Source organism: Bradysia coprophila, assembly GCF_014529535.1.
Source record: "Bradysia coprophila strain Holo2 chromosome X unlocalized genomic scaffold, BU_Bcop_v1 contig_416, whole genome shotgun sequence".
NCBI classification, from domain to species: domain Eukaryota; kingdom Metazoa; phylum Arthropoda; class Insecta; order Diptera; family Sciaridae; genus Bradysia; species Bradysia coprophila.
Window position 1 is genome coordinate 1,326,213 of NW_023503334.1, and position 278,746 is coordinate 1,604,958.

General features: G+C 34.9%; 12 protein-coding genes and 2 long non-coding RNA genes across 29 annotated transcripts; 8 read left to right on the top strand and 6 right to left on the bottom strand.

The window, feature by feature from the left end:
- Nucleotides 1-411: 411 nt before the first annotated feature.
- LOC119069890 (low-density lipoprotein receptor-related protein 4) lies at nt 412-27,030 on the top strand. 2 transcript variants are annotated; one of them, XM_037174082.1, is made up of 22 exons: nt 412-1,266; nt 16,998-17,197; nt 17,705-18,138; nt 18,215-18,370; nt 18,432-18,608; nt 19,542-19,648; nt 19,716-19,951; nt 20,017-20,121; nt 20,197-20,513; nt 20,576-20,715; nt 20,774-21,184; nt 21,239-21,435; nt 21,498-21,808; nt 21,868-21,973; nt 22,093-22,405; nt 22,468-24,203; nt 24,298-24,395; nt 24,457-24,582; nt 24,657-25,036; nt 25,110-25,289; nt 25,679-25,836; nt 26,880-27,030. In XM_037174082.1, the coding sequence occupies exons 1-22, from the start codon at nt 1,221-1,223 to the stop codon at nt 27,003-27,005; spliced, it is 6,060 nt and encodes a 2,019-aa protein (XP_037029977.1). In that variant the 5' UTR covers nt 412-1,220; the 3' UTR covers nt 27,006-27,030. The 2 variants fall into 2 exon arrangements, with proteins under 2 accessions (XP_037029977.1, XP_037029978.1); XM_037174083.1 differs by having other exon boundaries at nt 21,254-21,435.
- A 9,189-nt stretch (nt 27,031-36,219) lies between these two features.
- LOC119069900 (coiled-coil-helix-coiled-coil-helix domain-containing protein 10, mitochondrial) lies at nt 36,220-37,749 on the top strand. The gene is made up of 4 exons (XM_037174112.1): nt 36,220-36,458; nt 37,051-37,240; nt 37,310-37,499; nt 37,557-37,749. Exons 1-4 carry the CDS (start codon nt 36,412-36,414, stop codon nt 37,604-37,606), a joined length of 477 nt encoding a protein of 158 aa, XP_037030007.1. The 5' UTR covers nt 36,220-36,411; the 3' UTR covers nt 37,607-37,749.
- A 1,735-nt stretch (nt 37,750-39,484) lies between these two features.
- On the bottom strand, nt 39,485-44,393 carry LOC119069941 (protein xmas-2). Its single transcript, XM_037174166.1, has 6 exons — nt 44,255-44,393; nt 44,106-44,183; nt 43,812-44,044; nt 43,553-43,751; nt 42,321-43,487; nt 39,485-42,252 (listed from the first exon to the last, which is right to left on the bottom strand). The coding sequence occupies exons 1-6, from the start codon at nt 44,317-44,319 to the stop codon at nt 39,555-39,557; spliced, it is 4,440 nt and encodes a 1,479-aa protein (XP_037030061.1). The 5' UTR covers nt 44,320-44,393; the 3' UTR covers nt 39,485-39,554.
- Nucleotides 44,394-71,688: 27,295 nt separating this feature from the next.
- Nucleotides 71,689-115,147, top strand: LOC119069911 (transducin beta-like protein 2). 5 transcript variants are annotated; one of them, XM_037174122.1, is made up of 5 exons: nt 71,689-72,692; nt 87,817-88,107; nt 113,921-114,334; nt 114,418-114,603; nt 114,667-115,147. In XM_037174122.1, the coding sequence occupies exons 1-5, from the start codon at nt 72,467-72,469 to the stop codon at nt 115,059-115,061; spliced, it is 1,512 nt and encodes a 503-aa protein (XP_037030017.1). In that variant the 5' UTR covers nt 71,689-72,466; the 3' UTR covers nt 115,062-115,147. The 5 variants fall into 5 exon arrangements, with proteins under 5 accessions (XP_037030017.1, XP_037030019.1, XP_037030014.1 ...); XM_037174123.1 differs by lacking the exon at nt 71,689-72,692 and adding an exon at nt 78,032-79,848; XM_037174124.1 differs by lacking the exon at nt 87,817-88,107 and having other exon boundaries at nt 71,943-72,692.
- Nucleotides 115,148-117,050: 1,903 nt separating this feature from the next.
- On the top strand, nt 117,051-118,101 carry LOC119069919 (SREBP regulating gene protein). The gene is made up of 3 exons (XM_037174140.1): nt 117,051-117,320; nt 117,423-117,707; nt 117,775-118,101. The coding sequence occupies exons 1-3, from the start codon at nt 117,219-117,221 to the stop codon at nt 117,997-117,999; spliced, it is 612 nt and encodes a 203-aa protein (XP_037030035.1). The 5' UTR covers nt 117,051-117,218; the 3' UTR covers nt 118,000-118,101.
- A 1,451-nt stretch (nt 118,102-119,552) lies between these two features.
- Nucleotides 119,553-122,468, bottom strand: LOC119069917 (probable isoaspartyl peptidase/L-asparaginase GA20639). Its single transcript, XM_037174138.1, has 3 exons — nt 122,265-122,468; nt 120,022-120,742; nt 119,553-119,950 (listed from the first exon to the last, which is right to left on the bottom strand). The coding sequence occupies exons 1-3, from the start codon at nt 122,277-122,279 to the stop codon at nt 119,676-119,678; spliced, it is 1,011 nt and encodes a 336-aa protein (XP_037030033.1). The 5' UTR covers nt 122,280-122,468; the 3' UTR covers nt 119,553-119,675.
- Nucleotides 122,469-123,278: 810 nt separating this feature from the next.
- LOC119069916 (probable isoaspartyl peptidase/L-asparaginase GA20639) lies at nt 123,279-137,260 on the bottom strand. Of its 4 annotated transcripts, XM_037174134.1 has the most exons (5): nt 129,390-129,503; nt 124,539-124,650; nt 124,231-124,432; nt 123,678-124,172; nt 123,279-123,622 (listed from the first exon to the last, which is right to left on the bottom strand). In XM_037174134.1, exons 2-5 carry the CDS (start codon nt 124,632-124,634, stop codon nt 123,336-123,338), a joined length of 1,080 nt encoding a protein of 359 aa, XP_037030029.1. In that variant the 5' UTR covers nt 124,635-124,650; nt 129,390-129,503; the 3' UTR covers nt 123,279-123,335. The 4 variants fall into 4 exon arrangements, with proteins under 4 accessions (XP_037030029.1, XP_037030031.1, XP_037030028.1 ...); XM_037174136.1 differs by lacking the exons at nt 124,539-124,650; nt 129,390-129,503 and adding an exon at nt 136,709-137,260; XM_037174133.1 differs by lacking the exons at nt 124,539-124,650; nt 129,390-129,503 and adding an exon at nt 130,290-130,502.
- An 11,234-nt stretch (nt 137,261-148,494) lies between these two features.
- Nucleotides 148,495-157,307, top strand: LOC119069913 (glutathione hydrolase 1 proenzyme-like). 3 transcript variants are annotated; one of them, XM_037174129.1, is made up of 7 exons: nt 148,517-148,889; nt 148,965-149,136; nt 154,075-154,233; nt 154,295-155,135; nt 155,197-155,387; nt 155,454-155,694; nt 156,774-157,307. In XM_037174129.1, the coding sequence occupies exons 2-7, from the start codon at nt 149,132-149,134 to the stop codon at nt 157,038-157,040; spliced, it is 1,704 nt and encodes a 567-aa protein (XP_037030024.1). In that variant the 5' UTR covers nt 148,517-148,889; nt 148,965-149,131; the 3' UTR covers nt 157,041-157,307. The 3 variants fall into 3 exon arrangements, with proteins under 3 accessions (XP_037030026.1, XP_037030024.1, XP_037030025.1); XM_037174130.1 differs by having other exon boundaries at nt 148,517-148,800; nt 148,874-149,136; XM_037174131.1 differs by lacking the exon at nt 148,965-149,136 and having other exon boundaries at nt 148,495-148,625.
- Nucleotides 157,308-158,541: 1,234 nt separating this feature from the next.
- LOC119069912 (glutathione hydrolase 1 proenzyme-like) lies at nt 158,542-170,021 on the bottom strand. 4 transcript variants are annotated; one of them, XM_037174126.1, is made up of 7 exons: nt 169,868-169,887; nt 160,500-160,667; nt 160,221-160,445; nt 159,512-160,130; nt 159,266-159,456; nt 158,972-159,212; nt 158,542-158,915 (listed from the first exon to the last, which is right to left on the bottom strand). In XM_037174126.1, exons 1-7 carry the CDS (start codon nt 169,870-169,872, stop codon nt 158,649-158,651), a joined length of 1,716 nt encoding a protein of 571 aa, XP_037030021.1. In that variant the 5' UTR covers nt 169,873-169,887; the 3' UTR covers nt 158,542-158,648. The 4 variants fall into 4 exon arrangements, with proteins under 4 accessions (XP_037030021.1, XP_037030020.1, XP_037030023.1 ...); XM_037174125.1 differs by lacking the exon at nt 169,868-169,887 and adding an exon at nt 162,330-162,528; XM_037174128.1 differs by lacking the exon at nt 169,868-169,887 and adding an exon at nt 161,119-161,163.
- Nucleotides 170,022-173,530: 3,509 nt separating this feature from the next.
- LOC119069915 lies at nt 173,531-174,920 on the top strand. The gene is made up of 3 exons (XM_037174132.1): nt 173,531-173,656; nt 173,727-173,747; nt 173,778-174,920. Exons 1-3 carry the CDS (start codon nt 173,615-173,617, stop codon nt 174,876-174,878), a joined length of 1,164 nt encoding a protein of 387 aa, XP_037030027.1. The 5' UTR covers nt 173,531-173,614; the 3' UTR covers nt 174,879-174,920.
- Nucleotides 174,921-178,656: 3,736 nt separating this feature from the next.
- LOC119069918 lies at nt 178,657-179,663 on the top strand. The gene is made up of 3 exons (XM_037174139.1): nt 178,657-178,773; nt 178,835-179,095; nt 179,150-179,663. The coding sequence occupies exons 1-3, from the start codon at nt 178,723-178,725 to the stop codon at nt 179,546-179,548; spliced, it is 711 nt and encodes a 236-aa protein (XP_037030034.1). The 5' UTR covers nt 178,657-178,722; the 3' UTR covers nt 179,549-179,663.
- A 2,554-nt stretch (nt 179,664-182,217) lies between these two features.
- LOC119069910 (breast carcinoma-amplified sequence 3 homolog) lies at nt 182,218-198,471 on the bottom strand. Of its 3 annotated transcripts, none has more exons than XM_037174117.1 (8): nt 198,332-198,471; nt 192,445-193,129; nt 192,094-192,385; nt 191,206-192,031; nt 190,822-191,119; nt 190,611-190,759; nt 190,362-190,514; nt 182,218-186,241 (listed from the first exon to the last, which is right to left on the bottom strand). In XM_037174117.1, exons 2-8 carry the CDS (start codon nt 193,107-193,109, stop codon nt 184,065-184,067), a joined length of 4,560 nt encoding a protein of 1,519 aa, XP_037030012.1. In that variant the 5' UTR covers nt 193,110-193,129; nt 198,332-198,471; the 3' UTR covers nt 182,218-184,064. The 3 variants fall into 3 exon arrangements, with proteins under 3 accessions (XP_037030012.1, XP_037030011.1, XP_037030013.1); XM_037174116.1 differs by lacking the exon at nt 198,332-198,471 and adding an exon at nt 197,756-198,166; XM_037174118.1 differs by lacking the exon at nt 198,332-198,471 and adding an exon at nt 197,756-198,150 and having other exon boundaries at nt 190,620-190,759.
- A 13,153-nt stretch (nt 198,472-211,624) lies between these two features.
- On the bottom strand, nt 211,625-228,759 carry LOC119069947. Its single transcript, XR_005086436.1, has 3 exons — nt 228,732-228,759; nt 228,334-228,341; nt 211,625-211,634 (listed from the first exon to the last, which is right to left on the bottom strand). It is a non-coding gene; the product is annotated as an uncharacterized LOC119069947 (long non-coding RNA).
- A 39,946-nt stretch (nt 228,760-268,705) lies between these two features.
- Nucleotides 268,706-269,535, top strand: LOC119069907. The gene is made up of 2 exons (XR_005086430.1): nt 268,706-268,844; nt 269,397-269,535. It is a non-coding gene; the product is annotated as an uncharacterized LOC119069907 (long non-coding RNA).
- The last annotated feature ends 9,211 nt before the right edge of the window (nt 269,536-278,746 follow it).

Below are 278,746 nucleotides of genomic sequence, written 5' to 3' on the forward strand. Positions count from 1 at the left end.
AGAATTTTCAAAAGAGGATGCGCCTGTGGTAATATGGTATACAACTATGAAACTCACCATAATGGAGTTCAACAAAGAACCAGAACAAAAAACATATTCTCAAACCAGATTCATCTAGCGATTAACTAAACAAAATGTGGTGTCGAAAGTAAAATTTGGTTAATTTTTCAGTCAGAACTTAAATTCATAACACCAGAAGAGGAAATCGATTCATTTATTCTAAATGTTATCGTCGAATCGCAAATCTGTGAAAATTTTTCAATTAGGATTTCCCTTCGAACGCATGCGTTCATCTGAAAAAGAAGAACAAAAAAAGCACGAAAAACCTACGTTTAAGGGTTAACCTAGTCCTCCGGAGAGTTTCTGATGGTACATTGTAAATGTATTTCATCTCAGTCTGTTTTATGATCGTGAACGAATCGGATACAAATCGATAAATCAAGATACAAGAAAAAAATTTGTGAACTTTTTTTTTTGATTGAAAAGAAAATCTATTGCCTCTGGGACAGAGATGTTTTTCTTTCAATTAACTTTTCTTTTTTCATCCGAAATGAATGGATAATCGAATGGATGATGAATTAAATGACATTTATGGAAACGACTGTTTTGTTCGGTTAACTTTCCATGCCGGTAGAATAGTTAAATTTGAGACGAACTCGACAAAAAGTGACATAACACTGCAAAATGTGAACGAAATTAGGCAAAAAAACACACCCATTATTGTGAAAAATTTTATTTTGTGAATTAACAAAAAAAAATCTCTGCTCAGCCGATCGCTTGGTGTCAAATAAAACGTTTCGGATAGTATAAAAACGGATAGAGTTCTGTTTCGTAATAAGAGTGGAGGTTGCAAGTGTGAACAATTATTAGGACTTTTAATTTATCATTCAAATCATGAATCTTGGATACAAAAGAAGATTTGAATGGACGACGCCGTTGTAACAAAAACACACACGGCCAGGCGGATTCATATAAATACATTTAATGGATACAATTTAATTTTTTACTGAACTGCTCAAAATATAAGAGGAGAAAACATTTTTCGCTGCAGTGGAAAAAGGGATTATGTAAAAACAATGTGAACTATTTCCAGTAAATTTTTAGTGTACATTTTAGGGACTATATTTTGTGATATTATATGAGAAAACAATCCATTTTTATTTGTTAAAAAAGGAAAACTATCCATTACATATACTCTAAATTAGTAAATTAATAAGATCATGTATGTGAGTCTGATTGCTATTTGGCTAATCGCAGTGCAGCATGGTAAGTAACTTTTTATATTGCATTTTCCATTTTTCATTGATTCATTGTATTGGGCCAGCTGTTAAGAGACACAGAGAGATAAATTATCCTTAAGGAACGACCATTTTATTCATTTCGGAAAATTAATTTACTTTTCGGGCTAGTACAATGACTATATGCTATTTTCACATAAAAATAAGCTAAGACTTTTCTGAAATGTAGTTAAAATGCACTAAAAGAATAATTTTTTTTTTGTTGGTTAATATGGGCGGACCCAGGTGCGACATCTATGTATGTTCTATATTACGATGTGTATATATGGAATATAATACACCGAAGACCGAAAGCTTATTTTTCTTTTCTTTTTTCTTGAAATTGTTACAATATGAGTCTACCTAATTTGACAATTAAAAAAAGGAAAGAAAATTCTTTGTATTCTCTGGATGTTTTTCATCACACCCTCACCCTCATTTATAATTTAATTACCAATTAATTACTGCTTTTCGGGCACCTAAGTTCTTTTCTTTTCTTTGTCAAATAGAATTTTCTTGTGAGACACGAGCGTGTACATAAAATGTGAAGCCCTGGGGTATTGAAATATTTTTCAAGAATAGACAATTATAAATTTTTCGAAAATAATTGCCACCAGAAGCAATTCTAGAAAAGTGAGGCAATGTGCATAGTGTCCAGAAAGGACGTTCTCTCGAGAGAAATTCGTAACTGTCAATGTTGTTTGTGGAAGAATAGGGGTCGATAATTTAAAAAAAAGGAAGATAGAACGGTTCCATATCGTAACTATTCTAGACAAACAGCCAGTTCTCTAACATATCTATGTCTATTGGACAATAGGATACATATTCATTCTATCGATGTAAGAATACCGAGAATGATATATGAACTAGAGGAATACTATTTCGCTTACATGTCACGCACACAATTACAAGAGCTGTAATTAACAACACGAAATATACCTACAACACATTGCATTTCGTTTAATTCACAAACCCTACGAAACCAAAATCTGTCAATTTTCTTAGAGCCAATTTATCCAACTAATCAAACTAATTTTATTGGAACACAATTGAATATCCTCAATGAGCGGATGTATGCATATTCAGGCGGACGGAGCAAAATATTATGGTGCTTCGTTTAACGTTGTTGCTGTTCTTTTAGTTGAACTTCAATTGTGCGGATGTGTAACAGGATTTCTGATTATTTCATCGAGGAAAATCGGATGGCAATTTGAATAATTCGCGTTATGAGATGGAATGGTCTTGTTAATAGAAAAATTTGCTTTGCAATGCAAAGTTTGCGTAGTGCATTTTACTGACAGCGAATAGGGTTGTGAAACCCATAGATTTCCTTGACAATGATCCCAATCACCTAAACACGACGGATGACAAAACAGGAAACTAGGCGTGTTATATCATCCAATTTATCCATTGGTAGCAAAATAATCAATCAACTTCACAAAATATTCACATTCCTCGAAGTTGTATAATTTTTAAGCTTACACAATAACATTCAATTCTTCGATTCGGATTTCGAGCCACGAAGGCTTAGAATATTTTGTTTTACATTTTATGATCATCATTTTCATCTCTACTATTGTTGATAGTCTAACTATCTTTCTATTCTCACGGAAATTCAGTTAAAAATTTATTTCTTTTGTTCGGGTTTGAGGGCAACGTCAAAATGAGAGAAATTTCTATTGTTAAACGTTTGACGTTGACCTCACGAAGGCGGTGTGATCAAAATTTTCCTGGACATGTCTGAATTGTCAAGATTTGTGTTTCACCCGCCTTCGTAAGTGTCTTAACCTGTTCTTTCAGAACCTTGGTTAAATTAACATACAAATTTTGACATATCACCCATCGAAACCAATTATTTAATTTTCTCTCGTTTTTCGCTCTTTTAACACTCTATTGGTTTGTTCCAAGGCCATACGAATTGTCAAATTGTCAAATTCCATCCATTAACCTCATCAATATTTCATATAGGTTTGTTCCAAGGCTGTATGAATTGTCAAATTTCATCCACAGAACCATAAACCTCAATAATATTTCGGTGTGAATCGCGTAGGTGACGTTGCTATATTAAGCTTAACAATTCCATTTATTTATTTAAACAAGCGAAAAAAAAGACTGCTCACAAAGGCGCAGTCAGTAAAAAAACGATCTTTTCATCAACAAATAAATATTACAATAAATAAAAATCATCTACTCTACTTCTCCCTAATGTTCCTAGAATGCATGCCGCATTTCCTCTTTGAATAGCGATTGAAATTTTCTGTAATAAGTAATCGGTGGAGCGCGGTTCTCCTGAAGCTGCTTTCATTAATGACCCCAATTTGTAGACAAATTTTTTCGTTTCTGGGCCCATGCAACCTAGCGATTCGAAAGCAATAGGAGTGAATAAATAATTTTCTTTTAGATCTATATAATGGTTATGCTTCAATCTTTCTGCCTTTTCTGCGATTGACCCTGATTTCTTAGAAGATTCATTTATGTATGAAGGAGCCAACGTATCACGTATTGTCACATCCCATAAAAGAGACTTTCCATGACTCCACGGAATTATGGTCATACCGTCAACTCTTTTACCGTCACTTCTAGAAATACCTGGTGGTTGCAATATAGTTGGTACTCCTGCAGAAGAAAATGCATGAGAAAATATTCCATTAACATCGTCATGTCTAGGTGTTATTGCTCCAGTCATATTACAAGACAAACCGTGCAAACCGTCCTTTTTTACCATTTTACCACAGATACATTTATACTCTTCGCATAATTGGGAACCTATACGAAGACCAACAGCAATTCTCGCGGCGTTGTTATCTAATAGCAAACCTAATTTACTCGATGGGACCACCTGCAGCCACTTTGAAGATTCTTTAGTAGATGACGCAAGTAATCTGGCACGTGTAATAGGTTCACTAGATTCAAACATCTCGCAAAACTTACTCCTAATCATCGGGGTATCCCAATTTTTTTGCACCTTTTTATTTTCATCATTCTCTGGAATAAAATCTCTAGGAACCTGTTCAATTAATCCTAAAATGTTATCGTTAATTATATGAATATTAAAATTCTTTAAAAGTTCATTTGACAAATCAGATGAAGAATACACAGATGACAAATAGGCTGGTACTGCTAGATCTTCAACTTTCCGAATACCTAACCCGCCGAAAACTAAAGGAAGAGAAGCCTGATCCCAAGAAAAATCCGATATCCTAACATTCGCGATAGCTTCGAGTGTTGAACGAAAAATCTCATCAACAGTCCTCAAATGATCACGCAACATAAATGCCCTAGACGTACGCAACAAATAATTAAACCTGCAGCTACCTAAAGACTTTCTGAAAATACACAAGGCCGGATGAACATCCATCAACTTTAAACGATCACACATTAACTTAATCGTTTCAACTTTTGATGCAAACATCCTCTCTAAACCTGATTCAAAAACTGGCGACCCTAAAATCTCAAGTGAAGACTCATCAACTTGCCTAATTCCTGGCAGTAATGCCGATATTTCAGCAAACATTTTAGCTTCCTCTTCTTCAGAAGCATTAATAAAATATACCTCGCACTTATTCGTTGTATATATTTGTATTAAATATCATGTAAGCGACGTTACTGTGGATGAAATTTTCGTTGTTTGGGTTGTCAAAGTTCGTGTTTACAGGTACTTGGAACAAACCTATACTCATCTATGGATGAAATCGTGTTTCGTTAGGCCAGTGAAAATTCGTGTTTAAAGTTATTTGTTTCGAGTCTATACTTTGATGACGTGACGAGCAATATATTTGGCTAAACCGTAAGACCGAAAACACACGAGCAATTTTGAGTGAAAAGAATGGAACACGCAGCCTAATTGTCGCCAACGCAAAATTGCTCGTGAGCTTTCGGCCTTAGATTTAAATTTATCACAATTAAAGTCAATATGGTAAAATAATGTTCTGTGACTGTTATTGTAAGTATTATCCTCATTTATTGTGGAAGCGAAAAATTGACGGCAAAATAGAGGAATAACATATTCCATCAACGCACTTTAAGCATGAGAGTGATATTCTAAATTAGAGTAATGCCAATGAAAAAACTGTATCATACAAATTTTGGCATTGGACAATCGAGACATTTAAATCGGTAACGCTGACATTGTCACATCTCTGTATGTGTGAGTGAAAGAAATTTTGACTGCGTTCACTGTGGTAAAGAATAGCGACAAGTCATTGTGCGTGTGTCGGTTGTTTTTAAATTAAAGTAAGTTATTTGGTGGTGATGTGATTGTCAAAAAGAACCTAGATTACAATCTGTCGAAATGTGAAGTAAAAATCTTTCTTATCAAATGTAAAATTCCTCGTTTTAACTATATAAAGCGATGTGTTGTTTTAGAACATTATTTTCGCGATCTAAAGCCTCACTTTACCGATATTGTTTACTTCAATGAAATCATTGCTATTTACAATTTAAAATACTTTTTGTGCTACGATCATGTTTACTTCAATGAAAGTCTTGCGAAACGAGTGATCGATTGGTTTAAATTTCGTTTGCCGATCATGTTTCCTTCAATGAAAGTCTTGCGAAACAAGGAGTTGGTTGACACAAATTTCGTATGCTGATCATGTTTCCTTCAATGAAAGTCTTGCAAAACAAGGAACTCATTTGATATACTTCCGGATCCCGTTCACGCTCATGTTTCAACGAAAAAGAAATCCGTAAGTAAAAGTAGAAATATGAAATTTTATGGAGTCCGATGAATACAAAAGAAAATTTAAACACCGAAAACAAAGTGTAAACTAAATTTGCTCTAAGATTGGATTTATTTGACCTAAATTTGGTCGAAGCTTGGAATCTATTTGACCTAAATTTGGATTTAATTTGACTCAAATTTGGTCTAAACTTGGAATTTATTTGACCAAAAGTTGGTCTAAAGTTGGATTAGATTTGACACAAATTTGGTCTAAAATTGGATTTTATTTGACCTAAATTTGGTCCAAATTTGGATTTAATTTGACCCAAATTTAGTCTAAATTTGGATTTAATTTGATCTTAATTTGGTCTAAACTTGAATTTTATTTGTCCTAAATTTGGTCTAAATATGGATTTAATTTGATCTTAATTTGGTCTAAACTTGTATTTAATTTGAATAATATTTTGTCTAAATTTGGATTAAATTTGACCTAAATTTGATCTTAACTTGGATATAATTTGACCCAAATTTGGTCTAAATTTGGATTTAATTTGACCTAAATTTGATCTAAACTTGGATTTTATTTGACCTAAATTTGTATTAAATTTGACCCAACTTTGGTCTAAATTTGGATTTAATTTGACCTTAATTTGGTCTAAGCTTGTATTTAATTTGACCTAAATTTGGTCTAAAGTTGGATTAGATTTGACCCAAATTTGGTCTAAACTTGGATTTTATTTGACCTAAATTTGGTCTAAAGTTGGATTAAATTTGACACATATTTGGTCTAAAGTTGGATTAGATTTGACACAAATTTGGTCTAAACTTGGATTTTATTTGACCTAAATTTGGTCTAAACTTGGATTAAATTTGACCTAAATTTGGTCTAAAATTGGATTAGATTTGACCCAAATTTGGTGTAAACTTGGATTTTATTTGACCTAAATTTGGTCTAAATTTGGATTTAATTTGATCTTAATTTGGTCTAAATTTGGATTTAATTTCACCCAAATTTGGTCTAAATTTGGATATAATTTGATCTTAATTTGGTCTAAGCTTGGATTTTATTTGACCTAAATTTGGTCTAAATTTGGATTTAATTTGACTCAAATTTGGTCTAAATAATTTGATCTTAATTTGGTCTAAGCTTGTATTTAATTTGAATAAAATTTGGTCTAAAGTTGGATTAAATTTGACACAAATTTGGTCTAAATATGGATTTAATTTGATCTTAATTTCTTGGATTAAATTTGACTCAAATTTGGTCTAAACTTGATCTAAACATGGATGTAAAATTAGTCTAAACTTAGGTAAAACCAAAATCTCTCATCGCATATGCTTTCAATGCTAGCTGTTTAAATTTCAATTGAATTGATAGATCTCAGTTAGCTGAATTTTATAATTCCTACTGAGTCTTAAAATAGAAATCAATTCTTCGAACGAAATATTCAAATCTTGAAAGATGGACCGTGTTAATAAATATAAGCATTTGCAAATGTCATTGAGAGGAGCCATTGTAGGGCAACGCAAGGCTGGTTTGTCCTTCGGCACAATTGCCAATTCTCTCGACGTTTCTGTAATTTTATTTTGTTTTTCGAAATAATTTGATTCCGTTGGTTTTCTGTTAATTTCCATTAGAAAACGACGGTATCACGATGGGTAAATCGTTACGTTCATGAAAATCATTTGGATCGGCGTCCTCAGCCGGGTCAACCAGAGAAATTGGATGCAGTTACGAAAAACGCAGTTATTCAAAAAATTGTTGACAATCCCTTTTCAAATGCTGCAATTGTGGGTCGAGAATATCAGGTGCTGCATTCTTCAGCAGAAATCATACGATTTTCTAACTGGACTTCAATTGTAGGTAAACAAGAACACTATTCGACGCGTCTGGAAACAGGCAGAAATTTTCCATGGTGTAGCTGCAAAAAAGCCGAAATTGACACCGGAACATTGTCAGGCCAGGCTTCACTTTGCTGTGTCTAATCTATACAGAGATTGGAGTAACGTCATCTTCAGTGACGAAAAGACGTTTCAAACAGATCGGCACCAAAAACTACATGTATATCGCCCTAGAAACAGCCGATACGATCAGCGCTACGTTCAACCTAACCAAAGAAGCGGTCGGCTAACTGCTGGTATATGGGGATGGATTAGTTCCGCCGGTCCCGGAGAAATGTGCTTCATCAATCGACGTCTCAATAGTCACGGTTACATCGACATATTGGAAGACGTCCTATTGCGTTCGACGAAAGTATACTATCCTGAGGGACAAATGGTGTTCATGCAGGTAAAATAGAATTGAAATCTATAATGGTGCAACAAGCTACACCTTTTTTAATGTAGGACAATTGCTCCATCCACACTGCAAAAATTGTTAAAAATTGGTTTGGCAGACATTTGGAAATCGAGATTTTGGAAAACTGGCCCGCAAACAGCCCGGACTTAAACCCAATAGAAAATTTTTGGGCGGAAACAACAAGAGACTGGACCAGTGTTTATCCCAGAAATCGAGAAAACTTGGAAAACGCAATTACCGCTAAATGGGAAAGTTTCAGGGGAAATACTGAATATTTTCGCAATTTATACGAAAGTATGCCGAGACGTCTGCATGAAGTCATAGCTAATGGGGGTGGACCAACTAGCTACTAATTGTTTTGCAAGACTTTCATTGAATTTGATTTCATTATGTAAATAGCACAGATTTCATTGAAGGAAACATTATCGAAATAAATTATTTCATGCCATAGAAAAGGTCTGACGTTGTAATTATTCTTAGATACTCGAAGCGAATTTAGCTGGTTTTTGTCGTCATTGTCGATATCATATGGTGAAGAAACAGCTGTGCCGACTTTTTCTTAAATTATTTAAAATTTCGTTTTCAAAAAATATATCGAGTGCGTTCACTTATATTAATTTATTCATATTGACTTTACAGAGATATGACAATGTTAGGGTTACCGATTTAAATGTCTCGATTGGACAAAAAATTGAAACAAATTTTCATGGAAAATAGTACTCCATCACCAAGATCACTCATTCTTATAAATTTAAATGACTTCTGATTTAAGCCCCCAGTTATATAATGCTGACGCCACAACAGCAGTGTACCATAAAAGTTAAAGTTTCAAAATCATTGATAACTCCAAAAATGTAAATTTTTGAGGTGTCAAATGTATGATCGATCCCCATACCACCATTAAAAAGGCGGTAAAGCAGTTTAACTTACCAAAATGCATACTTTTCGTGTTATAAAACTGTATCTGTCAACACTGAATTGCGGATGTTATTCATGGAAGGTTTGAAATTTTGAAAGTTTTTTCAACAAAAATCCTCAAAAATGTAGCTTTACTGGCAATTGCCTACTTAAAAATTGACTACACAGATATACCAATAATTGTAACACACTAAACATCTTAGATCGGGCTGCATTCCGATACAGTCTTTCCAAGTAAAAAATGTCAACTTTTCATTTACACAACTAGTGGCAAAAAGTTAAAATGCCAGCTTTTGTGTAAAGTTTTCACGAGTTTATTAAACATGTCCCCAGTTACATAATAGATATTTTCCTCACGCATGCTAAAAGGCTTTTTTTGCGAATAAGAGGTTTTCAGCACGAGCTGCCAAAAAATCCTTTTAGCATAAGTTAGAAACAATGTTTTTCGTAAACGATGTTGAAAATACGCAACGAAGTTGCGATGTTTCAACACTAGATTCAATTCCAGGGCTCGCCTCCGGCTCGTGCTGAAAATCTCTCATTCGCTAAAAAAAGGCCTTTTAGCATGCGTTCGTAAAATATTTATAACATGCTACGTGCGTCGACAGAAATTTACGACGCATGCAGCTCATAAAGAAAAACTAGTGGTCTGAGATAATTCCGAAATTTTGTCAAACATTCAACCATCATTCAATCCAAACGTTGAATTTGTTGCGAGAAAACAATCTCTTAAAATGTCCTGTTTTACACCATCTGTCTGTATATATATGTTTGTTTTTCCTAAATATGTACGTATGCCAAAACGAAGAAAATTTCCACAAACACCAACAACAATTATGGACCAACCATCATACCAACAGAACTTGTATCAAATTGTATCAAATTGATGAATGAAATTTTTATTGCGCATGGCAATAATGTACTTGAAAATCGATAGAACAGCATCCCACGGGTTTTCTTTTATGATTTTGGTGAAAAGTCACATGGTAAGGAATATTGTTTGTGAATTTTCTGTATACTGGTGTACGTAGGTATAATTAATTAAGATGCAACGCAGACCGCTCACATGCATGATCCAAACTAAACTGATCTGTGTATTATACTCACCATATAAATTTACCATCCTAACCATAACCATGCATACCACTATACCACTACAAACGTGTGTTAATTGGTGAATTTTGATTTTATTCTTGGGCAAATAAAATTTCATAATGGTTATTTATATTTATGACATCGAGTCCGAAGTCCTTGATTAGGCTCTAGATGTGTAATTATGACACAAGCCCGTTGGCCGTGTGTCATAAGACACATCGTGAGCCTAATCAAGGACATCGCACCGAGATTCATGCAACAGTTTTGGAACATTATGATCTCGAGTTGCATAAATATTTACAAAAATATGTAGATAATTATATATAATTTCCCATGTTACAGGGTAAAACCATCTTATACGAACATTAAGGCTCGTATTACAGCAGGGAATCGTGTTTGGTAGTTTTACCCTACTTATGATATACGACTGCTTGGTGCATTGGTATACGGTTAGGTGATATTCTATGATCGAAATGTAACGTTTTTTTGGGGGCTACTATTTTATGTACTTATCATATGCTGAAAGTATGGCTTGTCGTTTTACTTCTTCTTATCAAGGAAAAGGTGGATAATTTATATGAAACAATTTGTTGTGTGTAGTAACAAAATATATAAGTAAATAGAAAATGATCCCATCGTTTCACTGGAATTTTAGAAATTCTGAATTGATTACGAGTCAAGAATTTATATTATGTCGTGCGTAGTAAGATGGATTTGATGGTACACTTTTTTGGTTTAACGGAAGAAACCGTTCTAATCATTTTCACTGTAGATTATAATTTGCTGCGGTTGTGTGTGCCAAAGGTACCGTTATAGCATCGTATTAAATTCGATACGTTTGTTTTCAGTGATGGCAAGTGTCAATTCGGTATGCCAGCACGAAGGAAATAACATTAGAGAAAAAAACGTTTTCCTATTATTGCAATTGACCTTGGCTAATATATTTTGTACAACACCCAGTGAATCCAGTGAATCAGTAAAATATTCACCTCAAAGTGATCAAATATGCGTGCTGGCCTATTCGTGATTTCAATATCAAGACTTTTCGTCGTTCAGGAAATTGTATGAAAAATATCTTGCACTTGATGTCATTGTCATGATGGCGATGCACTGTTTCAATGCATTTCTCTCATACAATTTTATTTAAATGCGTATGTGTCGAGGTATTATCCTGACATTTTGGAAAGAAATGGTTTTGGGCTCTGAGAGTGGTCGAATTCTTCTCTTTCCGAAGAAAAGATATGTGGCTAAAAATTTGTTTATCTTGGAGAGATATAGCCTTCGACGAGGTATACAAGATACAAGCTTCCTCCCCTGCAATAACCGAATTTCCCCGCAGACACATAATATATATTATTTGCACTTTCCTTATCTCTTAATGAACCCAAAATGACGAAATCCTCAATTATATACGTCATTTGTGAATACGGTGCAAAATTACCTTCCCACCAGGAGGACATAAAAAAAAAACATATTCGTGTGTTCCTAGATATATAGACCGTGTAAACTCTTCAGGGATCACATTTTTCAATCTCATTTTCATCTGTTTGTTGTCCATGTTTAAAATATTTACAAGTTACGTATAACCTTTCCGTGAACCAAAAACTTCATAATTTGTAAGAAACTACCAACTATCGAGTGTAACGCTGTGTGTGATGCGGTAGGAACAGAAATTACAACTTAAAAGCCAAAACTTTCCTAGCTATGATGGTAGACTTAATCGAAATGATTACTCTAAGTGAATTTTTTACCTCACCAGCAGCGGACTTGCTGCTAACACATACTATGCGAGTCCGTGCAACTGTGGTCTTCAAAGTGATATAAAAGTTAAACCTTGTCATAGATGTATTTCTAAAAATAATACTAAATGCTAGGGTGTAGCGATTTTCAATTTTTGTTTTATTGAAATATGAAACCAATAACGACCTAAACTCTAAAGCCCCAAAGATTTCAGAAAATTCAACTGATCAAACTTTTATATTAACATATTAAACAAAAAAAATAAAAAAATTGACGTATGCCTTGTTCAAAGGTACACGTGATGGAGTTGAAGTTTCAATAAAAATAAAATTGAAAATCGCCACACCATACTACATATATGACGTGACACTTTTATAAATCTGCGATTAAAGATAACATTTTTACTTAAGTTCACTTAGTCCATTCCACAGTAAATACACGAAATTCGTAAGATAAGGAAACATTGAATAAAAACCGAAATCGTCCACTCATTGAATGTAGTTCACTGGCAACAGACAGTTGAATCGTATCGGTTTAAAAAATTCAATTTGCTTTAAGTCTTAACAAATCCAATCGAAACTTCGATTCGAAATGGCATCAGAAAATTATCCGTTGCGGCGTATTGGCATCTATCACAGTTTGCCTACTTTCGATCCAAGTATCAAAGGACTCACTGCTATAATAACTGGAGCAAATGGCATCTCAGGTTTCTATACGATGCGTGCGCTGCTAGATTCACCGGAAAGATGGAGCAAAATATACGCCCTCTCTCGACGACCGCCACCAGATGATATGATGAACCTTTTGACAGCCGAACAACGCTCACGTGTCGAGCATGTTGCCTGTGACTTCTTGCAAACTTCGAGTACTATTGCCGATACGTTAAAGGCAGCAGGAGTGAAGGCAGATTATGTATTTTTCTATTCGTATTTACAACCGTCACCCCCGCCTGGCGCCCCCATATGGTCGAATGCAGAAGAACTGGTCAAAGTTAATTCAGCACTTTTTGCAAATTTTCTGGGAGCATTAGAAGAGGCGAATGTAAAACCACGCAGAGTGTTGTTGCAAACAGGTGCCAAGAATTACGGCGTACACATTGGAAGAACAAGACAACCGTCGTGTGAGAGTGATCCTCAACCGAAAGACCTTGAACCGAATTTCTATTACCCTCAGGAGAAGGCGTTATTTGATTACTGTAGTAGAAACCCTTCCACCGGCTGGAACGTCATCAGACCAGCTTGGATTATAGGAGCGGTGACCAACGCACAAATGAACGCCTTACACCCATACGCTGTTTATGCTGCCGTACAGGCCCATAAGGGACTACCGATTTATTTTGGCGGTGACTGGACAAGTTGGCAGGGTAACTGTTTCCATTCAACGGCTAGACTCACTGGTTATTTAAGTGAATGGGCGGTTCTGGAAGAGAAATGTAAAAATGAAGCATTTAATAGTGTTGACACAAGCCCATTTAGTTTTGATCGATTTTATGAGGAACTTTGCCGATGGTACGGCGTTTCCGGGTACATCGCCCCGGAAGAGGACGATAGCAAATATCGAGTGATTGTCGGGCGCGCTGGTAAAGATTCTCCAATGGGATATGGCCCATCATTGGACTCTAGAAGCTCATTTTCATTAGTTGAATGGGCAAAGGATCCAATTAACTCGAAGGCTTGGAAAGAGATAACAGAGAGTAGTAATGGTAAAATCACACACGATCCGTTCCAAGATCCTGAAGCACATTTTTCCTGTGCTGATGCTGCCGCCTTGTGCATGTTACTTTGCACCAATAAAGCCAGAAGACTGGGCTGGACCGGCTTTGTTGACACAGTGGAAAGTGTTTTTGAAATGTATCGCGATATGGTTGGATTGGGTATGCTTCCACCAATGAAAGTCGACAGTCCTAAAGCGCTAATCTAATTTGGATTGGGTGTCACGATTTGTGTTACGTTTTTAATGAAATGGATGAAATCTTTAATTATGACAAAAAAGTCACTTGAACCGAAAGTTTAATGTTATTCACCTTTTTGTAAATAAAATGAGTTAATATTGGAATGCTAGTCATATACATACAACTTTCTGCAGATAACATGATACTTTGCATCTTATCGATACATTGGGCCGAAGATAGTAACTCATGATCAGTAAATGAGTGTTATCTTATAATAGTTCCAGATGTTTTTAGAGGTATGCGGGATATGTCCTGATTAAATTATTGGGGATTGTTCAATTATTGCAAATAGTAATCATAGCGGAGCGATAGAGTACTTTGTGACGCAGTTCTACAGATCAATGCCAAACTTTACATAAAAGTTTTCTGTGTAATTGATTCAATTTTTATTCCTATTTTGTAATTCAAGCGTTATTGAGCTCAGATAAACACACTGACATTTAGATTAAAAAATTTATTTCAAAATTACTGTTACAATAATAACCTTAGACGTAGTGACACAATTTCAATTATGATTCTTATTTCTTGACTTATTTCGAATTACGAGTGTTTTCTTCTGTATATTACAATCCACAGTCCATTTTGAATTATCCAGTTTCCTCTGTATTTCTTCACTAACTTCTAGAACATTTTCCAATTTACGATCCTCAATGGTTAGTGTCACCAACTGCTTACTGCCCATTACAAATTTAACAATCTCCTGATGATTAAGATTGCGGCAACGACTGCTGAGCTCGAACTCCTTCAATTTCGGTAAATTTTCGCTCAGTTTTAACACATCTTCGTAGTCCAATGGGTAATCGATGTCACGGATTGACAATTTTCTCACTTCCTTGTAATGACAAATAAAATCCGCTACGTCACTGTCATATGTACCCAATTCGAGTTCCAACTGTTCCAATTTTTCATTCGATATACACAGGTGCCGCATTTCGTATCCTCTTCCGAAATTGAAGAATGAGAGCCGTTTCAAATTTTTGAAAAACTCAGGTTGGTAGCCAGTTTCATTAACAACACCTGGCAACCATGCCAATTCCAGTTGCTCAAGTTGAGGTAGATGTTTATCGATAGATTCCAACAGACTTCTGGCCTTGTTAAGGCGTATTGTATACTCTAGAGATAATTTTTTCAATTGCGGATTACGACTGATGAACTGCAGAGCGTGCTGATTTTCGATTGGTGTACCGAATAATGTGAATGCTTCCAATGCCGGAAAATGTCCATCGAGGTCAACGTCCCCGTATGCATTTCCAAGGCCAAACCTCTTCAAATTTATAAACTTCTTCTTGAACTGGTCAATATTATCTTGCCCGATAATTTTGCGAGAAATATCCACTTCGGTTAACTGAACACTGCTGCATTTTTCAATTATCATTCCAAAAACATTATCGTTCCACTTTTCGCCGAAATAAATAAAAAATTTCTGCAATTGGTTGCCGAAGTTACGTAAAATTGCCGTAGTTACTATTCTATTTTCCTTCCCATCGGTGCTCAGCGATATCATTTTATCTTTCCACTCATATTTGAAGGCTTCACATGCAACTTCGCCAAAACGTCGACATGATTCTGATGCTATGGCCAGATCCTCATATTCGAGATACCGAAAGATCTTGAGAAGACAGTCGTAATTCAAATCCAATATCGTTGTTTGTGGTAATTGGTCATTTGATTGGCCAGTTGGAATTCCTTCGCTTGGATTCATTTTTCTAGAAAATAAGAAAGGAAATTGAATCAGAAAGAGTAGAAGAAAATTAAATTGATAAATAGTTCACTTTTATCCCATTTACGATCACAGAATTTTTTTTCCAGAAAAATCAAAGTTTTATCGGACAAGGTACTTATAATTAAAAAATTATATAACGAGGCCCGAAAAATCACTTTTTAATTTTATATGAAAGAAGATTCTCACTCACCTTTGAAATTCCTTTTAAATGTTTTCGCGTTGAATATTTCACAGATATCTTTTCGTATACTTGTAGCAGACTATCGCCTTTCTTTGTCGAAGTATAAATGTAGAGTAACAATTCAAACAGTAAACATTTCCCTTTATAAACTGTCGAATAATTATCTTCAAGTTCGTGAGTAGGAGGGGGTAGATTTCTTCCCATTATCATCACTTTCCTTTTGTGTTAGTATTTTTCAACAGCTAAACATACACTCACACACAAACACTTGCACAAAAAGTATGCGCAGGAAATTCCGGATTAAAGGCTGGATTATGACCACTTGTAAAGTCATAAAGTAATTAGAAAATTTTTCCAAATTATATTTTTATGCGATGTTAAGTGCTTCGTATCGTTTTTCTAATTTACTTTTTTACCGGGCTCAAGCAATTATAGAAAACCGTTTTGAGGATCATACCAAAATCTTGAAAAATAGTTTTGCAACAAGCTACGGCCACAAATTGACAAAAAAATTTCTTTACAAACCACCTAAGTGATCATGGTTTTTGAGTAAATCATTACGACCATGATACCCATTACATACAACGTGTTAAGTATCACAAATTTTGTAATAATTGGAGACCCAATAATAGTATAATTAGGCAGCATCTTTCTGTTTATTCCCACCGAAAGGATGTGGATTGTGGAACTATTTGAAGATATAAACTCATGACTGGCGCAATGTCTGATCTGTAGCTTATTTTTAATAACAGTATGATCTTGAAAGTTTTTAAATCGAAACCTAATATCTCAAAAAATCCTTATGGCTTGGTACTTTTGTTAGAATATATTGGAATAATAAAGATACCACTTAGTACCTGCTTTGATAGTTGGTATTTGAGATGAAAATTAGAAGTAAGTGGATCTAAGTGTGGTCTGGAGTGTTAAACGGCTGTACGTATAGACAACGACAAAATCAGGTTAATGGTAAATCTAAACCTGAGCCAGACCTGTTGAATAATTCTGGTCAGAAAAGGCAAAATTCTAAAAAAAAAATCAAATTCTGGTTTTCATTAGGGTTTTGTAGTTGTTTCAAAATTTTAGCTATTGATTCCATACAACCATAAAAACACAAAGATGCAAAATCAAGATTTGATTTTATTATTCACAGGTATTTGTGACGACGACACAACTCAATGGCCTGATTTGTACAACGATAAAACATCCAAAATTCCGTTATCAAATCCTGGTGCAGCTCGACAAATATTCGGATCAAGTGCTTTGAGACCATTTGGCAGCATCCCATCAACAAAACATCCACGACTCAGTTACGACGATCGCCGTTTCTCAGAGACTCAAGACACAGTCAAGGTTTGTTTCCAAAACACTTCATTCAATTTTGCCTTATCCTCTTCAACGTAACGTGGGGTAATAATTTCAGTATTTACATTTACGAACGCAGAAAGTTCGAATATAACTCAGTTATTTAAATTCTGTGGTTCGACCCAAAAATGGACTACCCTACCCATGTTTTTATAACAATGACGCGATTTCTGTGTCCAAAACTTTGCTACAATTTTTAGAAACATATAATGGCCTCGTCACTATTAACCATTTAGAGACTGCAAGCCAGACCCAACTAAATCGGGGAATCTGCCACTTCATTTGTGTATCTCTGCATTTGATGCAGAATCTATCGCTTCAATTGCATATTGTTATCATGCATTCTGCTAGTTTAGGAGTAACCAGATGAAGGGTTCAATCCCAGCCACCTTTTATATATCTTAACTTATCCATTAGGAAAAGTGTTAAAGCTACTTATGAACAGACATTTTTTAATCCAATGGAATTTCAACATTAATGTTTTGTTCCATTCAGCAATATTCCCTTGGTACAATTATAACCGAACCGAATGGACATGCTGGTGTTCCACCACCTATTATATCTCAACAGCCATATGACGCTAGTTATCGCGCCGGCGGTGTTAAAGTTCCTAGTGGTGTAGTTCCGGCACCGCCAGGTCTCGGATCGAGCCAGCACGTCGATTTGTATGGACTAAGAAATTTCGGTGAACGGCATGGCGATGGTGGCGGTCGCTGGCAATCGTGGGACCGATACGAACATCAATCACACGGCCATGTCAACGAATTCGTTCCACAACATCAAATTATTGATCCTGAAAAAGATTTGATGGAACCGAATGACAGTGGCGATACGGCGATCGAACCGGAATGTTCGTTAGTTTGTCTGACAAGTGAATATCTGTGCACTCGCAGTTGTAGCTGTACGCCCAAGTATACATTATGCGATGGGTAAGTCATATCAGTTTAGTTTCGTAGAGACTCGGAACGACAAAAAATTAATTTCCTCACTTTTCTCCACACCCAGCGAATTTCATTGTGAATTTGGTGAAGATGAAGAAGAATGTAATGCCAATGGTACAAATGAAGAAATAATTGAGGGAATTCGTGCTGAATGCAAGTCTACTGGCTTACATGTAATGTGTCCGCGAACATTTATTTGCATATCTCATAATTGGTTGTGGTACGGCAGATACATTTAGAAGTACTTGCCAAGAAAACAAAAATGAAATTTTTCTTTTCAGTGATGGTGACGATGACTGCGGAGATTATTCCGATGAAACGCATTGTGGCGCCCGCCTGAACTGTTCGGAAGATCAGTTTGAGTGCCAAAACGGTTTATGTATACAGCAACAATGGGTGTGTGATAACGACAATGACTGCAAAGACTATTCGGACGAAGTCAATTGCACAAAGCTTTCGTAAGTATATGCAAGTCGTTGTTCGCCAAAAATGTAAATATACACAAAAAATATAACACCCCAACCGCCCATTTACTCTAAAAATAAAGAAAACAAAATTGATTTCATTATTTTGACGAAAAAAAAAACATTTTTTTTCTTTCGGGCTCAAGGCTTATGATTCAGCAATGTTTTAATGGCGTGGGTTTTTCATGAATGAACCAATTTTCGGGTAGCGTTAAAAATAGAACCAAACGACTAATTGTAAATACACAAAAGTGAAGATATTTTCGTTCGGCCGTGAAGACGTGGATGTAGAGTTGAATCTGTTTTTCAGACGTAATTTTTCGTCATGTCGTAGAATTTGGGTTTTCCAAGAATCTTACATTTAATTACAAAAATATCAATGAAAAATCTCAGTTATTTTCTTAAAGATTTTGTAAACAATCAAAAATCCTTTGACAGCAGAAATGTGGCGCAATTTTGTGTGTCCGTATGTGTGTTCTTCCTTAACAATTGGACACTTCAATTTTTAATTTGTCATTTCCTGTATTAATGTTTGTCTATTCAGCCTATTACTTCAACCACTTCCGGGTATTTTTGTTAACCCCTTTGTTCACTTCCAGCTACTTTCGTCCGTTCTATTTCTTTGAAGTTTTTCTGTTCTTTGCCAGACGCTTCGACTGCACTTCCGGTAAATTTTTCGACACCTGTTCATTTCCGGTCGTTCTAACGTTCAATCAAAAGTTCGATTTCGGTATTTTCCATACATTTTTCAGTATGATGAAGCGAAATGTTGATCGATTGGGGGATGACCTACATTTTTTGTTACGCTATCCTCGTGCAATTGCTATGACGACGCAATTACCCACAGGGCAGAATAATTGGTTTCTTTTTTCCAAAAATTTATCGATATTTTTGAGTAAGTCCTGTTTTTCTTTATGTTTCCTGTAGTTGCAGTCACGACGAATTTCAATGTGCGGATGGAAATTGCATATCAGCGTCATTCAAATGTGACGGTGACTCCGACTGCATGGACGAGTCAGATGAAATTAATTGTCGTAAGTGCGACCACAGATTTGAATCGATTGTTTTATACTGAGATTCTGGATTTGTTTTGTGAAACAGAAGCGTCAATGACCATGTGCCCGGAAGGAGAATTCAAATGTAAATCGTCACGTGGCATGAACCTGCATGCTGGCAAGTGTATTTTGAATCGTTTTCGCTGTGACAATGATAATGATTGTGGTGATTGGAGTGACGAAGAGGGATGTCCTTCCAAGCCATCAAGTTGTTCAACGACTGAGTTTAAATGTGGTGATGGCACTTGTATACCGGGACAGTGGAGATGTGACCGAGAGCAGGTATTTGATTTTGTTTTTTCAGTTGGGAACTTTTAAGATACCTAACCGAATCCGCATTGATACAGGATTGTGATAGTGGCGAAGACGAAAAGAATTGCAACGAAGCAGTAGAGGGTAGTCGATCTTGTGCAAGCGATGAGTATAGTTGTAAGGATGGGAGATGTATAATGGTAATGAATTAATCTGTTGTCGGGCTATTCAGTTTCGATTTATTTACGATTTTTCCTTAAATTTTGTCTGTCTAGAAAACTTGGTTGTGTGATGGCGTTGCTGATTGTAAAAATGGTGATGATGAGCGTGACTGTCCGAGTATGTGTGAAATTGGCCAATTCTCTTGTCCGATGAATAAAAATTCGACGAAAAGTTTGCGGATATGCGTAAATCAGAAACATGTGTGTGACGGTCGCAACGACTGTCCAAACGGAGAGGATGAGAAAAATTGTCCAGTTTTGAAGAAATGTGATTCCAGATCGAAATGCGAACAGCTTTGTGTCACTACCAGTGACAATCGAGAAGAATGTGCATGTCGCGTCGGGTTTGTTCTACATGAGAATAGGCATAAGTAAGACATATGTCCCCTTATGGTTTAAGAGGTTTTACTAATGAAAGTTGTATCATTCCTAGTTGTACTGACATCGACGAGTGTTCATTTTCCATTGACTCAGTATGTTCTCAGAATTGTGTGAACACCCATGGAAGCTTTATCTGTTCATGTACAAACGGTTATATATTGCGTCCAGATTTACGTACCTGCAAGGCATTGGGTAATTCAAACAGACTATTCTGTTGAACTGATCGATATTCATGTTGATAAAATTACAGGAGGCGCAGTTAAGCTCATAATGGCAAATCGTGCTGACATACGAGAAGTGGCATTGAGCAATAGCAAATACATTTCCATCGTAAAGGGACTGCACAACGCAATCGCCATTGACTATCACTACAGCAAACATTATCTGTTCTGGTCCGATGTATCCACTGACGTAATCAAAATGTCCTTCATGAACGGAACCGGACTGAAAACCGTTGTAAAATATGGTCTCGAATCGCCTTCTGGATTGGCAGTTGATTGGATACATGATTTGATGTTCTGGACTGATGCTGGCACTCGTCGTGTAGAAGTATCTTCTTTCGATGGTGCACTTAGGGCAGTCGTAGCTGCAAATGATTTGGATAAGCCAAGAGCAATCGTTGTCCATCCCGGAGAGGCATTCATATTTTGGACGGATTGGGGTAAGTAATTTGTGGCTTAAGATTTTTTTATTGAAGAATATGTGACGATGGTAGGTACTACAACCACAGGACCAAATCCGAAAATTGAACGCGCTTTCATGGACGGCTCGGAGCGGAAAATTATTGCAACTGATGGAGTATTTTGGCCGAATGGCTTAGCTATTGATTATCCAGCCGGTAAGATATATTGGGCGGATGCTAAGCATCATGTGATTGAGAGCTGCCACTACGATGGATCTAACAGGAAGAAGGTTGGGAAGAAGATGCTGGAATTCCTTAAATAAAATATTTAATTGAAATTTCATTCGCTTAGATCTTAAGTACCAATCTGCCGCATCCATTTGCGCTGACAATTTTCGAAGATTTAATGATTTGGACCGATTGGCACACCAAATCGATTTCAGCAGCAAATAAAATCACTGGCAAGGGATTTCGAACCATTCACGATCGACTGCATTTCCCGATGGACATTCACAGCTATCATCCAGCCCGGCAACCCACGTATCCCAATCGATGTGTGCCAGACAAGAAAGGTCTGAAAGGAGGATGTTCACATTTGTGTTTGCCAAATAGAGAAACGAGACGGTGTGGCTGTCCAATCGGATTGACTTTGAGAGATGATCAGTATGCTAAAGTTGCAAAGCTGGATTAGCGAAGCACTGTAACTAATTGAATCGTTACAGGAAAACTTGCACATCCGTACCGGACAAGCTGTTGTTGGTTGCCAGAAAGAAAGACATAAGGATACGTCAGCTGTCGTCCAGGAATATTTCAGCTGAAATTGATATGGTAAATTAATAATCCTGATGAGAGCGCTTTTACTCACATTACTCGCATCTGGGCGACGTGCCCAGCCCACTTACAAGAAGAGTAAAATTTCAATGTTTCGATTTTCTTTTCTTTTTTAGGTGATTCCGCTGGATGGCCTAAAATCTACCATTGCTATCGATTGGTGCAGTAAAAGTGATTCTATATACTGGACCGATGTCGGTCGCAGTGCAATAAGTCGTTCATATCTTAACGGCAGTGAGCAGGAACACATTTTAACCGCAAATTTAGTATCACCCGCCGGTCTTGCACTGGACTGGGTAACGAATAAGCTTTATTGGACGGATACGGGCACAAATCGAATTGAAGTAGCAACGACTGATGGCAAACAGAGAGCACTTTTGATTTGGAAACGGTTAGGAAAGCCAAGAGACATTGTGGTGGATCCGATCGGTAAGCCTCATCAAGCTTTTATTTTACGAATTCCTTGCCAAGATTTTCATTTTTCCGTGCAGATGGGCTAATGTTTTGGTCAGATTGGGGATCGACACCGGTGATTGAACGAGCCAATATGGATGGGTCTAATCGTGTGTCAATCGTAACGCAAAATCTTCTCTATCCGAATGGGCTGGCTGTCGATCAAATGAACAGTCGATTGTATTTCGTTGATGGCGGCATCAAGACATTGGAATATGTCAGCTTCGACGGCACCGATCGAAAGACATTGATTTCGACGGGTTTGCTACATCCGTTCGGAATGGATATTTATGGTCACAAAGTGTATTGGACGGACTGGGAAACGCAGAGCGTGGACATGGCTGATAAATTTACCGGAAAGAATCGGAAAACTATTGTCGCTAATACCAGCGACCTAATGGACATTCGTATATTTCATCGGGAACGAAAGACCATAGTGAATCCATGCGCTATTTCGAATGGTGATTGTTCGCATATGTGCTTGTTGAATCAAAAAGGATACAGTTGTGCTTGTCCTATCGGTGTTAAATCGAAGAATAGTCGGACGTGTTACGATGGTCCCATTAAGTACATAATACTTGCGCATCGCATAGACATTCGTCAAATTTCACTGGATATTGACTATTTGATCGATGTTATTATGCCATTTCCATCTATTCATTCCGCTGTTGCCGTCGATGTCGACCTTCAGACTGGCGACTTTTACTGGTCTGATACCGTCGAAGATGTCATTATTCGATCATCGGCTGACGGTACCAATATTCGTCAAGTTCTGGCCGATAGTTTAGATAATGTGGACGGACTGGTGGTGGATTCAGTTGGTCGGAAATTGTATTGGACCGACGGCGGCCGTAGAACAATTGAAGTCAGCGAATTGAATGGTACGAATCGGGCAGTTCTATTTTATGAAGATCTAGAAGCACCTCGGGGCATCACATTGGACTATGGCGAAGGATATCTATTTTGGACTGATTGGGGAACTTATCCGAGAATCGAACGTTCCAATATGGATGGAACGCGCCGCACGAAAGTTGTTACCTCGAATATTGTGTGGCCGAATGGTATATCGCTGGACGCAACGGAAAAGCGAATATACTGGGTCGATGCACAGACCAAGCGAATTGAGTCATGTGATTATGACGGAAACAAAAGGTCCATGCTAGCGTCAGATTTACCCTATCCGTATGGAATTGCAGTTACACGCGATTTTGTTTATTGGACCGATTGGAATTCTACGTCCCTGCATGTCCTAAACAAAACCGATACACGTGTACACCGGGTTGTGAAAAACAATTTACAGGGACTGATGGACGTTAAGGTTGTTGAAAATGATAAAATTTTGGAATCGAATGTATGCTCCCCAAACAATGGCAAATGCTCTCATCTTTGTTTAAGAAGCTCCAAAGGCTTCACTTGTAAATGTCCTACTGGAACAAAAATGATGAATGAGAGCAGCACACAGTGTTATTCAATGCCACAGGAGTATCTACTATTGGCACTTCGATCCGGAATCGGTCAAATTTCATTGGACACGCCCGACCTGTTTGATGTTGTTCTTCCCATCGAAGATGTACATGGTGCTGTGGTACTTGACTATCATTACAATGAATCGAAAATATTTTACGCTGATGTGCATGCTGACGCTATCAAAGTGGTGAACATGAAAAATATGTCCAGCTCAAAAACTATAATTTCAACGGGATTGAGTACGCCGAATGGGATTGCGGTAGATTGGTTGGCACAAAATTTGTATTGGTCAGACACCGAAGCTAAAGTAAGTTTTTCTTTCACTTGATTTTATTGTGTTGTTGAATATACCCTCCACAACGAACGACACCAATCTTCACTGAAACACTTTTTTCCCGCAGATGATCGAAGTATCTCGTCTTGATGGCAGTTGCAGAAAAGTAATCATTCAAACTGAACTGAACGAGCCCAGATCTTTAATTGTCTATCCGAAAAGAGGGTAAGCAAGAAATTTTCCATCTTAATCGGTAGCGCAGCACTCAGTAGTGATTCCTTTGTAGGTTTATATTTTGGACAGATTGGGGAAAGCCGCCGAAAATCGAACGCAGTTTAATGGATGGTTCCAACAGAAAGGTGATTATCGACTCGAACCTTGGATTCCCCATCGGACTGGCTATTGACTTTGCGTAATATTCGAATGGCTCTTGGTCAAGTGAATTGATTTTTGTACAGAGATTTCGTTTTCTTTTCCACCAAACAGAACTCGCAAATTGTACTGGACCGATGCGTTAGAGGATCGAATCGAAGTGTCCGATTTTGATGGTAAAAAACGGAAGCAAATCGTTCAGCATGCAACACATCCATTCGGCGTGGCGTTATCGGGGCCGTACATTTATTGGACGGATTGGTTCAATAAGTCAGTATTTCGAGCTCCAAAAACGGGTAGTGCAATCGGAGTTGAAATACGACACGGACTTCGAGCAGCCTTAGATATTCGTTCGGTGTCGCAACATCGGCAACCATTTGACGTGCATCCCTGTTCCATTGATAATGGCGGATGTAGTCATTTGTGTTTGTTCAAGGGACAGTCTTACGATTGCGCCTGTCCTGATAAACCCGATGGGCGAACCTGTAAGCTGAGTAAGTCAATCTTCGATCCATCGAATTTTCCGTAATTTATTTTCAATAATTTCCATCTGTTTCACTTTAACAGAAAAAGATATTGCGGTACTATTATCGGATGTCGATTACTCGGAAGTTGATGACTTATCGCAAGGCAATTCGAATGAGGATCGAGATAGTCGAAATAGTCAGCACGGAAACGAAAGATTTTATTTGATCGGAATAATAGTTGTGCTTATCGCACTTTTTGGCGTCATAGCTTGCATAGCGTGTAAGTGTCCGTAAAAACACGAGCATACTTTTATACGCGCCATGTTACGAAAGCACGCACCGAAATTTAAGCGAATCTATCTTTTTTGAGTAGTGGCAATATTTATGATGTTCGTGGTATGCGCAAACAGACCAAGTACCGAAAATGACCTTTGCGTTGAATTGATTATTCATACAAAGGCGGAGTTAACTCTCTATTTGTTTCTTGTGGTGTTTGTAACATGACTCGTGTAAAATTGTTGTTTCACAAGAGGGAAACCACTAAGTCTGAATTTGTACGCAATTCCGACCTTTACTGCAGTTACGTGGTTTCTCTTCCTCCTTGTAATGCAAATACCTATTTCGAAATTATTTATGTAAAAACTGATTTTTTTCTCTCTCATTATTCAGGTCTATATGTCAATCAGAAAAGGAAACAGGGAAAACGGTCTCCAATTGGATCAACAAGATCGGTACTTACATTTTCGAATCCAAATTATAATGGCGCTGACGGACCACCGGAACCAAAAGTGACAATATGGAAAAGACTTAAATATGACAAAGCTCAGGTAAATTAAATTTCTTTTTTTGATCAAAAATTTCATAAATTGTTTCCGTCAAATCAACACTTATCGATAAATTGTTTAAGAAATATATTCTGAGTTTCCACTGTCTACGTGATCAACTCAGTTCTATCTTTTCATGTTCTTTCAAAATCTTTGAACTATTGACATCCTTACGTGTCACGTGACTTAATTATAACATATTCTTTAACAAACACAATAGTGATAAATACCAATTACAAATGAGTGAGTGACAAGCAAAGGGGACGACCTACGCACTTTAAACTTGATTTACACGTAATTCATGCAATTTTTACAACTAACCAAATTACAGCGCCAGAGTTGACCCTTAGCTAACTTTTCATTTGATAATCCAAACTACACATCGAATCGGGTTGTATTCAGGTCCTGAATGAACGTTCTAGGTCTCCTTATGTCGAATGCAAAATAGTCAGACAAGTGGTACAGTCTTCACTGGGTACATCCGCTATTGTCATCAAGTAGCGGGTTGCCATGACCTGTGACCTAACAGGAGTTTCCAGTCCTAAGATGTTACTTTTGTACCTTTGGGTTTCAAAAAAAATAAAAAAAACGTTCGCTCTTGACCTACAAAAACTCTGATAGTAAGCGTTTCCTGGGTTATCATTATCGACTGAGCTAAATGTTTATCTGCAGCTCTTCAAATCAAAAAAACGCTCAAAAGGTCCAAAAAAAATTGGTCAACAGTTTCTTTTGTTAAGTTAATGAAGTTTTTGGACGTCCTTCTACTTCTATTAATCCAATTCACAATTCACTGCTAATACTCTTCAAATGATATGTCAAACAATATCTGTAGTCTTTAAGGTCGATTCGCCGTTATGGTCTCCGTTTTCTAAATAACAATGAAAAATGTTCTCTCTTTCAATTGTTATAGCGTAAACGGTGAGTAAACAGAGTGTATTGCGTTTAGTGCTTTTGCTGTTACATTTCCCTCGGCTCCAAAATTACTCTTCTTCCCAAAGTCCTCTCTAATCTCTCTCTTATTTCTTAAATTCTTGTGCTAAATGAAGGATCGAGTCTACGAAGAAAAATGCCTTGGTTCGGAATCAACGACAGCTACGCTTAACCTAATAGCGCCATCTCCTTCACCAATGCCGTCACCTTCGGTAAATCTACCACTATCCACAATTGGTTGAATTTCTTATAGAAAGAACAATTAACTAATTGAAAGCATGAAAAATTAGAAACTAAAAATTACAGGTAAATTAAATGAATCCCCCGCGTTAACAAACAAAGAAAATGAAAACAAAGAAAAATTTAGAATAAAAAATAAAAACAAAAAAAAAACAATGGGAAAATCAATCAAAAAATTTATTATTAAAAAGAAAATGTGAAGAAAAATATTATTTTTTAAATGAAATGAATCAAATATAAAACCTAAAAAGAAGTGTAAATAATAAGAAATAAAAAAAATCGAAGTTTATTGTTTTCGTCTTGTTCAACTTTCATATTTTATGTCTTAAAAACAAAATTAAAGCACGGTTAACTCACAAACTATACATAAAATAAAAATTAAAAAAAGAAGTCGAAGAAGAAATGAGCAAAAATGAATATACGTATGTGGGTGAGTGTTAAAGGCTAGTAGTCATTTATTTGTTGTTTGTTTATTGAACACAGAATAATTATGACAATGTAGTGTAGATATTACCTGTTTGTTCTACTATATATCGCAAAATGATATACACGTGTGATTGTTTTATTGTTCTGATTGTCTCTCTAAAAAAAACCATTAACAAATGCACATTTTATCGATGCAATAGTAATTTACGTGACTAGGGATGAAAAGTATTCGTGTGAATTTTGTTGAAACGAGATGAAGCCGAGATGAAAAAAAAAAACACGAAAACGAGACTTTTTATTTTTATCTCAAGTTGTCTAATGGATAATGGACGCCAAGGGCGTCATAGGTAGTGCTTGAGACATGAAAAGTGCTGTTTTCGACGCATGTAGCGCGTAAATAGCATTTTTAATAGCAGCCACCCACGGAACTAATTCATGACCTGATGATATTTCCGAGGGCCTTCGTGTGTAAAATATAACCTACGTAATTGTTTGGACTTTATTATTTTGAGTTGGGGACTACACACTTGTCAAAATGAAAATGTCCAAACAAGGACTATATCTACTATTCTAATGTGTTATTTATGTAACGAGAGAACAGCAGCTAGATAAAATTACGTCTCCTATATTTCCTACAATCCCATGTCGATTGTCAATTGGGAAAGGGTAAAGGTAAATAAAAGATTGTAGAAGCATGTACAGAATCTTAAAACCAAATCATGAATTGATGAAACTTTTTTCGTTGTCAATTAATTGTTCCACTGTGTGACATTAAGAGTGCCCTAATGTCAAATACCAATTACCGTATCCTACACTCCCACCATATTTCACGTAGTTGGTATATCCCGTGGATATTATCCCCTCGCCTGAAATGTTGATTACCTTCCCGAGTCGTCAGCTCGAATGTAAGAGTTGGGTTGCCACAACGCACTTCAAGCAAAAATGCTTAGAGTCACAGCTGTCAAATAGAGTACTATTTTGTATGAATTTTTTTTCCAGATTTCTTTACAGTGCCAAAATTTGTTTGATACACTGTCCCGTTTCAGTATTCTATTTAGAGTACCACTTATGCTTGAAGTGCGTTGCCAATAAAAATTATTTCTAAATTTTAGCTGTCAATAAAGTTGAAAACAAAAGCCAAAACCTATTCTTTACATCTACATAAATAACACTAAAATACGGGATTTCTTTCACAATCAATTTTTTTCGTTTCATTAGGGAAATGATTTTCATGATTCTCTTATACAAATTTACTGAATCCTCACTGTAAATGTTGACAAACAGAAAGCGTGAAGATTGGCACTCAGCCATCTAACTTTAAATATTCTCTGCAATTAAGCTAAACTCAGTGGTGTACTTTTATAATGTTCTAATACAAATTCATTGACATAATTATTGTTATGGAATTATAACTTCCATTGATTTAAATGTACAATTCATTCTTTTAATGGATCATGTTCAAAAGAAACGTTCGAAACGTGAAAGATCGTTACATAACGTCAAAGTAAGTTTTTTTTGTATAAAACAAATAATTTAAACAGAGCGACCGATTTATATGCCGTTGACTGTCAAAAATCGCTCGAGAGGTGTTGATCTACACTGATTTGTTCAATATTCTGATTCTATCGGTTTTGTCAAAGTCTTCGATTCAGAAACTATTGATAAATTACCGTAGACCATTCACCAGTTGCAGTTAACAGTTCGAATCCGTTGTTTGCACATGATCTATTCAACATGCGATATCGATGTTGCAGTATGTTACACTCTGTTTAATGTTTATATCTCCAATAATCAATGAATTGGATTCGCTTCTAACGATGGAAATTATAATCTCGTAGTAAGGGACTGATTAAATTTTTTGTTTAATTTATTTCCATTACGTAGCAAGTTTTTCGGGGATGTTAATGTGATTGATGTGACGAAGACGAAAAATATTAAAGAACATATATCAAAAACAAAAATAATTATTATTGTAAAGAAAAAAGTGATGGACAACTCCCTTTTTTTTTTAAACAAAACTAGTTTGTCTAAATTAAAAAAAAAACTGACATTGCTCTCGACTTACAATTATTTAAATATTGTCCAAAAAGAAAGTATTTTAAATTGAGTCGGACATCTGTGAATAATTCATGTGCCAAAGGTAAAATTAATTAAGTGAATAGAAAAAAGTAAAAAAAAGATTAAAATTAAAATCTGTAATAGTAAACCTTAAGTAAAAACAGAATACAACCGAAACTGGTAAAACGATCGATATTGTAGCTTAATTGACTATATGATTAACGTTACACCGATATGCTTTGTTTTTAAAAGTTGAACTATTAAGCGATGACATCCTACTGGAATAAAACCAAAAGGGTTAGTGGTTTTCATAAATATAGGTCCTCCACTATACAATTGAAGTCATTAAAGTCATTACGTGATGTCCCATTTTTATACAAAACAACATAACTACGCAGGAAACATATTATCTCGGCATATACATAAAAATATGAAATATTTTAAACGAATCGAAATGACCGCTTTGAAACAGGCTGAGCACATGACCGTTGGAACAGTTATTTATGCAATCAAGGTTCAAAGTACTTTCTTAGGCTCTAGATGTGTAATTATGACACGAGGCTCAAAATCATAGTTAATTTCTCGTTGGTATATTTAAAATTGCCACGGAATGTTCACGGAATTTTAATGTGATAGTGCTGTTGGTTGGCCCTTCGAACGCAGAGATTCTGAATAGACACTAAGTACGCACCAAGCGACAGATAGATTCGTTATTATTATAGATTCCATTCGCTCCCGGGTGCAAAAATGTGGATATACTATTGTAGGAAACCAATTACCCACATTACTCCCCGACTCGAGGGTGAACGCTCATTTTGATTTTGTTTCTAATATTTTATTGTATCGAAATGAAACGGTTCGCTTGAATAAGCTTTTATTTCAAAAAATATCCAATCAACTAAATCTAAAGGGGATGCTCGAAGTAGCAGAACACCTGTAAGCTCTGTCTATATGATCGTCGTTTCTAAAACATTTCCGTAACAACACTATCTCTAAAGTCCAGGGCCTATTGTCGATAATTTAAATTCTCGAAATTATCGAAAAATTCTCTATTCTACAAAAATTATCGAAATATTTAAATTTATTTTTGGAGAATTTTGATAATTTTTCGATAATTTCAAGAATTTTTTGATATTTTGAAGAACTTAAATTATCGAAAATAGGCCCTGCTAAAGTCCATGTCAACTGTGCATTTTTAATCCAATTCTCCTTTCTCTGTGATCGTAAATTTTTGGGTTTTTATTTCAGTTCACCTAAATTTTCAATTCGAAACGAAACTAGATGTGAAGCTAGTGTTACAAAAACAGTTCCCAGAGATATAATATCGAGCCGAGCCACAAAAAGTGTATTTGATTGGACCGAAATTCGAAGAGTCTAAGGTACCGAAAATCTCGACTTTCTGTTGGACAGCCTGTACAAGGCTATAGACTGTTGGGGGGTCACGCAGACCGCCATTTTATTAGATACGCAGGGTCACACAAAACAGAATTCACCTACAATGAAATTTCAAATTTGAGAATCCAACTTCTACGAAAATGTATGAAAATGTCAAATTTTATGTGTGTCACTGTCACCCACGTATCTGTATCTGCGAGACCTCCCCAAAGTTTACAGCATTGAGCCTATATAGATGTCAAATATTTTCAACGGACGGTTTAACAAATCTTTGTCCATAATGTATTTGTCATCATAACTTGTCATCATGAACGTGTACATCAATAGCCCAATTCGTAATCCAACCAATGCAATCTATCTCAATCAAATTATTTTGATTTCATTTATTTAAGGCTGTTTACATAAGAAGGTAAAAAAAACATATTTTAACGAAAGTATGAAACGAGAATTGATGCAAAGAAATGAATCTACAAAAATAGATCTATTAAAAATACTAGTAAATTTAAATATTATTGAAAATAGCACGAGATCAACAACAAAAATGTAAAAACAAAAATACTTCGTTCGTTATGTCAAATAAAAATAAAAATCTTAAAAAGCTCCGAGATTATGACCTTTTGACGTGATGCATTTAGTATTTTTAGCTGAGAACAACTGAAAACAAAAACTTTGTTTAAGGAAATTGCTCAAATAGAATCATTAAATATTATTTAATTAATTAAGTGACGGTTTTTAACGGTAATTGCAAGATGAACCGTTTAATAACAATTTTACATAAATTCATCGAACGGACTAATTTGTAACTTTTTTATAATATTTTTCGTTCAGTAATGTTTAAAAAAAGCAAATCAATATATTATACACTCAAATTCTCATCCACAACAATACAATTTTCTTGCTTGAAATTAGTTTTGTGTTGCCAGTGCAGTATACATAATAATCACATTTCCAACCATTCAACATGCGGTCGGCGTCTAAGTCTACCTTGTCTATATTTTCAATTCTATCCCTCGTATAGTAATAAATACTATCGCATACGGTGAATACGTATTGCCAATTCTCGCCGTAAGTGCGCCTCAGAATTTGAATTTTAAGTGAACGAATGAATAAAAAATGAACAGAAAAATAAATTTCAACGCTCTCTCGCACGTTCCATTTTGAATTTGTAGCGCACTTACGGCGTCACTTTGCGCATGAGCGCTCGTACACATCTAATGAAATCTACATGGGATGGTAACGTTCTGTAACAACGAGATGAAATGTTGATCTAAAGTCATTGCATAAAGGAGGCGTAAGTAACGAATTTACTCACTGAGTAGCATAAATTTGATTTTTTAAGAAAATTGATACTTGTGACGGGAAATTGGTCGATTGGAGTTAATGATATATAATTCTATTGAGTTATTTCATTTCTATAACCTAAACGAAATGCTCAATAAAAAATTTAAATCATGAAATAACTGTTAACCACACGAAACCGTAATGTTGTGATTTTAACAAAACAAAGATTAAAAAACCGAAAAAAACTGAATTGAAAATTTAAATGAATGACACACTTAATTAAATAGAATACGTATTTAGAGGACGAAAGGAGTGTATGAATGTCAAAACAAAAAAAATGAATTCAGCAGTTACATTGCATTAAGTCATTTGTAAGAAAGAAAGAAAGAAAGAAAGAAAAAATAGAAAATTGAAATTAAAAAATAAATAAATTAAAATTGCTACAAGGAGTTATATATTGAGATGACAATATAAATAATTAAAAAAAGAAGAAAATTACAAAAAAAAAAAATATTATTTCCAAATTTAAATCTAAAAATTATATCACTTTATGTCGTCTAAATTGATAATCATTGGAAAGATGACGTTTTAACAATATTAAAGGAGAAAAAAATGGTTGTCTGTTTTTTAAACTATCATTTAAAAATTGAAATTTAAAAAGAAACAAAATAAATAAAAAATCAAGAGAGTAAAAAAGAAAAGAAGAAAAGAAACTTTTTGGGATCGTTATAAACGGTAAGGAACGTACTATATAAGGTATACTTACACAAGAGATAATGTATTTTTCTACTAAATAAAAAACCAAACAAATTCATACATTTCCACAATTTTTAACTAAAAAATGAATTAAAAATTTCGACATTCAATTTGAATTGTTCAATAATAAATTAGTTGGCTCTAATTTATTATTAAAACGAAGAATATTTTTTAGTGAAATGTTTTGAAATGAATGCATTGTATTTAACTCTTAATAAAAGTAAAAAATAAAAAAAAATATTTAAAATTGTTTTATGTTTTTTAACAAATGAAATGAAATGAAATAAGAAAAAAAAAACAATAAAGGAAAAACTTTTTAATTGTGCATTACGAATTACGTAGGGTATTTCATAAATAAATTGGCTTTTTATACGAATTGAGACGAATAAAACATGAACAAAATTATTATGGCGCTAAGTGCACGTTTTAGTGCAATCATATTATAATTATCAGTTCAAATGTTCATTTTTGTTCCAAAAAATATTTTTTGTTTTAAAATGTTATATTGAATAAACAGTTCAGTAATTTTGTAAGGCTGGGTTTACAACGTAAACTTTACATAGCGACCTTATGAGAAAAATCACCTCCGATTCTCGTTTGTTCGTTAAGAACGACTCAAAAAGAGAATTGAGATGGGATTTCGCATTAAATGTCTTCTGCATAGCTATAATGAACAGTTAAAGTCAACCACATTTTTCTCAAGATTTTCTTGAGTTGTTCTATCTACTTAGTTATACAAACACCCTGTTTAATACGGGTTTAATATTGATCCGGCTGAAATAGTCGGTCGCATGCGCGAGGTAGTGTATAAATAAACCGCATAAATTTGTGTAATGAGTGTGTTTGTAAAACAGCAGTTGCCAAGTTCGATGCAAATTTGGTTGACTTTATCTGTTTTTTCAAAAATCGAAATGGTGAACTGAAATGACTGAGTGACTCAAATTTAACACAAGGTTTGAATTCACAGAAGTCACAAGCCAAATCTTTTGTTAAACTTGCGTTTATTCAAAGCAAAGCTGTATGCTCAAAGTTTTCTAGTTTCATCATTTCAATTTGAGTAAAACCATAATGTAGACCAGAATTGAATACAAAATAACTCAACCGTTTCAGCAAAGAGTCTATATAATAAATATGTATCAAGGAGTTTTCCTTTTTAACAAAATCTTATCCAGCCAAATAGGAGATGAGGAATGTCGACGAACGTATTTCGGTGCTGCAATTCATTTTTGAAATAATGTCTCAAAAATCTTAAATCGTAAAGAAAACAGTGTTTCATTTCAATAGGAGTGTTTTACAAACGTTTTTTACAACTTAAATATTTATGTAAATCGTCTTGAGTAATAAATAGAAAATTGTATGTCATTTCCCAACATAACTTGTCTGCGTTGATGACCTCCAATGTTCAATGTTTAGGTGGTTTAGGTCGACTTATGGCGCATTTGCGTAATATTTCTGATATACGACATAATGTTCCCATCAAACTCCAATCGAAAATCATTTTATAGTTGAAATGGACGTTGTCATAGGGTTACATCTACTAAACTTTTTATGTTCGGATGTAGTCCAAAAAAAAAACAGAACCGTTTATCGGCTCTCTTCATCTTCAAATTCATCGATTTTACGAATTCAATATAAATTTATTAATGTTTTTCCAGACAAAATAATAAATAAAATTCATAAATACAATAAATTGAATAAAATTTAAATCAATGTGAAGTAAACCTTATATCCAAATGAATAATGAGCGAAATTATGAGCGAAAAATTTTAATACAACAAATTATACCAATTGTTATTTAAAAAACAAAACAAAAAAATTATAAAAAAATTTGTATATATTTATGTTACGAGTAACGGCCTCCCAACAATCGTTACATAAATGTATCAAATAATATTTAAAAATATATATATACATAAACTTATATATATAATTAATATATAATATAATGAATATGTATTTTAAATGTTACAAAAAACTCTTTTCTTTGCAACACGTTCCAGAAGCCCGATGAACCTCGTGTTCATTTCACAGCAAAAGGCAGAAATCTTGCATTTAACCTTTTACGACAGGCTTTTCATCTGTTTAGCGCATAACAATGGGAAAAATAAACGACAAGCGCTGCCAAACAGGGAGAATTTTAATTCTGAAAATTCTGAAAAATGTCTAATAATTTCCCAAATTTTCAGAATTTTTCGGAATTTTCAGAATTAAAATTCTATCAAATATGCCTCCTGCCTAATTATTTGGACCAAATGTGAGTTTATAATACCAAAATCCATGTTCAACGATTCTTTCCCGAAATACGACGCTGTATGCAATCCATTAGATCCTCAATTTGAAAAATTTTCTCGAGATCCATCGAAATAAATATTTTGGCTACGAAAAAACATGAAATCCGCTAGAAATTAAATTTTTCCTTGAAAGGTCTCCAAGGATTTTTACTGGTAAGATAATTGCTGAGCAATTTTAACTGCAACAGAAAGAAATTTGGTTATACAGTCGGAGAAATATAGATTTCGGGTTTTTTAGAGATATCATCATTTCTCTAATTCTCTCAATTGCCATTTGAAATAACATGCGAAATGAGAGAATACAGAAAAACGATGAAAACGATGATGTCTCTTAAAATCGCAAAATCTTTTTTTCTCCGACTGTAGGCAATTACGTAATTATTTACGTGCTTTCAATGTAAATCTCTTGATAGCCTCCCCACTCGTCAAAATAACAATTTGGAAGTACTGGTGTACTGTACTCGTACACGCTAGATGACGGTAAGTCAATTTTCACTGTCACAAACAGTGACGCAAAGTGAACCTTACCGCACGCTAGCATGTACAGATTATGTACGTAAATATTTGCATAGAAATTTGCTATTTTAACTAGTAGGATGTGTGTAGCCGCTAAGCAGAAATGTCTTGTCTTGTGGGTATCGAGGAATGTCGCGCCAGCGTTATTCACAAAATGAATGGCAGCTTCGAGGTGAGCTATAGGTGAAATTTTTCATCAATAAAAACCCAATTGAGACACATCTGACGTTTCCTCATTCATTAACTCAATAGTCTCCAGCTATGGGAAACCTCCATTAACCTCGTTGGCCTGTAGAGACGACACAATTTGTTTGTTTATACTTGTTAGAAATGTCATATAGCAGTGAAGTTGGGTTTACCAAAATAGAACGCTGACTATGCATTTAAAGTGGGCGCCATATTCAACCAACAAAATGGACTAGACTATCTACATTATCTGCACATTGCTGCTGTATCGAGAATGTTCGGCATGTGTGATGTACCTCTGTAGTACGAAAAGAAGTGACAGCCAAAAATTGATTCATTCATATCACAAACGTCACAAGACAAAGATATAAATTTGCAATTTTCCTTGTGAAAATAAGAATAATTCTTGCATCAGAAATCGGGAAACAGATTTTGATTCCGTGAAAAAATCAATCAACCTATTGTCCCTCAATTAAAGTGTATAAATAAACAATTAAAAATGCCGCGACGTGGACGATCAGCCTCACCACCTCCAGCCCAGCGAAGGTACGTTTTCATTAATTTCTGTTTAATGTGCTCCTTTATGCACTGCAGTGTATTGTGTGTTCAATTATTTAGGAATGCGATGCGTAGTATGTTGGAATTTTGTCGAAAGTTGTGAAATAAACAATTACATAATTAACCTAACCTTGAATGTGACGATGTTGTTTATCAACTTACGATGAGCAACAACGACATCCCTCTTCCTATTCGTTGGAACTGGGTCCTACCTATGTACTTCAAACTTTAGTGCAAGAGCATCTGAATCCTTTCATAAAAATTTAGTAAACAAAACGATTTTGAACTTGGACTTGCTTGGCCCGAGAATGAAGATTCAGGCGTTCAAAGGTCAATGTAACTTATTCTGGCAGAATTTTGTTTTCTGTGAAAGTGCTGTTATGGATAAATGTGAACTCAATGATTGGTTGTCCATCGTGTCCCAACACTTATGAATTTATGTAACGACAATTATTGGATAATTTCAGTCAATCAACCTTGACGAGCCATTACTGCCCTGAACAAGTGCTCGCCTAAATCCAATTAATCTAATTGTGTTAGCGAACCCAGACTGCAAAGTACGTTTTCACTTTTCTTACAGACAAATGTCTACTGCACCAGCTGCTCGGCCATCTCCTCCACCAGCAGCTAGACCTGCTCCCCCGCCATCGGCAGTTGCTCCAACAGCTGCTCCAAGTGCTGTGTCTCCCACAATGGCCGCGCCAGCACAACCATCCATGTTCCAACAAATGGCAGCTACAGCTGGAGGTGTTGCCATCGGTTCAGCAGTTGTAAGTATACATAATGCCAACAAAATGTTTGTGTTTTTCGGTTCCGCATTGATTCGTTGGAATATTTAGGGTCACACTGTCGGAGCGATGATAACTGGTGGTATGGGTGGTGGTGGACACAGCGATGCACCTGCTGCGCCACAAGCTGCTCCACAACCAATTACGAATAGTGCACAGGAACCGTCTGGTGCTTGTGCTTGGGAAATAAAGCAATTCTTGCAATGTGCTCAAGGCCAATCCGACATAACTCTTTGCGAAGGTTTGTTTACGACACCTTTCGCAATATTTAGCAAAATTGATGTTGTCTCACTTATAGGCTTCAATGAGGCTCTACGCCAATGCAAGGCACAGCATGGATTTGCTTAAGGCAAAGTATCCAATCCAACCGACCCGGAACACCTCATCAGTTGCGAGTGGAAATAACGAAATTTTTAGTGAAATATTGTTAATGTGGCTGATAAATTAGATTTGCAGAATAATGCCAAAATATAAATTCATTCTCTGAATAATTTTTGTTTTTCAAAGTGCGCTGGTAAAATCGCATCGTTGATACGCTGAGCAGAGAGTCTGCTGCAGAGTTGAAGATTGAATGCGGACGAATATTTTTTATTTTATTTTTGTTAATTGGAACAGTTTTGTTTTTAAGTTGGTAGCTATGACCTAGAACCGCAGGAAAGTGTAGTCAATAAAACATTTTGAAGAACATTTGAAACGAATTTTTAATGTTGAATAGGAATGTCATAATAGTCAGTGCTAGCTTTGGATGTCCCATGTGCAAATGTCATGTCAATCGTCCATATGTAAAGTAAAATCTACATTCGAATGCTGCTGCTGCATTAGTCCAATAAAAAAGCTGTCGGAATTTCGCCTTTATCACTATACGGTACTTAAGTTTGATGAGATTCATTGTACTGTACCAATAAAATTTTATTTCCTACGTTTTATTACCATTTTTGCGTTGTTTCTGTCTCCCTAATTTGGACGTCATATTTGGCCATTTTTTAGTGGTTCCTTCCTCGATTTAAGTAGAGTCTTTTTTGTCTAGAAAGCTTAATTAACCGAATTCGACCATATTCAAGCCGTGTGCCGACCATTCAAGTTCATACATTGTGAATGCAACAGGGGAGTTCACTCACTGTGTGGTAGGACAAGTCTAAAAAAAAATAGTAAATCACATACTTGAAGGTATTTATTTTGAAGAGTGACAGTATGTTGCCATATACGTAAGGGTAAGTTATTTTCCAATGGGACAAATGATGGAAATCTGACACTCATCATTGTGTTTACCAACCTCGCCTTCGACTCGGATCATTTCCATTATTTGTGCCATTGATGTGTTATGTAACATTATCGTTTTTCGGAAGATAAAATTCCGACTTCGGCATTTTGTTCGTGTTTTTGAAAGAATAACGAGTGGATATGATTCTTCATTTACAAGTTTAACACTTAACAGCTTTGCCCTCGTAAAAAATCCCGCTTTCGTATCACAACTGTTACTGTTTTCCGTCTCTCTGATTTCTCGCCTTTCGTATGATATTTCGAATGGCATATGAGAGAAAATAGAGAAACAAAGCAGGACACACCCCTCCTCAACCAAAATGAAGTTTTTCTGAAATACATCCAAAAACCTAAGAACGTACATCGACTCAGGGACCAATTGGGAGCACCGAACAGTTAGTCGACTTCCGACCATTTTCAAGTCAACAAACTGATATTTCTCACATGAGATACATTGAGTGGGGTATCGTAAAAAAGGTATGACCTCTGATAAGATAAAAATTAACTTCGATCAAAATATGTCCCCTCACTGAACTTTTGTGACAGAACGGTTTCAGAGGAGTGAATGAAATTTCATGAAATGAAAAATTTTACATGGAGAAGAAACCCAACCGATTTTACTAAATGCTGTTCTGGCCAATAGGTCCCTGAATCGATGTACGTTCTTAGTTTTTGGGTGTATTTCGGAAAAACTTTTTTTTTTGTTGAGGAGGGGTGTGAGGAACTGCTTAGATACGAAAATGTGATGTCATGTGATGTAAGAAAAGAATTTAGTAATCGTGCGGTGTCTTTCATATTAAATTGTTGTGGAGCAGCGAATTTGCAGAGCTTTCAAATTTCTTATTTTAGAGGGACTGGTGTGAACTGCACTTCTATGCTACAAACTTTGTTAGGTAAAATCTCTAACAAACAGTCGAAATACCACCTCCTTCTTCCTTCCGGTAACCCAAATAAACATTCCAAAACGAGTAGAGTAGAATTCGATTCTTTATTCATTGTAACAACAAATAATAAACTGAAAAAAGACATTCGAAAGCTATTGATTCATCTCCAATTGTGACCATCTCTTTTGCACTCTCAAATTTCGTTCGTGTTCGTACAACAATGAATCTAATTCGTGTGTAATTTCTCTACCGATATTCACCGTCGTTTTGAACTTATCGATCTTTGCACTAGCATTCCTCAGTGCATCAGCTCCTCGAGCCATTAATCGCTCAATTTCGTCATTGGAATTTGGTTTCGGTTTTTTCGCTGTTGGTCCATCGTCTTCTTCCAGACAATCAAAGGATAAGCGCACTTGTTTCATCGGACTATTATCCTGAAGCCACCACGGATCATTGTGGTATTGCTTGAATGTGTCTCGGTTGTAGATAACTTCTTTCGGTATACTGTGACCTTCTTCTTCATACCGGAACACAAGAATTTCTAACGTAAGAAGGCGCACTGGATCAATCCAACTGAATGCACCGATCTGTTGCTGGAAGTTGTTGTCATCGTCGCTGGTGGATTTTAAATATTCGAGTAGAGCTTTGATCATTCGATATGCTGCGCGGTCAGAGCGTTGTTTGTCCGAGATGTGACGGTGTGCATAGATTAAAAGCTGTTCTTCAATGTCTTCAAGCGATGACGTTTTCAGTGACATCGGTTGCAGTCGTAGTGACACTATGAAATTGCGTAACAGTTTCAATCGATTCGGATTTTTCCAGTCGTCCGGAAAGTATTGATACTCCACAGGAATGTCTTGCGATGCTAGCTTGACGAAACGCTTAAACTCTTGTGGAAACAGTGGATGACTTGATAGATCTTCCGTGATGATATTGTCTAGATGATCCAAGGCAGTGTTATAGGTGTCAATTATGAAGCCAATGTTGGTTGCAGCTTTGAATAAACCGGGATTGTGCGTGGAAGACGTAAGAATGCGATGCCAAAACTGATTACCCAAACATTGATCGAAGAAGGACGTTGTGGTTTGCATTTCAAGGAAACTTTTAAATTTGAAATTAGACGCAGCCCATCTGAAGCACCTCAACAGCAACTTGGCCCTGGCCACAGGCGCAGAAGTGGCATTTTCTTTTGAACAGAAATACTTAATGGAATATTGTGGATCTGTTACTAATTCGCTCAATTGCAGTTCAGATCTGAGGTAATGTTCATAGTTTTTGTCCACATTCAACATAACAATTCCGATGGCACAGTTTACGCTCTTATGCTGGATCACTTTCAGTAATCGCTTTCTAGTTTCTTTTGCATTTGACGACGACATAATAAAAACGATCGCATTCAATCCGGTAGTATCACTTTCAGTCACATTACCATCCTCGTTGCTCATCTCACTGCCACGAAACTTTCGCAACGAAATTGCCACGTCTTGCTGAACATTCCGAACGAATTGCTGTTCACAGAAAAATAATTTCGAGCTGACGGGGTCACGTCGCACGAATAATTTATCCAACCACTTTTCGATACGTGGACCAGATGTGTCTTCCGTTGAGCTCGGTATCGATATGCCACACTTCCAAAACGTTGGCCGCTTTCGTATCCGTTCAATGGTGGTCGACTTTCTGTTCAGATGCTGCGGAATAATCTCAAACAGATCAATCGAATTATCGAGTGTTGCTGGACAGGTCATTGTCGTCGGCCGTCCATGTCGGTATCGTTCGGTCATATTTAGCGTTTCGCACTGAAGCGGATGCATTAGATCAGGCACTAATTCAGGCAACGGTTTATCCGGCACCCAGATCGGTGTATTTTCGATTGTCTCAATTCTTTCTTGATGAATGCGTTCACAGTCCGCTGACTCTTCGAAGATGATTTCTGCCAATAATTCGCAGTAAATGTCTTCGGTAGCACTTTCGATTTGCTGGTAGAAGTCCAATGCCGCCTCCGCTAATGCTTCCAACTCTTGCTGAACAAATTCATTGATCACTTCAGCTGCGATTTCCGTCGACATCCGTTCGATCCGCTGCAGCTTCTTCAATGCGTTCGCTTTTTCCTTCTCCATTTCGATTCTCTCTTTTTCCTTTCGCTCGTTTTCCATTCTTTCTTGCATTTCCTTTTGTTGCTGTAATTTCTCCGATTCTTCCTTTCTCAATCGTTCGGCCTCCTCCTCTTTACGAATTTCCATTTCAATTTCTTTCTTTTGTCGTTCCAGTTCCTTCAATTCGTCATTTTCGTCGATCCGTGACTCGTTGGACTTGCTAATGGTTTTAACAGGTTCATTGGGCAACGAACTTTGAATGCTTGATGCTCTGCCGGTAAAATTGGCAAAAATGCTGGGTGTCGACGATTGAAAACCTCCAAATAATCTTGTGCTGCTGTTTCCAGACTTCAATGAATTGCCATCCGAAGATTTTGCTGTTGCGAATATATTTTGCGGAAGGGATATTGTACCGAAAATGTTATTTGATGGATGTGATGGTGGTTTGTCGTTGGAGGCGTGAAAAATGTTGTTCAGTGGCACCACACCACTTAATGTTGATTTTCCAAACAGATTGTCCGATAACGGTGGCTGTACGGTGCCATTTTCATGCAGTGGCTTTGAATCGATCTTCGCACTTAATTTGCTGAAAATACTTGGCTTCGAATTGGGAGACGATTTCGGCGTTGGAGCCAAAGGTACTTTAAAAACTGGTTCCTCCTCCTCACGAAATGGTGTATGGACGGACTTCCGTTTCGGTGTTGGCGGATTGAGGTAGTTTTGGTCTTCAGCTGTCCACGCTTCATCTGTCAACATTCTGAAAATTCGAGTGAAAAGAAATTTTGGAACGTTCACTTTGAAAGCGGAACAAGTGACACCACTTACCCGTTCTCGTCAAAACTGTCGTGCGGCACATATTTCTGGAAGTCATCGAATTTTTCAAGCGGTGCCCCATATATGGCTTCACCAACGGAACAGATTCGTTTGTGTTCCACCACATTGATGGCCCGATCCAAAATAAACGGCAAATCTGGATAGTAAAACGAATTTCGATCCAAATACACTCGATCGTCATTTCGATCGCATTGCATTCCGTAGTATTCGAAGAACTGTGCCGTCTGTTCGTAGTCTTCGAAAGCCAAAATGTAGTGCCAGTAGGAGATGCTCATAACGGCTGAATGTTTTGGGACGTAGGCTTTGATCATGGTATTGAGAGCGCCAACGCGAACTTGATTGAAATATCGCAGCAAAATGCATGCATTCATGTAAGTGGTCTGCCGCACCAATGTGAAGAATTTGACGTAATTGTTGTTCGCCATGGCCAAATACACGTCAATGGCAAAGCGAATCTCCTTTGAGTGCAAAATGTGATGCGGAAACTGTTTAACTTCCCAGAAAAATTGGCAATCGTTCAAATTCAACAGGACAACGTACGCTCGAAATTCTGCTTCATTGACGCATGCCTCTCGGCGCAAATTCAAATCGTGATACAAATACTTGAGCGACTGCAAACATTTCGTCAAATTTTCGCTGTTGATTTTCTGATCGAAAATTTGAGCTTCTTCAGCCACCAATCTAGCGGCACAGTGTATGTGGAACCGTGCACACTGTTCGACTAAACTGACTGCCGTTTGGCTGCATAGTTCCTGTTGTGATATGTCCTTGCGAATGCTTCTGGTGCGGTCCCAAACGAAATGGAACCAATCGCCAACGTTGCCATCGGTTTGTTCACACAAGTCAACAATGTTGTGCAGCAAGTAATTCATTGTCATTTTAAGTATTGGTTCCGGACGCAGTTCATGAGGCAATGCGGATTCTTGGTCAGCTGAACTGCGAGCGTATTGCTTCAGAGCTAGGCGATGCTTCATGACATTTTTCGAGTTTTCCTCCAGTTCATAAGACGAGACACGATGAGTAGCTTCACGCATTAAACGTTCCTTTTCCGGGCACATATCAGGACACACTCCTTGCGTAATTTTTGCGGTCTTAATGTCCGTACTTCTCGATGTCGTCAAACGGATCAGTTTGTCACGTGCATCCAATACTCGATATCTGAATGTGAACCGTTTGTACGATTAATCAATTTTTCGACACCGGAAACTTCATTTTTCACTTACTTTTCGTCCGACGTATATGCCGGCTTTCGCATAAGTGTCTCTAGTTCATTTTTAGCGATTTGATCAATGGGTTTAAGTGCTGCTGGTCTTGTCAATGGTTTTATTTGCTCACCCAACGTCTTAATGCGGGGTGGTCTTTTCGGCTCTAATATTCGAGTCGGTGACATTGACTTTGTAATTGATGCTTCAACTACATCCACTAAGAAGTCAGATAAATGATTATCTCAATGCGATAAGAAAATGGAGTCGGTTCACATACCTGGTTTCAAATATGATGTTCTTCTGGACGATGATGACATCGCACTTAGCTCATCCTGAACGTCCGGATCGATGTAATCAATCATAGGACGAGGCGGCGCAATAACCTTCGGCGTAAAGAATATGTCAAAAACTTCACCGTCATAGAATCCCCCATCAATAAGAGCAACTTCGGCCGCTTCTTCTGTCTCGTATTCGACGGTACAGGTACGGCGTTTTGGCGACAATGTGAAACTAAAATTTGTTTTGGTTTTTTGCACCGTACAGCCGTGATTATGAAAATATTGAAATTTACCTGTGAATTCTTCCGAATTGTGCGAAGTGTCGCTTCGCGACGTTTTTGTCGAGAAAGGCCTCTGGTATATTAGTGCAACTGAACATCAGATTGTTTTGTTAGTGTCGAGTATTGTTTAAAAAAAAATGAAACCTAACCTAACACTTTACCTCACTGATTTACTGATTATTTCCTCGACATTGTCACCTCCATCATTATTCTCTTCCGACAGCATTTTGCTTACATTTATAAATTCATAAATTTAGAAAATTGTCCGACATGACGATGTAAACAAGATACGCGCTTAAATAACCTCTCTATTTTATGTTACGCTGTCGTTGAATTGTAATATAAGTGACATTTGCATGACATTTCCAGTGTATTCCTTTTTCTTAAAATGTCCATGTGGCCTGTTGCATCATTTAGTTCTAGAAGTCAACGCTAGATTCCACCATCGATGCCGCTTATTTATCGTCAAGATAAGTTTTGAGTTTCTTGCGTTAGGTATTTACCTAGGCCGACCAATTTATCTTTGGCAAGCTGAGGGCATGTAGTTACGGGGCATATTAATTAGGTAGAATAAAGTCTTATAATATCATACAGTCCGAGAAAAATAGGAAGCGATGTATCCACTTTATAAAGCATACACACATATGTATTTGTGTGTATAGTAACGTGGATGTCGAATGTGGAACAAGTTCCATTATAGACTGGAGAAGAAGTTTGCATAAGAAAATTGCAATTTATCGGCCTTTGATAACTTTCGACTGACTATTGAGGCTCGGAATGGGTCGGTTTCTGACCTGTCCTAAACCTGATAATCAAAAAACTATGATTTGACCTGATTTTCATATGACCTAACCTGAATGTTCCAAATTTAACCTGACCTGACCTGACATGTTTCAGATTTAACATGAGATAACCTGAACTGACCCAATTTTTCTGCTGTTTCGTTTGATACGTGCCCACGTGCGAAACGTAAAAATAAAATGCAGGAGTCAAGTTTCTCATCTATAAAACCCAAGAATGTGTGATGCACTCATTTACACTCATTTCACGAAAGTTCTTAAAATCGTAATGTTTAAAAAAAAACCTTCTAAAATGAGATATGGTGCTTGACATGGTGACAAAAGACAAGTTGAAATAAAAATTCGTTGACAATAAAATGCAAAATCTCTATAAGTTGACCAGGATAACTTTGTTCCAAGGCCATTCGAATTGTCAAAATTCATCCATAAAGACATAAACTCATCAACATTTGTATGTTGTATGCGTACACGGCAGAGTAAAAGTAACCCAGGCAGGAGCGCTTGTTTGACTAGGGACCTGAATAATCTAGTAGCCCTATGTTTTTTGCGAATTAAATTTTTCGACTTATGTCAGTGTTCATTTATGTTCATTTTCATACAGTGTATTAGGTCCCTCGTTTGACGTTTCAATAATGAACCGCTCCTGCCAGGTTTACTTTTACTCTGCCGTGATGCGTATGTTGTGTTGTTGTGGATGAAATTCGCCGTTCGTGTTATCAAAGTTCGGGTTAGGGGTATTAGGAACAAAATAATACTCTCTCTATAGCAAACAGCGCTGTGTCAAATTAACGCGTTATTTCTATGTATGCTTCGAACACTATTGTACATTTTGACTGACTACGCTGTAATTTGCATGTTAATTCCAAAGGCTACTTGACACTTTCATCACCTTAATGAAAGTAGTTTGTTTTCTAGAGAGAGTATGGAACAAACCTATTACAAAAGCAAATTAAACTAGCCTAACCCTCAATTTGACGTATGATAATTGTGTGTTGTTGCAAGAGTGTGCTACCCTTGGATTAGCCATAGGGGTTGAATATTTTTAAAAATTTAGCGCAATCAATTCTCACAAAAGTTTAGTACATAAGGCTTGATTTCCACTTACCAAAAAAGTATACGCCGTGTGCTAGACAATTTTTTTTTTATTTTTGTTTGTTTACTTGACAGCTAGCTCTCTTACGAGAAATTTTTGTTGAGTGAAACATACTAAAAAATCAATTTTAAGAGCCATGTGAAGTGCTTTTGTTGTAATGAAACGATTTTTTTAGAACAAAACCAAGGAATTATTTTAGAAGTGTAGTTATGAATGCAGTGTAATAAAATTTACAGGCGGACACTGTACGATTTTTGGCCTCCTAATTTTGTAAACAATTGGTGTGATATTGCTGCCTTGACAAAACAAATGCTAAGAGAAATAACTGAATTTGAAAAAATTATTGAAACGAAGAACCAACAAAGAGAGAGTTTCGTAATATTTCAATCGAAAGTGCTGAAAATTATCTAAATAGAAAAACTCGCATTTTCTTTAATTCAATACAGCAATCAGTGATATTCAATTTACTTATAATTTATGATAAAACATTTAATTACAAAATGCCAAACCTAATATTAAATGGAGAGAAAAAAGCATATTATGGTGCGACGTGTAATTTTTTATATATATATCGATCTTTATCTCGAAGCAGACTAATTCAATCGAATCTGTAATTTGTTGGAATATAGATTTCATATCCAAAATCAACTGCAGCTGAAAAAAAACGCTATTACTTAATTGTAATTGCAATAACTCTGAAACACATCGATTTATGGCATAAATTAATGGTAATGATTGTATCTCACTGGTAGCACATCGAAATTCTAATCCATATTGGCAATTAATTACTGAAATTAAATTTCAGTTGGAAAAAGAAATAACGAAAAAAAACTGGTCGCGATGCAGCTATATGCAATATCGTCTCTCAATGGGTGATCTCAGTGTTAATGTGCACTTTGCAAGTGAATATATAATATTTCAAAAGAAACATTTTATCTCTTAGTCCGTAAATTAATAATAGGAAATCAGGTCGCGTTTTGCGACACATATCCACTTATTTCAATTTGAATGGTGTACTTTGAAGAATTCAGTTGGTTTTTCTTTTTATATTTAAACACAGCACTTCGACATAATCGTTTGAATATTATAGTTTATGGCCATATTAAACATTATACTGTCGATTATAACTAAACTGCGATGGAAATGTTATGTTAGTCCACCATCAATGAATGAGTGGAATGATTTTGTCGCCGAAACGACTAATATGTCGCTGATTTTGTTTGTCCATTAACATATTTATGGAGTCGTTTGAATTGTAATTATTCCCTTGCTCTAACTTACAATGGGCTCTGTTAATAAGCCGAAAATTATTGAATGTGGAGAAGTATCCAACTTTTAACTAGTAACTGATTGGCAAAAATGGAATGAAAAGATGAGAATTCCACAACCGGTTAATTTGTTAATAAATTTTAAATTTTAATATTAACTGTAATTTAAGAACTAGAACAAGAATAACAGGATGTTGTGTTAGTCTAGTCATTAGATTCTAAAAATGAAATAAAGTCAAACGTCAAAATTCAGCACGCTAAAGAACAAACGGTGAGTTTATCACGATAAATACTAATTAAATCTTTTACTTCTGTTGTTTCACGCAATATCTAAATCTTTCAACATATAATTTCTCATAAAATTAGTTCCAGATTTTTCTGGCTATGTTTATAATTGAGTTTGAATAATGTTTTGAAATAATGTCACGTGGACAGCCAATAATGGAATTAACTATAGGTAAGACCAACCAGAGTTCATTCATCATTTATGTCATCGTTGTCACTAACAGATGATATAGTACTTTCGAGCACAATGCTCATTAAAATCAAAATTAAAAACGCTACGACATATTCACAGAATTACCATCTACTGATGTACATCTATTTTGGATAAATTGCAGTAAAACTTTATTTTTGTTCAGGGGGACCGTGATAACGTCCTTGCTTAGAACTATTCTTTTTAAACAATTGCAATTATTTTACTACCCGATAGATGACCGAATTTTAACGCTAATGTCATTAAAGTAATGACTCATTTTTCGGGGGTGAAGTGGCTCAGAAATTCTTTAAAATAGCTTTTTTTATGAAGCCATGAAAATGCAAATTTAAAAAATAAATGTAGAAGACAAGAAGATCTTTCTGTACATTTACACCAAAATCATCATGTCTTCATGGTAAGAAAAAAGATTTGAGGAATGTGACGAACTTCTATGGCTCTTTCAATTTCCAATTTAGTTAGATAAATAACAAAGAAAATTCATATTCCTCCCTCATGCTCGTGATTTATGGAATGTTTTTAAAGCATTGTCGTGTTAGGAGCAGGATTATGTTCGTGTTTATTAGAAAAAAAAATGAAAAGAAAAGTAATATGATGACGTCACAACATACAAATGAAATGACAGAATTGATTTCCGCGAAATTATTTACTAACAAGTCACATCTTAATGCAGAGTAAATCAACATTAATTCCACTTACCTGATATTTAGAATTCCCAAAATTTCAACAATACCGGCAAGCATAATTTATTAGTACGGTTGTTGACGTCCAAAGGTTCACTTTTTGTTAATCTCAAGTTGAGTCTATAGGTTATGGAAAGTATCCCAGGAACATTTGTGGAAGGAAAATATCGAGTTATTCAAGAACAACCGAAGTAAATCGAGGTAAAGTGCACTCTCATGGCGATCTTTCGACCGCATTTAAAACTTTTCTCAAAATCTTTTTACATTTTGGTTCCCTATCAACGTAGCTTTAAAATAAGCTATTGTGCGACAAAATTTAAACTCATTTTGTGAAAAAATCTGCAATAGAAACCTCTCTCAAATAAAAATATCGGAAACCTGCTAAACCCAGAAAAAGTATTTTCGTCACAAAAAGGATGTGTCTTTTGGGTTTGTTTATTAGAGTAGACCCTGTATTTTATACTAAGACCGTTTTACCAACAATTCACTTTTTGACATAGACAAGAAAGCCTTTAGAGTGTCGATACCTCGAAAAACTAGAAGATTTTCAAAAAATCAACTTGGGCAAAGCGTAGAACTTTTTTGAAAATATTTTTTTTGGTCCTAAAATTTTCTTTAGACTTTGCTGAGTTGGATCAGCTAGGTCCAAAAGCTCGGATGCAAAATATTCAAAAATCGACAGACCCTACTGGCCACGGAGCAACAACCAGCTAAAGTCGAAATTTCGACATTTTTATATCGTGATATGTCCAAGTCCAAGATAAAGGGAGTTTGAAACTCTTTGAATGACGATATTGGTAGAGGACTTTAGCTGGCTGTTGCTCCGTGACCAGGTTGTTGAGAAAAGTAATTTTGACACGAATTAACTTACAATTAGTCCCTCTAACCGTTGCTTTAACAATCTGCTTTTAAATTGACTCGCGGGTCCCATACGGCCACGTGTGCCGGTTCTCCGAAACGGCTGGACAGATCCGGAAACTGAATACAGTTCCTTATAGTACTCGAGTCCCTCAACCAGAACATGAAAAAAATCAGAGGTGGTGTCTCGACTCTATTTAAGTTTTGTTCAACCCCACCGTGATCTGTAAATAGTGGTAAATCCATTGTTCAAGTGCATCACCTTTAAAAAATCTAAACGTTGTGTGCAATTCGAGAGTTGATCATGCTTAGTATGCTTAGTATATTAATCCCTCTTCTGTCTGTGACGCATTTCTTTTCTAAGACCACTGAAAGACCTAATAAAAAAGGTCTGAAGTTTCTTGTTGTTTAGAATTAGATGACCGTATTTTTCTGACCAAAAACATAAAGCTCAAAGTCTACCCAAGATTATAGTTTTGAACCGAAAAACTAGGCCCCATCTTTTGGATGGGTCAGGTCCCTTGACTGACTGACTAATTTTCTCAAGAAGATTTTTGTAATCCGAGCAAAAAAAATCACTCTAAAAGTTATAGAAAAGTACAAGGGTATGCGTCCAGTAGCAAAGTTTAGCTTAGAGATTCTTATTCCCTTTACTTAAATACCACAGATTCTCAATCCACATAAAAAACTTCGTTCATATCACGTACTTCAAAATGGCTCATACGTATTTTCAGTACTTAAGAGGCATCGATGCTTTGCTGAAAAGTATACATTTGGGTGATTTTTAAATACTGTCTTTTGATGATATCTTTCCACCAGAATCATTTTTCAAGTATGTACGACTGCAATAACGACCAAGAATTGTTAGCTTTCAACATAAAACAGATTAGGTTGTAGCAATACTCTCTCTAGCAACCAAACTCTCAATTCTACATTTTGACTAACTGCGCTGTAATTTACATGCTACTTGACTCTTTTACCACCTTAATAAAAGTAGTTTGTTTGCTAGAGAGGGTGTTGGTTGTAGCAGTTTGACCAACCATGAGAAAACTAAGCAGTTAATGAAAATTTCGTTACACTGCTCACTTTTTTTAGAGCTGGTAAAGTTTTTTTTATAAAAACATGGAAGAATGTAAGGTTACAATGGTAACTTATACGTTAATTTATTACTATTGATGACAATTTTTCCAACTGTCTCTCTGTGAGAGACACCCAGCCGAACGTGTGCGAGTTTTTCCATTATATTGATTGATACTACAATTTTAGCTAACCACCGATGCCTCTTAAGTTTTATTGTCTGCTAACAGACCCTGGAACGGGGCGAATTTCTCGCTTACCTCTTAAATAAAAATGGAACTCGTGTGATTACGGCCCTCGCTTCGCTCTGGTCGCAAAGTTCACACTCGTCCAAACTTTAATTTTTTTCTTATCGTCGATACCAAGATATTACACAAATTTTTTTTGGAATAAATCCTAAAATATATTATTCCAGTATATTCCATTAACGAGCTTAACCCAAAAATTTCTTTTTTAGTATTTTTAATTTTCTTTTGTGGAAAACCATTAAGAATTACTCAACTTAAACACGATAATATCACGGGACGATACAAAAATTCTTTTGGGAATATCTCTCAGATCCCCCGACCATTATGTTATAGCCCATCTTTGAACTTATCCTCGGGAATGGAATTTCCCGTCTAATAAAAAAAGTTTTTGAAATCCGTTGAGGATTACGTGAAGTTATCGTGTTATCTAGGAACGAGACAAAAATTCTTTTGTGAATATCTCTAAGATCACCCGTCCGTTATGACCTATCTTCGAACTTAACCTCAGCAATTTAATTCGCTGTCTATTAAAAAAAAACATTTTGGAAATCCATCGAAAATTACTCGAGTTATCGTGGAATCAAGCGACAAGACAAAAATTCTTTTGAGAATATCTCTAAGATCACCCGTCTTTTATAGTCCATCTTCGAACTTAACCTCAGGAATTCAATTCCCCGTCGATTAAAACAAAGTTTTTGGAAATCCGTTGAGAATTACTTAGGTTATCGTGTTATCAAGAAACAAGACAAAAATTCTTTTGGGAATATCTCTAAGATCACCCGTCCGTTACGACCCATCTTAGAACTTAACCTCATCAATTTAATTCGCTGTCGATTAATAAAAACATTTTGGAAATCCATCGAACACTACTCGAGTTATCGTGGAATCAAGCGACAAGACAAAAATTCTTTTGGGAACATCACTAAGATCACCCATCCGTTACGACCCATCATCGAACTTAACATTCAAGGGACAAGACAAGAATTCTTTTGGGAATATCTCTAAGATCACCCGACTGTCATAGCCCATCTTCGAACTTAACCTCAGGAATTCAATCTCTCGGTTTTCAAAATTCCGTGCATGTATCAAGAATTTAGGGAATTTTCGAGAAAATGGATTTTAGGTAAAATGAACCGAAAAATTTGAAAAAATGCGTGAATTTCATCAATTTCAAAAAATTAAATCTTAAATTTAAGAATTTTGAGCATTTAAAAAAATTTTGATGTTCATTTTTATGTTAATGTTTGGAGTAGAGCTATGATTTTTTCCAGTACCGAACTGACTTCGAGAATGCCCGTCATAATGGCGTATGGAAAAAATTGTAGAAAAATCGTTGACCCAAACACAAATTGAAAAAGCCCATAGGGTCAGTTGGAGCCTGGTGTTTGAAATATAAGTGTACGTAACCTCAATATTGCGGATACTCATTTAAAAATTCTAAATTAGGTCTGCAATAGGTCTGTTCCAAGGCCATACGAATTGTCAAATTACTGTCAAATTTCATCCATAGAGGTTCAACCTCATCAATATTTGTATGAAACTCTGTGGATGAAATCGTGTTTGTTCGGCCAGTCAAATTTCGTGTTTACAGTTACTTGGAACAAACCTATATTTCATAGAAACTATTTTTGACAAGCCGAAAATGAACGAGAGCATAACCTCAACGCTTTTGCGAACAATTTGTGAACAATAATTTTTTGGGCATGGATGTATGGATAACGCTACAAAACAAAACCAAATCTGAGGTAGGCATAAGCACGTAATCTACTATTAGGCGCTGTTTTATGACTACTTAAAATATGTCATTATTAAATTGATGAACAAAGTCTCGAACATTGTTCATCAGCTATCAATGAAAATTGAAATTCCGCCGTAGCGAAATACAATGTTTGGTTATTTATGGATTTTGTAGTTTATGGATTTTCAGCTGATGAAACAAATTGTAAAATGTTTTTTTTTGCTAAATTAATAAAGAAAAAATTTATTCCTAAAATGAGCTAAATTCATGCGTTCATTAAGCAAAAACTATTTTGTCAAAAGGAATTCGAAGGCCATATTCATAATTTGGCCAGCGCCACTTGAGTAGAGTTGAATGAAATTTGCAGTGTCAATGTGTGCTGTAAAAAAAACAGATCCACATTTAATTCACAAATATAAACAAATATAAGAGAAAAAAAATTGTATCTAAAAAAGCGATCTCGTTGTTGACGTTTTTTTTATCTATATAAAAAATACTTATACGAATGGAAATGTGTGTATGTGCGACGACGACGCATTTTATACTTATTAAAAATATATATATAATATGCAAATAGTAATTAAGATCGAGCGTATTCAAAAAATAAAAAATTCGCAGGCATTTTTATTTTATTACATTCTACTTATGCAAATTTTTTCGGAACGAAAAAGAAAATATTAAGCAAGTAAAATTGGCGCACTAAATTTTCGAAGCTGAGTTGAATGATCAAATTTTTATTTCGTATAGGTCAAATGTGTCACAATGTCTTTGTCCTGGATTGTTTACGTTTTGATACATGCAGAAATTTTATTTTATTTTTTTTTTCTGTGTGGTGTGGTAGAATCGTTAGAAGGTATATACTGCGATGTTACATTTTAAGAATTCTGTTTTGCATTTCGCTTTGGTAATGTGTCTGCTAAGTTATTCAGTAAACAAATACGGTTAATATACTCGCAAAGAGATTATGCATTTTATACAAAATATTATGTCTTTTTCAATGCGGAGATTTTAAATTCCGACGCAAAAGGTAGATGATGATACTGGATTCGATTCTACATTAAATGCGATGTAATTTTGTTACGAGTAAGTTGCTGTTTTTAGGGTGTTGTACCTTGGTGAATCTTTTTTAAATTTAATATTATGCAACGAGGGGGTCATTTGAATGGTCTTGTGACAGAGGACATGATGACTGATCTGAAGGTAGAACCACGAGAAAAAACCCTTCGTTGCATAATAATAATATTGAATTTCAAAAAGTTCCACCAAGGAACACCTCCCTAAAAACAGCAACTTACTCGTAATAAAATTTAATGTAGCTACATCATCTATCTTCTGCGTCGGAATTTAAAATTTCCGCATTTAAAAAGACATAAAACAGACTTGGGGAGACTCTTTCAATAAAATAAATTGAAATTGGAGCTGTTGGTGACTTCTGTATTTTCTTGCGGTTCTACTTTTAGATCAGTCATCATGTCCTGCAGCTGCAATGGTAAGGAAATCTTTTCTCAATACAAGGATCTAGATAGGATCCATAGAACATTTGTCGATTTTTGATGCACATAACGAAGACTTGTATCTCTAAATGGGGATAGAGAATCTAGCCAATTCGCAGCTTAAACAAGTTTGTTTCACAACTTTTTGGTCTTATTTCCTTCCGGCAACTGTTAAAGACTTAACTTATTGGCAGACAGCCTCGCGTACAGTAGAGTTTAATCTGTTACATACGGCTATTCATCTGTTATCGATAACGACGACCAAAATAATGACAGACTCTGGGTAAAATAGTTCTTTATAAAGTAAAATGTATGTTAAAAAAATTAAAGTACAAGATGTGAAATCAACCGATTAAAAATACTTTGATCGATGGAAGTAATAGACCCGATAATAATACTCGTCATATGCTCGCCATCTGTAACAGGGTTAAAATCATTTCATAGCCTGCAAAAATTTAGTAGTTCAAAAACCGTCTTTCAACCAGAATCCAGCAATTGATATTTTACTTAACATGACCCACCTCACTTGTACTGATCGTTGTGTATTGTAAACTGTATACCCTTGAAATTCATTTATAGAAAAAGATTTCCTACTCAAACCGACAGAAAAAACACATTCAGGACATTCAACTCCAACCAACAAATTTTTTGACTTGCTCGCCCGAAAGTTATTTATACAGACCGTAGGTAGGTACCAAATAACAAACACAAAATTATATCGATTAGTATCGAAGGGTGTGTGAGTTGAAAGCTGCATGTCGATGTGAAAGTATTATGTGAAGACATTGTGTTCATTTATAGACGATCTGGGGAATCACTTATATATATATATATATATATATATATATATAATCGTTGAATAGAATCAAAATTCAAATTGAAATCACAAAAAATTTGTTGGTTTTGATGATTAATTTTTGCTTGGAATATTGTCATTGGTAAAATTGGAAAATTCACCTGTTGCCGTCCAGTCCATATATACATAGCTAAAAAAAATGCCAAAAAATACGTCCGTCTACCTTTCTTTTTGTTAGCCACGTGTTCTTTGGTTATTTGTTGAAAAAAAAAACGGATTACGTGTCATTTGCGCATTGCGTGTCGATAATTGTATTTTATTACCTTTCCGTGCTGTTCTTGTAAAGCGAAAGATTTTTTTATTCTCGTTATAGATTTACAGAATCAATACTTCTTATACAAATATTTGTAGGTCAAAAAATGGCCAAACGCGCTCGTTATGCCTCAATTGATTTTAATTGGGGGCTTATGTGCTTTATTACATAAGCGCTATTTTTTCTGTATACGAGCAAGCCATGTGAAACCACACGTGCCAGATTTATTTGCCATGATTTACCTTTATATCGGAAATTGATGTTATAATTCGAATACGATGTTTTACATAATTAATCGTGAGTTCTATATTTTCAATTAACTAACTTGCATCAATAGGTGTTTTCAAATTTACAACGTTTTCAAGAATTGCTCCAATCTTAAAAATACTTTACTCTCTGCAGTAAAATTATGGACCTCAACCTATGGCCAGTTTCGAATTTACCACAATCAAAATTTTCTTTTGATTCAGAAGAGTAGAATATTAATCGTTTTCAGATTAGGTTTATCACTTAAAATTCTGTAGAACTTAGATATTTTAAACATCATTTTTTCAATAGGCTCATAACTTATGTTTTAGTTCCACTTAGAATTACATCTAGGCCAAAGTTCGACTGAAATTTGGTCAGTGACAAACATTAGATTACCTTGCGGATTACCCTAGAATGCCGCAGAGCTTCACGTACTCATTTTTGCAAATTCCATGTATTTTGGTTAACACCCCATGTACCCATTTTTGCCATATCCATGTATTTTGGTTAACTCAGCACTCCATACCAGCGCCTATATTCGCGAAAATATTTTCACGAATTTTCTTTTCGCGAAAATTCAGGAAAAATTGAGAAATTCGTGAAAATTTGAGAAAATTCGTAAAAATATTTTCGCGAATAAAGGCAATACCATATACCCTTCTCTACCATTTCTATGTACAATCAGTTCAAAATACCTAAATCTCCTTCATTTCCAATAATTTACTAGAATTTCCCTAATAATAATACTCTTAAGGGAAATATTCCAGATGAAAGTCATCGGTAACTTAACGTTCATCGAAAACCATGAGTTTGAAGGAGACAAGAATTCACATTTCAGAAGGACAAATCGACGGATATATAGACTAACGTAATGTTTTTATTATATGAAATAAACTGGACCCTGCGTTAACCTAAATCTCATTTTTAAACTGACCTGAAGTAACCTGAAATAGTTGACCTCAATTGCTACGAAACAAGGTATTCTTACTTGCTGAAGAAGCCTATGGTTTCGTCGAGCTATGGCAAACGTTGCCTGCTTTATTCTGGTTCGACATTGTTTAATGGCCTTCCGCCAACGATCAGAAATTCTCTCACCCTTAATCATTTTTGTAGTTCATTAAAAGCGTATTTACTAATGCGACTTGATATAAATTAAATTAAAAATTATGTTTCGTTCACGATCGAATAAAGAGCATAAGTCTCATTTCTGTCTATTTATTGAATTTAATATGAAGATTAAAGCTACCATCACCTCCTGATACATTTTGCCTTGATGATCACTTATACTGTTTTTATCAATTTAACTGTTTGTACGTTTAACGGTTGTAGCTCCTTAGAATTGTAACACATACTGGACCTACACTATGTTTAAAAATAAATGAAATTGAAATTCAAATTGACCAGGTCAAATAGTCAAAACCAGAAGATTCGCAAGCCAACCCAATATATATTGTTTCAAAAACCTAACGGGTTTCAAATCCTCATTTGATGCATCACTTTTTAGTTCAAATGCTTCATGTTGACTTAACCCAAAAATGGTAATTCAAATGTAGGGCTATTAATTAAATAAAACACACAGTGTCCAACAGACAACAATTGTTGAAATTTAACTTTCTCGAAAATGTTGCACTGTAACGAAAGAGTATTTCTTAACAACCATGTAATACAAGCTGAATAGGTAAATGTAATAAAAAATTTCTTAAATTAATAAATCAAAACTTAACGTAACACAAAATATAATTGGTCATTAGTGCATTAAGCGTGCTCACTTGTCACTTTTATTTTTAATTAATCGATTTTATGTGTTGCATAGATATGGCAGCGTTTCATATACGAACAAGAATTAAATACTCAAATTATTGTAATTAACAAAATAAATTGAACGGGCTGGTTTTTAGTATCATGTTTAAATGGTGTGGGACACGTTTGCTCTTTTTAAACTGTAACAAAATGCTAAAAAGTTTTAAAAAAAATTTAATTTTAATTTTAAGAAATTTTAATTTTGGCTGCTTTTATGTTCGATTAAATACAAGAATATTTTTTTGATTAATTATCCATATAAATATTGATGTAAAACAAGGTTTACCATTTGTGCATACAATCAATCATTTTGTGGTCAGTAAAGAGCTACCTTTTATCGATTTCATAATACGGTTTTGGTATGGTTATAATGAATGCAAGTAAGCAGCAGGTTAAGGTTTTTTGTTTTAGGCTTAGTTTAAAAAATGCGGGCTAAAATGCAGAAAATTACGTTTACCGAAGAAACTTGACACAAATTTTATGATATTTTATGGTCTACAGATGCAATAGGGACGATATGGTCTGCAGAATATGTCTAGTATGGAAATAGTATGTTGAGTTACAAGCGTTGTTACGTTGATTTTTTCAGAACTAGTTTGGAGTTCTCGCTACGCTCGTATGGAAAATTAGGTTGTTTGCTGAAAATGCTAAAATGGAACAATGTTTTTTTCTAAATGATGTGGGAAATAAGCGACGAAGTCGTGATATTTCAACACTAGTTAAAAAACAGCTATTTACTAACGTGCTAGCAACAAGATTTTTGTACGGCAGGAAGATCCTCATTTTTAGAAACGTCAATTTACTAGTGCGTAATATATGAAAATCCATTTACGCACTACTTTGATCGTACTGCTGTACATAATTGTTATTTATGTAATCGAGGTGCAAACTACTTGATTAGGCTCAACTCAACTAGTAAGAAATCTCGTGAAGATGGACTTCGAGTTATTTGTTTACCAAGTGGAGAAAATAAGAAATTCCAACCAGAACGAAAGTTAAAATTGTATTTTTCTCCCCGAGGTGAACAAATAATTTTTCATACGGTAGCGTGAATAACCGTTTTTATCCACGAAACAGTTGATCAAAATAAAATTCCACCTGAATTGTCATAGGAGAGAACGTCAACAAAACTCCATCTTCTCACCACATTTGAGTGGAGAAAATAAGGCTATTCACGCCGCACGGTTTAAACTAAACCGAAGGGTTTCAAAATTTATTTTGCGTGCGTAAATCAGCTCATACAATATTCCTCTTAGCTCGTAGATAAATTGATCTTTTGCGCACAACGTGTGTTTTGAAACTCGGCTTAGCCTCAGGTTCGCAAAAGGTGTTATTTAAGAACATGTTTAGAGTATTACCTATCATTTTCCGAACTTTTGTCGCTGAATTTTGTCGATCGATGAAGGCTATTCTTAGACGAATTATAGTTAGTCTAAGAGGCTTAAGATATGAGGTTTAAACAAGAGTGGCAGTCTTAATAATCAACAGAAATAATTTTACGTGATACGGCAATGTCAATGGTACTTCCGAGGGCACTTCGCACACATGAAATATACATTTTAATGTCTTGGGCATAAATTTCGGAATTTTTCTCGTCGGCTACGCCTCGATCGGCAAATTTCACACAAGAAGTACCATTTCCATAATTAACCCACATGCCAAATAAGGTATTTTATTAAAAAAAACTTGCGGTAAAGTAAAGTCTTGGCTTACTCTATCATGTCTGCAGCAGCGAGTTGATTTACATTCAGCCCTCAGAATACAGAGAAAAAATCGGCCAATAACATGGTCTCTGCTGTAATCTACTATCACATGTTAACGGTGCGGCGTCGAAACTAGCTCCTTGTAATAGTCATTAACATAAAAAGTGATAAAATTTCGTGTATTTATTGACCTCGGCTTCGCATCATATCAACAAAATTCTTAGTACTTATTGTAGGGAATTTCAATTCTGAAAAATTCGAAAAATTCTGCAAAAATATCAGATCTTTTCCGGAACCTTTTCCGACAAAGTCAGTAAGCGGCGGATTTTCCTATGGTTCAATGGAAAACACTCGACCATATCATGCATCTGCAGGAGCCACGGCTGGTCCTTCAGAATATTCGGTGCTAAGTTCAAAGGTGCTAAATGATGTTTTGATAGTGGAAAGAGCCATGGATTTTTTCAGTAATTTTGGACGGAATTGGGAAAGTGTTATAGTTCAGAGCAATGTAAATAATGCGGTACCGAATGAAGTGATTGCTGCACCGAAACCGGTAGTCATGGGAAGTGGTGAGATAGTGGATCTTGTTGTGGATACGGAATGGAAAGGGTCTGATAATTTCGATGGTTCTTGGAAGGAGTCGCATAAGTTTGCTAAAGTTTGTCATCCAAAGATTGTGTGTCCGCTTGATGCAGATTGTTATTATAATCTTAAGATGTGCGAGTGTCGCAACATGATGGATTTGAATGTACCTTTAAATAAACATAATCATGAATTGAATGGCATCAAGAACGTTTGAAGGATTATTTTTTGAGATTGTCAAAAAATTGTTTACAACGTTTTGAACTGTGCGGACATTGCAAGAGATTTGTCAATTTCGGATATCGCAAATATTATTACCACCATTGGAGACATTGTGTTGAAGAACCGGTATGGTTTACTGAAACCGAATACCGAAAGTAGAATGGTTGAAATGAATCGGAAAATGTGGATGCGTCAAATTATTTTGATACCAGGAGTGAAGCATTTTGCGGATAATTTCGCAGCTAATTCTTGGTCTGTTGTTGAGAGAGCGATTCAATTATCCAATATCAATAATGATATGAAGCGAGAAGTACGTTTGTGGAATGAAAGTGAAGATCCTTGCGGTGTGGTATACCGTTTTTACGGTTTAAGTTCGGAAAAACGGAAACAGTTTTATATTGGTTCCACCGAAAAAGTAATTGAAGTTCGTCTGGGTGTACATGTTCATTCAAATATTAAAGTCCAGGATTTAGTGAATGCTAATGATTTGCAGATTTCAATTTTTGGTATGGTGTTGTGCGAAAAAATCCGCTACAATAAAATGAGTGCTCGCGAGGGTGTAGAATCGTTAATAGTTTTGCTGTGACTACTGCTATTGACAAAGAAGTATTGGCTGAATTGCGGGAAACATGTTCGATTTTTTTTAATAATATTGACGAAGAGTTAATATTTAAGTATTAAAATACTTAATAAGGAATAAAAATTTTAAATTAATTTTTTTTAATTTTGACAAAAAAGTTAATTTTTAAGTATTAAGTTACTTATGAGAAGAAAAATTTTGTAAAAAGAATTATTTTTTACCCTGGTAGGGGGTGGGTCAGTTTCAGTGAAATACTAATAAATATAACTAGTAAATGGTTTTAAAATTCATTGAAATATGCCCTGTGTTGGGGACGGGTAATCTGGCACACCATACAAAATGATGGTGTGCCAGATTCACCTATAGGTGGCGAATTTGGCACAATCATGACTTCTCATTACATGTCGTAAAAGGACGCATACTATGATGCGTGTGCCAGATTCCCCGATGCCCCTGTGTTGAAGGCGTCGATAGTAGTTCATAAATCATGAAAAGTAAGATTTCCACTTCCGCATTTTGCGCCGAAAATAATTAGGAAAATGTTAACTTAGTGCCGACAGCTATGGCAAAGGCAGAAACGTAAACATAATCATCTTTGGCACATGTATCTGTAATCAGAATATTACTACGCAATATAACTCTCCACGGAAATAGGTCCATTGTAGCAATTCAACAATGGTGGAGTACATCCATAACAAGGAAATAGCATCATTTTTTTTATTGTATTCTATGACACTGTTACATTCCATTGATCCTTAGAAATGCAGCTGAGTACGCTGAGAGAAGAATAATATTTTCACTTAGTTCGGTGGGGTATTATTTGCATGCATTCATATCTTTGTGCTCTTGCCATGAATAATGTATTTTATCTACACCTATGTTCTACTTTGAGGTTAAAGTCATTATAAGGTTTTTTACGCCTTTGAAACTGAAACATGTACGTATACTATACACGCATCTCGGTCAAATGGCAACAGTGCTCTAGGAATAATTTATTAAAATGTTAGCCCACTTGTTCATCATACGGTGTAGGGTTCGTCAGACTATTGTTCAAATTTAAAGCTCAGAGCCCATATCACGAGCTTGGTATGTTATAACCATAAAACAAAATTGGTGAGAAAATTGGTTTCTGTTTCGTTATTCAAATGACAAACGTCGTGAACGGGTCTCTCTTATTATTCCAAGAAGATCCAACATGAATTTTCGTATGGCTCATTGTAATAAAGGTTGGTTCGTGATAGAACAATCGTACACAACGTTCGCATTGAAATCAAATGTAAATAAAATATGATTACAACCATTTCTTGTGTAATTGAACTTTTAGGAGGTCAGAGAAATTTTTATTGCAAGCAGAATGCCATTGGTGAAGGAAATTCTCTTTGTATCATTTTTTTTTCGTGTTCACTTTGTATTGGTTCTCATGTCGAGTAGGTGGTTGTACTTATTATATATTAGAACCCGTGTGTATGTTGATTTTGGATTGTGTGAAGGACGTTCGTTCACATCTTTATGAAATTGTTGACGGTGATAAACTTAAAATAATGTTTTTACGACCGTGAATTTTATTCCTCTTCGTTGACCTTAAATTACTGAATTAAATTAGTGACTAATTGTAAATTTAAAAATTTCTTTTTTTAATTGTTCTATGCGATCATCTATACTATGACGACAAATACAATTTGATTTTTGCAACATTGTTAAAACATGTTTCAAACATTTCGAAAAGATTGGTGGTAAACTACGTTTTCTTGTTCAGAAGTTGTGTGTTGTCACTAAAAAAATTGACTTGATTTTGCTAAGAATTTCCAAAATTTACTCAAATTTGACAAAAAATTATTTTTAGCAAATTTTGGAAAATATTGGCAAATTAGCAATCAATTTTCCAAAAATATGATCCGGTTTTGAATTCGGGTGACTCTGACAGTACTCAACTGGATTTTCCTGGTTTTAAATTTAGCCTGTAATAATATTTGTTATCTCTTTAAGTCTGTATATTGCTCTACATGATAATGTTTCGGTTGACCACCGATCCCCATAACAATAACCATTAACGAAAATTGCACAACTTCAATTAATAAGCTCATATATCAAAATGAATGAGTGGAAGCATCTAAAAAAACTAGTTTCTGTTAATTTTAACCGGACACAAAATGTTTAACAAATTCGAACTAGAATATACCACACGAAATTCTTTTGAGTAAATGGAGTGATGTACCAGATTGACAATGAGTTTTATTTTGCAATTCACGTTACCTACACTTATCTAATGAAAATGTTACTGCGCGACGTTATGACTTAATGCATGTTGATGATGACAACATAATATCTGCGATGAAGTATATTCTTCTGTTAATTTACCATTCTTCTTCATAATCTGGTCATTCACTGATTGGATTGACGAATATTCATAAATAATTTTACGTCGAGAATCACTTGTAAGTCTTAACTTGACCTTCGTTGTTTAAACATCCTAATCATTCAAACAAAACAAAAACATGTCATATCATCAAAAAAATTAACAATAATGCAAATGCATGCATGTCTGTATCATTAATGTTATGATTTTCGTTCTCACTAGGAAGTTAAGAATTTATTTATTCATCGATCGTTCCATCTATAAAAGTGTGGTAACTGAAATTTAACTGAAATTTTTATTTGCTTCCCGGTTTGCAAGGTATGGGCTTGCATTGAAAAATTGGACTTTAGATAATTAGTCAAAAAATTGCCCACGGTTCAGCGCCAAGGCTTTCACTTCGCTCCAAGTCTTTCATTGGTCCTTGGCTTCTTCGATGATTGTTCTTTTCCACGTAGTCTTTGGACGACTCCTCTTCCCGTTTCCCTGTGGATTCCAATCTAGCGCAGCTTTCGCTATGTCTTCACTGGGTCTTCATAGAGTGTGTCCGATCCAGTTCCACTTTCGTTTCCTGATCATTAATGCCATGTTCTCAACACAGGTTATGCGCCACAAATCTTTGTTTAACATCATACGTTCGGCCAAAAGATTCGTCTTAAACATATGTTGAAAAAACTTGAATCTGTGATGCTATCGAGCTCGTAGTTATTTACTTACCACCAATACCACCACCGGCTACTTCTGTTAACGATATAAAAGTCACAGTAGTAAATGAAGACAACTACAGAAAAAAAAATCCTTGAGGAATTATCGACAGAAGGTGATGATCTATCAGATATTATAGTGTAGCACACTTATCAACTGAAGAGTGAAAAAAGCAGACGAGCCGACTTTTTATCAGCTCGTATGGGGCAAAATTTTGGTAAACAAAAGAAATACGTAAAACCGTATGGGGCGACAGGAAGTCGTATAAGGCATCTGCCCCATACGCCGTACAGAACTCGGCGCGCCTGGAAAAAAGTTATAGAGCAGTAATTAGAGGGCTACTTCCAACTTGCGAAAAGCAAGAGATTACTGATGAGCTAAAAAAAATTGGTCATGAAATTGTGAGAACAACAAAGATTATAAAAAAAAGTTATCAATAAAGATAGGAAGAAAATCGTAAGAAAGTTCCCGAAGTTTTTCATAGACTTGATACAGAAAGAAAACAATAAAAACACCTAAAAAGTCAAAAGCCTACTCCATTGTAAGGTAACTGTGGAACTTCCTCGGAAAATAAAGGAATACCAGTGGTATTATACCACAATGCACAGAGTTCCAACAGCTGGGTCACACCAGAGTTTTATGCACCAGAGTATCAATCTGGGTTAAATGTGCAACTCCAAAACATGCCCTTTGCCAACAAGAAGGACATACAGCCAACTACAAGGGATGTCCAATCTACAAAAAAAAGTCAAAATGTAAATGATCCAGCAAAATTTTCGTGAAACACACTGCCAGACCTCTACAAGATCAACGACTCGACACAATACAGGATCTTCGAATGCGCAAGTTAAAAAAAGCGAAAAAATTGACAAAAAATCGACACTCAACTGCCAGAACCGAGCGAGCCGTCTCTTGTAAAAATGCCCATTAACATACAACCCGAATTCCGAAACAACATCGAAACGCTATCAAAACGACTGGAAAAACTGGAACTGGAACTCACAGCTGAAGAATGAAGAATCATGGGAATCAATTACTTGACTGGAATGGATCTACTTTTTAATAGTCAGGACAGCGCATCAGTAATAAATTAACGGAAGTTAAGATTGTACTATTAATACCAAATACCAGCAATAAATGGTGTTTTTTGAAAGAAAAAAAAAACTGCAATTAACCTGTCACAGACGACAAGCATATTAACAGTTTTACTATATGATCTATTACTTCATTTGATCGAATATTTTCAGAGATTTATTTCAGAAATCTTTTAATTCATTTCTTTTGAACATGTCTTTTGCTATATAAGATCTCATCGGTCAGAGCTTGTCGTTAACTATTGCTGTCGTTGTCAATAACAGATGATAGCCGTCTGTAACAGGTTAAATTCCTCAAAACCCTGAGTCTAGTACATTAACTTTACACGCAGATCCATGTATAATATTGAGACTGTTACTTTCTTATCTAATGATATTGCGTTTTCCACAAACAAATCCTAGCAAATCTCGTACTCCATTAGTCTTTTTTACTTTGATGGTTGTAGTAGAGCGTTTTCTTTTTCTTCCATTAAAGGGTTTGTCTTAACATTCACTACTGAGAATGTAAATATCAAGAATCAAGACTTATCACGTCGTCTGCGATAACAAAAACGAATAGACATCTAATTAATTTTAATTATACAACGTCTAACACTGATTCGCTAAACGTTTAAAATAAATTTAAAATTTTGATTAATCTGACTTTGATTTTTCATCTCATATTAAAACACAAACTTTCTGCCGAATTATCTCATACCCAGTCAACCAACAAGGTCTCCGGAACTTTTTAGTAACATACCTATCTTAACAGAGAGCCATTCCGTCATTCGTTTCGATAATTTATTCGGATTGTAATTGTATGAAAATGCTTAAAATTTCGCTTTTGAACAAAAAAACTTGACGCATGAAAATATATATTTAATAAAAAAAATATAATTAAAGGGTCACTCCATGCTTACAAAGGTTGAACTTTGTTCATGTTTCTATGACTTTAATTAAATACAGTAATATCGGACTTTACTTCTTGGAACGTTGGGAAGGAATAGAGTGGACGATTTTTATTTATTGTAATTTCTGTTTTTTGAAAAGATCGACTTTTTACTGGCTGTGCAATTCGAGCAGTCTTTTTTTCGCTTATCTTAAAATAAAAAAATTCACGATATTTAAAAACGGATCTTGCTCCGTGAGAGGTATTTTCCAAATTCCTGCAGGTTATTTTATTTATATCCAAACAGCCCTTGAACCGAATAGTCCAAAACCGTTCTTTTCTTATTTTTATATTTATTCAGTGGCTACTGGCTACTTGGGAAGGTTCATGTACGAATTCATCTGACAGCTTCTGTCTACCAGACATATAAGGCAACGCCAAATATTTATTTATCCTTGACGATTCTGTTGAATATCATTGAAAGAATATAAGTATCTACGAAAATTTTGAAAATATCTCACACCTGAACAATGTTTTTGTTTACAAGAGTGGTTGCCCTGAAAGAGGGTTAACGTAGGCTAAATAACGATGTATCACATGCTGAAGTCGAAGGGCAGATGAACGCGAGATGTGAAAAAATGCTTAGAAGATCCTTTGTGAAAACTAGATATTCATTTAATCAGAAAATTTTCAGGAAAGTTAGAAACATCCATGGGAATTCTCTAAACCAAAAAATAGAAAATCCTTATAAATTCCTTGAAAATCTAGCGATAACTAGCCTGGCTGAAGTAGCTTAAGGATTAGGGTTTCTTTTTGTTAATTTGAAAAGTATTAAATACTCTTCGTTCCATTTCACATGGAATGATCCTAATTGACATCAGTCAAGTCTTTGTCTGCGCACACTCGGACGGAGACCTTTGTACCTTTGCACAATAATTTTAATTTCTTCTAACAAAAATCCAACAAAATCCAACGAAGATCATATTGTTTCACGTAAACTTGTTTCATTTTATGTGTTACCTGTACGGTTTACCTAATTTTTTATTTTTACATTTATTTATGCTAAACTTAATTGAAACTTAAAAAAAAGTGCCTAACTATGTTACATTAATTTACCTAGTTGTTAATTAAATAAACCAGACGTGTAAAATGATACAAATTAAGTATACAATAAAAATGTTTATTCTTTTTTCTGTGTTTGCCTTCCGGGTTTAGGAAGTGTTTAACGTACAATTTTCTGTTTGTCGCACTTGTCTTTGTTTGATATTCAATATGTGAGTTGGTGCTAAATGCGCGTAAATGCGTTACTACACCATAAATTAATAAATTTACAATTTATTTGTCATATAGTCGCACGGTGAATGCGAGAGAATACACCTCCATAAGTAATTAATATTTGTTGAACGTGTCGCTCAACATTACATTGTCGAATAAATTTTTAAAAATGGACAAAAACATATGAATTATGAATCGACAAGGTTATTGGCTGTATCGTCAGCCACGATACAAACATATTTTTGGGTCTGTAATAATGTGATAAGCTATTGCCCAACAGAATGAATGAATAGGCAGCATTTTCAGTTGCAAAATCGGAATTTACACGCAACGCAACAAATTTTTCGAAATAGATATATGTTAAATTTGTTAGCAAACAATGAAGGGCGAAACTTAGTGTATTTACACACACCCTGAAATGACGTCATTCGAATTTTCTTAAAAGTTGAACAAAAAATTTCTAAATTTTTATGGAAATAACACTATGTGAGTGGCAAGAAATGGGAAAAGGAACTATCCACTAATCGGCACAGCTCTAAAATTTCCCTATTACTTTTTCTTCAGGTGATGAGGTAGAAAAAATTCCGTATACATCTTCACTAATTACCAGTATTTGTTGAACCTTCATTAACCACCGGAACTTATTGAACCCTTGCAAATAACGGGGAAGTAGTGACCATTGGACATTCAAATTGATTTATTATTGTTTAGTTTCACTGATTTTTGAGGCATAAATTATAAAATGTTTAAGTTTGGAGTTTGTAAGGAATTTATATGCTGAAAAGGTTTCGATAAAAGTTACTGTTCATCGTTTCTAAGAGCCCCAGCTACTTTAACGTCATCAACAGAGATGTCGAAAAAACAAAAAGGAAATTACATGTCGGATTAATCAGTCCACCATATGTAACACCATTAAGTTTCCTACAAATTATTTTTTATCTCGCAAAAAATCAATTTTTATTGCGTCAGAATCTGAATGATTCTGTACCAAATGAGTCATTCGCAGTCATTTTCGAAGAACTAGGCCAATTGGAAATAATTTTTGCATAATGAAACAACCTCTTTTCTCGATGTCAATTCAATTCGTTTTTATTTACACAAAAATATGGGAAAGTGTTACGGTAATCTACGTAATAAAGTTTATTTTTATAACAAGAAGCTCGATTTTGAGGTGACAAAGCCTGAACACAATCAATAAATCATTTAAAAATAAATTGCGGATGTATAAAAAAAGCAAAAAACAAGCTGTCGCAGACCATATGTGCTCGCATACTGAAAAAGGACTTTATTTTCGGAATACGTGCTACATTGAAGGTATCATCTTTCTCAAATGTTTTTCGGGATATTTTTGTTGTTATAACCTAAATGAAAATCAATTGTTGACAAGCACCTTCCGTTCTGTTTACTCAGTACCTCGATAATGCTACCTAACCTACTTAACAGCATATAGTTTTTGTATGATTGATACATAAGTTGATGCGAGAAACCACGTGTGGCTAATAAAAATTGAATTACTCTATAAATAGTCCTCTACGTCGTTCCTATCAAATCATTTCAATCTACGTGTACCCAGTCCATACGTCGCGTCGATGTTTAGTCGATTTTAAATGCGAAACTATAAATTTTATTCTCCGACAAATGTTTCCCCTTTTACAGTCTATACAGACTATAAAATCACTCACAGTATTCGGGTGTACTTCTCGAAATGCATATGTACCGTAAAAAGTATACTTTCGACCATGCAATCTCGTTGGGAAGAATTTTGTTTATGTATTGCCACTACAACTGTTACAATATTCATTGGATATGGATCGGTAGTAAGGAGTCAGAATACATTCTACAGAAATTTACTAACAAAGACAATATTTCCGATAATTTTTGTTTGTATAGAAGGATTTTTCGCAACAAGTGACGAAAAGTAGGACTTTCCGTTGCCTTTTTTGCGAAAAACGTTGTATGCAACTCGATGTAAATGCTTTTTTAGGCCTAAAAAAGCATTTATCATCAGTCGTATAAATAACACCCTTAAAATCACGTCGTAATAAGTTGGAACTTATCACAGTGTTTCCTAGTATACTTCTTTCGTCCTTGCATGACCTCCGATGCTCAAAGAAATTGGTTCCCTCAGTTGTCGGTTGTTATTTACTCAGCTAAAATGTCCTTTAGACTTAACTCAATGATACCCAGATTGAGTCCTACGATAACAGAAAGCTTGCCGAATGATAAAAAAAATATACGGCTCGAAATACAACCTTCCCACACGTCTCAACAGTCAATGTCCTAGCAAAACTGCACTGTACGATTGTAATGAACATCGTAGATACATTGTAAAATTAATATTTTCAAAATGGTTAAACAGATTTTCGGTCACTTCTGACAGAAATGGACCAAACAAATACTCACCTACCTTACAGAACAAAATCGTGCTAACATACACTTGATTATATCGTTAATGGCAAAATGATTTTTGCTTAATACATAGTCATAGATATCCTCTACACAATATATAGAACAAAGCCATGCATGACATTTGTTACCCAGAAATGGAAATGGTAAATATGTTTGCATCCGGAAAGAATTGAGTTACAAACAATTTTTTTTTTTTTATTTTTTATCGATGGAGAACTAATTATAAGACACTTTGTCTCGTATCATATGCCAAAAAAAGTTAAAACTTTTTTTATAAATCATTTTGAAAGTCACTAAAAACACGAAAATTCGAATAGAAATACAGTATGTCATCAAAAATTTTTGTATTTCGATTCGAATTTTCGTGTTTTCAGTGACTTTCAAAATGATTTATAAAAAAAGTTTTAACTTTTTTTGGCATATGATACGATAAAAAAAAAAATGTTTGTAACTCAATTGATCGAACGGAATTTCGACTTTATACGTATAGTGAAATGAAAGAGAAATAAATGCAAGCATTTCCAATGGTGACGTGACGTGTTATTATTTCCGAAAAACTGTTTCATCACAAAGTCGTATGAAAACACGTCAATTTTCAGAAAATCATTGAAAATCAAAGAAAATCGTGTAAAAATGCTCGAAATTTCTTTAAAATTGATAAAAATTATCCTTTCGAATCCTAGAAAAACCTCTGAAAATCAATTGAGCGAGACCATAATTTATTTTATTTATTTAACCACCGACGGATACCCTACTGGCGTATTCAAAAATATAATCCATGAACATATTCGTCAATCAAAAACGGTACACATCAAATCAAACAAACTTAAATCTAAGCACAGCTTTGAAACAATCGACAAACGACTAAGAAGCGTCGAAAGAGAAAAGAATCCAATCAGTAAACAAAATCAAGCCAAATCAAAAAATTGTATGAAAGTACAGCTGATTTTTTTTATAAAAATAATTTTTGACCGTTAAAAATTTGAATTTTGTATGAAAATTCAATTTTTTTCATTGTTATGTTGGATTTTCATACAAGCCTGTCTGTCAAAATTATTTTTACAAAAAAATTCAGCTGTAGTCCATTCTGCAAAAGCACTTGATTATTTCATAGAATCTCCGGGTTTCGACAGCTATCAATTTCTGACTAAAATGATGACTCAAATTCAAATAATGTAAACATTAGATTCAAAGTTTTGATTTTGTTATATTTCCGCTACAAGGCGAAATGAAGTATATTTTGCGCTGAATCAGCAATAAAAAACAATTTTAATCTAATCTAGTCACATACACATATATAATATACATGGTAACTATTACGATATAAATGTGATGTGGGATAAAATTTTTGTTTTTACTAAACGATATGGTAAGGAATAATAACAAACAGCGCTTCAGTGAAACAATCGTTTCTTTTATCATTTCGACGACGCAAAGGCTAGACTTCAAAGAAAGATTGTAATATTCTATTTTTACATTCCATTTGTTCAACCAGCACAGAATGCAATAAGTACAATTTTACGAGCTCTATCACACATCGCCATTGAAATCGGTTCGTGTAGTTATGATGCGACAATCGTTCTGCTCATTTTGTTCATGAACTGTAGAGGGTTAACCGGTCGTCCCGAAAAAAAACTTTTCACTCGTAACTAAACTCAAATTCAATTCGGCGACAAAATCTTATACACTCAGACAGGCCCGAAATGCCGAATCACAAATGCGCTTTGGTAATTTTCATTCAATATTTGACAAAGTAGCGTTAGTAGTAATTTCCATGTGCCGCTTTTTTCCCATCAAGCGATTTTTCCTACATTTTTAGCAAAGACACCTTTTGGCAGCCAGTTCGGTCCTTCACTCAGGTTGTGCATACTCATTTTTTCACCGCGGTATAATATAAAAGCTGCACAATGCGACTTAATCGACTATTAGACAACTAGTATCAGCCCTCTGTTGTCCGTTCTCAGGACCCTACATATGGGAATACCTGGGTTGTATGTGATATGTGTGTGTATGTATATTCCTTCGAAGAATCCTTACTCTACTCTGAGATAGTTTTGTCCATGCGAGCAACGACAAATTAAATTTAACCCTAGGCCTCTTACGTATGAAGCAAGCAATCTGCAATCCAAACCACGGGACTGAAAATTGATCACATGAATCGTTGTAGATAATTTCGTAACTTTAAGAATTCGTAACTTGACAGTTCTTATGGGATTCTGTACACTCATCTCTCTAGGTATAATAACTCTTAGCACGCAACTGTACCAGACCCATTGAATGTCATCAAAATTTACGGAAATTCTAAAATTAACATTTAAAATCAAAATTCATGGTTCGAAAACCCATTCATCTGGTGGATGGAATTTTTGTCCAAAAATGCTTCTCCAAGAACGTCTCATGTGCACTACTTTCATACCATCTTACTATTTCTATTTCAATCATTTTTCAAATCGAATTGTGGGTACATAGAAAGGGTAACTAAATACAGTGTAAAGAGCTCAGCACCATGACAATATTTCAACCCAGACTAATATACATAAAACATTTCATTATTATTACCGAATTGTAGTAGCTATAGACAGTATCGGTACTATACAAAATATACAAATACAAACCCTACCTAGTCAACGGTGTCTACGAACTGTTTGCTTCTTCAGACATTGAACAAATTCTTGTATATAATGTACATACCCCACTTACACGCACAAAATGATCAACAGTAAAACCTAATTACAAAAAAGAATGGAGAAAAGGTCGATAACTAATTTACAAAACGGCAAGGGAATATACATTAAGTCATTATCTCATTGTCTAAAATTTGTGTTCAAAGTTCATTGTTCATTCTGCCAGTTAAAATGGTAAATAGATACATTTTGCGAAAAGTTTAATGCACCTCTATACTCAACTCAGTGCTATCAATTTTGTTTTTCGTCGAATTTCGTCGGTGAAGGTTAAACGTGGTTAAGGTCTTTCACCGTAGTGTCTTCAGTTTGGGAAAATATTACATACGATTTTCTAATAACCGATCCATGCGATTGGTTATTTATCTAAGACGCTAAGAAAGAAAAATAATTATTTTCATCTCACTCAACAATTTTATATATATACTTTTCGCGCTATAATCGTTCATTTTTCGCTTTAAACTGTACACCGATTACTTTTGAGTGTGTTCTTTGACGCAAATACACGCGAGTTAATGTGAGTGAATCCGATGAAACTGAAACAGCTGACTTTAGTGGTGTAGGAGGTAAAATTGTGGATTCAATATTTTCATTGAGCTTTCAGTATAAATTTGCTTTTGTTGAAAGTGACATTGTTTTTTCTTGTGGTCGTGCGAGAGAAATTTTGATTGTAATAAAATCTGTTGTCGATATTTATAGTGGGAAAAACAAAATTGTTTTGAATCGAATTTATCACACTGCATTAAGCTTTCGCGTGCACTCTAAAGTGTTTTTGGCATTGTGAATTCTAATTTCGTCATTCAACGAAATTACATCGAAATGATAAAAAGTTGCTCAACAATCAAAAACAATTTCCATTATTTTGACAACATTTATGAACTAAAAGTGGTACAAAGAATAAAGATAAACAATAAAATTGACCTGAAACGAGAGTGAAACAAAAATTATAAAAACGAAAACGCTATCCCGAAATTGGAAAAATAATTAAAATGCAAAATCAGATTAATTTACAACGCGGTGACGCTGTATTTTTTGATGGAATGTGCTACTACTATCAGCTAGGACATCCAATCATGCCGACTGCTCAGTCTCTGGTTGGTCCGACGTACCGTCACCATCCGACAAAGACAATGGTTCGGTCCGCCGTCAAGCCACCATCACTTTGGACGACGGTTGCTACAGTACCTTGGATTAATCCATTGGCAACGAATGCTGGTAAGTAAACAAAGTAAATTTGTTTTTCAATTAAATTTACTTAGTAAATGAATTGCTGTAACCTTCTGCCTCAATGTTGAAATATAATTTCAACAAAGAAAGTTTGACTGACTCATGGTTTTTTCAATTTGAAAACAATTTTGTCGACTGATATGAACGAAACGTCTGGCTTAGATTATGATAATGTTCAATAGCAAACTGGCTAATTTATTGTCATAGTCAATATGTAAATGAACAGAATTGCAGATAATCCAATGCGAGATAATTGGTCGGGGGGTTTTTTTTTTGTTGACAATGAAGTTACGATTCAGTTAGCCTGACGAAATTTGGAACTATTTGACGAAATTCTGGAATTTTTCCGTTAAAATTGTTAATCATAAGACTCGTAAATTTTCAAAAAAGAAAAAAAAATTGCTTGTTTTCGCATCGAGTTCAATGTTGTTTACATTTTGTTATATTATTGTTAACTCGTGTTGCATCTCATTATACATATAATATGTGTGTGTATTGACAACGTCGCAAAAAAAACCATACCATTACCCCACGTGCACTGAACTTGTTGATTAAATTTCATACAGACACGATGCTATTCATACGGGCTCTGTACATATGCATATATATATATACATATAATAATGTGCGCAGGGTGTTCCATTCATTTTGATTCGAGACAAATGAATAAAGACTGTGTGTATTGATGTAGACGACGGGTATTATTGAAATATGAAAGTTAATGGATCGTGTAATAATATATAGTAGCTGGAGTGTTGCTTATTTTTATTTATTTCTTTTTCTTTTTCAATGTTGAATAAAGACTATGACCCGCCGATAGAATGGTGGTGGTGAGAGCGGAGCTTTTCGGAATGTTTTTTTTTGTATTTTTTATTTTGGTAATGTCATTATACGGTCGCTTTGATTCGGGGTGGGCTGTGCATGCATATATTTGTACATGCAAATATAATATAAAAGATGGATCTTCCTATGTTTTGGGTTCATTAGTATTTTTCGCGCAACACATTGTCTTCTCTATATAAATAAAACTCAAGATGAAATTCAATTTTATTTCTTTCATTGATGTGTCGAACGAAAACAAAAAGAAGCGCTTGTCTGGCGTCGGTTTTTATTTACTTTTATCTGGTGAGATCTCACGTTATTATAATGTGAAATAGCGAAAATTTTCAGTTAATTTAATAAAAGGAATCAACACTCTGTGTGCTAGTATCATATATGCATACAATGTAAGCTAAACAACACACGACAGTCACATTGAACACGTTTGAGTTTGAAGGATCACTTCCCATTGATACTTTTTCGTAAAACGTATTGCGCATCGAAATTTCAAGAAATGAATCGAAATAAACACATCTCTCCGCTGGCTCTGCGTCATGTTTTATTTTACGTTTTTTCATAATAAAAACGACAAAAAGGTGATAAGGTAGAATTCAAAGTAAAATCGCTGTTGTTCAATTCACTTTTGTCTTATTGCATTTATTTTGAGTCACTTTTCGTATTATATATATAACGTGGTGCGCGTTTGCGGTGTATTTAGCGGTCTTTTATTGTTGTTGTTTTCACTTCGTAATGTGACTCATTTTGCTCTTAATTTTGTTTGATTTGGTGTCGACACTGTAGTGTAACTGTTGGAGTTACATTGAACTGCCCGATCGTAATGTCACATAATAGAATTTGGAAAGGAATACGATCGAATTGGAGAGAATGGAGTCTAGCTGCAGACCTCGGTCTGCAATCTAGGCATTTCGGAGATAGTATAAATGCTTTGAATTGTAATATTGTATCATGCGCACATTTTTGCCTTTAACAACAAACATCTAGCCATAAACACTTATGGAATAAAAGCGAAATGTAAACAACAATATTGACGACGACGTAAAATTAGCGATGTTTCTGAATGATCGAACCACAAAATTCTGAATTTTTCTATTTTTATTGAGTAAATATGAGGTTTTTTTGTTTGGTTAATTGCTCTATCTGTAACATTGAATGAACCGATAAAATTGAAACGCAATTAACAGTTCGCATGGAATTATTTTTCAACAATTTTCCGCAGTAGTCACCGCTCGTTTTGTCTTACGTCCGACAACTAGGACGTCTAGATTAGATAACGTGAAGAAGAGAGGTGTGTCAGGAGGGGCGCGTAATCATATTTTATATAGTTCGGTGACGTTACTACAAGTGGCTGTATCACAATAGTTTATTAAAAACGTTGGACCTGTACGAGTCACAGCGTACATGTAACATGTAGGAGTGGTATAGTACCATCGTAGATGTCGTACGTAAATTGTACGGTTCTCACATATTGTAATGTAGACAATACTGTCCATCTGTAATTCCAAAAGAGAACTCTTTCGTGATCGATGCGTTTATCTTGGAAACCTTTTAATCATAATTTTTGTAATAGTTTCAAGAACAATTTCGAAAATAACAGAAAATATCTCTAATTTGGACTATAGCCTGTTAAATGCTTATCCAATTCAATTTACCAACGTCGCTCAGTAACATTAATCTAATTATAGACCAACAGTTTAACAATTAATTAATTTGCATACTCCCTAATTGAGCACACAATATTTTTGTCCGGTAATTTCAACTGCTGTTTTATTACTCGGTGGGCACATTCGCTCATAAATTATGCATCTCATATCATAGCGCAGTCGATAACTAATCAAATCGACAACGAAACCTGAATATCGTAACATCACCGGATTACCTAACATCGAATAGGAAAATAAAATAAAACATTCAAATAAAGAAGTTTTTTTTTTTATTTAAGTCGAACACACATAACGCGGAAATGAGACCGCGTGCCAAACTATAAAAAAGTATTTGTGTTGGTATCAAGAGAGTGAAGTGGTTATGGGAAAATCAAAAGTGATTCATTGCGTCAAGTCAGATAAAATTTTTTAGAGAAATTTTTATATGATTGGATTTCTGTTAAAACCGAATGTGGGTTATATTTGATCATTGAAACTTCTTTTTTTTTAACATTTCATTTCGTGGTATATTTTTATTCACTCCGATAGTCTTAACATGAATTTAACTCAGTTATGTTTTAATTCCTTAAAATTTATTGCTCATTTAGTGCTGACCAATACCAATGTGATGATGAAATTATAGAGTGTATTTAGGTGTGACGTAAAAATGGAGGTATATATTTCGACTGATTACAGAGGATTGCACGTTCGTGTTTTTGTTGTTGTTATAAAACGTGTTAAAGACATTTTTTTGTTTCATTCCAAGCTGTATACAGATTGAAACATAAAAATCGTTGCGATGGCTAGCATAAAAATGTAAGCCAAACAATACGCAGAAGAGGTGCGTGAATAGCAATCGCACCAGCTCGTAATTGGCGTGTAATTTATTCATTGCGAGCTATAATTTTGTTTCGATTATAAATAATTTAGCAACTGAAATAAATCAATCTCACTATACCTGTGCACCAGTTGCGAGACGCAAATCATGACTATAATTTGTGGTTATCTGGTATTTATTAGCATTATTCTCCTTTTGTGATAATAAAAGGAGAAACTGATGCGGGGTACCACAAAAATTTATGACATTGTTTGTGGGACCTCAAACTTCGAAATTGAGGTTTACAATTTTCATCGTCAACATCGCAGAGTCAATGCACGAGTCTCGAACAATCCGGTTTATTACCTTAAAACGTCCAAATGAGGCATATTAAACGAAATGATGACACAGATTTTTCAGACTAATAACAGATTTAAATACTGTTGTATCCAGAGTGGTAGAAAAAATGGGATTTTCAGTAATGTTAAGGTCATAAAACGGCAATTTCAAATTTTAGGTTTTTTTTTTACCCTCAATTAGTAGACTGGTTGCAGTTTATTATTATTTATCTGTCTAGAACGATAATCTCGAGCTTATCCCTCTAGGGAGTTTTTGTTTATCTCGACATATCTGTTCTCGACAGATAAAATATGATATGCACCTATTGCCAGACTGTTATTTTGACGTGTAGGCATTATGGCCCACGCCTTCGGCTAGGGCAATAATGTCCTACACGTCAAAATACCAATCTTGGCAACAGATGCATAATATATATTATTCGTTTGAAACACAGCATTTCAGAAGATAACAGCCTTCTTTCACAAATTATAATTTCGCAGTATATTTATACAGATCCCATAATTACGATCAAATGAATTGGGAAAATTTTCCAGAAGGCAGACGAGTTTTATTTACCAAGTCTCGTCGATACATTTATTTTCCATACATGTACATACTCATAAAACAGGCTGATTGAGACGAAGAAGACCTACTCTATTAGCTTGGATATTCGTCGGTGTCTGTCATAGTATTTCTATTACACAAAGAACTTTTACTTTTCTCCAAGAGCAATTCAAATTTCATGTCATCTAAATAACATTAAAACTTTTTCAGTCAGTCATCGTGAATCTTTATGAGACTTCTGCCACGAAGCATTCATACAAGACACAAAGAGAGAGAGAGAATAAGGACTGTCAATTCTGTTACATTATATTGACATTGTCGGTTCTTATTATTCTTTAACAGGACAAATTCTCTATCTTCATTTGTATTGTACATTTGGCTGTTTTAACCGCCACATTAGCTCAAGCTCATTGTTTTGTCTTCGCCGTCTATAACAGATGTTACAACCGTCTACAACATGTCGCGTCAGACTATACGGTTCAAAGCCCTCAACAATAAAAAAACCTTCACAGAAAAGTAGCCAAAATATTATATGGCGTCAAGAGCTGTTCCCGTCTGTACATTAACAGAGCGGTTAGATTTTTAATCCTTAAAGAAGATAATAAGATTTGGTCATTTTGCAAAGAATTTTGTTTTAAACAATGTACGACCGTTTTGCCAGAAGGACAAGACCATAAAACCGAATTCATTTACACTTCATTTAAGAGTGGTAATTATTATTTTCGGAAAGCACAAAAACAAGATTGTCGCTGACCGTTTTGTAAAACACCTATACACCAAACATCTGCTGGTTCAACTATCGTATTTCTGTGCAAAAAGTGTACCTTCTAAATGAACTACCTGCCGCGGCACATGCTCATATTACCACGATTATCGTTATGTTCGTCTGACGAGCACATCTATATCACCCAATAGTTCTGATTTCTGTGTATTTTCTCACGCGATTCCGATAATTTCGTATAATGCTTATCAGCCTGTTCGCTATCAGCCGTCATCGAAAAGTCTAATAATATTTAACTACCCACAATTTGTGTATTCCCAGATCAACATGACAAATAATTTTGAAACAACAATGATTACATCTACAAATTTCTGAAAGACTCAATAAATTTCTTAAAATTAAAACATGATTCAGATAAACTATAAAAGATTCACGAACACGGTTGATTAATTAATGTACTTCGGGCTATACCTACCTCAATGTGGAACAGCTGTGAAGAGTCTCGGTTAAGTAAATCCACTCACACATAGGAGATGTACACACATTGCACTGTACTTGAAAATATGAGTTTTTTTTAAGTATCAGAGAACCACATGGTTACTGTACTTATCCCCACCAAATTATTTCCACTGAAGCATCGTAGTTTCCCCGATAAAACACTTGTTTACCTTTCGCTCGCACATATTCGCTCGTCGGGGCATGTCAACAGAGACGGAACAAAATGTGGAGCCGACAGAAATGCTTGAAACCGTTGTGCGACAGAGAAACAGCAACCGATCGATACACATGCAAAGGTATGAGTCAACGAAATAACCACGCGAAAAGATACTTTTAACAATCGTACCATCTGAGAAACGTTTTCAGTCTTAAAAAAACGCAGAACAGGATCAGACGAAATTGTGTTCAATTTCATGGAAAAAGAAAATTAAATTTTTTGTTGTTGTACATTTGAACTTCATCTAATCACTGAAATAGAAAAGTTTATTTTTATCAAATCGATTTTCGTGAAAAGTTTATACACACAGAGAGCACACACCGTGTGTGCGTGAAGTTGAGTCGTGATTATTATTTTTTTACAATAAAGAATGGATGAATCGAACCGTTGCATCATATTCTCGCGAATCGTGCCGGCTATTTTCGGACAATTTAAAAAACAATTGATCAATCGTAATGTAAAGGACAATTCGTTTTGAAACGAGTGTTAGAAAGAAAAAAAAAATTGAAACTTTGTATGCGGTCAATGGCATTGAACAGAAATCAATCAGAGGACATTTGATGAAATAGATGAGCATAATTGAGTGATAAATGCCAATGGTGTGATATTGATTAAGAGTCAAAGTTGAAAGTGAAGCAAAGCCGAGCGAATTGAAATCGTTGAACAGTTGAGAAACTTTTGGAAAACTGCAGCAGCTGAAATTTTTAAACTTTTTTTTTTTGGCTGAAAGACACTGAAAAAGAAGACGAAGTGAAAACATTTTTTTTTGTTCAATTTCTGGTATCGTTGTATTGTGTAATAGTGCGCGCAATATATACTATAACATACCAACGGACTGACGTGTATGTATAATATACACACGATATAATACTTCTCATCCCAAATACAAAACAGTTGAGTATCAGCATTACGGTACGGAAGAGGCATTTCTGAACCGCCTGGGTCTCCAATCAATATTACAAAAAAATATCAATCAAATCACATTTTACTGCGCTAAATGTCGGATGTGCGAAATTTCAATTTTTACATAATTCGAAATATATTTGTAAATGCAACAATTCAATTCAATTGGAAAGTTTCGTGTTATATTTGATTTGTACCACGTTGATACATTGCCGAAAAATAAAATAAAAACGTGAATGCTAGCAAGGTGCTGTCAACTTTTGTATCAGTGAAAGTGTGTCACGTTGAAATACTATACATAACAAAACCAAAATCAAAATTAAAGAAAAATAAGAGAAAAAAAAATCAGAAAAAAAAGAAAAAGTCTTGCAGAGAGTCATACGAAACATTTTTTTTTAAATTTTTGATCTGCACAAACAGTGTATGTGTGTTAACCTGTTCAAATCAGTGGTGTGAACGCATTATAAAATTTAAGAGAAAAAAAGCATCTACTACATAATCAACAATGGATACGTTCGAAATCAGTCCATATATCTATCTTGTACCATTGGGATTATTGCTTTTCGTATTCATTAAAAAGCTACGACTATGGCAATATCCAAACAGTAAGTATAGTTATTTCAAATAAAAGTTACAGCTGTCTGTGAGGCACATATTTGGAATGTTTGTCTGCATAAAGTATAAAAATAACGAAAGCCACACAATTTATTTAGCCTTTGTCTCGGTTATTTTTAAAATTTAATATTCATTTTGGTAAAAGACTGTAACGTTAGACAACTGTTTTCTTAAACAAACAAGTCCATTAAAACCAGACTGCAAATTAATTTACTTTTTGGTGCCGCATTACCACTAAACAAATATACTGAAATGAAATTAATTTTTCTTTGTTGTTGTTGCTGTACTTGTCGGAAAATTAATCAATCGACAACATCGATCGGTTTTTTTTTTGGTGAACACTCCTCTCGATTTAGATATACGAACAAAAAACTGAAACGCAGGAAAAACTGAAATTTTCCGATAATATTGATAAGCAGACATGTGTTTTACGTATATTAGCCTAGCTAAGTCAACAATAATCGCATTGACGCAGTTTACACACGAAAAAAAAGCAGAGAGAACGAATAACAAGTAACTATCGCTGGTTAAATTAAAAAATCATTCAATTTTTGTTTGCCTTATGGTACCTCTTAACACATGTTCAAATGCTTATTGAACTGAGCGCTGAGCACGTGTTCGATGTATTAACCACGTGTATTTTTTTATCCCAGCGACAACTGTTTTTTAGTCCTGTCCTTCCGTAATAACAATAGAAATTTCAATTATTTTTGATGACTTAAACAATTTCCATTGATGGAATTCTTAAAGTAAAAGTCCTCGGAGAAGCCAGACACTTCAATTTGCAATCTACTGCGGTCTGATGGTCTATGGAACCAAAGTAAATAAGTTGATTGAAATTCGATAACTGAATGATGGAAGGCCTCCGTTTTTTTTTTTAATTTTATTTAATTTAGTCACCTCATGAAGTTTTCTCCCACGTAATCGAATTTTACTCACACGCACATTACACACAACCTTGAGGTATAGAGAAATTGAAAAATTTATACTTTATGACGTGTCGATATGTATAGAGACATTGAAAAGTTGGTTAGAACAAAAATATTTACAGAAAATTACACTGTTCAATTCACTTCAGTTATATTGGAAGATTTTACTGAAGAAAAAAAAATGTATGAAACGCGAGCGGACATGCAACATCGGACTGTATTAATTTGAAGAGAAAAAAAAGAAAAGAAAATTGAAAATGTCTCAATGCAGATGCAAATATACACACAGCTTCTCGTTAAGACTGTTAGAAATGTTTCTGCAGTGTCAAGGCTTTTACAACTTAATTGGTTTAACGTATCCAATTAACAGCATGCAGACGTGACGTCATGCCATTCTGGCTATGATTATCACATAACGAAAGTTTATTGTACGTTGATTGTGCTCAATTTTTGTGACACAACAAAAAATAAATAAAAATGCGAAGCTGTAAAACTTGCGATAAGAATTCTTCTACGGAAAAATGAGCAACAATTTTTCTTTCGATTTAACTTTGTTGTTAAGGATGTTGTTTAGGCTCAGCTTCCGCTAATGACATTCTGCAGATGTTAACATTGTACTAAATGAATATTCAAACAATTCAAATTATCTGTTTTTGTCTAATTCGTTCGTTCTTTAATTCGATATTCCGTTGACATCACAAACTTACGTCAAACCACTATAAATCGTTATCTCATTTTTAAAGCACCACGAAAACCGCTTATCATTCGATGGTTGTGTGATTTTTTTTTTCTCTTGTTTCTGCTTCATTTTCAAATTCCCATGAACTGTTCGCACACTCGTGCACACATACACACACACATCTGATAAGAGGAACTAAAAAAATGTGACTATTCCCTATCTTCTTGCGTCTTGAATGTCACGTTGTGATGTTGTCATCCATTAATCAAATCATCGTATAAGGTACAATAAGTTATTATCGCATAGGAAAATTCTGAATTATCAGCAAAACTCTTTGTATTTATGAGCACACGTTTTTACACTCACTAAAGAGAGGAATATGAGATGAGTCTGTTGTACGTAATCGTAGCATAATAATGCGCCAATACATACGCTATGATGCCCTAACACTAACATTTTGCGTATAATACAAGAACAATAAAATTATTTTTTTATTAATCAGCTTACGCATCAACGAAACGGTATTCGATATCCTGTATGCGATAGCAGCGAGCTCATAGTACATTTTGTCATTGATATTAATGTAATACTTTAATAATGATCAGTTGACCGTATTCCAAAACATTCCAGTCATGTCGTAGTATTTTCACTTATCTTACATTGAAAATTTGTAATCGATATCTTTCATCTTTTATTGAAATATAAAATTGATTAAACATTACGTTAAGTGTGTTGCTAAGAACCGAGTTTTTTTTAACACACTTATCAACCGAATTCAATTTTTTTTTTCTTACAAACAGAAATGTGTTCCAATGAGGAAGTTATTTTAAATAACTTTTGTAAATAAACCACCTAAACCGTGTATATGATGGAATCGATCTTCAGTTTGATTTTTTTTTACTTCTTCTTCTTCTGTTAAGAATATTTCTGTTGATGTTGACTGAATGTTTGATTAACGTACGTTTCCTTGGGTCTATTATTGTTGTAATAATTGAATTTATAGAAATGATTTAATGCAAAATATGGCACTGTAAACGAATCTATACAAATAGAGATGACGTGGTTTTTCTATTCGTGTCATTTATGAAAGGTGTGACATCAAAATGATCGTTGATGAGAGTAGTGATGTATTCATAATAATGTTATTTATGGATGAGCAAACATTTTTGAAAACAACATTTTCGACGTGTATCCATCCACTCTAGGCTTAAACGTTGACTTGTCTTCGAAATCAATATGGAAAATGTAAATTAAAATATGTGGTTTATCAATTGGCCGAAGGGGATGCGGACTCGATGTTCTTTAAAAGAAGCATGAAGACAATAGGTGACCGAATTTACGGATCTTTTTAAATAGAAAATTGTCTCTCTTCAACCGATTAATGTTTTGGTCATGTTCTATATTTGACATACAGTTCAGTCCTGTGCCTCGGCCATGTCTTTCACAATTACGAAATGTTTAAGCTAAACAACTCTCTCTTTTTACGAAAGTACTGCTTCGATATTTCCTCAAGACAAGTGGCAGCACTGCCGGAATTGGTCGTAATTTTTATGTGGAAAAGTCCTGAAATCGGAATTCGGTAAACTGTAAAACTGAAGATCAACAAATTATGGTCAGATTGTCGCAAAATAAATTGCATTTTTATCAGTTTCAACTGAAATCGGAATTTAAGAAGCAGTTCATTCATTTTCGATTTTCTAATCCACCGTGCAACCGGTCAATTTCAAATAAAACCGAACTGATATGTAAATAGTTTAACTTACAGTTGAAGGTACCAGTTCTTTGCAATGGTAACAACTTTCTTCAAGTGCATATATATAGATGGCTATAAATATATTACATCCATTTGGCGCCATTACACATTTTTTTTCGTTTTCGTTTTAAATATCATAATTTCAACGAAAGGCAGAGACTATGCTGTGACTATGTAATGCAACAATAATTATTTCTCTGCTGATGTTAATGATTTTGTAAAAAAAAAACTCCCACAATCGAAAGTGAGAGGTCAATGAAATAACTGGCTAAATGAAAATGCATTTTATAAAGAAAGTTGCACAAAAAATAAATTATTAATAAAACGAAGCAAAGACGAAGGAAGGAAAAAAAAGTTAGCAAAAAGATGTTATACGTAAAATGTGTTATTTCACATCATTTTTTCTGTCTTCTCTTCGCATCTAAGTTATACGTAATTTTTTAAAAGTCTTGCATGATGATATACCTTCTCTACCAGATTTATTATTTCATTTTAACCACATAGTAAAGGTTGATAAATGAGCAGCTGATGGATACTTTCACTGCTCGAGTTGGCATTTGAACAAGTTTTTGTTTGTTTGTCGTCTCCAATAAATGCGATAAAAAAAAGTGAACAAGAAATCTTTTCTTCTTGTGTTTACCTATCGGGTGTGTAGAAACGAAAATCGTCTTTATCGTGTGTTTCTCGCACAGCGATATCTTAACATTAATGCATTCAAATTCTCTTTTTTTATGTTAAGGTCTTATGATTGTAAATGTTTTTTCTTCTTCTTCTTCTTCTGCTGCTTCAGTTGACGTAGCATTAGATAATGTTTTATGTAAACAAATTAGTTAAAAATAAAATTTTGTTTTTCAGCTCTAAATAAATAACGTCATGAGACTTTGTTATGCTTCAGTATGAATTTACAGAATATGAAAAAAAAAGAATTCAGTTTTATAGATTAACAGACCACGTGGTTAATGTTGTTCAGTTGGGTTTTATTATTAGAAATTATAATTTGGCTGAAAATATCCGTCTATACTTCTAATGATTCGCTATACATTCAGTTCAGATGAATTTTCAATTTTTTTTGTCAATTTTGACTGCGTTTGGGAATACATTTGGCAGAGATAACTTAAACGTCGTAGACTAAACAATAATTTGATGTACATAGAATTGAATGTCCCCAATCACCTAACTTATCTCAATATTTTTATTTAGTCTTTCTAGCATACTCTCAATGCTTTCTAATTAGTTCCTGATAAAGTACCATTATCATCTTCTTAAACTTTTCTTTTCTCACTTCGGTCGTAAACGACTAGTCCCAGATAAATTCATTAAACTCCGGCATTTTAATCGAATACGGAATACCACCTCCCTCTCAACACAAAATCGTGCTGATTAATTTTTGTGCTTCCAAAACCCATATATACACATTTGCTCGGCTCGTAAAACATTCATTGACTCATAAACTAAATGCATGCGCGAACGAATAACATTTTCGGTTAAAAGTTTTTTTTTCTCCTCTTCATCATTTATTTTATGAATCAAGAAACAAGAAAAGTGAACGCTCCAAACATTCTTATTTCGCATTACTCATTTTACAAAAAAAAAGTTGATAAGCATTCCATGTGGAAATTTAATCTTTGCGTGCTCTGTGTACTAACTGGTTCTCATTTTAAAAATTGTTTAGACTTTAGTTTCTTTTTTGCTGTTCCAGTTAAAAAATTTATGCGTTTCAATTCGGATGTTGCTGTTGTCTTTTGCATTTTTCAGAGTTTCTCATTGCAAAGCTTAAAAAACGGGAGACAAAGAAGAAAAAAGAAAAATAACTAGTACCACTCCCAGACTGTAAATATGAGTCCAAGAGTGTGTAACTGAATCGGTGTACCAATTGCTAGTGCACATCCTGCGATGCATACAAGCTTCTTTCGTAGTGTGAGGGAAATGAGCGCGGGCAAAATGAAATTGCAAAAACATGTGGTTCTAAATACTTGTGTCATGTAGTCATAGCTGATTTTCCTCGTCTATTTTCGTTAAAAACAGTTTGCTTAAAAATTTAAATAAAAAATTATTCTATTTCGGTTATATGTGTTTTGTCTGCACCGACAAAAATTCAATTGAAATGTAAACATATGTGCGAAAAAACGCATTCAGCTACACATTTTATTTATCATTTTTGTCCCGTGCAAGCACAGAAAATCTGCTAGATCATAGCCGCTTGAAACTTTACGAATTCGAATCCTTACCGGATGCTGGCTGAGTGTACCTGAATAAAGCGAAGTACCTGAGTGTGGAGAGTATGATAAAAATGTAAAAAAAAAAACAGAAAAAAAATCAGAATTTTGTAGTTTTAAAAAATAGGTCTGGTACTGTTGAGTTGAATTTGATGCAGGATTTGTGTATCCGGTGACTTTTTTTAGGCAGACCATTTATGTTTTCATATTGCTCAAATTTAATGTTACCAGACTATTGCATTCAAATGAATAATATTCGGTCCCGAAAAATCACGAGACAAAAAAACCGACGTAGAAATGATTTTTAATTTTTGCTACCTCCTATTGTAACCGTTTTCACCTTGTATTCAATTTTCACCTACGTACTTGTTTCTCCATTTAATACAAGACGAAAATCGCACATAAATCAAAATATTTTATTTAAAAAAAAAAAAAAATTAATTTAAACAATTACAATTCAGTTTTATTATCTCGCTTATAATATCAAAACGACACCTAGTTAATGAAATTAAATTTGAAAACTTTTAGAAAACATCACGTTTTCACTATAAAAGCACGTTCTAGGTTAAATCTAAATTACTCACTCTGTTATTTAATTTTTTTTTCGTCGTCGTCGTCAATTAATTCAATATACGTAACTAATGCCCATTATAGCATTTGCAAACACTGACTTCTCATATTTATTAAAGTTTCAAATTATTCTTCTTCTTTTTTTTAAATGTCTTATGACTTACTAAGTACATCTCGTATTACGTTTCATTACACAGTCGTAATGTGCCTGTTGTTTACAATTCTACTTAATTTGAAAATTGTGTATTCTTCCAAGTACAATTTTTTAATTTTTATTTGAGACATTTTCGGTAATCAAATGTAACACGAACATGATTTATATACGTCTGAATATTATCTTTCCTGACCATAATATGACCTTTTTGTTATGAATATTTTGTTCAGGAATACACACGTATTCTTAATGCAACAATTTAATAAACTTACATCATTTGTAGGAAAATGTTACGTCCAACATCGTAATTACATAGAGGTTTTTTTTGTTGTTGTTGTAAAAAGCAACGGTTCGCGTTTATAGAGGTTTTTATCATGCATAACTTTCGATCATATAGCATTATATGGTTGAATCTGGTTATTAAAGTAAATTAACTAAAGTTACAAGTAAAAACTGATCTTAACTTTCAGTGTATCGTTAAACAATCAGAAGTGGAACAGTAACGCTCAACTGGAATATTATAAAGAATTTCTTCTTATCCAAAAATTAATTAAATTTTGAAATAAAAATTTCTACCACAAATTGATGATATACACAAAACGGTTCATTTTTTTTTAAATATGGGATCTGCGGATGTTTGTTGTGTGTGTAGTGATTATCGAATCGTTTGGTAAGGTCAATAGAACTTAATTCTTTTCAGATATTTTTATTCAAATTTTTCGTTCTACAGAAAAAGACTCGATGTACCTAGACTGCGATCATTATTTTGTTTGTGCGTTTGTTGTTGTTTTTTCTCTCGTCTTATTCTCTCATACAAACAAGTTTCATTATTATCAGAATTCGAAAAAAAATTCTTTCAGCTAATTAATAGTAGAACGTAATTTCCGTTAGAGTTCGTTCCATTGTTCGATTGATAAAACTATTTAGAGGAATTTCATTCTATAAATCGTTCTCGTAATTCACGTAATTGATTCCATTTAATTGGAAAGGGCCGGGATTTTTTCTTCTTCTCTTTTATGGAGCAACCTCATTAAACATTTATGTAGAACAGTGGAAAACCACATAAGCCAGTTCGATTTTTGTACGTAAATTGTAGAAAAAGATTCTTCGCGTTTATGAAGCGCCAGATCTGTATATCATTATCATAGGTAAAATGATGATAACAGGAGGCGTTGCACTTACCCTTTGTGGGTGGAAGCAACACTAACTGTTTTAGTATCTTAAATATTTTTTAATAAAGGCGCCCACAATGATTCACCATAAAATAGAATTTTGTTTATCAGAGATGATGAATCAGATTCCTATATTTAAGAAAATGGGTGGGCTGATGCTTTTGTTAATTTTGTATGCGAACATTATTTGGTCATAACACTCTCCACTCGATATATCTCTTCCAAATATCATGGTAATTAGTCTAATATCGTTACACACAGTGGGAATTATACATTATCTTCACAAACTGATCTCAATCTCTTCTTCATTTCTCACATAATGAAATACCATTATGCTGACAACGACGAAGAAAACGGTTGTTAGGAATGTTACGGACAGAGAATTGCACATCCACACAACATTTTATTCGATTAATTCTACCTATAACTAATGATGTCACTTTAGCGAGCGAAATAAAAACAAAAATTATTCTGTTTTTTTGCAGATGACACACAACCAATTCAAAACGATTCATCAAACAACCAAACGGCATCCCGTTCATCGAATGGCAATGAACTGTACGACGTTCAAAGGAAACAATCATCATCGTCCAAATCGGTCATTTCTAAGCATCAGAAGCAGTCACAGATCCGTTCTGGAACGGGCACATTGAATAAACGTTCTGAGAAAATGATTAATCATCCATGGCTGTTGACGTCACTCAAAGGTCACACCGATCATGTGCTAGACATCGACTATTCCAGCAATGGGAAATATTTAGCTTCTTGTTCTCAAGGTATGTGTTGAATTTGCGGATGGGATGAGGATAGTAGGTTTAGAAGACGGTACAGATGAACAGATGTCGTTTACGTGTACGCTCCTGGCTAATTTATCATTGCTACCATTTGTGTCTGTTTCAGTGTTTAATTTTATGTAACATGGTTCGGAAGAGTCGCTTGTACAGACTGTCTCTTTCTCATTTCTGATCTTGGATTACGAAAGAACTTTTTTTTCGTACTGAATTCGTTTACGTACATTTTTGCTATCGTTTATTGTATTGCAAAGTTGCATCGATTGCATAATTAATTGATATTTATTCAATAATTCATCTATTTATACATACGTGTGTGTATGAAGTAATAATAATAAAAGTTTAATTGGATTCAATGTGAATTGAACATAAAATATCTCTCTGGTGAACTCAAAAAAAAACTGTACTACATTTCAGCAAGCCTTTCGGAGTGCAGGTGCTATTGGAAATCGAAGTTGTGAACAATTGCTATTATTTATTGGTTTATCTTTTGAAATTGTTTGCTCGCTGATCAATTCAATTTCAAATGATTTTTTGTTGTTGTTGTTGTTGTTGTTCTGAATTATTTTTGGTCGATTATGTTTTTCAACAAAACAAAACAAAAATGAAAAGAAACCCACAACCAAATATTTCTAATATAAATGTAATTTGACAAGAAATAAATTCCGCGCTGCCTAAATGACAATAGCATTCCAATACCGTTTACTAGATCGCTTCAATGATTTTGATAAATAATGTTACAGCCAACTTCTACAGGCACCCATAAATAAAATTCATTCCGAATGCAAATCTTTCTGAAAACATAGTGACAGCTTACATTGTAGGTATATTGTGTGCCTTGTAACTCTCTGTCTCTTTTATTTAATTTATTTGATTAGTAAACTTTCTGTTGAATATTGATATTTCCATGTACGGTTGCCTTTTTAATATGGAGTAATTGTCATGAGAATTTCGAAATGCTTCAACACATGGACCATGGGTACACACAGTAATAGGCATAAACCGTTTTTCGATATGAAAAACGTTTCTTTTTATGTCATTTTCAAATGCGAAATGTGCCAACGTTCTACTACTTAAGTTGTTTCAGTCGGAGCCTTCAATTTCATTATTTGTCTCATACTGATACCTGATACTTGTAACAGTCTCATTCAAAGAATGTTGAAGATGGATCCAGCAGATGGTCGGCGAATGGCTAAAAAACGGATTTAACTTCTGTCTAAAAGCAATTTTTCACAAAATTGTTGTTCCTGCCACTGCGGAAGGTAATTGAGTACCTGGCATTTAAGTTGTCATTTTGGCCATCGAAAATAAATTTGAGTTCTACATTGCATTAAAATCGATCTTTATTGCAGCAGCTGTTGTGCGACCCACCAATTTACTTTCGTGCTCTTTTTTTCTGTTTTCAATTTTCGCTTTCATTGTCAGTTACAATTCACAAGACAATAGCACATACGAATCGATTTTTTTTCTTGTTGTTGTTGTCTGGCTTGGTCCATAAAACTAATGAATCAGTGATTTCTAAACTTTTTCTTTCAAAAAAAAGTAAAAATTTCTTTAGACCAAATTCAACGAATTAACATCAAAAAACCGTGTCTCATGACCATTTGATTAGCAAGATTCGTTCTCTCTGCATGTAGATGAATGATGATCAATTCAGTTTTCCATTTCACTTCATATCTCAATATTATTTTTACTTTTTTTTTTGGGTTAATTGATCGTTATAATTGAACTGCCATCGTTCTGCAAACAGCATACACCTCGACATACGCTCAATCCAAACATCCGGTAAATAAAATTGCTGTTTTTTTATTATTATTTTCGTGTGTATGAATATAATCATATGCAACATGAACACAGATATAATATACATGGAGACAGATGGTTTTCAATTTAAGGCCTTATTTAGAAAAATTTGAACACAAATGTTAATTTACTCAGTCACGTTTCGTACGTATTATATCTCCTACTCTTCTCATTTTCCATTAATTTTTCATTTCGATGAATGGTGTGATGATGCAATAATTATTCTTTCTTCCATCATTGATAGTTCCAGACATCTTTTCTTCGTTTTTACGTTCACTTTAAAAAAATTTAAGTAAATTAGCTTTCCAAAGAATGAGATGAATAACTTGTAAAGGCCTTATCGTCATTTCGGAATTTTCTGAGCAGTGACTTGTTTGGGAAAACATTTTCCGTATTTTCCTAAGTTTTCCCACATTTTCCCTAGTTTTTCCAAATTTTCAAAAAAAAAAAAAATTGGCACGAGTGAAATCCAAGAAAGTTTGGGTTTTTTGTTTGTTCGCAAAAATTGTACCTGATTCTGTGGATATGTTTGACGACTTCTATAAAATTTCTGTTATTTCAAGTCGTGATTAGTGAGTGTGACAAACGATCAACAAGACCTACGATCTAAGATCAGAAAATGTGCTCGTTAAATACCATCAAATCACTACATTCACCCGTTTTACCTTTCACAAACTGCATTTATATTTACCTAATGCTTTGCCCACAAAATCATTTACTTCATACACACATTCTGCTACTATAAAATGAGACAAATCACAAATCTTCATGTCGGAAACAGATGGCTCGCTAAATTGTTAGAATTTGAAATTCTTGTGGTTTAATTTGGACTCTTAAAGCTCTGCAACTGTTGCTTAAATTGAAAGAGCTAGCAATGTCAAGAAGGTTTATAAGAAAACATCAGTCGACAGTCAGTTGGTTTTTTCAGCAACTAGTCACTCGTTTTCTATTGAGTTGTTTTCGTCCATTGGGCTCTGAAAACCTAATGTTCTCTCTTTACTTTACACTCAATTATTTACTACTATTGAATGCACAGATAGAGCATGAGCTTTTTTCGAAATTTATTTTATTTTTTAGTTTCTTTAGGTTTCATTACATTCTATGCGACGTGAAAGGTTATAATATCATGTTCAAAGCATTTTGTCGAAAGTTAGGTCCTGTCAAAGTTGATCATATGTTGGAAATTGAGTTTTCACCCGCGAGTGATGAGGCATTCGCGGAACAAGACTAAATAAAAGGTTTTTCGTTGTTGTGTGATGAAAAGTAATATAACCGAAAGTTTGAAAGTTTAAACGAATTAATTAACATCCTTTTATTAAGCCTTTCGACTCTAAATGTTGACTTGAGTTTTGTGATGGTTTTGTTATAAAAATGAAGTTGTTAAGTTAATTGAGGATGTGGTCTAGCTTTCTTTTCGCACATTTAACCGACAAAAATATAGCCGATAAAGCCATAAGTTTAAGCAAAACAAACAAAACTTAAAAACTGAAAATTAAAAATTTTGTTTTTGTTCGCTTTAAAGCTACACATCAGCGTGGTGCAGTCGATGATGAGGATACAACGAGTACCACTAGCAGTGGAAACACCAGCAGCAGCGACGATTCACCGAAACCAACACGTTCCAGACGTAGTGGCAGTGGATGTAGCACCACATCCAGCACCAGCAGCAACAATTCGTCGACATCGCTTACCACATCGTCGAAATCATGTCGACCGAATCCGAGACAACGAAAAAATCGCAAAATAAATAACAGCAACAGCGGCAGTTCCAACGACGATAAAGAAAAGGAAAACCAACAGCCGAACAGAAAATCACATAAATCACCACGAAAACGACCGTCATCCTATATACCAGCAACAATGACGGAATCGTTGCGCATCAGAGCCATAACACCGCCACTGAAAGAGCACATCAAATTGAATATGCCGGAACACGAACTGATTGGCCATTTGAGAGAGTTTATTTTGACACAAGATCAGTATAAACAAATGGGCTATCCCCAGCCATATGAAGATGATACACATGCAATAATATTCAAGTATGCTGTCGGTGACAGTAACCGAATGACAACGGCAACAATATCGGTTGAGTCGTCGTCATTTGATGTTAATGCACGGGAATTTGTTCCCGGTATGATGATTGTTAACGAAAGTGATGGACTGGCTGGTGACGGCGGTTCAAGTGATAGTGGACAAGAAAGTGGTATGTCTAGTCCACAATGTGATGACAGTGACGAAGAGCTAAATAACGTTAAAGTACATCGGCAATACGACATTTTAAGTGAAAAAACGAAGAAAGACTGCGTGCGATGCAAACAAAATTTTTATTTGTCGGACTTGGGTGACTACTATTCGACCGGAAAATGTAACTATCACTGGGGTAAATTCGAACGAGTCGTTCAAGATAACATTTTAGTATCAGTTTACACATGTTGTGGACGAACAAGCGATGCTGAGGGATGCTCATTTTGCGAACAGCATGTGTGGACTGGCACCGTTAATGGATTTAATGGACCATATCCCGGATTTGTATCTACAAAGCCAGCAGCCGAAACGCCTAGTGACGGTAACTACAGAGTATATGCACTTGATTGCGAAATGAGTTTCACACTTTTCGGCTTAGAACTGACAAAAGTCACATTAGTTGCATCTGATGGACAATTGGCATATGAGAAATTAGTCAAACCCTCATCAGAAATTGTCGATTATAATACTCGATTTTCCGGCATCACGGCAAAGCATTTAGCATCGCGCACGGTAAAAACACTGCAAGAAGTGCAAACCGATTTGCTGAAAATTATCAGCGCCGAAACAATACTGATCGGTCACAGTCTCGACAATGATCTACGGGTCCTGAAAATGATACATCGCAATTGCATCGATACATCGATTGTATTCCCGCACTACTTCGGTTTGCCGTTCCGTCGATCGCTCAAATCAATCGTAAAATGTGTGTTACACCGTGATATTCAGACTGGCGAGGGAGGGCACTGCAGTTTCGAGGACAGTAGAGCATGTCTTGAGCTGATGTTGTGGAAAGTGCGAAAAGTGATGACCTATTCGCGGAATTAATTTCGATTCGGTGGAATTCAAATGTAAATAATTTTTTATTTTACTTTTCTTACGTCAGTGGGACGTGATTTCATTTTTATTTTAAATTTAAATAGGGCTGTTCTAGAGCAGCTGTATATATCGAGCATTTTGATCGTTAAGTTTTTAAAATCGGAAAAGTTGAAGATTCTCAATAAAAGAAAAATGAAAATAATTTTTTATGACTTGTAAATTGGTCGAATTTGAATTGCTTTGCAGCTCATAAAAAATCAATTTCTTTTTTTTTGTAGTGAATAATTATTGGTTGGACTACCGGTGGTCACATCCATTGGTTTAATTTCTTCTTTCTCGTTAAATGCCATTGATGAAGTAATCGGAAAGTGACTGGTCAATATTTTTACGAATTTCATCCGGAAGTTCATTTTGAAAATCGGTGAATTTTGGTCATGCTCTAGAGAGTACACAGTTCCCTATTATCTAAAAAATAAATTTTTATTAAATGAAAATAAATTGCGCGCCCTACCCATCACATGTTCGATGATAATTATAATGCTGTGATTATAAACAAAATGCAAAATAAAAAGCTAATTGTGTTTTCCAGAACTAGTTATAAATTGAAGTTAGACTCGATCGAACAAAAGACGAAAAGTTAAATTGAATTTATAACTAGGTACTTGGGGAGCATAACTCTTTTTTATTTACGATTTAATTATTAAGTTTTACATACGAAAAACATTTTTCATGAATATTCATTTTTTCTTCTTTTATTTATTATTCATTTCACATAATCAAATTCGATTTTTTTTATTATTTTAATTTTATATTCTTGTAAATATTATAATGAAATTAGTGTTTTTCTTATTGTATTAAGTGATGTTCCATGAATCTTTTTTTTAATTTTAATTTGTTCCTATTTTATAACGAAAGAGAAAAAACAATTTTTTTTTTGGTTTTGCATAGTTGCCATGATGAGAGAAAAAAGAAGAAAATAAAAATTGAAGGAAAAACAATTTACAAACAAAAATGATTTTCAGTGTTTTCGTTAGGAAAATCAGAGTACTTAAAAAACAAGAAAACAACAAAATGACTAAAAGATATCTGTGATGATTTTTTTTGTTACTCACAATACGGTTCATCGTTTTTTTTATATTTACTGTGAACACATTTTAAAAACGTTCGATCGTTCGTTATTGGCATATATTTTTGGTTTTGTGTTCCGATACATTTCGGATCTATTTTTCAGAAATCTATGTGAGTGATAGCAGAATTTCAAAACTGTAAATCGAAGATACTTACTTATCAATCGACAAACAGTTTTGATGTTCCACAACTTTTAAATCCTTTCCTATTAAATACAGATTTTTACAAGCTGTTAAGAAAGTAGATTCTATTTTCCACACACTCTTTATCAGAAAAGAAAATCCTCCACAAATTAATTTTTTTGAGAAAGTAATTCTTACAAAATTCTTAAAAACAACCCACGGCCCTGTATGTCGAATTAAATTTGTAAATATTTGTAAACTCTTAAAAATTCACAAAAATTCCACAAAATTTGCTCTTGAAATTTTTCTCTGCAAACTAGTGACTCGTATTGCGAAATTCACGGAATTTTATTCAACATAACAGCCAGTGGAAAAGCTTTCATTTAAAAATCTGAAAGACTTTATCAGTGTCGACAAAACGATCGTATGGTATGAAGAGAGAGAAAAAAAAACGAAATAAGTTTAACATTGCACTTCCTTTCCATTCATTTTCAATATTAAATTCAACATAAATACAAAACTGTTTTCACGCGATCGCCTATTTTCGTTGCTCTTGACGTGTTTGTACAGCATTCATTTGGTATTTTTAGAATTTTTTTTTCTGTTAGAAAATAGCGCGTAAATAACACAAAAACGAAAATATTGAAAATCGCAATATCAAGCCGCCCGTGATCATGCAGAAACTCGTTTTTTTTACAATATTTTTTTTTTACTTTATATTTTCCTCCCATAATCAATATGTACACACACACGGTACGCATCACATTAAAAAAAATAAAAAAAAAAAAATTTGAAGAAAGAAAATGATAAAATTCAATATTTGCGCTGTATATGTTACAATGATAAAATCAAAACAGAAAATATTTTTGATAATGAGATTAGCTCACCTAAATAGTAAAGCGGAAAGTAGCTCGAATGATAAGAATTATTTTATCTTTTCATCATCGAAGCGATTTTATGTAAAAAGAAAATTTCGATGTTTCATTACAAAACCACATATTATTATAATGTTGATGATGCAGCCTGGAAGACGAAAAATCTAAAATGTAAATTTAATGTGCCTGACAATTTATTAGAGAAAATTAAAAAGTTTGAAATTAAATTAAATGTTTAGAAATATTGTAATTAAACTAAGGAAAGAAATTTTGTCAAAGAAAAGAAATATTTTCGGCCACACAAAATTCACAGAATTTCAAAAAATAAATTTGTTTGATTTTTACGTCGTCACTCATATTTTGGTATGTTGTTGTTTCGTGTAAAAACGTAGACCAATGGCCAAAATAAGGAAAATTATGACGGAAAATCGGTAAAATATTTCTTTTCTTTTTACATTAATAAGACTGTACAATACTAAAATTATTTAGTTTTAAGAATTTACTGTAAATACAAGTAAAAATTTAAATGCGTTTAAGTATTTTATACAATTTTACGGAATATGCAGAACCCAATTTCCTGCACAAATTTCTGTATAAAAAGAAAATTCAAAAAAAAAAAATCTTTTACGATTATTCACATCGACGAAAGAAAGTAAATAAACGTTTAATAATTAAATAATTAGAAATTAAACAAATGCATTTTTTATCCATTCAACACTTGAGCCCTTTCGAATGTTTTTGCATCCAAAGGGAACGGGACCAGAAGTATAACTGAACAAAACAGCGAACATCGAAATGGTTTTGAACATCGAAAAACTCTTTCAAAGTCAACTGTCTTCAATAGGGAAGACATTTACCCAAGGTTGTATATGATGAGATTATCGCAAAATGCCACTGAACTTTGTTGTAATTTTCTTACAAAATTGTAGCACAATTTCAGTTCAGTTGAAATTTCGTAAATGCAGTTAGAGTTCAGTGCACCAGTCAAAAAAAATCAATCAGAAAACGGTAAAATATCGTCTATTTATTCTCGAAAACTCGGAAAACTCCTAACTGAGAAAAAACGGCACTGAAAGTACCTGAAAAGAATTTTGCTGTAACTGAATGCCAAATTTATACTGAATGATGGATCGAAAAGTTTATTATCAACTTTCGAGGGGGTAAACGACGCTGGAGAATCTTATCACAAGGTAAAGAAATCATAAACACTAAAAAGTCTTAGAATTATTTGGAATATCTCAAAAGTACTGAAGCCTGAAAAGTTACGTTGTTACGTAATTTTATCATGTAAAGATAACAGGTTTTTCCAGACAGATTCACCGTCTGACTGTTGAAAATATTGTTCTGATAACGTTCCCGTCGAAAAGAGAGGATATTAAAGATCAATGTAGCCATTAGAAATCATCCAAATGATACTGCATCTGCAAAATCAAGAAAATCTCTAAAGAATCAGAATCATGTCACAAGGTTTCCCAGAGTCATTTACCCCTAGTGAAATCCGATCAGCTTTTCTTATTATGTATATTCAGAACATCACAGAAATACGTTTTTTGTTCTATTGAGTCTACTCGAGATGCTACTACACAAAAGAACAGCAACTGTAGAACGTACACCTTGTTCCAGCTATTATTCATGTACAGCTAGTACATTGTAAAATAAAGACAAAATCAAATGTGTGTAACTTGATTGTATAGGTTGCTAGGAATCTCGCGCCGCGTCATTCACAATAATTCACAGTTTGACACATTTTGTATAAGGAAGATGTCACTTTGTGAGTTATTGTGAATGACGCGGCGCGAGATTCCCTAACACCGATTGTATAATTGATGGGAAACATCTCTATTATAATATAAATTTTACGTGATACGGCAATGTAAATGGCGCTTCGCTCATATGAAATATGTAATTACCGTTACTTATCATTAACGAATATTTTTCTTATGAAAATTAGCTCATTTTAATGTCCTGCTGAAATATACGTTTATCAAAATGTCAATTACCGGTAGATTAGTTAGCATAGCATTACCGGTTGCAATCACTAATTCTCGAAATTACCAAATGCCAATGCATTTGTTACATGGGCGATCTGCGACCCTATACTAAGAGAATATTAACTTCAAATAACTCGTCCAAAATCAGGCGCTTATTTACAGGTCTAATGATTATTAAATCAAAATTGTTCATTAGACGTCGCGAATCAGGTGTGGTCATAAAAACGAAACCTTTCTGAGGTTCGTTCGAAGACCTTTCACTGATTAAACTCAGCCGTCCAATTGACTTTTCACTACTCACAATTCTGTAATGTCGAGTTGAATAGCTTTAATCGGAAAACAATTGAGAATTTCGTCGGTCAATGATTGGATTAGTTTTTATATAATACAGCAACTCTTCAATCATAGTGTATAAAATAAGGAATGAACAACGTTTGGTACCTACCAATACATGTCATATACGTTGCTAGTCTATACGTCTCTTCTGTCTCGTTAAACTTTCATGCAAACTGCATCGAAAACCACATTTTATTTAAACCCGAGACAGCTATTTTCGCAGGAATTATCGTGGCACCTTTAACCTCTATTCTATGCTAGGGAACGTTCACTTCAATTTAATGACGATAAGCCTCAACTCAAGATAAAATACATGAGAGCATTTATCAGAGTGTGGAAATTCCGAAAATAGAGTCGACAAAAACGATTCTTAAAGGTCTACAGTGCCCGGACCTATTTTAGAAAAGTTCATCAAATAGTTTTTCGCTAAAATATTCTTGAAAAGTGCACTTTGACATAGTGAAAGTACTCGTAACTTTGATTGTCGTTTTTCTTGAACCAAAAGAAAAATATGACGAAACATCACTTCCACTTGACATAGGCATTGTGACCTATTTTTCTTGTTTCCAATTACACTGAATGTCGTGTCGATTATTTATAAGTGGTAAAATGTAGATCATTGAATTCGCTTATCTAGTTGCGCATATCGACAACGCGCTATCGCTTTAATATTCTCAATATTGATTCCAATTTTACGAGTCGAAATTCGATCGAAATTAGTCGTTTAAACTAAATTAACTGTTCACATGCAAATCGTGATCCATAATACGCATAGTATAGTATATGTATATACTCAATTCATATTCGTCTGGTGTAGTGTCTACCCAACTCACCTCCTATACATTTTCTGTTCGTAACATTACTATTTGCGTGTTTTTCACTTTATTCGGCGTTATTTTTCATTCAATGGAAAATTGATTTTTCATTGTTCTTCAATCAATACACTAGGCAACAGAGGTCATGTACAGGGATGGTGACATAGTGCGTTGGATAGGTCTTGGTGCCCTGAATATGGAACACACCTCCGTTCGTCCCAGTCACGTCTGTGTAGAGACGTTACCGACTCGAATATATGACAACGAAAGTGCACCGATCCGGTCGGAAGTTGGTGTGGTAAGGTATTCGGACCTCCTGAGTTCAAATAACAACTCCATTGGTCTCAATCACCTATCTGTGGTTTAGACCAAAAAATGTTTTACCCACATAGTCAAAAAAAATCCGGCCTGAACCACAGATAGATGATCGAGACCAATGGAGTTATTATAAGCGAAGATGCTTTACTCATCGGTCGTTCGCTCGCATCTCGAGTTTGCTTGCTCAGTTTGGTCGCCTCATCATGACATCCACATCCAGGCCCTAGAAAGCGTCCAACGTCAGTTCGTTTTATATGCAAACCAGGATCGCCTTGTCGACCCAAGCGTGGAAGATTTTCGTTTGCGACCGTACGTTGACAGATGTGAGGAATTGAATCTGCAGCCATTAGTGAGACGACGTACGAATGCCGCTGTCTTTTTTATCCACGACGTGCTCACCGGAAAAGTCAACTCACAGGTGTTGCGTGACAGGATATCATTGTACGATGGTTCGAGAGCTCTTCGCAACCCGCCACTGATTCGTTTAAATACATGCAGGACCGCTTACAATCGATACTCGCCATTCAATTTTGCTTGCCAACTCTTTAACATGGCGGCCGCTCACGTGGATCCCACCCTGCCATCTCAGAAATTTAGACGCAGCGTCCAGGAGCTTGATGGTTCAGTTTTTGGTCGTTTTGGAACTCCTTGAGGATCACACTTATGACGCGTAGATTTTCTATTCGAAAGGTTCCAGTTATCTATTTTGCTTTGACGAAGCCAACCGGCTAATAGTTGATTTTGCTGCACAATCTAGCCTGGGTTTCTGTGCTTATTTGCCTATGTTTGAGATATTTGAGTTTTGTTGATTTGTTTTCTTTTTCTAATGCTTTCGACTCATTGTGATATTTTGATGTTCACTTGCTTTCTGTAAATTTTTTATTTATTTATTTATTTATTTTGTATTGTCTACCTGTGATTTTGGCTGTAAGGTTTATCTTATGATTTTAAGTTGGAAAGTTGATCACTTTTGTATTGTTAGAGTCGGCTAGGAAATAGTAGACTAATAAAACTATTATTCATTCATTTGAACTAAGGAGGTCCGAATACCTTACTACACAAACGGCCGACCGGATCGGTGCACTTTCGTTGTCATGTATTCGAGTGGGTTGGTGTTAAGGAATCTCGCGCCGCGTCATTCACAATAATTCACAAAGTGACATCTTCCTTATACAAAATGTGTCAAAATGTGTATTATTGTGAATGACGCGGCGCGAGATTCCTAGCAACCAGTGGGTTACAGACGTCACTGGGACGAACGGAGGTGTGTTCCATATTCAGGGCACCAAGACCAATCCAACGCACTATGTCACCATCCGTGTCCATGACCTCTGTTGCCTAGTGAATTACTATATTCGGTCAGTTCATCATTTGAAAAACTTCAGGTTAATAAAGTTAGAAACATCTGAACATCTGAACAACTGAAGACTGCATTATGACGATTATAGACTGTTATGATCAGAGCGAGAAAACCGAAGACTAGTTGTTATAACTTGCCTTGGGGTACTTGTCAAAATATTTACTTCTCTTTCAACGTGGTACGTTTAGAGCGAGAGGACCGAAGACCAGTTTATTATAACTTGCCTTGGGGTACTTGTCAAAATATCTCTTTCTCTTTCAACATAACACTCTTCGATAATGTTTCATAATGCGCACGGCTAACTTCGATAATTTCTCATTTATTCACGGCGAACTTCGATAATTTTACATTCACAACTGAAAATTGGCAGATTCTTGACAGTGTACTAGATCTGAGATTTGTGTGGAATATGAATGTTTGACGGTGTCATGACGTGTTGATGTTTCAGTTCGATTTTTTAAACTAGTTTTTAATTGTGATTACGACATTACAGTAGATAAAACCTTGTTCCTAACACGGTAGTAAATGGGAGTTTTGCGCACAAGTTGTATTGCCGAACTCGCTTCGCTAGTATCGGCAATCTCACATCGAGTGCGCAAAACACTCCCATTTACTACCTTATTATGAAAATAGCTATTTAACACTTTAATATTTGAACGCGCTTGACTTTAACATTTCACCTACATTTACACATTACCTCAACATCTACATCTCGACAAATGCAGATTGCATTTCCAGACAATTCTTATTAATTAACTTTCGCATAAAGTGGTGAATCACTCGGTCTGAGTGTTGAGTTTGAATCGATCGATATAACCTGGACGATCAAGTTTTTTCTCTGTAAAATCACTTATGAAATCTTATCGACGATTTGGTTCACATAACACACCATTTCCCATCACGTTGTCAAGACAACAAAAATTTTCTATTATATTTGTTCAACGTTATAATGTTTACAATTCGGCGCGTGTCCACGCTATATTTTCTGTATTGCCGCACCGGAAGACCTACATAATACATTTTGTATTCAATCAGACGAGTGATCAGAATACAGATCAAAGATAAACTGAAATATTTACTTTGTCGATAAGAAAAAAAAACCGAAACATACAGGCAACAAACACTTCCTTCCTTTTTTAATAATCGCTAAACATTTCTCTAATCGATTCGGTATAATTACGTGTGTATCGTTTGATAAATATAGATCGATTACGAGTGCAATTACACGAAAAGAGTTTTGTTCAAATATTACGTCAATTTTGGATACCTACACACCATATTTAACACGCTTCAATTTGCAGTGCGTTGCAACTAGACCTATGTGGTTTTATCGTACACATTTATTTTATAGATATAAATAGACGTAAATTGGTCAGACGTTGAATTTGATTTGGTTTGTTTTTCGCTGTTAAATTTCGCAAAATGGGTTTGGAAATTTGAAACGCTGTCGCTGGATAACCGTTAAATCTGTTGCATATGTTGTTTCAAGTATCGTCTTGAGGTGAGTTAGAAGAGTCTTTTACTTTGTCGGTACAACATACAGCTACATTTTGCACATCAAGCGCGTTCATATAAAAAGACCCACACTTTCGTCCTTTTTATGCTCATGAGTGAGATAATGTTCATCTAGGGGGAAATATGAAATTCCAACTCGCTTCGCTCTAGTTGGAATTTCATATATGTTGTCCACTGAATTTGCGGGCATTGGGCGGGACATCAATGTTTATTAAACGTGGGCACCTATTAAATTTATAAAATTTTCTTGACACATGCAAAGGACTTATTTTGAGTGGTTGTTAAACCAAAAATGTAACACATAAGCTGCGTTAAGGTAAAAGGGATCATGTTCAATAGCTACTACAACTGAAATCTTTGGCTGAACTTCTACACATACACACGCGTGTAAACCAGCCTTCAGTGAGATTTGTTTGTTTGTGTTTGTGGTGAGCATTTTCTTTTCTACAATGGGTGAATTTTGGGCTGTAGAAGAGAGGAGAATAATGGTGTGTATTTTACTGTTCAAACTAACGCTTTCTTACATTTGTACAAATGCCTCGCTTCCTACGCCTAAAATATTTTTTAAAATTCTAAAAAAAATACGAGTCCAATATTTTAGCCTTCCGGACCAGAAAAACATCTTATTAGCCCAATATCCCACATTCCCCGAAATCTGAGCTGGCCTACTGTAGACACAAAATGTTGGTTCAGGTGAAGATTCCTTCGTCAGTTATTTTCTGCAATTTTTATTTTGTTTGATTCGGTAACGAACAATTATGCCTCTCTATTTATTCCAATTTTAACCATCATTTCGTCGGTGACTTCTTTTCATTAGATTTAATGACCGCAATTTGACGTTGGTTTTGCGGAGATTTTTTTTTCATCATAATAACAGCAACCATAACCGTCAAGTAATCGTTATTAAAAGCTTAAAAACTATAAACCACAACCGCAATAGTTCCACTTTTATTTTTACAACGAAAAAAAAAGTCTGAAATATTTCCCATTCCCAGTCGACTAGAAGAAAAACTGGAGTCAAGATTAAGTCTTACCTATGTAAAAGTCATAATATTCGCTGAGCTATAAGTTATTGATAATAAAACGAGCAAATGCCGCTCATAGTAACATTAAGAATAATTATCATAATTGAATTATCACTCCTTGTGGAATCAAGGTTGAAGTGTTCTGTGATGATAAAAAAAAATTTATGTTTGCACATGCTCAACCACACACATCTTAATACACATACAGAAACGAGTAATATCAATTATTAGAGTGATGAGTCTTTCAACAACAACAAAAAATTCAATTCCATAAAAATGACTCCGTTTACAGATTACGATTTTCTGTGTTGTTGTTGTCGTCTTCTTTTATGTACAATTAATTGGAGAGATAACGTTCGGACATTGTCTGAAATGCGTTTTATTAAATTTAATGCAGCGTGTTCTGCGCAGAGAATTGCATAGAAATGATGATAAAAATGCGAAGACAACTTTCCAGAAATGTAATGACTAACTGAAAATTGTTGTCACCTGTAAACGAATATCCCAAGTAAATCAATACAAATTTACAAACTACAAATCACAACAAGCAGCCCAAATCTAATCTGAAATCTAAGACTTATCTATACTGATTTGAAACCCTTTTTTACCTAATAAAAAAATTGATAAAATTGTGAAACGAGCATTGGATAGGCCTCTAGGCTTTGTCGAATGAAATCGCCATGGAAGAATAACAAACAATGATACACAAACAGAACCTTGAAAGTTCAAAAATCTATTTTGCCACTTGGTAAACTCTGATTTCGGGCCTTTATCTTCCGAAAGTTATGTTTACTCGGTTATCAGTTCTAATTAAGATTATGAGAGAATATAGTATTTCGCATACATGTCCATGAAAATTGGAAAATTGGATTCATTAGAATCGTACACGGTTTAAGTCTGTGTTATGTATGTACACATTGTTTGATAGTAAAATGTGTTAATTAGTAAAATGAGAATTTAATGCAGATAAAAGAGGCGCCTATCACAAACATTTCGATGATTCTCTATAATCATCCCTCGGCTTTTATAGTAATTTGGATATCAGCCTTTTACATTGTCAAACCGACATTTTTCAGAACACTGTAAGGCTAAGGTAGGTATAAAGAGAAGTAAGTATCAAATATCTGAATTCCTGCTTTTGGTCAATTTTACCTTAAAACTATATACTAAATATATGGGACAAAAGGAAGGTACTCCAATGGTGGAATCGGATAGTCATCTGTTGACAATAACGATCAAAATAAGCGATGAGCCTGACTTCTGTCGTCGCAAGACCATTAGCATGCTAGTACAAAATGAATCCAAGATTTTCTTACCCCATTTTAAGTAATAAGCATCGCTGGACCGTCTATCGCCACATTGCAAAGAATCCTTTGCTGCTTGATGGAAAATCTTTTTCTTCTTTGTACTCATTTCTTGTCTTTCTCTTCCTTGTCGCAAACAGATGACTGCCATTTCTCAAAGGTTCCTGTTAGTCTTCCTTGTAATTGTTACGTCTATAATATTCTACGTAAGTGACACGCATTCGGAAAGAAGCTGATTTTGGATAACCTCCCTTTGCTGTGTATTATATAATAATAATCAAATGCAGTTAAGTCTCACGCACAGCACAGTTTCAACTTGAAAGAAGAAGAAAATATTTCTCTTCGTGCTAATCGAGACAAACTTTCTCCAGTTGTATTCGTTCATGATTGATAAATATAAATTATTAACTAGAATATGTTCAAATCCCAACTGTACATGATAGACCAGTTCAGCATAATTATACCGTACGATCGTACCATTAATCTGAGAAAATAATAATAAATAAAATCAAATCAGTTAGCATTTTTATGCACGTGAGCTGATCTGCTGCTTGCTGCCTTCGTGATTCAATTAGGTTTAATTTATGAAAATGTAGCTGTTGGAAAAATGGAAATGTGATGAGTACCTTGTGTATTTGGTAACAAAAAACCACGCGACTATGTTCATTGTTCAAGTTATCTTACAGTAGAAGAGAAGTGAATTCCGTCATGTTTTTTGATTTGGGAGTCGTTGTGGTTTGTATTTGTAATCCAATTAAAGAACTAGATTTACGTTTACTGTTGTTTTTGTTCCAATTGATGAAACATTAGAATCTAGATTTTCATACGCTGAACGAAGTATGTGGATTACAAATATAACAATTCACTTTACATGTTTTTGTTTTCCCTAGGGTCGAAAGTAGCTTATTCCAGCCCTAGGGATGAAAAGTAAATTGAATTGAAACTCAACAACATGTAACATCCATTATACATACCTCTCATTAAAAATAAAAAGTAGAGTTCTAGTGTGTTTATTGACCTCGGCTTTGCTTCGGATCAACGAAATACACACGAAAACTCTACTTTTCATGTTTTTGGTATGAAAGAAATTGTTATTTGTGCACCTGTTTGGGACGATTGATTTTAGGCAATTTCGCGGATTGTAGGTCGAACGAAGTGAGGCTTACAAGCGAGAGTGCCTTAAATCAACCGTCCCAAACAGGTGCACATGTAAGTTTTCATGCAGAGGGCCGGAAACCCGAGAAAATTCGAAAAATTGCCCTCATTTTCGGCCCCGAAGCATGAAATAGTTATTTACGTATCGATTGAGTAGGCCGAAAGAGTTACGTATTAAGTTTTGTATGCTTGCTAAGAGGACCGAAAATAAAGAAATGTCAATTCAAGGGGCGAAAGCTTTCGCCCCGCGAATTGACAGCTTTACTTTCGGTCCTCTTAGCAAGCATACAATAGTTATTTACGTATCGATTGAGTAGGCCGAAAGAGTTACGTATTAAGTTTTGTATGCTTGCTAAGAGGACCGAAAGTAAAGAAATGTCAATTCAAGGGGCGAAAGCGAAAGCTTTCGCCCCGCGAATTGACAGCTTTACTTTCGGTCCTCTTAGCAAGCATACAATAGTTATTTACGTATCGATTGAGTAGGCCGAAAGAGTTACGTATTAAGTTTTGTATGCTTGCTAAGAGGACCGAAAGTAAAGAAATGTCAATTGAAGGGGCGAAAGCGAAAGCTTTCGCCCCGCGAATTGACAGCTTTACTTTTGGTCCTCTTAGCAAGCATACAAAAAATATTTCTTCTAGTGGATTGTCAAAATTTACAAAAGATTCCAGCAAAAATTGTAGACCGAATATCTGGTCTGTCTATCAGAAAATCATCTTTGTCTGACAGCTTTAAAAAACAAAAACAAAAAATTGTTCAATTTACGATTACAATTTCAATATTTTCAACTCTTCGTTCAATTCAATTTTCGTGCATGATAAATTACAGATGAACCATAAAATATTCTTTAACCTAAATTCGATTCATTGTTTGTTTTAAATCGTTCAATTTGAAATGTTCGATTATTATACTGTTGGAGTGACTCCATGTGATCTTAAAAGTGCGAACATTGCACATTGGCTCATTCAAATAGGCATGAAATTGAAAGAGTTTGTTGCTTTTGCACTCTGTATACGTTATAGGCGTCAACAAAAAATTTTAAGAAATGTTTTATTGTGCAACCCGGCCATTTATTTTGTTTTTAGACCCGTACGAAGTACTGGGGTCTTATAGGTTTACGCATACGTTTGTAACACGTCGAATTGGACTCCCTGAGTAAGGGGAAACCTATTGTGGTTGTCTAGAGATGCCAAATCCGCGGAAAAAAAATGTCCGTCTGTCTGTCCGTCTGTCTGTCTGCACGATAACTTGAGTAAAACGCATCCGATTTTGAAAATTCTTTTTTTTCCCGTTTGGTAATGTCAAAAGACAGGCTAAGTTCGAAGATGAGTGATTTTGGATCGACCCCTCCCGAGCTGTGGCCCAATAAGTGCTTTACGGTTTTTCGAAGATATCTCCGGACATTTAAACGTTAAACTTGTAAGTGATACGTCAAATAAAAGGTATTTACAATACCGATCGACAAAAGTTTATAGAAATCGGATGACCGACTCGTGAGTTAGACCCCTTGGTGTGGAACAGGCACAGGGCGGCAAGCAGTTTTTGCTTGTAGGTCGGCCAAATTTGAACATATTTCGTTCGTTTCGTTCGTAGCTTTATTAGATAGGTATTGACCGTACCAATCAGGGAAAAAAAAGTTTTTGAAATTATGTTCTCCGGAGCGTGAGCTAGGTCTCTTGGAGTGAGCTCTTATCTGGCTACTCGGCCGTACAGTGAACGTGGAGTATTTTGTCAATATCTCGAGTAAATTTTGACCGAATTTCATGATTTTTTTTTTGTTTGAAAGGTATTAACGAATGTAAAGCGTCGGTACTATTTTCGGTTTCCTAACAAAATGGCTGCCGGCGGCCATATTAAATTTTATTAAAAGTGATATAAAGTGGGAAAAATGATGCTTAGAGAGTTTCTGTTAACATGGAAATAATGCGTTAAGTGTGAGGGGTTTCAGGGATTCCATATATGGACATCTATATATACCTATATACAGCTATATTGAGCTATATACAGGCATATAGAGCTATATAATAGCATATTACTCTGTGAAATGTTTATTTACAGTGAAATATAGGTAAATATAGCGGTATATAGCTGTTTAAATAGGAATTTATGAAATTTGACTTCGTACGGGGCTGTCTATATTGCCTCCGGCAATTTAATTGTATATGATAACAAGGCAAAGAGTGGATAATGTAAGTGATTTAAAAGGAAGAATAGTTTTTCAGCAGAGAAGAAAATGAAGTAAGAGAAATGAAGAGTTTCACATTAAAGGCTTTTGATACGAATAGGTGTTTCGTACGGGTCGGCGTTAGCTATGTTTTTTTTTAGTTTTTTGTTGCGGTTATATACGGTGCTCGGTAATTACTACCGTGACTTGGGAGTGAAACTTTTAATTAACAAATGTTTTAGGATCTAGGGATCACTATGTTATAATCATTTCATTTGTTACTTTCTAGGTTTCTAGGTCTATTGTTTCAAGTATAGCTCATTGGTTTTAGTAATTTACATAAAAGGGATAAAGAGTCAAAAACGAAAGTTTTAACTTTTATACTGAGTTTTACAATGGTCTTTTCATGTCGCCGAAAGTTCATTAAATTCGATGAGAGAACGATTTTTAACCCGGAAGCATGTATTTATCGATCTTGTCGACACAACAACGAGTTAAAATTATTCGATAATGAGACAATAGTTAATCTACGATTTGAGTATGAACGCAAACTATAATATTTTCGAAAGCTAACGAAGCAAACTAGCAAATCTTGATATTATTTAAATGTTAAGTGAAATTTGGAGAATAAGTTCTGTACGGGTTTCTTCTACTTCTTCCGAATTTCCTTTAACGGAAACTGCAGCTTTCCCAGTAAACTTAACTCAAGATAAATTTTTACTTTTCATGGATTTTGTTTGTTTCCATCGTTTTATTCGTTCCACATGCTCATATAACTCGTTTGGGTGAATACGGATGAGTGCAGCGACTCTCTATTGGACATAGAAAACAATTTGGAACGAATAAAACTTCGGAACGATTAGCACGTAATAAATTTTTTGGCTTTAATTGAAAGCGTAAACGAAACAGAAAAGCGCTTTATCACTTTAATGCTCGAAGCATTAACATTGGTCTGACAAACTTCAAACTTGAAGGTTGACGAATTACCATTCGTTCGAGACTGTATATTTTGTGTGTTTCCATTTTTACCAAAAAATTCTCATTTAGTGTGGAACTAGACCTATGTTAAGGGTACACTTAATGTGAAATGGCAAGTGGAATGGGAAAATGCAAAATGCGGTAAGCAGAAAGCTCATGGTTAATTTTTATGAAATATTGAACTAAAGTTTGCATTTAAATACAATTTTTCATGTTATGCATCGTCTAGCCGAAACTCACTTAAAAATGAATTAATTGTACCGATAATTAGGAATTATGAAATATTATGAATTGTTAGAGAAAATAAACGGCCAATTAGATGACAGCCAATTAGTTGCATCATAAAATCATGTTCAGATAGCCCTTTTACAACTATATAACACCTAAGTACAGTACGGTTTTACAACCGAGACTCACAAAACAATCTCTCTCTATTATGTCTAAAAGCCGTGCAAATTGAGTTTATCTCGGCGACAATAAATTTAAAAAAAAAATCAAAAGTTTCTTCGATATTGCAAAATAAATGCATGGAAGGTTTTCTTATTCGAAATATAATATTTGCCAAACACTTTATGAAAGATTTTATGGTTTGTTATAAGTCTCAGTGTCATCGCACATATGTTATGTAATCTGTCTTCTTTTATATTTTATAAAATAAATTTTTTTTCGTTTTGCTTTTCGTCGTTTAACTAATATTAATTTATTGTAATATGTTTGCTAATCCGTATAATCAATATGTGATGTAATTAATATGTATGGAATGGAAGTGTGTTTCCTGGGTAACATACATAAATTATTATTAATTCAGATACACAACACCATACAAACTGACACTGGTATACATATGTGTGCAGTGTATCTCATATTATTCATTTTGAATAATTTTTTTAATATTCCAACATCAATGTTTCATTAACTCGATGGTGATAATGAATATGATGTAAAAGACTGTAAGATTGATTGGACTGAATATTAATATCGGGAGGCAACGAAACGAATATATACGGATTTTGAATTCCATTTAAATAATTCTGTTACTAAACGTTGATAACATTAACATGCTGATAACGTAATATTTGGCAAAGCATCTCACATATAAGTCATATAAGTATAGTAGATTACTAGAAAGAGATCGGTCAAACATTAGACTGTAGTAGATGTGAAACGCACTTACATTACTATATACATACATGCGTTTCGTATGCCTCATTTGTGAATCGAATAGATGAAATGAGATGAATGAATTTGTGTGTAACCTTGATTGAAATTGCAATTTAAACAGATCAACTACATAATAAACAATAAAGAAAATTGAGTTCGAATTTCAAAATTATTTACTGCATTTTACGGTTTTTAATGGAAGTATACGAAGCAATAATCTATTCATTACAAAATCGCAATGAAATTACTATATTGCCATTTTTTGTCGTTTTATGCAAATGAGTTAAGCAAAATCGGCTTAGAAATCAATGTGAGGATAGTTCATTGTTATGATCGCCGTAATTAGAAGATTTTTCCAGTTAAACACAGATTGAAATTATAGTGGTTTATTGTGTCAAATTCGTGATACTTTCTTTTCCGAACTGTTATTAATTGAAGCATTTATGCTATTTCTTACGTACAATAAAAATAATGTCTGTCCGAATTCCGAACCGCATATAATGCATTTTACTCACTGACCCCCGGAAAATGAGTCATTAATTCAATACAATGCATTAACAGGAATATTAAAACTCATTCCTCGGAACTTTATTTCACTGCAACAAAACTTTACATCAAGTTTTGAGTAAAATACCTTACTTATCAATGGGACAAGTGATGGAAACAACTTCGCCTCGGATTAGTAAACTTCACACAAGACGTACCATTTCCATCATTCGTCCTATTCGTACACATAGTAAATGATTGCGTCTTGAGGAGCTTTGATAGCGGTCTTCAGCAAACTCATGAAGTCCCCTGCAGCGGTGCGGTGGCTTCAACTCATGGATATCGATTTATGATGGTCGAATTTTGTGTTTTTTCTTCTTCGTTTTTTTCTAATTTGATTGTTGGACTAAGAGATTCGCCTTTGAATCTCGTTTTTTTACTGTTAAAGTTTTTTGGTATTCATTTATGTAAACTCCATACGAAATAATAATAATAATTGGGGTACAAGGGGCAAAAAATTGAAAATTCCAGTTCCGTGTGATTTTTTTTTTGTCCTAGACGAAGTCGAGGTCAATAATAGTCATTTACGTCTCAAGGACTGAAGTCCGAAAGTACTTTTCCGTGTTACGTATCGGAATGGACATGTAATTACTTTCGGTTCACTTAGCAGGCCTACAAACACACAAAAACGCAGATTTTCACTTTTCCTGAGTTTTGTAATGGATTTTACATACTACATGCGTCGAAAGCCGTACTTTTCATATTTCGACGCCCTCAGCATGTAAAATCCATTACACAACTCGGGATAAAAAGATGAAAAGTAGAGTATTCGTGTGGATTTTGTTGATCCGAGGTGTAGCCGAGTAAAATCATGTAAAATACTATTACATGTTAGGCCAGTTGAAAAGAACGATTTTTGACCCGGAAGTAAAATCTGTTACTTCGTTAGTCTTATTCTATGTTTCCTATATAACAAATTAGAAAGATTCATTTCACTCTGCTCATTGTTGCCGATGTCAGATGAGTAGGTTAAAAGGAGCCGAATATTGTTAGATCGGATTTTTTTGAGTTGGTCAGGGAGGAAACATTGATTTAAAACAAGTCGGGACGGATTATAAAAATACACCGCGCACCAAATTTATTTTTACCAAAGGCTCTATACCAGGATATATATTTGATCACCCTAAATACCTATAACCTGAAATAATACCTTAAAAAAAAATAAAAATAAAAAAAATTCCACAAAAATCATTTGAGTTTTCAAAAATTTCGCGCACAATAAAAATCCATATCACCCTCATTCATTTGTTGTCATTGTATAAACGGCGGATGTAAGGAACGAATCCAACGTTTAAAAATCGGTCAACTTTTGCCTGGTATAGAGCCTTTGTTTTTACCCATTGTCCCATTGTATTCTTTAAAATTGGACTAAAAGAATTTGCAATCGGTGAGAACATACAAAGTCAATCTTCGAAGCTACTTATCATTCTTCTTGACACTTTGATGTTCGATTCTTCCAGCATTTCCTTTCAAATATATTGTTGCTGCTCAACAAAGTCGCACAATATATGCCACATCGGCCGATAAATAGAATTTCATCTGTGGAACAGTCTGGTAAAATATGTGATGAAATATGCCATCGTTCAGTCTGTTTATCAATTTTTAAAATATGTCCTTTGAAGCGACGCGACGGTGACAATTTTCCGCGTTTATAAATTCAGGTCACATAAAATGCAATATTCTTCGGAAAATGTTCACATACTCGTTAAAATATTGTAATGTCAATTTACTTGCAAATTATGTATGGGGTGAGTGATGTATAGATTTACTCACAACATAATGCTTCAAATTGAAATATCACAGTTGGTGATGTGTGCAGTGCTGGATTAGCATTTGCAGCGCTCTGGGTAATGATTTTTACAGCTCCCACCAATAGTAATTTTCGTGTTTATCTTGACCAGCGGGTTTTAAGCTTTTTCGCGCGTTAAAGCCCGAACGAAGTGAGACGTATGAAAAAAAAAATTACCGAGATTTTTACGGACATCTTTAAAAACGTTTTTACTGTCATACTTTCTCAGCGCCTGTTTCTGAGATTTATTGTGATTTATTGTCTTGAGTGGATTTGTCTATTTTCACAAAAATTCACTAATAAGGCCTGTGATAACGAAACTTGCCTCGATTGGCCCCAATGTATGGTTCCGCTGCAGCCGCTTCACAAAAATTATAATAAATACATTCGAGCGGAACAGTTATGGTGCAGCACTGCAGCAGGTATCTGGCATACAGTGAGTTCAAATAACCACTCCAAAAGTCTTCACTACATATTGTTAGTACAATATAGAAGGCAGACAAACATTATTCAAACACATATTGTCTACCTTCGACACTACAACACCATTTGTGCACATTCCAACAGTTTCAAATTGTTGCCTAGTGTATCGATCGCTACCATTTTCTTTGTCATAGAAATTGACTGTAAGCAATTCTGTGCCGCTGAAACAATTCCTTTGGAGTAAAAATCACAGTTAATGTCCTCATGAAATCAAAGTTCTCAAATGTCTAGTCTGCTGATTAAATAAAAATGTGGAAATATCTGTGTGGCACAATTTAAAATTTCAATTATCGTTCAAATAGAAACTTTGTCGCATATAAATCATGTAATCAAAATGTAATTAACGAAGTCAAAGTGCTTTCACAAAAAAGTGCATTAAACGGTCTGAACCAAGACACACGTGCCTTATCAGATTCTGATATGGAATGAACACTGATAGCGAATAGATGTCTCGGTGGAACGTTTTGAAAGTCGAATGAAACTCTGTAATCGTTTTTCGTCTGACGATGTTATCACTAATAATCACTTTCAATTCTATTACCTGATTTATTGTATACTGAAGTATCAACCAACATGAGCTTTCGAAACTCTTGTGTGGTGAAAAAGATTTTGTTGATAGTGCGACCTTTTTTTTTAAATGAAAATAAACATCGACCTGAGAATGGATTCGAGACTGTATAGAGAGGTCAAGAATGAAGGGTCGCTAACGTGTTTAAATTACAATAAATTTAAAAAATGATAAATCTATGTGACCTAAGGTAGGAATTTCGTGTGCTGTTTCGTCGTGTTATTGCGGAAGAAGTTTTATCTTCTTTTAAAAGTTGTTGTTTGGTAGTCATGAGCAACAGAATTGTGTCAATCGATCATCATTAGAATTGTAGCCGTCTCAATCTGACGTAGATTTAATTTCCGTATGAAATTGTGAATGACAAACTGATTCACTTTTGTTCTAGCTACTGCAAACAATCGCATTTTCAGCAAATTTCTCCTTTTAGAAGATGCCGATGTACAGGGAGCCGATGTCATTGTACTACAATAGATCGATTACAAGAGAGGATTCGCTCGGTTCCGCTGTATATTTTATTCATATTCATACACTTTTTGACGTACGTCGGTACACACGCACACATATATATACAAAAATAGCTCTCTTTTCATCTATATATTGTTTCCTCTCTCAACGCAATTTCCCGTAGAAACCCATCGAGCTCAGTTAAATTAACTGGTTTTTTCCCCTGTTTACATTCAAATTTTCAAATATATCACACATCTATAGAGTGTTAAAAGAGAGTAGAAATCTTGACATATCACTCATCGAGCTCAGTTAAGTTAACTGGTTTTTTCTCGTTCTTTCGCTCTTATAACACTCTATAATAGCATACTTAAGTACGGGTTCCACTCAACAAAAAGTACTCAGTTTGAGAGCCGTGATAGAGCGAGCGGTCAAGTAAACAAAGCAAAAATTGAAAAAATTCAATTTTGTCCCTCACACGGAGTAGTTTTTTGGTAAGTGGAAATCAAGCATTGAGAGAATGTTGTATAGCGATCTTTCGTCACGATTCTCTCATCTTCTAATAATTTTACGACCAACGACAAAATCTCTGTTTAATACCTACGTTTTTACACTTCAAAGGGGGCAATTAAAAAAAACGTACTCCATTTTGGCACTAAAGTTTGTGGATATGTGAGGAGAAGACGTATGACACCACCTTACGTTTCATGAATGTTCAATGTATGTTCCATTAATTTTTGGGTAACATACAGAGAGTGGGGTTTAAAATTAGTCATTTTTCGCTTATGTACTTTGTGTACCCCCAACCCCCTATCTTACCAAACATTTTTTTACCATTTTTTCCCTTAAAATTTCAGATCGAACCCTTCTCCTTTGGACGGCTGGTAACATTCACGACACCCAACAAAGAAAATCGCTAAGAGTCAACGTCGAATACGATCATGCCGTTAGGCTTACTTGGAGTCCCGATTCGAAGGCAATTTTAATCCATAAGGCACTGGAGAACTGCATTGAAGTGATTAAAATCGAGAAGAAAGATGGTTTTCTATCCAATCCAAGCAAGGGGTTAACATTTCGCAGCGCTCATGAATCCGATGTGATTGTTGGCTTTGGCATCGCCTGTACTGGTCGTTTCATAATGAGTGCATCCAATAAGACTGACTTTGTGCTGTGGAATTTGAAGGGTACGATTTTGGACAAAATTGATACGTGTCTAGCTAGCAATAACGCGGTTAAAATATCTCCATGTGGTCGTTTCATTGCTGCGTGCGGTAAGACAACAAATTCAAATTTTTAACGCTGTATCATAGAGGTTAACGTCGATGAAATGAAATTCAAAATATTGTCTACTTAGGCTTTTCCCCGGACGTCAAAGTATGGGAAGTTAAATTTGCAAAGACTGGTGAATACCAAAAGACTGTCAACGTGTTCAATTTGTCCGGTCATAACTCTGGCATCTACGATCTAGCTTTCGATAAAGATACTTCTCACATTGCAACCGTTTCGAAGGATGGAACCTGGAAGATTTTCGACACGAAGAGTAACACACAAAAATTACCCGAATGGTACTGACACTTTCTAACAAAATTTCAATTTATTTCAGTTGAATTCGATCTCGGCCAGTCAGCTCGCTGCATCGTAACGTCGAAGTTCAACTATGATTCCACTGCCATGCCACTAATAGCATTATCGTTGAATGCAGAAGTTGTAGCTGTCTGGAATGGAACAAATGTTGAGATTTTTTCCGGTCTTGATGGAACACGCGACGCTGTCATCGAAGAATTTGGCGTCATTTCTCTGAAATTCGATCCGTTATCCAAATATCTCCTAACAACTGGCGATCGTCACGTTCGTGTTTATCACAATGTTACCGGTTACAAGGTGTCCAGTGCCGTAGCCAAATCGAAGTTGAATGCATCCAATCAGAGTGCTGCGACACGAGAACGTCTCGAGAAATTGATTGCTGAAAATGAACAATTTTTGGGCAAATTTGAATAGAAACCGTTCGTATTTAAGGCTCCTTCATACTGTATTGCATTTATACCTCTTTGCATTTTGAGCGAAATAAAATCAAGTAAAATTAATGATGACTGATGACGCGTTCAGAGAAGAACTTTGACAAATTCGTATGATAAGACCATTCACCCGAGATCTTAGGTTCTGTAGTAGACACTCCTCATCTTTAATGAAACCAACAAAAACCAGTGTGACAAAGGAAATTGGAATATTTAAGACAACCTAAAACTGATTTAATTATCGAGAAATTCATAATTACCATTTACAAGAATTATACTTCGCCAAGTGTCTCCCACAAAGTCATTAATTCCCGAGAATCTCCTGCTTCCCGATAATCACCCGAACAAACTAACAAGTCGACCATGTGCAAATAAAAAGCGATTTCCTCGCTGAATCTTTCGCATGTAAGGCAGGGTAAAATAGACCAGACTGGAGACACTGGAGAGCAAGATTTGACTATGGACCTGAATTGTCTAGCAGGCTTTTATTTTGATAATAAAAATAATTCAATTTATATCAGTTTTCATTTGATTCCTTTTTTATACACTTTTAGATCGCTTATTTGACTTTTCAAAATGAACCGCTACTGCCTGGTTTATTTTACTCTGCCATGTTCGCATGTTGTACTTTCCATAATAATAAGTTCTGTCACGGCAAAGTAAATCCAGGCAAGAGCTGTTCATTTCTCGGCTGTCAAATAAGGGACCCAAGAAATTGTATGAAAATGAATTCAAATGAACACTGATACAAATTGAATTATTTTTATTCGCAAAATATAAGGCTATATTGAAAGAATATCAATAATTTCTGGGATACTGTAAAAATCTCTATCAGTAATTCTGCCACTCGTATGTTCGTACATTTTTACAATTTTTGAGCATAATGTTAATTGACGCCAAACAAGTACAATTCGAAACATTAACGTAATATATATACACCAAATGCATCGTATACAAATATAACTCGTGTTCTGTCACATCTACTGTTCAATGAAATACATGCGATAGTTGAACAAGACTACTGACTGTTTGCGTTTATTCGGTACTGTTCAATGAATCTAATGCAATGTGGACACAATAGTATTTTACGATGTTTCGTTTTACATGTTGATTTCTTTCGAGTTTTACGGACAGGGAGATGCTTTTTATGTTGCTTTCATATGCAAAAGAATGTTTTACGAAATTTATTTTTAGACAAAAAGAAAAGATTTTTTTTATGAATAACCTTCGGTACAATACCGTGCTAGCATCGAATGACATTATCTACTAGACTGATTTGCTGGAAAGCCATGACCTCAGAGATAGTTAATCTCGTAGAAATTCTGCTTTTACCGAGGTGATACTAGTTTCTGTTTACAGTAGGAAATACAACCGGGTTTTCCCGAAGAGCTGTTACTAAATTATGTTATTTCCGATTTCAAACGTTCCCACTTTTGATCGTTATGCAGAATTCAGAGGAATTCGCCATTTACTAATTTGAATTTAAGCGGTTGCATTATTTCGAAGTTTAGTCAATCAATATAACAAAACCAAAATCGGTGCATTTCGTCAAGGGAGTGAACTTCAGGCGCCAATCACCTTTTTATTAGATAGAAAGACAGGTGTCACCTAGCATGAATACTCAGATAAACCACATGCAGTACAGTTAAAAAGATTCTCTACAAATAAAATGCGCTAGCGACCAAACAATATACCTTCAAAGGTAGCCCTCATCAACAGTGTACACCTTTTTGGCGGCAACAATATTACGTATATTCAGTCGCTGTCGTTTATAACGACTGTTTTACTCTCATCGTCTTAGTTGTAATTTCATAAATCTACTTTGAAAGGTAAGAATTACAGCGCCAGTTTACCTTTGCCATAAATATTTTGAATTCGATGCGCTTATATGAAACCGCGTAAACATAGAACCAACTTCGTTAATGCATCCGAAATTGACGTTAAATTAAGTAAACAGGAAACCTAACCTCAAACTGTCAATTTATCATATCTGTCATTCTAGTGTAAAGTGAGAATGCCCTAATCTTATTATTTTGTTTACTGATTACACCAAAATTCGTCTCGTTCAAATGTTTTCGGTCCTTCATACGAATTTAAATGAAAGAACTATCAGTAACACAGAACCGATACTGTACCCATAATGTGGTATGCTGCATTAATGCGATTCATCCGTAGACGCTTAGTGTTAGCCGTAATATTTTTGTTGTCATTGACATATTGTCTAATTAATTTATTGGGACACGTAAGTTATATCAATTACAGAGTAAATACAGCCCAGCCTGTTTTTAACGAGCAAGATACCAACCATGTTCTTTCGTGTGCGTTTTTTTTGTTTTTGTTTTAGGGTGGCCCATTGTCCATCGATTCAGACTACATTGAGATAAAACGAGAACAACCAATAATCTGGCAAAATTTTTCAAACGACCAAGATTGCCGGAATTCTGTACAGGGAAAAGTACTGATCGTTGACGATCGCGGTTTTGTGTGTCAAAGAACTGATTTACAATCAACGGGTTGCTGTGATTTGGATGCGGTCGGCAGCAAACTGCATAGTTGTGAAACTTGTAATTTGAGCGGATGTTGTACCACTTACGAGTATTGTGTCAGTTGTTGCTTAAATCCGGACAAGGTGATTTTCATGCTATACGACAACGATCTTAGACTGAAATTACCATTTGAATTGAATCCACTTACAGAAAGAACTGCTTGAGCAAGTAATCGAAAAAGCAAGTGGTCGCCAAAAAGCCGTTTTTGCATCCGTCAAGGATCATTTCGAATTGTGCCTAGCTAAGTGTCGCACAGATTCACATTCCGTGCAGCATGAAAACAAATATCGAGATCCCAAGTCAAAGCATTGTTATGGACTAACCGAAGCGCACGAGTCACAGCGTGAAGTTATTGAATCGAATAATTTGGCATAGTGTTTGATAGTTGTGGTTAAATTTGAATGCAAGGACAGTCGAACTGAGTTATTGTTAACACTGAAACAAACGTAATAAAAAGAAGAGAAGAACAGTGACAAACCAAGACAATTTACTAGTGATATGTACACAAATCGATGGACAGAATGCACATCTCATTTCATCCCAACGTTCGTAGATCGATCGACCAATTGCGATTTAGCCTAAACCAACGACACAAGTACGATCTTTTACACAGGACAAAAGAAACGTAAGTACAGAACGTTATGTATTGCATGAAGTTAATCTGTGCTGCCATTCTCCAGGAAAAATTCAGGGAAACTGATTTAGTCGATGCAACCCATACATATTGATCTTCCACTCATTTAACATTAGAATTAAGTGTTGGCGGTTGAATCGCAAGCGAATTAGTTTCCCTGAAATATGCCAGAGAGAAACTTTTCAGACATTGAAATGGTGCAATTGTTGTACGCACACAAAATGTTAAGGATTTTAAAATCTACAATGAAAGACTTCTGTCAGAGATACAAACCTGGTTTAATGTAGGCCAAAAAACATAATGCTGATAGATCATGGGGAGCTCCCTCAACTGGTAAAATTAAATGTTCCAAATGGTTTCTGATGCCTCTTTCGAAAGACAAAATTTATCGAAATAGGACAAAGCCGGGTAAAACTACTATTCTCTCGGACAGAAAGACGCGATATGCTGAATAGTCGGTTTTAATTGTATTAATTGCATCAATAGCTTTGATAAATACTTGCTGATGATAAAATGTGAGATTTTATGTAACGCTACTTACCTCAAGAGAAAAATGCTATAAAAGCTTTGATCATCGCATAAAAAGCAATAATTTCGCTTCAGGTTTTGCATACAGTCAACACTAAACAATTTAGGTTCAGACATCTTTTACAGCTCAGGCAACTTTTACAAACAGCAATTCTGACTCGTTGAGCCAAAACACTGTATCTCAATTTGTGTCTATGCTTTTAAGGCGCTTTCGAGAGCTTTAGGCTTTTTTGTATTCCACTTTTCCAAATGTATCCAAAAAAAGCTCAGAGCTTACGAAAGCTCTGCGTATCACACACACAATGCGATAAGAGTTTTGGCTTGATGCGGCAGAACTGAATAACGGTCGTTAAATCAATTAAAAACCTCTCGATCATTCATTTTGTTAGTTTTATCATCGAGTTTGCTGTTTCGGAATGACCACCCATTTACACAGTACTTCGATCGCTCTGCTATACTTACATGAATATGTTTTTGATTAAATTTAGCATTGTCGGATTATAATTGAAAGTGGAACTTTTGTTGATGTACATATATCTGCAATCAATTTGTAAAGACTCAGACCACATGCCCATTGAGACTGTGAATCTTAAAGCATTCAAGCAGATGAGTTAAGATGTAATTAAATTTAATCGGACTCACAATTGGACATAATTGTAACAACAATATGATACGCTCTAAAATTCGAGTGCAATACAACTGCGAGGAAATGCGCTAAATTCATTGAGGGAATATTTGTAAATACTTAAATTCAAACTCATTATTCGTAATTTTCTGTAAAATTGAGATTGGCTTAGACTTTTATTTATTTTTTTTGGCTGTAAATGCTTTCATACTTAGAAATTCTATTGTTTGAGATAGTCAACAGACTCAGTTCATATTCATGTTATCATTTATCCATGATTTCCTGGAAGTTGTCACCAATTTTGGTTCCATAGCTTAAAACGCCGTCTTTCAACTTGGCCCACGGCATTATATTCGAACTAAAGTAAATTCCAACGGATCCATGTTTATCGATCGTGATCGAACCACCAGTTTCAATCAGTTTATCTGTCATTTCTATGATCGACTCCTCTGTAGCCGTTTGTGCATCTTTCCCCAACCATTCCATTCGTTTCATAACATTTGCAGCCAAATTGTATCTCATAATTACCTCACCGGTTCCTTGGCAGAAAAAAAAAATAGATTCGAGTGAAAATTTCATAATCCAACTAAATTTCCATTGCATTTATTACCTGTAGATGAAGTACCGCCGACTTTGTTGTCTGCATACGTACCCGAACCGATTTGAGGCGTATCACCAATACGACCCGGAATTTTACCTGTCATACCGCCTGTTGTCGTTGCTGCCGCTATATTTCCGTTAACATCCAAAGCAACAGCACCAACCGTGCCCACTTCACCGAAGTTTTTCTTTTGTTTTGCTTCCGTTGCTTTGTATGCCTTGTATGCTATTAACGATTCTTTAGCAAAGTTCGTGACTAGAGCACCCGGTGGTAAAATTTCGAAATCGTTTTCCTTGGCAAAGTTCATGGCTCCATGAGCAGCGAAAAAGCAAGGACTGCTCCAGTCTTTGTTCGATTTTTCCATGACACGTCGGGCTAGTGATATCGGATGCTGGATATCGTGAACAAGGCTAATGCAGCCGGCTTTGAGATTCTCTCCGTTCATAATACTAGCGTCCATTTCAATATCGCCGTCCAAATTCAGTACCGAGCCATAACCTGCATTCAAATATTCATCATTTTCCATACTACGCAGTGCTGCCTCGACAGCATCAACAGCATGGCCACCAGCCGACAGTACTTTATATGCAGCTACGGCAGCATTTTTGACACCGTTGATTTTCAGTGGAACCCGCCATTCCGGTACATCACCAGAACCACCATGAATAACAACAGTGGGATGATGAATTTTCGTTCCATTTGTAGTACCGTTTGTATTCGAACCATTTGTCTATGAAAAAAAGAATCTGTGAAATAGAGGTAGCGCTAGTGTGTTCGATAGAGACTGACATCACCAAGCTATAATCTAAGATTACATTCAGTTCAAAGTTCTACAGTCCTTGAGTCGCTGGCAGAATATCATCCTCAAAATTCAAAATTGTCGCTTTACAAGCTTGCTAATTGTCCGCTGCATCAGATCAATTCAGTCATTCCGTCCAATTTATGTTTGTAACTTGGTTGCAATGACTTTTTTTTCGTTACAGACAGACGTACTATGAGAAGGACACGGTGTTGATTGTAGTTAATAAGCCTTGACGGGCTTTTCTTATACGGATTCTTCTAACAATCGTAACTGAAATTGTTGTGACATGGTGAACGTATTAAATAATTATCTCAAGGATTTTTTGTTTTAATTTGATCCGAAATAATAGTCTGCATCGCTTGGACCGCACACACTACTACTTGAATTTATTCGATTTGTCAATTGCCATTTTACAACTTCTTAATCGATAGTCTTAATTGAACGTAAAGAGCTAAGTGTTGCGAGAAAAAAGAAAAGAAATTGTTTGGGTTGGTCATCAATAAGTTGAAAATTCAGACTCGTTAGGCTCGTTAGAATCACTTGACTAGTCATTGAGTGTATTACAGACGAAGTTTAATATTCATTTATTCTTGGCATGCAAAATAGTTTTGTGTGTATCGGACAAAGTCTTATTCCATCTAATTTCTACTAAAATTTTGATTACAATAGTAAATTGACTACCATCGACTCAAAGCTTTGAAATTATTTTCCATCAGAAATGGAATTATTGTAAATTGAGCGTGCAAGATATTTTTTTGCTGAATCTTCTTATCACTCTTATTAAACGCAAAACGCAATTTTTCTGATCCGAAGAAATCATGTTGTTGCCTACTCCATTTTTTTCACTCTGAGCTTTATCTCACAATTTTTATCAATTTTACACAGCATAAATGCAATGAACAGAACTACAATGAGAACAGTGTTTTAACACAAAACAGCCATTGGCAGAAACTGCTGAATTGATGCACCACTTATCACTCATCTATAACACAGATTTACTAATCCTGAGAGCGAGTTCAAATAGTCACACAAAAAGCAATTCTATATATTGTCACGGCTGATAAACTTTACCTCCCTTTGACCTTACGCTTCAATGACTGAAACGGATTTCCATAGCGATGTTATGTGCTATTAGTCAGCAACTCTACTCTAGGCACGTGAACTAAGAATTACGTTGAATTGTGAGTAACAGGTTAAAACGAGGAAAGCTCATTCCACAGTTAAACGTTCTGTTCAGAATCTACCACGATGTCAATTTACTTAAACTGATTGTAAAAGAAATACAGGACAGTTCTCCTTCCGTTTCACTCCATCTCTACTTACAATTTCATTTCCAGAGAAGGGATTCTATTTAACTCTGCATTAAAATTCGAACTGATTTTATCCTCGTGATTCTTCATCGCAAAATGTATTAATTTAGACTGATTTAATAAGAAAAAGGCATACTCACAATTCGGTTAACCATGTTTTTACGAATTCAATGACAAATACTTGAGCAGCAGTTTATATTAACAACCCTTCAGTAGAATGGTTGCTCAACAGGTCAGCACTAACGATTGATCGCCCAATGTGCTCAAACTAAGAGCTTACAATGAGATGGCACCTACGTTCACGAAAATGATGTCCCGAACTACGCTTTTCGAAAAATAACTGATAACCAAACCATGGATCCCAATTTATACATTCACGTTTTTGGTGATAACCCCACATTCTATCGGGTTAAATTTGGGTAGATTAGCACAGATGCTGTGAAATTATCAAAAATTTGCCATGAACATTTTGTGAATGATCGAGGTGACGAAAGAGGTTATTTAAAAGGAACAAATCTGAATGGGCGAAAATGTGAGGTTTGGTGTAAAGTTGTTTTTTTTTTAATATAGAAATTTGAACGAACAACAGTCTGGTATCAAAAACGAATGAGTTCAAGGCCATGAGCTTTTTATTTCGTCTAAATTCATCATGTGTGGTGTGTCAAATGTTTCTTCTTTTTTTGGGTAGATTTTTATTTTTAAAGTTTGGTGCTCTCTCCTCTAGATGATGATAACTGCCTATATATACCTTACATCCTTGGCCTTGAGTCTGGATTTGTATAGTCGGCAACGTTCAAATATGTGATTCATTTTGTTTCAGCTGATCCACTCATACGCATCCGTGGTAATGGTAAAACCGTTTAAAGACGTAAGACCATATTTGTTTGTATGAGAGGATCGGCTGAAGAACAGTTGAAACGAAATACGTCGCTTATTTCAAAGTCGCCGACTGTAAGTTGGTTTTTTTACTTCTTCTTTTGATAAGAGTGCCTATCCAATAAAAGTTTCTTAGAAGTTGGGTGGCAGCGACATCATAACAAAGGCAGTCAATAATCAAAACATATTATTTTGCAAATTTATTTATTTTTCTTGTTTCTAAAAAAAAACTTTTTTTCAACTCTTACAGAGAAATGAAAAATCACGTACAACATATTGACACTCAATAATGAAAACGAAATGCTTCTGATCGCACAGTGGATTTGTTGATAAACTTATGCCGGTTCGACATAATCTTCTCCATGTTTAATACCAAAATGTACCTCATCTCCTTTCTGATAAGCCCAAGCCATTTTCTCAGAAGTCCAATAAAAGCCGACGTTTCCACCGGCGTCTATGGTAATCGCTCCAGCGGTTTGCATAAGTCTGTCAGTCATTGCTTCTAAGACCGCTCGAGTTGCAACTTCTGCAGTTTCGCCCAAAAACTCTATTCTTTGTACGATTTTCTGCGCGACGTTGTAACGCATTATGGTTTCGCCATGACCTGTTGTCGATACTCCACCTAAGAACATGTGAATTTTAAAATCTTTTCTCGGAGATTTTCTCTCTAATTTTACCCGAGTTGTTATCAGCATAAGTTCCAGATCCAATGAGTGGCGAATCTCCAATGCGACCAACCATTTTTCCAGTCATTCCCCCAGTTGATGTAGCTGCAGCAATGTTTCCAAACTGGTCTATTGCAACCGCCCCTACAGTACCCGGCTCTCCGTATAGTTTGTCGACAGGGTTGTGACCAGTTTCAGTTTTAGCATTGACTGTACTTATACCCATATCACGATCTCTTTTAAACGCTTCCAGTGCATCTTTCGCGCTTTGTGTAGCCAATTGACCTTTCGGGGTTAAAATTGGAATTCCTTGTGCTTTAGCGAATTTCATAGCACCGTCGCCGCCGAGGAATGTGTGGTTTGTGTTTTCCATTACACGACGAGCTAGCGTAATGGGATGCAATATGTCTTCCACCAATGTAACACAGCCTGCATTCAAATTACCACCTGACATAATACTGGCATCCATGGCCACTACTCCATCGATGTTTAATACTGATCCGTATCCTAAAATGAAGAAGAATGTTAGAAATTTCAACTAAAAGATACGGTTGAAATGAAGTACCTGCATTGAAATTTTCGTCCAATTCCATACTTCTAACAGCTTCTTCTACAGCATCTATTGCATTTCCGCCGGCCAACATCTTTTTATAGCCCAAACGCACTGCTAGTTTTGTTCCTCGATGTTTTCCATTGTCCCGGCTGTCTGGAATGTCACCGGCGCCGCCATGAACAACTACAATCGGTTCAACAGCTCTGGGCAGATTCTGTTAAAATGAAGAAAAATTTGAAATCGATAACAACGCATCTTCTTAATACATTTAATTCGGACAACACTTTACAAGGTCTCACACAACGTTTTTGTTAACTCACCACATTGACACGCGCACCATTACTGATTACTACTTGCGCTTCAATTAACGCAAGACATAGCAGGGCTAGTAGGATTTCAAATTTAGCGGGTAGCATGGTGTATTCAGAGAATCTTATTGTTAGAAAATGAAAATTAAGAAATGAAGTTAGTGATGAGAATGATGGAGGTAAATTCGATAATTTAATTTAACTTCTTTTAATGCATGTCAAAGGTGGTAATGGTGTCTATTCATCAACAGACACATATTCGTCGATAAAGCATTTTTCTTATCAAAACAATTGATTTCATTTACTAAAATAGACTACGAAAAAATGCTGAATTGAATTGTTTTCATAACATTATTACGCAGTAAAACAGGCGTTATTCGTTCGCTTGCGACTTTTTTTTATTTTGCTGAATTTGCGATTAGTTATTTGGTAATCAATTATTGAAATAATGTTCCACTGTTTTTCATAATTTACGAAAATAGTGGATAATTGATTGATTATTGTCAAGGTGGCTTTAACTAACAGTCCTTACGTTTCCTTTGCCACTTCCTTTTTAATATTTTTGTTCTTTTTCTCCATTTCACCGCCCTCCAAACTATCATTTTCTTTATAGAGAGAAGCATTTGTTTAAGAGTGATATCGCCAAAACTTGAACCAATTTTGGTGAAAATGAATACCATGGTTCGGCGATCCGGGCAAGCTATAGCTCGTTTGAATCGTCTTTCAATTCTGAGAAATAGGGATCTTTTACTTTTTCTGTTAGTTTCCCATTTTCGGAGTGAACACGTGAAAGTAATAGCATGTCAATGGGTCGTGAAAACAGTTTTTCGGTGATAGCTCGAGATAGAAATCTTTCTAAAATGTGAAATGTTGTAGGAATATAGGCCTCTAGCAGACCTTCAAAACGAGTATAATCATCGGTAAGGACAGCCACCCGTTCTGGACTTATGACCCAAAATATGGTGAATGTTTGGACAGTGCTGCTGGCTTGCAACAGAACTTTTCCGCGGAACTGACTATAGGGTGTTGCAGCTGGACTTACCCTCTTTCGTTCCACGTATAATACACCCCAGAAAAATTGTGTTGCAAGCCACAAAGTTAGTCGAAGTAAAATGTCGCTCCAATAGACCCATATTTTTCAGTGTTTTCAACTTGTTTTTGGTGTTCAAACAGGCTGGAGCGATAGGAATGAAATAAACTAAATCAAAATTACATGTTCAGCTCGAAATTGTGCTGAACCGTGCGATCATTGTCCTTGAAAATGTTGCTTTCTTCTTACTTCGTAGTAGGTGGAAAACATCATTTATTTGACTTCATAAAAATATCAGGAACTCAATTGCTTTCACCGAATATGGGCTTATTGTAAAGCAGAGATGCGCATCGTTCATTTGCAGTCAATAAATGGTCACCCAAGATGTAATTTGTACTTCACAAGAGGTCACGACCGTTCCCAGCTATGGAAAATGTATGAAAAATCGAGTTTTTTTTACAAAAATATTTTTTCTGTGGAGATTTTAACTGCTTTTAGTTAAGGTCTTAAGCTATGTATTCTTAAAACAATTGTTTTTGTGAAAAAAACTGGATTTTTGACACATTTTCTATAGCTGGGAACGGTCGTGACCTCTTGTGAAGTACAAATTAAATCTTGGGTGACCATTTATTGACTGTAAATGAACGATGCGCATCTCTGCTTTACAAAAAGCCCATATTCGGTGAAAGCAATTGAGTTCCTGATATTTTTATGAAGTCAAATAAATGATGTTTTCCACCTACTACGAAGTAGGAGGAAAGCAACATATTCAAGGACAATGATCGCACGGTTCAGCACAATTTCGAGCTGAACATGTAATTTTGATTTAGTTTATTTCATTCCTATCGCTCCAGCCTGTTTGAACACCAAAAACAAGTTGAAAACACTGAAAAATATGGGTCTATTGGAGCGACATTTTACTTCGACTAACTTTGTGGCTTGCAACACAATTTTTCTGGGGTGTATTATACGAGGAACGAAAGAGGGTAAGTCCAGCTACAACACCCTATAGTCAGTACCGCGGAAAAGTTCTGTTGCAAGCCAGCAGCACTGTCCAAACATTCACCATATTTTGAGTCATAAGTCCAGAACGGGTAGCTGTCCTTACCGATGATTATACTCGTTTTGAAGGTCTGCTAGAGGCCTATATTCCTACAACATTTCACATTTTAGAAAGATTTCTATCTCGAGCTATCACCGAAAAACTGTTTTCACGACCCATTGACATGCTATTACTTTCACGTGTTCACTCCGAAAATGGGAAACTAACAGAAAAAGTAAAAGATCCCTATTTCTCAGAATTGAATGACGATTCAAACGAGCTATAGCTTGCCCGAATCGCTGAGCCGTTGTTTTGAAATTGGTTCAAGTTTTGGCGATATCACTCTTAAGAGTCAATTCAACCCTGATCTGTATATTGTTTCATTAAAAGTGATTCTAGATCGGATCGTCGTAAATCAGCCGACAACATATTAGGGACATATTTTACAACCCTAGTGTTGTAATGGATTTCTTATGTACATAACTAATAATGTCTCCTTTGTGGTAGTTTTGAAGTAAAATAATTGTTAAAACAAATGATGATTTTACTTAACTAGGGAGGTAATAGGGCCATTCCATCTATAGGGAAAACCCTTTACCTCTATCGTAAAGTAAAAAAGCATGCTGTACACTGGAAATAATTTGATATCTCGTATCATGATGAGTGAAAGTACCTCGGGCGGAAGCCCTCAGATATTTTTACTCATCTGGATACGAGATATCGAATTACTTGCTGGTATAGTAATCTACGAATACATAACTAGGAATAGAAAGATGAAAAGTAGAGTTTTCGTGTGAACTTGGTCGATCCGAGGCGAAGCCGAGGTTAATAAACACGCGAAAACGAGACTTTTCATTTTTATCCTGAGTTATGTAATGGATTTTCCATACCTAGGACCCGAAAAGTGCGACTTCGTCGCTCTTTTTCTCCGTCCAATATGAAAAGTACTATTCGTACCACGGACTAAAAGTTTTTTTTAGCGTATTCGATTCCGGACCCCGCCTTCGGCTCTGTCTGGAAACTTCTCACACGCTAAAAAGACTTTTAGTCCTAGGAACGAAATGTACTATTTCATAGTATTCTATTTCATAGTTATTTACGTATCGATTGAGTAGGCCGAAAGAGTTACGTATTAAGTTTTGTGTATCTGTTTTGGCCGTTTGATTTTAGGCAATTTCGCGGGTTACATGCGAAAGTGCCTAAAATCAAACGGCCAAAACAGATACTCAAAAAAATTTTCATGTAAGGGGTCGAAAACCCGAGAAAAATCTCGAAACTCCCTCATTTTCGGCCCCGACACATGAAAATAACTATTGTATGCTTGCTAAGAGGACCGAAAGTAAAGAAATGTCAATTCAAGGGGCGATAGCTTTCGCCCCGCGAATTGACAGCTTTACTTTCGGTCCTCTTAGCAAGCATACAAAATCAATTGAGAGCATGTCCATGCGGGGTGAACTAAGAAAAAATAATCGCACACGTCGTTAATTAGAAATTTTTAATTAGTTATACCTTTAATGTGTGAAAATTCCTACAGTTTACTCGAAAATTAATGAAGAAAACACGAATTGTTAACATTTTTTAAGTAAAAGATCAAATGGATCACTCGTGGTTCTTTACAGATCGAGTTTTCAGTCAATTTTCAGTCAGTTTTTAGTGAATTTTTGAGTAAAAACAAATTACTGTGCTTACGTGACTTAACGGATACTACACAATCTCATTTTGCGCAGTCTGTGCTTGTCTGTTTTCTTTTTCGCTCGACCAAGTCGTCATCATTATTCAGATGATTATTTTTGGAAACAAGAAAGATGCGTCGCTAAAAAAACGTTAGTGACGTGTATTTTGTGATTTTAAATAATTACATGAACATCATGTCTATGCCTAAACGGTTCAACTGGCATTTTATGAATGCAGCCGTTTAACTTTTACCGAATTTACAATTTCAAAAATTCTGTTTCTCTGCATGTAGTCATACACATTAATGTATTTGTTTTATCAACTTCCTACCGATAACCCGACCTTGTAATTCCGTTTGCTTATACAAAACCTTTCTTTTATTCCGTTTTTTTCTTTGATAGACTTAGTGACTTGGTTCTGATAGAGTTCACGTCGAAATGCAACCAGAATCGAATAGCTGATCATTGCGAGACAACGAACGCAGACATTTATACTAATATCGCAATTTCTACCCATACAATATATTGATAATAATCATTTGTTGATTTATGTTGATTTTGTCTGAGACTCAATGTGGCTTTTGATACGATACGATATGCATGTTGCAATGTTCCGAATGCTCTGGACTAATTATTGTTACGGGTTTTAAATTGATTGAACTTATAAACACAATGAGAATGCGCCACGTTTCATAGTCCTGATATCTTGATATAAACTGATATACCGAAAATACTAGCTACACAATTGTTTGCACAAAAGATTGTCCGAAAATTTGCTTTAGTTACTTGATTTATAGTCCGAATTTTTCTTATTGTAATTGATTAACTAAAATCGAAATTCTTACATTCATCTCATCAGAAAATATAAAACTCTCAGACCAAGCCGAACACACAAGTTAACATCGATAAAAAACCCGATCTTCTGCAGATGTAAGTGGTTTTAATTGAACTAAAACACGCCACACGAAAAAATAAACTTTTGTTTGAGAGTCTTCGAAGACAAAGCTGAATGGGTCGTTAAACAACGTATCATAATTTGATGCTAAAATAGTGTTTGTCTTAAACAAAGAGAAGGTAACGAAATGAGAGTGTTATGATTGAATGATCACTTGACATACCTTTTTGGACCGAACGTAGATAGGCAATCGATGAAACTGAATAATTTTTTTCTGTGTTCAAACTGTTTGTAATGAATTTATTTGGGGTAACATAAAGATAAATTGTAATTACGATCTTATCAAACAATATATACAACAGCAATTCAGGTTTGTGTTAAACCAAGAGGTAGTAAAAAGTTTCTTTATTGATTATATGATTGCCTTATTTGTGGACGGTAATTATTAACCAATCTACTTACTCTACTTTACCGATTTTTTGCCGACATGTTGGTAGACAAAATTGATATTATACTTATTGACGGAGTGATTAATGATTTATAATATTTGTGAAAGAAAGGAATCCAGTGGTAGAACCATAACAAGTTTGCTGGAAAAAATTTTCCTTTTAATTTTTATTGATGCTTGCAGTGCTTAACAAAAAGATCTAGATAATCCCTTTATCGCACGCGCGACCTGGTAACATTAGGGCATAAGATACATTGTCCTCAACAATACCTCGAAGCTTTTATTTTCACAATTATTTCGTGCAAGGCTTATAAGAAAAAAGTCATGAAACATCCGTCCGAATTAATTATTTTTTTTACAAAACAAATAAGACAAACAGACGTTCGTATGCTTCATTTTCGCGGCTGATTTCTCGATGTGATGATGTGAATGTAACAATTTTTTTTAATCAGGAAATGTTGTGAACCCTACGTTTAGGAAAAGTGGGTCAACTTAAATAGAACTAGCGTTGATGTCAGCAGCACAGACGTAAGAAATAAATTTAGTAAGATAGTAAGAGTAAAGTCTCCAATTTTTACTGATCACAATTTTATGAATTTGTGAATTGTATGAACTGATTGCAAATGGTTTAAAGTTTACAAATTTTGATCAGAATTTATATTCAAAATTACTCACACGAAAATACTTGTTTAAAAGCTCTTGCAATGTCGAAGTACTACCCTTGATGTCAGCGATTGTTGTCTTTAATCTTAGTGCATCTGGGTACGATCGGCTACCATCAGTAAAGTCAAATCTTTGAATCGAACACACAACGAAAAAAGTGAAAAAATTTAGCGACCACATGATGTAGATTGCAGTTCGATTTATCGAATAAGCTTAATTCTGAAAATTTCATCAACTGAGGTGCTTGTTTCTTAAATACACATACGCAACTTTGTAAGCTGATTGGTCTGTTTAAATAAGAATAAGAAGATAATCGAAGAATTGGCAAACTTTGTCTACCACATTTAATAGAAATAATTTGACAAATATTATTTTACTTTGCCGTCATTAGCGAAAACAATTGAATTTGTCATTCGTTTTCGACTGTAATTATCGTAAATGGAGTTCAAATAACGATAATAAGGTTACAACATACATAAGTGTCTGAGTGGCTACCGAAAGAAGCACATGTGCGATCGGACGATTCTACTACAAATGATAATCCCATAAAAACCTTAAAAGAGGAAGAGGTGAAGCTATAGTACTGTAAAAGTTAAACTTTCAAAACATTTGATAGCAGTTTTGATGACGCACTATGAGTCTCAACGTAATCAACTACGTAACTTTTACAGTACTAGCGTCACATCTTCCTCTTTTGAGGTTTTTGTGGGATATCAGTTGTTTTGGAAGTTTTGGGTAATGCTTAGAGTTAAGCAAGCTCAACAAGTGACACCTTATCCCAACTCTCTACATGCCATATAGCCGAAAATATCTCAAAAATACGAAATTTTAAGATGGCCGACATTTTCTTGAAATATCGAAAAAAGTTTTCCACCGACGAAACTCTATGATTACCAATTTAATGCAACTATGTTTGTACCATATGGGCCTAAATACAAAAATTTGAAAGAATTTCCAATTTGCCATTTTGTTGGACATTTTAACCCTAAACACACATTTCAATGGGAACCAGCACACCAAATGTATAAATACCTAAAATTCCAAAATGTTCCAAAAATTTTGTGAAGAAACAAATTTTTCAATTTCATAATCTTCACGCACATTTTATATGAAGGATGGCAACACTGATCTACTACACAATCATTATAATAGAAATGTTGCAGTCATATTTTTGTCATATAAATGAAATAATGGCTTTCATATAAGTGCGTTTTTTGGAAATGTTCATGAAAATGTTTTAATTAAATTTACAGAAATTAATTTATTGATTTGCCGGTGAAAAAGTCTTAAGATTAAATTAATGTAAGTTTTAGCAAAAGTGCGCGCGCAGTTTTCGTAAACAAGTGGTCTGTGTGAACGCGTATATCAAACCCACATGAAACATTTTTATTAACTCGAATATGGTGAAAGTGCTGAAAATGTGTGAAGATGCTTCAATTTCAAGTAGTGTTTTCTCCTGATGTAGTCAATCCTCGAGTCAATCGTTTTTAATGATCTATAACTCGTTGAACTCGTATTGAAGAGTACGTCCATTTCCGGTTCAGTATGGAAAAGTCAAATGTTCGCCCATATATATAGGTTCCTTAGTCTCTCGTTGGTTGTTCTTTTTTCTTTTTTAGGGAAGTAGACTAGCGTCACAAACCTCCGCTATCGCTTCGGTTTATGATTATATGTCGCATCTTAAAATTAAAGTCAAAAGCTAATACATCTATGCGTTAGAATTCAACGTTTCAGTTCATGCAGATTCACATTTTAAGCGACTATTCATTTGGCATCAGTGAGCACAGAAAATATAAATCCTAGTTATGCCACACACATTTCTAGCATTGAACTAGGCTCTACAGGTGTCAAAGATTCTAAAAAAGACTATTTTGGCCCATTACCGTTTTTTGTACCAATAGTACACACCCGATTTTGAATGAGCCTCCTTCTTTTTACTCTGACTACGAAATGCTTCGATCGTCTAACGTCATGGTTTTCTCAACTCAATGAGGAAGCGTAAATCTTCCGTTGTCTTTATCTAAAAAAAAAAACGTTGCAGCTCGATGACAAATGATTTTGCGGACATAAAAAGACCGAAGAAAATGGATCAAACGGATCATAAAGTGCGTAAATAACGTTTTTAATTGAGGATACCACTGCCGTACAAAAAATCATGTTTCTAACTTGTGTCTTAACTAAATTTTTGTGCAAACTTTGTTTTTTCAACCTCAACTTCATATTGGGTTGACGTTATTCACATCTTTTTAGCGAAAAACCTACATAGCGCACATGTTCACAAAATAGTTGATCTATTCTAGGCACATTATGCTTACTATAAATCGGCTGCATAAATAACCATTCTTAAAAGTTTCGCAGATCTGTTTTCCGTTATATACTTCAAACGTAAAGAAAACGCAGGATTTTAACTGGAACATTTATCAATAAGTTTCTGGGAATCAATGCCTCACTCAGTTCCAATTTTCTTTAATTTTTCTTTTTTAAAGACTGCGTATGAAATGCATAAATGTTGAGCGATATGTCAATCGGATTTTGATCGAATATTCCTAAACTGACTCACCCAGATCTCGTCCAAGATTCTTAACGGTTTTCATTTTCAGGTGTAACGACGAATCTACATTCACATAAATCTTCGGCAGAAGTTGGCATCTATATAGACCTATTTCTAGATAAGTTGAACCGCAAAATGCTGTTACTTGTAAAACCTAATCATCTTTCCTTATTCAATATTCAATTATATTCAATTTAAATGAAAGGTTCCTACAAAAAATGAGGTACTTTAGAACCCTCTGCCTATCATTCATCTACCACCACAAGAGCTCTCAATTTGCCAATACCGAATAGCTACGCCACTGATATATTCAATTCCTTTTGAGCAGTTTATTGTACAAATATTTCTTTGTTCCACGTTTCGATATTTGTATACCATATATTTAATCTGAATACACCTTGCTGTCATTTCATGTTATTGGAACACACACTTTTCGTTACAAAAATATCGTCAACAAAAACAATAGCTCGTAGAATGAGTCACACCAATAAATAGCTCTGTTTCTGGCATCATTAGTAAATAAATGATAATATTTCGAATTGGTCCAACAGATCATTTGCATACGTTTATAGTATATGACATTTATCACATACGCGCGATGTTCGGATGTCAAAATTACTTCACTAGAAGAATAATTCAAAAATTACACTTCAGTTCTATGTTGTTGTTCCGTTTTCGCTTATGCGATAAAATAGAGTACACACTTGTCACTATCAGTCTCGGAAAGCCTCGACTTCTTCGTGACAAGTGTGTAATATATATTATCACATACGCGCGGTGTTCGGATGTCAAAATTACTTAACTAGAAGTTTAATTCAAAAGTTACAGTTCAGGTCTATGCTGTTGTCTCGTTTTCGCTTATGTGATAATAGTACATTACTATACCAGTGAAGTAATTTGTTATCTCGTATCCAGATGAGTAAAAGTATCTGAGGGCTTCAGCCCGAGGTACTTTTCAATTTCAATTTCATTTATTTCCAAGAAAAAACTTCTAACATTAAACACACAGCGTAGCTCCAGTATGCGTTACAATTCTAAGGAGCAACAACAAGGTACTTTTACTCATCGTTATACGAGATATCAAATTATTTCACGTGTTAAGTATGGCGTTTTACTTTACGAGCGAGGGAAAGGGTCTGCACTAGTGAGGGAATGGCCACATTACCTCACTAGTAAAGTAAAATAGAGTACACACTTGTCACTATCAGTCTCGGCAAGCCTCGACTTCTTCGTGACAAGTGTGTAATATATATCTATGAGAGAAATTATGGAACTGAAGCTTCTACTGTGAAGTTAGTTAATCCAAGCCATAGTTGAGGGTAATAATCACATATAAAACGCCTAATCACTGTTTCATAGGAATTCGACATTACATTCGGACATTACCTGATAAGAAATGCATTTTTTCTACGACCATACTGTGAGTATTTTGCCGAACATTGTACACTCACGGAATTTTGAAACCCGACACATCTTCTGTTTTGTGTTTTACTGGTTTTTTGTGTGAATTTTGCATGTATTTTTATATGGAGAAATCAGAAACCCAGGTTTTCAAAATTCGGCGAGTGTAGAAAATCGAAAGTAGTGTCAAAGTAAAGACATTGATGCCAAATCAAGAAAGGAATTTCAAAGATTCGAATTTTTAACTTGCCTTGCCTTTCAATAAAAATATTATTTTTGAATCCATTCACCATTTGGAAGCAGAGGCGCCGACTTCTTTTTTCGTATAGTGTCGCCCAAAAAAGTCGCTTTTTTGTATGATCGAAAATTGATGTTTTATTAATTGATGCTTTTGTAAAATTTAATTATCGATAAACAGCCGTGTCCTGGGCACTTTTGAACATTGGGCGAAACTTCTTTATAAGAACCATAAGCTTTGTAAAGAATAAAAGATAATCGCGAGCGTAGCGAGCGATTTTTTTCTTAATTGTGCTGCCAGTGAAAATTCGGATGAAGATAAAGTTCGTTTCAATACGGTCCCTCAAAAACTTTGCTAACGCTCTTGTTTCATAAACATTCACACTTGAATACATATACTCACACACACATTCAAATTTGTCATGTAATGACTCACTTACTTTCCTAATGTTGTAACATACTCTTACAAAACTAGAACAGCGATAAAAAGATGTTAGTCGAGGTATCGTGTGGAACCGAAGGATTTCTTTTAAATTATGTAGAATTCCGAGAAAGTAGTGAAGCTAACGTTGGAATTGTTCTTAAAGTGAAATGCCACGCAGCGAGAATTTTTGACTTATATGCTCGTTTTCTTCTACAGTTTAAATCATTTTTGATGTAAAAATGATATTTATTGTGTCGTCGAGTCATAGTGTTGCTCAGCCTCGACTAATTTGGTCATAGTGTTGCCCGAGCCTCGCTGCAAGACCGTAGTCGGCGCCTCTGTTTGGAAGGTTATTTGACTTACCCACGCTGGGTCAACCTAGTGTTCAAAAATATATATCGCAGAACAGATATTTTGTGTCTGGTAGTGTATCAACATTGGCATAGACATAAGTTTGGAATCATTGTCTAAGGATTGATATATATATATACTGGGCCTGTACTACAGGTTCTCCGTCTAACAAGAAAGAATTGCAAATCATGTGATTCGGTATTATTTCGGAGAAAACCTAAGATTCGAAGAAAGATTGGAGGATCACAAAGGAAATGTCAGGCGATACGAATATAACAAGTCTGCAGTGGCTAGATATGCAATAAGAAACAAGAATCATGACATCAATTGGGAAAATTCGAAATTAATCATCATCTACGCAGTATAAAGGAAGGATTAGCAATTCAACAGTACGATGGACCATTACAAAGGACTCGTACTAAGTAGGGCCTGGAATGACATAATTCAAAAAAAAAATCGTTAATAAACAAGTGAAACGATTAAACGTTGTAGTGATATATAGAAAAATCAATTTTCGTTTCCGAAAGCTCGGAAAATAAATAAAAATATTTCAAACTTGAACCACTATGTATCCAATTAATACAATGACTACCAATTGCCATCGATTGGCCCATGGAAATTTACAAATTTAATTTTCCCTATGCTGCCGTAATTTGCATATAAAACTTTTTCGAAGAAAAACAAACTAAATCTTTTGTTCTATATTTTTCGATAAAGTTTTTTATGCAAATTACGGCAGTATGGGGCTGTCACACTTTTGTCAACTTGCTCTCCCCCTAAGTTTGGCCGTCTTTCATTAGATCGATATTTGTGCAATAATTTATTTCGAGATAGTCCTCTGTCCTTTCTACATTTTTCTATCTTAGTTTTTTACCATTCGATATTTTCTCTCAACACTTCACGTCTTATGTGGAATAACAATAAAACGTATGTTTCAAAGTGTGATTCATATGGTGGACTCATATGTACGTACGTATTCACTTGGTCCATTAAAATAGGGTTATCAAATATAACACGGATTTATATCTTGGATGGGCACATGGTATGGTGCAATCGATACTAGTAAATACTATTTGAAATAAGCGTCAGCGAACTTTTGAATCATGTTTTTGGCCGCGTGAACGTGAACCATCAGTTGAATTGATAATTGTAATCTCACACCGATAAACAATGTTTTTGAGTTTCACTTCATTCAAGGATCTCCAAAAAATTGTTACAAGCGTCTTGATTGGTTTACGTGTTGGAATATTTATTTTTAATGACAAACATCTAATTTCCTATGCGAAATTTATGGAGATTTTCTGTTATTTAGTCTGCAGCAAAATGTGGTACGTTAAATGTGGTTCTGGTGATAGTTCTAAGGAAAATAACGGGTAACACAATTCAGACTTTATTCACACATCACACGTTTCTTTTATTTGTGACACACACTGTTAATTCTAAAATCACATCATTCCATATACTTACATTCATCCTGAATTGTTTCGTGAAAATGTTTCAGCCGACGTATCCGAAATATTCGTAAAACTTTCATAAAAACTGATTTAAAATGAGTCGTCAGTCTCTGATGAATTTCAATCAAAAACCACACAAAACACTGTATCCACCCAGTTTAACCAATTAAAACAACACCACAATTAGCATCGCACGTTGTGCACTCTCAAATCACAAACACTTCGGAACAATCTCATCAAATATTACAGCAAAAAAGACACAAAGATACTCCGGATTTTAAATTTAGATTTCATTGTAACGTTAAGTGAATGGGCAATGCACATCAATGAATGTTATTAATTGACCTAGCGAGACCCCATCACGAACAATGATCTCGTCAATATGTTACACTGTAGTGAAATAAATCCTCGAATAAATCAATTCTCTTCAATTTGTGTGTTTGTTGGCGATTTTTGGCTCGGAAAAATGTTCACAGTTTTTTTTTTATCTATCAGTTGGTAGTTGTATCGCACTTGAATTCTGATACTCGTTCAGATAATAGCACTAAGAGAAGTAGTTGAATGTACGATATTTGCTAACCCAACATTGTCAAGTAAAACAAATAAACGAAGCAGACAAGAGACCTATAATCTTGAGTTATGGAAATTAATACAAAGATCGCATTCACAGACGAACACAAATTTATTAAAATGCTTGATAGAATTCATTTGGTTTAAAAAACAAAAAAAATTGAGAAAGGTATCTTGTATCGCCATTTGGTATGCATATCATCTTAAAATCGTCTGCTTAAAATCGTTTTTTTTGTCTGCAATTTATAAATGGAAATATTCCGCTCTTCATTCCACATACCAAAAATGTTGGCTACCTTTCCATTTATTTTATTTTTTCACGAAAGGTAGAAAACATAATGAAATTTTGGTCGTACCTGTCTACATTTGAGGTGGAACGATTCTCTAATTTTTTTACAATTCTTCACTTGAAATACGAAACTTAGAAAATGCATCGACGGACGGCCTTGAGTAATAAATTTTGTGCAACATCAAATCTGTTGTTTTGACATCGAGTTCCACGCATCACGGTCGCAAACCTTTATGCGTAGTTAATAATAGGTGGTTCGATTTGTTTACATGTTTTCAAACGTAAAGCTATAGAAAGGCAGCTCTCTAACAACACTGTTCAATTTTAGAGCTCTCCATTTTTTTGCAGTTTATAGAGACCTAATTTGCTATAGTCATTGCTCGGAGTAACGTCTTACATCTCATGCACTAAATAATTCGGCGCCCGAGTATCCATTTTTGCACTACTCCTGCTAAACAGAAATTTAGATGCATCCTAAAAGCATTCGTGGGTAATTACACTCTGTTATTTGGCGCCCTGATATAGTCGTAAGACAATTACTCATTTTGTCCCTTAAATTAGATTTTACTGAGTACTGATTGTTCGACATTCTACATGCTTTTTGTGTCTGACGGTTCGTATTCTGGTTGGTAGAGAACTTTCATTGGTATCGAATTAAAGTGACAGCCCCAGAACCGATGTGTTTATATCCCTAAATTCGACAATTCGGTGGCTAACAAATTTAGGAGCTATCTAGGGAAATTATCTATTTTTAAGAAAAACAAACAAACATTTTAATCGAAATATGACTTTAAATGTTTGATGGATATAAGAAAGACATTTATTTTTAATGTCGTCTTGAAAATAGGTAATTCCTCTAGATTTGCGAGTAGAGCGACCTCGATGCAAAACTTTTTCATCAATATTTATTATACAGCATAAAGTATGGCATATTTGGTATCGTTGTAAAGCTACCATCTTAGCAACTACATTGACAGAAAATGCTCATACTAGTAAGGTATTGAAGCGTTGAAAGTTCATCGGGGGTAGCCTAAAAGTGCAATTTCTGAAAATGTAACAGAAAACTTTGATTCAAAAATAATTTTTTTGTTGTTCAATAGGGTTTGCAAAAGTAGTGTGGGATCACCAGTCAAAGGCTTCCTACGGTATTTTTTTTGGCATATCTTTTAGCATATCTTTTCAAAATTTGTTTTTGTTTCCAAAAAATATTTTTGTTTTCAAAAAATATTTTTGTTTTCAAAAAAAGTTTTGTAAGTATATAAAGAATTTTGGTTTTCAAAAATAAAGTTTTGTTTGTTAGTATATAAGGAGTTTGGTTGAAGAAAAAGTAGCAAAACTAAAGTTTTGCTTTTTCTACATATGAGAAAATATGGTAATAATTGATTGCAAAGAGAAATAATTTTGAAATGAGAACGAAAAGAAGATTGAGATAAAAGTGAATAAATGAATGGTAATTTTTTTTAGAGCAACGGATTGAGTTTCCTTTTAAAAATTGCTCTCTCTTTATCTGTTGTGTTATACATCATTTTCTATGACTTCGCAAAAACTGTAAGTTTGTGGATGATTATTGTTATTGAAACAAATCAATGGATCGGTGGTTAGATGTAATATTTTTGAACTTTTTTTTTCTGTAAATTCAGTTTTATGTAAAACAAATTAGACGAAGCGAGAGAAAAAAAATTAACTCCTAAGTTACCGACACCGTTCCGGCGCCCGGCTCGCATTGCGGCCCTCCGCTTCGCTCCGGGGCAATGGGCCGGATCGCTCGGCGTGTTAAAACGCTTTTTAAGTGCAATGAAAATTGGTATTCGTTTCGTAAAAAAATGAATTCTGTGGGGACGAACTAGACTCCTTTACGGCCAGCGTTTTGATCGATCCTAGGAGATTTATCCTTTTACGAAATGTAACGTAAAGGAGTTTAGTTCGTCCCCACAGAATTCATTTTTTTACGAAACGAATACCAATTTTCATTGCACATAAAAAGTGTTTTAACACGCCGAGCGATCCGGCCCATTGCCCCGGAGCGAAGCGGAGGGCCGCAATGCGAGCCGGGCGCCGGAACGGTGTCGGTAACTTAGGAGTTAATTTTTTTTCTCTCGCTTCGTCTCCTTGATTGATCCGTTACGAAATGTAACGTAAAGGCGTTTTGCTCGATTCTAGGACATACATCCTTCTACGAAATGGAACATAAGGGCGTTTTACTAGATCCTAGGACATACATCATTTTAGCATACAGTTTAGCAGTCTATTATAGCTAGATATGGAAATAATAAATGTATGGAAGAAACAAATCAACAAATTAAAAAGTTGAGAGAATACTTTCAGAAAAATAGAATTTAAAAACGGAGCCTCAAATGGAGAAAAACAACTAAAAACTGAGATAAAAAATTTAGAAAAGTAGATAGGCGTTGTCCAAAAAGGACGTCACGTTTTTTTCGATTTTTTTGAGGTGGGTCCATCCTAAATCACACCATGTCCGCTTTCTGATTTTGGGGTCCATCCCCCAAAGCGGACGTCCGTATAAGGGAAATTCAAGTTAAACATCATAAGTATATTCTAAAACCAAAAAAATCACAACAAAAGTCATGGTTCGATAACTGCCGCAGAAGAATCGATTTTTGAGGACTTAGATGACTTTGCATGCTTCGTCCACGTTGAGAAAAATTTCGATTTCAATTCTATGTCTTTCCACTCAATACATTTTTAGTTCACTAATGGTGAAAATAAACTTTTCTAATGGTGTACAATTCAGATGACTTTTGTAAAATCAACTCACAGCTTTTAATAGAGCATCTACCAATATTGAAAGAGTATCAAACTGTCTTTGTCTTGGACGTATATCACCATTGAACAATGGCGAATTTTCGACTTTAGCTGGATTAGCTACGTGGCCAGGTTGTAGAGGGAAGCCATTTTAACACGAATTAGCTTAGAATTAGTCCCTCTATCCGTTGCGATAACAATCTGTATTCAAATTGACTCGTGTTCTGGGCGGTCATGTATGCCGAGCGGATCCGGAAACTAAATACAGTTTCGTGTAGTACTCGAGTCCCTCAATCAGAACATAAAGAAATATCAGAGATGCTAACTTCTTTTAAGTGTTTTAACAAAGAGAGGACGTCCGATTTCAGAGAATGTGGGTCTGTCGCATATGTCAGAACACGTCACGTTTTTCGAAAAGTGGGTCCGTCCCTATGACCGTGACTTCCTTTTTGAATGACGGTATACTATGACTCCGTTTTCAATAAAATTATCTCGCTTTGTTAATTATTTATCTCCGTTTATAAGAAATCTCGAGAAAATTCATTTTTAATTTATCAAAAATCTTTTTTCAAAACATCGAAAACCTTTTTTTAGGATATCAAAATCATTTTTCAGTGTATCACTTTAATTCGATGCCTTTCTAAATTATTTCTCTTTGCAATCAATTATTACCATATTTTCTCATATGTAGAAAAAGCAAAACTTTAGTTTTGTTACTTTTTCTTCAACCAAACTCCTTATATACTAAAACAAAACTTTTTTTTTGAAAACCAAAATTCTTTATATACTTACAAAACTTTTTTTGAAAACAAAAATATTTTTTGGAAACAAAAATTTTTTTTGAAAAGATATGCTAAAAGATATGCAAAAAAAATACCGTAGGCTTCCTCGGTTGCTTCGCAAAGGAGATATCAGTCTTTTAAAATGGTGAAATTTTAACTTTTAGCTACTATTGCTCAATGAAGCAGTTATCGAGAGCCATAATTTTTACACTGTAAATCTTAGAATTTGTCACTCTACCAATTCCAATGTAAATCTTAAGTCCTCACTGTTCCACAAGCCTAAAACTTGTTTACTTGAATAGCACTTCCCTCCCCCAACTCACTTATGAAAAAAACCTGGATGTTAACTTACACGTTTATTTAAAATTTAAGCATCACCGTGCTCCCTCACAATTTCCAGTGACTCAATAAAATTGTAGCATTCAAGCATAGAAAATATAAATGGCCTTTCCTCCGCGGGGAAGCAACGCCATCTGTTATCATCTAACAAAGCATAATAATGACTTGTAAACACTCCCATAAGTCGGAATTTAAAATGAGTCAGTGAAATTCACGGTTTTTGTATGCGTACAATCTCCAGTGGGTCGATGAAAAATTATTGTTTGCACACTATTCGTAAAGAGAACCATATCAAGTGTAGGTCAATGAAATTGTGAAATAAGTCGTAAGATTGTGGCTTTCAAACATTGCATCGGTTTCGATGAAATTTTCTTTTCAGACATTATCAAGAAGAATCTAAAATTAGTGTTCTTTACTAAACGAAAACTTATCTTCGCGCTCAACGATTCTTCACAACTCAATAAAATGGAACGCGCTTGGAAGATGGATAACATTCAAATTATTCAACACATAAGTTAAACAGCTGTTTCTCGCGAGAAAGTTTGACTATAGACGAATTGTAATTGTTCCATAGATAAAATTTGAAATCATAACGGATCCGGGCCTATTATCTACGAATTGTGACTTTAGCACCATATTAAATGATTTAAATATAAAAACCACTTGACTCGGAATACTTCACTCAAATTATCTTTTATTGTCTCATATTCATACGATTAAAATATGATGACATGTTCAGCATTAGCGTCATCATAAATTTTGCTTATCATGCAACATTTTTTATGTGTTTGTAAGCTATTAATGGCTGCATGTCAATGATGTAAGGGAAACTCATAATTTTTTCGGATTTTAACAACGAAAATTCAGTGCACCTTACTTAACTTGTAAATTACAATGGTAGGATATGCATGCAGTGGAACTTATTTTACGTACTTCTGGCCGGTAAATGTGTTTTTTAGTACATTTTTCGCATTTACCGACCAGAAGCACGTAAAGCCCTGTAAGTACGAGGTTCCAAGGAACCTTACGACATAAATGGCAATTAATTTTAACCGTGAAGCCATGATGGCACTTTCTTGGCCATATGCAGAAAAGTGTAGACCACGCTGTTTTCTACATCTTTCCCCGTTTGGCCAGATAAAAATCGATGATAAGAATGTGTAGGCCAAAAAGAAACATTTAAGTGGTAAGGTTCTTTTTACTTTGCCATAACGTACGTCCCCACTCATCAAAATAAAAATTTGGAACCTCAGACCGTACATCACGTACAATTAGCATTGGTTTTTCAAGATGATAGACTCAATGAACAATGAAGTTAGAACGACTTTACAGTTCGCTTATAATAAATGAAGGAAAATTAAAGTACATGTCAATGGCACAAATAATAGAAATAATTCTGATTTGAAGCTTTCGCACAAACGTAGATTATTTTACTCAAAAGGCGATGTACCGCGAAGTTATCGAAAAGCTTCCGACGAGGAGCCGGGATCCCAAGACAGTTCAGATGAATCATTGATCATTGATTAATAATCAAGTAATAGAGAAGCTGGTAGCTGATTACGATGTACTACAAAAGTATAGCCTATTTTTGGAATTAAAAATTAAATTCTTTCAAAAACTCCTGAAAGAAAATGTCAATTTTTAAGATGGAACCTGTAAGAATTTAATTCCAATAATAGGCTCTGACTGCAAGTATATTTCAATTTAAACCACGAGGGACGTATTTATGAATTGATAGAAACAGTACTTCTTGTGCGAAAAGTGTTACGAGTTGAAGCGAAGGTCGATAAACACACAAGAACCACATTACCATTTCCATTTTATTTGACCCATGATAAGCAATGTAAATGTACAATAATTTCACACAATTGTCCACAATTTGTTCAACTTCTTCATTCGTTGACAAATTGAAATCCGGCAAGTGACTTTATAAGTCTATCTGTTCAATCTTAGTAAGGGTAGCTTCCTTGGAGGCTTGGCTTAGCAGCATGAGAAAGGAATGACTAAAAACTGTCCGTTCATTTGCGAGGGTTTCACTGCTGATGTTCAAGTTCAGCCGAAAGTGAATTGTTCCACAAATTGCTCTCTAATGCAGTTTGATTTGCTGCAACAGGTACTATACATGTGGGTCAGATATATTGCTAGGCTATGCTTGGAGTACATTTTGTATTTTGCAAAAACACAAAATTGGGGACGCTAGAAATGTTTGAAGATTTCTGAGCCATGCTATACGCATACCTATAGGTAAGGTATACCTACAGCAAATAATGAACTCGCATATATACTATGTTTACGTGTTACGGCATGTTTCATTTTCATTTACATTGCCTAATCACGTAAAGCATTGTACTTACTAGGTTCCAAGTTGCTATTTGACAAGTGGGGAATACAGCCCTCCCCTTCGGGTCGGGCTGTAACACCCCACTTATCAAATACACAACTTGGAACCTCGGAAGTAATATACTATTACTATAACCTTTTACCAAATAGTTATCCTCACATATCCAGTTACAGACGTGACATTTTATCGTATTATATCACATCGCCGCATCATAACGGTAAAACCAATCATAATTGAGATATCAGTAACTATCCAATTGAGGGATTCTTTTGAATTTCGACTGACCGAAATCGGCGCTATTTTTTCCGGGACTTTTTTATATATGCCTAGTTAGGCCTTGGTGCCTAGGCCCCAAAACCAGTCTCAGATATTTTTGATCTTCCATACCTGGCTGGTTGTAAGTGGCCAAAAGTCGAAAAATGAGGTTTCGTAGTTCGGATTTCATTTCCGTAAGGTGGCGAGGACACGGGCGTGTATGGGTTCGTTGGAAAGCTGAGGTCAAGTACTCCTGAGGCTGATTTGCTGATTGGCGGAGTGAAACACACAGTTTTCATCTGTTACGTAGTCACGTACCAAACTACTAAATATGGATATCGGTGTAAAGCTGAGGCCTTCCACATTCATGATAAGTAATAATTTAATCAAATAATTGGATTAGGTAGGTCACAGCTCTCATCAAAGTTCACGGAGGTTCCATCGATTCTGAGAAATTTTCCGGAAGTCATATTTTCGGCCGATTATCATCAAATTACCCCAGGATTACTTGACCTCAGCTTTCCAACGAACCCATACACGCCCGTGTCCTCGCCACCTTACGGAAATGAAATCCGAACTACGAAACCTCATTTTTCGACTTTTGGCCACTTACAACCAGCCAGGTATGGAAGATCAAAAATGTCTGAGACTGGTTTTGGGGCCTAGGCACCAAGGCCTAACTAGACATATATAAAAAAGTCCCGGAAAAAATAGCGCCGATTTCGGTCAGTCGAAATTCAAAAGAATCCCTCATTACCTTAAAGGTCAAACTAGTCTTAGATAAATTGTGATTCGTTTTTCTATTTTGTGAAGGGTGTAATCAAATGTTTGGTTCTATCATACAATTGTACATACGTACATGGGTTCCAGGACCTATTTTTAAGAAAACGATTTCCAATTTTTTTTTAGAATTTCTATGCATTTTCACAAGTTTTAAAACTTTTAAAAGTATTCTAAATGTATTTTTAATTGTTGTTATTACAGTTATTACAGTGAAATTGCAGCATGAAAATGCTTCAGCGGTTTTTCCGCTGATCCACACATACAATCAAAATTGTTTATACGGATTTATAAGGTTTTACCACTATTGCGAGTGGGCGTCTAGCAGCTTCAACTGAATAAACAAGTATAAACAGTTTAGATTGTATGTGTGGAACAGCTGAAGCAAATTCATGCTCAAATTTCACTGCCACTGACTGCGGAGCTTTGTTTAAAAATTTCTTGAAAACTCTAAAAAAAATCAATAAATTGTGCCCTGTCGCATTACGACGTATTGATTAAAATACTTTAAGTTGATGCAATGAGGAAAATACCCAATAAATAACACAAAAAGAAGGCATCCGAATTCCGAATCTTTGAACTTACCAACATATATCAGAAATATGGACTTGACCAACGCACTTCAAGCAAAAGTGGTACTCTAAATAGGGTACTGAAACTTGACAGTGCTCCATGCAAAATTTTACACTGTAAAAAGAGTAAGGACAAAATTTCATACAAAATAGTACTCTATTTGACAGCTGTCATTAATAGCACTTTTGCTTGAAGTGCGTTGACTTGACTCGAATTGTTGTTAGTAGTTTATTGACAAAGTATGCGTACGCATACACAGTATACATACATACTTGATCTGAAGCTCAAACCAGATCTGACCTGTCCTGTTTATCAATTCAAAAGCTTATCTGATCTGAATACGTCAGAACTGGTTCGATCTGTCCTGAACCGAACTGAAAAATTGAAAATAGAAAATGTTTATTGAAAGTATCATGTAACCTGATAATCTGCCAGGTTAGGTGAGGTCATTCTTTTTCATGTAGAATCAGATTTCAGATTTAAATTCCACAAACAGGATTCAGATCAAATCAAATTTTAATAGGTTAACCTTACCCATTACATCGAAAATACGAATGTATTTCGTCAAGTCCAATTTTGGAACTTTTAACTTGTCATGCACAACAGGACTTTCAACAAAAATTTTAATTTTTTAAATTGCATTCAGTTATCACCATTTTGATACCAATTTGGATTTGGTACGATGTTTGACGTGTTTCACTTTTCATTGTTCATTTTAATGTGGGATTCCTGAATAGATATTTTTTAATGCATTTCAATGAACTCATTAAAGTGTGAAGTTTCAGTTACTACCGAGTTTTTGTTTACATAAACCTGCAGTTGTTATCACCATTTTATTTTGTGTCCTCGGTAAATTGACTGTTGTTATGTGAGTTTGAATGAGTGACGAACACAAACACTGTTGCTACTTTCCTTTAGGTCCACTGCGTATGCCTTTGTACCGAACCAGCGACCATGCCAATTTCAATTACACATACATAAGCTCAAGATCACACGAGACTTCCTTTGAAATAAAAATTTTAATTTCGACATTGACCCCGATAACCTAAATTTGTATAAAGAAATATTTTTAAAATAATGCGACGCACATCATATCTATCAATTTTACTGCTACAATTTTAAGATCAAAAAAAATATATTTTTTTCAAGATCATCACCCTGTACCTCCTATATTCGCAAAATTTCGATTGCACATCCATTATAATTTGAATGTTGTAATCGACCATGATGTCGTAGCAAAAGACGGTGTTGTTTAAAATGAATGAAAATAAATTCACTTTATAATATTAAATAACGGCGATGACAAATTAAATCTTTTTTTTATTGCTTGTATTTGGGTATTGAATGTAAAAGATGATTTGATATGCGTGTTACATGATTGTAGTGTTTGCTGTAAATGTTGATATTGACGCAATTGGTTAATATGTGATTTTTGTTGATGACCGCAATTCACTTGTTTTAAAAAATAAAAATAAAAAATGTTTTGTTCATAAATAGTGCATGAAATTTCAGAAAAAATATTTCAAATTTTATGCTACACAAAACTAGCAAAATTTAGTCTAATCATTGAATCTGTTACTTACGTTGTTGAAACCTGTTTCTGTTGTTCGATGAAAAGTCTTTAATGTACTCGTCACTTCTTTTTGTCATCGTTATCGGTAACAGATGATTAGACATTAGACTGTTGAGGCCTGTTTGTATCCACTAAACTATGTATATTAAAAAAGGGAGCAGACTCTTAATAAATTGTAAAAATTATCAGTCGGAATAACACAATAAAACAGAAATATCGCGCGTAATTTCCCTTTTCCAGACGACTGTCGATTTCATCCATAAATTACATTTGTTAGTACGATTTTCCTGCCACTTCGTTATTACGACTTTACAGCAAAATTGAGTTTCTTTTATCGTTATATGACCGGTATGTGTATCGTCTACCTGTCCTTATCACGCTGAGAAACTGTACAAATAACTTGTGTTGTACAAAGGTATACGCAACTGCGGAGCGAATAGCAAATTTTGACTTTTCTCTAAGTATTGATATGACTGTTTGTGCGTGCGGCGTGAATAGGCTTGTTTTCTCCACTCAAATACGGTGAGAAAAGGAGGTTTTGTTGACGTTTTCTCTAACGACAAATTTTCAAGGTTAGAAATTTTTGATTTTCCTAATTCTTGTCCTTGCATGACGTAAACAACAGTTATTTATTTACCGGTGGAAGAAAATAGGAAATTCCAACAAGAGCTCGAGTTTTATTCCAGAGTTTTTCATATGTACCAGGTGTGATTAACTGCTTTTCGCCACCAAACAAAAACATCAATTTGTTACACAATTTTTCAACACAAAAAAATGACAGTTGGGGGAAAAAATTTTTACCTCCTATGTGCTGCGAAAATTCATTTTTCGCGGGGGGCCCGCAAAAGAAAAATTCACTTTCGCCGCACTTAAGAGGTAAAATAAACTACATAATCGTTGTTTTGACTCGTGTGGTTGTATACTTCGCCTTCGGTTCATTTTCCGCACAAGTATGTAATCTACTATTCTTTTCTACACTGTCAAAGCATGAGAGGAGAAAATACAGATTTTCTATCCCGAGCTGTCATCAAACGAAACGTCAAAAATCATTTACTTGCTTCTATTCGGCAACATCGCGTTCTTGTTGGAATTTCTTATTTTCTCCTTCCTATACTCAAGAACCCTTCTCTAATAAAAAAATAACTATTCTACAGTTGTCACTTTGTAACCGAATTATTGGACTGTACTGAGACTACTAAGAGCTATTCGCCCACAATTATGGGGACGCAGAGTGTCTCATAACAGAGTTGGAAAAATTAGTATTCATTTATTCTAATCAAAACACACACATCAGTTAGAGAAAGAGAGTCTGTGCAGGTAATCTCTTCAAAAACAGCTAGCATTACACGTGGGTATGTTGAGCAATTACGCAAGAAATCAACTAAAATCGGAAATTCCGTGATCTTGAACATGTGAGAAAGCTGTACTCAATAACCATTACACTCTCTTCTCTACGATGGTTTTCTAATACACACATATAACCATAACTAGTTGCTATGAATACTATGAATCTCAGTGGATTACAAATAAATTACAGGTCGTACACAAATCTTAGTTTATCTGCATTGTTGTGAGTGAACGGATCGGATAAGCGCAAGTTTCTGCAAGCAAAAATTGAAATTTGCCTTTATTTTACAACCACTGTCACAATATACCACATTGCATGTACGAAGCTCAACTAATTATATTATTGCTATTGAACCGGCACTCAGCTTTGATTAAATTAAACTCTGTGTTCTAACGTATCCAATCTACATCTAGATAACCAAGCAAGATTAGTGTTTTTAATGAGTTTATTAAATTAAAAATATAAAAAATTAGTCTTATCACGGGCGAAGAGGTATAATGGTCAATCATCGGTGAATTTGTATTGTTATTTTACGTTACGTTTTTTTTTTCTTTGTGGTTGATAGAAATCCAATGATATCGGCAAATATCAATTGTTTTATGGGCCATTCGTGTGATCGCTATTGAGTAGTTTTTATTGTTCTACTAAACATGAAGGTTCGCCATGCACAATTCTTATGGTTTTGTAACGAACGTGTAACGACCAGCTAAATTCCGTTTTATTTCGATACAATTGGACACTCTTTTTAATTAATCAAAATTAATTTCTGGTCCGTTTGAATTTGGTGGATTAATTTGACAAGAATAGACGAAACCGTCCGAAAATGATGTAAGTAGAGCTTAATTAACTGAATGTCATCCAATCTTCTCATTTTTATCCAATTGTAAGAACTTATATTGGTCGAATCCGGTTCTTATCAACCATTTACAAATAACTCTGTCACTTTATTTGTAAGTAAGCATCGGACGACTACTGAACAAAACATTTATTTTCAGTACAAACCAAAACCAAATGTATCGTGCGCACATTTGCACACGATTACGGAATCTTGTAAGACATTCTCGCATTGTTTTCTACCTGCAACTTCGTAACATCATCGGCCTGATCGGCGAATTTGTTATTTCCTATTTTTTGCTGATGGAAAGATTTGAATTTCGGTTTTTTAACACTCTTGAATGGATCATGGTTTTTTTCTCGTTTTTTTTTTATCGCTGCAGTACGCTGACAGTTTGTTCTTATACAAAGCTTATGACGAACCTCAGTCGTAAACACATTCTCATTCAAAAAACAGCGTCGCAAAAATTACATTCACGCAACGTAATTCCGCTTCGATTACAAACAATTCAAAGGAGCCACTTGACGTAATGAGAAGTGTTTCCAATGTGGTGACGAGTGATTTTTTGTAAAAAATTTATCGCTAACCCGGCCAAGTAGAAGTTTCACTTGAGATCGAGGAGCTCATCTGAGTTTTAACAATCTTTATGATATACTACATTTTGATCCCAGCACGAGAGGATCGTTTCACTAAACTACATTAAATTTCCACAAGTTTTATTTAAATGGCAGGATACTTCAAAATATTCACAGAATATTCATTTGTGGAAATCAGGGGGATAGTGCGAGATAAAATTTTTTCTAATATGTTGGGGGCGTTGGGGGATATGGACAATGGACGTCTTTCTTTGAAGGCCATATTTTAGGCATGAGTTCTCATTGGATGTTTATGATAAAACAAGAAAATTGGAATGCCTCGCACCCAAAGAACGGTCGGGACTTATGGATGTTCCCCAAGAGAGTTAGTAATTAGAACAATTTAAATTCACCTGATGTTTTGCAAAGGAAAGTTACTGGCGAGTCGAAAGCGAGGTGTCACATTCACTTAGGATTTTCTTTCCCCCTTGAAACTTATCTTTGTTTCGATCGACTTTCTACGCTGATAAATACGATGACATTATTTTGGGAACTCATTTCCCTTGCGATAATCTCTGATCGAAACAAACAGGCTTTACGTAAGCTTGAAGTATTTATTGTTTAAATGAAGCAATAAAATTTATCAATTCTATTCGAACACTTATCGTAAATGTAACTTTAATTACGTTTCATGGCTTCATTGTGTATAGAAATTGGCTGAATATTTGTTTAGCTTAAGTATACTATTACAATTAACTCAAAATATCTAAAGCATTTTTACATTTGCATTAGTTTACCAAACTTAATTCATGGTATTGAAGATAACCGATTCATATTGTTGTTTATAAGTCAACCTAATTTCTTTCTTTCATTCAAAAATCTCAATTGTTTACGCGCGTATGAAAATTGTTACAATTTTTTTTTTTTGTTTATTTATTACTCCCATTTGGTAATATTATTTTGATAAACACGAAAAAAATGATTTCATGTCTTACAATGGATCGGCATGTTACAGTTAGCATTGAATTCGATTTGAGTGCAAAAACAGTTAAAACTTAAACACGAAAAATATTCGATTGGAAATAATTCCACGTGCCGAATAAAATGTTTTAATTTTTACTATTAACCTCATTCGAATTCCACACGTAGCCGAGTGTCGTTTGAACAACATCTGTTTTACGTCAAATCGATTAAAAAATAAACCTAACGCAGCACGAAAGGTTTTTATGTTACAAGCTGTGGTGATAATCATCTAGAAGAAAAATATCTGACGCTAAACTTATTATAGCCTCAAGGGCCGGTTCTTGACCAGTTCATCGAATAGTCTTACTTATCAGCGACGAGACACAGCTTTGTGACAAATACATCTATGACAAAAAGAATATTTTTCTAAAAATAAAATTTTTCGTGCCTCAGCCGCTTTATCGGTCCTATTTTTAATACCTAATAGGTATCTATAGACGTACAATCTTAGTTATTCATAGTAGGTTTAATAATCCACCTCAGTCGTATAATTAGTTCGGGTTGAAATAGAATTGTTTCACTTAGACTACAAATGACAACACAAAGTTAATATGCCTTCAATCTACGTTGGGTTTTCTATTTTAGAATATGGGGAAAAACCAAAACCAATTTTTAATTTTTCACGATCGACTAAAGGTTCCGAACATTTATTTTTTAATTGAACAAGAACGATTCTTGTTTATTTAAAACGGTCGAAAATTAGTTAGCAACATATTACTCTTAAGTACGTCATTTCGATTCCAAGAATTAATCGCAAACATCGTAACCTTTGATTTGAGTTTATAGACTTTACTCTCTAAAATACTATGGCAAAACACTCTTGTAAATCGCATATAAAATTTACTGTTTTTGGATTTGACAAAACTGTTTTTGTAATCGCTTTAGACGAATCGTCTACTCATCTTCAGAAGTATAAGACAATTTGGGTGAATTGTGCAACTAATTTGTAATCTAATCAGGTTTCCTCGTCGCGATGATATGAAAATTTATTGTCCTGCAGTTGTATAGGTATTTTCCTATTTTCAGTCTCGTAATAGTATTTTATTTAGCTGAAACTGTATCTCGCCTGGAGGCGGTGGAAATGTAGTTTACGACACCGAGAAAGAAGATACCACTGAAATAGTTTTACATATCGATCGGCTGAAAGTTCGCTTTTCCTCTACTGTAAAAAGGGCTTTACAGTAATGAGATTTTCTAAAATAATAATAAATTCTCATCTTGATCTCTTGATGTGTAAATTTTTCGATGCGTTTGTGGGAAAACCTTGTCAGTTCTAAGTGTATAAGCTATAAGCAAACAAAGATTGCAGTGACTTGTGCAATATAAAATTAAGTTTATCAAAATCTTTAAACCGTAAGAAATAGAACTCAATGCCGTATTATTGTTGCTTGACTGAAAAAAATGCTGGAAATTTTGACATTGTTATGACCAGTTTTTATTCTATCATCGAAACAAATTACAGAATTACACTAAGGTTGATTTGATTGAATGCTGCAACTTTGATATGAATTGATCATTTGAGTTGTTATTTTAAACGTTAAATTAATTCATTCACGCTGATCTTACGTTCAAAATGCATATTAGTACTCTTGCCTCCATACACCAACGTAGCACAATTTTGAGTATACTATGACCATCATCGGCTATGTGTTTCTTTCCTAAGGACACGTTTTATTTGCATGAGTTGAACCATACACCACATGCAAAGCCGGAAATATATTTTTCCCACTCATGAGTTTTCATGCTTGCAGCTAGAGTGTTATGGCATTACAGTCCCAATCGCGATTTGCGCGTAACGTAGGTGACACTATGTTGAAAAAATTAAATATCGAACGTAATCTCGATTTATTTCTGCTACGCGACCCCTTCGCTGCAGATCGCCAAAAATCATAATTGACATCAGCTTGTTTTGCTTCAGCCATACGCATATAATAAATAGCACAGCTCGATCAACACAATTCGAACAAATGTGAGAATGTTGAACAGTCGGTGCAAAATCAGCTGTTCCTAGTTTATGCATATGCCAATTATTTTAGGACTGTAATCGAAATCAAAAATTCATTCTGCATGTTTTTCCTCTGACCACCTACAACTTTATTAACTTTCATAAGTTATTATTAGAAATTCTCTAAATACAGTTCAGGCTGCAGAATGAAAAGCGACAGGCATTATTCATGTCGATACGTATCAATTATAGATATCTGATACGTTTTTATGAGTAAAATGCCGACAATCATCCCATAAAGATAGCATACTAAATAATAAATGCTCGGTGTATAATCACACGCTAAGGCATACAATTAGCATTTTAATGCGAATTACATAAATCCGTTTCGAGTTACGATTGCTAAAAATTTCCAGCTAGAAAATAATTAGTTCGTTTGCGATTGCATTTCATTGTCAGTGCACTTGTAGAAATGATTCCACTTCGACCTTGTGCTCGAATCATGTTTTACGCACTTCTGTATGTTAAGCAAGTTGAAATGTACACATTGGACAGGTGATGTGAGAATCAGATTGTTTGATTAATTTTGAGTGCTTGACAGTTTGATTTAAGAGGTGTTTCCGGATGATCTCCACGTAATGTCAGTTTGATTTATAAATATCAATTTATAAGTTCAAATTAAACACTCGTTTTGCGTTCGTTCAACGCATTTCAAGCATGAGTGGTGCTCTAAATAAGGTACTGAAACTTTGACGCTGTACTCTATTTGGCAGCCGTCGACTATGAACACTTTTGCTTGAAGTGCGTTGGTTCGAGGTGAAGCAGATGTTATATCAGTAATCTGAAAATTACGCACTGCAGTCTCTAAAAGGTATTGCATTGCATACTGAATATTGGCACCGATCAGTACAGTCAGAGACATTTAAATTTAAAATCATAAATTAACAGTAGTAGCAACAATAACTGTAAATTGAGTAATTATTGTGAAGGAGCGAGTGGAGTTGTGGTCTGCAAGTAAAACTTAACTTGAAAAAGTAGAATCGTCTTAGCTTTATTGTTTTTTTATAAAAAGATATTTGGGTCATGGGATGTTGAAATGAATCGCTACACTTTCCAATGGATACAGACTTACCGGGTGGAAAAATAAGTGATATTTTTTTGATGAAACTCAGGTTTTGTACAGTGGATCAAAGGATCGTATTGATATATTTACAAGTTTTTCAAACGTTGACCCTCCAATGCACGGGAAACGAGTAACTGCTTGAAAGTATATTCCACATTTGCGTTCCATCCATTACTCTAATGTCTATATTCTAGATATTAGAGAAACCACAAGTAAGAATTAACGATGAACGATCGTTTAATAGAAAATTATTTGTAAATTTCAGATTCGAATTAACAGTCAAAAAGGTCATCATCTTCATAGTCGTGATAGTTGCCGCTGTCGGAATTGGTGTGGGATTGTATTTCGGACTGCGTGAAGAACCAGTTGAGTTGAAAGGTGGCGCTGTGGTTGCGAATGGTGCAGAATGTGCACAAATCGGAGTGTAAGATCTGTTTTTTCTTGTTCAAATCGATTTTATTTCTCAAAAAATTTCCTTTAAACAGTAACATTCTAAAGAAACACGGATCTGCTGTCGATGCCGCCATAGCAACTCTATTTTGTGAGGGCGTGACCTGCCCTCAAAGTATGGGATTGGGTGGCGGTTTTGTGGCAACAATTTACACGAAATCTGATGGAAAGGTAGAATCATTGACAGCTAGAGAAACTGCTCCGAAGGCAGCCACCGTTGATATGTACGTCAACCAAACTGTTACCGGTGCCCTTGCAATTGCCGTTCCAGGCGAACTGAAAGGTTACTGGGAAATGCACCAAAAATACGGAAAATTGCCGTGGGCAACATTGATCGATCCCACAATAGAACTATGCCGCCGCGGTCACGTTGTTACAGGCTATCTAGCTCGAATATTAGAAAGAAGCAATGAACTCATCCGCACGACACCATCTTTAGCAGCAGTATTTCTTAATCCAGCCACTGGGCACGTGTGGCAGGAAAACGACTTAATTAGGCGAATAGCGTTAGCAGAAACCCTACAGACTATAGCTGATGAGGGCGTGTCCACGTTATATAATAACGGGACGATCGCACAAAAACTCATCCCTGAAATCACAGCATACGGCGGAATATTAACCACAGAAGATTTAATGGAGTACAAAGTTCGATGGGAGGAGCCGGAAGCGTCTACAATCATACATAATTACACAATGTATACGAATCCCTTGCCTGCGACTGGCCTTCTCATTACATTTATGTTGAATATATTAAATGGATTCGAGCCATCGACTCCATCAGTTAATTCACTTCATCGGATAGCCGAAACGTTTAAATTTGCTTATGCCGAACGTACCGAACTAGGAGATGCAGCATTCGTAGATGGCATGGCAGAGGTAATTTTCATATCGTAAACTAATACCGAAATATCGGATATCATAACATTTGCATTTGCAGAGAGTACATAAAATTAAGGATTCCGCATTTGCTGAATCTGTTCGACCGAAAATTAACGACCAACAAACCGTATCTGATTACAAGTATTACGGGGCTGAATTTGCAATCGAAGAAGATCATGGAACGGCTCATATAAATGTGATCGCGCCTAATGGTGACGCTGTATCGGTCACAAGCACCATAAACAACCTGTAAGTTTTGTTTCACAGCAACGATGACAGTGCCGTGCACTGACAAATGTTTGTCTCTCCCTAAAGCCTTGGCTCCAAAATCCGATCGACAACTACCGGAATCATCATGAACGATGAAATGGATGACTTTGGAACACCGGGAAAGTCGAACTCTTACGGAGTTCCTCCATCCCCAGCTAATTTCATTGTGCCCGGAAAACGGCCGTTGTCATCAATGTGTCCAGTTATAATTTTGGATGAACATGGTGATGTTCGGTTATTGATTGGTGGAGCCGGTGGTATAAAGATCACTTCATCTGTAGCATATGTAAGTGTCTTATTGGCATGGCCGTTGGAATACTGTCAGCTCTTATTCTCTGATCTCCACTTACGAAAAAAGCAGTCCGTTTTCTCTCCATTTACTCTTTAAACAATAGAAATTAGGGGTGGTAAACGGAGCGAAAATGGATTGGTTTTTAGCCCCGTACGAAGTACAAAGGGGCTTATAGGATTACGATGCAGTGTGTAATTGATGGAATTCGAAGCAGACGGTAGGAGCAAAGTGTTTGCCTATGTTCATAGATAACGAATCCGCAATAAAAATTTTGTCTGTCCGTCTGTCCGTCACGTCGATATCATGAGTAAATCAAATCCGATTTCCAACTTTTTTTCCCCCTGAAAGGTAGTTGAAATAGTGAGGCTATTTTCTTGAGTTAGGGCCGCCTAAGTGTTTTAAGGTCTTTTGGGGATATCTACGGTAAACTAAACGATGGAAATATAAATGAAACGGCAGGTAAATGAAGGTATTGTCGATACCAATTCAGGAAAAAAAAGTTTATTAAAATCGGTAAAATGGACCGTGAGGGCCCTAGAAGTAAGAGGCTACTCGACCCTAAGTGTTTTTTTTTTGCACATAAATCGAGTAAATTTCATCCGATTTTGATAATTTTTGTTTTATATGATAGGTAATTGAATACCGAATAGAATCTCTTGAAAAAACGGTAAAAAAACGTTTCAAATTTGGGTTGAAATTTGGGTCTAAGGCCCTTACTGTATTTCGCACCGAATAGAATGTTGTTGACAAAACTGTATATTTAGGTTCTTGGACTGAGCCCACTACTAGGTCCTATGTGTATTTATACGCTTGGGTCAATTTGAAATTTATGTTACATTTGAAAGGAATAACGTACGGGGCTTCGTAATTGCGCTATGCGCAATTTCTAAGATGTACAGATATCATGCAAAAGGCTTACGGACAAAGTATGGGGACAGACGCACTAGGGTCACGTACGCAATAGATATACGGGTTCGTACGGGACCTAGTCGCAGCAAACGCTCCGACTGTTCTGATGGCTCATTTATAAGTGAAAACCATATTTAATACTAACGCCATCAACATCATTTCAGACAATTTTGCGCCATTTGTACTGGAATGAAACGCTCACGGATGCTATCAATGCTAAACGAATCCATCATCAACTACTTCCAATGCGACTTGAATATGACGCAGGACTGGACGCTGCATTACAAGCCGGCCTGATAGCAAAAGGTCATGTTATGTACCAGTCGCCGTCGGACAGTGGCTTTGCATCATTAACCGGAATTTCTCGAATAGGTGACGAAATTGATGCCGTCTACGATATACGACGAGTGGGTAGTGCTGTAGTTTTTTAACATTTTTTTTAAATATATTTTGTTGCCGAGTTCTTAGTCTTATTTTTTTACATTTTCCTTTGTCACTTGAAACAAAGTCAGTCATTGCATTTTAGTTTGTAAGTAAATTTTTTTTATTTTTTATTTCTATTTTTTAACATGGTATAACCGTTGAATGCCATTATGAAAGTGTGATAGTCGCGGAGAAAATCAATTATAACGACGATAGGAGTATAATGTTATAATAAGTATATTTAACATTAATAAATGAAATTTAAAAAAAAAACATTTTCGTTAAGATGTGTTGTGGCATTCGTTCAAGTACTCACAACTTTTTCCCAAATTGGGTTATTTGTTTGATCTTTCGACAATTAAAAACAAAATTGTGCATACTTCTATCCTGTCTGCTTAACTGAATAAGGTAATGTAACAACACTTGAGGGCGGCGGACAAAAAAATGGATGAAAAATAATGACTTTTTTCACCCAAAGTAACCAATATCAAAACAGTCGAAAGCATTCAAGCAGCAACTTTGGTTATGAATAGAAGAGATGTGAGCGAAAAAAATGAATGACTCTTCAGAACGATCGAACAAAACGATCTCTCCTTCTGACAGTTAAGTGAAGAAATGAAGATGAATGCCATTATGCACTCAAAAAAATGTTTCCTTCCAATTGACAGACATCTGTAAGAATATGCGATGTATAACTTCGTTCTTTAGGGAATGGCTTCACTTGATTTGACTCGCCTTCGCTCTCTCTAAAACCTCAGATATATTGTGAAATTGCATACGATTTAGTAGCAAATACCTAAAAAGAGTTTATACTTAGTAGTCATTCATGGATTTTATAAACACTCATGCCGTTCATGTCAGCTAAGGTCAGTGGGAGGATTAAGACTGGTCGATAAATCGAAAAACCACACTATTTCTTTCCCAAAACGGGTTTTTTAGGGCTCCTGCCACATTGATGATCTATTATCGACATCAATGATAAAAATAAACGATGGCCTTCGGTTAATGTGATCTCATATAGTGAATGAAGAATATAAAGTAAAAGATTTTGCATCCAACACTTTACACAACTGAAGTAACAGATTTGATAATTTTTGTTGCGACACACCTGCCGTTTTTGAAAGGTTGAATTTGTTGCTCAACTGCCCGGTTAAGGCTACTTTCTAACAAAGAATACCCGACAATTTAAAGACTACTTATAGCGAACATGTAGCGAGCATATGTACAAAATTCCTGAATAAGTGTGAATTCGTAGCACAACGGGAGATTGACTCTAACAAGAAGTATGCGTTTGCTCGAGCCGACGGCGAATAATATCCAATACGATCTCGCGATGATTCGTTGTACTTATCTCATTATATATTGATATAGCGATACAGCGATGCTATTATTCAGGAAAGCATCATTTTCCGTCGTAATAGTGTTTCTGCATTGATAGACATAAAAACTTGTTGTTTCCCACAACTTTCGACCCTTAGCAAAAGTTTACCGGCACTTTTTTACGCCGTCGACTCCACTGTAGTATTTCTTTCTACTTCTACCGATCAAGCTTACCCATTTAAAACAAAGTCATCCTTTCATAGTCAATATAATAAATAAAGCGAAAAAAAACTACCCTAAAACACAAAGGTGCTACCATGCCTCCGATTGTCGTACATGGCGGTCAGTTGATTGTTTTCACGCGCAATAGCTGTAACAGCTACAAATCCATACGTTGTTGCCTCCGTATAGACTTCATGACCAATACCGATCAGTCCTTGCAAAATCGTATCATTGAATCCAATTTCATAATCAATGTACATTGGCGCCAATTGATGATGAAAACGGCTTTCGGGAAGTGTCACAGCCAGTGGTTCATTGAACATTAGCATCGAAATTATAATCTGAAATCAGTAAAGAATGAACGAACCTCCAACAGAAACTTCGCAAAGATATTTACATAAGCAACGGATGTAGTTATTCTAGTTCCTCCCGCGCTTCCAATTACTAATTTCGCATCGCCATGCTCGTCGATGACAATTGTCGGACACATTGAAGAAAGAGGTCGCTTTCCCGGTACTATAAAATTGGCTGGTGAGGCTGGTACACCGAATGCGTTTGTAACGCCTGGTGTAGAGAAGTCATCCATCTGATCATTGAGAATGATTCCAGTTGTCCGTGATCTAACTTTTGATCCTAAACTGAAACGGTAAAATTGAAATTGATTCGTTCGGCACCAAATGTAATGTCGTACATTGTGTTTATGGTAGTGGTAACTGCAATAGCATCCCCGTTTGGAGCGACAACTGATATGTGAGCAGTACCGTGGTCGTCCGGTACAGAAAAGTTTGCTCCGTAATGCTCATAATTTTGATACGTGCGATCATCTTCAATTTTGGATCGAATATCCTGAGCATAGTCAGGGTCCAACATTTGCTGGAAAGTCTTCGAAGCCATACATTAGTTTCAATAATTCATTCGGTTGTCTAAATTCTATTACCTCATAAACCTCGGGTACAAAGAAATAATCGGCCAGTTCAGTTCGCTTAGCAAAAGCAAACTTAAAACATTCCACAAATCTTTGGTAAAAAGTTAAATTCTTCACGGACGGTAGAAATCCATTAAGTACATTGAGTATCAATATTAGAACGCTTCCAGAAGCGGGTAATGGCACTGTGTGAATAGTGTTGTTCATAAAAGTTGTTGAAATTGAGTCCTCCCAGCGAACAGAATAGTCCATGAAATCTTCGATTGTTATTATTCCACCCAGTTCCTGAATTTCATTGACCAACATTTGCGACAGAGTGCCGTTATTATAGAGAGTGTCCGCGCCTTCGTCAGCTATCAGTTCTAGTGTTTCAGCCAATTTTGGTCGTTTAATTATATCTCCTTCTACCCACACACTATTCGTCTCTGGATTTATGAATACCTCTGCCAATGACGGTTGACTTGTAATTGTATCCTCTCGCAATTTTAAAACATCTCCAAAGTATCGGGAAACAATGTGGCCTTGGCGGCACAAGTCGATAGATGGTTCAATTAATGTTCTCCATTGAAGGCTTCCATACCGTTGATGCAGTTCCCAGATTCCTTTCAATTCACCTGGAACTGCTACTGACCTACAAAGTGAATATCAACAAATTACGGTATGAATTCTACCAGATTCGCGACACGGACGAAGAATAGAATATCCGGTTTTTCCGACATACTTAATGCCAGTAACTGTATCTACGCCGACAAACATATCCTCAGTTGCTGCTTTCGGTGCGACCTCGCGAGCATTTAAGGTTTCCACTTTTCCAGTGGCTTTTGTGTAAACTGTTAGAAACAATCCACCTCCTAATCCGCACGATTGCGGAACAGCAACTCCTTCACAAAATAAAGTCGCTACAGCTGCATCAGCTGCATTTCCATTCATTTGTTGAAGAATTTTCCTGGAAATCGTGGTTGTTTTATCGATTCTGATATTTTAAATACTAATGGTTTACCCGCCAATTGCTGCACATTCATGACCGTTAGAAACAACACTTCCTGAATGTCTAACACTGTTTGTAGCAGCGCCACGATTTAATCCAATTCCTAAACCAATACCTAGTGCTGCAATCAGTAAGACTAGGATAAGGGATGTCCATAGCAACTTTTTAGTTACCGCAGTTCTGGAATTAAATTTGATTTTTCGCAGATTATATTTCTTAAATGCATAGTTTCATCTTTGGCATAGTTTCTTTGGTAAAAATCGGATGCGACATTAGCATTTGATTTTAACATCTAGGGAACAATAAAAACTTTATTTTATGCAAAAAAGCAAAGAAAAAAAATCAATTAGATCTGCAACACCCTCATCTCTGTAACTAACTAAAAATAACTAAAAATTGGGAACGTTACTCTCAACGAAATTAGGCTTTGCCGAGCAAATCGTGTGCTCGTGAGCTATAGGGGATGTCAATTAAATTTAGACATGAATTTGTTTCAGATGGTCCACTCATACAAACAAAACTGCTTATACGTCTTATCTTAATAAATTTTTGTTTGTATGGGTGGAACAGCTGAAAAACAGCCAAAGAAAGTTTATGGTAAATTTTGCTGACGTCCACTGTACAACTGTACTACATAATTGATCGACTTTTTAATCCGTTTAGAGATATTGTTGCACTCTTACCGTTCAGTCGTTGAAATATAACTGTTACGTTACCGATAAATCAATCTGGTCGAATATGAAACTTTTCCGTTTTCTCACACAATCACAGATAAAAATATGGGCCTAGATCTAAATCCTTTTGGGATTAACAGTGCGTGACCGAATCTTTTTTTAAATTAAAATTTAATTCCTTCAGGGATTACTTAAAATTATTTCCAAACGAGTAATCCCTTAAGGAATTAAATTTTAGTATTTTAGTACCTGACTTTTGACGCTTGTTTACTATTACGCTGAAATAAGAATCTTACTTTAATCTGTTCTTTCCTACTTTTACTTCAAAAAAGAAAAAGAAAAACGAATTTTTTTCGGATATGGTGATATTATAGCTTTTTAGGTGTTCTTATCTAAATGTCTGATATGAGAAGTGGTTTTTTTTGTGAATCTGGAATGAGAAATGTTTTTACTAAACAGAAATTGTTTTTTTTTTTAATTAACCTGACGATATTTGAACCCGGAACCTCCTGCACTCCATTCGACGACCTTACCACTGCTACAATATCAATCCCAACGTGGCCTATTTTGAACCGTTGTTTCAGAGAAACTAATTCCTCGTGAGACCGCCAGTTCAAAGCTCACTATTTTTTCATGATTAAAATTTGTATGCTTAGCCTGATATCGCAAGGCAGAATAAAGCATCGCGGTAGTCATTGAAACATTTTAAGACTTAACTAAAATAAACCATCATCGTTCAATATTATTGCAGTCCTATTTTTAATTCCTGAAGTAATTACATTTTTTCAATTTTTAGCAACTTTTCTAAAGTAATCCCTTCGGACCTAAAAATTGTTATCCCATATTTTTATCTGTGATTGTTCAGAACACAGAACCTTATCGAGTGACCAATATTGCCAGTGATATCCTCAATCTTTTTTATAAATAATAATACGCAAGTCGGAAGTCAAGGCACTCGCACCGAACCGAAATATGATGGCGACAATTTGTAGACTCTCTATGCTCCCTCGAGGAGTAAGATGACAGATGATGATGAATACGCAATTCAATGAATGATATTAATGCCAGGACGAGTACAACAAAACGAAATCAAAGATAAACCCAGATGGCCACCATCCCAGCATCTGAACGAAAACGATATACATCAATCTTAAAATTGAACTCTTACATCATGATTGTTGAATGGAAACTGCACTCAAATTATAACCACGAATTATAAGAAATTATGACCGCACAACAGTATGACTTTCGCTCACGTTGATTTCATCCAAACAATTGTAAATGAAATAAGATAATTGTACAGTCGCCGTACGTTCTGATTATTTGTCTCAATAAAGGTATAAAGATTGGATAATCAGGCTACACCGATAGTAAACTTGAAGCATTTGAGATTACTGGGGTATTGTTATATCTACGGTTTAGCGAATTATGTCGTCATAATTTTTTTTTAGGTCGGTCGGAAAAAATGGCATTGTTTGTTATCTTACTTGTGTCAGACATATGCCAAGAACAAAAGATATTTTCAAAAGGACTAGAGTGAGCAATAAAGAAATGTTAATCAATAAAACGTGACCGTTGCAGCACAGGTCGATTGTTGGTTCAATTAAGGTTCTCATGGCATGCTTCCGTAGCGGTGATGCAGCTCCCACATTCCTTTCAATTCACCTGGAAATGCCACAGACCTGACAACATCAACAAAGTTTCCGTATACAACTACACAATTACCTGGTTCGATACATTGGTTTCATATCAACACCCACCCATACACAAAGAAAGTCAAAGCAACGAAGAATGGAATCAATGTCCAGATGTTCTAGGTATACCTAATGCCAGTAACTTTTTCTACGCCAACAAACATGTCCTCAGAGGCTGCTTTAGGCGCCACTTCGCAAGCATTTAACGTTTCCCCATTGATTTTGTGTAAATTGTAACAAAAAGTCCACCACCCAATCCGCCCAACTGCGGAACCGCAACTACTTCACAAAATAAAGTTATTCTCTTTATTTAAATATGCGAAAAAAAAGGCTGCTCACAATGATGCAGCCCGTAAAAAAACGATCTTTTCAAAAATCAAAGGTTACAAAACATAAAAATCATCTACTCTATCCGTTCCCAAAGTCCCCAAAATACACGCAGCGTTGCCTCTTTGTATCGCAATTGAAATTTTCTGCAATAAATAATCCATTGATCGCGGTTCCCCTGAAGTGGCCTTTATAATTTTTCCTAATTTCTCAATGAATTTCTTTGTTTCAGGTCCCATACAGCCTAAAGTCTCGAAAGCTAGAGGAGTAAACAAATAATTTTCTTTTAAACGCTTATAATGATTGTGTTTAAATCTTTCTGCGTTGTCCGCAATCGACCGCTGTTTCTTGCTAGATTCATTAATGTATGAAGGCGCCAATGTATCTCTTATGGTTACATCCCAAATAAGAGATTTACCATGACTCCATGGAATCAGGGTCATTCCATCAGGTCTTTTACCATCATCTCTAGACATACCTGGCGGTTGTAACATGGTTGGAAATCCTGCTGAAGAAAATGCATGAGAAAAAACTTTGTTGACTTCATCATGCGCAGCAATTTTTTTAATTTTCATTTTGCATGATAAGCCGTGTAAGCCATCCTTTTGAACCATTCCACCACAAACACACTTATGTTCCTCGCATAAACCAGAACCTAAACGAAGACCAACAGCAATTCTAGCAGAGTTGTTATCCAATAGCAAACCCAATTGGCTCGATGGAACTACTTGCAACCACTTTGAAGATTCTTTGGTTGATGATGCAAGTAGTCTTGCACGAGCAACAGGTTCGCTGGAGTCAAACATCTCATCGAATTTACTCTTAATCATCGGCAGATCCCATATGTTGAATTCAGAGGCAAAAGGCTACCAGCCAATTGCATAAATTCTGCTCCGGTCACTCTACTAGTTCTACTACTATACTGGTGGGATATTCTCCCCAGCTCGAAAGCGCCAGTAGGACTACTATTGAGAAACAAACACATCATTTAGGGCATGTTGCCCGTTCAAGCTCTGTATTTGTTCTAATTTTATTCGGTGCAACTACATCGTATTTATACCTATTTCTAGGGTATCTCGATCTGTTTTAATTTAATTGCACCCTTTGATCCTTTTCATTTTGTAGAGTGAAAACAGTCTACGTTCAGGATTCAACATACTCCTACCAATTTTACGGAGTAAAATTTAAACAATCCTGAATGCCATCGTGGGACTTCTGTCAAATCATTTCTTTATTGACTTGCCATCATGGGACTTCGCTGTTGACCAACTTATTTCTTTGTTGACCAACAGATTTGTGTTTTGCCATCGTGGGACTTCACTGTTCGTCTCTTCAGGGACTTTATTTGCAGAATGTTTTGCCTCTACAGGGAACTTGATATATTTGCCTCTTCGGGGGACTTTGACTTCGTTTTGCAATGGACTTGTGGTTCTTTACTTCTTGAGTGACCCTTAGGTTCTTCACTATCTTGAGTGACCATCCATTACAATAGAAACCATCGTTGACCAGCCAAAGTGATATTATTACGCTGACCAACCAATGTTTTTTGTTCGTCGACTAGCCAATAGTAGAAATAAATTGCTGAACGACCAAACGAAAATGAAACTGACCAACTGATCAACCAAATTTTTAATCGTTGACCATCGTTGATCAGCCATGAAAATGAAATTGCTGACCACCCAAATTCGTAATCGTTGACCAACCAAATGTTTGAATTTTGTCGATGCTACCATTTTCCCAACCCGACACTTCCAGTGAAGCCGATTCTGGGAGAACTCCGTAGTCTTACACGACCCAAACTGAACGTTTGTTTATTTCCTACCAACGAATTGAACTGCGTGTCTCCAACCACAGAGCACAACCGGTCATGTTGTAGAACGACCCTCAAATTATTTACTTGTCGAACCACCAATGCATCGTTTACTAACCAAATCATCGTCGTCGACTAGCCAAATTGAATTGATAACCGATGCTCATGAATTGAACAGCCAAATGGATTGTAATCGCTGTCCAACGTATTGAATTGAAATCGGATTTATGTATGACCACGTTTTATAAACGTTCACACAACCGAATTGAGTTGTAAAACGAACAACTAAATGTACGAATTGTTTGACCAGCCGAACGAATTAAACGCTGACCAACTAAACGACTATTGACCGAACGACCCAATGAAAATAATTGTCGAACGATTTGACTGTTGACCAACCAAACTAATTGCCTTGTTGACCAACCAAACGAACTATTGACCGAACGACCCAATGAAAATAATTGTCGAACGATTTGACTGTTGACCAACCAAACTAATTGCTTTGTTGACCAACCAAACGAACTGCATGTCTCCAACCACGCAGTAAATGTGTACTTCGGATTTATGCATGACCACGTTATATAAAACGCTCACACAACCGAATTTGTAGAACGACCCTCAAAATTGTCGAACTACCAATGCATCGTTGACCAGCCCAGTGAAATTGAAATTGCTGACCAACCAATCCATTGAATCGCCGGACCTGGAACTTCAAATTGACTTCCGGCGTCACGTCCTACTGCCCAAGAACTAGCAAGTGACCAACAATCACGTCGGGGTCACCATATGTTGAATCCAGAGGCAAAAGGCTACCAGCCAATTGCATAAATTCTGCTCCGGTCACTCTACTAGTTCTACTACTATACTGGTGGGATATTCTCCCCAGCTCGAAAGCGCCAGTAGGACTACTATTGAGAAACAAACACATCATTTAGGGCATGTTGCCCGTTCAAGCTCTGTATTTGTAAAATAAAGTTGCTATAGACCCAGGCAGATAGAAGAGAAACAGTTTCTGACCCAGGTGGCTTTTGGTTTAAAAAAAATTTTCTATGTAAAAATCGACTTTTGTAAATAACTAACACCAAAATCTGAAAGTGACAATTTTAAAGGTTGGAAAGACCCATAGCACTAAGTGACATATCTTTGGCCGAGACATTCTTCAAATCATTTTTTGTGTTTGTACAAATGTTTTCTTCTATATTTTCTTATATCTGCACAAAATGAGCCATCATGGCTTCGTGGTACAAAAAGGATTTCAAGAATAATTATCTCGGCCGAAAATATGTTTCTAAATCCTCTGGGTCTTTAAATTTTCTAAACCTTAAGCCGATCTAAGAAATTACAGTGGACTCATGATACCCAACCCAATTGAAAATGGAAATTTTGCAACATTTTTGGGAAAAGCTCAACTGGACTTCGAAGTTGAAAGTGAAGAAATTACGACCACCGAACAATTTTTCCAAGATTTCCAGCACGTTGAAATAATTACAAATGATGTAAAACAATTAAACAGTCGACGTACGTTCTTATAGTGTCGGAACTTCAATAGTGGAATGTAATGGAGCTACGATTTAGACAACCGATTGTAAAATTGTGGAATTTAGGATGACGACAATATTTTTTCAGTTTGACTCACTAGCAAATCAGGTCAACATGCATGATGGACTACTATAGTTCAGTAGTAGTTCAGTTCAGTTGTTCAACAGTTACAGGTATTGAAATTCTAAATTTTAGGTCTAATAAAGAATGTCTCCTTTATTCGACTGCAAATGCACTGTGAAGCTGCAGTATCTTGTTTTTAAAACACAAAAATGCTGCCACCCCTCCGACTATCGTACACGGGTGTCAATTCATCGTCTTCACGTGCAATAGCTGTGACCGCTACAAATCCATAGAGTGTGGGGTCGGTTTGGACTTTATGACCGATACTAGCCAAGCCTTTCAAAATCGTTTCGTTGAATCCGACTTCATGATATATGTACATTGGCGCTAATTGATGATGCAAACGTTTTTCATTAAGTAGAACAGCCAGAGGTTCATTGAACATCAGTTTTGAAATCATAGTCTGCAATCAGCCAAGAATAGAAATTTTTCCATTCGATCATTAATGAAAGACTTACATAAGCAACAGCCGTTGTTATTCTAGTCCCTCCTGCGCTACCAATGACCAATTTGACATCGCCACACTTATCGATGACAATTGACGGACACATTGATGAAAGGGGTCGTTTTCCAGGTACGACAAAATTGGCCGGTGAAGGTGGAACACCGAATCCATTTGTTCGGCCTGGTGTAGAGAAATCGTCCATCTGATCATTGAGAATGATTCCAGTTGTTCGCGACCTAATTTTCGACCCAAAACTGAAACATTAAAATTGAAATCAATTCGTTCTGCACAAGGTAATACATCGTACGTACAGTGTGTTAATAGTAGTTGTAACTGCAATAGCATCCCCATTTGGAGCGATAACTGATATGTGAGCGGTACCGTAATCATCAGGTAACGAAAAGTTTGCACCATAATGCTTGGAATCTTGATACGTACGATCATCTTCAATTTTTGATCGAATGTCCTGAGCGTAGTCAAGGTCCAACATTTGGTGGAAAGGCTTTGAAACCGTAGATACTGTTCATTAATCTTTTCTTTCGTCTAATACATTTTTAATTACTTCGTAAGACTCGGGTGCGTAGTAATAATCAGCCAGTTCAGTTCTCTTGGCATAAGCAAACTTAAAACTTTCCACAAGTCTTTGGTAAAACGTTAAGTTCCTTACTGAAGGCAGAAATCCATTAAGTACATTGAGTATCAATATTAGGACGCTTCCAGAAGCCGGAGGTGGAGCTGTATGAATTGTGGTGTCCATAAATGTTGTTGAAATTGAGTCCTCCCAGCGAACAGAATAGTCCATGAAATCTTCGGTTGTTATTATTCCGCCCAATTTCTGAATTTCATTGACCAACATTTGCGAGAGAGTGCCGTTATTATAAAGTGTATCTGCACCTTCTTCAGCTATCAATTCTAATGTTTCAGCCAATTGTGGTCTTGTAATTATATCTCCTTCGACCCATACATCATTTGTTACTGGATTTATGAATATCTCTGCTAATGACGGTTCACATCGGATTGTTCTTTCAAGCAATTTTAGTGCATCTGCATGGTATCGGGATACAACGTAACCTTGGAGACACAAGTCAATTGTTGGTTCAATTAGGGTTCTCCACGGCAGGCTTCCGTAGCGTTGATGCAACTCCCACATTCCTTTCAATTCACTTGGAACAGCCACCGACCTGAAGTAAGCAGAGTTTCAATAATTCGTATCGCTTGAAATAAGGACTTTCTAGTTATACTTAATGCCAGTAATGTTTTCTACGCCGACAAACATGTCCTTAGTGGATGCCTTGGGGGCCACTTCACGTGCGTTCAATACTTCCACTTTCCCCGTTGATTTTGTATAAATTGTCAGAAAAAACCCTCCACCCAACCCGTTCGACTGTGGTTCCGCAACTCCTTCACAAAATAAAGTCGCTATAGCTGCATCGGCTGCGTTTCCCTTCATTTGTTGAAGAATTTTTCTGAGAAAAAGTTATGGCTGTTTTGGGACTGATGCAAATCAATCGCATAATAATAACTCACCCGCCTATTGTTGCACATTCGTGGCCGTTAGAAACTACACTGCCAGAATGCGTAACACCGTATACAGCAGGACCGATACGTAGACCAATACAGTGTTGTACTATTACTAAAACTAGTAGATGTAATACCAATAGCAGTTTTTTGATCAATAAATTTCTGTAAAAAAAAATCCTATTCAATTGGAGTATACCCGGTATATGGAATAAAAATACAAAATCCCAAGATCTTGTATTCCATGTACGAAATACCAAACGATGGTAGAGCTAACATTTCACGTTGCATAGTATGAATAACGGTATATAAATGAATCTTGTGTTGGGCTAACTTCACAGATATGTCGACGTAGTATTAAGTATTATCTACCGAACATGGAGAATTAGGAATTAGGAAAAATAAAATTGGAATTCTTGTAAGTCTACAATTTTCATATTGTATTGTTATTGTTAGTATCGGTCTTCATTTACCTTTCAATTAGAAAAGTTTTCACATTTTTTTTCTGATTGGTATTGTCAGTATGTAGATACGTAGCTAAGCGTAGGTATTAATAATATAGGTGTGTCCAGTGTCCTACAATTTGGCTTCCTATAACACCATAATAATCCACATCTATTAGGATGGATGTACCCATCCTCGGACGATCAGTGGCTTTCTTAACTTTGTTAATTTTTGTCAATAATAATACTCTGTAATAATATGAAGCTTTCGACAAATGACGAATTTATCAGAGATTCATTTTATCTAGTGGTTAAATACTTGTATTTATGATGCAAATTGAATATTTAAATTAATCTAGGAGATGGTCGTGTTTACCAGTCCTCGGACTATATTAAATTTTTTGTTCTTTTTTTATGAAATGAAGTTATTTTACGTGGTAGATGTAAGATTGTCAATATACGAGACACAGACGAGTTTGGCAACACATCGAAAAAATCACTATAAGCATAAGTGGGAAAAAATTGTTCAAGTAGATCATAAAACGTTATATGAATCTCGGTGCAAAGTGCTTTATTAGGCCCACGATGAATATTGTGACACTGGGCCTACAGCCTCGAGGCAATCTGACATCTAGTGCGATGATATACCTCCATACGATTCTTGTTACATAAATAACTATTACGATAGCGTACACAGGCAGCGTAAGTTACAAATATCATCACTGAATTGCATACAATATGATTGATGATTTAAAGGTTTGTTCCTCATAAAATCTTTGTTAACCAATTTTCAAATAGAAACCTTACATCATTGTGGAAATGAAAACGTCGAATATGTTGAATTAAAAATGCAATTATAGGGTCGTTATATGTGCTGACTAAGAGCCTACACTTCAATAAATTTATGAAGATTTGAAGTTTAGGATACGGTCGTATTTCCCTCTTCTATATTGAAGACTTAGCGAATTAGGTCGATTTAAATTTTTCCATATCAGTAAACTGACCTTGTTTTTTCACCTGTTTTTTTTTATCGGATCGACATGCATTTTTAAACTATATTTGTATAAATTTCCAAAGTCGAAACGTGTATGCAATAATAAAAAATATTAAATCAATTCGAGCTGCGTAATCAATTTAATTAACAATAATGCTGTTTTCGTGTAATGTACTCGAACATTTCGGTTTTAAATGTTTAAAATTTGACTACGTTTTGTTCTTGATTTCGTTGAATATCTATGCCAAGAAACACCTGAATGGAAAAGGAAGATATGGAAAATGAATAGTAAGGATCATGCTTCAAAGTTATAAAACAAAAACTTTGAATCATGATCCTTTGTCTTCATTTTACATATCTTTCTTTTCCACTCAGGTGTTTCCTCGCAAAGTTATACAACAAAATGTAGGTGCATGTCTTACAAATCTCGGTATGGAAATGGTCCTTCATTCGAACGGCAAGTGGATGACTTAAACTGACGAATTCCACTACTTGTTTCAGAGCAGCGTTCATGGAACGTTATCTAATCTGTTACCGGACCGAATGTAGTATAGTAGAATCCAAGGAGCTGTAAGAAAAGTCTAATAGATTTAGTAGAGCAATTTTGGTGTGAAATTTCGTTAGCCACGGGACTTTTATGTTGATTAGTTCTTGATTAGTAATTCTTGTTTACCTAGAACGATAATCTCGCATTTATCAATCGTAGTGTTTCGACATGCTGGTGCAAAAAGAGTTAAGTTTAAGTAGTTGTTGAATAAAAAAATATCACTGCAGAATGGAACCTAACACATAAAATATTGTCGGTTATTTGATATATTAAAAAAAACTCCAGTTTGGTACTTCCTTTCTTTATTATGCCTAATAAATATATCGACTTTTTTGAGTACATGTTGAAATATTACACTTTTGATAGAAATTTCACATACAACACTAGGTATAATATTAAGGTAATTTTTTAGTTTCTTGTTTCACAAACATAATAAGAAGTTGGTTTTCAAACTTTTTTTTTGAATTTTGCATCATTTGATTTTTTTTTTGTAATTTAACATTTTTATTTTAGGTATAAAAGATTATCTCAATAAATATGGACAAAAAAGTTTATAAAATGGGAAGCATTTATAATAAGATTACGGATCTGATTGGTTTGTTGTTGTTCAATTAAATATAAGGAATGAACTAATTATGTGGAAGGTAAAGACAATCCCAGAGATGAGATTTTTTTATTAAATAATTAACATCTACAATTAATTTTTTTTTGGTATTTTCAATTGAGAATAGAATATAGTATCTGGGGACAAAACAATTCTATGTTTGCTTATTCGGTAATATTTTTTTTTAACTTTTCTATTTATTGGATTTTTTTCTTCTTTTTAGCTACAGATTGTGTCAGTCAACAGTGAACAAATCAGCTGGTACGTTTTCCTATAATTATTTAGGCACACGCTTATACTATAGCCTAGTTTTGGAATTAAATTCTTAAAAATTCGATCACCTTTTTTTAATTCAATTTTTTCAGGCATTCCAGATAAAAGGCCATGGCTTATACGTATGCCATTAAAACTATTTAATTCAAACTTTATGGGAATACGTACCAGCTGCTGCATGCACAAAATTGAATGTCGCTCACTGTATTTCCTTTATTTTCATATTATTTATTTTCTTTATTTATTTAATTACAATGTTTCTATGAATATAGTAAATTTATTAAAACATATTTATGAATCACAATGTGTTTGAATATATCCTTGCGAACAACCCCCTAATTTTGGAAAACAGTAGAAACAAAATGAAAAGTTTCCATTGGAAAGTTCAACGATCTACCAATTACAGCTACGGAATTATAAGCTATACATCGTTGTAAGCGATATAAATCCAATTTATTACACATGAGTTGGAAACGTTACTGTACGAACCTATTTATGTTGTATCGTAACGATATAAGAAATATGGATTGAAACATACAAATGATGAAGGTTATAATTCGATAGGTGTAATAAGTTTTCGAGAATAAACTTAAATGGTCCTATTTACAGCAAGGTTTTAAAAGAACAGTTCATGACACCTCTCAGTTGATCACAAAGACGTTTACTTTTAAATTTTTATGTTTGTGATGATCATTGCCTAATTTGCTGATTTAACTAACGAAAGTTTACTTAATTTACCAAAAAACAAAAGCAAATTTTCGGTAAATTTCTGAAAAATTCAGAAAATTCCGGAGAATTTCAGCAAATTCCGCAAACAAATCGGTTAATTTTAGGATCTGATGCAAATTATATGTTATAGAATGCTATGAAATGTCATAGAGTAAAGTTTCCTTCAAGAACCATGGATTAATAGTCACAGAGAAGAAACAAATCTAATGTAGACCATCTAAAATTAGTGGATTGTGGGTTTGTCTATATGGTTGACGTTTATTGCATCCAAAGATTTCACAACCCACAATATGACAAAGTCTATTTCATTTAATTTTTTTTCTGCGACTGTGCTGCTGCAGTGCTATGCGATGTACACGTTGTATATTTTACATACGTAAATGTCGTAACGTTGGTAATGCATGTGGAATGAATATCGTCGATTGGATTAAGTATGTTACTTCTTAAAATTCCGAGACTGTAATAAAGAAACTATTTGAAATGAAACTATAACATAAAATGTGATGCTATTGATAGCGCATAAGGCATTTGGATCCACGACCCCTACAAAGTCAACTTTAAATTCTATTTTTTTGATGAATTTTAAATCTATTGAACGGAAGCTAACCAATTTTACTGTTACCGACGAGCGGACAAGTTTTAGGATGGATTTAATTAACTTCTACATCCTTATAGCTAAAACCTATATTAACCAAAAATGTAAATTAAACTTAACTTAAATTGTCTATCTATGGTAATCGGGTGACTTCACCACCATTTATTCATTGGAGAATAAAATTTTGAAAAAGATTAAGTTGTCGAATTAACTCTCAACATTCTAACTCTCATAGAACTTAAACTTTAGATCGATATCAAAACCTGCAAAACGGGAGTAACCGGAGTTGGAGTAAACGACTCAATTTACTGACAGAAAAGTGAATCACACTTACAAGTAAAACCGGCACACCATTGTTGTAATGTAAACAGGTTGCGCTTTTCTACATGCCATCGACTTTATGCTCTAAGTGTTTAGCTTTGTGTGTAGTTAAACTCACTCGAAAATCGCTGACATCAGTTGAATTTATTCAGTAAATGATTTTTATCGTAAACATACATTTGATGTCACTAATATGTGATATGTGTATACGATGTGTGTACATTCATCATCCAAGATTAAATGTTTAAAAATTTTGAAATAAAAACCAACAAACAAAATGCGAAGAATGCGAACAAATATTCGATTTAAGATGTGCACTTTTTACCATTCAATTGGAATAGGAAAACGAACAAAGAATCGGACAACTTAATTGTTGATGAAACTGCACACGTTTGGCACCAGTGCGAAAGCTCACTTATTACTATAAATACTCGGAAAGATAAGGTTGAAATTATAGTTCGATTCTACCATTAGATATCAGTAGATCAAATATGAAGTCTACTATTTTCATAGTCTTACTGGCTTTGTGTCATGTAAGTAAATCAACTGTAGTTATACTTGGTATGAAATGTTTAACGACAAAAAACTTTTCGAATATTTTAGACATCTCTGGGGAAGCCGCAGGATTTGATTTCACGGGTGGAAAGAGAAGTTGATGCCCAGCAAGTTTATAAGATTTCTGCTGAAATTGACGATGAAAGTGGTTCTGGTGTCAAGGTTTCAGAATCAATGTCAGGTGATGGGCTCAGCAAAATTGACTGTGATTGCAACAAACCTAAGCCAAAAATAACATACGGACCCGAACAAATTGTAAAGGGAAAACCAGAGACGTACATTCATCATCAACCGAAAATTATTGTTCGTCAGCCACCAACCCACGTACGCATTGAACATCCACCAACTGTCATTCAACCCAGTACCATTGTCTTCCGTCGTCACGGTAAGACCATCCGCAGACCAGTAATCTATCAACACTTGCCACAAGATGTTCAAGTGCGTCCAGTCTACGTGAAAGTGGTCAAACCAATCGAAAAGAAAGTCATCATTGAAAATAAGTTGAAACAGGCCCAAATCATCAATTCAAATGATGACGCTCTTGAATATGAAACGTCGTATGGTGGACGCACTTACAGTGGATCGTTTGATGAACAAGAGTCTGTCGGCATTCAGAAATCAAACAAAGCTCAGACTAAAGTCCAGGCTAACGAATACGACACAACATATGGCGGTGGACGCGCTTACAGTGGATCGTATGCTGAACAACAATCTCTCGGTATTCAGAAGTCGAATAAAGTTCAAGCGAAAGTTGAGTCTAACGAATACGATACGATATATGGCGGTGGACGCACTTACAGTGGATCGTATGATGAAGAACAACAAGAGGCTGTTGATATCCAGAACTCGAAACAAGTTCAGGTGAACGAATACAGTAATGATTTTGATGGACATAGCTACGGCGCATCGTACGAAGAACAGCAACAAGAGTCTCTTGGCTATCAGAAGTCGAATAAAGTTCAAGCGAAAGTTGAGTCTAACGAATACGATACCCTATATGGTGGTGGACGTACTTACAGTGGATCGTATGATGAACAACAACAAGAAGCTCTCGATATTCAGAAGTCACAACAAGTTCAGGCTTCCGAATACGATACTCTATATGGTGGTAGTCATTACAGTGAATCTTTCGATGAACATGAACGTGAAGCAGAATCATACCACGGTCGTGTAAATGTTAAAGAAACAGAAGAGTACTGAGTGTGATTGCTAATGGGGAAATAAATGTATTTATTGAGAAAAGTATTTGTTTAACAACTGACACAGTTAGCTGCTGAATCAACAGTCTTTTTTTTCCTTCTCTACATTTATTTTACCTAGACCAGTGCGTTAACCTATTTTCATTAGATTCATCTCCCTGCAGAATCGTGGTTCTTAACGTCTCGTCATATTGAATAAATGGAATATCCTTTCATCGCTTCGATTTTGGAGTTATCAAAATGCAATTTGTGTAAATCAAAGAAATGTTGTCGAAAAATGGTAATTTAGTCACAAATGCGAAATTATCAAAAAATGCAATTAATGAATGACTATATTCCTGTCGTTCCTTATTTTTACGCTACATCAATTTGGTTGGTACAGAATAAAAAGTACTTAACTGCTTCAATAGGCGCATCGCAGCCCTTGCTTTCAGCGTGGACTACAATTTTTTTTCTATCTTTCTTTTGTGTTTGATATACCCGACTTAAACAACTCTTTTCTTGTTATTTTCTTAAATTTTTGTCTATGACATCTTAAAATTAAATTTTTCTTATCTTAAAGCTGATTGATGATTACAAAACATCGTCTCAACCGAAAAATAAAACTGACGAAATTTTTTCTTCCAATTTAAAACCATGTAGCATTGTCCTTTCTATATTTTTCCCTATTAAACTCACCCTTCGGTACGCATCCGCAGAATGGGAGCCATAACAAAATATTGGAAAAAGTTAGCTGAGTTTTCGACTAATGACGAAACTTCGATATCATTCTGCGGATCTTGGATTAACAATGTTTTCTGCCATGACCGAAGTATGTATAAGTTTTTTTGACAATAAGAGTCTTGTCGAATATAGTAGATAGTACCCATATTGACACACAAACGAAAATTTGCCTGACGGTAAAAAGGTATCGAGAATCGTTTGCATTTGTAAACGATTTTGTTCTACCTAATTTTCGTTCGTTTATGGAAGTCTAATAGATAAAACTCTGCCCGAAAGATGTTATAATTGGCCTCGTTTATTTTGTCAATCCATTGTATCTACTTCCATCCCACCGTCAGACATATGAATATAAACAAATTGATTGCTTAATTGAATGTAATCTTGATTTCGGAATGGGAATTTCCGATTTATGTCCTAATAAAGATTCACAAAATGTACTCGAAATGAGAAGAACGAAAGTTCAGAATGTTTTTCGTACAATGTCTCACGTGTTCAGCAGGGTACTGTGTCATTATTATGCCTCGATTGTACTCTTACAAAATTTGTGACTGAAATTATTTATTTATAAAATTCGTACTTTCGGACGGACTGTACACAAGAACGTCCAAATTTTAAACAACAGCTGACAAAAAATTGAAAGAACAAAATTTTAGTTAATTTTCTTTTCTTTTTTTTTTTTTGATTGATGAACAACAGAACAACTCTACTACAATTTTTAATTTTTTTGTTTTTGGAAAATATCAGTCAGCCGATTTGTTAGAAATTCAAAAATTGTTTTTATCAATTCTCTACAATAATTTGTTTACGAAACTTAAATGATACTTTCATTAATAAAAAATGGCTAAAGTTTTTCAATCGATAAAATATGAGAACACTTTTGCGGAATTAAATGAATTTAACAAACTTATATGTACAAACCTATCAAAATCGACAAATGTTATTTTTTGTTTGGTTTTTTAATTTTAATTTGTTTAGATCGACAGATTTTTATTGGATATGTTAGTTTAGTTGGTTGTTAAATGGGTTTTTTTAATTCTATTTTTTTTTAATTTTATTTTGAACTTTTTAAATGTTTTAAAAAATATAAATTTTGGTTTTATTTACTTTCATTTAAATTCCAGAAAAATCCCTGATCTAATGTGTCCGTCTATAATACACCACAATTATCTTTAATTATATATTTAGTTTACAATGTCTATGTCTGTTTGTTTGTTATTCACTTTTTTCTCATGGGTACAAAAATAATATTTTTTTTTTTAAATTTATATTTGTCTGCTTTGAGTTTTACCAAAATATTTCAATTATTTGTATAAAAAAAATGCCATTCAAAACGCAAAATCATGTCATCCTTTTAACTACTATACTAACCGTACCCACTTCACTAAATCCTACAACGAGCCACTTGAATCGTTCTGAAATGGTATGATGTGATCTCCACTAAAACTTGGCGATGATGACGGTGCGTCCAATGAAGCTCGACTAGTTGAACTGAAGCTACTCGAGCTTAGCTCTTCTTCAATATGAGCCACAGCCTGGACTCCGCTCACTGAAAATGTTCAAAAGGAAAAAACGAAATTTTATTTCAAAATTTCAAGGTAATGGGCGGTAGTAGATGAAATGGATTATTTTTCGTGTAAAACGGAAGCAGTAAATTTCTAATAAAATACCTCGAATGGAAGCTAAATAGTGAACAACAGAGTCTTGGTTCACAATATACCCAAGGTTAATTTTTTAAAGATTTTTCTTTGTACAGCGGGAGAAAATAAAGAAGTCACACTTTCAACGACAACACTCCAGTTTATGTTATTCATTCCACATCTGCCGTAATTCGCATGTCGGACTTAGTGCAAAATTTAAACAAAAGAATTCTTTGTTTAAATTTTGCACTAAGTCCGACATGCGAATTACGGCAGAATGCGATACCGACGTTTATATAATACAAAATGTTCATTGACTTAACCTCGTGGTAATGAATTTGGAGTGAATAAAGAGAATTGGATTGTAATTGTGTTTTCGGATTTTTCTCCTCCTGATTGTAAATATAAAAACTAATTTTTAAGGCAGATTGTTTCTTATTTTAACATTAGTACTAATAATGATCGATCAATTGATTATAAAAATTCAGTAGCATGTATAATGTACGCTAGTCTGTGTGTGTCAAATTTTTGTCCCAATTTGTCTTTTATTGAAGGACTGACACAACTTTATTAATAAAATCGTTATTCTACAAAACTTATGTGAATCAAGGATGCGAACGATAGCCGATACTAAAAAGCATCTAAAAAATCTTAGGAAACGTTAGCGTAACATTATTCATAGTTTCTAGTTCACTTATACAAATGATCTGCTGTTCTTATCCGTTAAAACTTGCGCTGATGCTTAATCTTTGATATCGATGTCCATCTCGACGTCATGTTGAAACTCTACTAGAGTCCGCCTTTAGAAACGACTAAACATTTGTTATCGATAATGACGACAAAAATAAGAGTTCTGGCGTTCCCTTTCTTGTGCAACACGTTAAGTGAAAAGACTTTTCACCAGATGCTTGACAACAAAAGAAGTAGCAGATTCACTCGCGATTTTTACTCTAATTGAAAATGTGATTCAATGACCACTAACTAAAGCACTTTGGTGATTTATTTATTGTTATTAAAGTAGTTTTCTTAGACTGCACAACAAATTGTTGAAAAACGATACCATCGTGCTGTATTTAGCTAGACGACTTGAAACTAGACACGAAAAGTGTTGTACGAATTTCTCGCCTCTCTTATAGAAGACAGAGTGTTATATTTCTACGAAATTACGCAAGAACAGACCAAAATAACAAATTTTGTTTATGCAATTCGAAACGGTGTTCCACAACCAATTACCGTAAACATTCTCGGTGTATTACTTAGAATTGTATAGCTTCCTTTGTCGTTAATTGTCGTTCTGATTGGAAATCTAAATAAATCTTAGATATCGAACTATAATTGTCTCCGTTATACAATTCACCTTAATTTTCTGTTGTTATTGTAGTAAATCACGATTGATAAATGATAATAGAAAGATTTTTATTATAAATAGTCTGCTTGTTCGTAGACAATTTAAGTGTTAACCGATTCTTCGATTAAATAATTGAAATGGTCCTTTTATTCGGGCTGCGTCTACTGGTCGTTTTAGCTGTGGTGCATGTAAGAATTTTCATCAATTTAATCTTAACCAAAAACGATTAAATCATTCGGAAATTCGCAGGCCACACTTACGCAGCAAATTGGAATCTTAAATAGACAACTAGCGTATCGGGACATAGAGCAACGTTCATTTAATGAAAATGTAAGACTTGCATCATATCGATCTCAAATGCAACAGCCTCAATTACAACAAACAGAGCCAACTGAAACACGTATTATCAAACATCCAGATGAGAAAATCGTCCATCATCCTTCGCCAATATATGTAAAACGACCTCCCACATTTGTTACGATCAATCATCCAGATATTGTCATCGAACCAGTAAATTAATAACATAAAGCCGTATAAACAATCCATTAATTCCATAATTTTCAGCATCCAGTTGTTTATCATAAACCAGCAGCTGTGGTTCGGTCGCCTGTTGTTTACAAACATTTACCGCGAAAGATTCAGTATCGCAACATGGTGAAGCACCTTGTGAAGCCAATCGAACAGAAGATTGTCCTCGAAGAAAAACGCCCGCCGAAAATATATGCCCGTCACAGCCAACCTCAGTACTTTGTCGCACAGCAGTTGGACGCTTCACCTGCTGCAACGGAAAACGTACCGTGTCAGCACATCAATCGAATGAGATTGACAGGACAACTTGTTTATCAACCGAGTGCGATTTCAAGTTATGAGGGTGAAGACATGAACGATGCTCAGCACGTTCCACCATTGGACATTGCCCGAGTTTATTACAGACAAAATTTTCCAACGAATTATCGCCAGTAAGAAATCATTTCTGTCTAAAAATGTTGGCTTTGCTGAGTGATAACAGCGGTGCGAGACACATTCGTTTATGAGGGTTCGAATTTTATAACAAAATAAATAATTTCATGTTGTAACGAAAATCGTCTTTGTTGCTATAACAATCGATACAAGGCTCAAGGACTGAAGGTACTCAAGATGTTTACTGAAAATTGAAATGGACAGTCACATTTTCCATTTCAATTTCAAGCTGTTAAGGGTGGAACTTCTCTATGTACGGCGAGTCGTTTAATCTATGTATTAACATCAAATCGAAATTGTTCGTCTCACGTGGAATGCTATATATAGCAAAGCTAATTATTCGGAATTTCAATTCTTAAATTCTGAAAAATTCTTAAAATTCTTAATTTCAGTATTTTAAGAATGTTGAAGAATTACTTAATTCTCAAAAAGTCTTTCAATTCTTTAAAATTCTTTAAATATTTAAAAATTCCCTAAAATTTATGAATTTTAAGAATTTGAAGAATTTTTAAGACAAATTAATTTTTGATATTCGTTAAAATTCCTAAATATTCCTAAAATGCTTCAAATTCTTAAGAATTCCCGAAAAAGTCCCATTAAATGTGGTGATCCAATGGTTTCCGCATGCTTAAGGTTGACAACCGAAAATCTTATATGATCGCACGGCCATTTCTCAAACAGAAAAATAAATGTCAGACTATAACTTTGGAGTATTTTTTTCTTCTTTTTTATTCGTAATTTTTTTGTCATTTTTTTTCTTTTTTGATTGCAACAATTTTCTCATTTCTTTTTTAATTGGTAATCTCTCAGTAAAGTAATTATTATGCCAAAATACATTTGTTTTTTCATCTATTTCAAGTTTACTTTTAAATTTAAAAACTATTTTTATTCAAATATTGTAAGTTTATCTGTCATGTGGGTGTGGTTTTTGTTGTTGTTGTAATGTTTGTGTTGTCGGAGGAGAGTTTTACTAAATCAAACAATTTAAAAAAAATGTAACATCGCGTGTAGCTATTGAATTTTCCTTAATAATAAAATCTAAATGAATTTAAAAAAAAACCTAAAACGAAATAATAAAACAAACAAAAAACCGTTGTCGCAAAAAGATAGCGTAAAATTTCGTTAAAACTTCAAAACATTTCCATAATTTTGTTTCCACTTTAATCGAAGCAAAGTCTTATTAATATTTTCTTTGTCATTGATTTGCACACTATAAATCAATGCAAAACGGGATAAAAGAGAGCACCATGTATATCATCATCTCTTTAAATCGAATTATAGACAATGGGGTATCGGGTCGATAAAAAAAACGTGCAGAAGAATATTTTGGTTAAATTGTTGTTGGGGTCTGTTAAATCAAAGAATAATCTGAAAAAATATACTAATGACAATTATTGATGAAAGTGATAGTGCGAATGCTCAAAATTGACTTTGAAAATATAAAATCTGAGAAAATTTGAAATTAGGTCGTACTCATTGTTCGAGCTCTATCGATAAAAAATGTTAAACTCACCATTAAAACTCACAAAACTCAGGCTATTATTCTGCTTTTACATTTTTCAAAAAATTAGAGTTTTGTTAATTGATTTCGAAAATACGCCCGAATGTGAACTATAATTTCAGCGTACTGTTCATTGTGCTTAATTGACGCCTTTAATTGAAAATCACATCACAATTAAAACGTTGCGGGAAGTTTATTTATTTGGCTTTTGGCAGTATTGATTTGATAAAATTACCTCAATATTCGAGTTTTGATACAATATCCAATCGATGACGTCAATTTATGATGGTTTCTTATTCTTTATCGATTAAGCTCGAAAAAATAAGGTTTACAAAGAAAGTCAATAATTTGGAATTTTCCCAGATTGACGTCAATAAAGTCAATTTTGGCCATTGGCACTGACACTTTCATCAATTTTATTGTTATTACTGTTTTTTTTAGGCTATCTTTATGATCTTACAAGTCACATCCATACTCTGACTCTACAACGTTCTCCTGCACACAAAATACCAAAATGCTCCATCTGTCTACTAAAATTTTTTTTTTGTCTCAATCTTTCTATTCGTCTACCGTCTCTCTCTCTCTCTCTCTCTCTCTCTCTATCAACGTCGCTAATTTGAAACAAACAAAAAATAATCAAAGAAACGAAGTTGTGTAATTGTTTTTGAGGTTAATTTATCCATAAAAATTTCAAAAATTTCATATATTTACCACCTATCAGCTAAAAATATTTTCGGTTTACAATCCTTGTCCACTTCAAACCTTACAAAGAAATTTCATTTTTTTTTTAAATTGTTACAATTGAATTGATGTACATTCTTGTTTTTTTTTTCGAAGGGGAAAAACGGGCGTTTAACTTATTGTTTCGAATATTTATTTATAATAAAACTAAAAGAACGAACGATTTTCGGGCAGGGTTAATAAATATTTTTTTTTACATTTTCTTTTAAAATCATTTTTTGTATTGTTTTTGTTTGCGGTTTTTCTTATGATTTTACAACAATTAATGACATAAACAACAATTATTTTACATTATTGAATCAAAATATACAATTTTCATAGTTCATCATGAGTAATACTAAAAATTTAAGTTTTCGATTTTTGCTTTTGTGTGTTAATTCTTATTTTGCAATTCGTAGTTTACGAAAGAGAGTGCGACATAAAATGTTTCTTTTATATTTTAACTTTTTTTTTTAAATAAAATTGGCAAAAAAACTATGCAAAAAAAGAGATTAGTATAAGGATTTCCCTTACACCATCGACGAAAGATTTCCCTTTTTCCCGTATTAATATAGCACAGCCATTTAGACACCGACCGCATTTCCATTGGATTCTAGAACAATGGGGAAGGTTGCAAAAGTTTCAATAAAAGTAGCCATAAGGATTACCCGTGTTCACGGGAAGTGCAGGAGATGGGTTTTTATTTTTTGAATTAAAGTTCGGAATAGGTCGACTGCGGTCAAAGACCATTTCGACGTGAAACTTCAGGTTAGATCAGGCAATTTTAGAATACCGTCTGACGTGAATCTGATTTCATTCAGATCAAGTTTCAGGCAACCTGAAATTCTCAAATTACAAATTTTTTAGGAAACCTGTCACGTTTCAGGTCAGCATTAAGCTCACTAATATACTCAGGTCAAAATTGAACATATTGGATTTAAGTATTTCAGGTAAGCCTGACATGTTCCAAGCTTTAATTTGGATAGCTTTCGAGTTACCAAGAAAGGTTCTGACACCAAGATGTGATCCTGTCAGTTTTCTGAAGAAGGATGCGGAGACACGGTCGTTTTTGATTATTAAACTTTAAACTGAAAGCTTTTCCATATCACCCAAACACAAATTCCGCACCTGTTACGGGCTGTTCCATAGGCAACTGGCCCATAATTGATTGAAATATTTGTAAATTATTTCATTTCGAAACTATTCGACTGAGAAAAATTTCGAATTTAGTGATTGTGGATGGGTTAAAAAGACGACGGAGAAAACTCTAAAGAATACGCTACGGCACTCTCCAAGGGTCACCGAAACTTGAACATTTAAATGGAAAAAAAATTCAAATGAAATTTCCCTGAGCCGCTTCAATATTAGATTCATCGCGCTCTTAATCAGAGAGACAGGAGTAACCTTTCATAGAAGCTTGCCGAGGAAGCCGATTAAATTTTTTCGTAGAAATAGTCAGAAAATTGACTTTGATATTTTGCAAATTGCTAGTTTACGTTAATTGCACGAAGGTTCGTATTCGATAAAATGCATCGAATGCTTAAAAAAATTGAAAAAAAAATGTTAGCACGCTGATTGTTTACGTTATTGGATGCCAAACGATTTTCAATCGATAACGGAAAATCTTTCGTACAACGGAAATGTAAGGCGAGTCGATCTGGCAAACTTGTTGTTCACTTTCCTCGAAAAAGTCATTCAATCATTTTTGTACCTTTTGAGGTTTTCGTATTCTCTTGGTGTTCTCTTTCGCAATTTTAAGTTAACCAGATAAAATGTTTGGATGATCTTCAGTCTGTTGCTTTACCGTACGCAAAAAGAAACATCAAAGCCCACACAACATTATTATTGCATATGTCCATTGAGTTGTTCATCTTTCATAAATGTTCTTTTACCGTCCATTGCAGATTGTCAACAAGTCTGCCAAATCCACTCACCTTAGAGGATCCTTCTACTTTAGCGCCGAATTTCTTTTCTTAATTTACTAATGCCATCATTACGTTACGTTAATTTTGTAGCAGCCTCTAAAATTTCGATATAAAATTGGCATTTTGCAGATCATCCTAGTTGCACAAAGATAACCCATATTATAGCTACAACTGGTTAGAAACTACATTTAAAATTGACATGAAACCACGTATCATCATCACCCGACATCATACACTAAATCGCTCGTTTTACGTCGACTCTCTTCCCAAACCGATTATTTTCATTCCCCCCCATTTTCGCTGATAACATCTACCAAAAATAGTATAAATAAATAAACAGAATGAATACAATGAACCAAATCAACATTAAGCCTTATCTACGCTTCTTTTTCGATTTCTTCTTATTACCAAAGCCTTGTTTTTCCGGCATTGCTTGGATTTGCTTTAACCCATCGATTTGGTTGGTCGATTCATCCTCTTCGTCCACTGGCAGTGCTTCGTCCTCTTTGGCTACATCAAAATGTTCGCTTGATATGGTCAAACCAATCAACGGTTGCGTTTCTTCATCCATTCCAGCTTTGTACTTAACGTCATCATCGTCTTTGTTCGCTTTGCATTGCGACGATGAATCCTCACTATCGTCGGATGAATTCGCTTCGACATCTTTGGTAGTGTCTAATGGCGCTGGTAGTTCAAAGCTCAGATATGTTTCATCAATATCAAGCTCAAGACTTTTATAATCGGAATCTTGTCCTTCCATTGGTGGTGCGGTAATTGGTGGAGGTGGCGGCAGAGGATCCTCATCATCGTCGCAATGAAGGCTGCCACAAAGGGCAAAAACTAATTTCTCTTTGTCCGTATGATCGATGGTGGGCGTGAGAGTGCGTTTTGTGGAAATCGTATCTGGGTCTTGTGAGGGACTCTCGAAATTAATAAGACTGATTGGTTCGTCACTGGTGTCTTTGAATGTCAACTGCTCGAAATCAATGTCAAACGGTTTTAACGGTGCAAAAACGTCACTAAACGTTTCCATATTTGTTATATCATAATCAATAGGTTTAGTGGATTGCGAAGTTTCACCGGCACCATCATTTAATATATCTGTAAATGAGGGCTTCTTCACAGCTTTTTTTACAGTGAAAGTAGTCGTTACAACCGGATCTTTGAAAAGACTTTCTTGAATATTGGAACAATCTGTGTTCATGGATCTAAGCTCTTCGTTCAATATTTCCATATAATCAATGGCCGTGTCAGCATCATCTTCGAATTTTATGTCTGAGCTGATGGTAACACTCGCATCGATCTCGTCGTTTTGAAATTTAGCCTCTTTTTGAACTGAGAGTTTAGCCCCCTCGTCATTCGGCTTTACGATGTCGCGAGATGCTTTTTCATTCTTCTTCTTGCTTTTGCACCTTTTTTCTGCGAACAACATTTCACACTCGTCATCTTGTGGTTTGCTGCAGTCGCTTGATTCCTTGGAAATCATTGAAACAATGTCATCCGACGAATTCATATCGATCATTGGTTGACTGTCGACTTTTGGCCAATTATATAATCCGCTTTTATCCCATTTCTTTTGCTTTTTGCTACCTCTTTCTTGGGGAATTGGTTTCGCAGCCTCTTCGTCATTAATTTTTATCTCTTCTTGAGTTGCTACCGAAACGGTTACTTCGATGTTACTCGGTTCCGATTTAATTTTATTCTCTTCCAGAGTTTTGATTTGCTCACTTTCCTTTACCGTTGTGGGTTTCAGTTCTTCGTTTCGAGATAATGCATCAGTTTCCGTTTGTTTAGCATTACTTTTTCGAGATTTTGCTTTTGAAACACTGATCTCATCCGATTTAGGTGGTGTTGTTTCTCTCTTTTGCTCTTCTGTTTTCATAATTTTTTTCTGACCTTTTTTCGGCAGTTTCATCAATACCGTGTCTGGTTCCATCGAATTTGTGGTTTCAACATCTGATTCCTGCTTTGCTCGCATTCCTTTGTCAGATTTAGATGTTGTAGTCGCCTCAACTACATCATCTATTTTACTCACACCCTCTTTACGTGTTTTTTCAGACTTTTTTCCGCTCGCTTTCACCTCAAACTTCGGTTGCTTTGTGTCTGACTTTTTTCGTTCTTTTTTCTCCGGTTCTTTGACCTTCTCTTCGAACTCTTTCTTCGGTACATCTTTTCGGGTTGAACCACAGTTCTTATTGTCTATCGTATTGACAACAGTATTTTCTCTCACTGTTTTTGTTCGATTTTCCACATTTTTCTTCTCAATCACCGGCACAATCAATTCCTGTCCGATATCATTCGGCCGATCCTGACATTCGTCCTCCGACTTACCAATGCTTCCGCCGAATACTGCTACAACTGGCCGAAATAATGCTTCGTCACAATTTTCATGGATCATAAACTCATCACCGTCACCAGCATAGCCATAATCCAAGTCGCTATCGGATGTGACCGATTGGGTCAATGTTGTAACAGTGCCCAAAGGATTCACCACTTTGGCTATCGACACGATTACTGTACGCGCGGCAGACGACGAAGTCGATGGTAATCCTTTAAGAGAAAAAGCCAGAGGCACAGTGTTAGAGGTATTTGATACATGAAACTTTTAATTTTTTTTTTGTTTGTTTTTGTGTCTGTTGTTGCAAATCAATCATCACTCTAAATACAATTATTTTATAAGGAAAAATAAAATAAAAAACAAAAATAAAAAGGCAAACAAACGCTAACGAACGACAAAAATCAAATTATTAAAAAAAAGAAGAAAAAAAATTGTGCCACGGCGAAAATACTAAACGAGTTAGGCTGTTAAATGACTAATAAACAAGCGGAATCATGCATGAAATTTAGTTCATTAGTTACAAGTTTATTGTGAAAGAAAACGATCGACGGTGTAATACATGTTTGTAGGTGAAAATTTTGTGCAACAGTCTCTACGTTTCGGTATAATAAGTATTATGTGCGACGTTGATGTTTCATTTTCTGGCAGAGTGTAAGTTGATCAAAAGCAATTTAAATTGATACTTTTTTTAGGGATAGACCCAATGTTCGAGCAGATTTCAAATATCATTTAACTGTTAATAGCCTCAACAAACAACCGACACTCTACGAATAAAGGCTATAGCAGCTGAGTGAAAATATTTCTCGATTTTTTCAGATGATTCCAAGAAGTAGTTCCTTCGGTCCAAACGAAAGTAACCAGAGGAAGGAAGTATTGTTTTTCGATTTTAAAAATACATCATTATAAGCTAAGATTTGTAATTTACCCGCCATAATTTTGGTAAATTTTGACTTGGCAGAAATTGAGGCCATTAAATTTACGGTTTAAAATACACGGAAATGTAAAATTATGAACTCCATCATGAGGTCTGACTTGGGAATTTTGTAGTGATTTTTCGGTCAACAAAAATGAAGACATATCAAACTTAAAAATCTATTTCGTAATTTAACGAAAGATGCAAACCTCAACAGACGCACAGAAAATATGACTGATTTCACTCGTTCTGTGCGTGTAATTTAATAAGAACGGGAAAGCTTAGTGACCTAATTTTGGGAAAGACAATCTTTAAAACGACTTTGAACCTTGAAGCCATAATATCACATCTGCCAAATGATGCCAAAAATATAGGTCACTAGGTTTTACGGTTCTGTTATAGTACCAGTCGTTCCCTTCTGAAAGGGTGACATTTGTAATTGGGACAGTATATGGATAGACTGATAGGGAAATTAAAAATGCTTCAAAAATCTGATTTTTACTTCAAGTAGGATTTGTCTAAGGGTTGCTTGTGCATCCCGAAATGTGAGTTTGTAAAAATGAATAAAATTACAATTTTCACAAGTCGAAAAATTGGGTATACCAAGAGCAGAGACTGTTGCCGTATTTTGCCTTTTATTTCCGTTACGATTATTATTATTAAAAAACAATACCGTCACCAGTAGCCATGTCTATTATTAAGTTATCCAAAAGAAATTCTTTTATTTGTACAAAATATTTTGCAATTACAGGAAAAAAAACTATTGAATTAGAGTGATATGTTAAAATAAAATATTATTTAAAAAAAAAACAAATTCAAATACGAAATTGAGTGGACTCAAACACCTGCCTTTGGCTTTTATTCTCCCAATATTACCAAGAACTTAATAATTAATTGTAACAATTAATAATATTTAATTAAAAATATTATTTGAATTTTTTTCAATAAATTATAAATAAAATGTTCTTTTCTTCATGATCGTGAATAAATGTTTGTGGTTGTAGGTTGTTTTTATTTCAATTTATTTTTAAACTAAAATAATAGCAAGAATGAATAGGATAGAGTAGAGAAACATTATTTACAAGAATGAGTCGGAAAAATGTGTATAATGCTAGTAACAAAAACAGAACTCGTTTATAATTACGGCAAAAGTAAAATTGAAAAATTATATGCTGATTTGCACTTAAAAGCACGTCAATGTATTTTCGTCTAATTAAAATTGTGGCTACCTCTCACTTCATTGTGCAGTAAAACATTTTCCTTCAGAAAGTCGGTAAATAAAAACTCTCGTTAAGGAATGAAACTTTTTCAATTGACACTTTCGACTTTATGGAATCATTTGCTATATTTTCCCCTACCGATCGACATTAGGAGTTGTTGGTAGCAATTGAAGAACTAAAGCTATATTTTATGTATTTTTACGCACACGATGCGACGCAATGCCAATACATAAGAATATAAGAAATATGTGGAGTGGATTACAGTGTAATAACCCACGAGCCTTGGACTAGGTAAATTATGATGGACCAGGCCAGGACAAATTGTAATTTATTCAAGTCACTCAGATTTCGGAAAATGTCGAAATGTTCTTTTGTATCGTGAGTTTCCATCACTTCCTAAGAGTTTACAGAATCACAAACTTGTCTTTATCTGATCAGTGAGATCAATCGAAACGACTATTAAAGATTAATGATCAGATTATTGAACTTTGTCGTTGATCTGTCTAGCGGAATTCGGATGGCTGGCCTAAGGTGAGAATTGAAAATGTCGAGAACACCATTCGATAGGCAACAATTTGATGATGTTTGACCAATAGATGTGAAATTGTTGTCAAAAGTCGTCAAAACATTCCACTTTCGTAAACTTCGCTCATCTTTAGGTCAAAAGCTTTGCACCTGCTCCAACAATGAGCAATATTATGTGGCGGTGTTGAAAGCTATAAGGGAAACAATAGTACTAGACTATGAAACCATATATGTCAAGTGTAGTTCTTACGATATTACGCTTAAATGTAGTAGCCATGAATAGAAACTGTTTCTATATGCAGCTCATGAATGTGTTGCAGGCAAAGAAAACTTATGAATGCATGAAAACGAACGAAAGTCAATGAAATAACTTTGCTGCAGCGGGCTGAATATTTGAATTCATTTGTACGGTTTGATGAAAGAATTGCGCAATGGGAAACTTGTTTTTTGCATTTAAAAAAATGAATCTCGTCAATCGATGCTTGATGGAATCAATCTATGAAGTTGCATCAATATTTTTTGTTGTCATTCTGGGACGAAAGCACCTCATTGCGATATCTCCGTCCTTGGACATATTCTAGCTAATTCAAATATGCCAATTATTTCTAAGGTCTTTTTAGTGGTTATAGGAAAGCAGCAGCAGTAGCAAACAGCACAACGCATATAAGGAAAACAAAACAAAACACTTATCAAATCGGTGAAAAATGTGATGGTAATTCACCGATATTCCCGGCATAATTTGTCTTCATCTTCAAAGAAAATTGTTTTTGGACTACATTAATAAGCATCAATGGATATGTGATACAGACAAATTCACAGCTTCAGTGCTAAATAGTAAAACGTGAATTCTAAATTTAAAATGACGGCCACGGAAATGACTGTTAACATTTTGCGTAAAACGTAATTGATTAATTCGTATTAATGCTGAGCGACTAAAGACGTTTTTTTCTTCTTGTTTCGAAGGAGGAAAATGTTTTGCGGTGTGGAAATTAATTGATCGTAAATTTTGATTTTTCTTGTCTTTTCCGTTCAACTCTATTTCGAACATGCATCCAAAACTACATTGGAAAGCCGCGTGTTTTATGTGGAACTCGTTTTGCGAAAATTTTGTTGGCAATTGTCCATATCAATTGAGATCTTGGTATTTAGTGTACGTTGTGTAGTTGCAGCGAAATGGAATGCAACAAACATTACAAATCTCGGATGATAATTGACTTGACTTTGATATTTTATGGTTGGAAACAAAGCGTCCAACAGCGCAAAATTGGAGCGCCTAAAACGGATGTAATGAACAGACTTCTGTCAACCATTCTGCCCTAGTGCTTCGACTTCAATGTATGTCAAATGTTCGTACACTTGTAAATATAAGCAAGTCAATTGATCGAGCACAGAGAATGAAGCAAGAGCTGTCCCGTATACAGCCGATGCAAAATGTAAGAAAATGAATTCCACATAAAAGTTGATAGATTTTGGCACGCGACCAACCTTTCACACTAAGCCGAGGCTTTTCTCCAAAGGAAATTGTGAAACGAACACAAACGAAATGAAGAGAGAAATTAGATCGAATGAAGAAATTAAATTTAATAAAAAAAAGAAAATTAAAAAAAAAGGAAAATCTATGAGTGTTTACGGAAATTAGTTCGACGGGAACTTGTCAATGTTATCGTTACTCACCGGAATCACGCGAATGACCACCAGGCGATTCGCGCATTGCGTCTGCCAAATCTTCACGTAGTTGTGAATCGCCGGTGCCAAGCGAAAAGTCAGATCCCATGTGTTCGTTATGGCGATATTGATCTACAAGACGTGGACTATGTTCATAGCTGCCTGTAAAATCGTAAAAAGAGAGAAAAAAACATCGATTAAGATTGCCATATTCAAATAATTCGCATTGCAATCGTTGCACATGAATCGATTACGTACTACACGAACCCGATTCGATAAGAACAGGTACGGCCGAACGACCATTTCCCGACAGAGGCATATTCATTGGATTTGAACGTGCCGGACGATTTCCGGCACTGTTGATACCAACTTCAACTGCTTCCGAATCAATGTGCGACAATGGAGCCCTGAATGATGACAACAAATTAAATTCGTTTCCGGAATACCGGTATGAGCGGTGAAAACTCACCCCGACAGTGTGTTGTAAGTTTTGAATATAAATTGTGGTCCCATCCACAGACGTCGATGAGGACCAGCATGTGTAATAATTTCTACTTGGGACAACCATCGATCGTCTCGATCGCCGTCGCTTAATTCGTTATCACATAGAGTGTCCCCTAAACGATCTTTGAGTAACCAACTTTCCGATGGTACTGGCGGTTGAATCGAATCACTTGAACATTCTTTGCGCAATAAATTCCACTGAGCTTTTGGTTCGACTTCAAGTTCAATAGCAGTATCGTCACAGATTTTGTCTTTCGGGACGTCTGAAATCAAATATGGATTGGAGAATTAGAATTTGGATTAACATCATGATGGGACCGCATTTTTTTTTTGCAAGGGCAACACTCACTCATATTATGTTTCGGTTCCAAGTCGTACTGAATCAAAGCACCATGGCTCGCCATTATAAATAACGAATCCACAGCTTTCCGTTGCAGACGTAACGAAGCCATATCTCGCGATGCACCTGGAGGTTCCAATAACCATGCACGAGCTTTGGCAAAAGTGGCACACACTCGCAATGGTTTCGCTTGTTCGTCGCCAAGTGATGTCAGACGTTGTCTGGTTTGAACATTTTTCTGCGCCTGTTGCGAATGATTAGCTTGACCTAAAATGGTTGGCTGCCGTAGCTGGGCTAGCGGAAGGACAACCAATGGATGTGGAAATGGCGGTACTCGTGGATTGTTGTAGGCATTGGAAATCTGACCGATTGAACTGTCCGAATGAACGGGGCTGTTTGCTCGGGCATCCGATAGACCGGCAGAACGGTGGAAGCGTGACAGACGATTTACAACATGAGGAGAGCCATGCGTACGAACACCAGCCGCACCACCATAAGGAGTAACTGGAAAAACGTGTGTAGTGCCACGAAGTGTTGAAATAGCTATCCAGCGAGAGTCCAGCGAAAAGACAATGTCTTGAACTTTTGCCGTTGTATCGCCGCGGTGAAGAATATACAAATGGTGCACAGCAGATAGAGATGGTCCGGATGGGTGCGGTTGAATACGAAAGACATGAAAGTCATGACCACGACGATCAGCTGTAGCAAGCAGCATACCAGAACAGTCGAATGCAAGTGCAACAATTGCGTCTGAATGCGCTACGAAATGGGCTATGATTGGATCCGTACCGGATGTTGTAACTGGTGTTGTTGGGCTACTTTCTTTTATTGAGTACTAAAGAGAAACGAGCGGTTAGTACGACGAGCAAGATATTGGTGGAATTAACGAAAACTCACTCTGGTATCCATGATGGTAACAACGCCAGGCTGAATATCTTCGGCATTACTAGTTGAATTTGAATTATTTGCTAATGTAGCCGAACTGTTGTTGCCAGTGAAACCAGCAGCCATTTGTTCGCCTAATTCTCGTAGACCTTTTCCTAAGCTTTTTGCAGCATTTAAAAAGTTTGCTCTATAACTGGCTACACCATCACCGTCACATCCACCACTGCTTCGTTTTGACGGTAGTAGTTTACGTTCGGCATATGCCAACCATCTAGTGCCTAATGTCACAGGATTCGGACTAAAACTAAACAATTGGATGTTTTCATTTAACCGAACCAAAACGATAAAAATTTGTGTTCTTACTTTGTTCCTGGATAGCAGGTTGTCACAGTTAAGCGGTCATCTAAATTCTTGGCATCAAACACTGCTATCCGTTCGGCGAATGTTACCACGACAACAGATCTGTTTGCCAGTATATCCAGAATGGGATTTTTAAATTTGATGCTTTTAACCTGATCGCCATCTCTCAACGAAACAAAATTTACGGAACAGAACTGAGGTCCCGATCCGGTTGTATTTGCATCACAAACGGCCATCAACGGTCTCTTCGACGAAAAAATGTCTGCAATATCGTCGCCATTCTCATCGTCAGCTGCAATCGGTAACGGCAATATTCGCAATGCCCGTACACTACCATGCCGCCAAGATAAAACTTCAACCGCTTCACCGTTTGCTGGTATAGCCCAAACTTGAACGCCAGTCCCGTATCCCAGCAATAGCAGTAACGGTGGAGCAACACCACCTTCCAGGTCCCAATCGTCACCGAATGTCGGATCGGTCACGTCTGCCGCCGTTTCGAAGCGAGCCCAAAGAATGGCATCCTTTGGATCGACTTGTGGAATATTAGTCAGCGTAACATCATTTATGAAACCAGTAACGCTTTCGAGCAGTGAGCGATCGCTGACAGCCTGTGGCGGCACCGTCGATGGTACACTACGGGCTGGACGCTTTGGCGAATCGGCTGACATTCTATTTGTGCGAACAATTGCTGGAAAGATAAAGACGATCGCTTTAGTTGGAACGTTTTAAGGTTAATCAAACAGAGAATTTTTGTTAACCGTCATCAACGGCAATGTGTTACTAGTCCGTTATTAGTGAGCTCCATTTTCAAACCATTTGTTCCTCTTTTCTTAATAAACAAATAAATCAAGTCCAATGTGCCTGACGAGAATTGGAGGAGTGCATAAAATTTTTAATCAATTGTTTCAGATTAGCTATTCTAGCAGAGATGTGAATTAAAGTTGAAAATAACTTTCTGATGTAACCCCCATCAACAATTCAATGTCGAAATAGAAGAAAATTTGCTTAAATTACGCTCTTGCATCATATAGACTAGAATAATAGTGCTATCTCTACGGCTGCACGGTAAGTGTCGATACATATATGTATACATATCAGACAAAGTTGTTCGAAAATTATGCAATATTCTAAGTGTAAATGAGAAATTGGCACGCTAAAGTAAACAAACATTATAATACAAACATTCGAAGTCACCTGCACCGTTCTAACGTAATACGAACTTGAAATAAAACTATCACTTACCACCCAGATTGGGTATGTTGCAGGTGACATGCGACATCGCGAGCAAATATTTTGGAAATAAATAAAATGATGAATTTCATTTCAAACCTTTCCTTTTTTAAATCTTTCTACTTACTGGTTAGTCTAATGTTGGCAGTAGCTGATTAATTTCATCTATTTACTGTTTCGATTAATCTAGGAAATGGAACTTATGTTACGAGCAATAAAGTTGTTGAATATGTTCACTGTTTGAATTTTCAGTTTTGAGGACCAACGAATTTTCCTTACATTTCCCAACCTTATCGCCCAACCAGGGCTTATTTTCGATAATTTATATTATCGAAATTATCGAGAAATTCTCTAAATTCTCCAAAAATTATCGAAATTCTTAAATTTACTTTTGGAGAATTCTGATAATTTTTCGATAATTTCGATAATTTAAATTATCGAAAATAGGCCCTGCTACAAACAGTCATTCAAGTATTGGATTTTCGATACACTCAGAATAGTTTTATGATGGTGCCTAAGACTTCTAAAGGTATAAAGGCGGTCACAAGTAGCCAAGACCCAAAATTTTTGTTAACGGATTTCTTTTCTTTGTAAAAGCTATTCGGGTTATTATTCTTCTCAACCGCAGTGAAATTTCTGGTGGGATCAAAAATTGCGAAATCTGTAAGGTATCGGCTAATTTCAATTTCGTTTAAAATCGAACTTATGTCTCGAGTTTTACGATTAGAAGTGATTCGCTCTTATGACACGTTATCAAAATGAAAATTTTGCCATTCTCACAATTACCCATTTTGCTTCCCAGGTTAATCTGGTACTGTTGGAAAAACACTACAACATTTCAAATTAAGTTAATTGAACAAAATTCTGGTGAATCGCTTTTGATGGACATTTGATGCTTTTTTAAATAAATTAAACCAAGAAAGTAAAACGATTCGTAAATGAATCGCTTAGAGTGCTCCAAATGACTTTGACGTGTACATTTATCCACTCATTAAGTATTAATTACTGAACTGAATAAAACGTTGACTTTAATTGATATAATGGCAATTTAAATGAAATCATGAAAATAAATTTATTGATTAAAATTCAACGCTGTCTATTTCGTCGATAAAAGGTTGTTAACGGCGCTGCTACGAAGTTTGGACAGTAATGTTTGTAGTCGTTACAGTTACAGTCAAAATGCTGAAAATTATGGAATCAAGTTTTGAAGGTAATATCCACTTGAGTATATCAATGAACTTCGAGTTATTATCAGCTAAACTTCAAAAATACTTAATCAGCATTGATCTCTAATCATAGTACCAACTATTAGCTTATGGTTGGTCCGGTTATCTTACAACCAGACATCAGAACGGTTTTATGCTCCTTTGTTGGCGAGAGAAGAAAACATTGTTTTTTTCCTCATGATATGCTCAATGTTAACTGTTTATCAAATAGAGTCGGGCGGTTCGAATGTTACAATTATATGCTAGCTTTTCCTCACATACTCGCTGGTATAATTTTTCGGCGCGAAAGTCATTTTATTCGATTCGTTTGTGGTCACAGTTGTCGTTTTTTGTATTGTGAACAAACCTTAACAACAAAACCATTGTCACGTGTGAATAGGGTCACGTTGACTTTGTTGCTATACGAAAAGTTTTCTTTCTAGTGTGCAAATGGCAGGGCATATTTTGGATAAATCAATTCCTTGAACTGTGAATTGTCTGGGAACTTCTGTACATACTTTCTCAAAAAGGCACTGGTTGAAACGTCAAACAATACAGCGTCTATAGCGAAAACTGAAGATTTTTTTGTGTGTGTTTTCATTCCTATCATTCAGATATCTTATTTGTGTGCAATATTGCCAAGAGCTAGTTAGATTTTCATTTCAGAATTTTTGGATATGTCTGCCGACAAATGAGACCGTACGTTTTGCGCCAACAGTATGAGTTATTATGTAAAGTATCGATCACAACAGACTTGAATAAATAATAAAATTCGACTCTCAAGCTTGAATAAAATAAACTTCTGTGCAAAGGACAATAAACGAACGTACAATTCATCGTACTATACTATAGAAAACTCACTACAAAATCCGTCAGTTGATATACATACTGAATGAATATTTCAATGCGATGAATGGTGATGAATGCACATAAAACGTATTCCGCTATGCATTGATCAACAAAAGCATTTTCAAAAGCAGAAGATTTTAAAATATGGCTTTGCTATTTGATAAAGACCTCACAGAATAAGTCTACTTCCACACGTTCCACACACACTGATTACATTCATCTTTGTTAGAAGGCATAGTCCATACTTTTTTGCGCTAGTATTTTCAGAAGTGGTCATGTTACGGACGCAAGCCAACTAAAAGGAGAAGTGTGAACGAATAGTTATTGGTTAACCGAGGGAAAAAAAAGTTGGAAATTCCATTTCATGTTGTGAATGCAATTTCCTACTTTTTTTGCCGAGGTCAATAAAACATTGAAGATAATGCAAACGCTCACAAACTTTACGGAACCTAAATTTCGAATGAATATAAGATCTGTTATGTTGCATCCGTGACGTTTGGCGTAATAATGTTGTTGGAACTGCGTTGGTTAGTATTGAGTTTTGGCATGTTAACAAATTGAATTTGAAATTATATTCACCCGAAACAAGGGTTCCGAAAGTTTTTGTGTATTTGCATTACCTTCAGTGCATTTACAGCACCCTTGGTGAACAAATAGCTATTAGAGCATCAAAACGGTGTCACTCTTTGTGTATGTGCACTGGACATGCATTACATGTTCCCTGTGTGTGATTTCAATAAATTTTAATTTGAGTCATTGTTTGATTAGGCTGAATTTAGCAACAACAACAAAAATACAAAAAGAAAACAAAATTTGAGAAGAAAGTATCGGTAACGATAGCCTCATTGGTGTAATTAATGATAATAAAGTTATTCTTGTGCACAATTTCATAAACATGATCTATCTAACCTCTGTCCTCAAAATTTATCAGTCATTTTCGTGGTGAATTTTTGTTTTATTTTAATTTCGATTTTTTTTTACTGTTGAGTACTGGACTTGACTGCATTACCCTAACTACCTACAATTTTACTACAAACCAAAGACACGTTTTTCTCCTTTCCTTTCTTCACCACAAATCACAGTTAATATTACACAAAAGAGAGTGGTGCATTGCATACACCTCTTGGTTTATGCAAATTGATTTATTTTGCGAACTTGGAAACGAACGCGATCTACGAAATGACCAGACGGAGAGTACAATGGATTCATTGTGAATGAAGAATAGGTCAAAACGTCACCCCATGCATAAATAATTTGACAATAAACGAATTCGAAGCAGACTGACTATTAAAGGGACCAGATTTATGGTGTATGATACACAGTCCAGGATCAAGACACCCGCCATGCATTGTTGGCTAGCGTGTTGCCACCATTCTTAACTCGATTTTTAGAACCACAAAGAAGACATTGAAATTTTTTTCTTTTCTCAGTTAGATGGTTCCAGCTAATTGTCGATGTTTTTTTTTTGATCATTTTTAATTTTATGGAACAAGTTTGAACTTGTTTAATTTGGCATTTAAAAATTGCTTTAAGAAAAAAAATCCGTTCCATTATACCAATGATCATGAAAAATCGAAGAACGAAGGTATAATAAAAAAAAAACTAAATGCAACAAAACAGCTGACAACAATTCTTTTTATATCTGTGTGCGTATTACCAATCATAAAAAAAATCCACAAAGCAATAATAACGCAAATAACGAAATGATACACAAAACAAAAAGCCATTCATACGAATATAGATACGTTCGAGTGTGCGTGTACATATTGCTTTCGTGCCATTTTATTTTTCAGCTGGGCAACAACACACAATGCCAGTTGCTAACACATACTGGGATAACATTTCTAATGGTGTGCATAAAGTTCATCGTTTTTCTTCTGTTTATTTACTTGATTATGAATGTGTGGGTGTTACATGACGAAGGACAAAGGAGATTGGAAATTGAAGAGAAAAAAAAAATTCAGCCAAGCTACGTAACTGTCTTTCAACCCTTATTGTTGGCAAATTCATTATTCACAAAAACAATTTACCTTGTCCAAATCAACAATATTCATAATTTTCTAAATATTCAGCAACACATAGTAAAACACAACTGCGTCATCGTTGAATTCAAGACTTTCTTGGGGCCACAAAATTGATAGTGTTGTTTTTGTCTGCACACACAATGGACTTTTGGTAAATGAGTACAAATTCACTGAGTTCCAAGCACAAAAGATCACAATATTCCGATTAAAACTATCGACTCGTGCTAGTTGCGATCTGATACACAAATTGTTTATGCAACTTTCCAGCCTTTTTTCACAATAATACGATTTTAATACGCAGCTACTATCAATGACAAAATTTTCTAACGTTTTCAAGTTGTGTATTTGAGCAGCTCTTGATTTTGACTAACTCATACAAATGTAATATGTGAAGAATATGTTGCTGATTCCATTCACGTAGTACTTTTGCCACAACAAAAAAATATTTTGAAAACAAATAATCAGCTGTAAATGAGTAACAAAATCGTCGATCTCCACCATATTATTTAATTTGGCTAATAAATTACTGTTAAACCGTATTTACAATTTATTTATTGAAAATTATCAAAATGGGAAACTTACGTTGGAAATATTAGAAATTATAAACGTTCATAACTGCACAACCAAAAATCTGATGAAATTGTCATGAAAACAATGGATGTCAAATCAGCGACATCTACGCGGACAGATTGCATCTATGAGATATATCTGTAGATGGCATGCTACGTTGTAATTTTTTGTCCATATCGAGCTGTCATGTATTTGGTTTGAAAGTGACGCGTAATATTAAATAGTATGAAGACTTTATCTGTTTATAATAATAATGATGTCATAAAAGAGATGAGACATAAAATTAATGAAATATAATTAAAATCTTTTCGAACTTTAGAAATAAAAAGTTTTCGCCTTTCTTAATGTATCATATCATAGCTCTTAAAAGTGTTCAGCAAGGGTATAAACTTCAAGGAGGTCACGCAGATACATATACGTTACACTTGACGATAAAAGAGCGGATTTCATACAAAAAATCAGTGTCTGTGATGATTCCCGTCGCTGCCGTGATAAAGTCATCAGAAGTGGTGTGTTGGTGTTCTAGTAAAATGGCGATCTGCGTGACCTCCTCAAAGTTTACAGTCTTGGCGCTTTCGAGGGCGCTTTAGGTTCTTAGTGAAAATTACAAAAAAGGAGAGGGCGTTTATACCTTGTGTGAGAGAGCCATGAGCCAATCAGACGATAATGTTTGTATTATAGTAGAAACATTTATTGTTATTTGGACATTCAATCTTAGATTATAAGGCGTAGAATATTTTTGGATGTTTCGTATTTGGTAAGCTCAAATACATAGTCAGCAATAGAAAATTTGAACTTTGGAACTATTGCTTCCGCTTCGACAATGTGAACGAGCATTCTTCTTCTTCTTTTTCAGTCTGTTTCTATCCACTGCTGGACGTGGGCCTCCCCAATTCTGTTCCATTCCGAACGATCCGTTGTCACTTGTTGCCAATTTGCGCCTGCAATTCTCTTTATACTATTATTCCATCTCTCTGGTGGTCTACCTCTAGGTCCTCTAGGTCTTGTTTTAAATGGTCTCCACGAACGAGCATTGGAACAAGTTAAATCAACGCAATGGCAAACACGATAAGAGTATGTTTCTGTAGAAGGAAGCGATCATTGCCTTCTTTACCTTAGTCAACATCGAACAGTTTCTCTGTCAATACAGAAATCATACAAATTTTCAAGCCGAATGAAGTAGTTTGCACCGAGTTGCATAAATAACTATTTCGATGTTCAAATTGAAGAGACTATTCCAACGTTTCGATACAGAAAAAATTAAATTTATAGACGAGCGGCTGCTAATTTCGTCGTCTATATTCCATAATGCAAGAGTGTGGCGATAAACAATGAATCTTCGATAAATAATGCCCAACAGAAAAAGCAAAGACTTCTACCATCGTTCTGTCATATAATTCGCGCATTTCCCCTTCGATTCGTTCATTTTTATGCAGGGTTTCCAGATCGACTAAAATAAAAGAGTTGAATATGAAAGAGACATTGAATTATTTATTGATTTTTCCCGTTGTCGTCAGTATTTTAAAGACATATTCAGAGGAGTTTTCCGTCTGTTTTTCGGGTAGGTTCCATCAGCGGTAACTCAATAACTTAACATTTGAATTTTATAATGCTGTAAGCCACTAGTGGTCCAAAATTACCTCTTAACTTACTGTGGAAAGGCATGCTACTCAACATTCCGAAAGCTATCAATTTTGTCGGCAGTGAATACATTAATGCCTGATTAAAATAATTCGCTTAGAATAATTATTCGTTAAAATGTTCCGACGACAATAACGACAAATTTGTTTCAGAAATGAATAAACCGAGCCAACTGTCCGTCTGGTAACCCTGTTCATATGATTCCATCCCCTTTTCATCATTCGAAAATTAAAATATAAAATCGAACATCTACGCCCTCACGTTGGATCACCTGTCGAAATGATAGAATTTTCATTCCCAGCAGGTTGTCAGTCATGTGATTACAGTTGCGACAAACAATATGGATGTTAAATGAAATTCGTGAATTTTTCAACTCCAACTTTTCGTGAATTTTTCCACTGTATAATCGATTAAAAAATCATTTGTACTTTGTAAATAATTTGTGTTGTATGTGCCGAGTGTTTTTTGTGATTTTGTGTGTTAAATAAGTGTTTAATTAACAATGGCGGACCTTACTCGGCCACCGTATAGTGAAATAAAAAGACCAGAAGAAGTGGTCAGAATGTCCAATGTTACGGATAATCTTAAGTTTGCTGTACTTATTGGACTTATCGAAGTGGGACAGTTGAATAATCAGGATGTGTTAGGAACGGTGTTACACTTGGTATGTATGGTTTTATTGATTTTTTCTATTTTGAACAGTTTTATTGATTTATGAAAAATGCCGCGACAGCAGAAACGACAATTCACTTTTTTTTATTTGATAAGAAATACAAAATGTCAAAAAAGCATGAATAATACAGGTAACATTACATACACAAACCACGGTCATCCAGGTTAGTTGTGTGCATTCTGAAAAGTAACACATTTAGGAGCAAAATGCTCAACCAAAAACTTTAGGTTTCGCCAAGAGTTAGAGTAAAACGTAACAGAGTGTGTACTAACTTACTACACACGTCGATTTGTTGTCTGTAAATTTGTGTTCAGTAACACTGTGTATCACATTCATATCATCGCTCTCGTAACCACATTTATCAATTAGTTAGTATAAATAATATTGGTATGAGAGGTGAGGGTGGTGTGAGTGACAATTGTCATTTGATGGAAATCACATTTATGGTAGATTCTATCCGATAATCCAAACGGGAGACTAGCGACAGAGTCAACCTTTTGTTGAACTAGAAATAAATATTTTGAGCAGAGCCAACTATCGATTTATTTACCGGATTCCACAGTGTATTCAATACAAAATTACAAAACAGTCTCTTCAGCACGATTTTCCATATTTTTTTCTAATTTCAACTTCAATATTGTGAAGACAGAGGGTATAGGCCAATTGGCAGTAGCTGGTGTTGTTTAGTCTACATTCGATGCTAGTTTGTGTAAAATGATTAGCTACACGTATCTCTGAGGACTGGGGCATGTTGAACAAGCCCTTTGTATACATAATACATATAGGCGGGAGGCAGGAGAGAATACCGAATGGTGTAAATAATGCCATAGAATTTTGGTATGGTTGAGGTGGGTTAATTAATAATAGCATTTACGTTGGGCTCTGAGTAATGTCTAGCCTGGCGTCATTAAAGTTGAAAATGATAGTGTAATTGAAACGTGCTAGTCACGGGTACAGCACTTCGACATAAAAAATGTTCTAATGTCGTAAATGAAGCAAGCGATTTTAGGCAATTGCCTAGCGTCAATACAATAGTATTTTTCCTAACGTATGCTAAGACGCTGATGGAAAAACTTAGGCAAAGACTTCCCGATTTTTAATAAAATAAAAATTTTTGTACCGAATGGGAAAAATTTTCCGGTAGCAATGCTCCCGTGCTCTCTATGATTTTCCATCAGCGTGCTTTTAAAGCGAACGAGAGGTTTCCAGCACGAGCCGGAGGCCTCTTAGCATAAGTCAGGAACAACGTTTTGTTTATAGTGTGTCGGAAATGAGCGACGAAGTCGCGATATTCTGACACTAGTTAAACAAAGTATTTTTTACAACATAAATCGTTGTTGTCGAAATTGGGATTTCTTGAAAATTTAAAAAACGAGTCGTCCAATTTGAACGGCGCTTTGAACAGGGGCTGGTGAATAAATCAAAAAATGTACTAATCGACAACAAAATAAAATATGTTCAAAGGATATTGTGACGTGTTTGGTTTAAAAAGTTTTTCGTTAAAAAGTTTTGCACACTGCTGAAGTTTCTTTTATGCAGGAAAATGAAGTTTGAAATTGGTATTTATCCGGGCAATAAATCAATTGAAATATGCGTTTTGCTCACTTAACACTTTTAAGACATTTAAGGTTCTTCTATCTGTATACTTGTCTTAATTTCAAATCTAGTCAGGGCAACTGCAACTTCGCTGGCAAAAAATGGCATATACCGTTCAATGTGTTCATATTCATAATTGAACAATTTAGAATCAAAGAGTACTTTTTAGCGAAGTTTTCCTGAATCTCTAATATTTCAAGAAATCTTTTAGCAACCCAAAAACATAAAAATAGTAGAAAAATACAGTGACAACTGGCACTAAATTCATGTGTCACCGCCATATGTATGTATATGTATAAGTTGCTTGGAATAATACTAATATTAGTTGCTAATAAAACATTTGTATAACACAAATTCTGAACGTGAATTGAGGTCTTGAGACCAGGTATTTGTGTTATCTTATATCGAATATGTAAGACAGACATATTTTTGATCGATAAGTCAGCTAATAGCAGACTGGGGAAATTTATTGCATAACCTACCTGTAATCGACCAGATTTGGTCGATCTATATCGAATGTTAATTTAATGCAAACGCCGAAAATACTCATACGGAGTCCACCAGATCAAAAAAAGTCACTTTGTCATTCTTTTTTAAATTGAAGGATTGCATTTATCGTCAAATTTCGAAAATATACATTCCGTCGTCTCAGATCAACGGATTCCGGCGTATAAAAGCATTAAAAAAATTACGTCAAACTCAAAACTGAAAATTACTATGGCACACAACTACGCTGTATCGAACATTTCCTCGAAAAAAATAATAAAATTATTGTCTCTATGTCCCATATCACAGCTCACAATCGGTATCTTAACTTCATTTCATTTAATTCAGTTTATTATTCGCTGATAAGAGCCGGCGTTCATTTCAATGATAAAACACTTTTTGCAGTGTGTTTCGTTCGACACAAATAAATATCAAATATAAAAAGCATAAAATTCAAAACAATAAGAATTTATTGCTGCAGAGTAAAGGCAACAGCAAATAGCATTAAAGTGCTTTACGTTTTGATGAAAGGATTTCTTGGTTTAACGATGCACTTGAAATCCACAGATTTTATGCTTAGCATAATTTTAGATCACAATATAGACGACGACAAAAGATGATGGTTTTCCCATATTGCGAATGTATTGAAAATGGACAGCATAATGCAGTACAGTATATACTACAGCACTCTTCACTCCCAACTATGCGTCTGCACAAGATGTTTGAATTTGTTAAAGGTATTTACATAAAAGCCTTTCTAAAGCAAGTCACCATTTTATCAGATTAAATTTAACAAAGGGGGCATCTGTAAAGGATGTCCACACGAACGGTGGGAGGGGAAAGTGTGACACACCACGTAATAAGCATTGAAGGAGGGGGAGAACAAAAATTCCGATTGAACGTTCGATATGGATACGGATAAATAAATCTTAAGAAACGCTGCAACATTTAAATGTTTTCTTTTTGGTTAGTCGAACCATTGGTTTTTTTCACACAACGTGACTATTGCAGTGCCTAATTAATTTCATTGCTAAAATTGTGGAGGTTGAATGAATTTATTGAATCAGAAATAGGCCCAGATTTACGGAATCATAATTTTGCAACCTTTTCTTCAACTAATGTCACATACGGCTATTCATCTGTTATCTATAACGTCGACAAAAATAATGACAAGCTCTGGGTAATTTGGTTCTTTATATAGTAAAATGTATGTTAAAAAGTTGAAGTACCACATTTGAAATCAACCGAATCGATGGAAGTAATAGACCCGATAATAATACTGGTCATATGCTTGCCGTGTGTAACAGGTTAAAATGACGTGGTATTGTTTCAGCGACTGGCCCCACACATTTTCACTCTCACTACATACCGATAATTTCAAAAAGCTTTCATATAGAGTTCCGTAATTTCATTTTAAACATATTTAATTGCTCGATAGAAGAAATCAAATTGCAATTTGTTGAAAATTATATCTAAGATTTATCCTCGGATTTTCCTCGCCTTACTACCCGATACAGACGTTTTTATTTATATTTACCATTGAATAGCAACATTAATTTATAACTTTTTCAAGTTTTGTTCATTAGATTTAGTTTGGTTGAACTGCCACAATGGCTAGCAGCCAACAAAATTATAAAAACTTTGCGATGTTTCTTTAACTCACAAATTTGATCTACACGTTATGACCTTTGACCTCGAAGTAATAGATATTGATGAATGTAATGAGTCATATGTAGTGTTTCAATGTCTAACAATCATAACTGTGAATGGGACTTGTGAAAATTATTAGAAAAAGGGGTAAAAAATCCCGCGTGTGTTTTAAATGAAACGAATACAAATTAGAAAAATTGTGTGCTCTGCAACAATATACTTTGTTGTCATTTACCCTTCGCTATTTTTACCAATCAGACCAATGAGCTATACTAAACAGAAAACTGATTTTTTTTACCTACCTTGCCTTCGATCGGGACCGGGCAACCATCCAATTTGTCTTTAGACTACTGGGTCACTGTATTCAGAGCTATTTCACAGCATTGAAAACAATGAATTTATGAGATGTCAAAATCGACCTTGCTATAAGACACTGTCATCACGCACACAAAATTCTTGTTCATATGCTTTGTAAGCAAAAGTTGTATACGAATTTCGCATATTGAAAGTGGAAGGGTAGAACCTGGCAAAAGATTTATGGATTCGTTTAGTAATACAACGTAGACAAAAAAGGAAAATATTTATTACGGCTACAGAAAAATAGCACACTCTGTCAGGGCCTGTTTTCGAGAAATGAAACTCTTGAAATTTCTCGACATTTTTTGGAAATCCTTTTCGAGAATTTCCGAAATCTTCCAGAATTAACAAGAAATTTTAAGAATTTCGAGAAAAAAAAATCATTAAAATTAGGCTCTGCTTGCCGTACACGTGTGAAATTCACATTATGAATTGTGTTGTGTAAGACGGTCCTTGTTATATTAATAACTTTCTGATGTATTTAAATTGTAGAAGTTATTGCTTTTACACAATCTTGATCTCTTTTTTATATGAATGATGATGATATCATTCAACTTTTGATAACCTCCAAGGATCTAAAATGTACGACAAGACCTTCCCCCAATAGGGCAATAGGAATATCAAAACAAAATCAATTCGCTGCTAACGTTCAGTGAAGAAACTCAGCTTCCAATGAAGTGGGTCTGAGTATTCCTTTTAGTGGATATAGCGTATATCATATATTGTCGAATGCTATTTAAAACATTGCCCCCGAATAGCCTTTCGTTTAAGCTTTTTTCTAAATAAATTTCAATTTATGAATGGATTAGCACCTAGATATTTTCACACATGTGCATATCTTTCATATTATATAATACTGGGCTTAACGGGCTGAGCTCAATGATAACATGCATAAACTTTTACACATTCATCCATGCATACATAGACACATGCATGTGTAATATTATACACCTTCGTATACTCCAAATAAAAACTCAATTTAATTATTCATCAGCTTCACTTGATGGAAAATATTTTATACGGCATCGTTTATGTATTTAGATGGAGATATATTTGAATAAACAAGAACCAATGTAGATTTCATATTGAAATGAGATGAAATCCCTAACTTTGTAGCTCGGATTTTTATCGTTAGATTTTGTTTGGGGGGTCGTTGGTTGCGGCGGCAACATTTTATGTTGGGGAAATTTTTTTAAATTTTCCCAATGATTAATGACATTTTCATATTAGAGATTTTAATAAATTCTTTTTCTTTTTTGAGTTTAGCAAATGATATTGGTACTGTTGGTGGTGGCATATATTGTGCTCCCTTCGTAATGTGTCTGTGTGGGAACATTTATATAGATAGAACAAAAGTCATTAAGTGATCTGTACCGTTTTTGATGTAATGCAGATTCTTTTTTCAATGTATCAATGAGAAATGACGGATATGGTCGCTGTCATATTATCCGATCCATTGTCATGTAAATGGTCTCATCATTCGGCATGGGCCATGCTTTAAACTTATCTAAAGTATTCTATCAAGTCTCTCCAGAAGTCAGAGTATGATACTGGAAACGGGAGCAAATATATTTCAACTCTATGATGAGCCTTAACGAATTAATAGTCTAGGGGTGAAATATTTGGACAATAAAATCAATCTTAAATCGGTTAATCAATACTCAAATTTAATTGCTGTCAGTTGCTGTGGCATTTTATCTCTAACCATCTCTTCTGAAAGCATTAGAAACGACATTGAAAGACTAAACAATGACGCAAGCAGTACGTTTTACTTCAGAGTAAAATATATAATTTCTGATATGATTTAATCGTATCATAATCGCATAAATTATACGATATTATCAGAACTACGACAGAAATTTCACCGCACAATCTCTTTCGCAACTACAAATCGCTAACATTACCATAGTCATTTTAATTATTTCCGAAATTGTATAATTTTGGATACTGCCATCGTATGTGCAAATTCAATCTACATATTGGATGTGACATTCACGTTTTCGTTCAGTGCCCTGGGACTTCTAATGAAAATTTATCACTCAGCGGTCGCAGGTTAAGCCGAATACTTGAATGTTTTCTCGTCTACGGCTTATAATAAATGGACGTGGAAGTGTTAATTGCTGCAAGATATAGTTTGTGTTGTTTATTAGTGGGCTTGGTGAGTAATTTCCTTGGAGATCATTCATTTTGAAATTAATTGAGAAGTCGCATCTGACCATGTAGGTGTTCTGTTCACCTGTTCTTAATCCTGCAATACGGTAAATTATGCAAATAGAGGAGCCACATTGAAACTTTTGAATTAAATGCAGCTTTTTCTATAGTAAATAAAATTTTATATGGCCAACGCGACCTTATGAACAGAAACTACGAAGGTACCATTTTTGAACTGCAGTCTAGCGTTGGTTTTTAATAATTTTAACTTTTTAAGCTGAATCGTTTGAGACAGTCTACTCAGATCGCTCATGAGAGATTTTTCGGTAGCCCGATTTTGCTGGTCTCTAAGAACTCTAACCGAGAAATGTGGAGGGATCGTAGATCATTGGTTTGAAGTCGTCACTTCATAGATAGGACACAATAAGTGGGAAAATTGGGAAAATCTTAATCGTTTAAAATATCACACCCCATTCTGTACATTTAAACCTGAAATTCTCAAATCTGAGCTTACCATCGAATATACCCGTAAAAGAAAATTACTCAATGAAAAAACGATTTGTTGAACACGTTCCAAATGGAAAATATAGATCTACCGTCTCAGCCTGAAAATATTTGTTTTACAATTTCACGTTCAAACAGAATTGATATCCGTTTGCGTACGTACGTGGTATATTTTGTTTTAATGATACGAGCGCATAGTGCACATTCCTACTACTGTAAACTATCGACTATTCACTCCAGGGAAGAATAACATCTCCACTTTGCAACTAGAACAAACTAATTGATTTCCACATACTGCAATTTTCAGTCCTAATTGTGTTTCCGCTGCTTTCACCAGTTGGTTTGGTATTTCTGCAAGCACGCGTGTGGAGAGTACACAACACATACGTATAAGCAAATGCATTCATGATTCATATATGAACAATGAACAACTTAATCAAAATTAGTACTAAACCACTGAACTAAAAAAAAAACAAGGGTATGATGTAGAACCTGATATTCTCTTAAAACCAACCATTGGTCATTTATCGGAATGAAGCGGATCAGCCGTACAATTGATCTTCAAATTTTCAATGCATAATCATCGGAGTGTTTCACAAAATCAGTTGCTTCTCAAACGCCCTAAACTTTTGTTGTAGATGTACAAGGGATTTACGAGGGTAAAAGAATCAACAGCTTTTGAGAATCACCCTAATATGCATGCACACACGTATCATGATCAATGTAAAGTAAATCTTTAGTACCGAACAAACTTAGGTATGCCAACATTAGAGGAGCAATCCTCTTAGCTGTGTTAAGTCTTCAGTTAAGAAGATAAGAGCAACAAAAGAACACCATGTGCCAAATTAAACTACCCAACTATCGCTTAGAAATTGTGTTATCAACGTTACTTGAGTTTTGAAATAAAGTAGAAAGTTTGCGTATTCGTTATCTCTTTTAAACTTAAAACAGGTGATAAGGACGGCCTATGTATGTGCAATATAGTAAAAAGAACATATTTTTCTGGTCACAAAATATAATAGTACCGGCTTTCCACATTGTCCCAATGTGATTTGTGGCTGGCATAGCTCGTACCGGTTTTCAAAAAAATAATACAGTCGAAAAGTGTATAAACGCAAAAAGCTCGCAAAAAATATCATAAATTTAAATATTGTTTTATGAGCACTATGTTTTGCATAATACAAGGCTAACGACTTCTCATATATATTGTTTTTATGCGAGGGAGACCCAGAATATATGTATCAATGCTACATCATTTTATCTGCTTATATTATGGCGCTGAATGAATATGCATACCGTTGTTTTGTGTGGATAGGCTTCAACGAAATTAATTTTTAAATAATTAATTTGACTGTTTTCAGTTCACGAAGGGTGCATGAAATATACTTGAGAGTGAAAAATCGTTATTTAAAACGTAACTTTTGCTAACGGTTAATGAGATGTGTTTGTATTTGGATCTCAATTGGAATTTTAAATGTTTGTCCTACGAGTGCAGACAGAACTCGGTTTGTAACTATATTTTTTGTGTATAATTCCTGGGGTTATGAAAAGTGAAAGTTTCGAAATGGTTCAGCCAGCAGGCTCCCATTTCAATAAGGCTCCTTTATGTGCAGCTTATTCCGAAAACGGTTCAACCATCAACATTCATTCCTTTTATGAAAATTCTCCATTAAGCAAATCATTAAAATGGAAGAGCGTTTTCGCTAAAAATGCCTTTAAATTTATTCGTATCAATATCAACACAAACATGATTTCCTTTCCCTTCCGCATGAATAGTTCGCATCTGCAAGCGGCATATTAAAGCCGAGTCTATAATCAACAAAGCTTAGCTTTATTACGTAATTACATTCGATTTCATTGAATTTACAATTTTTCAATATTCCCCGGCTAATATATATTAAGTGAAAGGTGAACAATATGAAGGAATCAACTAAACCCAGACAAAAGGCCAAAACAAACTGCTCTGTACTATTTCGCAGATTATTGAATTTTATAATTCAAACATGATATCTATCTGTGTGTATCCACAGATATGCATCGAAATCCAGTTCCCTTGAACTCGTTACTCGTTCCGAAACTCATTCTGTATAAATGAAAAATTTGTTATTCATACCACGAGCAGTGTTTTTGGGGATGAAATTGTTTTGATATTTCTTGCTGGTGTGTTGTTCGAGATAAAATGTTTTTTAGTGAACGATATATGAATTCATGACTCAAAATTGACTGAAGAACTGAACATTAATAGATTTTCATTTATACTCACAGTTGTCAAAAGAAAAATGAAGATAGTTCTGTGCAATCAGGTACCTGATTACGTAACTGAACATTTATATTCGGTAGTAAACAAAAAATATCTTCCTTTCAAATGTTGTAACACGAAAGCTGTATGCACGAAAAACTTTGTATCCCATCCGCTACCACCTTCACTTTTCTATAGTTGTTTTCCTCCCTCTACTCCCTCTACTCTATGCATTTATTTGAAAAATAAAACTTAATTCGTGAGCAACTACACGCACAAGTATAGAATTTTAAACATCTTAAAAGTGCAAGAATTCATTTGAGGCACAGGTGCAAAACGAAAAGGCGTTCATAATGTATGAGCGAACAAGAAAGAACAATTTTTGTCATATTGTGTAGTGATAAGTTTTGCACTTTGTGAAAGCACTCCTTCTATGGAAGGTTTAATTTTTCTTGAGGGCACACTTCCATATTTTTATGGAGAAAATGTTTTCTCCATATTTTGTGCCATGACGACCGTTCGTCACAGTTGCAAGTATTTCGACTATTTCTTCCCCATTGTATGCATTGGAGAACATATGAGTGTACCAAAACAAAGGAATTTCTATAAACTTCAAGGTAACCTTAAAAATACGCCTTACGTTTTAGGGGACTGTTGACATAGGAATTGTTGACTACTTAAAATGTTTTGACCTCAAAGCGCTAGATTTATGTGAATATTTAAACTGGAGGTGTTGGAGCTATATGAAGAGAAATATTAAAAAAAATATATATCGTTGGTTGTTCCGCCATGGCTGCCAATTCGAAAACTAATTTGGCTATGAATTTCTCTGTCGATATTTCATTTTTGTAACACCATTAGTATTCCAGATTGATATAGCAAACTATAACAAAAAAAAACCTCTCGCCTCTCCGTGAACGTACATTAAACATTGTTGTTATTTTCAATTAACCCGAGAGCTAACACAATTATCGCTGTACATTATTAACATTATTTCAAGCCGGATATGCTTTTTATACCATGAATGCTGCAGAAAACCAAATCGTTACCTATATGGTATTTTCAGTGTTTTTCTACCCTTTTCAAATATACAATACCACACAATATCAATTTAAAACCAATTTCGCTCTCGAATTTATTAGACGACAATTTGATTTTGTTTTTTTTTATTTTACATTTTTTATTTTATTATTTTTGTTGAATATGATTTTACTGTATCGGAATAAGGAGCGTATGCTGCACAATTTGTCAATCGATATGGAAAAAGAGGGTTGTGAAATAACGAATTAAATTTCAGTTTTTTTTCCGTAATATCATTTGTTTTGTTTTAATAAAGAGTTGTACAAATCCCTCTGGGGCACAACATTCTCATGTGACGACTGTTTTGTATGTTCGAAGTTATGTTATGTTTGCACCTAGCTTGTCACAACATGCATTCTGTTTATACCATTTTATTGTTTTACCGCCCCTTACGAAGTATTGTAGTACTTGCGTTTTGCAGTGGGGAATAAGCGAAAACCGTACGTCTACACCCAGACTTTATGCACTAGAGATTCCTAAATCCACGGAAATGAAATTGTTTATTCCGAATTAGAAACAATTTAATTAATGAATCCACAACCATAGAAACAAACATAAAATTGCGCAACAATCCTTTCTAAAGGGGTTACACGCGTCGAATAGTGAGTTTTTCTCTTTAGCTTTAGTTACATTCTCATTGAATAGACTTATCATCAAACTTATTATCAGCTTAAACAAAAAGGGACTACCTCCAAATCCTACTACAAAAAGCGAGCTTATACTCCTTAAATTCATGTCAATTGTATAGTACATATTGTCCACCATACAATAATCGTCATTCTTCAAACACACTTCAAATTCTAGTTTATCTAATCCTTAATATGGAGACACCAAACGCCCTTCTCGTTCCGAATACTCGCAACTCTCCCATTAGTACATGTTTGTATAATATGCTAAAATAAACCTTTTTACGAGCAACAAATAAAATCCAAACTTTACTGGCCTTAAATTCAACTCGAGTAATTACCCTCATCCGAAAATATACCGAATAAATAGACTGTTGTGTATATACAATTATGTATCTCATTCTAACGGAAAAACTGCAGCGCAAAACCACTATCTACTTTGTACAGGGACGCCGTAAGTAGATGCCTACAACTACACAATACCTTCAAATGCGAAGCATTTCGTTTAGCCAAAAGTAAACAAACACCCGAAAATATTTCGTCATTGAAACCCCTTTTCGTTTGTTTAACATATCCACATAAATATAAGCCGTATGTCCTCTTCAGGAAAATTTATGTAAGCTTATACTATACATGTATAAACGCTCTTCGGACCGTTTTATGCAAATGTGTCTCCATGTATCAATTTAAGCTTTTTCTGGTTTTCTTGTGTACAAAGAAAAATTGCTTCGCGTCGTTTTCTCGTTAAAACTGTTTGCATGGAAGCAAATTTACATACGAAAAGAAAGGGTTGACATTTTACCCTATAAGAATGGAGATTCTCTCGGTGTGAATTGAGTGTGAAGAGCTATGTGCCTTTAGAAAACCGCATATTATGGAATTTTCAAGCGAAAGTAAACAATTTTGAAATCATCTTAACACATAGACGTGGATAAATATCAAACCGGAGATATGTAACATACGAGTAGCTAACAGTTTTTGATTTATTTTTTTGTTCTATTGGGCACAAGAATCTTTTAGGAATTTAATTCTAAAAAATTCCTTATCTTAAAAATTAAGGAATTTCAAGGAATTGTTTAAGAATTTTACATAAGTGGCAATAAATCCTGTTTCTTCAAAAGGCAAGCCTACTTATTTATCGCTTGCGGTTAATCATGATTTAAGTAAGTGTCTCAAACTTTGTGATGTTAGTTTTAGCTGTACTAATATTTGGAATATCAACAAGTCAGGCGACATCTACAAAAACGTGTAACAGATTTGACTTCACACAGAAACCTATACTTTATCCGGCTCGTATTTATCTTGCACTTATTGGATATCCTAATACAGATATAGAAGCATAATGATGACGGCTAAGAACCATAAACCGAACAAACGAAAATACATCAAAACTGAAACAGCTGAATCGAATGACCAACTCGTCAGTTAAAATACACCCAGAAAAAGAAAATTCAGACAATACTCCGGGTATGTGTAAAATTTCTTGGAGAGGTATAATATACTTCACTGACGTATATTATACTCTACATGGGCACTGTTTTCTATACGTGAGACATATTCAAAACGTAGTTACATATTTCGGTTGTCACATTTGAATATTCATGTGTTACGTATTGTGGTGATGTACGTGGAAAGTGAATAATTTACGAGTAGGACGGAAATTACACCCTCATCACGTATGTTAAACGTATAAAGTGGATGTTTGTCCTAAACAATGAATATACATCATATTGATATTTCGTAACGCGAAGAAGATAAACGACCAAAAAATTATTTTTGCAAATTAGAAAAATTCTCGACAAAATATTTTCAATTTTTACGAAGTACCTAGTTTCGTTTCGTAATCATCTCAGAAAGTTGTTTAAGTTAAAATTATCTATAATTGATCCAAGTCCACAACTATCTTGCCATCAAGTCGTAACTATTTCCTCATTCTTTATGAACTTAAATTCAATTATGTTAAAAAAAACGTCATAACATTGTTTATGTGCGTTGCGTTATAACGTGCTAGTGTAACTTATACGCCACACACGTTTATGGCTTTCAAAGTACGCTTCAACAATAAGAAATGTCAACCAACACTACTGTACTGCAACATTAGAAAGATCGTTGGCTCATGATCCAGAGGTCCTCGGTTCAATTACCGAAGAAGTCAATTTTTAATTTGAAATATTTGTTACCAATAACTTCTAAAATGTATAATAACTACTGTCAACTGTTAAGGCCCGTCATTGGGAAATGACAGGACAGTGTATGTAAAATGAAAATGTATGTAAAATTTTATCACAAAAATTCACCGAAAAAATTCAAAGAAACTCACCTCTTATGCTTTCCATTGTATTCGGGCATAGTCTCTTATGGTCGCCAAGGCATATTTGAACACTAAAACACTTTTTACTCGATGCAAAAACAAAAACTTTTTTTTGTTTTGTCGCGACGAAAACACAGAAAATATTTCGACACAACTGTGACACTCCGCTACTATAAGTACTAGAATTAATGTTTGAAAAAGTGCCGGACGTTTAAAAACAATCATAAAACACTCAGCGGAGATCTGCCAAAGCTAAGTGGAGTCTTATTAAATCATAGCAACAATTATTAGGTATCCGCTGTTGCTTATTGAGTGTTCGCTTAGCTTCATTGCCTTACTGCAACGTGCTAAGGTCTGACGGACTCTTACTGAAGCCTAGCGGAGAATTATTAGAGCTCATTAGAGGTTTGTCAAAGCTCAGCGGAGAATTATTAGAGCTCAGCGGAGGTTTGTTAAAGCTCAGCGGAGAATTATTCGATCTCAGCCGATATTTTTGTTCAAAGAGACTCAGCGAAGTCTTGTTAGCTTACTAAAGAAGTGGGAGAGGTTACAATTTTAAGACATATACCATCGTTGAAGTGTCAGGCACTTTTGAACGAAAATATTTTACCGCCGAAGTGAACACAGCAAACATTCATTCTAGTCCTTATAATAGCGGAGTGTCACAGTTGTGTCGAAATATTTTCTGTGTTTTTGTCGCGTCAAAACAAAAAACAAAATTTTGTTTTTGCATCGAGTAAAAAGTGTTTTAGTGTTTAAATATGCCTTGGGGACATAAAGAAACGGTGCACGAATACAATGGAAAGCATCATGAGTGAGTTTCTTTGAATCTTTTCGGTGAATTTTTGTGATAAAATTTTCCATACATTTTCGGGAAACTGTCCTGTCATTTCCCAATGACGGGCCTTAATATGGTGTATGTTGTAAGTGAATTCAATAAAATTCATATTTTTAAATCTCTGTCAAAGCGAAATACATCCCGCACGTATTATATTCGAGCCTGCTGTATAACTACCTTACCACACTTTTTAACAGGGGGTGAATGATATACGCATAGCTCGTAGGAAATTTCGCTCAGTATACTCCGGGCTAAAAAATTGTCATCTAAATATAACACAAACTAATAACACTACTGCTTCATGTTTGCCGGACAGTTGGTGAATAACGTTAATAAACAAGATATCGTCCTAATTGATAAAGGATAAAGGTTCGGTCGCTCTCAACAAAGGACCAACGAGTGTATTCACAAATTCCAGTTAATCATCGTCGTAGAGTGGTGGTATTCTCTATATTTATGTAGTTGGTTATTGACTATATACGATAAACGTAGAATACCAAAAACCGTTAATAGTGAATGTAATAAAATGTTCAGTAATTCCAGTTGATGTGCAATACGTTGGTTGTTTGAGGATTCACTTTTTTTTAAGTTTGATCAAATATTTTGCAACCTAAAATTTTCTAATACAATAATGAGTACCTTCATTATCCACTCCATTCATAAAATCACACTATTCCCGCTGCTCAACGGTTAACTTTCGCTTTCGATGGAATTTGAACAATTTCCATTGGAATTTTTACCAGAAAATTGTTGGACATATTTTGATTTTCCGTACTCAAGTGTGAATGTGATGCATACATATATGTCATCACAAAAAAACATTTGAAATATGTAGCGAAGTGAAGCAACATCAAAATTGACATGGATACGGGTAATTTTTGTTTCGGTGAACTTTAGAGTGTAATGAATTTTATATGCAGGACCTATTGACCCACAGAATCTATATTTGACGCCCAAGATGCTACGTACTCGAGTGGTAGAATGTAATTTCCATACTAATTCGATGGTTTCAGGAATAATATACGTATGACACAATCAATAGGAGTGTGCCTACAGCACATCGTGTAACATTGTAACATATCGATTTGCAATTAATTGTGGAATTTCTCGATTATCCACTCAGATACAGGGTTCTGTTTTCCTTACTCAATAAAATCCAATTTTCTTCGCATCAATACATTTATAGAATATAGCCATACCTCCATCTTTCATAACGTTAAAGATAAATAAAAAAAAGTTATTTATTGAACTGAATAAATATGCCAGCTAAAATGTACAGTTATCTGATATCATTTTCGATAATCTTCGATGTTATTTTTCATTTAAACAGGAGAAGCAAAAAAAATGATGGGGTTGTTCAGATTGTAGGTTTGTCTCTATCTACAATATGCAGTAAGAGAGATAGACAAAATAAGTAACATAAAGTGAGTTGGCATTTAAAATGTTGGAGGTGGTGGTTTGATGCAGTAATCAAATTGTTAACATGAAATGTCCCTGGTTGACTGTTTGTTGTTGCAAATTAAAACGATGGCAATGAAGTCGATCCTTGTAATTAGATTATGTTCTGTCGGAGGGTGAACCATACGAATGGGGCATTACTGTCGAGGTTAAAAATATCATTCTGTTGGGAGGTGACGAGACGAGCAGACGAATATATAATTAAAAACGAGTTGCTTGTGGCGAATGAATTTGATTTGAAATTTAAATGTTCTCGCTGACATTCTAATTATATTTTCTGTTAACCGAATTTGCATAATCATGTGAGGTCAGATGACATAAAAATTATTATTTACAAAAAAATGGAAAACATCACACACCATCAGCCGAAATGTTTCGACTACATCAAGTTTCGTTACGACATGAATAAATTCTCTAGCATTTCATTATTGTCGGCCACATACCGTAAAACCTTTTGAACCACAACAAATCTGAAATATCTACCCGAGCACTCGAAACCATATATACCAAAAATCCATCGATATCATTGCACTCGGAACTATTAATCACAGTCATATACTCAGTAGGGTATTATGTGTATAAATGGTGAAAGAAAAGTTTTCTAAAATCTCTATGTTTATTCCCTTGACTGAAAGTCAGGGTCTTATGAAAGAAAATACCCTTAAATGTCCGTAACGCTAAGTTCACTTTGATATTTTGAAAATGTTCTACATTGGCAAAAAACGTTAAATACAGAAAACGTCCGTACACTTGTGGACTCGATAACTCGAGTAATTCTTTACCGATTTGCAAAATTTTGGTTTTAATCGATGGAGAATGAAAATCATGAGGTTAAGTTCGTAGATGGGCAATATTGGGGTAATGAGATGGGAGTAATTCTCAAGAGAATTTTATTCCTTGTTACCGCGATAACTTCCGTAATTCTTATCAGATTTTCAAATTTTTTGTGTAATTCGACGAAGATTGAAATTCTTGAGGTTGAGTTTGCAGATGGATAATGTTAGAACAACGAGATGGGAGAAATTCTTCACAGACGCTTTTCCTTGTGGACTCGATAACTCGAGTAATTCTTTACCGATTTTCAAAATTTTGGTTTTAATCGACGGAGAATGAAAATCATGAGGTTAAGTTCGTGGATGGGCAATATTGGAGTAATGAGTTGGGAGTAATTCTCAAGAGAGTTTTTTACTTGTTACCGCGATAACTTCCATAATTCTTATCCGATTTTCAAAGATTTTGTCTTAATCGACGAAGATTGAAACTCTTGAGGCTGAGTTTGCTGATGGATAATATTCGAACAACGAGATGGGAGATATTCTACACAGACGCTTTTTCTTGTGGACTCGATAACTCGAGTAATTTTTACCCGATTTTCAAATTTTTTGTTTTAATTGACAGAGAATGACATATTGGAGTAGTGAGTTTGGAGTAATTGTAAAGATAACTTGTTATACCACGACATTTTTGCAACGGATTTCCAGAAAAATTTCTTATTTGACGAGTTGTGAAATTCTGGTTTTCTGGTCTAACAGTTTAGAAGTACTTCCCAAAAGAGTTTCAGATTGCTTGCTTGCTTGAGAAACCGATAGCTCGTGTAATTCTCAGAGGCTTCAAAAATCAATTTCGACCAGTAGCATAATTCATGTGGTTAAACTCGAACATTGCAATTTAATTGGACTAGTAATCTGGGATATACGACAATTTTTGGGTGAAATCGTATTCTTAAAAGAATTTTTTTCGTTCCTAAAATGTTTGAACGAGCGTGAACTTTGCGGCCAGAGCGAAGCGAGGGCCGTAATTCACACGAGTTTTATTTTTCCAATAGGTAGGCAAGAAATACGCCGCCTTTTCAGCGCTTTTAGTAGACTCATATTAGGAGTTAAACGTACCTCGCTGGACCTTCCATTCATAGTGCTTTTTAGAAGACAATATAAACGACTCGTAATGGAGTAAAAGAGTAAAGAGTAAAACTATAATTTTGTGATCGTTTTTACAAGATATGGGAGAAATTATACTCAGACGCTTTTCCTTGTTATCGTGATAACTTAAGTAATTTTTGTAGATGGTTAATATTGGAGTAGTGAGGTTGGAGTAATTGGAATTGTAAACACAACTTGTTACGACATTTTTGCAACGGATTTCCATAAAAATTTCTTATTCGACGAGTAAGTGAATCTGGATTTCTGGTCGAACAATCTAGAAGTCTAAAACAATCTTGCTTGCTTGATAACACGATAACTCGAGTAATTCTCAGAGGCTTCAAAAATTGCAGATTTGAAAATATGAAGTGTTTTCGACCAGTTTCGTAATTCCTGAGGTTAAATTCGAACATTGGACTCTTTTTGTTTCTTCAGGAAATTAAATAAATATGAGTAAAATGAAGCATGTGAATCTGCTGTTTTCTAAATAAAAGAGACATCACCTTTTCATGTGACTTTAGTTTTGTAATCTCAAAAACACCACCTTATTTAAAAATGGATGGAAAACTAAGACTGGAATTATAGAAAGAAAAAAAAGCCAGTCAAGGGACCTGACCCACCCAAGAGGTGGGGCCTAGTTATGAGGATAACGAAAATATTGTTTAGTCACGTCATCAATATATACTTCAGCCTCGTGGAATCCGTATCACACTTTATTCTTCTTCCTTTTTCTTCTTCATCTTGTGTTATATCATAACGTATCGATTCACAATCAATATTGATATAAAGTGGTCTCTAAACTCTGAGATGAACAAAAATTCACATAAAACATGATTTTTATATTTATGCTTTTGTGGTTTATTCCATTTATCCATTTATGTCATCATATCATCATGATGTTATGAGTCATTCCTAACCCCGGAATGGCCACACCTTTGGCTTTTGCATTTATTTTTATCTTTTACTTCGGGTATATTTTGAATTCACACCATCATCGAACGAATTATAATTGACCGCAATAGTTGATGAACAACAGACCTTTTTAATGGATATACCGACAAAATCAATAAATTTGGAATTATTCTTGAATGGATTTTGATTCCTTTTCCGTGTAGTGGTTAATATTATCAAGTTATTTTGAATTTACATTTATTTTCGAAGTTCGCTTGGAATTATTCCAACATCAAATAAAATTCATATTTGCAATTGACGGCTGATTCGGATCTAGGCACGAACGATGATCGTTAGTGTAGGAATTGTGTGCGAGTACTACTAGCCTGAATGCAAGGGATATCATCCACTGTTACATGTTCAAGCGATATTTAAACGTTTTTCAGTATCACCGCACTACCGCAATAACGTATCTTCCATTTTACTGTGTTATCTGATCCAAAAGCGTATTGATTCAGAAAACATGAAAAAGATGCTCGAAAAGATCGGCAAGCGTCGATTACTTCACCTGATATGTCAATACGCAATTTTATTTCATAAACGACAGAAAAACAGACGACAAAACTTAAATTCGCATGTCAGTCTCAAATAATGTATGTTTTCAGTTCTAGCACAAGAGGACAGAAAATGTGTCAGTTTTCCAAATTCCGCGAGTGTAGTTAGTAAATGGGCTTGTTTTGCGCACTAGATGTGAGTTTGCCGATACGAGCGGAGCGAGTTCGGCAACACACCGTGTGCGGAAAACCCCATTTACTAACGTGTTAGCAACAAGATTTTATCTACTGTTAGTTGAAATATTCATAATTTTCAAGCAAACCACATCAACACAAAATCCTGCTACACATGATCGTAGTAGGATTCTGTCAATTGCGTGCGCATAAGTTGCTAATAGTACATTTTCTACCTTGGTGTATATTTCGAGAATAACTTCGTATGTACAATTGTATATAACGAGCGCCAGCGAGTGTATATACAATTGTACATAAGAAGTGATTCGAGAAATATACACCAAGGTAGAACAATGTTTTATCTCCTGCAAGCTGATATTTCATACATTAGCGAAATAACCACAAAAATTTGGATTTAAAATTAATTAATTAAGCATGTTGTTTTAAAACGCATTCACAACAAAAAAAACATCATACAGAGAATCCTTTATTTACTTACTCACACACATATACTAATCCACCTCAACATTTCGTTCAAATCACATCATTCCGACTACTCTGATTATTTGATCGATGTAGAAGTGACTAACGAACCACTACCGACACCAATTGCATCGCATTATGTGATTTGTTGGCGTAGTGGTCAGCATGTTTGGTTGATATGCTGCTGGTCCCGTGTTCGCTTCCGCCGTTCGGCGATTTTTTTTTTTTTTCAAATAAGTAGATGGAAAGTAAATTTACCCTAGGTGGGTTATGTGTGAATTATCCAATCGTATAGGCTGTGGTTATGTATGTGTTTGGGTTTATATGCAGAAACGCGTAATGTATGAAATATCAGCTTGCAGGAGATAAAATTGTATAACTAAATATATAAACTTATGCGCACGGAAATTTTAGTGTGTAAATTGACTGTCTTTGCTAACTAAATTCATGCTGAAAATTATGAATTTTTTCAACTTACAGTAGATAAACGAGTTTTTTTATTTCATTTTATCGTTCTTACCGATAAAGTGTATACATTCGGGTGGATGTCTGCTTTTAAATCAGACTAAATCTTCATATAAATCATTCACAATGTTAAAAATCCTAGGATAATAATAATGACGTCACGCAACTTAACAACATCAACCGTGACAGAAATAATGTCATATTTAATGTTTTCAAAAAATAAATGCATGTTCGCGTACACAATACATTGAATCTATTATTATGTCTAACTAGCACCTTCGCGTTCCAACATTTAGTTGTCATATGACTGAAAACATTCGTTTCCACACCGATTTTTCGGATTTAACCTAGAAAAAAGCATTGAAGAAAGACTTTGATTAGCATTTTTCTTTGATATTAAATATTATGGGTCCTAAAGATTTTATTTTAAATTTAGACAGATTTATACTAATTAGCAGAAAAATTATTAAATTTGTTGTCCGTTCCAAAGTACTAAAAAAGTAAGAACAATGGAAAGATGTGAACGTACACAACAAAATATGTAAGTTGGTATATCAACATCATTTTTGAAATGTCAACATGAATTTTCTTTTCCATTTTCGCCTGTTATTCGTCATATAACGATGTCCATTCGTAAAACAACACCGAATGTTTATGTAATTTACAATGTGAAAACGTAACAAAACAATCTATAAAGTTGAATGTTTGTTGGTTGGTTCGTTTGTTTGTTTGACTATACGAGTCCAGATTGACCTACCGACTAATGAGGAAACGTTAGGAAGAGTGCGCGAAGTTTTTTCTCACCTTCATACTTTATTGGACGCGTGAAATTTGCTTACACCGTCGAAACATTGTTTTTATAATTCGTGAAAATTTTTGACGCGAAAAAATATTGTTGATTGGAAAATATTTTTTTGGGTTTACTTGTATAATAAGTAAGCTAATGCCAATATACTGAGGCATGCTCCAACTAGACACAAGTCTATAAAACTTTTGAAAATAATATTTTTCATTTATTATTTCGTATGGAAAACTGTAAATATTTATCTCCATATGAGTTTCTGTTTATTTGCTGTTCTAGTCGAATTGAGTAAACAAGAACTACTAGAACGTCGTTCCACATAATCTAAAATTAGTAATTATAAAGACAATATCAAACTCTGAAGATGAAAAATTTAGTCTAAAAAGTAAAAATGAAAATAAGAAAGTTCTATCGATTATTATCGATATTTGTACTCTAGCAGTCTAGTACCATATATATAAACTAATAACGTCAATTTAATCGTAATTACTATTCGTCGAAATAAAATAGGGAAGAAATGTTTATAACTCTCGATACACAATAATACCATCTATGCGAAAAACATTTGACAGGACGTCGAACACAGTATGTGCACATGTAGGACGATAAATTCTGTTGTGTTTTACCGTCAAATAAAACGAAATCCCTAATATAGAATCATGTTCATTCCATTTTATTAGATGTAGCACAAAACGATCTACAGCAATAAAAAAAGTTTACCTGAATTGGCCATAAATTTATTGATTCGAATTGGAATAATAATTTTATATGTTTTCGAAAATTGAGGTTGAAAGTGGAATTATTCGTGTTGAATGTATTTTATATGAGCTATTATGTGACATACATTTTATTGCGAGCCTATGTTCACTCTCAAAATGTTGAAGCGTCAAAACTTGGCCCTTTTTTATTTAATTTTTCATTTAATATTGAATTATTAAACGTCTGAACTTTTCTGAACTTATATGGAGATCGTGCTGTTCCATGTAAATTTCTTATTAATGTCCATTCAGAAGAGAATTCCGAATTCTCGTTTGTTTTGTTTTACTTTTACAAAACTGGGTGTTGTATTCATTAGTGGCGATATCCACCTTTAATATCTTCTTGTCAGTGTCGTCCATTAATTTTCTATCTTCCTTCACTTGGTCATCCCGAATGGAAAGTTGATTCGAATAAAATATTTATAAATCTATTTATTAGTTATTCAAACTATACGAATAACTCTGTAGATCGACCTTAATTAAGGATTGTTGAGTCGAATGAAAGAATCTTTAATTAAAAAGATTTGTTCGTCAAAAATAGATTTCATTAATGCGGATAGTAAATAAATATAAAATATAAAAGGGGAGCCATGGGAACTGTCCGTTCAAGATATACATTTGTCGGCCGAGCATAATCACTGTAAAGCCAACAATTTCACCAAAAAGTACAAATGTCCGAAATTTCCGTTTGAATTGGCCGAGCTTGTGCAAAGTTCGATTATTATATTTTGGTAGATGTGTGACATTCATGGTCCTATTACTGCACTATTATGGAGCAACTAACATCAACTGGCTATCTATTTCGTTTTTCCTTTTCAGCAAATTGTTTATTGATATTCAAAACTTTGTTTGCAAAACAACCATTTCAAGAAACCACATAATTGAAAATATACATTTTATGTATCCATTAACTTGCCTCCCAACTACATTCAGCCGTAAATCCCTTGCAAAAAATAAAAATCATAAAGTTCATCCTACGGCCAAAGTTAAATTTATTCCGGCTCGTCCCAGACGAACGAAATTATTTTGCAATTTTCTGCTTGTTTGCATTCTTCGTCTATGATGAGATTTTCATTTTCAAATTAAACTTTTTCAAGCATCATTGGGGCAAAATGACGAGTATGTATGTAGGTACTGAATATAATATGTGGCAGATGAAAGCTTACAGAATAAGAACAGTACGAAGGAAAAAAAAGTATGAATGGGATGTCGTCTATAGAAATATGAAGCATAGATTACAACATAGTATATACGGCTGCTATATTTTACTTTGTCACTATTTTGCTGACACAATAAAAAAAACGATCGATTTTGCCGTAAAAATATTGTAACAATTGTCCATTTCGCTAAAAATATTGTCATTTTATGGTAAGATGCTCCAGCTTATTACAAATATAATAACTGTGGACCTAAGGGGTACATTGTCGATTAAATTATTGTATGACTGGGTTAACTGTTTTGCGAATGTTACAAAAGTAATTTGGTTTTCAACCAAACTCACATCGTAATGCCGTTCATATTTATGAATAAGCCGCAATGCAAATATTAATCTCTAATTAATCCATTAATCCGTTCCATCAAGGCAAAATAATTCATATCCCTATTTGCAACCACTCGTTCATAGTATTCCACAATGAATGGCGAAACTTAAATTTACCGACAACTTCAACTGAACCGAACACTTTTCCACCCATCCATATTCTACCTAAACTGGAAATGTAGAGAAAGCATTTCCCAATTTAGACATGTGCGCCGAGTATCAATTGAATGGGCGGCGCCAATAAAACAAAACTTCGGCCAATATGGTCATGGCCTTGGTCAATATTGATTTGATAATTAATTGGAAAAACGGAGCAAATCGAAAAAATAAAGCAACTCAGCGTCATTGAGAATTGTTACAGTGTTTTCACATTGTTTCAGTTCACATCTCTTTCTCAAACCGTTTACACAATTTCAATAGTACTATAAACACAAAACCGACGTTTACACCAAAGCTAGCCTGTCCACTTTTGTGTAATTGGGAGAAATAGTAGATTATATTCTTCTTTGGAAATTGTTATTTTGTAAAGTGCTCTAGCCGAAGGCGAAGGATGAGAAATAGTAGATTATATTCTTCTTTGGAAATTGTTATTTTGTAGGTAAAAAAAAATTTCCAAACAACGACGTAGGTTATTTTAAATACTATTGCCCCGCGAAATGAATTTCAACGCTCATGTCAATGAAGTAATGATCAAATGTTAAACATTGTGGTAGACTTTTATACTTTTAATTTGACATTACACTTTTTAAGGGTTGAAGCGATGAAGCGGCGCACACATCTTTTCCCCTTGCTAAGTTTATTTATATAAACAAACATTCTATAGCGCCTCGTGTTAACTATTAGTCATCATCAACGCTGCAGTTGTTTTATATTTAGGGAAAATTGATATCAGCAGCACCAGTGTGATTTAAAGTGGAAAGGTAAATAAAAACTGGATTGAGATCTTAAATTATTTTGTAGCTTTCTGGCTACATTCGCTCTCATTTTTTGATTTTCGAAAATTTTAATGCAGTCGTGTTTTCTGGCATTTGGTGAATTTAATTGGTTTAAAGCTATTCGACCAGGACCGTAACATACCACATAGAAGTTATATTAACATTACATATAAATGCTGCGGCTCGACTAAAACAAACAGTAACTCGAAAAACAAACATTGTTTTGTTGTGAATAAACATTTCATGAATCAATGTGTTAAGCGTAACAAAAACTTTATTTTAATATTCATCGGCAAATTTTAGGAACATTTCGAGTTCCCTTTACTGTATTACACAACGTTCTTCAATACCGGAAATATGAACATTGTAATCAAATTGTTCACTCTTAAATATTCGTGAATATTGCAGGCATTTGCTAAAATATTTATGCACTTGCCACGTTCGATCTCAATTCACACCATTCACATAAATATCACGAAATTGTAAAATTTTGCAATAATTCAAGAGAGAAATATAAATAAAGCCGATGGCATTGTACGGGTAAAATTGTTAGCGTACACAGTCAGTCTGTCACTCTTTGGAATTCATTTGTTTTATTTTCCAACATTTTTGCATTACAATCTAACAGTCAATCAAGGAAACCAATATAGTTATCTATCCACTCAGATGATAAACTGCGCTTTAGCCTTCACTTTAGTAGAGGCTTCGACAAATTTTGTTTCAAGTCATTTTATAGCTATCTTGTTTTGTTCCCTATTCCCCCGGGGTAACATAGTTTTAATAATATTATAAGAGTCGCATATCGTGGCCAACCGTCTACAGAACTGCAAAGATATCTTGGGTGTTGTGTTTACTTTATAAATAAGTTTTTCTTGAAAAATACTCTCTCAGATTTCATTTCACCCAAAACGAAACAACGTTATTTTTGATGTGGGATTCAGAAAGATGTTTACGCTTTGTGCATGCAACTCTTGGTTACTATTTTACCCATTTTAATTCATAAATTGTATGCGGCAGCATTGAAAAGCTTTCATCTCACTTTATATCCCATGCTTCTGTTTTTGTTGTACTGACAAAAATAAAAATATTTTAATTTAATATAAACCTGCTCGCTGCATCGTTTGGAAAGGGAAAGTCACTTAATTTTGCGTGGTGTAGGTGGAAATGGCAGAGCCGTATTTAAATACAAAAATTCAGAGTGTGCCCCGATGAAATTTTTTGTTTGTGAATAGGTGACGACGAGTGGTACTTACGTTACATACTTTACAAACTATCGTGATGCGTTTTTGTAATGGATAAAGTTGATATTGGAAAACTAAAATGGTTCTCCGTCATAACTCAAAAATGTGCAGTCTTTGTGTGCAAATTGTGATTATGACTAAAATTCAATCAAATTATTAATTCATGTTGTGCCAAATAGAGTCTGTCACTCTTTGGAATTCATTTGTTTTATTTTCCAACATTTTAGCATTACAAATAGAGAAGCTGAATCGTTAAAGCACTCGACTTACAATTAAGTAGATAGATCGAAAACAGTGGAATTGTTGTTTCCATAAGGTTGTAGTCATAATTAACAAAAACCAGTGACCCTTCGATGTTTGCATATTGTTTGCTACGTAATTTTGTGTAGAGAAGATGGGCGATTAAGACATTTGCAAAGCCTAGGTCAAATTCTACCGTTCATATCACTTTAAAGTTGTTTAGAAGAATTCAAATCAAGTCAAAAATGGTGACTGAAGGCTTACTAGACACAGCATTCGTCCGGACAACGAAAATATTTCTCAGTAAAATAAGAAATCTTTAATAAGTGGGTAACAATTTTAAACCTTTTTGAATTTTCTCTGACATAGTGGTTTAGAATAATTCTCGGTGCCGTGAGTATGATCTATTCTTTTGTTCTCAATCAGCACTGGATTCTTCAATAGTACTTGACAAAAATTATTCACGAATGTGTGGAAAAGCTGATTTTCCGAATAGTACAAATTTGTACAGGTCGTGTACATGAAATATATCGATGATAATTACCTACCATTTATTTTGGCGTTCTTTTTATTTCATTTTCATCAATTTGGTACAAATTTCGACTTTATAGTGGTGAAGTGATTTAAAATATTTGTAAAAGGAAAATTATTATTGGTAGACTCGCTCGAGTTTATTTTTCAAAAATTATATTTTCAGTTGCTTTTTTGTTAACACTGAAAATAGTTTTTTATTCAATTCACGTCATCTTTTTAATTGAATTCGAATAAAATAAAAACTTAAACAAAAAATTAATTGTTTTTTTATAATCCGAATACAATTACCCCCACCGCATTCATTTTATATAATACGAAAGTGACTGAAGTATCGCGATAAATATTTTAGTCATTCGTGATTTTGAAATTGCTATTTTCAACGTTTTGATACATTTTTTTGTATTTTATGATTTGAAATTGCAATTCATTTTCGTTTTGAAAAAAAATCTAATTTAATTATCAGAGATGAATTTTTTCGGCAACAGTTTGACCATTAAAGACAAATTGTCTCTGCTATATTTTTGCATGAAGTTTTTCCGTTTATCTAAATAAAAATACTAATTGATCTTAAACCATTTTTAAAATTTTCTTTTTTTCTGTTTCAGGTAAGCAAAAAATTACGTCTTATTTTAAACAGAAAGTTGATCTTCACGTGAGTTTTTCAATTATGATTCTTACTAGTAAATACATTTACCGAATTTATGGAAAGTTTTCGACAATCAAATTTTAATAATTGGCCCTGTTGTAGACACGGGAGCACGCTTTCATATTTTAAGAAAGAAAGAAAAATTCTCGGCTTAAGACAAAACTATCTACAAAATAGCTCTTCATAATTCTTCTCCGAATCAGACTCGACTTCACACTTTGAGCACAGGGCTCAGTTCCAAACCAGTAAGACTGAGAAATCATTTTCACACCACACACTTCGATGATAGAATACAATGCTATGTTACGACGGCATATAAGACTCGTTTATTATTCAATTTCAATTCAATATTTTACCTCCCACTTCCTTATCTAGTCGTTTTTTTTCATGTAGCAGATAGGTACTAGGACTACGTAATAAAGTTATTACTTGTTTCGTCATTACTGTCAACAATACGCAGTCACCAGAAACAGTACACGTGTGTACTCGGTTGTTTTTGTTTCGGCTCTTAAAATGTTCGAAATAGGCGCATATATCACATACATGTGATGGAGTTCAATGACTGCGTCATCTATGAACCTAATCGCTTGTCAGTGCATTGCATATATCGGTACTATTTCGAAATCCGAAATTGTAGCAGCATCAGACACTACTTGAGCACAATGTGCAAATCGCTACTAAAAGGGTAGCAATAAATAAGAAGATGAAATCGATAATACCTCCGCAGATGTATTATGTTTTACCTTGTTGTTGTTGTTACGTATCTGCCTGAAGAGTGTACTTCTTTTGTGAGTGCTTCAAATATTCTGTGATGAAGTCGTCGAATTTGTCATAGAAAGGTTTTTTTTTCCTTATTAAACGTGTCATGACAATAATATGTCGATGTGCCGGCTGACAACAGCAAAAGAATTTTTTTTATATAACTGAGACATGTCCATAAATATGATGTTATCAAAAGTACAGCGGCATGTTGAAATGCGATGGTGGGTAGAAGATTCATTTGGCGCAAAATTACAATAAATAACCGAAAAAACTGCTTTCAAAAATGTAAATGGCAGAAACGGAGGGACGTTTTCATTTGAACGTGCGATACGCGATAGTGGTGAATACAACTCAACATAAAATTAGCAAAAACTTCGAAGATATACTACGTATTTAAAACGGCAAAATGTGAATGTCAAACTAAAAAGTCTCACTTTGCATTAACATCGCTTCTTCAAACAATTAAAACTTTTCTCTTGAATGAAATGAAATAATGAGCAATTTCCTCGTTTTACATATACATTCATTTGCATTTTCTATGATGTGCAATCTGTGCTGAGAAAATGAAGACACAAGTTGTGATTCGTCACTACAAGAAGTTTAGTGCTTTAATCTAAGAAAAAGTCGAACACATTTCATTTCGTTTTTTATTCTTTCCATTTTGTCGTACGACTGCAATCTTTTTTTTTTCTTCTGAGTTAGCTCAAAATTAAACGAAACTATTTCCTAAATATGTTACCATGATTACATCAAACTATAAAATCCGTTTTTCATCGCCAATGGCGACCAACCCCATCTCGTTCACCGCAATACCGAACCAATGTAACAAAATAAAGGTCTGGAAGTGAATTAATAAACTTATCTTGAAATGAAAGCAAATAAAAACATAATCGTTTCTGTATGAAAGGTGAAACTTTTTAAACTGTTTGATGCGAAAGCAGACCTGAAATGTTGCGAAGTTGTGTTCAACAAGTAACCCGTTCTGTGTTCTATAATTGGAAAAGTCTTCTACCCCACCGATCGATGGAAATTAAAACCAGACTGTACCAATTACAATTATTTAGTACAATTTTTGTTTTTTAACCTTTTAGAAACGGCTAACGTATCACGATCAATCATCAAAATTCTGTTACTCCCGTTGTTTCACGTATCGCCAAGTGTTTTGATACATAATCATTTTTACTATTCATTTCGGTCTTACTGTAACAGAACCCAAAACTGTATTATAATCAGACGACGATTAGCCGTTTCGGAAAGGTTAATCATCTGCTAGAATTCCGGTGTGGAGCTTAATGTTTGGATCTTTTTTTTTGCAAATAGATTTGTCAAAGTCACTTCATTATACTCTTATAACTTACACTAGACTACAAAAATGGATTTAATTAATTCAACTCAGTTGGTAGCTTTTCATAAAAGTCGACTTAAGGAAAGATGTTTTCTTGGAGTCGATAAATGATTTCCTGAAGACTTTCGTTTTGTGGGTTGCCTTCTGACAATCAGAAATTAGGACATTCACAGGACTACTATTGGGTCAAGCAAAAGGTTAAAGAAACTACGATGCAAATCATAAGCAAACTTAAAAATAGTCAGCTACCACGAGTGAGAGGCCACTGAGAGGAGTGTTAAAATTTGAAATTTTAAGAATAACTGAGACAATTTGTGAAATAGAATGTTGGATTATTGGTGTAAGGTCTCAATCTGTGTATACATATATGAAAAGTTGTGATTTTTTAAAAGCTTTTGCTAAATAAATGTCGATTATTATTATTCCATTGTCACGTAGAAGTGGTGGCAAAGAGAAGTACCTTTTATGTTAATTTCTGATTGAAGTTAAACAATTTTTTTTATATCAAAGGCTACATTTTGAATGGAAAATATAACACTGCAATTCCATAAATTTATTCATATTGCTTCATGCTTTTCAGATGTCAATGTCTTTCTCTGTGTCTATTTCATACCAAAGAACTGCTGCTAGTAAATTAAACCGTAATGTTGCAGTCTTCTCAGAATTTTACCTGCGATTTTTTTGGTTTTGTTTGAAATGCTGGTAATTTGATGATATAATTGAAATTCGTTTTATTTCGTTGAATATAGACAGTCGTTTGACAAATTAAAAGTAAATTGAAGGGAATTAATTTAGAAAAGTATTTCAATTACGTTTGAACAACTCTATTATTTACTTTTTTATCGAGTCTTTTATGATGTTTGTTTGTTGAATGTCGATTATAAGTGAGTAGTTTTCTCAGTTACATAATTGTTCTTACCCGACTGTTGAACAATTAAGCGGAGAACGTTACCGTTTTAATTGCGAAGGAAAGCAGTTTAAATGACGTTTTATGAAGTTTATGAAGCTTCGAAAAAGGCAGACATTTTTTATGTAAAATTTTTCCGATAAAAAAAATGAATTTATGCGCATATTGCGATACTATGGACGGCTTACAACGCCAAATATTTTGTTAAATAAGAAAAAAGATGACAAGATGTATATGTACGGTGAGGCTCAACAACTTTATTTTGAAAGGAGATGCACCATCGCTGCCTTTGCATGAAATAACTAGAGCGGATCTCCACAAATAGTTTTGACATAAATTTAAAATATTTTACTTTGTATATTTCGAAGAAAATTAATTTAAAAAAAAGTTCTTCAGCCTCACCGTGTAACTGTAAATTGCACAGAAATACTATTTGACAATAGTGTAAATTATACCTTTGAAGTAGTTACTCAGCAGCTTTTTCAGCTTTATTTATTTCTTGGTTTCAACGTCTACTTAACAAAACCGACCAATCTAATCACAGTTCAACATTAATTCTACATTCATTGATGGATTCAGTTCACAATTCTGTCTTCTTAATCACATTTTGATGGAATTTATACGCGGGACAGAATATTAATTTGTTTTATTCAAAAACGTGAGGTAAAGTTTACTTTACTGCACGGATCCAAAACGTTACCTCAAGTTTTTGAATAAAATACCTTACTTGGCAATGGGGCAAATTATGGAAATGGTATTTCTTGTGTGAAATTTGTCGATCGAGACGTAGTCAAGGTCGGTAAACACACAAGAAGTATTATTTCCATCATTTGCCCCATTGTTAACGGCTACGCCTCGATCGGCAATTTCACACAAGTAATACCATTTCCATCATTTGCCCCATTGTTAAGTAATGTACTATAATTGCTTCTGCAAATGTAATTGTTTGTTTGTTATTCTGTGGCAGCAGAAAAACAATAGACTATACCGTGTTCACATTCCGCACAGACCGAATACACGAGGTTCATTTCCGAAAAATAGCAAACGAATTCCTAATTATTAAAGCTTGTTCAAATCGGAAAACAGCAAAGTTTCCCGTTCGGAAAACATTTAAACACAAAAGTTTACAATTTCGGCATAGACACACATATGTGACAATTATTTTCAAAATTTAACAATTATTATTGACATTATCTGCGTTTGTAACGTTTGTAACGTTTAATCCCAAAAACTGATTTTATATATTGGTTTTTCTGCGGTTAACATGTTTACCAGTCCTCTGTTTGATTTAATAGCCAAATTAATGGTTTAGATTTAGTGTACCGTGAAGTAATTTCAGTTGTTCATTCTGTAAGGACTACTAAATATACTCGGACGTTTTTCTTAAATGAACCTGCATTTCATTACTCTGCATCTGCAAATCTAACATCCTCGTCTCGATCTACTTCACTGACGAAAAGCATTAAACAACAAATAAATTTTCATTCATTTAATTTTAGATAACTTGTCATGTTTTGTATCATTTTGTAACTGGATAAGTTACACAGCGAGAGAGAGATAGCGTCAAAAATGAGTTTTAATAATTAATTAATTCAACAATATTTTGTATTTGAGTTATTCCATTATGTAGTTGGTGGCATGTATTCGGCATACGCACATTTGTATAAAACATGGTAATAGAATTACGCTCACACAACATATTTGTAATTGATTGCATAGCTTTTGTTTGGTCCATGCAAAATAGTCCGATTTGTTGTTGAATTTTGCAAATTAGAGTGTACGGGGTGTACGGCCACGAATGGTATCGATACATCCCTATCTAGACATGCTAATAATTTATTGAATAGAACTTAGTTACGTAACCGAATTGTCGATTGAATGAGATGATGATGAAGATGAAGCTAGAAGATGCACAGATGAACGCCGTCAACGGTTTTTAATTCATATGGACAACGTTGATTGCTTGCCTGTTGAGTATGTTCATTAGGTCTTTTTGACTTCCCAATGTATAATTTGAGGAAACAATAGACTAAATAAAACCATCAAGTGCTCGTATCACACATATTTAAGAATGGGTAAGACTTATTTTTCACCGATACATTCTTGATATCTTTCATCGTGATGGCATATTTTCGGTCAAATGAAGAAAAATGTAGCAGACGACATTAGTCTCACGATTCTTTGTTTGTAAGATCTTAATAAAGTCTTGTGCATAGAATTTTCAATGGTTTTGGCGCAAATGTGAACATTTTGCGGCCAGTCTATTCTGCCGTAATTCGCATGTCGGACTTAGTGCAAAATTTAAACAAAGAATTCTTTTGTTTAAATTTTGCACTAAGTCCGACATGCGAATTACGGCAGTATTATCAATTTCTTCCTCTTACAATGACTCGTTAATAAACAGATACAAGATGCGCGGTGGCGACGAAATTGATAATTTTTAGGCAAGTAACGCTACAAATAACCAGACTAGTATAAACACTATTCTGATTAATAAAGGCATATTCAAATGCCCATTGTACAATTTAAACATCCCAACGTACTAAGAAAGACTCTTGGAGTATGAAGAACGAATTTTGACTGCTACACATACAGATCTTCGTATAGATTTCGAATTCTATCTCCTGTATCAGCTGCGTGATGTCTGAGTCAAAGCCCTGGGTGATAAGAATCCATACACGAGCTTTTTTGTTTTGTTTTATGCGATTCGCATAACCCGAAAGAGTTTTACACCAACCGAAAAAAAAAACGAAGCAGCCACCATCACCACTTCAGATTTTATAGTCTCAAGTTAAGTTAAAGTGTTTGGAAGGTTTTTGAAACTAGTATATAATTTCTCTGCTGCTGCTGCTTCAGACATTGAGAAAATAAAATCAATATAGTACTCAAAGGCCACTTTACGACCATTAATAATATGTTGTATATTTATTTATTCAGAGTGAGATCCGTACCACACTCACTTAACATGCACATAACCCTTAAAATTGTAAAGTGATGCCACCACCTCTCCCATGTCGTCGCTCTGTTATATAATCGATTTTCTATTGCCAGTAAAGTTTTCAAGAGTATTTTCTTTTGCTACACAATGTGTACTGCACCTTTAACTAATAAACAAATACAAGGTGGAATATCATCATCCCATCATTGTCATATATAATATGAAGCCATTTCACTATTGTATACTTTACTTGCAATGTAGATGGTTTCTAACAAGTCGTTAATTTTCCTTAATTCGATGTTCAAATATTGATTATTTGCCTGAACTAGAACAGTAGGTATTTAATAGCGTTCGGTTGTACAGGCTAGCGATGATGTCTTTGCTTCATACATACATCGGTGTGGGATCTGTGTGGCAATGTATGTGTGTGTGTGTGGGGTATTTAGAAATTTTTCGGTGGCTATGGCTAAATCCTAAGTATAATGAATTAGAACTATTCAACTATGCTAACGGCATCCCATAAAAAATTTATGTGACAAACAACACACATACTTAGGGTCATCGGAGGGTGTAGTAGGTGGGGTCGCAATTTCTATATGGACGAATAATTACAAAATAGTCTCTTTTTATGAGCACGGCACTGGGAACGGAATACAAAAGTACATTGCGTGTGTATGGACATTTTTCAAGATTTTCATCATTTTCGTGTTTGAATTGTGTCGTTTTATGCTTTTGTATTTTCAGTATGTGGGTTCACTGTTGGAAAATATGGAGGGTGTGTGTTGTGTGTGTGTATCTGGTAGCAAAGATACTTCATTGAAATCGTCAGATTGAACTAAGTATGATTGTATGTATTTCGTAAGAGGAAAAAAATTAACGGAAAGAAATTCCGTTCTTTTTTCATTCTTAGTGTGGTAGCTTGTTTACGCAAACTTTCTTCGGATAAAAGTTTATTATGAGAAAACTTTTTTTTTGTGTTTTGTTCCGCAAATCCAGAATGAGGAGCGTGAAAGTTTTTTTTCACTTTTTAATCACGAATCTGTGAATAACAATTTATGTGCCGGTTCTTTCTCCGATATCTATCTCCATATTGAAATCTATACAAAGTTTACACATCAAACCTTTTTTTATATTAATTAAAAGAACTTGAAGAACTTTTAAACAGAGTTCAAGCAGTAACCCCCTAACCTTAAAATATCCACATGTTCAAGAGACTGGATATAAATTGTGACAAATGTCATCAGGGTTTAATAATTGCCGAATCTGGTATTGTCCATATTGTTATAAATTGAGTAAGAAGACATTTAGAACTCGATTAGGCGAGTGATTTATTATTGAAGTTAATGTGACCAAGGTGTAGCTATTCAAAGTTGAAAGTTATTCTGTATAATATATCAATTATGAGTCGTTCATGTAGTCATATATGTAATTATACCCAAAAAAGCGTGTAGCATGTTTTACACACGATAGAAGTTATTCGAAAATGGAAATAGTTACCTCGTGGCTACTACGAAGATTTTTTAAAGAATGCGGCATTATATCTGTATTTTTCATAAACGGGGGTAGAACGCGAGAGTAGAACCAATGAGTTTAAAGTAAGGGTTCATTCACATATTAGGCTGTTGGGAGCCAGGAGGAGTTAGGAGAAAGTATGCGTTTTATACATTCTCAGAAAATTGCGTCGAATAAAGGGAAACGTTCTTCGGAAAAGCGAGAAAGTAAGAAACTGGTTCGGTCGGAAAGCTAAAACAAATCGAAAACTTCAATTTCCAGCAGAACAAGTTTAATTTTCCCTACAGGGCGGCATGTGACTTACTTTTCTCACTAATTCTGACTTTTTTTTAAAGAAGCGATAGTGACTTACTTTTTTTGTTTTTTTTTTACTTTTCTAACTATTTCTAACTATTTCGGAAAAAGTATTGAAAATCGGAACCATTTCTTGTTCCAACTAAATATTTATTAAACAAAGACATCACAAAATTTGCCTGCGGCGCAAAGATGTACGTAGTAAGGTAACTGACTGAAAGTTGACCTAGTGGAAAAGTGATCTTAAGTTTTCCGTGTAAATTTGTATGAAGAAAAAATTATCGGTCAACTCAACATTCAATAAACCGTGATATGTCCTATGACTTTTGTATAGATAGGACAACTCACGATTCAATGTGTTTGAGATTTGTCAAATTAGGTCAACTTTCAGTCAGTTACCTTATATGAAAATTTTCCGATTTTCCTACGTATTAGGGCAACTCAGTTTTTCTGTTTTTTAGTCGTAGAGTAGTTTACGGTAGCCCACTTATCCCATGTGAAAATAGAATTCGCTGAGAATTTTTTTTAGTCGAACAGAAAGTAGCCTAAGGTAGCTGTATTCTGGGACTGGTAAGACGACCAGTATCCTACAGATGCTTCTGCAAAGGTTTTATTGTGAACGCAATGTAGATGTCCCCATCCCCATACGACATTCAAACAAAAATATATTAAGAAGCAGAAATTTAAAACATTTTAAGTTTTTGTGTTGACAAGGTTCAAAAATAGGGTGACTATACATGAATGGAGAAAATCATCTCCTGGAAAACCTCCAGCTGATGCGATTTTTTGACATAAATTCAATTTTATTTAACAAAAAACACATTCAAAATAGAGGAACAGTGAAAATCAGCTTTTGGGAGGGATTTTTTTATCCTTAAAAATGCTCAAAGGTTCGCCCTATTTTTGGACCTTGACAATACAAAACTTAGTTTCTGCTTCCAATGCTTCTATTACTTTATAATGAATTGAAATACCTCTCAAATGAGCTATGTTCTGCTGTGCCAGCTACGGCTCTACTCATACGTTTTCGGAATAAAATTAAAGCAAAATAAAATGATCGAGTCTAGTTTTTGACAATTGAATTTCAACTGTCAAAAACCAGATTTTATTTTGCTTTTATCCGCACAAGCTTCGACCTCGGCTTCGACTAAAAAAGTGTATCTACGGATAACTAAACTAAATGTGGAAAACCGATGTACGTATAACAATTGAAAAACCTAATCTATCGAGGAATCATGTTCAAAAAAGGAACGTGAGGTAAAATTATATTTAAATTTTAAATCAAGTTTTTGAGTAAAATACCTTACTTGGCATTGCCAAGTTGGCAATGGAATAAATGGTGTAAATGGCAATTCTTGTGTGTTTACCAACCTCGGCTACGATTCGATCGCCAATTCGATCGATCACAAGCAGTGCCATTTCCAGCATTTGTTCCATTGGTAAGTAATGTACTATTTGAATCAAGCGAAGGTAAACAATTTTAAAGGACTAGTCACTCTTGTTTTTAGCAATCTTTCAGTTTGATGAGGTAAGCGAGAAATAACTTCGATATTTTATTTTTCCCATAAACAATTCTAAATTTTTGATCACCTTCCTTTACTGTCCTTTATGGTACATTCAGATATTATCGATTTAATAAAAGTGTCTGTTTAAACATGTGCCGTTGAGTTTTAAGTATTATGGAGTTATTTTGATAACTCATCGTCTCGTAGATATATTTGCTCTAAAAAAACGTTTGTAAAAATAAAGTTGCATTTTGTGAGTCATGTCAGTTTAAGGGACAAATACAAGTAATCAGATAACAATAAGTTCTTAGTCAAATCGTCAAAACTAAGTTTATTATTATTTTCTGATCTCCCAATCACACTTTGTGATAAAGAAAAAGGCTTTGTCTCAATAATGTAACCAATAAATCATAATCGAATTTCGTGCTTCTTTTTCAAGATTTTTAAACCTCCTGCCTGCTGCTAACAAGCGCTAAAGTGTACTTTACTCTTTCTTAGTAGAAAGCAAAAGTGTGTGCTTGAAATTCACGTTTTAGAGCTAGTTTTTGTTCACTATTCGGTCACTTTTTATAAATCAATCGATAGTGAGAATACCAACTATTTTCGGAAAATTTGATCACTTTTTCACTATTTTCTGAAGAAAAATCACATGCCGCCCTGTCCCTACCATTTTTAAGCTAATTACTATTCTCAAGCTCAGTATTTTCCAAAATTCAAACAAAAAAAAATCGATTGTAAGACGTTCGTCTGGTCTAGTGACGAATGATTGCACACTCGTTTCTGTTTGTGATCGCTCAAATGAGTTTCAAATCAAAGTCTACACGATTTTCAGTCATAAGACTATTTTCATCGGTACTATAGAAAAATATTGTATGGGACCTCCACTCAGCTTTCTTCTTTCTTTCTTTTTTAAATATATGCACTTCAATGGGCATGTGAATAAGAACCAGCAAGAAAAGATTTATTCATTTAATACACACACTTTTTCTTAGTAAAGGAAATTCTTTTCGAAATTAATTTAACGTTCAAATTAATCTCCCTTATGGTTCGGGGAAAAAATATATTAAATGGCGCAGTCAGGAACAACCTACTTTCCATGTATTATTTGATACATAAGGTTGAACTTTATATTTCTCATTATATTTTTCAATTACCCTACCTGTACTTCCTTTTTTGCACAATTTTACTAGAGTGTAAATTGTACGACACACACACCTGAGGGGCAACCTTATTAATTTTTTGGTTTCTTTTTCCTCGCATTTTATTTTTCTAATATTTACGTGCAACTAAACGAGTGCTCATTTTACTTCGTTTAATTTATAAAGAGAAAAAAATGACTTTGTCATGTCGTTTGGCTATTATGAATCATATTTTTTTGTGTCATATCGCTTTAATTTTAATCATAATCATCCCATTCCGATGAACCATCTCCGAAAGTGCCGTAGTTATTTGCTACGTTTCAACTACAAAATTGTGTTAAATTTCATATTTTTCACACGTAGCAATGAAAACACTTTCATGAAAATAATGTAATTATGATAATGACATTGGTACCCGACAAAAATATACAATAAATATATAATAGAACGACTCATCGCCATTCAGCTGAACTTGGGAAAATATAATATGACAACGTGTGTATGAGTGTGTGTGTTGTGTTAGCGAGACGAAGGGAAAGAGTCCAACGAAAAAAAAATGTTTTCTGCTATATTGCAAGCAAAAATTGTCACATTGTCGCTGACTATGACATTGACAAAGTGAATGTGTCAAAAGAAGTTTTACACAATATTTGGTGGATCAAAAAGGGTAATCCCAACCGAAAGCATTTTTTCCTCATTTAAAAAAAAGTGAAATAAATAAATTCCAACAAAACGTAATAAATAGTAACACTTCGTAAGTGACAATGACAGGATTTTTATATTGTCATGTTTAGTACAGCGGATCTGATTTGTTCATGTGAGAAAGTGGCTGTGAAAACTATTAATATAGACGTTGCTCGAAATTCTGTTTTCTTTCTTTATCCGGGCTTATATTTTGACATTTTACAAACAGTAATTATTAGCAGTTAGTAGTTATTTATGTCCCTGTTTTGAAGATTGATTTCGCGAGTCTACAAACAGGAACGGATAAAACTTTGCATACAAAGGGTCGAAAGTCTGAGGAATTCCTAAAAATGCCATCATTTTTGGTTCAGTCGCATGCTATGTCATTAATCATTAAATCTGCTACTTCGTTTGATCTAAACAGCTCCAAAGTTTTCGATAGGTCGGTGCCGAATCTTATCCTTCGTTAGTATTAACAATTGTTTTACTATATTATATGACGTTGCCTTCACATAACAAAGAACTAAAAACCATATCATCGTATGCTTTTGTTGGGGATTCACAAGATCAGTATAGTCAATATTGGTCGACCAAATAGCTTCACTACAAAAAAAATCGTGTAAATGGTGTAAAAATCGTATGGATGTCATATTGGCTGCCGGAAGCTACCAATCGATGTCAATACCCTACAATTTTTCGAAGTGCCCACGTTCAGTCTAATCACTACAAAAGGTCATACTGAGGCTAGTTCAAGAGAATCTTTCCAACTGTCGAAGCAAGCCAAGGTTGACAAGAAATCGTGCGCGGGAAAATTCCAGCAAACGACAAGTGGTAGATACAATGTTTTCGTAATTTCAGGAGCTAATCACCTTCTCATTGCAAAACATTACCTATATGATTGAACGAACATTTAAACGTGAACAGAAATTAATTCAAAGTTCTGAAAAGACTCTGAATACAAAATATTACATTACGCTCAACGTAGTGACCCCCTCGGTATGAAGTTAAAACCAACGTCAAAGGATAGAAATCAGTGAAACACGTTTGAAATTCGAATCCACGTGACACGTTTGAGGTTTGAATCAGCTTTGTTGAATCATCATATCATTCAAATATTTCAATGAATTATTTGAACTAAATACAAGACTTTCTTTGACTGGTAGCTAATAGATGGCCCCAGACAATCCCCATCAGTATTATACTACGAATCGAAATAATGTGGGTGACAATCTGTCTACTAATGTATAATACATCAACGATACATCACCGCCGTCGTACACACACACACAAAGAATCACCGTGTCTTTGCCTGTAACTGCAACCATACTTATTTAGTTGATTGGTTTATTTGAACTAAACTGGTAAATTAATTTGTTTCGGTTTAATCACATTTTATAATAATGTCTCCTTCGTAATTTAATTGAATGAAGTGTCCTTGTGAAACAATGAAAATTTCAAGACTGCAGTGCAAATACGAAGCAATGCTGCAATGGAAATTTAAGGCAGGAAGACGTGATGGCATTATAATTTAAGACCATTATTATTTAAGCTTACAATCCGTTTACCAGTTTAATGCTTTCTTCCACACTATATTTGTGTTTATGGAGAAAAGAACGTTAAGTATTATTGAGAGGAAATTCGGTATACGTTTATTACGTAAATCATGTGTTTCTGTTGTTACATTATTGTTTTGACGGGCTGACAGAGAATACACTGTAATAGATCAACGTCGAGTACACTTGTCGACGATCACAATCCAATAACCTTTTGAGACGCCATTGTGTGAGTGTCTATAGGATGTAAAATTTATGGCGATATCTGAGAAATTCCATGCTATTTAAAGTATAGCGGGAACTACTTTATGGAAACGGTTGCGGTGCTGTCGGTATGTCTATTCCACGGGAGTTACAATTATCGGGATTTTCGATTTCCGGGGAATTACGATTCCCGGTGGAGAACGATTCGCGAGAAATTACAAAACTACTCGTTGGAATGAGTTCTGGAGAGTACGTTATTCGCACAATGAAATAACGATAATTTATTCATCTTCCACACGATACTTTTTTATGTAAATTTGTTATTGCTACTTTAATGTGCCCATAAACGTTGATCAGATAAATTAAATTTTCGAATGGAAAACTACTTATTGTCACTGTGCTGTATGCCATGTCATGTTACAATGATGCGAACATATTAACGTTATATTGTGAACTTTTCTTCGTGATACTAACTATGTACATAAAAGTCTACAGGGAAGATATTTTTTTTAAAAGAGACGAAAGTGAATGCAAAAGAAAATATGAAAATTTCCTTTTCATTTTATCATCAATTTTTCAAATTTAACTTAAAGTGCAACATTTTTCTTTAAGAAAATATAACCACGGTTATAGTTCAACCACTATGATAGGTGGTGTTTTTTGTGCTGGAACATCTGAAGAAGTTGTATTCGTTTATGACATAACTCGGCAGAAATAAGGTAATACAAAATGGGGAAAGCTCAGCCTTTATTATTAACGTATATAATATATATAAACTCTCATATGCTCAACGAAACGTAGACATATTGAACGTAGAAAAATATAGGATCTCTTTCTCGATCTCGTTACTCTCGTTTAATTTTTATATGGAAAATGTACGATGTCTGCTTAACATCACAAATTCTTTCCCTTTTTTCATGTATACGTACTCTGAGCAAGGGTATAGCTGTAATAAGTATGGGCATCAAATATGAAAGTAAATTTCACTACACCACCGAGAAATTTTATCTTTGATAAATGAATGTAATTACGATGAAAGAAGATTATGCGGCAAGTAATATTGTCGCTAAGGAAAATTTCGTTGATGATTTATTAGATATTTGTATTGAATGCTCGTGGAGCCAGAGTAGGGTAAAAGAATAAGTTGAATTAATGTGAAAAAATTGCGTGAATATAATTAGGATGAGATTTGTTTTTCTTGGATTTATATTTGTCGACAACGAGTTTCGTTGTGAGAAAAACTTGGTCACTTGGTTCGGTGATTTGAAATCGATTACGGAAGGGTTGGAATATATGTTATGAATTTATCGATTAATGTGTTGCGAGGAATGTTTGAAAGAATTTTTTTTTAAATAAAATTAACAATCACCTGAAATCACCCATTGGTGTCAAGGTGGATAATTAGAATCTCAGACATCCTGTTCCTCCTAAGAACTTCAATCATTCATAGTCGAGCGCGCAGGCATAGCGAACGTTAATTTCATGTAATATTCCTTAGTATATATTATAAAACCCTATCCCCTCGGGTTACTACTACTCTTTTAAATGACAACCTTGACTTTCAGACAATACAACAATTAGTGCATCAACAATGCAACGTCTACACATTATAAATCGATGTAATTTTGTCAAACTAAAACTCCTGCCTGAAGACCTGCTGAAACAAACTTTTTTTTTTTATTGGTTAAACCTGAAAAACCTGAATGCAATAAACGATATAACTAGTTGCATGTTATCTGATTAGTTTCCCTCACACTGTTGGAAATTAAAATCTATCCTTCGTCCGATTACATTGAACTCTTACACATCAATTCAGTTGTGAACAACTTTGTTCACAGTTAAATATCGATTTGCCGTACCTTTCACATGTGTGTCTTTCAAACAAATAATTTTGGTTTAAACGAATTGTCACCACAAAACGTTATACGAACGGAATTGGAGGCTTTTAAACGTAAAGAGGAGAAGACAAAAAAAATGATGTTAAAAGGACGGATAGAAACAAGCAACAACAACAAGGTATTACGACAAAAAGGGTGGCTGAAAAGAATGATTGTTTTGTTTATACAAAACAATGGTTTTCTTGTTCCAATATAATGGATTTTCGTGTGCTTATTTTTTATGTCTCTTCTGCGCTTTCTCTTGAACTTCTAGAGTAGAGTCAGATAAAATAAAAGTTATTGAGTAGATTTATAGCGAAACAACAGCAGTGCGCTACTTAAACAACAAGAATTTTAAAACGTATCATCGAAATGTATGTGTATAGCACCATAAAAAAAGATTAACAACAACACCAAAAGAAAATCAACGTTATCCCTTTGGTTGCGTTTAGATATTAGTCAGTTCGCAAGGTATCATTTTATTCATTCAAGTTATAATGGGACTAATAGATTTAATGTGCCATTTGTAACACTCAGAACAGGGAATAGAATTATAGGTGAAATATACTCGAGTATATTTTGACATTTTGGCAAGTGTATCGCAACAGAAACATTAAATCTGTTACTTCATGTGAAATATCTCCTACTGTTTGATCCAAAATCGATCGTTTCAATAGTTTCTAAATCATACTAAATGTCGACTATATAAGAGAGAGACTAGCCTGAGATCGTTCGTCCAAACCGTTAGCACTACGCATTGCAGGTACGTACGGGATTAACGTCGCAGCGTCTGCTACAATTTCAACTGGCTTTGATAAAAAAAAAATCAAATAAAATTTTATCTCCTCATTTTTGATGGTTTCAAAATGAAAAGTATTTTGACTCGATGATAAACTTAACTACATAGAAATAATCAAATATTTATTTGCTCAAGAAAGGATATAAATTGCGATTATTTCGCTGTGCATTTATATACCGGGAGTTACACCAAGTTATAGTTATACATCCTACGTATACATATAGAAACAATGTAGCGTGTTATTTATAAAGTTTTGTTTGCTACTTTTCTCTTCTGTCTAATACTTGGTCTGATTCAATTTCGAATTGTTCCCAAGAGTTGTTGACTCGGTTGGTAAATATTTATCTAATAAAACTTTCCAATTACTTCAATTTCGATGATTCAGGTTGGCACGATAAATTCGAAATAAATATTTTCGTTATATTAAATTTCATCGCGTGTGTGTATTCCAGCATGGTGTCGGTGTGTGTTGGTTTTGTGTGAAACAATTTTTGCTACAAATAAATCTTTAATAGTGTAATTTAATAACATAATCTAAATTCTATCAATTTTCTTCTGGCAACGAACAATTCAATTGTCCCCATGTCCGATCAATCATTAACCCTCGAAATCATCAAAAGAGACAAATTATCCATTGATGAATTGCTGTTTTTAGTCTAATGTTACGATGAATGGTAAACCATTGCCGTCTACTCGTACCATCCAACTAAATATTATATAGATTAGACGAGTGATGTTTTGTTATAACGTAGCTTGCAAAATAATACAATCAACGGTCTTGTAATTTGATCAATTAGAAATCAATTTACTTACGATGTGAATAAGGGACTTTTTTCCCTCTTCTTTGATTAGTAATTAAAAAAAGGGGTGGCATTGGCTGCAATGAATACACTTGATGCATAACTACATGAAGAGGTGCCATTATGTTCAATTTCTCTTTATGTAAGACCAGGTTAAATTTAGATTTTCTTAATTATTCGCTCACCGAGATTTATAAGAGTTTGTGTACTGGTAGGAAAGTAGCAAAAGAAAAACTGATAGCAAAATAATTGATTGGAGAACATAATTGATTGTAAAGGGTCGAAATTCAATCTGAAACCTGGAAAAAAAATGTTCTAACTGGAATATAACGAAAGGTACTTATTGCAGCCAATAAAATACAATCCACCTCGTTATAGCTTTGGAATAAGGAAAATAAATCCTTTTGGTAAATTCTATTTTGCGGTTGAATTCATATCGAAAAAACTGTTTTGAATAGCACATAACGGATAGCCAACGAAGAGAACAGTGGTGTATGAGGAAATATCTATGATTTGAAGTCTTTTGTTAATGTTATGCATCTGTGTACACATTTTAACCGGACTTTGGAGTCTTTCATTTTTTGTCCATATATTTTATGAAATTTGTCGTTTGACTCACGTTCGATTATTTTTTTAGAATGCATTCTCTCGTGGGCATTTATTTGTACAGAAATCGTTTCCGGTCAGAAGGTTTTAGTATCCATTGTCAAAATATTGATTTCGCTATTTGCTCTGGATCCGACATTTTACCAAATAAATATAATTTCGAACAAACCGTAAAAATTATTTCCTCTTGTTAGTATTCGGTGCCCGTGCATTTACCAGCGTACATATACGTGTTGTACTTTACAGTTTAAAAAAAAAATCATTAAATTTTCGTCCAAAAAATTAGTCTCTGTGTTTTAAATCTCATTTAAGCTTTACGTTTATCGTCCAGAAAGAAATATTAAACTACGAAAGCTTACTGAGTACCGTGCATTAATGGCAACAGATTTTTCCGGTTTGTTTTTATGTTTCTCTTTTTGTCTTCGTAATTCTGGAAAGTCAATGAAAAAAATTTGTATGAATTAAAAGTCTGCTCAAGTCGAGGCATCATTGTTCAAAATGTTTTAATTGTGGGTAACCCACCCCCAATTTTTTTTCGAAGGTACATGCTCAACTTTTTTTTTGTTCATAATTAAATTATCCATGCATCAATGGCCTACCTATTTACTTAATTCACCGGCTCTACTACCCATTAAGGGTCTTGGCTTTTTTCAACTTGCTTTTCTAACCCGACCTATCCGCGGCTAACTATTCTCAAAACAAGTGACTTCAACTGTACTTAAATTCGCAGATTTTTTTTTCTTTTTAATAAATGATAATTCAATTCTCCTGACCGGTAAGAACACTTCTTACATGTCTCCACTTTACCCAAAAATTAAACTTCGGAGCTTTAAGCAGTGAAGTTGCTTTTTCGTGTGACTAGTTTTTCTAGTTTTTCAACATTCCATCCCCTGTTACATAATTCCAACAACCGTGAAAATCATCGTCTCTATTTCTTTAATAAGGACAAAAATATGGGAATTGTTATATTGCCATTTATGTTGGCTGCCTTTATCATTCTATTACTCTATTAAACTAAGCGTAACATTTTTATGAAAAAGAAAGTAAATTTTTCAAGTTGTTAAAAAAACACTACACTCAAAGTCATCCCTCAAAGTTTTATACAATTTGACAAGACAATAAGGAATAAACGAACAAAAAATTTGAATGTGTACATTACACACATCACGACACATAAGCGAAGCAAAAAAAAGATAGTCAACCGAGACTGAAATAGCAATTCTACTACACCCCCTCGGTTGCCATCGCATTTTTGTTGTATTATTTAACATGGAGTGCAACCATTTATTGTTATTTTATAAAATAAAACGAAACACATTCGCACCCTACGGTCCGTTTTCGTGTTAAATTAACACGCATCATAATCCCCAGTTCCATTGCTTTGTCAAATAATCTAGCTGGTATTTATGTCGGAAATTTAGTATTTCTAAGCTTGGAGTGTTTTATTTTTGGTGGATGGCTGAACATAATTCACCGACATGGTCGGGGCTTGCCGTTTTTTACTACATAAAAACATAGACCAGTGAAAAACGCTTATTACTTCCGCCATATTATGCTAAATGTATTCTCTATTGTTGTAAAAATTATTTACAAATTGTCATGCATGTGATCTTTGTCAATGTTTTCGGTAGGAAAATGTTTCTTTATCATTTGGGTAACCTTCGTCATTTTTTTTTTTTTTTGCATAATTTGTGGGTTTGACTTGATATTATGATGTGTAACGTATAATGTGGGATATTACACGACCATTTTTTGTGTGGTTTTATTGGGATTTTGATGGGCGGAAGAAAATTGCCGTTTTGAAAAAGAAAATGCAAATAGAAAAAGGTTTTTGAATCAGCATATGGGAGATATTAAGGGAAAAATGTATTTTTGCGGATGTCAAATAAATATTTCTCAATAAATGTGTAATTTCTTTGTTGGATGTTTTTTTTAGGATGAACGTGTCTCGTAAAGAGAAAATTTTTGGTATCGAGCCCATTTTTAAATACGACAAAAAATAGAATCAACGTTTGGTCATATGATGTATGATGATAAATTGCCTTTAATATCAGCTGTCTGTTTTATAGAATGTAGAATGAATCAGCCCTTAAAATTGAAAATGTGACACAAGTCTCCCATGAAAGCAGCTGATAGTGGTGGGTCGGGACATAGTGGTTTCAACTTACCTATTTATAAGACGAATATCAGTACTTTTGGAATAACTATTCCTGATTATCCTTTTTGTTTAGCGAGAACGGGTAATCTCAATGGTTACGTACCGGCTTTCCCGCCAAGAATGTTAAGAATCGGAGTGAGCAGATTTTCTATATGATTTTGCTTCAACTAATTTTTGACATCACCCATATTCGAATTGTGTGGGAAGCAGACTGCACTAGACAAATCAGCTACAGTAGACAAATTCCATGTGAATCAATTCGATGGCAGATATAATAGCGTGCGCAGAAATCGAAAAATAATCCATATCTTGGAATACACGTTTTATATGTGGTCCCTGGTGTCAGTGTGGTTAATTTAGCTTTAGTTTCAAGGTTTAAGGTTTACGTTCCCCTATGGAGGGTTTTTGTAAACGTTACTAGGGACCATAGTTTACGAAACAGCATCACCATATTTTTAAAATGTTGTTAGACGCATTCATTTCTTCATAGTTTCAAACTCTTACTCTCCTAAAATTCAAAAGAATTTTTTTAGTGGTGGCTCAGAACTTTCTGTCTATGTCAGTTTTATTTCAGAAATATTTCTTCGTATCGACTTAAGTCACCTGTCTGTATGCTGCACTATAATATGTATGTATGTGATAGCTTTGCAGATTTCTTACCTTTTACTTATGTTATAAAAAAACACATTTCCTTGACATACAAATCACATATACGTAATTCGGAACGTTTAACAAACATATATGAAATCAAACGATAGTATCGTCGACTACTGGAAACTCAACTCAGAACCTATTTTTACAGCTGAGAACTTTATCGATTTGAAGAAGTCTTTTAAAAATATCAAATCTTTTCATCTGAATATCATATATAGTAACAATTGCACGCTCATTTTAAATTCAATCATTCCGAAACTTTGTTATACAAATCTGATTCCGTTGCCAGAATATACATTTATATATTTTTATATGTGCAGACGTTTTGATATAAAGGCAAGAATAAAGCGGGGAAAAAAATACTTTGCAAAATAAAAACGACCCACCGAAAATTATTTACATATTTTGTAAATAGAAGAAAAAAGTTGTGTTCTCTTCCCAACATTTTGTACTTAAGTTAATCCATGTAAACTTTTGAATAGAATTATCTGTCATATTTAACAAGTAGTTAAACCTCAAAACGGATTTAAATTCTGAAGCCTCACATAATATAATCTGCATAACGGGGGCGGTTTACACTTTACAGATTTTCTATTGTAACCATCAGTAGAATTGCAATTTATGTTTCACTAAATCAACTCCTTTCTAATCGAATAAATATCACATTGTTTGGTCTGGCATTTCGGGCTCACCACATCTCATGAATGTTATGAATGATACATTTCATCTGAATGTAATGAATTTTGAAAGCATTTTACCATTTGCATATTAGCATGAATAATGCGGTAGCGTCACATCGATAGACAGGAAAAAAAACGAGTCCTTGACATTGCGAACGACACAGCAATTAAAAATATTTCTTTTCACATAAAAAGAGAAAACACGCCAACTCAACTCCATAATAACCGCATAAGTATGTTTTGAAATACAGTCACGAGTCACCGAAATATTTCATGGCAAATTACGAACATACACATTCGTAAAGTCAAAGCCCTTCAAATTCAATACAAACAAATCTATACGCAATATATATGTGCAGTCGCATCTATAGATTTTACGTTTTCCCTTTAACTTTTCTTTTGAGTTTTACATTATGGTGAGCATAAACGAATCAAATATATGCAGTTTGTTGTGGCAGGAAAATCAAGTATACTGCACTGGACATAACACAAACTATACCCTCGAAGGGGTTGTAACCACAATGCAATGAAGTAAACCTTCTCAATTCCGCAATGATTTCAAAAATTCTTTCGAATTCCTAAATTGAATTTTCGTCTGCTGAACGAGTTATTGAGAAAGTTACCGGATTTAACTTTGACAGCATCAGCGGCTTAACCCTCTCAATGAAACATTTCGTTAATTGAATTTGAAAATGAATTTTGCTAATAGTGAAGTGCAGTGTTAGACGTGAGTGCTAAATGGAGTGAGAAATTTTTAACTGCATTTCGTGCTGAAAATTCATTGTCCATTTTCCGTAATGGACGACATTTAACCGGAAAATTAAAGCGAAGCCAACATTTAACACAAATGTACCACAACGGCTTCAATCCAATTTTTCGTGATAACTCTAAAATAATTTCACCTGACCGATTCCTAAATACACTACTTGTGGTTAAACCCCTCTCAGTCGGTTGGGAAAAATACCTAATTGAATTTCTATCGATTTCAGTAAAACCAGTCGATATAGAAAAATGTTGTTCCATGTTCCATTGTTCGTTTCTTTCGTTCTGCATTGATATATGAAACCATTTTGCGTCCATTAAATTGTAAATAAATAATAAACAGTTAGGCTTCTACCAATGTTGTACAACCAAAACTAAACGAATCCTTTCCTCTTTTACTCTCGTGATAAAATATTAAATTTTCTTTCTTGCAATAATTTTCTATCCAACTTAAGTCGACGTATTGTTTGTTGTTGCTCTATGTTTTTACATCGATGAATGGTATTCTTATGTAAGCCAGCAGTTGTTACTGTATTTCCCATGTTAGTATACTACTTATACTTTTTATATTGAGTGGGTTATACAAAGTGTCTCTAGTCGTTAGTACATGATGTTGTCTACTTATTTCAAAAAGACAACATTTTGTTTGATTCGGTGCTGTGTTTAAACTATAGCAAGAATAGAGTTGTGAGCTACAATTCCGCTTTTACTATCTTAGTTCCACTCAAACTTTAGAAATTTCTGAATTGAGTGGATGACGAAAGTACTTCAAAATGTAGTTTGATAGAACTTTGTTTGTCTAAATTGAAGACAATGAGCTTTAATATAATATCTTTTAAGTTGTTATGAGGATTATTGAAATTATTCTACACAACAGATTGTGGCATTAGTATAAAGGAACAGACTTTCGTTAAGTACTTTCGGAAAGAATCTACGAAGAAACCCATTCAAAGAGAAACTGATATTGAACAGTGAATGGTAATTTTCAAAGACTGCTCTATTAAAGGATAATGTTCCCGGGATACCTTTTGAATATTTATCTCCGAGAATCAATCCAATTAACATTTCTGACGTCAACTCAACAATTTAACAATTTAAATTAAGAATAATTTTCTTCTCGACCAACCTATTACCAGCTTAAGTAATTGCCATTGATTGCAAAGCATAATCTGAAAACGTTCAAGCATTCTTTGATTTAAAGAAAATCCCAGTGGAAACATCGTCCCAACTGTTCTAAGTATAAACGCATCTCTTGTACAGAATTTAACGATTTTAAAGCACCATCGATGCACCCCACAACCAATAGAATGATTGTCGTTTGCAATTAGCTCCAACTGTGCCGCATTAAATTGATCGTGGGATTAGTTTACATTGAACATATTTGCAACGTTGCTGTATGTGTACATGTTTATAGTAAAGTGTATAGTCTAAACGTTATTGACAGCATCATTTTGTCATAAAAGATGTAAAATGTGTACATCGTGGTGCTCGTTTTGTTAGCAAATGTGGATTTTCACGATTGGAATATCTGGAAATGTTTAAACCGACCGAGCGAATTTATTAAATGTGAGAAGTGGTGACCGCCCCACCTATGTAACACCATAATCTATTTGAATTGAATTTATGGACTAATGCGGTATGTGAACATATTCATGAGTTATACGATACATGTGTAAATGGAATAATTGATTTAGACATTGTAATTGATACCTTATGTGTGGTGATTGTAAATTATGTCCTTTGTACGAATGTACGAATGAAGGGTACAAAAATTTCATTTTTTTTTACTATTAACAGAATCAATATATAGATCAAAACGTCGTTGCTAGCATCTTTATAACATTGATACCTTTTGGCGGTCACATTAAAGGAAATGTCAGAGTAGGGAACAGCCATAAATCCCAACAGCGAGCTGGTCGTTGCATTATGTGAGTCATCTTCAAAAAAATCCTTCTTTGGACCAATACAAGACTTTTATGCAATTCAGTCATTATATTTGTAACTTACGCCGCCTGTGTGCAATGTCGTATGAACGTATTTTATCGCACTAGTGCTACCGTGCTACGTGTTATTGAAGTCACATTAAGATTATCTTCGGTATTTATTCGATTTTCTTCATTGCATAAAACGTTGTATGCAACACGACTCGTATGCTGAATAATTATATCACACGATGTCTTGCTAACCTCGGCTTCGCCTCGAATATGACATCTAGTGCGATAATATACCTCCATACGATTCTTGTTACATAAATAACTATTTCGTTCCGGGTGATGCTACAGATCCAACGATCTTCGACCCGTCAAAAGCACCCACTTTGAGAGAGCATGGGCTTTAGGGATCGGGATCAGCCTTTAAGGTGTTAGTTGCTTACGACTTTAAAATGATGAAGATGTTTTCAATCGCAAAAGTGTATCAAAAAGAAAGAACCTTATGCTACTTGTATAGTTGTGAGCATCATAAGGATGTCCGTTTTCCCTTCTATCTTTTTTAAACAACCCCTTTTTGTTACATTTTTTATGCCTTTGCCATACATTAAAATCGCTTTTATCTATAAAAAACCCGCCCACCTCTGTGTACTGTACAGTGTACATCCTTTGTGAATGTGTCCCATTTACAAAGAAAATTGAAGTAAATTTCAATTTTCATCTAATAGCACCGGAAGTAAGTTTTTATTTACTTCCGAATTTGATATGTTACAAAAACACACATTGAAACCACTTGCTCTATACGTCGGTTTCTGTTTTATTTCGTTTGCTCTTTATTCCATTTGCTTGAATTAGACGGAAAAACAAACACAACATATGTATACCTATTTGTATTTTTTGCACTTCAATGTGGAAAAAAGTCTCGGCATATTTTCCGAATGACTGGTATTTCCCTCTACTGTGCTCATAATGTCGGAGACGAAATCATATTATATCGTTTGTGTGTGTGTGTGTGCAAGAGACTCACGTTTGGAAGATAAAATTACATCTGTTTTTCTTTTGAAGCATAATTACACTTCTTCACTTATCCATAAATATCGTTTTTCATTATCGTTATTACATTTGAAAGAAAATGTCGTCTACGGGATACTTGTGTGTTGAATATATACCTTTTTTTGTTTTATAATTTATTTATTTATTATTTCTGAAATCATCATGGTATGTATTTCGTTACATTTTCATAATTATGAAGTAGGCATTCCCCGAATGAAAACTGGGACGAAGACGAAGAATAATTGATTTTTCGTTTTTTCTTTTATTGTAGTAATGGGAAATATGGGGGCTGTTGACTTGAAATTGTATCGCACCAAAAACTTTACGGTCAAGCAACGATCGTGAAAGTTGGGAAATCACAGCATTAAAAGAGTTCTTTTGAAATAACTTTCAAGTACAGTTCTATAATGGAATTTATGTAATTCCTTAAAATTCTGTGACGTATTTCGACCAGACGAATACCGAAAATCTTAGAAAATAATTGACCACTCTCCAGTATCACTCGTTCGAAAAAGAGAGCCCTCTAATTCAACGGATGTATCGTTATAGTGGATGTTGCAATAATCATGTTTAGTGGAGGCATCTATGACTAATAAGACAATAGAGCAACTCACCGGCATTAGCATTTATTTTGTGTTTTAGGCAAGGGTTAGGTTAGGTTGCAGCTGCAGCACCGCAAAAAACAAATTGTTTTGCAAAATATTTCATTTTTTTATTTATTTTAGTTTTCCGCACTTTGTTCCGCTGATTATTCATTTTTGAGTCATTTTTGACTCATTGGAACAGTCGCAGGTCTATTTTGGGTTTGGTCGGTGAACTGCATTTCAGCTTAATATTTGTATATACAATGATAGTGGATGATCCCGGCAACACCATCTAATTAGTCAGTTCAGAGGAACAGCTCTGTTGCAAGCTAGAAGAACTCTCCAAATATTTACCATATTTCGGTAAATATCTTTCGAATGGGCGTCTGTACCGATTTATGTCACTGCTTTCACAATCCTCTGGCAATCCTCCTCAATTTTGTCCTCTCTACACCGATAATAAGCAACAAAAAAATTGAATGAACGCGCTCTCACCCGTTTTATTTGACGAACTCTTCTTCCCTTAATACGGTATCGCTGCATCACGCTTAAAAAAAATTAAAAAAAAGAAAATCGACAAAAGTTGGATTTACAAGTTGACTGCCGTTGCTTTATACTGTGTTTTGAATTTTCCAATAATTCTCTACATGTTTGCATTTAATCCTTCCACTTCAAATATGAAACAAATTGATGAAACACTTGTCACTGTGATGTTGTCATGTAAATAACTATTTAATAAATCGTTCAACAAAGCGAGCATAAGGGCTCTCGCGTTTGAATTTCGAAGGAAAAGATCCCTCTCGAATATACTCTGCTCAAATCTATCTATATTTTTGTGAATCCGACCCTTTAAATGTGGTGAAACGTACCTGTAAAGTGTCTGCATCAACAGACATTCACAATTAATCCATCCTAAGAGTGTATTGATTTATTATGTCGTGACGCAGCTGAAAAATGCATATATGTATGAACATTCAATGATGGAGTCCCATAAATATATATTCCATTCAACAACAAATCACACCAACACCCTTAGCTGAACTTTCAGTGTCACTGTCTCTGGATGAAAAATATTTTTTTATGCATTTACTTTTCAATAATGGCATCAGTCGGCAAAATGAATGTTTCGGCCATTCTTCATACATGAAAATGTATGGGACGAATATACACAATAATATGTAACAATAATAATGAAATTCACATGTGCCATATTAGGCACATATATTCACCACTTTTGTAAACTGAATGAATGATATATTCTGCCAGAAAATGTATTTTCATAAATTGAACAATTCCATTTATTGCACAAAAAAAGGAATATGAAAAACATTCCCTTAAAAGTGGATGGAAGTGGTGGAGTGAGAATTCGTTTTACGGAATTTGTTGTTGTCTTGTTCTGTTATATGTGTAGATGTTGTTCGACTGTATATATGATGCGCTGCCTTATTTTGTTGATGATTTATTTTCGGGTGTTATTTTATGTAAATTTTTGATGTTTCGCAGATTGGATGCTAGTGGGAGAACGGGGTATTTGTATACGAATATGTACGTTACTTTTACCTACATCTGTTTAGGCATGCCAAAATGAAAAATGATAAATTTTGACCGCAATTTCAGAATCGTCTATATATACACTTTCCAGCCCGAAGGCATTGTATAAATATCTGGTTCGGCCAGAGGGTAATGTATTGTTAATGTTTTTGTGTGTGGCGTTGTACGGAAAATGATGTCGATTATTTGAATTTTTGGGGTTGATTTAAAGTGGGTCATTTAATATGGTGAGATTTGAGATTTTGTACGTAAGAGGATTGGAAATTTTGTTAGACCCTTTTCGCTATATAGAGTTGGTGACTTAAGGAAACATGAATAAGCTTAAGTGCGTATGAAATCTAAATGGCTCGCTATGAATATGAATTCTTTAAGTGGCTAACAAGAAGAGAGTTATGACAGTGATCAATAAAATTACGAGAATATTTTATTACATTCCATTACGTAAATTCCACGATGAATTTATATATACATACATACGCAGGAATGTAATTATAATTACCCTCGTTAAATGTCATACGATTACGGAAAAAAGGAAATGTAAACAAGCGGGGAAACGTATTTTTAATATCTTGTAATGGACGTTGATATGCGTTATGACGGAGCCTCCTGTATAAATCCGGTTCATATTCGAAATTCCTTTTACTCATTAATGGTTGAGCTCTGGAAAGCAACATCAAAAGGAAATATGTACAAAAATATAAATGACACGGGTTGCTTTTCACTCTGAACAATTTCTAATTGTTATATTTTCCGATTGTATGTTATGTATCGTATCGTATAACATGAGTTTTTCTTTCTGCCTTTAGTATAGCAACGAAATATACAAATTTGCTTAGGGTAATATGTTCATTAATTTCGTTTTTTTATTTTTTACGCTTAACTGGTTTTCAACAAGTTTGTGTATAGTGATGGATATGAAGCGTGTGCAAAGGGTTGTTCTGCGGAATGGATGTATACAGTTACATAATGACTAAGTCAATTGCTATGATCCGTTCTCTTTCAATAAAAATTGTAGTGTCTGCAGCATTCGATTCGCTAACACTGAACATAACAAGTAAGACATTACATGGAATAAAGTGGAATACAGTGCACTTCCTAGAAGTCATTAAATACATGAGATCGTTATAATGTAAACACTGGAGACGAAAATCCGGTCTTATAATTTTAACTTTAAATCGTTTATCAATGATACCGAAATAGAGTAATTAATGGGTGTAAAGAATCAGTGAAAGCTCAACAATTTAATCAGAAACCATAAATTATGCAAAGCCGCTTTCGCTTAAAAAAATATATCCATGGTTGGGGCATGGGGCACATAGCCATTTAATCTGAATATTCGGATTCTGTGAGACAAAAATGGAAACGATATTCAAATTAATGCAATGTGACTACATTTCTATGGCGCTTGGACGTTATACTATATCAATACAGACATTAAGGCTTTTTTCCGTGGTGTATAAAAGCTTGAAATCTGTAAATTATACACAGCCGTATAGTCGAAAAATTAATTAAAACTTTATGCTATCAAAAACGTATTTGTTGGGCGAAGTGTGGCTGGTATTAGGAAAACAGTCAATGAATTACGAATGGTATTATATCAAGTAAATGTAGAATTGGTAACGTACCAGAACTTGTAGGTGTTTTATCATAATAAAGGGAAATATTCACAGTTTTTGACGTAGGTCGATGCAATTTTATGCAAGGCTCTTAATTTCCTCGTAAAAGCATTCATAAAATGCTGCCTAACGATTTACATGTAAAATGTCGCATGACACCAGCGTATTCGCCATTTTCGGTGATAATGCGTAAGTTTTCGTTCACAAGTCATATGAATCACCGAATAAAGTGGTGCAGCATTTTCTAACAGAACGTATTAGGATTGAGAGCGATTTATCATCACTTACAATTTTAGTTTTTGAAACTACAGTGGAACGAGCGATAATCTTTCTCAAAGAGGCTAATTTGGAGCGACTTAATTCATGAATGGAGGCTAGGGTCTTCTGCAAATGCTCTTCATGGTTTGCTATTTTTGCTTAGACGACCACAAATGTTTATTATATCGAAACCCTTTCGACAGTTTTATTGGCCTGTGTTCTTCATTTTCAACTGAGTCGTTGCTATTAAATAAAATTATAATTTCCGGATATATTTCGAGCAGTCAATACAATACATCAATGGCATCCTCCAATCAAATTATCAATTTTAATTGGTGGTCGCAGAAAGTTTTCAATGTTTCATTAAAACTTCATACAAATTCGCAGAAAATCCCTTTTAATGTAATCACAACATTAAAAATAACACCTAATCGTATCGATGTCTTTTTCATCATTATATCAAATAATTTCATTAAGCGCGCACCCCTTTTTGCGCTCAAAAATGTTATACCCTCTGAAATATACATATAATAATACGACTAACTCCATTAATTGTGTTTTGCATTTTCTCTAAAACCTTTTTCGCTGTGAACATGAAATACACCACTCTGGAGATACCCGTTTCGTACACAAAACCGCCATAACATTATGACCATAAAATTCTACGATAATTTTCCATAAATTAATAACATCACATTATTTAGAATGCGTTATCTATAGCTTTTGTTGCACAGAAATTGTGAGGGGCATATATTGACACTGTCGAAATATTCTTACCTTGTTTCTCTTTTTTTATTTGACGTGTTGTAGACGGAGAGCATAGAGGTTTTCCAGAACCTCGTCGCACACACATGGATGTGTATATATAGCTTTTTCGTAACAAGTGACGAAATCTAGGACTTTTCGATGCCTAAAAACGTTGTATACAACTCGATGATAAATGCTTTTTTAGGCACACGATGTGACGAGTGACAATCTTCACATCGAGTTCCTAAAAAAGCATTTATCACTCGATTGTATATATTACTATATCGTGTGTAGTTAAATTGTTATTGGAGAAAATGAAAGTCTCGAAAGTTCGGGAAAGGGTGTTTACGCATGTTCATATCGTTATCTCACAATGACTGGAACATGGAACGTCAAAGAACGAAAATTTCCTGATTAATTTCCATTTATACAACCGGTCCCTTCAAACAAACGTGTGACAATGAGGTACTGACAACTCTCTGAGCTCTTTGTCTATTGTCGATTTTGACCTACACGAAGCATTGCCATAACTTCGGGACGTTAAAATTCATATCGGTTGTATTATACCACTTAGACATTTTCGATTTTTTTTATTGGAATCTAAAACATTCTGTGAGTTTCATATTGAATGCTCCGTCGATTCGTTTCCATGTAGCTATTTTTGAAATACGAAACAATATTCAAATCGAATTTTAGCTATACAATGGCTATAAATATCGACACTGAGGGTTGGTGTTTTTTCCTTCTTCTATTTTTTTTTTTTTTTTTTTTTTTTAATACTAGAGCGGTTGATTGATTGATTTATTTAATGTTGGTTTCTATTTAAAAAATTTGCTAATCAAAATATCATTTTTGGTATCACAAACAGAAGAAAACCATTTGCGTTATCCATTATGCATTCCCCTATTAAAATGACTTTTGGAATCAGGATTCAAAGAAACAGCCACTTTCTTTTAAAACGTGCTGTGAATCAGTGTTTATTTTCAGTGGCATGTTTTTCATCTTTGGTAAATTTGATGGTCGCAACACACAACAAGAAATCGCTAATAGCGAAGGAATTACGTAAGTATAGCACGGTCTTGCTTGCTTTTTTATTGGTTGTCGTTTAGTTTGAAATTCGAGCTGACGAAAAGGTAAACGAACTTAAATTTTACATACTTAAAGAAATCAACCACTGACCAGGATATAACCTTTTTTCTCTCCGTAAGAAGTACTAAATACTATTGGAGGATTGGATTCCACTTGGAAAAAAGTTCTTATCAGGACAATTGAGAGTGTAGACTTGTTCGTTTGAATGGTTTAACAGAAGTGAAAATTTATTATAATGTAAATTCATTTAGACTACTAGAGTCGGGTTACTAAAATTTAGTTCACTAGAAATAACTCGGAATCTTTGCTCCCAACAAATACTAATAGTTTTAATCTACCCATTATAACTGTTGGAAGCGTTTACATACTTCTACAGATGAATCCGATATTTTTCGGGTTATTTTAGATTCGGCAAAATTCAATCTGGATATTTTATCTCGTAATTAATGTCATATTCAATGCATTAAGAAGCTTGGAGCTTATTGAATTAAACCTTCAAATCCTCTAGAGTATAAGAACAGTAAATTGAGATCACCAGCTTGAACAAAAGACAAATTAATTATTCATATTTCATGGTCAATCGCTCGATTTTTTTAGAAAAAGTTTTTTTTTTATATCTCTGTATATCTCTCTCATAATATGCGGAGGAGTTCAAGCAGACTGCTGGTTTTCCCATTTTAATAAAATAATTATCAAAATTTGCACCGAAGCGTTACAATTTTCTAAAGCCTCTGGCTGTGCAAGACCTTTTTATCGATCAGCTAAATTTAGACAAGAGGTCTCAGCTTATTTTCCTTATTCAATGCAAATTTTTTTATTTACTTTACGTACACTTATTTAAACTCAACTAGGTTACAGTGGATGCTGCGAAAGTAATTCATTACATGAGGTAACAATTTGTGATAAAGGCAGACTCCAAAGTGTGTTTTGAACAACAAGCTTCGATTGAGTTTGTATATCCGATAGTATATAGTTGATTTTAATTCGAAACAACAAATCAGCTAATATTGGCTTTAGTCAAGGAAACGTGTTGCGAGTGACCAGCGGTATTGAGTCATTTCAAAGAGTACCTTAGCCGTCGTTCACTTCCATAAAGCTCCCTTGAATTTTATGTTAACACACTGAAGCCGACCACTTTCCTATTTTATATCGAATTATGTAATGGATTTCATGCTGAAGGCGTCTCTAAGAATAAGCATTCTATGCTCTTAGAATTATGGCGATTGCTTGCACTATGATATCAATTTTACGTCTCTATTTATCAAAAAATTCATTAAATCATTAAATTTGCTCATCTGCACACGAAAACCGTCAACTTCCGTTTCGTATACTTTATCTATCAGCACGATGCATTTGTCTAGTGTAAATTTGCTAAAATCCAGCCAAATTGAGGTAATCTCGAATACACCACGATATTATATATTGACCAACACCTTTCACAGCGTTACCGACACATTATGCTGCCATTATTTTTTTCCCTTTCAGACATTTACACTTTTACTCGTTCAAATTACAAACAATTCGTACAATTTCGTCGATGTGTTGTTGGACAAGCTTTAAAATTCAAGTAGCAGCGAGAGAAAAAAGAGAGTTCTCATCCCCATTTAACATAAAATATAATAGAAAATGCGTGTTTGCAATACCATTTGCAAAATAAAACACAAAATCCGACAAAAGAGTGGCTTTGATTGTGAAAATACACATTGTTTGTGATAAATAACTGCAAAGCCTATGCTTGAAAAAAAAAGTTCGGTTGGAACTGGTATCCGGTTATATAATTCTCTGCAAATAAAATCAATATCAAATGGTGATTTGTGTGGTAGACTCTGGGATGGGAATGTTTAAGGAGGAAAAATCAATCTGAAAGTTTATTTACAGTGTTGTGAGGGCGGTTTATTTCATTATTCTATGTGCGGATGAAGCACAGAAAATAAAAACTCTTTTTTGGAGGGTTGCGTAAACAAACTGAACGAGTTTCTAACAGGCAATATACTTACGAGTTTTTTTTACTTTTCAGTGTTTTATTGATATGCTAGATATGTATAATATACACGTCTCAAATTTCTCGCATTTGTTTGGGTTTTTTTTGCCACAGAACTTTGATTGAAAGCTGTGCTTGTGCTACCTATACTACAGAAAAGGGCTTTTTTTTACTAAAATAGAAATCGTTTGACACGATCTACCATAGAATGCTGCCACAATAGATAAGGGTATGAAGACAGATTGTTTTTGCTTTAAACCTGTATCTGTAAATCGAAGTGTCGCAGGTGTGTCATTCGCATGATTTTGAATCACACGCCGAATAAATTGCAATCGCCTACACAAATATCAAATGTGTAGATTTACATTCACAAATTGCTGACTTATATATCCTATATTTTTCTACGAAAAATTCGCTTCCCAATTGCGACATGTTATCGTGAAGATTTTGTCGTCAGACGAAACTTTTCGAAACAAAACTACCACCCACTGTTACGGCAAACAATATTTTGTCGTCAAAAATTTTTCGCTTTTGCTAATGTGGCATCTCGTCGGGGTCGCTTGTAAACGATGGTAGTTTGCATAAAAGACAATTCTCTCAATTTTAGATAACAATTTTAACGCTTTGGATCTAAGAAAACCAATGTACACCCTGTCGTGCACCATTCCGTCAACTCATGGATTTGGTTGGAACGGTCACGTGCCAAATTGTAACCCATCCTCGCAAAGTGCTGAACAGAGCGAAAAATGTAGCTGTCTGAAGATCCCTTTTTATTTACATTTCAAGTTCAAAGTCAATGTCGAATCGGTATTCTATATAATCACAGTTAATCAGGCAATTTCAAGTTTTGTTTCATGCTTCAAAGCATTCAGATATTTCAATGAGTTCACAATTTCAAAAAATATGGTTAACATCTATGTCTCCTCCGTCTCCTACATAAAAGCATACCAAACATCACATATAATATTATAATACCGTGCATGTTTAAGTCGATATAAAGTTGTTCTTTTACAACAGCGTGTTATACTCGCAAAAGAATAAACTTTTAGAACAATTTTGATTTATATATAACAATAATGTGGGGGGAAGTTCGAAAAGTTGTACAATATTTTCTTTAGCCTCTGTGTGTACACACAAGAATGTTTCACAAAAAGTACTGCATGAATGTGTGTGACTCTGGCGAAAAGTACAAAGAATATCATGTATTTGTATTATAAAATGAATTTGAAATGTTTGTCTAGAAAATATAGAAAAGTCTTGACAAATTTTTTTTTTAAATTTAACAACATAGCTGCAGGATATTAGAAAATGTTTATTACATTTTGCACGAAGAACTTCTCATTTCCGTATACCATGTGCTTTTGCAGTAATCTTTTGTAGCGTATACATACCTCGATATATACCTATACGCGCATATTGACTTACTGCTAATGAATGTTCTGTTTTCACAGAATTAATTAATCAGTCAGAGTATATTCAAATGTCATTGTTCCCTGCGGAAATAAGTGAAACATAGAAAATCTAAATGATGAAGTGAAAAGTCTTTATTTGGCATCGGGGACACAAGTTTGATGATGGTAGCATATCAACTTTAAAAGTACTTTTCTTTCTTCTTCCACACCATTCGCGACCTATGAAAACCCACTGCAACTTGTTCAGCTTCTGTTGAGCTAGTATGCAGATATAAATATCAAATGTATGCCAGTTGATTGATAAAACTAGGTGAAACATTTTTGGAACAACCGATCTGGACAGCAATGCAAAGTTGAATGACGTTTCTTCTGTTCTTTCGGTTTTAAGAAATTTAGAAAAGATTAAATAAGAAATTCTGCTACCAAATGTCATTTCAATCGGTAATCAATAATAAGTCATACCATTGAAGCATATTTTTCGTGGTTATCGATAAAAGATCAAAATTTCTGCGAATTTAATTATTGTTATCCGATTTCAATCAACGAAAATGTTTCGACCTGCGAGCTTTCGATATTTGAGATGAGCAGTTTCAGTCCATAAATACATCCCTTGTAACATACAATTCAGCGACAGACTACACACACTGTGTTGCTCTCGACTTTGCTACATGGGTCATTGTGTGTGCATAAAGCTCGTGTCATTGCATTGTTCAGCTTGTGTTTTGATTGTATAGTATACTAGGATAAGAGATTGTGTTTGTAGATCAGCTGATAAATTCAGTTGTAACAGAACGTTACTTTCCCACTGTAAGGCCATCGTTACGGATATCCAGAACAGCACGTTTTGTCACGTGATATTCCCGCAACTCTATGTACGTACTAAAAAAAAGAGGACGCAAGCAGGTGATTGCAACTGGTTAAACTAGCGGTATTTAAGTGATTCTGACTGTTCAGATCTATTTACGTTTAGGGCATGCTAAAACAGCATTTTATGACTTTCATAATATTAACGGTGATGTGTTCCGCGGTAAGTACGTGTGGAATATGTTCAGAATGTATTTTAGAAAATTAAATTTTAATTCGGCGCATAAAAGACACATTATTATCATAAAATTTGTTCCACTAACAGTACTTGATACCGTACCTTTTTATGTTATTATAATAAACCAATGATACAAAGCTCTCACACACTCACCCACACACACATGTTATATATATATTGTCAAATCCAAAATCCTAAACGTAGGTACATAATTCCCCAGATTAACATCAAAAGAACATTTTCAAATCCCATGAAGAAACCATATTTTTATGAGGTAATAAAACTTTTCTTTTTTTTATATTATTACCAACCTCAGTTGCACCATGAAGCAACATGATTGAAATAACTTTAATAGCAATATTTTCACGTCGTTAATTTTTATCCTGATTAATTTCCATGGCAAACTCTCCTTGTCATAGAGTAAAAAAAAGAGTAAAGAAAGAAATAAAGACGACGCCATATATAGAGACGTCGAGAAAAAAAAGTAAATTAAGTTAAATTATGTCCATAATAAGTTCTATAATATGATTTTCTTCTTCGTTTACTGTTCAGCACCTTTCACAGCATTAAAATCATTACCCTTCATCCCCCTAGGAAAATAAATAAAAATCACATCAACCTAAATGGCAATAGCTTAATTTTAGTTGATTCATACAATAACAGTCGCATAGAATAAGGGAAAAAATGATGGCTTAATGTTTACCGTCACCGACGAGTCTTTATGCTCCTTTATATCAACAGCAACCATTATATCGGTTATAATGAGACAATACAATCTGAATAATTGCTTTCAATGTATGACTGATGCATACAAACACCAGCAAAAACATATAAAATTGCTAACACAATATTTAGCTCGTCTGACAAGATTGAATTAAAGCTCCAATGATGTAATAAAATTAACACCATTTATACGAGATATTCAAGACAAAGTCCTCGCTCTGTCGCTCACTTTCTCTGTCACTCTCTCCATCTCTTGCATTTCTCTTTCGACTGTGTGTGTGGGTGTGGATCACCATTTCATTATTAGCTGAGATTATAACTTGCACAATTTCCCATTTGCAGAAGAAAGTAAAAAACCTTAATTGCTAGTGACACATTGTAAATGGCATGAAAAGGGCGGATTTATATATATATTGTACCATCTTTCAGTTACCGTTCCGTACGTATTCATCGACAAGAAAATGTTTTCTGGTGTTAAAAAAATATCCGTTTTCTTCCTTTAATTTTTGGTATATGGAGGTGGATGTTATTCTTGTAACGGATTCATACAGGCAACGATAGGGTTGATTGTACAAATTTAATTTTGGCTTTGTTTTATCAACCATAATGATTGCTTGAAGAGCATGTTTGTCAGGAAATGTTATGTACGGAAAAGGTGGTTGTGGGTTCTGTGCTGCCATGGATCGGAGGATGAACAATAGAAGTGACTTTGTCTTGTAATTAATGAAATATAATAATTGAGAGCGTAGAATTAACGAAGATTGAGATGGAGAAATGCTTTTGTTCGCATTGTGAGGGTGCAGTAACAATGTTATGACCATCAATCATTCTGGATTCATCTCACCTAAGTTTATTTACCTTTGATGAAAAACATTTTACTTCTATTTCGTATAATTTTATGAATGATTTACAGAGCGAGAGCCTTTAACAATCAATTCTCACAATTACTCTGTTCGTTATCGTTTAAATTGGAAATTAAGATTTTGTGAACACTCTTGCTTGTAAAACCACAAAACATTTTATGTTTAGAATTTTTTCGTTTTATCCTTGAAAAAGATTACTTTGATAGTCATACGAAACGACGTCTTCTGCACTTTGTTGGCGTCAATGATATTTTTTCTTCACCATTCACTAGGCCCCATCTTTTGGATGGGTCAGATCCCTTGACTGACTGACTACTTTTCTCAAGAAGATTTTTGTAATCCGAGCAAAAAAAAATCACTCTAAAAGTATATAAACGTATACCAGGGTATGCGTACCCTACTTTCGATACAAAACACGTATATGAGAACTTCCAGCACTTGATCATATACTGGCTCATACGTATTTTCAGTACTTAAGAGGAATCGATGATTTGCTGAAAAGTATACATTTGGGTGATTTTTAAATACTGTTTTTTGGTGATATATTTCCACCAGAATCATTTTTCAAGTATGTACGACCGCAATAACGACCACGAATGTGTTAGCTTTCAACATAAAATAGATTTGGTTGTAGCAGTTTGACCTACCCTGAGAAAACCAGAAAACTGAGCAGTTTATGAAAATTTCGGTACACTGGTCACTTTTTTCAGAACTGGTCAAGTGACTACAACCAAATCTACTTTCTGTTGAAAGCTAATACATTCGTGGTCGTTATTCACGCCGGTAGTGCGGTCGAAATTCAAAATGGAAAGTGCGGAGGTCTTTCTAACGTAGCGTCATTTTCATACAATGAAGCGTTGAAATGTATTTTTCGGTTCACTTTTTCATCGAATCGTTCACTTAAAATTCAAATTTTAGGCACACTTACGGCGTGAATTGCGGTCGTGTGTTTTGAAAAAAGGATTCTGATGAAAAGATACCATCAAAAAGGCAGCACGAGATACAGACCCTGGAAAGAGGCGAATTTCTTGCTTACATATTGAATAAAACTGAAACTCGTGTGATTACGGCCCTCGCTTCGCTCTGGCCGCAAAGTTCACACTCGTCCAAACTTTAATTTTTTCCTTATCATCGATATAAAGATATTACACACACAAAATTTTGGAATGAATCCTAGAATATTACTCCAGTATATTCCATTAACGAGCTTAACCCAAAAATGTCTTTCTTAGTGGGATAATTGTCTTTTGTGGACCATTAAGAATTACTCAACTAATAACACGATAATATCACGGGACGATACAAAAATTCTTTTAGGAATATCTCTGAGATCCCCCAACCGTCATAGCCCAACTTTGAACTTATCATCGGGAATGGAATTCCCCGTCGAATAAAAAAAGTTTTTGAAATCCGTTGAGGATTACGTCAAGCTATCGTGTTATCTAGGAACGAGACAAAAATTCTTTTGGGAATATCTCTGAGATCACCAGCCCGTTACGACCCATCTTCGAACGTAGCCTTCGCAATTTTATTCCCTGTCGATTAAAAAAAAGTTTTTGGAAATCCGTTGAGGATTACGTCAAGTTATCGTGTTATTAAGGAACGAGACAAAAATTCTTTTGGGAATATCTCTAAGATCACCAGCTCGTTACGACCCATCTTCAAACTTAGCCTCAGCAATTTAATTCCCCGTCGATTAAAAAAAAGTTTTTGGAAATTCGTCGAAAACTACTCGAGTTATCGTGGAATCAAGCGACCAGACAAAAATTCTCTTGAGAATATCTCTAAGATCACCCGTCCGTTATAACCCATCTTCGAACTTAACCTGAGGAATTTAATTCCCCGTCAAATAAAAAAAAGTTTTTGGAAATCCGTCGAAAACTACTCGAGTTATCGTGGAATCAAGGGACGAGACAAAAATTCTTTTGGGAATATCTCTAAGAACACCCGACCGTAATAGCCCATCTTCGAACTTAACCTGAGGAATTTAATTCCCCGTCGATTAAAAAAAAGTTTTTGAAAATCCGTTGAAAATTACTCAAGTTATCGTGTTATCAACGAATCATCAAAGTGTGACAAACATTTTCTGTATTTAAGGTTTTTGGTCATACATTCATGCATTTTCAATCATAGTAGTGATCATTGTGTGACAAACATTTTAGGGTGTTTATCATCCGTAAGACCCATGACTTTCAGTCAAGGGAATAAGTGTTAGATAGGTAAAAGAAGTTACCTGAACCGCAATGATTTTTTGACGCAGAGATTCTCTATGAATTCAAAATTATCGATAATATCGATCTAATCAAATTATCAAAATATCGATATTAAGCATGAAGATTTACCAATATATCTAAATATCGGAAGTGACAGCTACCCAGTCGTCCCGTCAAAATAGCATCCACCTTATGCTCATCGAAAAATCAATAATCGTAAGCTGCTGTGTGTACGTAGGCAAGTGACATGACATCAACGTGAGGATGATTTCACCCTAGAAGGAAAAATCTCACGTTAATTACTAGTTCTATAAACATCAATAAACTTTTCAAATTCTCTGCAAGTAACAGGTTCGTTAAAACCGTAAGAGATCCTGTGGTATGGTAGTCGGTCGTGTGGTACGGTAGTCGGTCGTGTGGTACGGTAGTCGGTCGTGTGGTACGGTAGTCGGAAAACGGTCTTGTGGTACGGTAGTTGGAAAAATCCAACGCAACAAGAAGAAAACGCGGGGATGTTTCCTTCTGTAGATAATCGCTCATACGGCGGAAGGACGTAATTCCGACCCCTCTTAACAGTACGTCTGAGAGCATAAGGAACAAATCTTACATACAAAAATTACTACTTCCTACTTGTACACAAAAATTCAAAATTAAACGATCTCCGAAATTCATCATCACTGTTGACTCTCACAGGAATTTCCTAATTAATAAACTCTTGATTTATTCAATTAGTAATTAATGGTAGAGTGTTTGCAATGGAATGCATTTGCTGTGACGCCTCCAAATAATTTTCAAACTCAAAGTACGTCAATTTGAAGCTTGACATTTCCAAATTTGTTTATTGAAATATCGCACATATATCGAACGGATAAAATAAAGAAAAAGAAATGTCGGAACGCAATGAAAGAAAGATGAAAAAAATACAATGGCTCAAATTTGTTTTATTTTTTCATCAACAGTACAAAATCTACTCGCCCCCTTCTTTCAGGTCAAGCTTCTCACATAAGCGAATCAAGCACTGCTTATGACATTTTCAAATTATGTATAGCAGTTCACTCCTCGACCTGTCAAACTAATATATCCAATCCAACTAGGCACTAGTTGTTAAATAATGTATCAAAATCTATCAATTTCAGTCATGTAGGGACAGACATTTTTGAATTAATTTTTATAGAATTTAAACCAAGCACTAACTTTATTATTTTTTCTTTGCAGGTAAGCAACAGAAACAGAAGCCATTCAAGAAATACTTTAGCAGGTTTGGTAATCTCTTTTTCGAAATACAAGATGATATTTTCTGAAAAAATATATCAAAAGCTACGCGACATGTGGTTTTTCTATTGACAGTATCTTATATTTTGATTCGGTTTTCTTTTAAATATATTGGACAAGAGCTTTAAAGTCAGAAGTGTCATAGTATAGAAAGTAAGAATTACTTTAATCGAATTAAATTCGAGTTTTTATTTTCTAAATTTACACCTTCAAGCCAACAAAGGATAATGATTGAAATGAGTAATTACGAACAAACTCATTCTCTACGGATATTATGAATAGTATTGACACATATGTAATGTTTACAGCCTTTAAAACCTGAAAGCGAGTGATAAATGAATACGCTACCGCGCGTTTTATACGTTTTTTATACGAACTATTTCACATGTTTTAGAAGGAGAGAAAAATATTAGTGGTGGATAATCGACTTATATTATTAGTGACCTTGACGCTTTGTCTGGTGACAGTTCGGGGAAGAAAATGTCTAATTTCTACCCACTTGTTTTGATAAGGTAAATAAAATGCAAAGATTTGCAGGAGTGAGAGTAACACCTGCAAAAGTGTACTTGCAAAAATAGTCCAAATTGAAAGGATATCTGATACATTCTGTAACGTAACGTTACCATCTCTGCATCACAAGAACCGAGTACTAGAATACATAAGTATTGTCTTTGACAATAAATATTGCATTTTATGTTAAAATGCAAAAAAACTGAAAAGATTTTTACTGTTGTTATTCTCTGTATACACTTCATACACTCGACAATGTTCCACAGTAGTTGTTGAATTTAAAGTCCATCAGAACGAATATCCTTTGTGCGAGACAGTTATGAATCTTCCAGTACTTCGAATACCATTTCCGTTTCATAAAATACGAATAATCAACTACTTATACTTTCCAAATACATAAAATGTATAATAATAAATATATTTCAATCAACTTATGACTGGAAGCTACATAGAAAAAAAAATTATTATGGAAAAACGGAAAAGGGAAAATTACAAACATATGAACTTTCATCGGATATTCATCTCTAGCTACACTTGTATTATAATACACCCAGCCTTATGTGTCATATGTATGAAGAAGAAAAGGTATTCACTCAGGTGCTAGTCGACTACATTTTTGGTACTATATGGGTCTTCTATCACTTATAATATAGTCTTTCTCTCTCGCTGTACGTGAATGTATATTCACGATGTAGACATAAAGACTTCCATTTATTGTGTAGCTGCCTGTACTGTAACAACAAGTTGCAAATGAAATATACACAACAATATTGTGTGTAAAGGTGGAAAAAAATATAAACGGAGGCTCGGAAAAATAAATTTGAACAGCATAAGCAGCGATTTTTTTCCTGACACTGTTTTCGGAGCTGCTATGTATTATTCGCTTGAATAAGTCAGATATTATACAAAATACTTGGTGAAAGTGTTTTATTATTTCGAGATTTATGTGTAACGAGGATTATAAAAGAGGTAATGAGAATATGGAAATCAAAATATCCCGCATTATCATACCTATACTGACATTCTTTTTTCGTTAAGACAAAACAGCACGATTAAATTGATTGACTGATAATACGAGCACATTAGTTGGGAATTGTTTACATTTTATATGTGTTTTCATAAATTACCTATTATATGAGCCGTTTTAATGGGTTCGAAAAATATACCTAATGGGTCGTGTTGTTTTTATCCATATTGCTTTTTTTGCCACATTAGCGTTAATTACCGACGTGTGTAAAGTTATTGCAATTAAAATAGGCTAGGGCACATAGTACAACGAAATGAATTCAAACACGTTTCCGAGTCGGAAAGATGCTATTTTGCTATTGTTCAGCCATTGTTCACTTTGTTCATTCGATTTCCTTATATCCAATATTTTTCACAAAAATTTCCCGGTATCCTGGATACCGCGGATACACATACTTTACACACTCGAATTCAAATGTTGTTGAAAAGGAAAAAAAAACTATTCAGAATTAAAAACTGAATTTGTATCTCTCTTCTTCGTCTTTAAAAACGTTGAGCGTCTATGCGTCTATTACGCGACTCAATGGCGTAATGGTTAGCACGTTTGCTTTCCAATATTCGATTGTCGATAGTCGTCAGTGTCGGTGGTTCGAGCCTCAATCAGGCCAGAAAAAAAAGATCGGTTGTCAGACGTGTACACAAATACACAGCTGGTTGAATCGATTCATAAAAAATCTGGCATGGTTGTGTGTGTATAAGGCTCGGAACGGGTTCGGGTTGACCTGATCAGTTCAGGTTATGACCCGAACCGGTCTTAGACCCGAACCGGAACTAAGACTTCGGGTTCAACCCGAACTTGACCCGAACCAGAATTTTCGATTTCGGGTTCAAACCGAACCCGACCCGAACCCGAAGTTATTCAACCCGTACTTGACCCGAACCCGAATTTCCGAACCGGATCTGAACCCGAAATTTTCAAATAGATCAGGTCCGGTTCGGGTGACCCGAAAATTTTACACTAAAAAATGCCAAAAATTTCGGGTTAACCCTAACCGGACCTGATTTATTTGAAGATCTCGGGTTCAGGTCAGGTTCGGGTCAAACCCGAAATGGAAATTCGGGTTCAGGTCAAGTACGGGTTGAATAACTTCGGGTTCGGGTCGGGTTCGGTTGGAACCCGAAATCGAAAATTTAGGTTCGGGTCAAGTTCGGGTTGAACCCGAAGTCTTAGTTCCGGTTCGGGTCAAGATCAGGTTCGGGTTCCGGTCTGACCGAACCCGACCCGTTCCGAGCCTTAGGTGTGTAGAGCTGTCACACGGCTTACTTGTCAATACATTGTTGAGAGCTGCCGGTATTCTACTTCTACTGTGCTTTAGTGGGTTTAGCACTGCTATAGGTACTAAGGCGCAATATTCAAAAATCCTTCAGAGTGTAAAATACTTAGAAGGCGTGGTTCGGAATTCACGTTAAGCATGTGGTCCCTAGTGTTAGGTCATTACAATACCGTGTAAAAGTACTTTCACTAGCTATAGCAGTAAATGGTTGCCGAATCTGTCACTTAAAATGTGTCCTCCCGGCTGAACAATAACCATACGCTATTATTATTATTATGCCGAAAGCACTTTATATTGCTTATATATCGCTTATATTGCAAGCGTCTATGTTGCAAGCTGTTGTTTTACAAGCGTTTGTCCTTCAAGGTTTTTTTTGCAAGTGTTTCTTGTGAAAGCGTTTCTATTGCAAACTTTTTTTTTTTTTTAACATTGCGTTTGTGACTCAAACATCTATGAAGCAAGAGTTTGTGTGGCAAGCGTTAACATGGGAAACGTTCATTTGAATTGAACCATTTTTATAGAAAATGTCAACTTCTCGAAAGTTTAAACACCTTGAAAGTTCCAACACAAGTTCTTCAAAGTGACACCGTTCAAAAAGCTGTCCAATATAGTAGTTGCAAGGACAAGGACAACGTCCTCATCCATAAGACCCAATCGAATGAATTCACTATTTTCATTCCGTCTATGAATAACAATGTTGACGCAGCCGCACATTAGCCGTTCTTTTTCTTATGCAATATATGGTATGTATAACTTACAATGCTACTTGTGTGTTTCAAAAGACGTACCTATTTCATTTTTATTCATTTATTCGGTCTTGCATGCAAATTTTACTTGGGATATTTTTGAATGAAGTATGGCTTGGTGGTGTTTCTTTTTTAGAATAGTAAAGAGACGCTCCACTTTCTTGAAAACAGTGAAGCAGTTTGTTTTTAGAACTCACACTATTTCAATAGGGAAGTTGAAGTGACCGAAAAATTTTAAAAATTAAATTTTTCTTTTTAATCGTTGATGTCACTCAGAAAGAGAGACATTTAAGTGAATCTGGGACGTACGACGTACATGTAAAAAGAAACATGACGTCTTTCAAGTTTTCTTTCTAACATGGAACTAACTTTAGAACCTCATAATTAATCGGCCATTGTAATTATTATCCATGAAATTCAAACTATTGCAATATTGCACGAGGAACCATCGACCATGTAAAATTATTGACCGATCTGGTATTTAGAAACTATGGTTAGTAGAGCAGCCATATAAATCGGAGACTAAAATAGTTCCAACAGTTGTGATTTGCTTCGATTCACTCAGTCACTCTTCGAACGAGTAATGAACCGTAACATGTATTCATTTAGTAGCCCAAGAATACATTTTGTGTCAGTAAATGGTGTTGGTGCAATGTGTATCACGAACAGACTCCAAACACTAGAAAGCACTCCCCTTCTAAATGAAAAATGATAAATTTGGCAAGTTGTCGACTTTTCCATGAACCGTATCCACAATATTCACCATCTAAGTATTGTTAGAGAACGGAGTATAGTTACCGAGTTAATTTACGATTTCCAATATAAAAACAATACAAAGTTGGGAACACTTGATGGTTAAGTAATAGAAAATTTCATTGCACAATATCATGGCTTTTGTAATTCCATTCATGTTCCCTTTATACCATAATATTCTATAATGAAAACCGAAAAAAAAACTAAATTCAATTACAGTAGTAGACTGCTTCCATAACTTTAACTATAATGTGTAACATGAGCTGTTCACAAAATCGACATGGGGGAAAATGTTAAGACTATTTCCATTAAACATTCTTGGTTGTGTGTGTGTGTTATTTGTCGGTACTATTGGCAATTTTTCTTCACCTTCCATCCATTACCTTTTTGATGGCACATTTTTTGGTTATCTTAACGATTTATTCAATACATGGAACCCATAATTTTACGGTGATATTGCTTTATCAAGTCAAAATGAGACAACCGGAGAACTGCTGTTTAACGTGACGTTGTGGTTCGGTGAGATTAATACAATTTCCCATCTTTACTAAATAAAACCAGTCATCGTCTCTAGATAGACGTTACGGATAAAATATCTCGCATGTTCAACTTAAATTTAAAGTTACGTCCAAACAGTTAAATAGACCGGTCGTCTTTAATTTGTCCATCAATAAATTACGGAAAAAGTAAACAAACAATTTATCCGAAAAAATACGAGCGTAAAATCCACTCACAACCATCAATAAACCATTGCTTTCCACACTTTAAAACATTTTGTGATTTTTATCACCACTCCAATCAGGGACTATTTTCAATTAATTATTTTCTTTGATTGCTTGGAGAATCATTCAATTTTTCCGAATTTTTAAAGTCTTGCAAAAGCCATGAAAGACTTTTGAGAAGAAAAATAAATAAATAAAAAATGGAAAATACATCACGAAAATAGCACCTGACTCCAATCCAACAGCACGGACTATAAACACAATCGAATCAAAAAATGTCGGGAAAAATATTTTGATTCATTTTCTTCTTCTCTCTGGTCGACTCGAATGGACTGCGGCCCAAAGTTATATTACATGTTACATGTGCGTAAGAAATGTGAATTAGATGAGAGAGTGAAAGAAAAAAGAATGGAAATCGATTACTGTAGGGAGTGCTTTTATATTGCTAATCTGATCATTTGATTTATTGAATCCAACTGTGCCATTAATACACATCGGAATAGAATTTTATATTATGAACACATTTAGCAGATAGAATGTATGCTACATAGCGATACCGTAATGTTGAGAGTAAAATGCTTTTTAATAAAAGTATAAGCTGAAAATCCCGGCGAAAGAGCTTTCACAATTTTTCACGATTTATTCGGTCAGTGTCCGTGATCCAACGTGTAGATTTTATTACATTTTAGATTTAAAATATGAGTTTTATGCCATTCTTATACGTTAGTGTCAATCGTTGACCTTCCCAGACAGACGCCGTTACTCGGAACGAATCATTTTTACAGCTCTGCAGATTAGGTAATATACAACGAATGCATACAAGTTCGAATATTCTATTTAATGAAATTATTCCTCCAAAGTTCAGTTCAAGGAAATGCTGGCTTCTTTTGAAAATAAGAGGGATCATTCGTAAATTACGTAACACGTTTTCAGCGCTGCCATCAAAATTAAATCCTGTATAGCTCGAAAAATACGCTCTCGGCGAAGTGAAAACTATGATATATCCCCCATCCCCCATTTATGCCCCTCATGCCCTCATACACAATATGATCGACATAAACACCATATTAAAATTGATATATGGTTTGACAGATAAACTATCAAATAAAGGTTCCCACGGACTTACGCCATTTAGCACTCCGTATACGAACGAACAAAGGAAGCTCCTCCCACCTTTCATTGTTAAAACGTAAATGAAGTTCGGTTACAGCTTTACCACATTCAAAATAATTGCGGCTTGTCAACTTTCGGCACCCTGGACTTTACTTAAATAGTCGTGGAATACCTCCAAATAAATTTCTAAAAATCTAGAATTCAGTTTTGGTTTTTTTCTTAGACGAATGATTACTCTCAGGTTTTTTAGAAATTTATTTAAAGGCATTCCTCGACTATTTAAGTAAAGTCCACTGTGCCGAAAGTTGGCAAGCAGGCCCGCACTGGCCATACGGTGAATTCGGGGGATTCCCTATGGGCCTTTTGAATTTTTGAGGTATATGTCGTCAGCACCCCCACCTTTTTGGGCTGGTGTTTTCGTTGCTGATTATTATGAGCTATGTTTTGTGCTTTCGAATGATGCTATCCAAAAATTTTGTGCTGCTCAGGCACCCGAGCACAAAACTACTTTCTGGTCAAAGCATGTCACTTTGTATGGGAGACCCCTAATATATCAACTGCAGCCAAAATACATTTCTAGGACAAAAATGTACACATTATGTGCTGACGATATCACCCCACCAAAAATTTTGTGCTGCTCAGGCACCCGAGTACAAAACTACTTTCTGGTCAAAGCATGTCACTTTGTATGGGAGACCTCTAATAAATCAATTTTATTTAAAATACAATTCCAGGACTAAAATGTACACATTATGTGCTGACGATATCACCCCACCAATAGTTTAGTGCTGCCACCTGTGTCAAGCACAAAACTACTTTCTGCTCAAAACATGTCACTTTGCATACATAGAAGACCCTTCACAATTCTGAGAGTTTGTTTTGCATGCAAATGAATTCTTGCACAATAGCCTGAGTCCATTGTGCATGCAACAAGAGGCTTGCACAACAGTTAGAATTCATTGTGCATGCATCTCGATGCTTGCACAATAGTCAGAGTTCATTGTGTATGCATCTCGATGATTGCACAATAGTCAGAGTTCATTGTGCATGCATCTCGATGCTTGCACAATAGCCTGAGTCCATTGTGCATGCAACAAGAGGCTTGCACAATAGTCAGAGTTCATTGTGCATGCATCTCGATGCTTGCACATTAGTTAGACTTCATTGTGCATGCATCTAAATGCTTGTACAATAGCCTGAGTCCATTGTGCATGCATCTCGATGCTTGCACAATAGCCTGAGTCCATTGTGCATGCAACAAGAGGCTTGCACAATAGTAAGAATTCATTGTGCATGCATCTCGATGCTTGCACAATAGTCAGAGTTCATTGTGCATACATCTCGATGCGTGCACAATAGTCAGAGTTTATTGCCTTCACAATTCTGAGAGTTTGTTTTGCATGCAAATGAATTCTTGCACAATAGCCTGAGTCCATTGTGCATGCAACAAGAGGCTTGCACAACAGTTAGAATTCATTGTGCATGCATCTCGATGCTTGCACAATAGTCAGAGTTCATTGTGCATGCATCTCGATGCTTGCACAATAGTCAGAGTTCATTGTGCATGCATCTTGATGCTTGCACAATAGCCTGAGTCCATTGTGCATGCAACAAGAGGCTTGCACAATAGTCAGAGTTCATTGTGCATGCATCTCGATGCTTGCTTATTAGTTAGACTTCATTGTGCATGCATCTCTATGCTTGCACAATAGTCAGCGTTCATTGGAAATGTGGTTGAAACATCTAATTACTCAATGGAGTGAGTTTATGCCCATTTCCCCATCCACGTATGTGATATATACCTCTTGATTTGTATACCATTTCAGGTCGAATCTTTGATCATAATTAGTTTCACTTATTGAAATTTCAAATTTATGTGTCCTGCACCACAGGATTGACTCTAATAATAATCTGGAATGAGCCATACATTTCACAAATCAGCTGCTAATTTGTCATAATGCATAACTTGAATTGTATTTGAAGATGTTCCAGATGATATAAAACATGCAGTGACAAACTAATACACATACACACACATACTTCTTGCATCTCAGCCGATATTGCTTTGCTTCAGTCTATTTGTCAACTATAAGGCTTGGATGGGGAACAGGATATAATTGAAGGAATATGTTACTGTACATAGGAGGTGGTTTATTCTTGACATTATGATATATTATGGCTAAAATTTGCGAACGGAATATTAATTTTCTAGATTAACAATATCGAAACCATCTTGTTGTCTATAAACGTTGCTTACTGCCATCTTGCGCGCTTTTAGTGTAATCTATTAATATAAGTTGATCGTGTATAACAGGATAAAAGATTTGTCACAGCCGTTGACGTTAAAGCCTCGAAAATGTATTAATTTAGCTCTGCTTTTGGTATGAACGAAGTTTACTTCTAATATTCAAGTTTTACGCCAACTTAATAAGTTTAAAGTTAAAAAATCGCAATCGTTTTCTAGTTTTATACATGCCGTAATTGGTCTTCTAAAACACACACCTGGTGCACTCATGTTCACGTATAATTGCAAATTTGACATCCCCTCTAGCATAAAATCTTGTTTGAAGTCATAAGCAGAGAACAATTTATTTGGTATTTTGGTATTATTCTGAAAAACGCATGGTCGACCATTTTAATAAAATCATTTTCTACTTTTCTGGGTCCGGCTAAACAGAAAAAGGATTAAAATCCGAGCCGGTGAATAAGTGTTGATATTTATTGGTCAATTGAAAAAAAAATGTTTGAGTGATTCGTACATTACTATTAATGAAGAAAACATTTATGGACGAGAAAGTTTAAGATATTTTCAAGGTCGTAAAGGCGTAAAACAATTTTGTGTAAATTACAGAAGCACAAATCAAAATTGATTCCATAAAGCTCAAGAACGACCGGAAAAATACAGAAAAATAGTTGCGCTGAATAATTGATTTTGAGGTCGATTAAGTAGTGGTGTCTGTGAAACGAATATCGCCTGCCAGACCCGTAGATTGACAGATTTTTTTTGAAGTCTTTTTATATATTTTTAGCCAAAAAAAACGATAATGAATTTAGAGGAAACCTAACATTTTCAATTTATGCATTCAGATATATCCTCAGTTAGTGATCATCGTCAAATATTTTTACTCTTATACTTTCTCATTCGATGTTTATCGATGAATTGCCAATTCATAAAATAGATAAAATAAAAAAAAATGGTTATATCGCACAGCTTGCTTCATTCATCTTTTCGTATATAATGTTTATGAAAAACGTTGCGAATGATACGAGTAGTTAGCTCCCTTATTTTTCCGACTGTTAGCAGAACGAATACCGACTCATTTTTCGACATCAATTTGTAACAAAAGAAAAATCTAAACTGGTACACACACCAACTTCTGCCGCTAATAACCCACAGCTAGCTCCTCGTTGAAGAGTTGGTTTTAGTAATTGACATAAAAGAAAAGTTAATTTAAACGAAATAAGCAAACTGTGCTGCCTTTTATATATGATTGTCTGTTGCTTCTTATTACACGGTTTTTTAATTTTTTGTAAATCCACACTTTACTGCCAATAAAATTACTAGCAGTTAATTTATGTTGGTTCTATTTATTTACCACGGATCGTATCCTATAGTTGAGTAAGTAAATAGGCTTAGAATTATCTCTATGTCGTCGGGTTTGAGTAAGAGGCATTGTTAGGAAGATACCATAATGTTTCAGTATGCAATTTAGGGTGAAGCGAATCAGCGTAGATTATTTAAGAAGAGTCGAATTGCTTGACTCACATCAACAGTTAACAGCAAAAATATTATAAGGAATCCATTCATAATTACGCACCTATATGCCCGTGCCGACCGTGCCTGTGCCAACTATTATTAACAATCGTACACAAGTATTGCAACATTCTCAACATTCCAATATTAAACACTTGAAAATTTAATTGCGGCCACGCTTACAACAGTACCGGGACTGATCGAAAAACCATGCGGAAGGGCTTCCATGAACTCAATTTTAAAGGCCCATAACATTTAAAAATTCTTCATACAAAAAATTCAGGTTATTGTCGCTCAGCACCCCACCTTTTTGGGGCTGGTGTTTTCGTTGCTGATTTTATGAGCTATGTTTTTGTGCTTTCGAATGATGCTATCCAAAAATTTTTGTGCTTGCTCAGGCACCCGAGCACGAAAACTACTTTTCTGGTCAAAGGCATGTCACTTTGTATGGGAGACCCCTAATATATCAACTGCAGCCAAATACATTTCTAGGACTAAAATGCTACACATTATGTGTGACGATATCACCCACCAAAATTTTGTGTGCTCAGGCACCGAGCCACAAAACTACTTTCTGTCAAACATGTCACTTTGTATGGGAGACCCTCAATAAAATCAATTTTATTTAAAATACAATTCCAGGACTTAAAAATGTACACATTATGTGCTGAGATATCACCCACCAATAGTTTAGTGCTGCACCTGTGTCCAGCACAAAACTACTTTCTGCTCAAAACATGTCACTTTGCATACATAGAATGACCTTCACAATCTGAGATGTTTGTTTTGCATGCAACTGGCATTCTTGCACAATGCTTGAGTCCATTAGTGCTATGCAGAACAAGAGCTGCACATCAGTTAGATTCATTGTGCATGCATCTCGATGCTTGCACAATAGTCAGAGTTCATTGTGATGCATCTCGATGCTTGCACAATAGCTCAGAGTCCATTGTCCTTGCAACGTGACGACAGTTCAAAGAGAACTTGCACAATAGTCAGAGTTCATTGTGATGCCATCTCGATGTGTTGCACAATAGTCAGAGTTTTCATTTCGTGCATGCCATCTTCTGATGCTTGCACAATAAGCCTGAGTCCATTGTGCAATGTAACAAGAGGCTTTGCCAATAGTCAGACATGTGCAGATCTCACTTGCACTTAATTCATTGTGATGCATCTCCGATGCTTGCACAATTAGTAGAGCTCATTTGTGCTGCATATCTCTGCAATGCTTCCTTGGTGATTGAACAAGGTTAGACAATAGTCAGAGTATCATTGTGCGATGCTCTGTGCTTGCACATATTCGTTATTGCATAACCAAGATACGCTATGATCCTATTCAAGGATCGCTTATTGTGAACAAGAGATTGCGATCAATAGGCTAGCTTTACAAAGCATTAGTCATGACTAATTGTTCTCATGTCAGTCTAGACGATGCATCACAATAAGCTTGAGACGGTCATTCTGTGAATCTCTTGTCTCATGCTTACAATAGGTCAGGTATCATGTGCCAGTGAAATTCATATCAATTGCAATTACAAAGCTCTCGAGTATTGTGCAGGCAATCAAACTCGGCTTTGTGCAACCAATCGAGTCAGCCAGTCAATGAGACTCTGATGCATTGCACATAGTCAAGAATTCTGTTGATGACAAGTTGAACTCTAACTTGTGCAAGATCATGCTGGACAATGAATTTTCTTTGTTGCAGCTGTTCTGCACAATGGCAGCTTTCAAGATGAGCATGAAATGGGCTGTATTGCAGCAGAAAGCATATTACTAGCAGCCAGTGCAATGCACAATGGACTCATTGAAGCCTTGCATGCTGCGTACTGTGCAAGCATTAGTATGAATGCACATGACCTACTGTGCAAGTCGGCATCACATAATTGTTGTGCAAGCATCGAGATGCATGCACAATTGAATCTACTGGACATTGTGCAAGCCTCTTTGTTGCATTGCACAATGGCACTCAGGCTATTGTGACGAAGAATTTCATTTGCATGCAAAACAAAACTCTCAATTTGTTGAAGGCATATAAACTCTGACTATTGTGCGCACGATGCATCGACATACTTGACTTGGAAGACTCAGTTGTATGCACAATGAACTCTGACTATCTGTGTCAAGCATCGAGATGCCATGCACAAATGAATTCTTACTATTGCTGCAAGCCTTTGTTGCATGCACAATGGACTCAGGCTATGTGCAAGCATCTGAGATGCATTGCCC

What these genes read in the sequence shown, in the direction of transcription:
- LOC119069890 (XM_037174082.1), top strand. Translation starts at nt 1,221, where the DNA reads ATGTATGTGAGTCTGATTGCTATTTGGCTAATCGCAGTGCAGCATG. An exon ending in GTCAATTGCACAAAGCTTTC is followed by an intron (nt 18,609 to 19,541) that starts GTAAGTATATGC and finishes TGTTTCCTGTAG; the next exon opens with TTGCAGTCACGACGAATTTC. An exon ending in GGTCAGACACCGAAGCTAAA is followed by an intron (nt 24,204 to 24,297) that starts GTAAGTTTTTCT and finishes TTTTTCCCGCAG; the next exon opens with ATGATCGAAGTATCTCGTCT.
- LOC119069900 (XM_037174112.1), top strand. Translation starts at nt 36,412, where the DNA reads ATGCCGCGACGTGGACGATCAGCCTCACCACCTCCAGCCCAGCGAAG. An exon ending in TTGCCATCGGTTCAGCAGTT is followed by an intron (nt 37,241 to 37,309) that starts GTAAGTATACAT and finishes TGGAATATTTAG; the next exon opens with GGTCACACTGTCGGAGCGAT. An exon ending in CGACATAACTCTTTGCGAAG is followed by an intron (nt 37,500 to 37,556) that starts GTTTGTTTACGA and finishes TCTCACTTATAG; the next exon opens with GCTTCAATGAGGCTCTACGC.
- LOC119069941 (XM_037174166.1), bottom strand. Translation starts at nt 44,319, where the DNA reads ATGCTGTCGGAAGAGAATAATGATGGAGGTGACAATGTCGAGGAAATA. An exon ending in CAATTCGGAAGAATTCACAG is followed by an intron (nt 44,045 to 44,105) that starts GTAAATTTCAAT and finishes AACAAATTTTAG; the next exon opens with TTTCACATTGTCGCCAAAAC. An exon ending in AACATCATATTTGAAACCAG is followed by an intron (nt 43,752 to 43,811) that starts GTATGTGAACCG and finishes CTGACTTCTTAG; the next exon opens with TGGATGTAGTTGAAGCATCA.
- LOC119069911 (XM_037174119.1), top strand. Translation starts at nt 72,467, where the DNA reads ATGCAAAATCAGATTAATTTACAACGCGGTGACGCTGTATTTTTTGAT. An exon ending in TCCATTGGCAACGAATGCTG is followed by an intron (nt 72,693 to 87,816) that starts GTAAGTAAACAA and finishes GTTTTTTTGCAG; the next exon opens with ATGACACACAACCAATTCAA. An exon ending in TTTAGCTTCTTGTTCTCAAG is followed by an intron (nt 88,108 to 91,447) that starts GTATGTGTTGAA and finishes TTCGCTTTAAAG; the next exon opens with CTACACATCAGCGTGGTGCA.
- LOC119069919 (XM_037174140.1), top strand. Translation starts at nt 117,219, where the DNA reads ATGTGGTATGCTGCATTAATGCGATTCATCCGTAGACGCTTAGTGTTA. An exon ending in TAATTAATTTATTGGGACAC is followed by an intron (nt 117,321 to 117,422) that starts GTAAGTTATATC and finishes TTTTTGTTTTAG; the next exon opens with GGTGGCCCATTGTCCATCGA. An exon ending in GTTGCTTAAATCCGGACAAG is followed by an intron (nt 117,708 to 117,774) that starts GTGATTTTCATG and finishes ATCCACTTACAG; the next exon opens with AAAGAACTGCTTGAGCAAGT.
- LOC119069917 (XM_037174138.1), bottom strand. An exon ending in CGGCGGTACTTCATCTACAG is followed by an intron (nt 119,951 to 120,021) that starts GTAATAAATGCA and finishes TTTTCTGCCAAG; the next exon opens with GAACCGGTGAGGTAATTATG.
- LOC119069916 (XM_037174133.1), bottom strand. Translation starts at nt 130,457, where the DNA reads ATGTGGTCGCTAAATTTTTTCACTTTTTTCGTTGTGTGTTCGATTCAA. An exon ending in GGACGAAAATTTCAATGCAG is followed by an intron (nt 124,173 to 124,230) that starts GTACTTCATTTC and finishes TCTTCATTTTAG; the next exon opens with GATACGGATCAGTATTAAAC. An exon ending in TTATGCTGATAACAACTCGG is followed by an intron (nt 123,623 to 123,677) that starts GTAAAATTAGAG and finishes ACATGTTCTTAG; the next exon opens with GTGGAGTATCGACAACAGGT.
- LOC119069913 (XM_037174129.1), top strand. An exon ending in GAATGTGCACAAATCGGAGT is followed by an intron (nt 154,234 to 154,294) that starts GTAAGATCTGTT and finishes TCCTTTAAACAG; the next exon opens with TAACATTCTAAAGAAACACG. An exon ending in TCGTAGATGGCATGGCAGAG is followed by an intron (nt 155,136 to 155,196) that starts GTAATTTTCATA and finishes TTGCATTTGCAG; the next exon opens with AGAGTACATAAAATTAAGGA.
- LOC119069912 (XM_037174126.1), bottom strand. An exon ending in GAATGTGCAGCAATTGGCGG is followed by an intron (nt 160,446 to 160,499) that starts GTAAACCATTAG and finishes CACGATTTCCAG; the next exon opens with GAAAATTCTTCAACAAATGA. An exon ending in ACCACTACCATAAACACAAT is followed by an intron (nt 159,213 to 159,265) that starts GTACGACATTAC and finishes TTACCGTTTCAG; the next exon opens with TTTAGGATCAAAAGTTAGAT.
- LOC119069915 (XM_037174132.1), top strand. Translation starts at nt 173,615, where the DNA reads ATGAAGTCTACTATTTTCATAGTCTTACTGGCTTTGTGTCAT. An exon ending in TCTTACTGGCTTTGTGTCAT is followed by an intron (nt 173,657 to 173,726) that starts GTAAGTAAATCA and finishes CGAATATTTTAG; the next exon opens with ACATCTCTGGGGAAGCCGCA. An exon ending in CATCTCTGGGGAAGCCGCAG is followed by an intron (nt 173,748 to 173,777) that starts GATTTGATTTCA and finishes GAAAGAGAAGTT; the next exon opens with GATGCCCAGCAAGTTTATAA.
- LOC119069918 (XM_037174139.1), top strand. Translation starts at nt 178,723, where the DNA reads ATGGTCCTTTTATTCGGGCTGCGTCTACTGGTCGTTTTAGCTGTGGTG. An exon ending in TCGTTTTAGCTGTGGTGCAT is followed by an intron (nt 178,774 to 178,834) that starts GTAAGAATTTTC and finishes GGAAATTCGCAG; the next exon opens with GCCACACTTACGCAGCAAAT. An exon ending in CAGATATTGTCATCGAACCA is followed by an intron (nt 179,096 to 179,149) that starts GTAAATTAATAA and finishes CATAATTTTCAG; the next exon opens with CATCCAGTTGTTTATCATAA.
- LOC119069910 (XM_037174117.1), bottom strand. Translation starts at nt 193,109, where the DNA reads ATGTCAGCCGATTCGCCAAAGCGTCCAGCCCGTAGTGTACCATCGACG. An exon ending in TTACCATCATGGATACCAGA is followed by an intron (nt 192,032 to 192,093) that starts GTGAGTTTTCGT and finishes GTTTCTCTTTAG; the next exon opens with TACTCAATAAAAGAAAGTAG. An exon ending in TATCGAATCGGGTTCGTGTA is followed by an intron (nt 190,515 to 190,610) that starts GTACGTAATCGA and finishes ACGATTTTACAG; the next exon opens with GCAGCTATGAACATAGTCCA.